General features: G+C 45.0%; 11 protein-coding genes and 4 long non-coding RNA genes across 31 annotated transcripts; 8 read left to right on the plus strand and 7 right to left on the minus strand.

The window, feature by feature from the left end:
- The first annotated feature begins 797 nt into the window (after nt 1-797).
- Nucleotides 798-2,910, plus strand: BRK1 (BRICK1 subunit of SCAR/WAVE actin nucleating complex). Its single transcript, XM_081185931.1, has 3 exons — nt 798-1,016; nt 1,147-1,229; nt 2,271-2,910. The coding sequence occupies exons 1-3, from the start codon at nt 899-901 to the stop codon at nt 2,295-2,297; spliced, it is 228 nt and encodes a 75-aa protein (XP_081042057.1). The 5' UTR covers nt 798-898; the 3' UTR covers nt 2,298-2,910.
- A 4,402-nt stretch (nt 2,911-7,312) lies between these two features.
- Nucleotides 7,313-21,725, plus strand: LOC308582581 (NACHT, LRR and PYD domains-containing protein 3-like). 6 transcript variants are annotated; one of them, XR_014005741.1, is made up of 8 exons: nt 8,258-8,585; nt 10,588-10,876; nt 12,583-12,603; nt 13,821-15,537; nt 16,764-16,850; nt 17,497-17,664; nt 18,136-18,344; nt 18,868-19,211. XR_014005741.1 is itself a non-coding variant. In XM_081185836.1 (7 exons), the coding sequence occupies exons 2-7, from the start codon at nt 10,606-10,608 to the stop codon at nt 18,965-18,967; spliced, it is 2,364 nt and encodes a 787-aa protein (XP_081041962.1). In that variant the 5' UTR covers nt 7,313-8,163; nt 10,588-10,605; the 3' UTR covers nt 18,968-19,211. The 6 variants fall into 6 exon arrangements, 4 of the variants coding, with proteins under 4 accessions (XP_081041962.1, XP_081041964.1, XP_081041961.1 ...); XR_014005742.1 differs by lacking the exon at nt 18,136-18,344 and adding an exon at nt 19,317-21,725 and having other exon boundaries at nt 8,259-8,585; nt 18,868-19,198; XM_081185836.1 differs by lacking the exons at nt 8,258-8,585; nt 18,136-18,344 and adding an exon at nt 7,313-8,163.
- Nucleotides 21,726-23,269: 1,544 nt separating this feature from the next.
- On the plus strand, nt 23,270-29,701 carry LOC308582597 (epidermal differentiation-specific protein-like). The gene is made up of 3 exons (XM_081185901.1): nt 23,270-23,390; nt 25,594-25,746; nt 28,136-29,701. The coding sequence occupies exon 3, from the start codon at nt 28,226-28,228 to the stop codon at nt 29,216-29,218; it is 993 nt and encodes a 330-aa protein (XP_081042027.1). The 5' UTR covers nt 23,270-23,390; nt 25,594-25,746; nt 28,136-28,225; the 3' UTR covers nt 29,219-29,701.
- Nucleotides 29,702-29,803: 102 nt separating this feature from the next.
- On the minus strand, nt 29,804-35,422 carry LOC308582621. The gene is made up of 2 exons (XR_014005773.1): nt 35,320-35,422; nt 29,804-31,865 (listed from the first exon to the last, which is right to left on the minus strand). It is a non-coding gene; the product is annotated as an uncharacterized lncRNA (long non-coding RNA).
- A 188-nt stretch (nt 35,423-35,610) lies between these two features.
- On the plus strand, nt 35,611-133,003 carry RNF123 (ring finger protein 123). Of its 3 annotated transcripts, none has more exons than XM_081185821.1 (39): nt 35,611-35,749; nt 40,250-40,367; nt 42,518-42,602; nt 44,318-44,397; nt 46,462-46,559; nt 49,083-49,137; nt 49,512-49,597; nt 50,878-50,964; nt 52,288-52,355; nt 53,072-53,197; nt 54,208-54,322; nt 54,857-54,961; nt 56,708-56,833; nt 56,949-57,041; nt 57,237-57,310; nt 58,652-58,769; nt 59,014-59,113; nt 59,639-59,700; nt 61,848-61,919; nt 63,259-63,379; nt 63,842-63,943; nt 66,225-66,331; nt 68,696-68,888; nt 69,980-70,125; nt 70,856-70,939; nt 71,694-71,801; nt 72,261-72,438; nt 74,764-74,838; nt 75,464-75,551; nt 75,823-75,910; nt 76,124-76,208; nt 79,830-79,969; nt 80,222-80,410; nt 82,504-82,579; nt 85,003-85,087; nt 123,236-123,378; nt 127,970-128,064; nt 130,865-130,950; nt 131,602-133,003. In XM_081185821.1, the coding sequence occupies exons 2-39, from the start codon at nt 40,286-40,288 to the stop codon at nt 131,699-131,701; spliced, it is 3,921 nt and encodes a 1,306-aa protein (XP_081041947.1). In that variant the 5' UTR covers nt 35,611-35,749; nt 40,250-40,285; the 3' UTR covers nt 131,702-133,003. The 3 variants fall into 3 exon arrangements, with proteins under 3 accessions (XP_081041947.1, XP_081041948.1, XP_081041949.1); XM_081185822.1 differs by lacking the exon at nt 35,611-35,749 and adding an exon at nt 36,008-36,155; XM_081185823.1 differs by lacking the exon at nt 35,611-35,749 and adding an exon at nt 36,268-36,425.
- Nucleotides 40,304-43,134, minus strand: LOC308582622. Its single transcript, XR_014005774.1, has 3 exons — nt 42,964-43,134; nt 42,475-42,621; nt 40,304-40,389 (listed from the first exon to the last, which is right to left on the minus strand). It is a non-coding gene; the product is annotated as an uncharacterized lncRNA (long non-coding RNA).
- On the minus strand, nt 106,360-110,949 carry AMIGO3 (adhesion molecule with Ig like domain 3). The gene has a single exon (XM_081181174.1). The coding sequence runs from the start codon at nt 109,740-109,742 to the stop codon at nt 108,159-108,161; it is 1,584 nt and encodes a 527-aa protein (XP_081037300.1). The 5' UTR covers nt 109,743-110,949; the 3' UTR covers nt 106,360-108,158.
- LOC308582618 lies at nt 119,751-123,228 on the plus strand. The gene is made up of 3 exons (XR_014005767.1): nt 119,751-120,102; nt 120,466-121,339; nt 121,750-123,228. It is a non-coding gene; the product is annotated as an uncharacterized lncRNA (long non-coding RNA).
- Nucleotides 133,004-133,183: 180 nt separating the features above from the next.
- GMPPB (GDP-mannose pyrophosphorylase B) lies at nt 133,184-141,428 on the minus strand. Its single transcript, XM_081185892.1, has 10 exons — nt 141,291-141,428; nt 140,922-141,056; nt 140,148-140,228; nt 137,996-138,044; nt 137,604-137,746; nt 136,051-136,209; nt 135,779-135,857; nt 135,327-135,454; nt 134,884-135,066; nt 133,184-133,930 (listed from the first exon to the last, which is right to left on the minus strand). The coding sequence occupies exons 2-10, from the start codon at nt 141,048-141,050 to the stop codon at nt 133,799-133,801; spliced, it is 1,083 nt and encodes a 360-aa protein (XP_081042018.1). The 5' UTR covers nt 141,051-141,056; nt 141,291-141,428; the 3' UTR covers nt 133,184-133,798.
- A 236-nt stretch (nt 141,429-141,664) lies between these two features.
- Nucleotides 141,665-148,414, plus strand: NICN1 (nicolin 1, tubulin polyglutamylase complex subunit). 2 transcript variants are annotated; one of them, XM_081185308.1, is made up of 7 exons: nt 141,665-141,885; nt 142,644-142,785; nt 143,075-143,263; nt 144,687-144,800; nt 145,667-145,738; nt 145,882-145,986; nt 146,514-148,414. In XM_081185308.1, the coding sequence occupies exons 2-7, from the start codon at nt 142,645-142,647 to the stop codon at nt 146,553-146,555; spliced, it is 663 nt and encodes a 220-aa protein (XP_081041434.1). In that variant the 5' UTR covers nt 141,665-141,885; nt 142,644; the 3' UTR covers nt 146,556-148,414. The 2 variants fall into 2 exon arrangements, with proteins under 2 accessions (XP_081041434.1, XP_081041435.1); XM_081185309.1 differs by lacking the exon at nt 141,665-141,885 and adding an exon at nt 141,915-141,968.
- Nucleotides 148,415-149,531: 1,117 nt separating this feature from the next.
- AMT (aminomethyltransferase) lies at nt 149,532-158,332 on the plus strand. Its single transcript, XM_081184804.1, has 9 exons — nt 149,532-149,687; nt 151,188-151,355; nt 152,283-152,363; nt 153,877-154,008; nt 154,241-154,319; nt 155,662-155,807; nt 156,492-156,672; nt 156,949-157,104; nt 157,837-158,332. The coding sequence occupies exons 1-9, from the start codon at nt 149,586-149,588 to the stop codon at nt 158,013-158,015; spliced, it is 1,224 nt and encodes a 407-aa protein (XP_081040930.1). The 5' UTR covers nt 149,532-149,585; the 3' UTR covers nt 158,016-158,332.
- Nucleotides 158,333-159,125: 793 nt separating this feature from the next.
- Nucleotides 159,126-162,404, minus strand: TCTA (T cell leukemia translocation altered). Its single transcript, XM_081184805.1, has 3 exons — nt 162,071-162,404; nt 160,151-160,205; nt 159,126-160,008 (listed from the first exon to the last, which is right to left on the minus strand). The coding sequence occupies exons 1-3, from the start codon at nt 162,333-162,335 to the stop codon at nt 159,966-159,968; spliced, it is 363 nt and encodes a 120-aa protein (XP_081040931.1). The 5' UTR covers nt 162,336-162,404; the 3' UTR covers nt 159,126-159,965.
- An 82-nt stretch (nt 162,405-162,486) lies between these two features.
- On the plus strand, nt 162,487-211,095 carry UBA7 (ubiquitin like modifier activating enzyme 7). 6 transcript variants are annotated; one of them, XM_081184799.1, is made up of 26 exons: nt 162,487-162,563; nt 163,574-163,787; nt 165,007-165,069; nt 166,690-166,858; nt 171,254-171,388; nt 172,252-172,358; nt 173,591-173,681; nt 174,259-174,403; nt 174,763-174,860; nt 175,680-175,830; nt 176,014-176,171; nt 181,403-181,513; nt 182,521-182,601; nt 185,911-186,066; nt 186,307-186,472; nt 188,842-189,038; nt 190,242-190,306; nt 191,320-191,500; nt 192,968-193,042; nt 193,896-194,085; nt 194,474-194,583; nt 197,636-197,722; nt 197,909-198,103; nt 207,214-207,315; nt 207,914-208,014; nt 209,843-211,095. In XM_081184799.1, the coding sequence occupies exons 3-26, from the start codon at nt 165,014-165,016 to the stop codon at nt 209,997-209,999; spliced, it is 3,084 nt and encodes a 1,027-aa protein (XP_081040925.1). In that variant the 5' UTR covers nt 162,487-162,563; nt 163,574-163,787; nt 165,007-165,013; the 3' UTR covers nt 210,000-211,095. The 6 variants fall into 6 exon arrangements, with proteins under 6 accessions (XP_081040925.1, XP_081040924.1, XP_081040927.1 ...); XM_081184798.1 differs by lacking the exon at nt 162,487-162,563 and having other exon boundaries at nt 163,022-163,787; XM_081184801.1 differs by lacking the exon at nt 162,487-162,563 and having other exon boundaries at nt 163,022-163,787; nt 207,223-207,315.
- Nucleotides 172,299-179,227, minus strand: LOC308582005. The gene is made up of 3 exons (XR_014005445.1): nt 179,161-179,227; nt 176,584-176,725; nt 172,299-172,419 (listed from the first exon to the last, which is right to left on the minus strand). It is a non-coding gene; the product is annotated as an uncharacterized lncRNA (long non-coding RNA).
- A 7,973-nt stretch (nt 211,096-219,068) lies between the features above and the next one.
- On the minus strand, nt 219,069-227,657 carry INKA1 (inka box actin regulator 1). 4 transcript variants are annotated; one of them, XM_081185904.1, is made up of 2 exons: nt 227,426-227,657; nt 219,069-220,033 (listed from the first exon to the last, which is right to left on the minus strand). In XM_081185904.1, exons 1-2 carry the CDS (start codon nt 227,474-227,476, stop codon nt 219,164-219,166), a joined length of 921 nt encoding a protein of 306 aa, XP_081042030.1. In that variant the 5' UTR covers nt 227,477-227,657; the 3' UTR covers nt 219,069-219,163. The 4 variants fall into 4 exon arrangements, with proteins under 4 accessions (XP_081042030.1, XP_081042031.1, XP_081042033.1 ...); XM_081185905.1 differs by lacking the exon at nt 227,426-227,657 and adding an exon at nt 226,922-227,128; XM_081185907.1 differs by lacking the exon at nt 227,426-227,657 and adding an exon at nt 220,629-221,505.
- Nucleotides 227,658-238,129: the final 10,472 nt, after the last annotated feature.

Raw genomic sequence — 238,129 nt, forward strand, 5'->3', positions numbered from 1 at the left:
CTTTCCAGAGCGTAAGAAAATGTTAAGTAAGCAGAGAATCAATCATGCCCCAAATTTCATGAATTAGTTGGGAAGGAAAGCAAATATATGTCTCTTGTTTGTGTAACTTTTTATCTTACAGGGGTGTTAACTGGGGTTTGAATATGTCCTTAAGGTGTGGGATTTGCATTTTAAATTTGGGCAGTCCTGCTTTTTAAAGTCCCTTAGGCCTTTAACTATAATGCTTGATTTTAAATGCTTTATCATAGGGGCACAGCAGTTTCTTCCCTCATAATGGCTATGAAGGAAGGAGTTTTTGCGTCATAAGCTTTCAAGTCCAGAGAAGCATTAATTCCAGAGTGTAAAAGTAATACGCAATGCTGCCATATTGGCTTCTGCAGCTACACATCAAAGCTATGAAAAAGAAGAAAATCTGGTAAACCACAACATCAGGAAAGATAAGTATTGTAGCCAAAAGAGTGTGTTCTTAGCCCTTTTCTTAAAAGCATAAGAAGCACAAATATGTTTAAATTTGACTTCGCATGATTTATAAGCGTAAGATTCTCTTGCTATCTCCCTCTTGCAGGCTTTAGGTATGGTAGACCTGACTTTCCTTAATCTAAAAAAGCCCCTCACTACTGGGCCTCAGAAGAGAAATACAAGCAAGAGATTGAACCCACAACAAACCCAAATGCCAACTCTGTCTCTGTATCTGCTCAGCAAGCCTAGACTTGCCGCAGTGCGCAGACTCGCCGGTTTGGGGAGGGCGGGGCCCAGGGAAGGACGGCGCACGCGCACTGCAACCTTGGGCCTGCTCCTGCGAGACAGGAAAAAGCAAGCCTGGGGAGACGGGGCTGCGTCTTGTGCGCAAGCGCAGCAGCGTCCGGGGAGGGGGGTGGTCTGCTCCCAGCTGTCGGTCATGTCGGTGCAGGAGGACCCGGTTCAGCGCGAGATCCACCAGGACTGGGCCAACCGCGAGTACATCGAGGTGATCACCAGCTCCATCAAGAAGATCGCGGACTTCCTCAATTCCTTCGGTACAGAAGCCGCCGCCCTGGCCTCCTTCCTTCCCTGTGGGGGTCGCGATCCCTGCCAAGCGGGGCGGGGGGGGTGTCTGGCTGGGGGCGCTGCTTGCCCACCTTTACTTTCCCTTTTCTCCTCCTGCAGACATGTCCTGCCGCTCGCGCCTGGCCACGCTCAACGAGAAGCTGACGGCGCTGGAGAGGCGGATCGAATACATCGAGGCCCGGGTAAGGCGGCGGCGGCGGCTCCTTAGGATGGGGGACCCCGGAAGGCGATGACCCCCATTGCCTGGCTGGCTGCACCCGCGGCCGACTTGGCTTCGGGGATTCTGCTGCCACGACCCCCTGCTCCCTTTTGCAGGCTTCCTCCAGGCACGGAAGCCAGGCTTGCTTTTGCCCTCCCTGGAGGTTGAGAGGAACCAAAGTGGTCAGGCAGCAGGTTGGGCGCAGGGATGTAAGAAGCCGCCAAATGCTGAGTCAGATCTGGACCATCCAGCTTCGTATGACCTGTGCTGATGGGCAAGTGGCTCTGCAGGGTTTCAGTCAAGGAATCTTGGCAGCGCTAACTGGATATGCCTGCAATGGAACCGCTGCAACTTAGCTATGGCCCTTGTGTGCTTGAATGATTCATAAATAAGGCACCTCATGGGTCATCTAGTTCAACCCCCTTCACTGCAAAAGCCCTCCAGTCAGCTTCTGCCTTTCCTCCCAAACCTTCCTGTACATAGAAAACTAGCATATAAGGGAGAAGGCAGACACATTGTGATACAAGCCTTTTTTGTTGTTACCTGGAGCCCTCTTCATCACACACATTTGGCCCACACATTCCACCCAGAAAAATCTACTACACTTAAAGCTGTATTTGATTTTAAGTTATCATATTAGGGGAAAGTACATGTATTATTTATATATTTCATAACATGTATACATTGCTTGATTATTTTTTTAAGCAGTTTACAAAAGTGCTACCAGAGTGGCATGAAGTAGGTTATTGATGCTCTTTTCTGAAATTTTGGTTGCATAGTGAAGGTATTGACTTAACATGGATTTGGGATTGTTTCATATGGGTCAGCCCAGCTACTTTTGCTTTATTTTTAGATTTTAAGGCGTTATGTGATCAAGTGTGCACACAAAAAATAATAATATCTATACTCCTGCACCAATACTACATATAAGTTTCCTAAAGAAACTTAGGAATATCCTCTTCCCCCTTCCCCTCCCAGGAAACCACATTGCAAGGCAAGCAAGCTCTCTTCTTTCTTTTGACAGGTAACAAAAGGTGAAACGCTGACATAGGGTGGCGGAGGCTGGCAGGGAGCCAACCTGGAAAAAAATGTGCAGCTGTTTACGAAGCTGATGATCAGACATCAAGTTTCTTCATTTCTTAATATGGATGGGAGTTACGCTCGTCTCTGCCCCTTGGGAAGCTGCATCCCCCGTTTGGAGCCTGTGACTTTGTGCGGGTGATTTCCACCTGAAATGGCTAAATTGTACAAGAGCATGTTTAATTATGTGGTTTTTATACAAGCCGATTTATGTGCTTGCAAAGCTCTCTTTAACAGAATCTTTATGAAACCAAATCTTCATTTCTGGGAACACAATGATGGTGGTGATGTTGCTTTTTAACAGTTGAAACAGACCAGGATGTTGGGACTGTGCATAGTGGGCAGTTTCAATATACACAGTCAGAGCATCCTGTGGCTGACTTTTGCTGCTGGAAGGTATCTGTTCATTTCGCTGCGGTTGTCCAACAGAATAAATGTGCAGTGTGTTTTGGGGGCAGGGGGAGACTTATCATGTGCCAAGGGAGGGGGGCTTAGTTTTCTAAGTATTTTGTATTCTCTGATGTAACTTGGGGTATCTTTTTTTCCATTTGTGTTTCAACAATAAAACCTCCTATGCTTAACAAGTCTGGTCAGTCTGCAGCTAGAGTTTGGGATGGGTGTGCATAAGGGATATTGCCGCTGTGTATTTAGCCCATCCAATGCCAGAATAGTGTGAGTGTCCAAGAAAATATTGGTGGACACTTGCAGCTCCCCAGTGTATCCATAGATAAACATTTTAAATGTTTGTGTAAATTTATTTTTATTTTAATATTGTGGAATTCAGTGTTGTGCTAGGAGATTGACCTGTCACTGCAAGCACTTCTGCTCGCCCAGTGGAACAATATCCCCCATGTGCTGTTCTGGGGGTTCTTCCGACCAGAGTGCATGTGGGGGAGGTGTTGCGGGGATGCAGAGAGAGAAGAGGGTAGCCCCACTGTGCTAGTGGGAGAATCTGCCCTGGCTACTACCAGTAGGACCAGGTAGTTCGATTCGGCTCAGTTGCTGTGAACTTGATGGTGAGCACTGGGTAATAAATCAAATGAACAACTAATAATAAAAAATAGATATAAATAGTATCCTGCTTAGATGCCTATTTTGGCCTAAGTTATATATTAGTTAATTTTAAAATAACAATAGGCACTGAAAGCTGGGGCAAACCACCATTTATTCACCATGCCACAAACTCTGAGCCATGTCAGAGCTATCCATGCCTCCAGAGCAGGGATGAGGAACTGGTGGCCCTCCAGATATTCTTGGGCTCCCAATTCCCGTCAGCCCCAGTCAGCATGGCCAGTGGGCAAGGAGGAAGGGAGTTTTAAGTACAACATGAGGCAGCTCTTGGGTGTAACTAGGGAAAAGGCCCTGCTCCAGGTCTCCTGAGTTGAGGCTGAGTAAAGGTTTCAGCTTATCCTAGCTAGACATGTTAAAAAAAAATTAAAAAATTGTCCAGTAGCACCCTAGAGACCAACTAAGTTTGTTCTCTCTGAGGTGCTACTGGACAATTTTTTAATTTTTTATTTATTTTGATTGTGTCAGACCAACACGGCCACCTACCTGCACCTAGACATGTTGTTGGCCATGGTGCAGCCACTGTTTCTCCTCTGGCAGCCTGAATGGAAACAGGAAGAGGAGCTTCCAGTCAGCCTTTCAGCTGCCCCTCATACAACCAGCTACATTTTATTTCAAATTGGTGTTGATTCTAATTTCTACAAATGTGCATCACATAACACCCCACCTTGGCCACCCAGTTTCCCAAAAAGAAAGTGGGAAACACATAAAGAGATAAAATAAAATAAAGGGGGAAAGTCTGCATGGAAGGAAAAGGCACTGGTCAATCCTGGATGAATGAAGATTACGAAAACTGCATTTTATTTCAGAATAGGAATCAGAACAATAGTTCTCAGAAACAAAGACACTGATTCAGTGATACTAAATTCCTCATGATGACAAGAAGTCATAGAATGTTTTCTGAAATGCAAGCAATTCATTGATAATGACACAACCCATCATTAGAAATTTTTTATTGGTTTTACAACATTTTTTTAAACAATACAAACACATAAAAAGACATACAAACGTATAATTTCATAACCTTTTTTTCATGATCCTCATTTCTCGGACTCCCCCATACCTCCCCTTTCTGCATCCCAATTTCCAAGGTTGTTTCAGCAGCTTCTAAGTGGTTTTGTCAAATGTATGTCCTCTTAACCTTTCCTTCAACTTAATCTTATGTCACTGTGATTCCCTTTTCTTTCTCAACACCTCGACATTTTAGCATTCCTCAATTTTATAATAGTTTTTAAGATAGATTTTAAACTTCTTCCAATCCTCTTCCGCCGTCTCTTTCCCCTGGTCACGGATTCTGCCGGTCATCTCAGCCAGTGTCATATAGTCCATCACCTTCATCTGCCATTCTTCCAAGGTGGGTAGGTCTTGTGTCTTCCAATACTTTGCGATGAGAATTCTTGCTGCTGTCGTAGCATACAGGGAAAAAGTTCTATCTTTCTTTAACACCAATTGGCCGACTATGCATGGAAAGAAAAGGCACTGGTCAATCCTGGATGAATGAAGATTACGAAAACTGCATTTTATTTCAGAATAGGAATCAGAACAATAGTTCTCAGAAACAAAGACACTGATCCAGTGATACTAAATTCCTCATGATGACAAGAAGTCATAGAATGTTTTCTGAAATGCAAGCAATTCATTGATAATGACACAACCCATCATTAGAGTACAGTATTCTGTGCAAGTTGTGCCTTTCCCTTAGTGAAAGTACCGTATTTTTCGCCCCATAAGACGCACCGGCCCATAAGACGCACCTAGATTTTAGGGGGGGAAATGAAGGAAAAAATTTTTATTTCCCCCCCAGGTGCGCTGCGCTACACCAGGAGCTTGGGGCGTGCGGAGCTCAGCGCGCCCCAAGCTTCTGCGTGCCGGCAAGGTCTCCGCTAGCGTGGGAGAGCCGGCGCCTCTCCCAGGGCTAGCGGACCCCTGCGCTAATCCAGAAGCTTGGGGCGTGCTGAGGTCAGCGCGCCCCAAGCTTCTGCATGCCGGCAAGCAGTCCGCTGCCGCCCCAAGCCTTGCGCACCCGGCGGGACCTCCTGCCGGGTGCGGGAGGCTTGGGGCGGCAGCGGACTGCTTGCCGGCATGCAGAAGCTTGGGGCGCGCTGACCTCAGCACACCCCAAGCTTCTAGGTGCGCGCAAGCAGTCCGCTGCCGCCCCAAGCCTTGCGCACCCGGCGGGACCTCCTGCCGGGTGCGGGAGGCTTGGGGCGGCAGCGGACTGCTTGCCGGCATGCAGAAGCTTGGGGCGCGCTGACCTCAGCACGCCCCAAGCTTCTAGGTGCGCGCAAGCAGTCCGCTGCCGCCCCAAGCCTTGCGCACCCGGCGGGACCTCCTGCCGGGTGCGGGAGGCTTGGGGCGGCAGCGGACTGCTTGCCGGCATGCAGAAGCTTGGGGCGCGCTGACCTCAGCACGCCCCAAGCTTCTAGGTGCGCGCAAGCAGTCCGCTGCCGCCCCAAGCCTTGCGCACCCTGTCTTCAGGGCGCCCGACGCTCCGAGAAGCAGGCTGCTATCCGCAGCCTAGACATCCCTGCGGGTCCTCCCACAGGGCTGCCTGGGCGGCGGAATTGTTCCCGAAGCGTCGGGCACTCTGCCTTCAGGGCGCCCGACGCTCCGAGAAGCAGGCTGCTATCCGCAGCCTAGGCAACCCTGCGGGACCTCCCACAGGGCTGCCTGGGCTGCGGAATGGTTCCCGAAGCGTCGGGCGCTCTGCCTTCAGGGCGCTCGACGCTGCGAGAAGCAGGCTGCTATCCGCAGCCTAGGCAGCCCTGCGGGACCTCCCACAGGGCTGCCTGGGCTGCGGAATGGTTCCCGAAGCGTCGGGCGCTCTGCCTTCAGGGCGCTCGACGCTGCGAGAAGCAGGCTGCTATCCGCAGCCTAGGCAGCCCTGTGGGACCTCCCACAGGGCTGCCTGGGCTGCGGAATGGTTCCCGAAGCGTCGGGCGCTCTGCCTTCAGGGCGCTCGACGCTGCGAGAAGCAGGCTGCTATCCGCAGCCTAGGCAGCCCTGTGGGACCTCCCACAGGGCTGCCTGGGCTGCGGAATGGTTCCCGAAGCGTCGGGCGCTCTGCCTTCAGGGCGCTCGACGCTGCGAGAAGCAGGCTGCTATCCGCAGCCTAGGCAGCCCTGTGGGACCTCCCACAGGGCTGCCTGGGCTGCGGAATGGTTCCCGAAGCGTCGGGCGCTCTGCCTTCAGGGCGCTCGACGCTGCGAGAAGCAGGCTGCTATCCGCAGCCTAGGCAGCCCTGTGGGACCTCCCACAGGGCTGCCTGGGCGGCGGAATGGTTCCCGAAGCGTCGGGCGCTCTGCCTTCAGGGCGCCCGACGCTGCGAGAAGCAGGCTGCTATCCGCAGCCTAGGCAGCCCTGTGGGACCTCCCACAGGGCTGCCTGGGCTGCGGAATGGTTCCCGAAGCGTCGGGCGCTCTGCCTTCAGGGCGCTCGACGCTGCGAGAAGCAGGCTGCTATCCGCAGCCTAGGCAGCCCTGTGGGACCTCCCACAGGGCTGCCTGGGCGGCGGAATGGTTCCCGAAGCGTCGGGCGCTCTGCCTTCAGGGCGCTCGACGCTGCGAGAAGCAGGCTGCTATCCGCAGCCTAGGCAACCCTGCGGGACCTCCCACAGGGCTGCCTGGGCGGCGGAATTGTTCCCGAAGCGTCGGGCGCTCTGCCTTCAGGGCGCCCGACGCTCCGAGAAGCAGGCTGCTATCCGCAGCCTAGGCAACCCTGTGGGACCTCCCACAGGGCTGCCTGGGCGGCGGATATCTTCCTGAAGCCTGGAGAGCGAGAGGGGTCGGTGCGCACCGACCCCTCTCGCTCTTCAAGCTTCAGCGAAAGCCTGCATTCGCCCCATAAGACGCACCCAGATTTTCCCTTCATTTTTGGAGGGGAAAAAGTGCGTCTTATGGGGCGAAAAATACGGTACAAGGCCGGGGTAGCCAACACTGTCCTCTGGCTGTTGGACTACAATTCCAATCAGCCCCAGCCAGCAAGGTCAGGGGCAATGGGAGTTGTAGTCGAACAATATCTGGCAGAGGGGTACCCTAGGTTAAGCAGAAGTAAAGTCCAAGGTGAATATGTTATTTATAGACAAATAGGTGAGTGGTTGTTTTAAATATTGCCTTTAATGCTGTAACCTTCCTGGGACTTTAGGGCAGAGGGTGGTATATAACTAATTAAATAATTATTAAGTTGCATTTATTTTTTACCAGTTTTATTGTTTTATTAAGTTGCCTTTTCAACAATAGACGTCCCCCTGAAAGAGTGCAGTTTCTATTTACGCTGAGCCCCAAATGGTCTGTGCCACCAACCGAAAACGCTCGCTGGCCTGGAAGAGAAATGGGAGGGGGGGCGTGCAACAACATACACACCACCCTTTGCCAACCTGTTGCCCTCCAGAAGTTTGGGTCTACAACTCCCATTACCCCAAACCAGCACACCAATGATAGCTGGGGGTTGATGGGAGTCGCAATGCATGCCATCTGGAGGGCACCAGGTTGGCGAAGGCTTCTATCTGCACTGCATATCCAGGCATGGCCAAATTTGGCCCTCCAGATGTTTTTTGGGACTACAATTCCCATCATCCCCGACCACTGGTCCTGTTAGCTAGGGGTGATGGGAGTTGTAGTCCCAAAATATCTGGAGGGCCAAGTTTGGCCATGCCTGATATGCAATCGAAAGCCTGACTTAGGGCACCTCTCTCCCCCTCCCCCGCCGCCTGAGCCACGTCACTTTCACTTTCTCGCTCGGCTTCTTTATCCTGGACTGACTCCGGAGAGGTGAGTCTGCTGCCCAGCGTCCTGTCCCCCCCGCCCCAAATGCCTCTGCAACGCCAGCCAGCCTTGCCTAGAGACGGCAACGAGTAGGTCGTGGGCGGCCAAAGGAGGCGCCATTAGGAGCTGGGAAGAAAGTTCCCCCTGGGTGGTGGCGGGAATGTGCTCGCCTTCCAGTCCGCCGGAATGTTTCCGCCGGTGGGGCCAAGCCTGGCCGCACTGTGGGCGGGGGAAATGGGGCAACAGGGGCCACTTGAAACTGAATAAACGACGAGGCAGCTGTTTAATGCGACCCCCGCCCCGCTCGTGTCGCAATGGACGGGGTGGCGGGAGGGTTGCGCCTGACAAGGCCGCCTGGCGGCTGGGCGGAATGGGAGGTGTTTTCCTGTAGGGGCGGAGAAGGGGAAGCTGAGAGGGACGGGCATTTGGTGAGAAAGACTTATTAGAAACCTTTTTAGAAACCTTATTAGAAACCTTTTGTGAAGGAACAGTTCAGGCAGGACCTGGCGGATGATAATGGCCGAGCTGTAGAGCGCGTCTGAAAAGCTGGGGGTGTTTTGCTCAGAAGGGCGAGCGGGGGAGAAAGGGTTGTGGGAAGAAACCAAACTTGTTTTTGAGTAGTAGGTGATTTCTTTCTAGTTCATTATGATCCCATCAATAATAATAATTATTATTATTATTATTATTATTATTATTATTATTATTATTTTATTTTATTTTATTTTATTTTATTTTATTTTATTTTATTTTATTATTTATACTCTGCCCATCCCGCTGGGTTTCCCCAGCCACTCTAGGCGGCTCCCAACAGAATATTAAAAACATGAGAAAATATCAAACATTAAAAGCTTCCCTTAACAGGGCTGCCTTCAGATGTCTTCTAAAAGTCAGATACTGTAGTTGTTTATTTCTTTGACATTCTTTAAGGATTTAAAGCAGTACCACGTCACTAAACCAGGGGTCAGCAAACTTTTTCAGCAGGGGGCCAGTCCACTGTCCCTCAGACCTTGTGGGGGTCCAGACTATATTTTGAAAATAAAAATAAAGATGAACGAATTCCTATGCCCCACAAATAACCCAGAGATGCGTTTTAAATAAAAGCACACATTCTACTCATGTAAAAACACCAGGCAGGCCCCACAAATAACCCAGTGATGCATTTTAAATAAAAGGATACATTCTACTTATGTAAAAACACGCTGATTCCTGGATCATTTGCGGGCCAGATTCAGAAGGCGATTGGGCCAGATTCGGTTTGCTCACCCATGCTTTAAACCAGGCATGTCCAACAAGGTCGATTTAATGTGGCCCCCATGACAGTATATGTCCTGGGGTAAAATCCTAAAAAAAGCTCAACAGCTCTGGTCAGCCCTCATGCATGCTCACTTCATCAAATCTGGCCCTCTTTGAAAAAGGTTTGGGCACCCCTGATTTAAACAGTTGTGGCTTCCCCTAAAGAAGCCTGGGAACTGTAGTTTGTTATGGGTGCTTTTAGGAGATGCCTGTTCCCCAAACAGAACTACAATTCCCAGGGTTTGTTGGGAAAAGGAAGTAATTGTTAGAACTGCTTTGTGAACTGTAGCTCCATGAGGGGAACAGGCGTCTCCTAACAATTCTCATCGCCCTTAACAGGCTATGCTTCCTTCCCAGGTTGCTTTGAGGGAAGTAAGGACTGACTTAAGTGGGATAATGCTTATTTAAAGGTGTGGTGCTGATGAGACCTCACTAGTGCTTGTTCCTAGAGGGCTGGGTCAAAAGCAAAAGCTTCCCAGCCTGCCACACATCTTGTGGACCCTTTAAACCCAATTTCGGGCAAAAACATCCTTGCTGCACGCTTCCACAGAACATGATTAATACAGTGGTATCTCGGGTTAAGTACTTAATTCGTTCTGGAGGTCCGTTCTTAACCTGAAACTGTTCTTAACCTGAAGCACCACTTTAGCTAATGGCGCCTCCTGCTGCCGCCGCGCGATTTCTGTTCTCATCCTGAAGCAAAGTTCTTAACCCAAGGTATTATTTCTCGGTTAGCGGAGTCTGTAACCTGAAGCATATGTAACCCGAGGTACCACTGTAGTACAATCCTAACCACATCTTTCAGAAGTAAGTCCTACTTAATTAACTGAGACTTTGTCCCACATAAATGGGTTTGGATTGCAGATTTACATCCCTTGTTCAGGCAGTACAGTTCCAAAGTGGTTCTTGTTTTGGAAATATGTAGTGACAGATGTAAATACGGAGTGGACGGCTTCTGTGTAATATGGGTACAGTAAAGACCCACACATGGATCCTAAAGTCGGTATGCGATGTCAGTATTATTCCCTTCCCTTCTGTCCACCCGGAAACCTACAAAATGTATTCCAGAGGCCTTTCTCGTGTGAGTTACTGCATGATGGGCAGGCGACATCTTTTCTTCTGGTTCTTTGCTTGCAGCCTGGCTGTGAGCTGGCGATGGAGTCAGGAGGAGGAGCCACAATGCAGGACTTCCTACTAGACGCCTTAGAGGATCTTGGCCAAGAAGATTTTGAGAAGTTTAAGTTTAAGTTGCGTACTGCAGCAGCTCCCGGGGGTAAGAATATTCCACTTGGACGGATGGAGAAGGCAACTCGGGAGAAGATGGTGGAGCTTCTGGTTGAGTTTTATGAGGAAGAGGCTGCTGCCCTGATGATAACTATTTTTGAAGACATTGGTCTCAAGTACAATGCTTCTAAACTCAGCAAGGGTATGGATTTGTACTCACCTAGATATAATGTGCTATATAATTGACTGCAGTTCAGTATAGCTAATAATTGCTTAGAGCAGGGCTCAGCAAACTTTTTCAGCAGGGGGCCAGTCCACTGTCCCTCAGACCTTGTGGAGGGCCGGAATATATTTTGATTTTTTTTATACGTGAACAAATTCCTATGCCCCACAAATAACCCAAAGATGCATTTTAAATAAAAGCACAAATTCTACTCATATAAAAACACCAGGCAGGCCCCACAAATAACCCAGAGATGCATTTTAAATAAAAGGACACATTCTACTCATGTAAAAACACGCTGATTCCAGGACCGTCCGCAGGCTGGATTTAGAAGCTGATTGGGCCGGATCCAGCCTCCGGGCCTTAGTTTGCCTACCCATGGCTTAGAGGCTGTTCACCCACCCCTAGCTCTGCTCACCTCACAATTTTACAAGTTCATTGTATTTTTATTTTTATTTTTCAAAAGTGACTCCTTTCTGTGGAAGTTCTCTGGCACAAAACAAAAATTGCCATTGCAGGTAACAAGAGGCTGGAAGGGAAAAGGGGAGGAAAGGAAACAGCAGCCCTTCACACAAATCCTTTCCAGACTTGGGGTGACACATTTTTTCTTTTTTTTTACTGCTCTTCTGTGAAAATCTGGTATATATGAAAACTTGTTATTTCTAAAATAAAATAATTTGGAACGTGTGCACAGAGGTGAACACATATCTCTGAGCAAGCCTACAGGTGGCCTAGATTTCCTGGCTTGGAGCCACACACACATATTTTAAAAATTATTTCTGACTGTTCTTCTGTGTAAATCTGGTATATTTTAAAAGTTGTATTTCAGTTTTTATTTTTTTACAAAAAATTAAAAGGTGCATGTAGGGGTAAACAAATACCTGCTTGCATTCCCACAAGGGACCTCAGGTATCCAGAACTTACCATGGGCAGGAACGTACTAACTGAGGGGACAGGGACAGCAACATACAGTGCAGTACATCCCATCAAGCCCCACTGCTATTGAGGACTGGAAACATTGAGATAGATTTTAGAGGCATAAAATTGAAATTGCTCCTCTGTGGATGAAGGCATACATATACACACAGAGAAGATAATTACTCGTGTTCACATTAGTGCCCTGGTGTAGACACAGCCCAAGTGAAAATAATTTCTTTCTGACAGAAACCTTCCAAAATGTTCTCAGATAGCTTGGGGGGGGGGGGCTTACTTTCCTCAAGCCATTCAACCAAGCAAAATGTTTTTAAACACCGTCAGTTTACTTTCATTTGCTAAAATACAGTTCCTTCCATTTGTTCTGAAACTACATAGTAAAGGGAGGGAGAGACTTTTAAGCGCCAATAAGAAGGAGGAAATAAAAAGGAAGGAAAGAACTCTTATCAGATGGAGGGATGAGGCATGGTGGGCGCTGCATAAAATAGGGTTGGGATGGGCACATGGGGCTGCCATGCTGCAGGTTGCCCACCTGTGATGCAGATGATATAGAACTGAATTTGATTCCAAATGCTAGTTGACCTAAAACCCCAAAGCCTGTCTCAAAACTGGCCTGAACTCAGATTTTCAGGAAGGGGCTTGGTATGTACAGTGATCCTTTCAACTTTCCTATACATTATGAGCACCAGAGTTTAAAAACCTACTGATCGCAATACAAAAATGTCTGACCAGTTATTTTATTTCTTTTTCAGAGGTTGGGAAGCAATTTCAAGGTATGTAAGCACCTCATCATAAGCCATTGTAAGTTTTAGTCTAGAACTCAAGATAAGTGGCTCCCTTGTCATAACTTTTCGAAAGCAGCCTAGAGAGCCAAGAAGACTCTTGAGGCTCAGTAATTTGTAGAATATGTTTGAAGGAGAAAAGCAAACAAAATTGGATAACCACAGGATTGTGAGGCATAACTGCAGATATCAGGTAAGCATGGCCTCTGGAAGATGTAAGTATTTGCATCGCTCTCTAGTTTGGGAATATTGCACTGTACCAGTATTAAGAGGGGAGGGAGTGGTAATAGAGAGCTGGTGCTAGACAGAACAGGACTAGTGTTATTCTTCTAGCATTGCCAATGAGCTCTAAAATGGTCAGTGGTGATCAGCGTCTGGCCTCCCAAGAGATTGTTTGTGGCTCCCAAAGATTCCACCACATTTGAATTTTTTATTTTAAGTAAGCTTTCTTTAATTGCTCGCTCCTATGCCCCTCCTTTTCTTTTTTAATCTGTTTAGTTTCTGCTCCCACAGATATACCTGTGATGCCAAAAGGTTTTCTGTGTCCCCAAGCCCCTCCCTTCAAAGTTGACTTTTTATTTATTTTTTAAAATACTGATCACTCCCAGACATCCCCTGCTGTAACCTTTTGATTCCAAAAGGTTTTTCCGAAAACTTGTTCTTTCCAGTGCTAATAAACAAAGACACAAATTGATTACACCCACTTTCCCCTCTGTGACTACAGACACTTTTTTACCAGCCGTGTGCACTTTGACATGCCCATGAGTCAGTAAATTTTCATATATATCTTGTTTATGATGGGGGGGAAATACAGATCCCATAAAGTAGAGCCAAAGTGAAAGAGATGTATGCTAGTTTAGGTTTTCCCCAACGATAGGAACAATTCAGAAACAGTTCAGGCAAACGGTATGCCTGATTCAGGGTATTTGAATGTTTTAATGTATTTTTAATAGTTTGTTGGAAGCCGCCCAGAGTGGCTGAGGAAACCCAGCCAGATGGGTGGGGTATAAATTATTATTATTATTATTATTATTAACTCTGCAAACTTGCAAACACAGACCTTGGTAGTCTTGAGCAAAAGAAAAGTTATTTAACTCAGAGGGTCTGCATAGACAAGGGACCACTGGGAAATCAAGGGGGGCCTGGCATCAGGCAAGCATGTTGCAATGCCATGGCAGGTGGTTAATCCTTCTCTCTGTCTATACTAGATTACAAAAAAAAGTATGCTGAGAACGTGAAGGAAGAATACTTGCTAACAGAGGACAGAAACAGTCTCTTTGGTGAGAGCACCCCATTAAATGCCCGCTATATAGAGTTACTTATCATCAAAAAACACCGGCCTCAGAAGCAGAGGGAACATGAATTGGTTGCTACTGGCAGGCTGCACATGGACATCTTGGAAACCAACAGTTCAAATTATTCATCAACTGATATACAAAGCCTTTTTGAACCTGATGAATCGGGAATAGCCCCAAGAACTGTGGTGTTGCAAGGACCTGCTGGTATTGGTAAAACGATGACCGTGCAGAAGATTATGCTGGGCTGGGCTGCTGGGGAGCTGTACCAGGACGTCTTTGACTACGTGTTCTGTATTCGCTGCAGAGAACTAAGCCTTGCTGAAGATGCCAGCAGCCTGGCTGACCTTATTGTAGATCAGTGTCAAGACATGTATGCCCCAGTGAAAGGGATTTTAGCCCACCCTGAAAAGCTGCTATTCATCATTGATGGCTTTGATGAGCTTTGTTGCTCCTTAGAGCTCATAGGAGACAGTTTCTGTGATGATCCTTATTCAAAGATGTCCATACAGGATGTTCTGAGCAGCTTGTTGAGAAAGAAGCTTTTGCCCAAATCCTACCTGTTAATCACCACAAGACCTGGTGCTGCAGAGAGGCTGCATGGGTGCTTGAAGTTTCCGAGATTTGCTGAGATCCTTGGATTCACTGAGAAAGGTCGCCGTGAGTATTTTTTCAAGTTCTTTAAAGATGACCAGAAAGCCAACCTAGCACTGAGATTCATTGAAAATACCAGTGCAGTCTCTACCATCTGCTTTATCCCCATGGTGTGCTGGATCATCTGCTCTGTCATCAGAGTTGAACTGGAAACTGAAGACGAGATTGCAGACACCTTGGACACCACAACAAAAGTCTTTGTACAGTTTTCTCACAATCTTCTTAAGCATGATTCTGCGAAATGGAAGAACTCCTCTCTGAATGAGCTCGGAAGACTCTGTTCCTTGGCACGGGCTGGCATCCTGGGACAGAAAATCCTCTTTGAGGAGCAGGATCTCAAGGAGCATCATTTGGAGGTTTCTGCTCTTAAAGACCTCTTTCTAGACAGAAGAACATTCCAGAGGGGGGTTGGCCGGCACAACCTGTACAGTTTTCTCCATCTTTGCTTCCAGGAGTTTTTTGCTGCCATGTGGTATATTCTGCAGAAGGACTCAATGGAAGTTTCAGATAACAGTATGGGGGACTTGAAGACACTTTTAGCTGAGTGTGAGAAGCCAGGCAATGAGCATTTAACATTAACAGTATGCTTCGTATTTGGCCTGAGCAGTGAAAAGGTGCGCATCTTTCTTGAGCAGACTCTGCAGTGCAAGACATCTGACTTTGTGAAGCCTTTCTTGCTTCAGAGAGCAGAAGAAGTGGCGACTGAGGAGCCTCCTCGAAAAGGTCATTGCCTGCTGAAGTTTTTCCACTGCCTGTTTGAGACCCAGGAAGCAGAATTTGCAAACCGTGTGATGCATCATTTCCAGAATATTGACCTTTCTTACCAGATACTCTCGGTGCTGGACTGCAGGGTTTTGGCGTTCTGCTTACAGCACAGTAAAATCGAGGATCACTCCATTGATCTAACGTTTTGCAGGCTGAAGTCTTACCACATGAGAGCTTTGGCTCCAGGAATAAAAAACTGTACAACTTTAAAGTAAGTGATGCCATCATATTGTTTTTTAGGAGCAGCAAATGCCAGGCATTTCAGGATTTGAGTGGAAAGCCTTTGGGTTGGGCACTGATTTGTTTTTCCCTTTGTTACCAGGATTACTTGTCAAAGGAGGATAGACACTCCCAGACTCAAGCACACTGTGTTGTAGTGGTGGAATAGCCATGTATTCACTTCTTCACCATTTCTGAAACCATATGAAATAAATGTGGCAATATATGCTTTGTATAAATGCCTTGCTGTCAGTAACCATGGCTCAAAATCCCATCCAGTCTCCATCTTTGGCTCAAAAGCTCGTGCAGTCTTCTTGTCCCCCTGCCTAGAATAGTATGCACAGGAAGGCAAAAAGCCCCTGGTTTCCCTGGCTTGAAAATCCTAAGTCATGCACGAAGTTGTGAGATGCATACTGGGCTTGGAAAAATAAACGTTGATGGTGGTGTAACTAATGTGTTCTTGGTCACCATTCTATTTCTCAATAGAAAGTTTGAAATAAGGAAATGAAAGCTATATTCCCATACACACCTACCTGGGTGTAAATCTCCTTGAACTCAATAGGACCCTTCAGTAGCTATGCATAGGAGTGCATGGAAGGTGTGTTATTTTTCCGCTAAGTACACAGGTGCCAGCCTTCCCCATAAAAGCTTTGTTCTGTTCTCTAACACCTAGAATTGGTTGGCACTGTGGTAAGAGTGCCCATCTGTTTGGCCGATCTAGATTTTCACAGAACTCAAAAACCTGCAATTAGAAATCTCTGTGTGTTCAGTCAAAACAAATTTCTCCATAGATTCCAATGTGTATTACAGCTACATTTTAGTTATGATAGAATTCTGGCTTGTGGTTGTTTTTGGACCAGAACCAGTACTATGGTTGGAGAACAGAAGGAACGCATTGGGGAGCAATAAGTGTGTAGGGGCAAGGAAGGGAATAGAGCGTGGGATCCTTCTTGCCCATAGCACCCTCAAAAAACCACTTCCTCATACACAAACTTTTTGTAATCCCTAATTTTCAAGTATTTCTCTGTACATGGCTAGAAGCCTGCTCTTTTCATAAGGAAGTGGAGATTTCACACTTCTGTGTGAGCTATTAAGTTTCTACATTGGATGGTCCAATTCCAACTATGCAGACCCAACTTCTTATATTCCTCCTAGATTTTGAAGAATCAGTCCTGAATCTTTTTTCATCTTTCTCATTCTCTCTCTTTCTCATTGTAGCTTTGGAAGTAACAAACTTGGAAACTCAGGAGTGCATGTTCTCTGTGCCACTCTGAAGGAACTAGACTGTAATGTGACTACTCTAAAGTAAGTAACAAGGGAGCAGAGACACATACAAAATGTTGGGTGTATGTATGACGTCTTTGTGGGCTTGGAGTTCAGATTATTTGCTATCTGCGCACGATTCCAATGGGGTGCAGGGTCTGTGGGAGTCTGGGTGCAACTATCTGGCAGTGAGAGAGAAATTCCACAGTGGGAAGGGTTTTTAGGCACAAGTAGCCAGACACTGGTGCTGAGAGCAGGATGCAAAGACAGAGTAAGGTCCTGGAACAAGACCAACAGGACCAGGGACAGCTCCACATCAGCAGACAAGTTGTCTCCAGAAGATACAGAGCTCAACTCCTTATAATTTCCTCTTAATGACTCCTCTAGTCCCACTTCCAAGTAAAGTGGGGGGAGGAAAGCACTCTGGCTCAGTAGCTTCCTAGTATGCCTTCTGGCACATAAGGCAATGAGGAAAGAGGAATGTTAGGTATTCCACATACTGACTATTCAACCTGGCAACTTGGCTTTGAGTTGCATGTTAAATTCTGGAAGTAGACTGAATAATAGTTTGCTTGTAACTATATATTCCTTTGAGACTGTTCTCACCAAAGCTTTGAGGAAAGGGTAATAGTGCTTAGATGTAGTGTGTGATCTGCCTATGACCTTGCGTCCATTTTGTCCCTGCCAGTCTTGATGAGAATTACCTCACAGATGCTTGCGCCCAAGAACTTTGCACTATTCTGAGCACCAGCCACACGCTCCGCACCCTAAACCTTCAAGACAACTCCTTCTCAGAGGTTTCTGTGCCTTTCATCCGCCACCTCATGGAGACCTGTCCCAGCCTGACTGTTCTGGCGTAAGTGCTGATAAAGGGTGGGAGAGAGAACTAACCTTGCCTTTCAGGAAACTGATAGGATTGCTTTGCTGTTGTCGCTCCTGAGGCCAAAGAAGTGAAGTGGCAGGATGGGAGGAGTATTTTGACTGAATGGCAAAGGGTTAAGGGCAGGTTTCTCAGAGCATATCTGACCTTACAACTTGTCACCAGAAGAGTTTGCTCTTTATAAGCAGATTCCAACATAACAAATACACACATTTATGCTGACATCACACACACTTCCATCCAGAAACAGAGAGGGTGGTTAAAAGACAAGGGAAATTGCTGTTTCCAGTTCCTTTACATGGGAATAAAATGGTTTGAGCACATGATGTAAGGCCAAAAGCTGAAGCCAGTAAAACTTTCCATTCTGCTAGCACGCTCTCCTCCTGCTCTCATTTAGGTCCAACATAGAGATTGATAGTTGTGTAACCACCCAGTTCATTCCACCAGATTTGTTCCTGGCGAACTGAAGACATGCTACAGACTTGCCAGATTCAATTAAAGCTATGGTGTCTTGGACATAGGAAGAGAAGGAAAGAAAGAAAAAAGTTGTGATGATGCTTCTTGCTTGCCTCAAGGATACATTGCAGCCAAGCAAACACACTTGAGGGTGTGGAACAGTGTCAGTGAGGAAGCGGGAGAGAGGAAATACAACCTAAGTAAGGAGAGTCTTGAGGGTTGGAGGGCTGCATTCGGCTTTTGGGCCTGAGATTCCCTTCCCCTCCCTCAGTCACATATGTCCAGCTCCTGCATACCCTTAAAAAATATCACTCAGTTCATTACCTTAAGTTAAATCACTGGATCCTTCCTCTCTCTGCTGCTCACTTCATATCATAGGATATGAAGACAGAAGGTAGCATTGCAGCCCACTCATAAAAACTGCAGCTTCAGATCCTGGTAAAGTGGTACCTCAGGTTAAGTACTTAATTCGTTCCAGAGGTCCGTTCTTAACCTGAAACTGTTCTTAACCTGAAGCACCACTTTAGCTAATGGGGCCTCCTGCTGCTGCCGCACCGCTGCTGCACGATTTCTGCTTTCATCCTGAAGCAAAGTTCTTAACCTGAGGTACTATTTCTGGGTTAGCGGAGTCTGTAACCTGAAGCGTATGTAACCTGAAGTGTAACCCGAGGTACCACTGTATTCATTTGTACTCATTTCTGGTTATCTTTCCTTTTCTTCCAGGTTGGGTAGTAATGGATTTGGTGAAAAAGGAAGGAAACGCTTGAAACAGCAAGAGAAGAAGTTAACTAAGTCAGGACGTCCTTTTTTGTTGTGGCTGTGACACATTCTAATTTGTATGCTCTGGATCAACAGCAGTCATGTTACCAAAGGGCAGCATTGTACTGAATCAGGTAAACGTGCTTGTAGCTGCAGGATGGGAGTTCTAGAGCTGAACATTTTTTGAAAAGAAAGAAAGGCAGCTTTAAGGCTCAGATGCAGAGCTGCCAACTTTAGTTGTTGAAAATGCTTCCCAAACAGGAAGGATGAAATGAGCAGTCATTGGATTAAAAAAGTAAGCACTTTGATCAGCTATCTGATTATTATTTTTTTTAGTATTTTCTTACATAAACTAGCAGCCTTGTTTTAATTTCACTTTAATTTGTATACTACCTTTCTATATTGCTCTACAGAAGGCAGTTTACAAGCTGAAGAAACAACAAAATTAAACAACACAGATCACACATCTTATTAACGATCCAATCCAACACAAATAAGGCAAATAAAAAAATATGGCTTAAAATCAGTAACTTATATCCAATAAATTCAACAGTCCCATTAGAATATAATAGTACCCTATAAAATTAAATTTCAAAATACCAACAAATAACAATTAAATAGAAATCCACTATCAACAATTACAATAAATCATTACTTAAATTATAAAGATAACAGCAAAATTACAATACATAAGATACCGCAATACATAAAAATTCTTGTAAAAAGATCAAATTGAGCAGCAGGGGCACATAGTTTATGAAATTATTAAAAGATCCCCCCCCCCTCCCCAGGTCACACAAAGCTCCTCTCTTCCAGCTGCTTTTGCTGTTCTTAAAGCAAAGGCTGTTGAGAAAGGCTGTTGCTCAGCTGGACGTGATTAAGGGCAGGCAAAATGAGGCTCTTTTGCTGTTCTTCACACTTCCCAGCCAAGGGAGCTGACAAGACGCTGAGGCAGTTGTAGTTGTTAAAATGAGATGAAGAAGCAAGGTGTTATGGCTACTCACATCTCCATGAGTGGATAGAAACTAAATATGCTCATAGCTTTATTACAAGTCCTGAAATTTTTGTCCACTAATGTGAAAGCTGGCAACCATGTTATGGTATCTTCTAGGGTTGCCATATTTTGAAGATCAAAAAAGAGGACACATTTGCCAACTTCTACTTTTTAACTTTGGATCGCTATGACGACACTTATTTTACATACCCACAACAAAGAGGACGTATCCTGGAAAAAGAGGACACATGGCAACCCTACAACAAATCCAGGTCCTGTTCAGACCATAGTCAAAATAATTTGCAGAGCTGTATATTGATATATAATAACAGTGAGTGTATTATATAGAGGGGGTGAATCAGGAAGGGGTTTGCATAGAATCCTCCTGCACTGTGTGGCCACTGTGAGAATAGGATTCAGGACTAGGTGGGCTATTGGCTTTATCCAGGAGGACTTTTCTATGCTCCTCCAAGAACATGGTCTGCAAATCCATCACCATCTTTGTTTACATCCCCTAGACACATACCAGTTTTTCAGTTATCCTAAAACTGCAGAACCCAGAAACGGACACTATCTTCCAGGTGAAGTCTGACCAAACCAGGTTAGAGTTGTACTATTACTCTTGTGCTCTGGACACTATATGTTCATTGTTGCAGCCTAAAATTTAATTAGCCTTTTTAGTTGCTGCCTACTCCTGTTAACTTGTGGCCTGCTAGAAACCATAGGTCAGGCATCCCCAAACTCGGCCCTCCAGCTGTTTTGGGACTACAATCCCCATCATCCCTGACCACTGGTCCTGTTAGCTAGGGATGATGGAGTTGTAGTCCCAAAACAGCTGGAGGGCCGTGTTTGGGGATGCCTGCCATAGATCATTTTCACATGTACCATTATCAACTCAGGTATCACACATCCTCATTCCTTAATATAAATAAATAACATATTTGTGCAAATACAGAACCTTACATTTATCTCTCCTGAAATTCATTGTTGGTTTTTTAGTAGTTCTCCGCCCTGTCATGAAAATCTCAGTTCCTTTTTCAGTCTTCTAAGGTATTAGCTACCCTTTACAGCTTGGCATTATCTGCTAATTTTTATGAACATCCCTTCTTTCATGCATGTCATTTGCCTCCTTCATAATTTTTTTCTGTGTATTTTATTTAATGCTTATTTGTGGATTTTAATAGTACTAATATAATGACTCTAAATATAAAATAAGTAGAGCATATCCATGAAAATAAATGGCAAAATGTCACATTAAAACTAAGAAAAAGTGCACTGTTATTTATTTATTTCATTTATGAGTTGCTTCCCATGAAACATCCTGAAGTGATTAACAATAAAAGCATCCGACAATAAAACCATATTTCAACATTTTAAAATCCCAGCTCAGGTACAGATTGGGATAAGAATTAACCTTCCCCCGCCTGTAAGTGACACATTTCAGTCAAAGCAAAGCATTTTTAGTGGGAGAGTTAAGAAAATGTTTAAATCGCTTTTACTGAAATCAGTGGGATGTGTGTTGTTGTGTGCCTAGTCTTCTTTCCCCTTATTACTAACTCATAAAGAGAAGCATGGGAAGTGAGGTGGAAGGCGGGGCGGGAAGTGTTTTGCATTGTCATCAGAACATAGGACGATTTCAGCCTAAAGTGGCTTCAAGGAGATGACGGTCCATAGCCTGGGTGCTACCCCTGATAATGCCTAGTCATCTGTACTTGCCATTCTTCCACTCAGATGGTGCCTTTAGAAAAGCATCCCCAGCAAACGTTTGCATTTCTTCTGAACGTGGCAGCAACAGTGTGGCTTTTAATTAAAAGCAGATGTAACATTTTATTGTGCTTCCCTGGGGATTTTTGTTCTCAGAAACTGTTGGGTCATGATTGTTGAGTCGTATTAAACATCCATCATAAAAGAGACAGCCCCAGCGTGCTTATGGAATGTTGCAATTGTGCTCAGCGGACGGCAGCAAGACACTAAAACAGCTTTCAATTAGAATTACACAACTGAAACACAGGTGCCTTCATTTCCCCTTAGTTATGGCCTTAGGAAGTGATTCATGGCGTCCAGCTGAAGAGATAGCAGGAGTACCTGCTTGCAGGAGCGTAGGAAGGGGGGTACGGGGTGTGTGGCTCACCCCGGGTGTCATCCTTGAGGGGGGTGACAAAATGGCACACCACGGGGCCTGGCCTGCGAATGTGACTTAACAGGCATTATTGAAACCTGGTGGGATAAGACTCATGACTAGAATGTAGAAATTGAGAGGACAACCTGTTCAAAAGGAAAAGATCAAACAGGAAGGGGGGAGGAGTAGCATTATAAGTAAAGGATGTGTACACTTGTGAAGAGGTCCATGACTTGGAGCATGGCAGATTGAGAGCATCTGGGTAAATATTGTAGGAGAGGGAAACAACAGTGACCTTACTGAGGACTTGCATAATGTCTTCCTAGATCATATTGCCAGACATTCAAAAAGATGGGATACAGTTGTCATGGGAAACTTCAACTACCCCAATATCTGCTGGAACTCAAACTCTGCCAATGATGTAAGGTCAAACAAGTTCCTCCATTGCCTCAATTTCATTTCCCAGAAGGTAGAAGAAGCAACAAGGGGGGGGGGTCATCTCTCTTGGACCTGGTCCTCACCAAAAGGGAGGAACTGATCAATAAAGTGAAAGTACAGGGAAACCTGGGAGGAAGTGATCATGTCCTCCTCTGTTTCATGATACAGAGGCAAAGGAAAGCTGAGTGTAGTCGGACACGCACTCTGGACTTTAGGAAGACTGATTTCAAAAACCTGAAGGGACTACTGTGTGACATCCAATGGTAAAATATACTCAAAGAGAAGGAAGTTCAAGATGGATAGGAGTTTCTTAAAGGTAAAATATTGAAGGCACCATTCCAAAAAAACTGGTGTGACTGCATAAGGAGCTTTCAGATGAGCTTCAGGTATAAGAAATGGAAGAAAGGAGAAATTACGAAGGATACATGAGTAGTCAACAGTTGCAACAGTGGGAAAAGTCAGGTGGGCCAAAGCTCAGAATTAACTCAGGCTTGCAAGAGAAGTTAAAAAGGATTTTTAGAATGTTTCTTCGGCTGGATGGCCCTCAGAGTCCCTTTCAAGTCTACAATTCTATGACTCTTATGTTTTTACCAGTGTATCGGTTTGGTATAAGTTAAAGAATAAATTTACCTTGCTTTTGTCTCCTCATACTTCCTTATTTTACAATGAAATCATCTCACATGCAGGCGACATGCTCAGTGATCTTACATCTTTGTATAAAGCAGAACTAGACTGAATAAAAAACAACAACAACTAGGCAGCGGGTTTAAATACTATGTAAAAATTATTAATACCTTGACTGATTTTCTCTGCAGTTGTATCAGTACTTTCAAATAAGAGAAGCACCATATTGTTTATTAAGGAAATGTGGACCTTTGAGAGCGGAAACAGAATTTGAAATATTATTAGCATCAGAACAAGATAAGGGTTTAATTGGTAAGGCCTATATTATAATTATTAAATTGGATAACAAGACTGGAACATTTATAAAAAAGGGCTAAAATATTTGACAAGAATTGACAGAGAAGGAATGGAAATGGGTGTTGGTTAGAATACTCAGACAGATTATAACTACAGATTTCAAGGAAAATGCCCATGAAGTCCAATATCAGTGCAGGTATATTCTCAAATAAATGCTGGAGCTGTGATGTGAACTAATCAGAGAGCTTGCATGTTTTTTTGGAGTTGCTCAGTAATTCAAATTTATTGGCATACTATTAGAAATATTAGAAATGACTGGTTATTTATTGTTAAGTTACTCTAAAATATTATTATTTGAAAGGTACAGTGCATGACATTGATTTGCAAAATGTTTCAAAATGTTGAAACTTTCTGGAATATAGTAAAAATTGTTTTCTTATGTGAACAGCCTTTCGAAGTCCAATAAAAAAAGCTGCAAATCTGCAACCCCACTGGGTGGCACTCGTGATGTTTCTCCAAAATGGGTTTGATGCTGTGGGAAATTTCAGGTGACCCAATGTCTAGACCCTGAATGAATTCCACAAACAGAATTTCAGGAATGGGAGTAACCAGAGGTTTAGCTCAGTGAAACCCCTCCCCCCTCTGAATATTGTGGCCTTCTCTTCAAGTAAGAAAGCAGAAAGTTTGTGGGGAGGGGAGCCAGTGGTGTGTTTAGAGCAGGGGTAGGCGGCCCGGGGGCCGGATGTGGCTCAATCACCTTCTCAATCCAGCCTGCGGACGGTCTGGGAATCCGTGTGTTTTTACATGAGTAGAATGTGTGCTTTTATTTAAAATGCATCTCTGGGTTATTTGTGGGGCATAGGAATTCGTTCACCCCCCCCCAAAAAAATAGAGTCCAGCCAACCACATGGTCTGAGGGACAGTGGACCAGCCTACAGCTGAAAAAGGTTGCTGGCCCCTGGTTTAGAGTGCTGGACTAGAGCTGGGAAGAACCAGAATCAAATCCCCTCTCAGTCATGAACTAGACTAGGTGCCCTTAAGGTAGTCACTATCTCTCAGCCTAATCTATCTCGCACAGTTGGTGTGAGGATAAAATGGGGATGGTCAAGAACCATACATGTTCATTGGAAGAATAATGGGACATGAGTGCAGAAAAATAAACAAATAAATAAACAGCCTGTAGCTATGTGTGTGAGAGAAATGCCCACAATTTATAGAATCCACATGGGTTGGAAGTAGAAGCACAATCGGTCCAGGAAAGGATTGTCCTCACGTGTTGACAAAACGTTTTTGGCTGGCAGAATTGTGCAGCTAGCTTCATTGCTTCTGGCACGTATACCAAGTATGTAACCAGCTACTGTCATTTTCCTCATTTTCTTTTATTGTGGGCGGCAAATTGTTGCCCTCCAGATGTTTTTCGACTCCAGCAAGTCCATGCTTGCTGGGGCTGCGGGGACTTGCAGTCAAAAACATCTAGTGGACATGTGTGTACCTAGAAATTCCCACTGTTCATCAGAGGGCAGTGGGAAGGAAGCAGCAGCAGAGTGATGATTTAACCCAGGGATCAGCAACCTTTTTCAGCCGTGGGCCAGTCCACCATCCCTCAGACCATGTGGTGGGCTGGACTATATGGGGGGGGAATGAATGAATTCCTATGCCCCACAAATAACCCAGAGATGCATGTTAAATAAAACCACACATTCTACTCATGTAAAAACACGCTGATTCCCGGACCTTCCACGGGCTGGATTGAGAAGGCAATTGGGCCACCTCCGGCCCCCGGGCCTTAGGTTGCCTACCCCTGAGTTAACTCTCAGCTGAACTCTGTCCATCAAAATAGCAGAGTATGGTAAGCTCAGTACTGTTCTTTTTCTTCCCCAATTATCCTCAACTGTAAGCGAAATTAGAAGGATGGAATTTCTTTCTTTCTTTTTCTTTCTTTCTTTCTTTCTTTCTTTCTTTCTTTCTTTCTTTCTTTCTTTCTTTCTTTCTTTCTTTCACTGATGAGGAACAGAGCAAAAAATCTGCCTGTGCGCAGCACTTAAAAACGTATCGGCCTCTGTCTGAAAGCAAACGGAGCTGCACACATGTTGGTTTCCATACAGATTGGCAAGAAAACTGAATTCATAAATCGGTCAAATTCTGGCTCCAGGATTTGTCTCTTGACAGCTTGTGGGTTGGGCTGTGCTGAAATTCTTCCTTTACTTGCATTCTTCAGACTGGCTGCAATGTTTATAGGCAGAGGCAATCCTTACAACATCCTAATTGGTTCCATGTTTATTACATGCCCGCCTTATATAAACCTAGCAGGACTCCTGAGAGCTCCAGGCTGCTAAGAAAGGCTGGCTGCTTGTGCAGATCGCCCAACAAGGTGGGTACAAGTATCTCTCGCATAGGCTTGTAGCTCGCCGCCAAAAAAGTGTGGGATGGGGAGTTTATCTCTATGTGCACATAAATGTTTTACTTTTATTAATTAAGGCTATACCAGTGATGTTAATGATGATGATGATAATTTTAGTGTTACCTGCACAAGTCCTGGGGTAGCTGTAGGCCAAGTTGCAGTTGGAGCTGCCAGAGCACAGCATCCTCCTGCTGCCTTTCCCTCTATGTTTCACCTATTTGTTTTCATCTTTCTGTCTACCTATCCTCTGGTTACGTTCTCTGTCCGCTTCCTTTTCTCTTCCTCAGCTTCCCTCAGCTCCATTCTCTTGTTCCCTTCATTTCCCTTCATTTCATCTTTTCAATACTCTTTCCCTCTTCCCACCCTTCTTCACATCTCTCACTTTCCCCACTTCTTCCCAGGATATATGCTCTTACATGAATGTATGTCAAGTTCTATGTTGTTTGAAATGCAGAAACATGAGACTCGACTCATGTGTTTCTCTTGGTTTGCAGAAATGCCAGAAGGTTCGGCTGTCTATAGCACAGAACAGAGCAGAGACAGATTGTAAAGGGCAAAAACATGACCCAGTGGCTAAAAACTGAGGTAGAGAGATGTAATGTTGCAATTTCCCACCCATTGGGATAAATAGCTTTCCTATTTCGTAAACCACTTTGAGGGTTTTTTGTTTTTTTACAACCAAGCTGTTTTCATAAATTTTATGAAACGAATTATGAAATAAATGCATCTGTCTCAGCAACTCTTTAGGAAACCCCTTCATATAGCTAGGAGCATAACAGGCTGATCATAAATGAGGACCTTCAAAAGAATATTTGAACTAAGTGTTTGTTGATTCCTATGGGAAAGAGAACTGGGCCCCACTGCAGCATACGCAGAAGCTGGTTTTCTACACTGATTCTTTAAGCAGTCTTTTAACCTGGCAACAGGACATCTTTGTGGGGTGGGACGCTGTCTCTTTCCCTTCTGAGAATGCAGAAGAAAGATTTTTCTTCTCTCTTCCCCATAATGGGGCAGAAGAGCAGGAAATTGTGTACGAGAGAGAATATGCGGTGTTCCTGCATGTGTGTATGAGTGCATGTTTTTGACTGCCTGTGTGTGTGTTTAAGAATGTCTGCATGCTCTGTGCCTGCATACATAAAGTTTGTTTTGTTTCCCACTTTTTATTATAAACTAATCCCAAAGCTGGGTACAATACTAATAAAACATGATTCAATTGTAATTTAAAAAGCTATAAAGCAGGCATGAGCAAATGCACAGGCCAAATAATACCTATTAGTGGCTAAAATGTCATTCTCCCCACCCCAGCGTTTCATGACATATTTTTATGGTGGTGTACACACCAGAGGGGGGGGGCAGCGATTTTGTCATCCAGTGCATATTATCTGATTTGTCCCCATGTCTGCAAAACCCCTCCAAAGTATTCAGTTAAGCTGTCATCTGCGCATGTGCTGTCATCTGCGCTTGTGTATCAGATGTCTCCATTGTGTACCTCAGATTAACTGCAGTTTACATTTTAAAACCAAATAGGAGCTACTCTGAGGGAAAACACACCAAACAGCAGTATTCCTCAAGTAGTTACAGGATGTATATGGATTGTGGCTAATGTCATGCATACTCTGCTTCAAATGCCAATGGTGGCTGCGCAGTAGAGCTGGAGTAAATGGTAATGCATCCACAGCCACAGATTCAATCTGTTGGCACCGAAAGCTTATAAGAGCATAGTAACCACAGGAACATAGGAAGTTGCTTTACATTGAGTCAAGGCTCATTGGTCAATCTAGTTCAGTATTGTCTGCAGCAGGGGAGGAGAACCTTTTCTGGCCAGAGCAGGTTGGATCTTAATCTCCCCACACCTGGCAGGTCCAATTTGACAAGTAGTTGATGCTTGAAGTCTTGTACTTTGAAAGCCCTTTGCAAGCAGCCCCATGTTGTTCCTTAAACTTCTGAACATTGGAGGTTTAAAAAGCAGTAGTTGTTTACAAAGGGCTTTCAAACAGCCCCCTGCTCTTTGAACATCTGGTTTTTGGAAACCTTTGCAAGCAGCCCCATGTTCCTGCATCTCTCTGTACTTACCTGTCCATCTGAATGTCTGTGAGGGAGGTGTGTGCAGGTGAGCCACACTCATTTTGAGCACACCTACCAGTGGCATGGATAGCTGACAATGTGTGACTCAGGTTAGAAAAGGTTAGCCGCCCCTTTTTTAGAGCCTTGTAGGCCATGTTGTGAGGGTGCCCTGAAAAGTGTGTAAAAAATATTGTCAATAAATAAATAATAACATCCCCCTATTCAGCTGTCAAATGTGTACATGCTGCTACATGTGCTTCTAAGGGTGTGTTTCTCTGTTTTTCCTCTCATGCAGACTGAATTCCTGTTGAGGAAAACTTCTCCATCTTCGACCTGCTAAAGATCCAGAAAAGTTGCCCATTTCCCCCTCTCCAAACAGCTAAAGATGAATAAAATTATTGTTTATGAAGAGGAAAACTTTGAGGGGTTCAGGAAAGAATTCACTTGCAATGTTCCTGACCTACGTTCTGTAGACTTTGGGGATTGCATTTCCTCCCTTAAGGTGATTGGACAACCTTGGCTGGTCTTCCGGGATCCCAACTATAAAGGTGTGGGTTTTGCATATGAAGAAGGAGAACATAAGCACATCCAGTTAAGTAATAACATTTCTTCTATCCAACTAGTCACTGAGGACTTGGAAGATCCTCAGATCACACTTTATGAGCACCCTAACTATGAAGGGATAAGCAAAGTGATAAAAGAGGAAACCAACCTAAGTTATGGGTATTTCAATGACAAGGCGTCTTCCCATATTGTCCAGAAAGGTGCCTGGCTCCTCTATGAACATCCAAGGAGAGGTGGTTGGTACTATATAGCTCGAGAAGGAACGAAGCTTGATAACTATGGCCCTTTGTATCATTTCCATGATAAGTGTTCCCACGTGTATCCCCTTAAAAGTGGCCGGCCTGTTATCACTAGCAGGATCTTATGGGACCGCATGAACTTGGAGAGTGAGAGGGATGTGATGATTGATGAGATAAATTGTATCAACACCACGGAAACAGAGCAGACATTCACCACCACCAGCAGTCGAACCTATGAAATGTTCACAAGCCACAGCTTCAAATTAGCAGTCCCTACCCTTCAAATAAATGAGAGTTTCAATTTAAGCATAGATCCGAGCACCAACCTGACAGTAGAAAAAGGAAAAATTGACTCTTTTACTACTGTAAACAAAATCGAGGTGACCATGCCAGCCAAGGTCCCCAAAAAATCAGAATTGAACATCCAGGTGATCATGAAGGTAGCCACGGCCTCTGTTCCTGTGGAGCTGATCATCACCAATAATGGTAAATCAAGGACGGAAAATGGGCAGTATCGTAGTGTGTCAGGACGCAACATCACCACCAAATACAGCATGAAATCAGTGAAAAATTAAGCAGAGGACCAGTAATCACCAAAAGCAAAATGACCATGCCAGCCAACAACCCACTTTCATTTTGAAATGAACAGCTGTAGATTCAAGAAGAGCATTTCTCCCTTCCTGTGAGGAAGACCATTACCTAGAAATGGGGAGATGGGGCTGGACAATGGGGAGTATTGCAATGTGTCGAGACTTTAACAGCAGCACTGAATATATCGGAATATATGGGAACATTATTCTCACTGTCTCATTTCTCTGTTCATTCCCTCTACCCTGCCCCACCTGCCTTACCCACTTGCATGTAGAGAAAATAATTAGGATTTTATTGTCTACAGTATGCTTCCCACCTTCCCAGCACTTTTATGGAAGTTTAAACTTCCAACCCACTCTTCTAATTTTGCAGATATTTGTATCTGAGTGGGGAAATTGTGTGTGTGTGTGTTAGTTCATTGTGATTGGTTGAACGTAACCTGTCCTAGGAAAGAAAACATTACCTTTTTTTAAAAAAATAGAGAACTGCATTTCTTCTTCCATGGAAAGATAAGTACTTGGCATCTGGAACAAGGAAAAATTCTTAAATAAAATTTTTTTGCATGTTCCTTGATCTGCTATTACTGCAGACATTAAAGACACTATACCAGATGAAATTCCTGAAAGTGGCAAGACAATGCTGGTTTTGAGGGACTGATGAAGAGGAACTGAAGGGCAAACTGATAACAGGAGGACTGTGTAATTCATATAAAAATATATAGCAAAGAAATCTGGAATCCACAGTTAGTACAACGAACTAGAAAATAGTCTCACTTCACTGACAAAAGACATCCGACAGAGAGAATCCAACAGAAAGTAGCTGTTAGGACACAGGTTGGTAATAAATACATTGTATGCTCAATTAAGCCTCCACAGCAACTCTGTATGGTCTGCAGTTCTATTTATGCTTCTTAAATCCTATCTGATTTTTAAAATGATTTCTAGGGTGAATGGTTGCAGATACGCACCTCCTTAACTGCTATGTTTAAGCACTCTGGAGAACATGCTTCTGCCAATTTTGTTTCATTGTATTTTTGCATCATGTATTAGACTCCAGCTACTGTTTGGATGCTTTTCTGCTTATTAAACCAGACTGGTGAATATCTCAATACAACTATGCGCGTGTGATTATACTCTTCGGAAATGGCTCACAGAATGCCAGCAAGAAGGGGGTGACAGGGCTGCATGATGAAGAACGGGGGGGGGGGGTGTTGACATGTGGTCCTCCAGGTGTTACTGAATACCAAAACCCATCAGCCCCAGCCAGGTTTGGCAGTGATCAGGAATGGTGAGAGTTGTGGTCCAGCAATGTTTAGATGGCTACATATTTCACATCTCTCATCAAGAGGTTATGACATAATTAGATGACTCACAGTGCAGTCTATACTCAGAAGTAACTCTCACTGAGTTTAATGAGGCTTCCTGCCATTTAATTATGTATAGCATTATAGCCTCACACTTTTACATCTAATTCAAACTAGTCCACTTTGCTCATTCCAGTATTCAGACAGACAATAACTTTTATATTCTACCCAAGTTTCTTAAAGCTAGATTCTGCCTGCCAATATATACCATGTATTATAATGATCTTTTAGAACCTTCCTTCAAAATACAATTTGTTTCTGTAACATCATTTAAATCAAATGAATCTTATTAGTAAATGAGATAGTATGCCTGATATTTGCATGAATGCCATGTTAGATGCAAGAGCAGAGTATAGTATCTAAAATATTACAGCTTTGTTTTTTATGTAGTACAGAGCATAATAGAAAAATGAGAAAGCAGAGTTCAATTCATTTCACCCTGTCCTAGACTGAGATAAATTTAATTGCAATCTTCTTACTGTATAACAGTGTATTATTTCAGCAAAATAAGGATTGGTGATGGATCTCCTGTGGCCCCTGAGGTTGTAAATTAGACATGGACAATTTTTAGGGTGTTTTTAAATATGTAGTTACTGGTAGGTAGCCGTGTTGGTCTGCTGTAGTCAAAACAAAATAAAAAAAATCCTTCCAGTAGCACCTTAGACACCAACTAAGTTTGTTATTGGTATGAGCTTTCATGTGCATGCACGGTATCTGAAGAAGTGTGCATGCACACGAAAGCTCATACCGATAACAAACTTAGTTGGTCTCTAATGTGCTACTGGAAGGAATTTCTTTATTTAAATATGTAGGTTAGTCTATACAAACATCACATTCTCTAATAATTGTACTATAAGATTAGGACCTCATATGTCATTATTACACACACACACACACACACACACACAGAGAGAGAGAGAGAGAGAGAGAGATTACTTGTCAAAACATTCAGTTTACATAGAGCATAAAATATACATAGTTTTAATGTATCAATAAAAGTTGCCCTAAAAAAACACCCATGTAGCAAACAATGTATGATGTTCTACACAAACATAATCCACTCATACACATTTGTATAGGCCAGGGGCCATCAAAAATTGAGTGAGTGAGTAAGGGTGGTTGTAACAACAAATATAGAAAGCCAAAGCGTTGCTAAGAGAGTGCTGCAGGCTTTATAAGGGCTCAAAATGGTGGAGAAAGACCAAGATGGAGATAACACACTCCTCAGTGGCAGAGAGCTCTGGACAGGATTGCAGGACAGGTGGCACCTGCAAGCAAGAAACTTTAAGTGAATTGCAGCTGAGAAATAAAGTCCTTTATTTACTACCGTATTTTTCGCTCTATTGGACGCACCGGACCACAGGACGCACCTAGTTTTTAGAGGGGGAAATCAAGGAAAAAAATATTATCCCTCCCCCCAGCCACAAAGAGCAACGGACAGGCTGTGCGCAGCCTGTCTGCTTCTCCCAGAGCTTCTTGGGGCTGCGGGGGAAGCCCGGGTTCCCCCACCAGCCCCAAAGAGCAAAGAAGCCAAGACAGCGCACGGGATCCATAGCCGCGCAACCTCTCCAGCCAGGAGCTAAACCTCTCCAGCGCGGCTAAAGAAGAAGACAAGGCAGTCCAGGGCAGGCACCCACTGCCCTGGCTTCCTCTTTAGCCTTGCACAGCATCTTTAGTCTTGTGCAACGGGATGGATTGCGCCCGCTGTCCACCGGGGCTGGACTAGATGACTCCTGGGGTTCCCTTCCAACCTTGCAATTCTATGACCTCGGAAGGTGTTTGGGGTCTCCACCACTGGAGGCTTTTAAGCAGCGGTTGGGGGACCATCTGCCTGGCGTTCTTTAGCTGTGATTCCTACATTGTGAGGGGGCTGGGCTAGATGACCCTCAGGTGGCCCTCCCAACTCTATACAGTCCTACAGTTCTGCAGCAGGAGATCCACAGCCACTTAGAATCATAGAATCATAGAATTGGAATAGACCACAAGGGCCATCGAGTCCAACCCCCTGCCAAGCAGGAAACACCATCAGAGCACTTCACACAATGCCCACTCCCAATTTTCATCTGAGAGACATGTGGCTTCAGTGTCTAGGTAGGTACCCCCCTACTTGCCACACTTCCCCCACCTCACTTAAGCTGAGGGAATTCCTGCCCAGAGAAGCTCCCAGGTGAGGCAAGGGTTAAGATCTACCTCTGGTAGATCTCTTGCGGCTGGAGAGGCACGCAAGGCTAAAGAGGAAGCCAGGGCAGTGAACGGGATGGATCGCGCTCGCTGCCCTGGCTCCTCTTTAGCCTTGCGAAGCCTCCCACCCCCACCACCCCCGCTGGAGAGGCGCGCAAGTCTAAAGAGGAAGCCAGGGCAGCGAACGGGATGCATCGCGCTCGCTGCCCTGGCTTCCTCTTTAGCCTTGCGAAGCCTCCCCCCGGCTGGAGAGGTTGTGCAAGGCTTTTCTAGAGGAGGGAGAAGGGACTGACTGGCGGCGTCAGTCCCTTCTCCCTCTTGGGGAAAAGCCCGCAAGAGCCGCGCGAAGCTTGTGTGGGGCTCTTGAGGGCTTTTCCTGCCTGCCTCCTCCCTGCATTCGCTCTATAGGACGCACAGACTTTTCCCCTTAGTTTTTAAGACGGGAAAAGTGCGTCCTATGGTGCGAAAAATACGGTAATTATATATGTATGTGGCCAGTGAAATATAACAACTTGGTGTGGGTGTGTGGGTGTTTCTACACACAAATCAACTTCCAACTTCTCAGGAAAAATTAGACAAACTAATAGGGAGAGATTTGGAAAGGTGCCAAAAGACAGCTCACAGGCCATGATCCTTTTTTATATTATTCCTGTTGAGATTATATCTCATTCTGCAATTAGATGTTTCCATACAGTACAGTACAGAGTACAACAGCAACCTGGTGGGGAGTCTAATAAAATCAGAAGGAAAGCCAAAGGGGCATACATTTTTAAAGCTCCAGAGCCAAAAGCTGGAGTCACTCTGTTAAGAACTCGGAAGGCATCTTCTGCTGAAGCCCATTAGTCTATTTGATACCATTCTGCACAGTAATGCATGGATTTATCCATCTGCAATTCCCTCCAGACATTGCTGGACAGCTCCCATCCTCCTTGATCATTGCTAACACAAGCTGAGACAAGGCTGTAGTCCAACAACATCTGGAGGGCATTGGGTATCGTAGAACTTAGGTGACTATCCTCTAAATTGAATGAGCCATTATTGGCTTTGCAGATGTATTTCTCAAGCAGCTGAATTCTAACCACATTTAACCAGAACTAATGCCACAGGTTTCAAGACTTCCTTTACATACATGGTAGCTAGCTGGTGGCATCCTCAAGTGGTAATTCTGCCCGGGGGGTGGGGGTGGGGCTGTGGGAATGTCACTAGAGCTCTGGACCCTCCCTAAAGGGATCACCAATACCAGGGACTGACAGGCAACTGAACATAGGAAGCTGCCTTATACAGAGTCAGACCACTGATCTATCTAATTTGGTATATAAATAAACAGAAATCCATTACCAGCTGAAATTAGACAGTTGCCTAGCATCTTGATATTTAGATGGCTACTGATGTCTTTTCCTGAAGCGTAACACAATCATTTTATGGGATATTAAATGTACAATTGTAGAAATTGTTTATTTTTGTTAGAGTCTTATTTTATCTTATTGTATGCTGCTTTGATAGCTTCTGTGATAAGGTTAATAAAGCTGTAAAAAAAATTAATTTTAAAAAATCCACAGTGATGGACAGCATCTCTCCAGGATTTGGTCTCTTCTAGTTTATATAGAGATCCTGGGGACTGAATTTCAGACTTTCTGTATGCAAAACATATGCTATACCACTGAGTTGAGGTCCTCCTCCTAACAAATTACAGTGGTACTTCGGGTTAAGTACTTAATTCGTTCCGGAGGTCCATTCTTAACCTGAAACTGTTCTTAACCTGAAGCACCACTTTAGCTAATGGGGCCTCCTGCTGCTGCTGCACCGCCGGAGCATGATTTCTGTTCTCATCCTGAAGCAAAGTTCTTAACCTGAAGCATTATTTCTGGGTTAGCGGAGTCTGTAACCTGAAGTGTATGTAACCTGCAGTGTATGTAACCTGAGGTACCACTGTAATTGAAAACTGCCTTTTTAGTGAAGCAGATTTGAGGACACATGATGCAACCATCAACAAGTTTGGGTCTGACTAATGCCTGGATGCTGGGAATCCATAGTACTTTCTTCCACAATGACTGAAGAAAGCTGGGATATAAAATGTACTTAAGGGTGCTTCCAGATGATGTTTATTGTAGGATTGGTGCTTGCCTATCCCCATGCCCCATCATTTCATCTGATTTCTGGAGGGAAATTGGTAAAAATTAATCTCAGGGTCGTGGGTCCGAGCCCCACGTCCGGTAAATTATTCCCGCATTGCAGGGGGTTGGACTAGATCAGGCATAGGCAAACTCAGCCCTCCAGAAGTTTTCGGACTACAACTCCCACCATCCCTGACCACTGGTCCTCTTAGCTAGGAATGATGGGAGTTGTAGTCCCAAAGCATCTGGAGGGCCAAGTTTGCCTATGCTTGGACTAGAAGATCCTTGTGCCTCCCCACTCCAACTCTACAATTCTAAGCGAGAACTGTCGTCCACATCTTGTTTACGATTTGTGAACCAGCTGTTTACATTATGGTGACCCTATGTGGAAGCACCCTACGGAAGAAAGGCGGAATATAAAACGTACTTGTCATGTAAAACCCAAGGGCGGGAGGGGACCGGTCATTAACAGGAAACCCCAGTTGGAGTCTGGTGGAGCTGAAGCGGCGGGTATGTGCTCGGAATATAAGAAACTCTGCGAGGCTCTGGGCAGTGGGGCAGCGAGGGAGAATGCGGGAGGCAGAGACGAGCAGGGGGAAACGAGGAGAGGATGCATGTCTGAATTTGAACAAGAGTCAGTCCCACAGTCCCAGGGAGCGGGGAGAGCAGCCTGCCGCCGCCGCCTGTGCCGCCGGCTCTCGGGGGCGGCGCCGGCACAGGCGGCGCGAGATCCGCCCCAATTCTCCTGCTGCGGTTGAACCCTCCGCTTTGTGTGTCCCTGCCGACGCTCCGTAGCAGGGCGGATGTTGTGAGGAGCCGCTGCCGGGGCTGGGCGAGCCAGGCGTGGGGTGGCGGCGGCGGTGAGTCAAAGCGGCGGAAAGAGAGGCAGGCAGGAGCGGAGGGGTCTCGCCGGGGCTCCGGGGGTCGGGGAGCCCCTGGCCGGGGTGGGCGCGAGGGCCCAAGGGGGGCGCCTGCGAGAGGCCTGGCTCGGCGGCCGCGACTAGGCCCGGGTCAGCCGCTTGGGCAGAGTGCCGCGGCGCCGAACTCTCCGACCCGAGAAGAGCTCCAGGCTGCCCCGTCGGCTCAGGGAAGGCAACTCAGGGAAGGCGCTCCTCGCAGCCTCCAGCCACGCGGGGAAGCTCTCGGCGGTCAGCCCCGCAGAGTGGCCGTGGCCGCCGCCGCGCCGGTCCTTGGCCGGGTATCGCTGCCCTTGGCGTGGGTTCGTCGGGAGGCCTTTTCCAGGCAGGGAGCGGCTGCCGCCAGGTGCCTCGAGCCGCCGCGCGCGCGCATCTTCCGTGCCCCTTTTCTCCCGCCTTTGCGTGCCTCCCTGCCGTCCCCGGCACCGTCCCTCTGCGCAGCGCTGACACCACCTCGGAGGAGCCCTGGTGGCTGTGGGGAAGCAGTTTGATTTCAAGTTTCCGCCAAAGGAATGCGGAGGGAGGGAGGGAGCCAATCTCCCCTCGGATGTGTCGTGGGGAACCTCAGTTACGCGGAGGAGGTTGTCAGTGGGAGCTTAAGCGTACCGCCTCAAACGTAAACCCCACTGAGTTCTAGCCTTTAATCCTATGCACACATTGCTTAACCTGGGAGTCCTTCTGAGCAGACAGCGCAGTCTGTGGTCACCATAGCGCCAGCCTATATACACTTACACAGAAATCACATTGATTTAAATGAGGTATACTCACCGGTGAGTGTTATGGGACTGCAGCCTGATTGTACTAGGCTCAGGGTTTGCATCTTTGCTGCCTTATCTTATGCTAGGTTTACTCTGAAGTAAGCACTCTTTAGTTCACTGGACTTTCCTCACAAGTAAGTGTGCATGGGATCAGATCATTAAATACTTTTCTTAATAAACCTTTGAATATGCAACAGTAGAAGCTGCTGCAGCGGTGTCAGACAGTGATCCAGATGTTGCAGTGCATGGTGGTTTAAAAATTACCTCCACCAGTGGAAAACTAGGAGTAATAATTACCATGCAGTGTAGAAATAGCTCCAAGGCTTTCACAACTCTTGAAGACCAGAGTTATTGCAGCATTGTGTTCTGCAGAGAAACTAGCACTGTTTCAGATCCTTGTGCTAAACTCTAAATGTAATATGGAGTGGATTGGCATATGGATTTTCAGCTACATTTGTTGCTTAGAAGCAAAGCTGACATCTGCATAGTTTCCTTTGCCCCATTTACGGTGTAGTCCTTTTGCAAATAAATGGTTGTCATATTGTCACATGGTTAATCTGATAGTCAAAATATTCCAGCAATCAAGATAATTGTAGGATTAAAATTAATATAAAGCAATAACTTCTGTTTATTCAGATTGTACCCTTCAAATGACAGTTTTATATAACTCATGAAGGGCTCAAGCTGCAGTCCTATGCATGCTTCTTTGGGAGTAAGACCACCTGAACTTAGTGAACATAAGAAAAGGTGTGCTTGATTAGACTAAAGGCCTATCCGGCCCTGCATCTTGTTTTCCACAGCAGCCAACCAGATGCTCAGAAAAGTCCACAAACAGAACATGAGAGTAGCAGCCCCTTTTTGCTGTTGTTCTCCAAACAACTGGTATTCAGAAGCATGCAGCTTCTTGATCTTGGAGGTAACATGGCCACTGATGGCCTTATCCTCCATGGATCTGTGTGCTTCCCTTTCAAAGCCATTTAAATTGGTGATAGTCACCACATCTTGTGGCAGTAAATTCCATGTGCTGAGTGAATAAGTGCTTCCTTTTGTCTGTCCTAAATCACCCACTATTCACTTTCATTATTAGATGACCCCATGTTATGGTGTTGTGAAAGATGGGGGAAACTTAACTCTACTTCCTTTCTCTACAGCTTGCATAATTTTATATACCTCTGTCATGCTTCATCTTGATTGCAGTATTTCCTTGTAGGGGAGTTGCCCCAACTCACTGATTTCTTTGGTTGCCTTTTTCTGTACCTTTCCAGCTCCTCCATATGCTTTTAAAGATATGGTGATCATAACTGAGATTTGCTTCTGAATAAGCCTGGGTAGGATTGTGCTGGGAAGGTCCTTGGCAACTAGGACCATCTCTGCTTTCAAAGATGTATTCTTCATAAAGAGGTCTACCATTTTCTGTTATTTCTAGTGGAAGAAATATCTGTGTATACTTTCAGTGCTGGGTCTCTAAGATCAAAGATTATTGCAAAACCCTGTAATGTAGCCTTGAAAATAACCACTTATTTGGTTGCCTAAGGTTATCTTCAGGTGACCAGGCAAATGAGATACACGGAAGTTGGTTTGTTTTGACTTTGAGGCAACAAACAAAAACAGATGCATGGGAAGGTCGCCTAGTATTGTTTGCCATTTTATCTGTGACGTTCTTGTATTGTTTAAAAAACTCATTCATAATGCAGGTACACTTACCGCTTTTGGATTTTTAGAGATAATTCCTCACTAGATTAAACAAATTCTAATAAAATTGGTCCACTGTAAAACTAAACTGCTTCATAGTGTAAATGAAAACAATTCTGCTAGTCTTACTATACTCTCCTTGCTTGCCATCTAGCCTGTCAGCTGTATTTGCTGCTGTTGCCAAGGTTACTTTTTGTGTTGAAGTGTGAAAGGTAATCCTGAATTGTAAGTTGATGTTTTCATATTATTCGGAAGGAAGAACATGTTCCTGCTAACGTGGATGTAGAACAGATAGACATGATGACCCAGTGTTTGGGTATTCTGGATATAGACTTGCTGCATATTATGGGACTGACAGTGACCGGATGTTGTATATAGTCTTTGTTTATGGATAAAACAGTGTCTAGTGATATATAAAATAAGTGAAGTTCCTTAATATTTGCTTCAGTTTGTAGTAGATGAAATGAACCTGAAAAAAAGATTGAAAATTGCAGGCTGAAAAAAAGCTGACCACATATTATATACTAAGGAAGTTCTTCTTGGGAATAGAAAATATACATGGAAAAGGATAGGTTATAAGCCACTTAGAAGGCATTTTGGCATATAAGCAACATATCAATTAATACAGTAGCAACATGGATGGAGGGCCTGTGGCCTTCCAGATGTTGTTAAGTGCCAACTCCTGGTCAGGGATAATGAGAATTGTAATTTAAAGCATCTGGAGGGCAACAGGTTATCTTTTGGATGCATGTTTGATTAACAGAAAACCTGTAGGAATTCTACTGTACTGCATGTTCTTACATAGTCTTTGTATAACATCTTTATACATTGTGTTTTTGTTTTAAGGCAAACAGATATGAGTCTTGTTCTGACTATCATGCTCTGTTTATATAGATAGAAAGCTTACAGCTGCTGTTGCAACCATTACTTTGAACTCTAGAGAGTAATGAAACAATTATTGACAAGCACAAGTCTCCCGTAAAACAGAACACTAGTCATATAACTCTCCTGAGAGTTGTTTGGATATATAGGCAGTAACTTTTTTTGTAGTGCTATACATGTGGATTGTTACATAAAAAACGGGGATGTGTTTGCCAATAGATATTTATTGCTGTTCAGATGGCTTTCCCCCCTCCCTCCCTTTCTTTGTTTTTTAACTATATCAGGGGTGGGGAAACTTTTCTGTCCAGTAGACCAAGAACCACCAGCAGACAGACATCCATGCAAAGACTTCAACTTTGGGGACAACAGTTAACATCCTTGAAGTGTGCTTCAAAACGCTTTCCGTAGAAACCCGCATGGATACGCACTTCAAAGTACTGATGAGTGCTAAGAGACATTGTTTTTGAAGTGCATTTCCAGGTGGTTTATGTTGAAACCTCTTTGAAACCTGCTTCAGTGTAAAAGCCACATCTTTACCTGCCTCCCAACTTATGTGTGGTATGGGGAAAATGGTCCAGGAGGCTGTATTAGGACCCCTGCTAGGCCTAATTAGACCCACCCGGAGGGTCCCTATCCCGGGATTGTGCTTTGTGCATTCCCTCATTTTAAAACCATAACTTTAGATACATTAAACTATTCATTCTCTTTATGTATGTCAGTCTTCAGTGAACATTTTTGGCTCTTATTTTGCTAGTTTTCTGTTACGACTAGGAAAAATGCAGATCTTCTTTTCTAGCTTTTCTTAAATGAAATCATTTTAAGTTTATGAGGCAAAATTTTCTACATATTAACCTAGATGCGCTCCAGTATTCATGCTGCAGACAGTGAAATGCCTTGGAGTTTTTGTACTTGTTTTCTTAACAAATTTATACTATATTATTAGAGGCAGTGAGTTTTGTGCCAGAGTATGTACACATTTAGAAGCAGGGCAAATACAAAAAAATGTGTATAGTTACCTTGCTACTTTCTTCCAGTTTTGTGAATAGTTGCATCCTTCTTTGTTGCAAGTGTTTTCATTTCTAATTGGTCAATTTCCCCCCTATTTCAGCTTTGAGATTAGTGGCCATTCAAGTTGACCTGAATTATGACATCAAGAGCTTCTGGAACAACATTTTCTCGGAAGAACTATAGATTAAGCACAGAGCCTGAGAAGTCCAAGGTTGCAGGTAGGAATACTGTTGTGGATGACTGGGGGAAGAGGAGGCTGTTTTTACAAATCTTGTCAGCAAGTAATTAGGAGAGATTCACTGTTTTCAGCACCTTAGCTGTGCAAACAAAGTTGCCACCTATTCAAGTTTGCCACTTCATTGGCAGATAATTTTTTGGGGGTCTTAGCTCAGTTGTGCAAGCTAATGGCAAAGCTAAATCTGCTTAAAGGAATTAGCATGTATTTGGTGTTTCACCTTTCATAGCACTCCAGACCTGTCCCTGGCACAATGCTATTAAATATCTGATGCATTGTTTAAGGCCAAGTGTTGGCCTAGTTGAAATGGGTTTGCTTGTCATCTGATGTAAAACAGTGTTGCCCTATGAGAGGCAGGGGAAAGCATGGATGGAATTTCAAATTGGGATAAAGGGTGTTTTATCTGTCTTATTTTATCTGTTAGTTTTTAATTCACACAGATGGAGAAGATGGTTTTGGTTAAGTCAGGAATGGGGGACCTGAAACCATGCTCTCCTACCCCCCAACTGTCATCATATGCAATGTCAGGTTTGGAATAGGTAATGATGCGGCTGCAAAGGAACCATCCGGAGCCTGTCAGTTGGCAAATGGGGGTTGCTGATTGATGCTGACAGCCTGTTGCCCATTTGCAGGCGCAATTTGGATACAAAGCTCACCTGTAAATGGACATTTCCTTTGCAGACTGAAATTAGGTCTGAAGTGCTGGGATGCAATAAATAAATCACAACACTTGGATGAATGTGGCTGTCAGACCCAAAGTAATTGCAGAATTCACCTGGTGGGAAAAGGTTTAACTTAATGCAAATCAACCCTCACTTGCAGTTAACAGGTGTTCCGGTTTGAAAAGATTGTTATCATAGAGAAATGATCAGCATAATCATTTGTGAGTGCATTTTACCATAGACCAAGGTTCCTACTGATATAGGCTCTTGAATAGAACAGCTACTTGGTACTGGTAATTTTTAAAGGGACTGTTAAGAATCCCATACTCACATGTGTAATGCTAAGTTGTAGCTGTTAAAGAAAGTGCTAAGGAAACTTAGGGAATAACAAAATCCTTCTGTGCAGCTCTTTTGGTTTATTGTTTATTTGGCTTGTCCTTCATTGTCTGTAGGCTGGTCTCTGCACATTTGCATTATGACTGTGCAAAGAGAAGCAGAGGGACAAGGAGAGATAACAAGGACAGGCCAAATTGATCTGTCATTTCAAGCAACATGCTGTAGCTCCTCCTGCCAAGTAACTCAAGAGAATGTGCAAACATTCAGATAGCAGCATGGCAACAATGAGGGGCAAGAGACACATTAACACACTATTTGAATCCTTCAGGAATAAATTTAGTAACTTTGCTATGAAAAACCTGGAAGTAGAGTCTCAGCTAGAAGCAACACTCTTTATGAGAGGCATGCTGTATCCTCTGTTTGCTGTATATACTAAGACATATGGAAAAACATTTAGGTAGGTAGCCGTGTTGGTCTGACACAGTCAGAATATATATATATATATATATATATATATATATATATATATATACACACACACATATATATATATATATATAATGTCCAGTAGCATCTTAGAGACCAACTAAGTTTGTTCTTGGTATAAGCTTTTGTGTGCAAAAAGTGTACATGCACACGAAAGCTTATACCAAGAACAAACTTAGCTGGTCTCTAAGGAAAAACATTTGATAGAGATATAGCCTTAGAGGCATTGGCTGAAATTCTGTGTACACTTGGGAGTAAGTCCCATTGAATTCACTGGGGTCATCTTTCAAGTAAACATATCAAGTGATTTATGAGATGAGCTTATCAAAACTGATTTATTAATCTCCATATTTCTGCTGTTTAAGTCTATGATATAGTATTAGCTATCTAGACAACAGCATGGGCTGAAGTCATATGATTTAGCCGCCTTACGGAAGCTAGCTCTGAGTGTGTCTGGATGGGCGGCCTCCTGGGAACCTCTTGCAACCTGCTTTGAGTTCTATGGAAGAAAGACAGGCTGTAAATGAAATAAATAAATGAAACAGGGCTGCCTAATTTCATCTTGCCTCACTTGTAGAAGTAAAATTGGTATATTGGAGGTAATACCTGGTTGTTCCTTGCTGACTTGGCTTTTTACTCATTCTCATAGGGATAGTGAACAGCAAACTCCTGAATGATTATCTGCATCGCATCTTTCCCATTGCTGATGGAACTCAGCCTACTGCTGCATATAGGTACTGGACTTCTGATTCACTGAAGAGCAAGCAAACTTGTATTGTGGTGTTACTTTAATGGTACTGCTTAGGATCACAGCTGAATGCTGACCCTAGATGAGACAAAAGTTTCATTTTACTGCTGAAGTGTTTATGTGGTATAATGCTGATGGGACTTTTCAGACAGTAGAACTTGCATGCCTTAGTTTTGAAGGTGTGTATGAGAGGCCAAGGGTGTGGCAATTACTGATCTAAATTATAATTTCTGTAAATCTGGCTAAATGACACTTACAAATGGCAAATAATGATGAAAGCTGAATGCCTTTAAACATCTGTATACTATTTAAGAAATATTTAAGGCTGTAGTTGTAACTTCACTTACCTGGGAGTAAGTCTTATTGAATTCAATTTGACTTGCTTCTGAGTAGGCATGGTTAGGATTACACTGTTAGATTATTAAACACTTAAAAATGATTGATACATGTCCACTGTTAATTTAAATGAATGTGTCTCAATATGTTATGTTTATATTATCAAAGCTAGTTTCAAGTACTTCTCATGTGAAATGACGATGTTAGCTTTCTTTGATTATTTTTTCATTTCTTTTGTGTGATTGTGATTTTTAAAATTGCTTTACACTCGTTCCTTGCCAGTTATGTATAATCCTTCTGAGTCGACTAGGAAATCACAAAACAAGGCCTTTAGCAAAGTCCTCTAATTGCATTTTCTTGTACACATTGGAATCCTCGTATTGAGACCTCTCATGTGAATGTTGCTCTGGAAGAACGTCTGTTGTATGTTTGTATTTAAAGATCTGCTGGGGTCAAATTCCGCCCACTATATACTTAGCTTCTGAACTCACAACTGAGTTGCCAGTGCTACTAAAAATAACCTTCATCCCTTTTTCCTTCTGGTGAGTAGCAGTTACCAGGAGGAGGAGGAGGAATAGAGTTGTTTCTTGTTGTTTGCCACAGCTTTCCCAGTGTACTGTTGGAATGCTCCAATTCATCATTCTACCATGGTTTTTTTTTTGGGGGGGGGGTTGGTGTCAAAACTTTCAGCATTAAGTTCCTTTGGTCTATTCTTTAAAAGCTGAAAAAGGAGCTTAGATTAATTCATAGCTCCTGTTGGATTTAGGGGTTCTGCTGCATAGGCCTCAACGCATTGTGATCCACCAACCTAATACAGCCCACCAGCCACGTGTGGCAGCCAACAGCAGCTCTCTTTTTTCTGTCTGCCTGGAACTGTAAAAACATAGCAGTGTTATGAAGCTGAAAGGACACAGGACCTGGGTGGTGGGTTTTATTCATCTTAGTCACAAATTGTGCATGTCTGCTTCACTACAGCAGTCCAATAGGAAGCCATAAAGAATCTTGGCAGTTGGGATTTGAATACTCTATAGCGTTGTGTTCAAAATTCACACTAGAAGGAAAGAGTTGCAAAATAATTAATTTGTTCATGTTGGTGAGCGCCAGAGTGTGTCTCTTAGAATCCATGACGTCATTTTCTCTATAGAAGCTATTTTTATTTGTCTTAAGATTTTAGTTTCTGGTCCTTTCAAGTAGTTGTGTCCCTGGGCTATTTAATCTATTAAACATACCATGTAGCTTTATTAAATCAATAGTTTATGGAGGATCGTGCTGAAGTAGTGAAGAAACTCTGGTTAACAATTCATGTGAGTCTCTCCATGGGGAATTATATAAAAACTGTTGAAGGATACTTCACTTTATTCCTAGAAAGCACCTCTCCTTTCAAAACCTACAAGAACACGTAGAACGATTGCTGGCAGAAGATGCTGTCTCAGAAGATGGTCAAGGTAAATATATACAACGTCTGCCATAAGTGCCAGCTCCAAGGGGCCGAGGGACTTTGTGCCCCCATTGTTTGTTTGTTTTTTGAGGGGGCCGGGCCCCCAATGTTCAGCAGGAGGAGGAGGGCGAATACAGAGCCAGGCGCAGTGCAGCTTCAGTGGCCTGTGGCTCCTCCTCCTCCTCCTGCCGTATGGGGAAGGGACGGGGGAAGCAGCCTATACTGGAGCCAAGCGTGGCATAGCTCAGTGGTCATTGGTTGCTGCTGCTGCTACCGCCACTAGCTGGGAGCGGCTTCCCCCATCTTTACCTTGCATGGCAGAGGGAAGGGGAGGACAGAGGCTGTGCTGCCACCATGTTTGGCTCCATTCCCTGGCTCCTTGTGACCTTGCATGTGTGATGTCATGACATTGCACCGGGGCCCCTCAGTCTTTTTCAGAAGCTGGTGCCTCTGGTGTCTGCTCATTTTGCAATTGCCTTAAGAGAAAGCAGAATAGCATATTATGGGGACTTTCCACCTAAACCTAGTTCCCTTCCTGGTGGTCTTTCTTTCTTTAAAAATGTATTTTTATTAAGTTTTATCAGATAAACATAATATCTATTTTGGGAAAAGAAATGGCCAACTACACAGAAGGTTTGCAGTATATCAGCCTGTTTGATGTTCAGAGCAGTATTCATTGAAACAGTTTGATTCATCCAAGCACAGTTCTCCATAGAGTCCCATGTGTGGAGGGTAGGTGACATGGGTCTTACAACGATAACACATACCGTATTTTTCGCCCCATAGGACGCTCCGTCCCATAGGACGCACCTAGTTTTTTTGGGGGGAAATAAAGGGAAAAAAATTTCCCTTTATTTCCCCCCCAAAAGCAGGTCGGGGAAACAGAACCAGGTCGAGGAACAGCGGGATGGCTGCTGTCCCCCGAGCTTGTGGGGCTGGCCGATGTCTGCCCCAGCGAGGGGCGCTCTGCATCAGGGCGCCCCCCCTCGGGGCCGGCAGGCTGCTATCTGCAGCGTGGGGAGCCTTGCTGGGAACTCCGGCAAGGCTCCCCACGCTGCGGATGTCTGCCTGGTGAGGGGGGCGCTCTGCTTCAGGCCGCCCCTCGCGCCGGGCAACAGACTGCTATCTGCAGCGTGGGGAGCCTTGCCGGGAACTCCGGCAAGGCTCCCCACGCTGCGGATGTCTGCCTGGCGAGGGGGGCGCTCTGCTTCAGGGCGCCCCGCCCGCCAGGCGGCAGGCTGCTATCCGCAGCGTGGGGAGCCTTGCCGGGAACTCCAGCAAGGTTCCCCACTCTGCGGATGTCTGCCTGGCGAGGGGGGCGCTCTGCTTCAGGCCGCCCCACCCGCCGGGCAGCAGGCTGCTATCCCCACGCTGCAGATGTCTGCCTGGCGAGGGGGGCGCTCTGCTTCAGGGTGCCCTGCCCGCCGGGCGGCAGGCTGCTATCCGCAGCGTGGGGAGCCTTGCCGGGAACTCAGGCAAGGCTCCCCACTCTACGGATGTCTGCCTGGTGAGGGGGGCGCTCTGCTTCAGGGCGCCCTGCCCGGCCTGCAGCAGGCTGCTATCCGCAGCGTGGGGAGCCTTGCCGGAGTTCCCGTAGGGCTGCCTAGGCTGCGGATGTGTTCCTGAAGCCTGGAGAGCGAGAGGGGTCGGTGCACACCGACCCCTCTCGCTCTCCAAGCTTCAGCAAAAGCCTGCATTCGCCCCATAGGACGCACCCAGATTTCCCCTTCATTTTTGGAGGGGAAAAAGTGCGTCCTATAGGGCGAAAAATACTGTATTCAGTATTTTTTCTATTTAATGTGTGTCATTGTCGAAAGACACATGTCACCTACCCTCCACACATGGGATTCTATGGAGAACTGTGCTTGGATGTATGAAATGTCTCTATCTTTGAGGAACGTCCTCTGTGTTCAGGAGAAGAAAAATAACCATATAATATCCTAACTGATGCTTGTGCCTCTTTCTTTTGCCATAAAACTGAACATAGAGTTGCCTTGTCTCAATTACTGTATCTCTTATGTTGTTGCTTCGCAAACATTTCTCACTGTCATTCCTTCAACTTTCATTTCAGATCAGGGGGTAGAGGGCAGGCTTGGCCCTTCTACTGTGGTGTTGGATCATACCAGTGGTTTTGAAGGGCTCCTGCTGGTGGATGATGACCTACTTGGGGTGAGTGTGAGGTAAACGCTGTGAATGGGCTGACTTGTCACTGGGGACTCTCGGTCGCTCTTTAAAGTCTGTGCTGGTGTTTTCTCACTTCATTTTTTGGTCTCTGTATGTCCTCACTCTCCTTTTGCTTTTGGGCTTAGGTAACACTGGTTCCCTGCTAATATTGGCTAATAAGCTGAGTGCGCATTTCCTATCTCCTGCCACTCCTCTTTCTGGAGCGAATCCCCTTCCTCACCATTAAGCAGCTTGTCAGCAGTTATCTCAACTGTGATGAAGGTTAACTAAGGCTACCATTTAACTATAATCTGAGACTGCAGTTTGAGATTCTAATTTAAGGCAAACATTAATTGCTAATGTTGCTGACAAACTATTTAACTGAGGTTAATGGGAAAATTTTGTCTAGGGAGTGAAGGTGATATGTGGAGAGACTGCATGTTTAAGAAAATATTTCCTATTTATTAACTGTGGTCAACATAGAGCCACTATCATGCCGCCATTGGTTTGATGTTAATAGAAAATGTGTTTTATGCTAGAGTTGCTGATAGGGTCTCTCCCTTTTGATAACACTTGTCAGGTCTTCATTATAACCTTTCCCTTTGGTTGCTGTTATAGCATGGTTCTTCTTAAGTTTTGAGTTCAGATGGTTCCTTGGTTCTTGGGAGAGCTGCTGGTGGTTCCCAGATTCAGGAATTAGGTACACAACTTTTTTGGATGGAGTTGCATTCTCCTTTAAGGATCAAATATGTAGTCTAGGGGTACTTCTTGATACCCAGGTGGCCACAGTGGTGCGGAGTGCCTTATTTCTGCTCCATCTGGTTCTCTAGCTGCTCTGTGTAGGACACAGTTCTATGAGCACAGTTGTAATGCAGAATGAGGCTGTGGACATTTTGAAGAGCTATACTGCCTGTGATCATATAGCACCAAATTTGAAGCGTTTGCACTGGCTATCTATGTGTCACTGAGCCCAATTCTAGATGTTGACTGATATATAAAGCCCTGAACAGCTAGGAACTCAGCTATCTGAAACAGCACCTGTCCATGTACTGTTCTGCCTGTGAGTTGAGATGTGCTGGAGACACATTGTTAGTTGTGTGCTATCACCAACTGAACTCTAGTTGCCCAGGACTCAGAATAGGACCTTCTCCCTGGTGGCATCCTGGTGGAGGAACTTTCTCCCCTCTGGAATCAGGTAGGCATCAAATCAGGTTTTTGATGTTGGGTAAATATGTTTCTCTTTTGTCAATCCTATAAGGCACAGCACAAATCTGTATGTTTTACACTGCTGTCAGATAAAGTGACTTGTATACTGAATTTTAAATGAGGCATGATACAGCAATGTACGTGTTTTGGGATAGTTTTATATAACTTGATCTGTTATAAGCAGCCCTTATAGCATGCAGTGAAGGTTGGGATGTACATGTTATAAACAAATAAATAAAATGTTCTGATAAGCCCACCTATGCTTTTAAGTCTGAAATTTCTTACTTCTCTGTAGTTTGCATTGCACAACTCACTCTTTTATTATGCCTCTATGTATCTTGCTGCCCACCTGTTAACACTCAGCTTAAGTGTTCTGTTTTAAACACTGCCTACATATTCTTTGTTGTCCTCTATTGGTCTTTAAAGGTTTGTTTCTGATAATTGCTGTCTTCCTTCTCCCCCTCTGCCTCAACCCCCACTAGAGAATTACTTTCTACTTGTCTATGTTCTACTGTTGATATGTTTGTGTACTGGGTTAGTGGAGGTTTGCTTTGAATGTTTTTCTTGTCAACATGTCTCACTGGGTTCCAGTTCTCAGCTGAGACAGGAAGGACAGAACCAGCTTTGCCCTGAACTTACCAGTGGCTGTTGTTATGCACTACCTAGCTACCAATCCTATGGCTGAGTGCCTATGGCTGCCTAACAATAGAGGAAGTGCCTTTAGTGCTGTTGGCACTGCTGTCAGTTTTTATAGTCATTATGTACTGAAACAGTGTGTTGTCCCATCTGTGATCACTCCTTGATCATTCCTTTTGGCACTCTCTTTCTTGGTCTTGCTGCTTCTGACAAATCTTTGGACACACTCTCCTGCAGCCCATCTGGTTCCTGCAGTTGGCCTGCTCCAGGCTTTTATTCCATGCTGATCCCCTCCACAACTTGACCAAGCAGCTCATTGGGCCAGTAATGGGGTCAGCACAGGTTGTGACTTCTCCAAAGCCAGTTTTCTGTTTTTGGCACTGGGTGTTTTGTCTAGGAGAAATGGAATCAGGAAGCAATTATGTGGGCATGCTTGTTGTTACATCTGTGTTTGGTGTAACGGCAGACCTGATTTTTGAGTGCGCCCAATCCTGGTGTAAAATGAGAGCAACCTATTGTGGAAGTTCTATGATTTGATTAATTGAAAGTGACCTAATACTTTCTTTAACTGATTTACTTACCCCGCCGCCAACACACACACATTTGCAAGATGTAATGAAACCCTTGATAATGGAAAACACACAATCATGGTGTGTGACTGTCTTCCTCCTTTGTTTCCCAATTCAGGTAATTGGACATAGTAACTTTGGCTCTATCAGGGCTACTACCTGTGTGTATAAAGGTAAGGACTAGAAAAAAATATGCACTAACCCATGGTACTGGTCCAAGTGGCATAATGTGTGCTGCTAGTGAACAGCAACTTGAGATGAGAATTTATTAACAATGAGGTTTAAACAAATTCCTGACTTTAATTTTGGGGCTGCATTCATTTCAGGTTTTTGCAGAAAATGTCAGACACTGGACATGCCACCCAGACAGCTTTTTGTTGTAGGGTAGTGTGATACTAAACAAATCAATCAGGGGTTTTGGAAAAATGAATTCATCCTTTTGAACTCTTCTGGCTGCCAAACCTTCAGACTATTCTAGTTTTATATGTTAATAGCATTATACAGAGAATTTTTCATTTGACACATTTGCTGCTATATTTTCTTTTAGGAAAATGGATCTATGAGGTGCTGATTTCATCCCAAGGCCTTATGCAAATTGGTTGGTGCACTCTCAATTGCCGATTCAATCAAGAGGTAATGCAAGAGCATATTTATTTATTTATTTTCTTACTTATTGTATTTACATTTAGACATCACTCTTTACCTGAAGTTCCAAGGCTGGAAATCCCAGAAATTACCTGTGGCCCCTTGTTAGACTACTATTCCCATCATCCCATGTTAGCTAGGTCTGATGGGAACTGAAATCTTGACAATATCTATATAATCTGGTTCTTTGGAATAGGGAACCTGTAATTCCTTTTCATAACTCGTGTTCTACTTAAGTTGGATATAGTAGTGGACCCAATTACTAGTGTATATACTTACCAGAAATGGGCATGGATGCTTGGTATATTACAAGGTGTGACTGGAAAGTAGGGTGAATCACTCCTGTATACGATAATAGGAACTGCCGGATTCACAGAGCCACGTGGGAGACGTTGGTCCGTATCTCAGCTAACATATGCGCACATGTCTCGGCATTTGTTGACAGGCCTACGTTGATGCGGTAGCGTTTAGTAGCAGTGCAATGTGATTGAAAATGGAGCAGAGAGTCAATATGAAATTCTGTTTCAAATTGAGTAAATTGGCATCAGAAACCCACAAAATGCCCACAATTGTGTACAGAGATGAAGCTGTAACTCGAAAGACAGTGTATGAGTGGTTTAAGCATTTCCATGAAGGGCGGCAAACTATCGAAGAAGACCCGCAATCTGGCAGACCATCGGCGAGCAAAGCGGCGGCAAATGTTGACAGTTCATGAGTTATTGATGTGGGATCGGCGTTTCTCCATCCGAATGATGGCGGAAGAATTGCATATTCCACATGGAATCATTGCTGAGGTTACTGAGCTGCCTTACCTTCTATATTCTCCTAATCTGGCCCCACCGGATTTCTTTCTTTTTCCAAAACTGAAATCTGCACTGAAAGGGCACAGATTTTCCAACATTTCACACATCCAAGCTGCTGTGACGAGGGAACTGAAAGCAGTATGAAAAGAGGACTTCCCCAGAAGTTTCCAACAGTTCTATGAACGTTGTCAATGGTGCATTGTATCAGAGGGGGCCTACTTTGAAGGCCTGTATGTTCGAATATTCTCGCCGTCTAGTTTCTGTGACCATTCACCGAACTGTCAGCTCACACCTTGTATGTTACCCATATGACTATTTCTCTCAAGTCTGTTTCTCCCAGCCTACAAGTTTCTCAGTCCTTTTTGGTATGTCAGTGACAGTGGTTGAAGAAGGCATATTATTGGAATGCAAAATCTTAATTGTGATCTTTGGTAAAGGTTTGCTTTTGGTTTTCATGTTGCATAGGAAGGAGTTGGAGACACTCCGGATTCATATGCTTACGATGGGAATCGAGTGCGCAAATGGAATGTAACCACAACCAACTATGGTAAAGTGAGTGTCTGCCCCTAATTGTTTTCTTGCTGCACTAAGCATGTAGTCTGTGTATCTCTGTGAACCACTTCACTTGTTTCAAGAACTAGGAACACAGAAATCTGTTTTACACTGAATCAGATTATTAGTTTATCTGTTTTGGTAATGTCAACACTGACTGCCAATAGCTCTCCAGGTTTTCATAGTCTCCAGTAGAACTGGAGACTCTTATTGGGTGGTGTAGTCAGAATTTATTTGTTATTAAGCTTCATGTTTTGTATTTAATTTTATTGTGAAAAACCAATTTCTCTTCCATTGTGCATATTGGCCCACCAGCAGATCGAGTTTGGCCTGTCCAATCATGTCCACCTGTCAATCAGTGACATCAGTGCAGGTTACTGCATTGTTGTGGGTGCCTGTTCCTAGCAGGGTTAAACCCCTCACGCATCAGCTGATGAGCAATGGTTAAACCCTGCTCAGTTTGGCTGCGTGCATCTGTCCCTCCTAGGAACAGGTCACACAGCCAAAGGAAGCATCGGGAAAATTGGGTTTGCTTGTCTTTGAGGTGGTATTCAATGTTTAGTTCTGTTATGCCCTTTAATGTCAATGGTTCTGCTCTAACTTAGGTTCATGTATTTTAGTGAAAGTACTTTGAGTAAGACTTAGTTGAATAGCACCCCCATTTTTTTATCCATAACTGGGAAGAAGACTGCTTTATGCAGACATTGGCTCTGATAGAGATTTCTCTCTTGTGCTGTGATGCCTGTATGATACAGGGTTCTTTCTTCCCTGCCTCCAATGAGGAGGAGAGAGGAGAAAGCAGCACTTTGCTAGCCGTGTGCTTGGAGCTTTCCAAAGTGCCAAGCACAGTGCTGGCACCATGTCTTGTGCTGTGAATCCCCAAGCCTGCAGACTTTTTGAGATGTAGGTTGGAGAACCCTCCTGTCAATCATGTGATGTCACATGATGCCATATGATTTGGGAGGTGGTTTGTCCCACTCACCTACCTGTCAGAGTTGGCTCATGGGTATCTGGCCTGCGGTACCAAAAAGATCCCATCCGTGATATAGAAAGTGGTCATCCTACTGAGTGGGTGCTTGCAAACACATGGCACATCTCATATCCCTTGCCTGCTGTAATATAGAACTAGAATTCTGCATGCTGCAATATGCAACAGAAGGGGGTAGAAAGTAAAAACAATGAATCAGTATGGCAGCAGAACTCTTGACCTGTACAGCTTTTCTTGACTGAATTGGAAGCAATCTCTATATGTTTTTACAGTATCCTAGCAACATTGGTTACATACCCCAAGTCCCATCTAATTACCTTTTCTTTTTTCTGCAGTCTTGGGCAGCAGGAGATATTGTCAGCTGCTTGATAGACCTGGATGAGGGAAGCATTTCTTTCTGCCTGTAAGCACCCTTATAGAACTATCCTAGATGTTGCTAGTCTGCTAAATTCTGTCCTCTCACCTTCTAAGTATATTCATTGAGAGCTTAAACCAAGCTCCACTAAAGGGTAAATAGTTACTTCATTCTCAATAATCCTCTACTAAAATTGCATTCAACAAGGAAGGTCCTTTGCCTTACAGCATCTAAATTGTTTCATAAAGTTGGAGTGCATCACTTCTGAACAGGAGTTTAGATGCTGATAGGGAATGATTCTTGGTACAATGTTATTATGGGTGCAAGAAAGATGAATAGAGAAATAAAACTAGATCTACACAAGCTGTAATCAACATGAGTGGTTGTTTTTAACATGACTGTGTGGAGCTGTACAACACAGAAAGCTCTGTAGAGCACTTTGAGTCACTGCATGGAATTCTTAAGCTGAACAGGACCTTGAACAGGGCTCCAGCAACAACAATTCATATTTTTCTAAGTGTCTCTGCAAGAAGTTATTTCCTAAGATCCTCAGGCAAAGCAATGGGAGAATTTTGCACTTGGGATTCAGAATCTGCTTTTATTTATATTGACTTGTCATAATACAGAAGACAAGCCGCTAAGCTGTGACTGTTTCTCCCTTTATGTAATGTCAGATAAATAAGTCTTTTGTGTATAGAATTCTTGGCAAGGTGTGTCAAAACTTTAGGGATTTGTCTCCTTCCCCTCTTTCTTTTCTTTTTCAGGAATGGCGTGTCTCTGGGGACTGCTTTTGATAACATCTCACGAGGCTCTGGCATGGCCTATTTCCCTGCTATCAGCCTATCATTCAAGGAATCCGTTGCTTTTAACTTTGGTAGCCGGCCTCTCCGATATCCTTTGACAATAGTTTTAGCCAAACCGTAGAAATATTTTCCCCGAGCAATGTTGGCATCTAAAAAGTATCATTCTCTTCTCAGGCCACAACTATGCTAAACCTTGCCAGCCATCCACTGGTTCTCAGTAACATAATAATAGTTAGGAGAAGTGCTATATAAATACTACATGCTTGACATACTTTATCTCAGTAAGCCTAACAATGCCTCCATAAGGCAGATTCCTACTATTCTACTATTTTTTTTTATCCTTATTACAGTCTGAGAGTGGCTTTGTCTGAGGCCAGTTTGTAGTTATTCTAAGATTTGGACAGGGGGCCTCTAGCTCTGTAGCTGAAGCTCTTCTTGCCATCCTGAATAAAAGTTTGAATCTCATTCTTGTCAATATGTCAGAAATGTTATACAGTGGTACCTCGCAAGACGAAAAACGCGCAAGACGAAAAACGCGCAAGACGAAAGAGTTTTCCGTTTTTTGAGTCGTTCCGCAAGATGAATTTCCCTATGGGCGAGTTCTTGTGAGTTTGTTTCCTTTTTCTTAAAGCTGCTAAGCCGTTAATAGCCGCTAAGCCGCTAATAGCCGTGCTTCGCAAGACGAAAAAACCGCACGACGAAGAGACTCGCGGAACGGATTAGTTTCGTCTTGCGAGGCACCACTGTACTCTCAGGAGGCAGTTTGGATCTCCAGCAGCAGATACTACCTTCTTGAATGATCATTAAGGTGATTATTGGTCAGTGTGAATAAGAAAGACATCCTGAATGAGAAAGCAGCAATCACCCTTGAATTCCTTTACAATACATGCTGTGCTTGGTACAGATTGTTTTGCAAGGGTGGGACAAGACCTGGAGGCATATGAAATACCAATAAATGTGGCAATCATTCTAGAAGCTTGGTGTGGTGGATGAAAGCAAGGATTGGCAGCAGAGGAAAGCCTAGGGACTTAGGATCATTCCTTGAAGGAGGGGTAGATTGCCTTCTGTGGGGGGTTTTATCCTTAATAATTTCATACATATCCAGTGGAGGGATATCGGCCCTTACAGGACAAACCAGCTGCAGATCTTGCGAAAGCACAGAAACTGTTGGGGTACCTGAAAAATGTTATTCATACTGGAATAGATGTTACGGTGAGATAATCTTTTCAATGTTATGTTTACTCAGACTTGCCTTGCCAAAAACTGTTTGCACATTGGATTGATTAGGTTAGGGGCATTTCATTTCATTTTTCAAATTTTGTTGAGGGCTTTTATTACCTGCTGTTTAGCCAAAGCTCTTCAACTGACTTACAAAGAAGAAGAAAATAAAAATACACCAAAACCAAAGCAGTGATAAAATTTGAGCACAATGTAAATCTAATTAGTCTGTGCTGGGCAGATAATAAGGTTTCCCTGGTACTAAAAGAAAAAGGAAGAAGATGGTGCCAGGTAAAACCCCCACAGGGGTGCCACAGGAAGAATGTAGTTGGTCAAGGTAGCCATGGACTCAAAAAGGTTGAAAACCTCTGGCCTAACTGATGCCAAATGTGGCTTAGGATGGTGTTAGTGCAATCTCTGCAAATCCAAGGTGTATCTCAGAATCCTAGGGGCTTCCTCAAGCTTAAGAAACACTCTTGTAGAATTAGGATCTGTTAAAAATGTGTAACCCTGAGTTATGTATTTCAGGAAGGGAAGCTGGTGGAAAGAGAGGCTTCCACGTGGCAACTCCAGGGGGAACCGACTGTTTTAATCACCCTTGCACACATTTTTAACAGTTTTGCTCCCCTTATGGTGAGTTTCCTCCAATGTTACTTCATGTATTTCAGGATCCTCCACCACTGTTTACAAAGTTACGGATGAGAGTGAACTTCTCCTCCTCATCGGTGAATTCAGTTTTTAACAACAAATTCTCGGACTTAATAGAGGGTCACACCATTGGAATGTTTAGATCAGTTATTTACATCAGGAATGGACAACCAGTGGTCCATGATGCCATCCCATTCCCTGAACCCCATCCTTCTGCAAGTTTTAGGCTTGAAAAAAGTCTCCTGTTGATGGCAATAGGAGACAAAAGTCTAATTGTGATGTTGGGGGGCATTTTCAGAAGAATCCCCATGCATTGCTATCCCCTCCCCACCAAAAATACACACCCCATCCTGAAATTAAGTTTGAAAGCAGTCTTCCATTGGCACAAATAGGCTCTTTTGAAGCCTGATTGCTGTGGGGGAGAGTGCAGCCAGGGAAGGAGGAGTTAACCATCCTCTCTCAAGCGGCCATCTCTACAAAGATCACTAGCATCCCTATCTAGCAATTAGGTTTCAAAAAAGCTTTGGTCAGGCCTAATTGCTGGGGGAGAAATAGTTTTCTGTTGAGAAGGTATAGACACATATGTAGGGGAGCATATAATAGATTTGAGTAGCTGCATCCTCTTGGACCACACCCATTCTTGCTTTGGCTGTGCTCACTGCTGGTATGTAGCCCACAAAGCATTGGCCAAGGTGGAATGTGACCCTCGGGATGAAAAAGGCTCCCCACTGACGGGCAGCATTGCTCAGCCGTTAAAGACAGAAATCTGTGCCATCTCTGCCTAGAGACACCAGGGATTGAATGTGGCATCTTTTGCATGCAAAGCATGTGCACTGCCACCGAGCACCAGCATTTCCAACTCCAGTGCTCACATACAGCGAGTGACGCAGTCTGTCCTGTGCATCTGTGCACTTCACTCCTTTTGACTAGATTAACCAGCAAGCAAAGGATCCCAGCCAGATGGGTGCGGTATAAATAATAAACAACTACTACTACTACTTCATTTATTATTTATTATTATATTATCATTATCATTAACATCTTTTGCCAGTTTGCTGCTGGGCAGAGTTCAAGGTTCTTCTGTCAATTCACAAAACACTAAATAATTTGGGCCCAAAATACCTTAAGGACTATCTGATCCCTTACGCTCCACCTTGGCCACTGAGATCCTCTGATGGGGCACTTATTGTGGTTCCCCACAACCACGAGGTTCAGCCAGCCTTTACTATGAACTGAGCCTCTAGTGTGGAAGGCTGTGCCCTGTGGAACTCCCTGCCATTTGAGCTTTGGCAGGCATCATTCCTACCTTCTTTTAGAAGTCTAAAAATGGTGTCATTCAGAGAGAGCTTTGCACTGTGAATTTCTTTTTACCAACCATTATTTATTGATGTTTTTATTGCTGTTACTGTAATTTTGTATGCTGTGAACTACTTTACTGTATTTTTTTAAAAAATGGAAACATAGTTTATAAATAATAAAGAAATAGCAACATTATGAGGGGGGGGGAGTGGCTCTTGGAAACCAATGAGAAGGTGGATCCTGAGTAAAGGGACATTGTTGGGATGTGGGACAACCTGTCCTTGGAGTTCTCAATGTAGTCTAGGGAAACGGCTGCTGTGAGCCCCCTCAGAGCTGCAGCAGCACAGAGTATTCACTGTTCTTGACTCTGCTGCAGCATCATGATAAAGCTAGTCTGTTAAGTCTTCTGCTTTAATGAATTCTTTTCTGCAGTGCAAAGTGTACTTGGTGGAAGATGTGCTTATGAACTTCCTACTCAGCATCCTGGAAGGAGGAGGGTCTGTGGAAGCGCACCCTCTTATACAGCAGTTGTTGGATCTCATGTGGCTTCTCATGGAGGTGAGCTGCTGGAGTGCTTTTACTCTCAAGGAAAGAGCTTCCTTTCTCCAGAGGAACTCCCTGACCCAGTATCTTCTTTCCTATTGAGTAAGAAAGTGTTTCTTTCCTCCCTCAGGATTACGAAGTGCATGAATGCCTCAAGCAGCTGCTGATGTCCCTGCTCAGGGCATACCGCTTCTCTCCCATTGTTCCTGATCTAGGCTTACAGGTGAGTATTATTCTGTTAAACACCGGTAGAAACCCTTAAGAACAAAGTTCATGCAGTGAGAGGGGAGCTGCTTTGGCTGACTGCTTACAGCTTTGCAAATGTTGTAAGACATTTTAAATATGCTGTTTTAAGAGCTCTTCCTCACATATCACTGCATCTTATCTTGATTTCCCTTTTTTCTTCTTCTCTATCCAGATTCACTACCTCCGTCTCACTATTGCTATCCTGAAGCATGAGAAATCCAGGAAGTACCTGCTTCACAATGTCCTGTATCCTTTTTTATTTTTTTAAAAGACGCAATATTTTTCACATACATCCAAATCCCCTGATGGTACAAACTTGCTCAGACAGACAAAAAGATTCATGTGTAGGCCCTAGAGAAGCACCACCCGGTAACAGGAGGTGGTTTCTTTTTTTCCTGTGACTGCACACACCTGCAGCTAAATTTAAGAGGCCCTAGTCGCTTCTATATCTTAGTGTTGCTATTTCCTTACTACCAGGTGCAGCTCAGGAGTGCCTCTGCACAAATTGGAGAGGAAGGGTTTGACCAAGGCAAAATGGCTGCATCTTCACTCTGAGGTCCTTGAGATCACACTTTACTGTATCAACCATTCTTTGCATACATTCAGATTCAGTTTCTTTCACTTTCAGGGAAACATATAACCGTGATAACTTGGGCTATATTCTGTGCCATGGGACCAGAGAGAGGCAGCCAGACTAGCCAAAATAACCCCTGCTTCTTGTTAACTTCACCACTGCCACCATCTTTTTTTGCCTACTCTGTATTGCCTGCTCTGACTAGCAGTGGCTGTCAGGCAGAGAGGGTCTTTTCCATCACCTGCTGCCTGATATTTTAACTGGCAATGCCAGGGATTGAACCTGGATTCTTCTGCAGGCAAGTGTTTGTTGTGCCACGGAGCTGGGGTCTCTCCCCTTAATATTCAAATCTGATCCCAGTGTTCTCCAAAAGTAGACTGGCTGCATTCATGGAACAGCCAGCATGCCCAGAGGATTATTTTTCACTTATTCTCTCTTCCAACACTATACACCTACCTGGCCTACCCTGCTAGATAAATGCTCTGTTCATTGACAGTAGTTAAATAACATCTATGTATGAGCTGATCATTATTCCTTTGCTTCCCTTCCCCATGTGCCTTTTGTAATTATCCCAATTATTTGGAAGGGTGTGGCTTCTGTCTCAGTAGCATCACTCGAGACCGACCATAAAAGCACAAATTCTGTAACAGCTTTGAGAACATACACAAGGTGGTCTCAGCAGCAGATTGCTAACATGGGGGAAGTGGGGTGGATAGCTGCTTCAATGTCCCCATGCATTGGAAGCTGATGAAAATAAGCAAAAAGTTGCAGACGTTCCTTTCACAGTTTTTCACCTCTTCTTTCATTCCCCCCAAATACCCTTCTTGCTGCACGATACAGTCATTATAGTTTCCAAGTACCCTATGGAGTTGACTTGTTTTCAGGAAATCTAATTTTTTTCACGTGGTCCTGTGTGGAGTTATTCTTAACTTATTGCAGGGATGCTGCTTGTGACATAGATCCCACAGGTGCATCTATATGAACTACCACACAACTCCCTTAACTCTCTGCAGATTTGATGTGCTCCGCTCAGTTGTGTTTTTTTACATCAAGAGTCCTTTGCGTGTGGAGGAGGCTGGTTTACAGGAGCTCATTCCCACCACTTGGTGGCCAAACCGCTTCAACAAAGAGGTGAGGAATATGGCGCCCACTGCTGGTCGATTTAAGGGCCTTCAGCTTAACTGCAGAGATGTTGGCTTTATCTAGGTGTTTTCTGCACATAATAGCTTATGCAAATGACCATTTGTTTAGCACCTTTATACAGCTGCATTCTCTTATTAGCTGTGTTTGCGTTCATGAGCATTTGCAGCCCTTCCTGTCCATCCTTTTTGGCTTCTGCTAACAACTCTGTTAACCTCGTCTCTTTTAAACACAGGGCAAAGAAAGTAAAGAGATAAAAGATGAGACTGCTGAGGAGAGACTGAGGAGGCGAGCGTATGAAAGAGGATGCCAGCGGCTCAAGAAGCGCATTGAAGGTCTGAGGATGGGATAGTGGCGTTCAAAATCTCATGGGCAATTTAGAATATGGCATGAAGCCATATCGATCAGTCCTAGAGCACAGCTTTCACAGAGAATGGAGAAATAATTGCATGCCACGATTAATTAATTTATCGCATTTGTATACTGCCTTTTGTGCCAGGACACCCACATTTGAAATATTTGAATAAACAAATGCTATAAAATATTAGCTGGGCAGTGCTGTGTTACAGGTGCCATTGGCACCCCTGCTTGCAAATGCAATACTAGTAACTTCGTTTAGAAACAGCACTAAGTTTTCCGCTGATAATGTTTTTACCTCCTGTCATTCCAAAGACTGTCCAGAGCCACTTGGGGAGTGTAGCTCAACAAACTGATGTGTATAATAATTTGGGAAAGTCAGTTTCTTCTTGGGAGTTTCTATGCAGGGCTTGAATATGGCCACTGTCAGTTTCTCTGTAGCAATGTGGTGATGGCTGCTACCTGACGCAGTGTTTATTATTTCCGGTCCTTTTTATTCTTAGTGGTGGAGGAACTCCAAGTGCAGATACTGAAGTTGCTGTTGAACAATAAAGACCATGGTGGGGTAAGGATGATTGCATATATTATCTGCAGAGTATTTCAGTCACACTGGAGAGCAGCTTGCTTTTTGAGGTTGTCATGTATCCTCAAAGGGACTTGCCTGCATCTCACCATAAAACAAGATTTAGTCACCTGAAAGCTGAGGCCCCATATATCTGGAAGACTGTCTCCTTCCGTACAAACCTCTTTTGTTTGTTAAGATTGGCACTTGGAAGTTCAGGAGGTGGAAACCCGGGAGAGGGCATTCTCCGTGGCAGCCCCTGAGCCGTGGAATTTCTTCCCTGCAGAGATGTGTCTGATACTCTTTATTATATAGCTTTCGTCATATGTTGAAGACTCAACACTTTACCCTGGCATCTAACACCTAAATTATATATTCTGTTGCACCCACTGTCTTCCTCTGATTGTAAATTGTCTTGCCTTTTACATTGTTATAATGCACTATAAATCAGTTCTGGTACCTTCTGGTGATGGCTGGGAAAGAAGTATAATAAGTAATCATTGTAATAGTAACAAATGAATACCACATTCATTTCTGATAGCCTGATATTAAATGTAGTGAGGAGGCTCAAACTATTGTACACTAGAAGCTGTTTGCTCAGATTAGGCTATTAGCAGCTGATCTTCTCTACTGGGTACAATTCTAAACCTGACAACATTGTTTATTGGATACAGGGCACACAGGCTAATGACTCCTGCCCAGTACCCTGGCATCTCATGAGTCTGTGTGAAATGATAATGCTGAGAATATGAGTGGAATTTCTAAGAGCTAATGCGGTTAGGTGGGACTCCTAATAAAGGCCTAGATAAATGATTTATGAACATCTCCTTTGCACTGGCGACCAAATGATGGCAGTGTGGAACTGTACATATCCTGAATGGACTTCTTGATTAGGGAACTGGATTTCTGTACAGCAGCCAAAAAAGCTAGTAATGGAGGCGAGCAGGGCATTCATACAAGGTGACTTCTCTGAGGATAGGCAGCCAAAGAACACTACTATGTAACTGGACTTTAGGATAGGTTTCATGCATGCATGTGCAGTATATCACACTCTCCTCATCACTAAATGACTCACAACTGATCATGTGAGCTGCCTCCATTGAAGAGGAATTTTCTTTGAAGTAATGACTGGTGACTTATTTATTTAGGATGTTTGTAAATCACCAAACTTCCAGAGGAGCTGGAAACAACACACATCAACCATCCAAAACCCCCCACAAAGCATCTAGAATATAAAGAATTTAATAAAAAAATCAGTTTGAAACTCATACTGTTACTGCTTAAGTATTCAGCCTCTCAGTTTTAAACAGTAAATTCTTGGGTAAATAAAAATGTCTTCCGTTGATGTTTCAAAACCAATCATGTGAGGTGGATCTCTTTAACTCAAAAACACAAGTGCAACAGTGCTCCAGTTGATGTCACCCCAAAGCAGGCTGCATTATGAAGTGTGTATCCTAATGAAAAGGTTTGTGTGTGGTTCTTGGTCTGTGATGGCCATCACTTGATGTTGCAGCTCTTGAGAATTCTTTTTAAAAAATCGATTTATATAATGCCTATGTGGCCCAGTAGAACCCACAGGGCAGCTCATAAAACAAGCAGTAATAAGTAATAACAAAACCAGATATACAATTCAAACTGAACTCCAATTTATTTTAAAACAGCCGTTTGAAACAAGACAGCAGCAGACAGCAATTCCCTCAGCTTAGTGCAAGTCTAGCAAGTTATGAGAATACATGTATACACTTGTCTTTAAGGACTTAGCCTGGAGAAGAGGAGGTTAAGGGGTGATATGATAGCCATGTTCAAATATATAAAAGGATGTCATATAGAGGAGGGAGAAAGGTTGTTTTCTGCTGCTCCAGAGAAGCGGACGCGGAGCAATGGATCCAAACTACAAGAAAGAAGATTCCACCTAAACATTAGGAAGAACTTCCTGACAGTAAGAACTGTTCAACAGTGGAATTTGCTGCCAAGGAGTGTGGTGGAGTCTCCTTCTTTGGAGGTCTTTAAGCAGAGGCTTGACAACCATATGTCAGGAGTGCTCTGATGGTGTTTCCTGCTTGGCAGGGGGTTGGACTCAATGGCCCTTGTGGTCTCTTCCAACTCTATGATTCTATGATTCAACTGACTTTAAACACTGGTTGTTTCAGGGAGGAGCTTCCAGATACATCTTTCTAAATAAGTTCCGCAAGTTTCTGCAGGAAAATGCCAGCAACCGAGGGGTAAGTTGAGAACAGTATCTTCATTCCACTTTGACTTCTGTCACACTTTCTGTTGGAGAGTCTGAAGAAGGACACAATCTTATATCTGTCAGAAGCCGTAGCTGCAGACATGTTTGCAGCTTGGACAGTATAGGTGCCTTGTTGAGTGTGTAATGACTTCTTAAATTTTGGGCTGATGGACTCCATGCTACTGGTTTTCCGGGGCAGAAATTAGGAAATTTCCACACATCAATGGTTTACCAAGGTGTCGAGTTCAAAGTGAATGATTTCTTTATCAAGGCCCCTCAACTCATGCAATACGAACACATGGTCACTCCTTACATTCTATTCAGTTTGGTTTTGTTATCTGACAATGTCAGTTCTCTTCACTCTGACAGACAATGCTCTTCAGATCTGCAAAGCTAGGCTTCAGTTCTGACACTCCACCCCCCCTTTATATCCCTATACCTCTGTTCCCCATTGACTGCCTTCCTAGGATATTGGTGGCAGAACAATTATGCTAGGAATCTCATCTTTTTTAACAGAATGTAAAGAAATAGCTTAAGATACCTGGAAGGGAAGAGCAGTCAAGTTATAACTTCATAAAAGAAATGGTATCTGTGGGGAATTAGCACACACTTTGTATTGATTGCACATTCTTGAACAGAAGTCTTGGTTTTAAAAGTGGGTCTTGAAGCCTAAATGCAAATCATGGTGAAATCACAGAAGCTAAAGGAAAGTGGGATAATGCAGCTGTCAGAGTTTTCAGGGTTTTGTCACCCTATAAAACTTGATGCCCCTGTCCATTACTACAATGAATTATTATTTCTATGCAATTAATTAAAACTTTGCATAACTTACTGAAGGTTCCTGAATTCAATTTTTCTTAGTATGTCATTTTGAGTCTTGCTTAGCAGAGCACACTCAGCCATGCCTTAAAAGTCTCTCAGTAAATCTAAGTGAAGGTGTCACCTCTTTGACATGGACTTTTAGTTCTTTCCTGACTGGGAGTGTTCTGTTGTTTCAGTGCCAGTCTTTTCTGGCAGTGAGGGAAATGTGCTTACTGGCGCTTGCTAACATGCCTTGGGGCCACCAGGTTGCCTCAGCATCTCTTTTCTTGATGTACTGTGCTACTATGCTTTGAAGGGAAGATACGTGCTTGCTCTTTCTTGTTGGGAAACAGGTGAGAATCAGTGATGGATATTGACTCTGTCAGTTACTGGAAATGTTCTGTGTTGCCTGGGGAATGCTATAGGCAAGGGTGTGCATCACACACATCTGAGGGGATGGAGAAGCTCAGTTCAGCATGGCTCCTCTACTGTTCTGTTAACAGTAGAGCCTTGTCGTTTTTTGTCCTTAGAATCTGACTGTGCTGTGTCCTCCAGAGTATATGGTGTGCTTCTTGCATCGACTCATCTCGGCCTTGAAACATTACTGGGATGAGTACAACATGAAGAACTCTTTAGCAATGAGCAGTGAAGGTAATTTCCAAAGATGCACAAATGGGAATATTGGTTTTGGTATCCAGGAATTTCTGGAGTTGTGTGTAACCAAATTCTATCTCTTCACCCAAAAATGCAAAATTAGAGACATTCAAGACAACGTTTCTTACATTTTGCATCCCACAGTGAAACAATGCCCATCCAAAAGTGGACCTAGTCCTCACTGTTGTGCAGACATGTAGCAGAGAAGAAAGTCATCTTCATCAGAATGCTTGCCTTGCCATAGCTCCTCAAAGGGGCTATGTGTGAATGCATTTTAGCTTTCTTTGTTTAGTACCAATTTTCCGTGCTCTGTTTACTTCTCTTCCCCCTTATAGCAGAGGGAGAGTTGGCTAGGGCAGGTGGATGTCTTGTAACTGTGGCCCTGATTATTTGCACTCATTGAAGATTAGCTTCCTTTGGCCTTCTCCGTAAATGCATATAAAACATCTTTCCCCACAGATGCATATGTCCCCCCTCAGCTCTTCTATAATGGGAAGGTGGATTACTTTGACCTCCAGCGACTTGGGGGACTCTTGTCTCATCTCAAGAAGACCCTCAAAGGCAAGTGCTTGTTTTGTTGTGTTCCATTAATTCATGTGGAAGCATATGATGTGGAAAATCTGTTGCAGGAGCAAATTATTGAGGGAAGTAAAAGATGGGGCAGGAGTGTCACAGAATTAGCTTCATTTCTTTGTGGAGCTACGTATCTGTGTGTGAAAGCTTTGGTTCTGCCTGGTACTTGGACTCAGAAGCCTGCTGGTTTCTAGGTCCCCTAAGTGATCCCGGCAAGGTGAGAAAGGTCCTTTTCTATTTTCACTTTGTTAAATACTGTACCAGGGATACTGGAAACTCAGAATGTCATTTATTTGCTCAAACAGGCAGATGCTAACTTGGCATCTTCTTCAAAGGCTTAGTTGTCTTCACTTGTGACCTTCCTTTAAAACTATGTATTTTAACTTGATTATCAAATAGCAGCCATGACATAAGTGTGGTAATTTTTTTGACTTGTTAATTTACATGCAAATCTATTCTAGCTAATTTAAATAGCTCAGTCCTCTTCAAGGATATGTGTACGGCCTCTGAAGCTAAAAACAAGAACTGCTCTCCTGGGACTTGAAGATAAAGTGGCAGCTGATGCCTCTTGGCCTGTGAGATTCCAATTAGGACTTGCTTCTTCCTCTTTCAGGTGCTCTTCAGATCAGCAGAGCCAGGCTTTAGGGCACTGGGGCTGCTTGGCCATCTGCTTGGTAGAGATAAGAGAATATGAAATACAAGCTCCAAATTACATTTTGAAGATTGTGTGTGACCCTTTTATGAATCTTGTTTTTGTTCACCCTGGGGGAGACCCAAGATTTCCCTACCCAATTTTTTGGCTCTTATTGGACTGACTTGTCCATTCCACCTAGGGTCTGGATGCTCCTTTCTCTGCCTTGGGAGCAGCCTCCAAGGCAAAACGTACACAAAAGGAAATAGCTATTAGAATCAGTAACACGATCTGGAAAAAGTACAGTTTGCATTTGGGAGCATTTTATTTTAGTCATTAAAAAAAATACTACCCTTCAGTTGTCTGTTTATAGGTAAAACAATAAAGCATAACAATATGGTGTGTGTGTGTGTGTGTGTGTGTGTGTGTGTGTGTGTGTGTGTGTGTATGTGTATGTATAGGTGTCAGAAAGCATATTTGTTATTTAGTACTGCTCATATTGATCTAGAGCAGACTTCATCATAAAGTTAGCAGAGTAAAAACTTGAAACACATTGCAGGATTCCCAAAGGCAATTAATTCTTCATCCAGCAGAGCTTTACTACTGAAGGTAAATGAGCATAATAGTCACAAATCCATATGTCTTCAAGGTTGGCACAATCCATAAGAAATCCAGTTGCAGCAGACTAAACTTAAACTTACAATAACTTACAATAAGACTGAAACCTTAGCACTAAGCATGTTATATACAAAGCACCACACCAGAAGAAAAGAGAAACTCAGGCTCCTTCTGGCCTGTTCTTCTAGTCAACATGACAGAAAAAGATAACAGAACCAGTTTGAAACGGCTGCTCATCTTCTCTGAAGGAATAACCAAAACATCAGGAATCTTCTGCTTGTTTCTAGACAGAATAGTATCTTGCTTGTCAGCTACAAACTTCCAGCTTGTATCACACAGAGAAGCTTCCAGAAGCTTCTTGAATTAATTAGAATAGAAAAGGTCTCTACACATTAGATCAATACTTTCTGTACCCAAAAATGCATACCTAACCATATTTGATTTTTCACAGCATGTTCTAAGTCTATATAGAATGACTACTGGCAATGGGCCGTCCCACGCCACTTAATACCTTTTTTAAAAAAGTGCATAACAGATGCTTTAGCGTTTTCTTTCCCAGCTATTTCTCCACTCAAATTTGGCCTCTCCAGGTGCTTTTCTTCCTGAGAAATAAAAAAAAATACAGGTTCTAGTATATTTTATCTTTGGGGGAGTTTTTGAGTGGACAAATGGCTGGGAAGAGCGTTGATCCTCTTCTATGCCTTTGCCACCAGATCTGATCATTTACAGTGCAGTCCTATGGGTGTATACTCAGAGGTACATCCCACTGAATTCAGCAAGTCCCACTGTGCATAGGATTGCAGCCTTAGTGAAGACACAGTAGCAGTATTGACACTTCTGATGTGTTGCACTTTGAGCTTCTGGTAGCTGTACTGCTGCTTTGAGTCCCACCAGGAAAATGGTGGGGGTATACAGTAATAATAATAAGAATAAGAATATGCAAATAAGGCATGTGGTAAATTGAATGTGCATAGGTAATTATACCTAGCAGTGAATGTATTTGATATTTTATTCATACAGATGAGCTTGCTTCAAAGGCAAATATTCTGATTGACCCTGCAGAACTTCAGGCGGTGACAATGGATGATCTCGATGAAGATGAAGAGTCAGCAGTGTCAACAGCACAAGTGAGCCTAACAATGCCATGTGCAATGAGTTTTAACTTAGGCAGCTGTCAATGGAGTCTATAAGGAAGGATGGAGGAGCACTGAACCTCCTGGAAGCAGAAATTTGTTTTGAATGGATGGGAGAAGTAAAGAGAGACTTTTATGCATTGTACCTAAGAAATTCGCCTTTCTAAGATTTGTGTTGAATGTATTGGTTGTACAGCAGTCTAATGGTGCCATAGCAAAGTGTACATCGGAATCCAGCCCAAAATCCTGACTCTAAGGGGCTATAATCAGACATATTTAGGCCAGGGGACAGTTCTGAAAACAAAGTTACCTGAGGTGGGAGGCTAGCAGGGAGAGGGACTTCTCAGTGTTTGGACCCCAGTGATGGGATGCTCTTTCCAAAGCAGTTGGCCAGGCACCTGCTTCGTTCTCCTTCAGTGCCAAGCAAAGACCTTTTTATTTTCTCAGGTCTTTTATATTAATTTTAAACCTGTTGGCTCTACTGCAGGCCCAGAATTTTACAGGCTAATGGAGAGTTCTCTGTTTAGCAAGATCTGATGGTCACTTAAAGCTGCAACAGCTCTGCATTTCTCATTAGTCAGCAGCGTTACACTCTTAACCTGAGAATGCCAAGAATGCTGATTGAACGCTAGTTGCTGTTGGTCCTAACACAGACATCTGAGTCAGGATTTGGGCTTGCCAAAGATTGTAGTGATGACTCTGCAGTTTGAGTCGGGAAGTTCTAATATCAGAAACAAATATAAGGGAAACTGCAACATGATTTTATATAGAAGGCCCCATGTGTTGATTTGACACAGTTGTCACCTGTTGTTTATGGTTTCCACCAGTCTCCTCTTTCCTGCCCCCTGTCCTGAATCTCCTGGCAAACACAGAGAACTTGGGGAAATGGCAGGATTTGCAGAAGTAGTGAGTGCCTTCTACAAAAATCCTGCATGAAGCCTGTAAGACTTTGGAAATGAAAGAAGCAGGGTGGAGGCCCCCTTGTTGCTTTCTCCTTCCCCAATGGCTGGTGTGGAACAAGAGGGGATCACTTGACAACAAACTCATATAGAAGGGGAAAGCAATGAAGGGGGATCCCGTCACTTCTTGCCTTTTCTAAAGCATAATGTAAAATGACAGAAAAGTCCTGCCCCAAGACTTCACTTGCCCTTGCTAGCAGAGGGTGGGTTTTATCTCACTTCACATGAGAAGCAGTGTCAGCCTCTACTTCCATTTTCTGCTTAATGAAAAAGCCTGCTACGAAGCGAAAGATTCCCATTTCCAAATTATCTATAATTTGCAGAAAACTCAGGAAAACAGATATTTATGTTAGGGAGAAGGATGGTTCCCAAAGGTTGGCAGGGGCAGCCACCATAGTGACTTGGTGACTAAATCTGTAGAGCACAGTAAAGTGTGGGAAAAGCTTGGGCAGGGGGTGCTTTTAAAGGCTTCAGGCCTCTTCTATATATACCCCAGGAAAAGTTCAGTGGAAACTCAAGACCAGCTACTACTCTGAGAACTTTGAGAACTGTTGACACAATGTGATGCAAGGCCTGATAAGATGAGGAATTCAAGGATTCAGTTTGTTAAAGAAAGTACTCTGTGCAAAGAAAGAAAAGTTCTTTTGTTTTGCTTGGCTTCAATTGCATTTTTGTCTTCATGTTGCCTTGCAGCTTGTCTTGTGTTCCTCTTTAGAAACTGCAGGCTAAAGTTCTATCTCCTTGGGATTCTCAAGGGCAAGGTTATAGGTGGTCAGGATTTCCCACTCCTAAAAATACGGAAGGATACCCCATGCTGGGCCCAGGAAATTTGAATGGTTGATACTTGTCTGCTAGTTCACAGGGATGTCAATGTGAGCACAATTTCACCATCTGTGACTGCACCCTCTGATAAGACCATGTTGTAAAGAATATTGTGTCCCTTGAATTTGGAAGCATACAGCACATGATAGCTCAGTATTTCCATTACGTCTGGCCCAGTGCTGATTCTTTCACTCCAGTTGCTGTTTGGACCCGTAAAAGATTGATTCCAGTCATCAGCTGATACATAATCAAGCTGATGCATTTTGCAGTGTGGATTGTGTAAACTGGGTTGTGTGTCAGTTCAAAACCACCCTATTGAAATAACTGATGAGGATACAAATTGTGCTCTCTAGTAAAAGTTTTCCTGTCCTGAATATCTGCCTGTGCTATGCTTGCCTGTATGAGACCCTGGTTCTTCTTCTAGGTTACCATGAGTGAGAAGGAAATATTTCAGCTACTTGTCCTACAAATGAGCCTAAAGGAGATTTGTGCATGATTCAAACCAGCTTGATTCTTCCCGTTAGAGAAAGAGCTGAACAAATATTACTTCATATCTCTCAATTTCTCTTTTTCTCAGCGTCCAGCTGCGGCACTGGCAATTGGAGGTGCCTTGGCCAGACCAAGTTGGCTTAGTTCACCCACCCTGGGGCGGGCTAACCGTTTTCTCAGCACTGCAGCTGTTAGCCTTATGACTCCAAGGCGGTCACCAGGTGCCTTGGAGAAAGTTAAAGTTCGTACGTTGAACATGGAACAACGGACAGAGGAGGACAGTGAGTAGTGTGCATATATATATATATAATCCTTTCTAATACACAAAAAGCAATAATAATAACAACAAAAGAGAGAAGAGATCAAAGCAAGAAAGGGAAGGGGGGGAGAAGGATACAAGGTGAGAGGAGGGAGGAGGGAGTGGTAGTATTCCAGAAATAACATTATAATTCCAGACAGTTGCTCTTCATAAACATATTATGCAATAATGTTTTTCCAAAGAAATCCATGAGAAGAGAGTGGCTGCCAATCATGTTCCTTAATTTTAATGTATTCAGTAATTTCCAGGTTGTGTAGGGTTTGGGTAAATTTTGTTAACATTTTCTTTTTAAAACAATGGTCCAGATCTGAAGGTAGCAATAGTCTTGCAAGTATCTTGTAGCTGATCTTCATTGTTCTCAGCCATCCTAAATTCATAATTGGTACCGTAGATAAGAGCTCTCTTGAATCATTTACAGTGCTTAGATCATTACAGCAACTGGACTTCTCAACATGATCAGGTGTTTACAAAATGAGAACAAATGTAGAGTCATAGTGGTTATTGTTTTCTTTGTTATTAGGCATTTTTTGTGTTTTTATGCTGCAAATCGCTCTGCGATCCTCTAATAATTATTTATTGGTAGGTAGGTAGGTAGGTAGGTAGGTAGGTAGGTAGATAATTTCAGCCCGAAGTTCTGCCTTCTAACTGAGGGAAAGGATTTCTACCTGCATGCTAGCCCATGCCTGGATTTGTTGTAAAGGACTACGATTGTAATTCAAGCTATGTGCTTTCTAAGCAACAGAACTGTGTAGCCAGTGCAAATGATCTGGGAGTAAACAGTGTTAAATAGGTTATATTTAATTATTTTAGTAAACCAAACTGCAGGATGATGAGGCTCAGAAGGATAAATGTAGGTTCAAAGGCATAGTCCATATGCCTCAAAACAGAACCAGCTGAACTAAGATGTCTGGTGACTTGAGGTAGCTGTTTGTTCAAGTTTTCCTTCAGAACAGAAAGGCTAACAAAACTTTATGGTTAAAAAAGAGAGAATACCAGACCAGCCTTAGTTCCATTTTCTTCACAGTGATGGATGTTTCATTGTTTTTATGACAGTTGAAGGCAGCCATGGAAATGAGGGCCTTTTACTGGGGAGACCTGCCGAAGAGCCAGAGCAACCAATCACTGAGAATTCTCTTTTGGAAATCTTGGATGGAATAGTCATGATGTACAACCTCAGCGTGCACCAGCAGCTTGGTAAGGTGAGCAGGATTCATTTCAGGGGAGTTTTCAGTCCTGTCCCATTCTCACAACTGGGATTGGAACTCACACTAACAAAGACACCATGGCCCACTGGGAGAGGGTGGGGCGCTTTTGATTGCAGCCACCATACCAGCTCACGATGCTTGCTTGCATTCTGCTTTTGGGTGGAACTACACCCTTTGGTGGCAGACCTGCACTTTCTGAACATGGTTGGCCACCACTCAGCAGTAACACAATAGATGTGCATGTATTTCCTTCTGAGGAGTAGCAGGTGTGAGAAGGGATGCTGATCCCCATTCCCTTCACTGGTATCCCACTTGCAGCTGCTTCTTTCCCCCTTCCCAAAGCAGAGATCTGTGATTGGCAGTGAGTCTAGCTGCAAGGGAATAGCCTTGAGGGAGAAGAGCTTTAGCAGGGATAGCGGCTGACAGAACAAGAGTTGCCAATTTTCTGTGGGAAATTGCCCTGCCTCCTGCTGCTTTACTGCCTTTTGGCAGTCTCCCACCTTCAGAGGTGTGGGTCTGTCTGCTGCCATCTTACGTAGTTCTGCTATAGGCTGTCGGCTGAAAATCTGTCTCCAGGAAAGCGACTGGTGGGAGGGGCTCATTGTGGAGTTGGGCCCTGCAATGTATTGATGCTGCCACAAGTGTTTGGAAAATAATCCAGTATGTGCTATAACCTGTACAGAAAAGCTCTAGCTGGTACTACTGACCCTTATTTGTGTTTTAGATGGTAGGTGTTTCCGATGATGTGAATGAGTATGCTATGGCACTGAAAGACACTGAAGAAAAGATTAGCCGATGCCCAAAGAGGGTAAGAATAACACGGGGATAGTTATATTCACTCTCCCTTAAAATAGGCCTATATTGCCTGCAAGCTGTTCTCTTTCTTGAGAATCATTCAGGTGCTGAGCAGCACTCTATTGCTCTCACTGATTTTCTGAAGGCAGGCTGAGAAGCAATGGTGGCTAATTCTCCATTTAGCTAAAATAGGATGGTTGTTTTGTGTAGTTAATGATTAATGATTAAAACAACAACAACACCTTGAGTGTTAAAGTAAACTTCAGAGCCACACACTCCTGCAAGATTTTGACTCCCTTTCCATCAAAACATGGTTTTTATCTTTGTGGGAGGGGAGTCATGAATTTGCATCAGTTCTTGTCTCCTGTGTTACACTGTTCATGTGTGAGCAGTTGTTAAATGAAGTTGCTTTCCAAAGTATCACTGGAATAGATTCTCAACTTCTGTGGTGGTGTGTCTAATGTGGAACTGGTGTCAAGACTGCCTCCTGTTAAGATTCCTTGGATGTTGTTAGGTGTAAAAAGTTGTGTGCACTGTAGCTAGCCAAAGTGTGCCTGGGACTCCATGGTATACCCGATCTCTGTGTAAGGATGACCCCCTTGTGAAGCAGACCATGGCAGCTCATGCTTTTCCTCAACATTAAAAGAACATCCTGTGATTGTGATAAGGCTTTTGTGAAGTACTGGACTTGCTGTGTACATGCTTCTGAAAGCAGGAAAACATATGCACCATTGCTCTTCATCCCCCACCCTCTGTGTCCAATTCAGAGAAGAGACATCCATGATGAACTGGAGAAAAGTCAGAAGGTTTTCTCAGAGAAACTTAATCACCTGAGTCGCCGACTTGCTTGGATCAACGTTACCATTTATTCAAAGGTGAGAAGGAAAGTAGTACATATAATATCAGTGAGGTGCCTCACCTAAGCTTGGGCCATAAATTCCAGTTCTGGCCTGGCCAATGCTGAATAGAGCTGTACCATTTCATTCCAAGTCTTGTATGTTGTACTTCTGTTAATAAATCCTGGTAAAGTTCATTTTTATTAAAGAAAAATCTTGCGTTTTAGCAGTGAATTCACCTGCATTTTTCCTGCTTTTGCACAAAATTGTTGACCTCCTTTTCTTTTATTTCCTCAGTAGTATTTACTCTGATCTGGGCCCCCCAATGTTGCTGAACTACAACTTGCCTCATCCCAGATGGTTAGCCATGCTGTCTGAGACTGATGGGCATTGGAGTCCAACAACATCTGCTGGACCACAGGTTCCCTGCCCCTGCACTTAGGTATATTATTTCATGCCAATTGAGATACAAACTGACTAGGAATTGCTTCTTTTCAGGAGAAGATGCAAGATATATACTGGCTGCTACGGGTATGCATCCGCACTATTGAGCATGGAGACAGGATTGGTTCGCTCTTTGCTTTTATGCCAGAATTTTATCTGAGTGTGGCTATGAATAGCTACAGTGCTCTCAAGAACTACTTCAGTCCTGTCAACAGCATGGAAGAGCTTCCAGGTGAGGAGGAGAAGGAGGGAACCGGAGAGGGCCTCTGAGCAGGACCATCTGTAATTTTGCGTATAGAATTCAATGCGCAAGAGAAAAGGGATAAGAACTCCACACAGAATATTGCACGCTGCACAGAATTTGGGTTGCAGAGAACCTTAGCTTAACGTGCTCTAGTGGTTGTAAATGTGTGTTTTGAAAATGTGCTGGCCGTGTTGTGGGGTAGTATTCAACCAAGCTTTACTCAGAGTAAACTTATTGAAATTATAGACCTAACTTAGTCAAGTTCATTAATTCAGTAGGTCTACTGTTGAGTAAAAGTTGGGGATACTCTTGAGTGGTACTCAACTTTCTAATCACATTAGGTGCTGTTTAACTTGCTCACACAATTGTCCTGCCCTCCACACACACAAAACTACAGTCTGGGTCACTGGGTTTCTCATCTTGATAATGCCTAGTGCAAGCTATAACAAGCATTGTTTGCCGCTGCATCCTGAAGTTGATTAAATGCTATTAAGCCTGACTGCCTAACCTTAAACCTAATAACTTTTTAGTATTTATACATTATCTGAGTGGTGTTACCCTGAAACACTGCAGCTCCTGGTAATTTTAGTGATCCCCTTTTTGAAGGGTTGCGGTCATAAAGGACCTTTGTGTACAGTTTTTAGAATTTCATTAGAAGTCATTTAGCAATTTTGCAGGGCAAGAGTAGCAAAATAGCCATTCTCCCAGGAAGAAGAGTCGGTGGAAGAAGATTGGAAGAAATTTCAAGATTACTTACAGAAATATTGTAAAATTAATGAATGTTAGAATGATGTTGGATAGAAATTAAGTGGTTTCTAGCTGTAATGCTTTAAGAGAATATGAAACAAAGGTCTATAAATGGGTAAAAGCTTAATGGTAAGGATTTGCTGAACTAATAAATTTAAGTGGAATACAAAAAAGGGAGGTAAGAGGAGGTCCGGGGAAATAAGCTTAAGGAAAATAAGAAGCGGAAAATTAATGTGTTTTTAACTGTTTTTATTTTGCATTTTTCTTTTTCCATTTTTATTGTAATGTGTGAAAAAATCTTAATAAATATCTTATAAAAAAGAAAAGAAAATAGCCATTCTCACTATGCAACTTCATGGCGTAATTATGTTAAACAACTGCATCATATTGACTATCAAGAACTGCTCAAGCAAAGCATACAAATCAAGCCTTCCTGCTTACATCGTTTTTTTTGCCTCCTCAAATTCCAGTGATTATGCTTGCTTGTTCTTTCTGATTTTGGATTGGGTTGTGTTTTCTGCCCTCAGCCTGCAGTTACGTTGTTTTGGAAATATATGCAAAATACATTTCCTCCTTTTTGAAGTACTGTGAAGGGTGAGAAAATACTGTCATTGTGTCAGAGCAGGTGTTGTGCAGTCTGGCCCTGGAGATGTAATTATGAAAACTGGTTTGGAAGATCTATTTTGTTATTTCATAGTTATTCCAAACTCCTCCATCTGAAATTCCTCTGCCAAGAGCCCTTTTTGGCTGCAAGTTTTTTTGGAAGTGAGGCAGTGTATTTCAGCATACTGCATTTCTCTGTAGATGGTACTCTATGAGAGCCACAATCTCTTTCGTTTTGGGGATGAAACCAGATATGACACCAGGAGATCTGTGATTGGATTGTCCCCTCCCCCCCCCACCTCAAATGTCGAAAGCTTGTGGTGGAGCTACAGCACTGGGGAATAGGTTTTTAACCCCCATCCCATCTACAATTTCCCCAATCTTTATTCTTCTGTCTACCCCAAAGCTGCTCCATAACACTGTTCAGTATTCCTATTTTAGCTGCGTTATGAGGGTATTAGTCCTAATACAAAGGGACTACTGTATATTATTGCTAAGAATTTGCTCAACTGTAGGGAAGTGTCCAGGCTAATTTTATCAGATTCAACAACTGCTACTCCTGTATTGATTATCTGCATGTCTCAGAAAGCCTATACTAGTTAAAGGGATGAACCCAGCCCACAGCCTGCATGGCTGCTTTCTGACAAGGTGTGTAAAAGAACTTCTAAGGACATTCCCACTTACTTCTGATGCTTCTGGTTAAGTGGTAAGGTAAAGTTGGCAACACCAAATGCTGCTGTGCAGACTTCCTGTCATCATTCTCTTAAACTTTAAGCTGGATTCCTGACTTGCCTGCTAGAGACTCAGACAAGTGGTAGCTCATCCTCCATACTTGGACCGTGTTTTCTCTCTGTAAATCTGAAAGCTCATTCTAGAAATTCATTCTGCTGCAGCTGCTATATCCTATAGCTGTGGGGTTTTTTCCCCCCCTGCATCCTGATATTCTGAACTTTTTCTTTTCAGGCTACGAAGAGACTTTGACTCACCTCGCTGCCATTTTAGCCAAGCACTTTGCTGATTCAAGGATTGTGGGAACTGGTAAGGCAGCTCCTGTTTTCCAGAGGTCATGCTGGGCTGTAGGTGTTATGTGTGTACATGCGTGCGCACATGCATATGTGATTGGGGGAAAGAAAATTAAGCTCATGCTTGCTGATTTTTTATTTTCTTTCTACTTGATACTTCTTGAATAGTAAGGGTCTCTGTTTCTAATGTTTTTAACACCTCAGATCATTGCAGAACTCAATTATTATTTTTGGGTTTGACATTTGTCTTTATATCCTGTCCTGCTTACTAGTCCTGTAACTGTAGTAAGCTAGGCTTGCCATATTTCACACTGTGAAAATCCAGACAGGAAAGTTGTTGAGCTTTTCTTTTTCTTTTGCAAAATCACAAAAAAATGCTGTATTTGAGCTATATTTATGGAAAATCAGCAACAATGGCACTACTGACATGGGTTGCCATACGTCTGAATTTTACTGCACATTTTTCCGATTTCCGCCCAGACACTACTGCCCACTGCAGTGTTCTGAATATGTCCAGGAAATCCCAGACGTATGGCAACCCTAAGTATGCAATTGCACCACAATATCTGAAGTATTTTTCTGGCAATCTGTGTCCCTATTATCCCTACTCCACTTACATTCTGTCTTGTTTCCATATTCAGACATCAGAGACTCCCTAATGCAGGCATTGGCCAGCTATGTTTGCTACCCACACTCACTCCGTGCTGTAGAGAGGATTCCAGAACTGCAGTAAGTTCTTGGTTTCACCATTCCTGAAAAATATTATATGTCCTGGAAGAGGATTATTTCTCTCTTCTTCTCTGAACCAGGCATGACTCCTATACTTACAATCCCTTTTGTGTGGAAGCTGCTGCTCCCCGTGTTTCCTCACATTGCACTTCTGATTCTTCCCTCTCAAGTAAATTAAACATCTTGCCTTGAATCCTTCCCGAACCCCCACTTTTTAACCTTGGTGCTGTTTTCATGGTGGTTGGCTGACTTGTTTGTTTTACTCTGGCAGGCGAATATCTATGATGAAGAACCTGCTGGCCCCCTACGAGCAAAGACCCTGGGCCCAGACCAACTGGATCCTTGTACGACTGTGGCGAGTAAGAACAGATAACCCTCTGCCTTCACATTTTGTTCAGAATTTCCAGCTTGTAGTTTTAAAACCAGTGGTTTCCCCTGTGTTTGAACTTTCCCTTAACTTCTTGTTTGAACTTTGTTACCTGCTTCTGGCAAGAGGGTCTCCATGTTCCTTGTTGGGAGATAATGCGAGGTCTTCTAAGCAGACATTTCTCCCTTCCCCCCCTCTCCTGTAGGGCTGTGGATTTGGATACAGGTACACACGGCTTCCTCACCTCCTGAAAACCAAGCCAGAAGATGCCAATCTCCCCAGCTTGCAGAGTGAGTGGGGGATAGGGAGTGGAGATGTGTTGCTTTGCCAATACAGCTTGTGGGTAAATGCAGTCCTGTAACTGAGCTTATCCTAATCTGGTTAGCTGTTGACTCTGGTACCAGAAGGGCAGGATCCTGTTGTGTGGTGCCCCCACACTGCTGCTGTCTGTTGGCACAATAATCGGCACCAGTGGATCCTGTCTGTGTAACTGCTGGGACCCAGCATGTCTGGGAGCTAGAGGGCTCCTGATGCCATGTAATATAAATAAGTTGTCTCTGTCCCTAACTTAAATGTGTGTGGCAAACTCAGGGTGAAAAGTTTCTTATTAACTTCCTGACCCAGCTCTCTTCTATTTTTGAGTGCAAAACCTTAAAAAAAAACCCACCTCCATATAATTGTGATCACCCTGGTTGTTTTCACTGGTTCACTAGGTGATGACCAAGAAAGCTCTGGTGTATATTTATAGGAAACAAAACATTTTAGCAGCATATGGCCAGATCAGGCATCAATTGACAAAGTGTTAAAGCATCCCCAAAGGCACACCAGGTTATAGCTTTAAGGAGTAAAATTGATTTTTCTAAGGAAATCAAGTTTATCGGCATTGGTGGTACATTGGATCCAGCAGGCACTGCTTCTCTTGCAGCTCTGGGCTGGTCCTCTTCTGTGAATGTTAGTCCTACTTTGTTCTGAGGCATTTGCCACTCACTTATGGCAGCCATGGTTTAGTAATCAGGCTGGTCTCCCAGTGTTACCACAGTACTCAGAATGGCTTTATATCCAGCATGGCAAGGATCTCTGAGAGACTCCAGTTACAAGCTGTAGGGGGAGCTTTGGCTTCTCCTCTGTAGTTACTGATCTAGTGAAGAGAATGATGGCATCTGTGTTGTTGAGTAGATGGCAAGTTATGAGTTGGTCCTGCACTCTTTCTCTGAGGGAGCATATAATGCTGGGACAGAATGACTAACCTCACAGCCCAGCAGAAGGTGGCAATAGTAACACCTGCTTGACCCTTCTAAGAAAATTTGCATCTATAATGTTTCTCTCTTTGTTTTGTTTTGCTTTTTTCTTTTCTGCTTTTTTGGGGGCCCAGGAGATCTCTCTGTTGCTAGTTTCCAGAGTAAGTTTCCTGTTGTCTTCCCTTTGTATGGTGGTGACATAGTTTTATAGCCCTCTAGTAGAGCCTTTTCCCCTCCCACCCTTGGTGCACAAGCCAGTCCTTTGGAAATGATGGGGTAGAAAGATAAAGCGGGATGAGTCTGGCTGGAACAAGTGATGGTCCTAAGAGCCATCCAAATGTTTGTCATGGCGACCTGTCAAATGTGCCTCAGGGTGGGTGGTTAAGTATGCATCTCCCTTTAGTTTGGAGGGAATATTACGAGTGCACAGCAAATATGTGTAGGTGCTGTTAATGTGCTCTCCATAGCAGTTTCCCCTTGTGGCTGTGGTGTCAACTGTCCTTTTCCTCTTTATTCTTCTCCATTCCACTTTTTTTTTTTTACACACTTCTCCTTCTGAAAAGATGGACACAACAGGGAACAGAAAGGTGGAGCAGATACAGCTTCCCTGAAACTGCTAGCTCCAGTTCTGGCCCAGTTCTGCAGGCTAATAAGCTGGCTGTTTTTGCTGAGGCTGTCATGAAACTCCATCCCTGGGGGTGCGGTCATTGAATGACCTTGGGACACCTATGCAATTGGGTCCACTTTTCTAGGTGTCGGCAAGGTCATCGCTGTCTGCCAGTGATTTCCTCCATGTGGCTCCGAAAGGTCTAAGACAGGGCACAGGATCCTTTGGCTAGTGATCCTGCTTTCTGCTATTTTGAGGTGTACTTGAATGAATAATTAATACCAAGTTAATTGAAAGGAGCCTATTTACCAGCTGTCCTTGGGACACTGCCCTAGAGGGGCCGAGTCCACCCCCCTCTCTCAGGTCTTTGTGATGCTGCAGGGAGAGATTGGAGCACAGACAATGGAAGACATATCAGGTGTGCTCTGGCCATTACCTGGGGTGGAATATCTGAATGTGAAAGTCAGCTCACCTCTCTGCCTGTCCTGTTACAATCCCTCGCCTTTTGTGCCTGAGTTACTGCTATGCTTGCCTAATGTTGATGGGCAATTTAGGGGCACACCAGTGATTAGTCGTCATCTGCTCTCCAGCCTCAGTTTATTAAGGGACAACTCATGCTCATTTCCTGTCTAGGGCCCCCTTTAGTAACTTTTGTTACTAAAGCAATGATGGGACTGGCTGGCTCCTAAGAGAGGAGAACATGCACGTACATCCTTCTAGCTTAGTCCTCTACTGGCTAGTTTTGCGAGCCTTGAGTTATACGTCCTGCTGTTAAGAGGTTGGCTAGAAGAGCTCTTAAATCTTATTCTCACAGTTGTGAGCCTTTCAGCTGCATTCTCTTGAAAGCAAGCAGTTTTTAATATGTAACGCTGTACTGTTTTTAACACTGATTGGGAGCCGCCCAGAGTGGCTGGGGAAACTCAGCCAGATGGGCGGGGTATAAATAATAATAATAATAATAATAATAATAATTATTATTATTATTATTATTATTATTATTATTATTATTATTATCTCACATGTGTGTCACTTTGGGACTCTCATTTGGCAGGGATTTCATTTCAGTGCCAAACTGAAGCTTAGATAATCCGACTCTGCCTGACAGCTTCCTCCTGGTTTACATCTGATCTCTAGCATGTTCCAAAGGAGGGGAAAGTGATGTAAGGTGTGCTCCTGGGGTGGGGTGCCATCAGTGTATCTCAGATTTCTTTTTTCACTGCTGCAGTCCTAGTGATGTTCCATTGTGAAAAGTTTTACCTTAGCCCCTGTGTCTAAGGGAAGTGAGGAAACAAATGGCCCTCCTTTTAGACTCTGATGAGGAGGACTTATTAATGAGAGCTAGCAAAGTTCCTGTAGCTAACACACACACACACACACACACACACACACACAATTTAAAATGCACCTCTGTTTCGGGCTTGCTTTTGGGTTCCATTGGCAGGCTGGAAAAGAGTTGGGTTTAATTCCTCCTCCCCTTTAGATTTCTCGCCCTGATCGGAAATGGACAAACAAGTGTGAACATGTGCCATGCTGGCAGAGAGGAGTGGGACTGTCTGTCTTGGGTGCTGATTCCCTGCTAGGGAGCTACTGTGATGCTGCTTTCAGGAGAGATTAGTGCTGAGCTGACCTAGGGCATTGTGGGGATGAGCAGGAGGGATGCTTGGCTTGAGCTCAGCTGCAGGGCACAGCTTCTTACTTGCAGAGAGACAGCAAATGTGCATGACCACATCCCAGCTAATTCAGACCGGCATTATGGCAAAGAGCTCCGGGCCTTGGAGACGGGACAGGCTCAGAATAGTCCATGTGTGAGAGCTGGCCTTGGAGGGCAGCTGCCGCCTCTACTTATTGTAAAGAGGGCCTCTGCTGGGAGGAGGCTCCAAGAATTCCTTGTGATTTTTGAGAGACAAAACCACGCTGAATGCAGTGAAAGGGGCACATACTTAAAAACTTCTAAACTGTTCCCCATTTCCACACGATGGCAGTGAAACAGGCTGGGCTTGGGCAGCAGCTGCCCAGCACCTTCCAGTAGTGTGGCCTCTTAAGAAGCCGCTATTGTTTCATTCCAGAGCCTTGTCCCTCCACCCTGCTGCAGCGACACATGGCGGACCTGCTGCGGAGTGACCGTGAAATGGCACCCAGTTTCCTCAACAGTGTGCTTAACCAGCTGAACTGGGCCTTCTCAGAGTTCATTGGCATGATTCAGGAGGTGAGAGTTTTGGATCCGGAATAAATCTGATTGAAGGAGTAAGCCTCTGCCTGTCATCCTGGAGGATAAAAACAAAAGTCCTTTCCTTACTAGGTGTCAGTAGCAGTTTGCAGCACAGTTCTTGTGGGATGCTGGGATTGAGCTGACTTGTGCATGAACTGGAAAAGGGGGAGAGTTAGGGGCAGGTGTGAAGAGAACAGCTGCTCCCCCTTCCAGTTCTTACATTAAGCTGCATCTGTTTTGCTTGGGCAGATCCAGCAAGCTGCAGAGCGCCTGGAAAGAAACTTTGTAGACAGTCGCCAGTTGAAGGTGTGTGCAACGTGCTTTGACCTGTCAGTGAGCCTGCTCAGGGTCTTGGAAATGACAGTCACACTGGCTCCTGAGATCTTCCTGGACTGGAGTCGCCCCTCATCAGAGCTATTACTCAGGAGACTTGCACAGGTACTCACTTTTCCTCAGGAAAACATTAGGTTGGGTACATGGCAAGGGGCAAAGGCTTTTAGCTGAGGATGTGGGTGCTGTCATTTGGCATAGTCACAGTTTCCGGTGTGAACTATATTATTCTAAAAGAATGTGTCACCAAGTTTAGGAGCTAACTTATACAAACTGCAGGCTGGCTCTCCCCTCCCCTCCCACACTACTGTCTTACTCCGTTAGTGATTATTGAGAGATTGTGTGTATGCATGTCTGCAGCAAGATAAAGGTCTCCAGTTCACTGCCCTTTTTCTTCTTTGGTAATTTCTTCCTGGAAAAGAACTCCAGAGTAAAGACGGCCATACATTTCAAGAAGTGGAAGGATAAGCCAATCTGTACCCCTTCCCGATGATATTCCTAAGAATCTCTTTCTCTGGGCTTCAGCCCTTGCTTCCTTTTTCAAATGCCTTAATGCCCCCTACGGTTTACTTAAAGCTTTTAAAGCATGATGTATCAGTAAATCGTATTTTCTGTCAAGCATCAATTCATACTCGCATGTTTTCATTATCCATGCATCAGACCCATCCAGTACAGACAGAATAATTCATTCATTCATTTATTTCAATGTTTTCATATCCCTCCACCTGTTTGCTCCAGATTGGAGCACAAGGTGGCTGTCAGCACAGCTTACAATGTAATATAATATAAAACAGAACAAAATTGTAAGTTCATTAAGGAAAAATAGCAACACAAAGCTGAAACACCAACCATCATCAACAATATCAGATTCCAAAGGCCCAGACAGGTAGCCTTGCATGTTCCATTTCCATTGTCCATGGTCAACCTGGCCACCAAATGACCAGACAGTTGATCAGCAGATGTCCTGGCAAGATTACATGGCCACTTGAGTGAAGATGCTAAATCTTACAGCCATTAGCCATTAGGTAACAATGGAGAACATGAAACTTACAGATGTAGACACTGATGCTTAAAGATGGGGAGGGCAAGGTGTGCGTGTCACTTGGGACTTTCTTGCATGGGTCACTGTAGCAGATCCATCCGGAAACTAGTTTGAGTTGTCATGTGATGACTGGCCATGTAAAGAGGCTTGCGATACACCAGAACCACCTATAAGCAGTTACATGCAGATGAAGTGACCAAACCACTCATATTTGTTCTGAGCACATCTGTTCGCACAACCTACTACAGTGCAGTGTTTGAAAATAGGTTGACCAAAAATGTCAGGTTTTAATTTTGAAACTACCTCTTTGAAAGGCTTTTATGAATTGTTTCTTCAGTGCAGTTTTCCCTGGAGGGGAAAACAATGTGCTAAATGTTCTTTGGGTGCCACTTTCAGAATTCTGTCACATTCTAGTTGAAGCATCAGCTTGCTCTCTGGAATGATGACTCACTTCTGGCTATTTCCTCATTTTGCTCAACTTCTTTAAATCAAATATCACTGCACAACCTTGCATGTACCTTTGTGCTAAGGTTCCACTGTATGCATGTGGAAATTTGCCTTATTAGAAAGAGACCCCATCCATCCATGGAATTAAGAGCTGTTTTGCCTTCTAAGAGTTTTTTCATTGAAAGTGTCCACAGCCTGAGATGTGAGCTGATGCAACCCGAGCCACATTTTCAGTCTGTTATTGCTGAAGGCTCAGGTCTGTTGTCATTCTCATGGTTCACAGAGAGGCCTGTCATATTTCTTTTCTGAGCAGCCCTGCTGATGGGTATCCTCCACACCATGAAATCTAGGGCCACATAGAGCATTATCATTCATCCATCTAGTATCTCATCATCTGCTGTAAAATATATGTTCTTGGAAGACCATCCTCTGCTATTGTGGGTCTGAAAGGCAGACAGTTCCAGGGCATAAAGGAAGGAACAACCCTCAAGGCCCTTTCTGTATCCCAGCACACCTTATTACAATGCAGTGCCCAATATTGTGCCTGCAGTTGTAGAGAGATTTCTGAATCCGAGGGAATTGAGTTGTCTAAACCCTGATGATCAGACTGGAAGGTATCAGGAGTAACATATGAGCATCTCTGCAAGTGTGCAGAGAGAGAATTCCATCTTCTGCTTTAATCATCCTGCCATCTCTTCTTACTTCCCCACAGCTGCTAAATCAGGTGCTGAATCGTGTGACAGCTGAGCGGAACTTGTTTGACAGAGTGGTCAATCTTTGTCTGCCAGGTAAGCTTCCTTGCCAGCCACCTTGCAGTCAGTCCTGCTTTGGGAGAGGGACCATAGCTCAGTGGTAGAGGATGTGCTTTGCATGCAGAAGGTTCCAGGTTCAGTCCCTGGCAGCTCTAATTCAAAGGAGCTCAAAGGTGATGGCAAAGCTGTCTGAGACCTTTCAGAGCCACTACCACTAAAGAGTAGGCAAAGCTAGGTAAGAAAGACAAGACCTCTGACCTGGTGTGAGGCAGCTTCCTTCATTCTTATGTGATCTAAATTCTCCCGTCATTCCTGGGAAATATTCCTCTCTCCTTCTACAAACTCAAATGAATGTTTCCAGTGGTTGTGGGCATTCATTGTTTCTGCACAGGGACTTCACCCACTCCCAGTGTGGGTGAGCCAGTGTGGTGTAGTGGTTAAGAGCAGTAGATTTGTAATCTGGTGAACTGGGTTCACTTCCCCGCTCCTCCACATGCAGCTGCTGGGTGACCTTGGGCTAGTCACACTTCTCTGAAGTCTCTCAGCCCCACTCACCTCACAGAGTATTTGTTGTGGTGGAGGAGGAACGGAAAGGAGAATGTTAGCCACTTTGAGACTCCTTTGGGTAGTGATAAAGCGGGATATCAAATCTAAACTCCTCCATCTAAACTCCTCCTCCCAGTCCTTTGAACAAGATAGGAAATATCTGTGGGGAGAATTCTGTGCTGACCTTTTATCTCTGATTATGGTGTTAGTGCAACTTCCATTGATGCCACAGCTCCCTCCCATCCGCTCTTCAGATAGGCAGGAGCCCAACAGAGCACATGTGAGAATGAAAGATGGCATCCAATCCCAAAAGGAAGCCCCATGTGGTCTTGGCCTTCGTTGCTTACAGAAATGCATAAAACCTGCAATGATGGGAAATGGGATCTTTTGGCTCTAAACAGTAAGCAGTCATTAAGTGATGGCTGTGTGCCCACCTACTCAGGGTGAAGGAATCCATTCTTGTACAGAGCTTGTTAAATTGCAAAGTAATCTTTAGGGAGGCAAGATGTCCTGCTTCCGCACTAAAAGCTGTCAGAGAGTGATACCGGTGAATGAGCAGGAGCTGCATTTAACTGCAAAATTGCTGACTAGATTCCACTTACGCTATAGCTCCATTATCTTTAGCCCTTCATTTTGGCTGGTTATTCTGGTGTCTTATGATGAGAAAAGGACAGCATGTGTTAGCAGTGTGTGCACTCTCTGCCTGTCCCCTCACCCTCCCGCAGAGCATGGACCCTTTTCCTTCACACAACATTATTAAATAACTGCTGTGGCACACTCTGCTGCAGATCTATGTCATACTGATCAGTATTAGGAAGTAAACAATATTGCTGAGTCAATGTGCCCTTGTGTTCCTTCTTGGGGAACAAGGGCTCAACCCTCATTGAAAATTGAGATTGTGAATGGAGAGAGCTTAAAAAGATCCACACACTTCCACACATTTTACACTTTTCTATTCTTTGATGGGTTTATTTATTTGGCATCTGTGTGACGTAAGTAGTGTGATAGAAAGAACATTCTGGAATAGGTATGGTCGTAAGCATGTGGAGTAAAGGACCATATGAATAGCTGTCATCCTGAAGAAAGTTGTCTCTGAAGCGTGCCTAATTTTAAATTTGGACAAGCTTGTTTTACCCCCCTCCGCTTCCCTTAAAATTTTGAGCATTGCTTTAGTCATACCCCCATTATCCCAGCTCAAGCACCTCTGCCCTGTTGGAAACATGGGGCATATTGGCATGTGTGACCACCATCAAGTCTTCCACATTTCAAAGCATTGGCTACTTTCATGCTCACCTAGAAGCAGGAGAAAATTGGAATAATCACTCAGCACTTCTTCAGACCTGTCTTCAAGTGCCGTCTTCAAGGTTATGTGCATGAGAAACACTCTGTGTTTGGGTGACTCGGGGGATTGTATGCTGACTGGAAGGTGGAGGAATGCTGGACCACTACTGAAGGGCTTAGCAGCATTCCATTTTTTTTGCACAATCCTTTTAAGTGCCCTTCTAATAGAAAACCAGACAGTGGCATTAGCAGAGATGAGCAAGTGCTTTCTCTAGTGTTTGTCACTTACCTCTAAGATTTCCTGTTTGCCAAGGAGGTTCATTCTGTTTTGTCCAGGGTTGTCCATACTGGGAGTGGTGGTGGAGGAGGACTCATTTGATCTTATGGTGTTCTAGCAAAGACCTGATGAAGCTGATGGATGTAGTAATACAAATCTTTAAGTGAATTAATGCAAACATTTATCTCCTCCTGGTCTCCTGAAAACTTAGGCTGGTGGTGTTCCTCAGTGCAGTCCTATGCTAGATTTGTCCTCTGCTATAGTTAAGAAGATAAAAAGGGGTGCTCAAGGGAAGTCAACAAACTAACTTTTCATAGAACTGATTGTAATTTGAAATACCTGCTTTCTTCCCTAGGACTGGAGAGCGTAGATCACTATCCAATCCTTGTGGCTGTGACAGGAATTCTGGTCCGGCTGCTTGTTGATACTGACTTCCAAGGGTAAGTGCTGCTTAATTCCGCTCCATGGGGATGAAGATTTCATTGCTTGTGTTCTAGTTTACTATTCTGAAATGAGCAGCCTGGCAGCATTGTGTATTAGGGTAATGATGCAGTCTTTGTCTTTGCCCCCTGTTTTCATATGCTCAGTCTAGTTCCAGGATAGTAAATTCCCAAATAATTTCTGTCCTGTACTTTGGTCTCTGGGTGTTTTTGTGCTGCGATTATAGTGTACTGGAGAGCTATTTAAAAGAAAAAAGGAGGAGACATCCTGTCAATTTAAACCTTCCATTGAATTATTTAAAGAGGTAAAAAAAAATAATGAATTATTTAAAGAGGTAGCCAACGCGGTGCCCTCCAGATGTTGTTGGACTACAACTTGCATCATCCCTGGCCCTTGCTGGCTGAGGATGATGGGAGTTGGAGTCCAACAACATCTAGAGTATTAGCCATTCTCTGGTGTAACTTTGTTTGCTTTTGTTCTCTGCTTGCTTCTGTTCTCTGCTTACATGGCTGTGTAGCTCATGCAAGCTATACTATATTATGTTCCTTGGTTGTTGCGTGGTGTGGGTTCGTGGCAGATTCTGCTTAGGGGATGGACAGTTGGACAAGATGGAAAAAAAGTATGGAGTTTACCCAGGATTTGATTTTTAGTTCTACTCTATTCTTACAATAACTTTAAAGGGAGATCTGTCCTATCTCTGTATGTTTCTCTTCATCTTCTTGTTCTTCTGTTTCTAGAAAGAACAAGCTTTGGGATTTAGATCTGGGAATGGTCCTGCCCAAAGGAAAGCAGGCCATTTCTTTTTACCTTTATGCATAGGCACCACTCACATCATGCTGTAGCAAAAGAATACTCTTTCTACATATGCGGTTACCTTCCCAAACTGAGCAATGCTGGCGTCAGATCGTTTAGACAGATAAAACTGTAAAGACATGCTGTGTTTGGTTGTGTTAAACAGTGAATATGTCTAGCTGCAGTAGCGTATGACAGTGGAAAATATTTTTTTTTTTTATAAAATTTTTATTGGTTTTACAACATTTTTAAGAAAAACAAACAAACACAAAAAGTAACAGACATACATGAATAGTTTCAAACATATTTTCATAAACCTCTTTTCTTGGACTTCCCCATACCCCCCCTCTCTGCATCCCAATGTCCATAATTCAACTAGCAACTCCCAGTTGTTACTTTCTAATCTCTGTCATCTTAGTCCTCTTTTATAGTCTAGCCTTGTATCCCTGTACCCTTTTACTTCTGGAAACCAGAACATTTTAGCATTCATTAAGTTTATAGTAGTCCTTAAGATAACTTTTAAATTTTCTCCATTCTTCTTCCACCGTCTCTTTTCGTTGATCACGGATTCTGCCTGTCATCTCGGCCAGTGTCATATAGTCCATCACTTTCATCTGCCATTCTTCCAAAGTGGGTAAATCTTGTGTCTTCCAATACTTTGCGATAAGTATTCTTGCTGCTGTTGTGGCATACATGAAGAAAGTTCTATCTTTCTTTGTCCCCAATTGGCCGACAATGCCCAAGAGGAAGGCCTCTGGTTTTTTAGAAAAGGTACATTTAAGTACCTTTTTCATTTCATTATAGATCATTTCCCAGAAGGCCTTTATCTTCGGGCATGTCCACCAAAGGTGATAGAAGGTACCTTCAGTCTCTTTACACTTCCAACATTTATTGTCGGGCAAATGATAGATTTTTGCCAGTTTGACTGGGGTCATGTACCACCTGTAAACCATTTTCATAATGTTTTCCTTTAAGGCATTACATGCCGTAAATTTAATACCGGTGTTCCATAACCATTCCCAGTCAACTGACATAATGTTATGTCCAACATCCTGAGCCCACTTAATCATAGCCGATTTAACTGTTTCATCCTGTGTGTTCCATTTCAACAACAAGTTGTACATTCTAGATAAATTCTTAGTATTGGATTCTAACAATTCGGTCTCTAATTTTGATTTTTCCACCTGGAAACCGATTTTCCTATCCTGTTTTAAAAATTCCATTATTTGGCGATATTGGAACCAATTTTCTACTTTATGCTTCAATTTCTCCTGACTTTGTAGTTTGAATTTATCTCCATCCTGTTCTAAGATTTCCCAATACTTCGGCCATCCGACCTCCATATTGAGTTTCTTCACTGCTTTAGCCTCCACTGGTGACACCCATCTAGGGGTTTTATTTTCCAATAGATCTTTATATCTTATCCAAACATTAAATAATGCTTTTCTAACAATGTGATTTTTAAAGGCACTGTTAACTTTATCATACCAAAGATATGCATGCCAACCGAAAGCATTATTGAAACCTTCCAGATCCAAGATGTCCGTGTTCTCGAGGAGCATCCATTCTTTCAGCCAGCAAAAAGCTGCTGCCTCATAATACAATTTTAGGTCCGGCAGGGCAAAACCCCCTCTTTCTTTAGCGTCAGTCAATATTTTAAATTTAATTCGGGGCTTTTTGCCCTGCCAGACAAATTTCGAGATGTCTTTGTGCCACCTCTTAAAACATTCCATCTTGTCAAGAATCTGCAAGGTCTGAAACAAAAACAACATTCTAGGCAATACATTCATTTTAATTACTGCAATTCGGCCTAACATTGACAGTTTCAAATTTGACCATATTTCTAGATCTTTTTTAATTTCTGACCAACATTTTTCATAGTTGTCCTTATACAAATTCACATTCTTAGATGTTAAATAAACCCCTAGGTATTTCACCTTCTTGACCACAGTCAAACCTGTTTCCTCTTGAAATTTCTCCTTTTCCATATCTGTTAGATTTTTCCCTAAAACTTTAGTTTTTTGCTTATTCAACTTAAATCCAGCTACCTGGCCAAATTGTTGTATTATTTCTAGGACCTTTTTCATACTAGTGTTTGGCTCTTGCAAAGTCAATACTAGGTCATCTGCATACGCTCTTAACTTATACTGTTTAGCTCCGACCTGCACACCTTTGACCTGCTGGTCATTTCTTATCATGTTCAGCAACACCTCCAGAACTGAAATAAAAAGTAATGGGGAAATTGGGCACCCCTGTCGTGTTCCTTTTTCTATCTTAAGTTCCTCAGTCACGACATTATTTACAATCAGTTTAGCTTTTTGTTCAGAATATATTGCAGCCATACCATTCTCAAAACCCTGGCCTACCCCCATCCCATGGAGATTCTTCCTCATAAAACTCCAAGAAACATTATCGAAGGCTTTCTCCGCATCCACAAAGATCAATACTGCTTTAGTGTTTATATTCACCTCTAGCTTTTCCAAAATGTCTATTACATTCCTTACATTATCTGCTAGGTGTCTCTTAGGGAGAAAGCCTGCTTGGTCTCTATGAATCTTCTCCATCAAAACTCTTTTAAATCTTTTTGCCAAAATGTCTGCAAAAATTTTGTAATCCACATTAAGCAGTGATATTGGGCGGTAGTTCTTAAGTTGGGTCTTTTCAGTCTCTGACTTTGGTATGAGTGAAATATATGCCTCTTTCCACGATTCAGGTGCCCTTTTTCCCTCAAGGATCTCATTACAAACTTCTCTTAGTGGTTGAGTCAGCCATTCCTTCAGCGATTTGTAGTATCTGGAAGTCAGTCCATCTGGTCCCGGAGATTTGCCCAATTGCATATTCTGAATGGCAGCCTCTATCTCTTGTTCTGAGATTCTCTGGTTCAAATCCATCTTATTTTGATGAGAGATGTTTTGTAGTCCATATCTTCCAAGGAATTTATCTATATCTTCTTCATTTTGCGGGCCTTGAGTGTAAAGTTTTTTAAAATAACTTAAAAAGCAATTTCTAATTTCATTGGGTTTAGATATGTTCTTTCCATCCACCTCTAGGCTTGTAACTGTATTTAGTTTCTGCCTTTTCTTCAGTTGCCATGCCAAAAGTTTACCACATTTATTTGCTGATTCAAAAGTCTTTTGCTTCATTTGCTTTATCTTCCATTCAATCTCTTGGTTCATCAGTTCCATATATTGTGTTTGATATAACTTGATCTCTCTTAAAATATCCTGAGACTTTGGTTTTGTTCTTAATTTCCTCTCTCCTTCCTTTATCATTTCCAAAATCTTCTCTTTTTTCTCATTTTGTTTTTTCCTCTTTATTGAATTTTGTTGAATCAAAAATCCTCTCATAACCGCTTTACTTGCGTCCCAGATCACTCTTTTCTCCACGTCGGTCCTCAAATTTATTTCAAAATAGTCTTTTAGGGTCTTTTGGGCCTTCGTGAGAATCTCCTTATCTCGAAAGAGGGTGTCATTCATTCTCCATCTAAATTGACCAGTTATTGTGGGTTTCATCTCCATCTTCACGGCGTTATGGTCGGAGCAAGTTTTTGGGCAGATTTCCACTTTCTTAATCTTTGGAGCCAGTCCACTAGTAACCCAAATTTGGTCAATTCTGGTCCAGGTCATCATTGCTTGGGAGAAAAAGGTTCCCTCTCTCTCCAGAGGGTTCCTTGTTCTCCAAATGTCTATCAAGTCCATGTTTTCTGTCATTTCGAAAAAAGTCTTAGGGAGTCTCCCTTCTTTAGTGACTGTTAGTCTTTGTGCCTTGTCCATATTAGTGGAGACCACGCCATTCATGTCTCCCATGATTATCATATTGTAATCCAGATAGTCCGTCAAAGTTTCATGAAGTCTCTTAAAGAAGTCAGATTTGCCTTCATTTGGTGCATAAATTCCAACAACTAGAAATTTTTCTCCTTGTACTTGTATCTCCACAGCCAGATATCTCCCTTGTTCATCTTTGAATATCATTTTTGGAGCCCATTTCTCCTTCACATATATTACCACTCCTCTCTTCTTAACTTTGTCTGATGAAATAAATTCTTGTCCTAGCCTTTTATTTGTGAGTAATCTCCTGTGGGCTCTGGTTATATGAGTTTCTTGTAAACATATCAAGTCCAGTTGTTCTCTGTTCAAAATATGAAATACTTGTCTTCTCTTCAAAGGCCCATTCAGTCCATTACAATTCCAACTAAGGAATTGCAAAGCCATCTTGTTATTTTCTTAAGGCTCCTCCAACAGCTCCAAGTTGTTGCTCTTCTTCTGATGGTGGTGGTTTTTGTCCAAACGAGAGATTCAGGATATCCAGTGCTCTCCTCTGTTCTGCAAGTACGTCCACAGTCCCCTTCTGTAGGTCCTCCTGGTATCTTGCCAAAAATTTGTCTTTATCTTGAATTGTCTTTATTTTCACTTTCTTTGCCTTGTAGTCAAATGACAGTCCTTGTGGGAACTCCCACCTGAAACGGATAGAGTTTTTCTTTAGCAAAAGAACCAAGTCCTTGTAGAAGTTTCTTAAATCCAAAATATATTTTGGGATGTCTTTAAAGATCTGTACAGCTGAATTTCCAATTTGCAAGGCCTTTTCAAAGTGTAGTCCTAATATTTTATCTCTTTCCTCCTTGGATCTGAGTGTAATCAAGCAGTCTCTCGGTGTCTTTCTATCTTGCTTTTTACCCAGTCTAAAGGCAGTCGTAATTTTAAATTCGTCTTCCTCAAGGTCCCAGCAATCCGCAAACTCCCGTGTCAAATATTCCACAAGGTTGTCTCTTTCATTCTCCGGAATCAGTCTTAATTTTAAATTTCTCTCTTTCCTCTGTAACTCCCACAAGGCCAAAGTTGCATCATGCTCATAGACCTTCTTGGCAAGTGGCTCTAATTTCTCCTGTGTCTCTCCGGCAGTGGCTTTTGCCTCTTCGGCAATTTGGCGCGTGGTGGCGTTTTCCTCCACCAATTTGTTTATAGATTCCGTATTCTGGTTTAATCTTGCTGATATTTCTGTTAATTTTTGTGTGTTCTCTGAAGTCTGTTTTGTCAAAGACTCCAGAGTTTGGTTTATCTTGAGCAAGGCCTCTGTCACAGCTTCCATAGAGACGGCTGCTCCTTTGTCTTGTCCTGTTGTTCCTGTTGATCCGGCTGTTGCGCCTGAAATTGAGCCTCTTTTCTTTGCCTGTTGCAGCTGCAGCTGTTGTTGTTGTTGTTGTTGCTTGATCTTGGCTCTTGTAACTATCTCTTCTTGTGGGCCACTCATGTCAAGGTCAATTCCCACGGGATAATTCTCCCTTGGAAAATTCCACTGTCTTAGGCCGTGCCAAGTTTTACTTTATCCTCTAGAGGGAGCAAATCAAAATGGCCATAGAACAGGATTTCCAAATACAAAAACAAAGGAGACAGTCCAAGATGTAAAAAAGAAGGAGATTAACACAGTCAAAGTCAATGTTGCTAAAGACTTATAACTTCAAATTGCCACAGTTGCCCAGTTTATACTGTTTCTTCTAATGATATACAGTGATCAGGCACTGTGGAAACTTTGTATCAAAGTATCACTTCACAGGAAAAAGTCAGTTCAGTGTACTAAAAAGGCAGACCGTTTCATGCTTTCAGATAGGTGAGATAGCAGAGTTTTTTTTTTCCTCCAAATAGATCATGCAGTTGTTGGTCAGATTCACCTCCCCTCTGCCCTGCTTGCTGGAGGGGAGATCAAAGGTCTAAATGTCCGGTTTATATGATCAAAGAGCAGGTTTAAACGGATGCAAGTTTAGAGTTCCGTTGCTTTCACTTTCATGCAGTCGGGGGGAGGCAGACTTCCTTTGCTTAAATCTCCCCGTTTTTAGCCCAATTTCTAAAATTTTAAAGGGTCCCGATTATTTTCCAGCTCTTACACACGGGAATTCAGTCCAAATTTTCTTTTCAGGAAGGAATCGGCGCTCTCCGCTTATGGCGACGCGGCTTCACTTCGCAGGCTGGGTAGCGACTCTCAGCACCGCGCTCTCTCCCGATGTCGATCCGTAGCCTTTAAAAAGGCTCTTTCACGGTACCGGGGGGGCGCGAAGGTGCCCACCGAGTCTCCTTGTTCTCAGGCTTCAGCGCCTGGGATTTTAGGGGTCCCCCGCTCGCCGTAGCGGGTAAGACCCGAACTTGCGAAGCAGTCCTTCTCCGGAGCTCGGAGGTAGGACCGCCATTAAGCGCTGGCACCGACCGGAAGTCCCGTATGACAGTGGAAAATAAGCCAAGTCCCAAGGGAAAGTGGCTGCTGACATGCCCCTCCAGATCTACTGCAGTGTGGCTGATGGCATTCTTGCTTTGCCGTCATTGCCCTTGTTATGGTACTCAGACAGACGTGATGGACAAGTCCCTTCCACAGCTCTCAGGACTTTTAGAGACAGTGGGTTGACACTCGCTTGTCATCTGATAATCTCTTCTCCCATCCTGTTGTGTTTTTTGAAAAAACAAAACTAGCCTTTCCTTTATAAATTAAGTACCGGTAGTAGCTTTGCTTCTGATTTCCAACCTAGAAAAAATCATGTCTCCTAACAGGCAGGGTACGTTAGTTGAATCCTGCCCTGTGGTTACCAGGACGGGGGGAAACCAGGCCAGGATATTAAACCATAGTTGGAAGGTGGTTTAAGAACCTGGTTGTTCTGATCCTGATTGTCATAGTTTCATGGTTCAGACATAGCAAGAAATTATGTGAAATTGAAGACCTCTGGGGTTAATTGCAACATGCTAAGACAGGAAGAAGTGGTTTGGCTGGCATAAGGTTTGTTCATATCTCGGCTGATTAAGTTTTGATACAATCAGCTGCATTTAATTCCACTCTTTTTGATGTCTACTGTGGATCTTAAAGTAGCATTAAAAACAGCTTTCAGCACTTCCTCTCACCCCTCTGCCTCACTTGGGGAAGGACATCTTTTACTTCCTGACCTTTCCAACTTGAGGAGGAAAATGGGAACATCAAGCTCCTGAAAAAGGTCCAGAGGGGTGTTTTAAAAAGAAGGGTGCATTCACTCCCCTGTGAAACACATGCAAATACCCATGATGATCATGGAGAAATACGTGCATAGCCTCCTTCTAAAATGAGCCTTAATTGCATTCAGGTCTAGGGATAGGCATTTGACAGGTCAAAAAGATTTGGCCCATTTGATCAGCCAGACTGTATAAGGAAAAAAGATATTCTCAAGTGGGTTGATACTTACGTTAACTGCAAAAACAAGTTAGATAACTGTTAACTGTGAAAGAATGAAATTACCTTTTTAAAAGCATTGCTTTGAATTACAGCTTTTAACATTGTTACATAAGGTTTCTATAAAAGTGAATGATTTACTGAGCAGTTCTCCTCATTGGCTTTTATCCTGGAACAGCAGGGCCAGCCTGCAGTTGGATTTTTTTGTTATAAAGGAAATTAAAGCAAAAATAAAGCAAAGTAACAACTATTTAATAACAAATGGCAGTTTTAAAGGCACATGCTGGATTAGCAGGTTAGTTCTTCAAGCAGCACCAGTATCACGGCTACTTGGAATATTTGACAATCTTTTAGATTCAAAAAATTAAATAGGTAACCAGCCATCCAGTGTGGCAACTCTATTCAGATTGCTTTTATCTTGCCTGATGTTCTAGTTTAATCCGTCTCACTGAAATGCAGTCCATATGAAACTGTTGTGTCACGTTTCAATTTCTCATTTGGCATGTCTTATTTTTTCAAAATGTTGTCCTTGTTTTGCAGACAGCTGAGCTCCATGTGGCTAGGCATTTTAGTTCTATAAACAGGCTATTTCTGATCCTCTCCACCCCCCACCAAGGCCTTCCAGATAGACACAAATCAACCTAATTATATCCTCCCTCCTGTGGTCAAAGCCACATAGCCCTAAATATAAATGTGCCAAGCACACCATATTAAAGTGAATTTTTATTTTTTTGAATCTGGTTGTGGGAAACCCTATGGAGGCCAATCCTATCCCACCCAAATTGGGGTAACAAGCTCCCTCCACCCCTTACCTTTATATCAGCCACAGCGGCCTCAGCAGGGATTCTGGATCTACCACAGCATCTAGTTTGCCTTCTTGCCAGACTGAACTCCTTTCATCATTGATCTTGTACATTATCTAGCTTCTACACTAGTTCCTTTACAGCCCAGCTGATATGCTGACAGCCAGATGCAATCATAACCCTCCCTGTCCCTGTTTCCACAGCCCATTTGCTTCCTGTTCTGTGGGGCAGACTAGCTGTTTCTTTTCTTTTGCCCATGTTGTCCTCATCTATAGTGCCCTCAATAACCCATTGCTTTTTGAGGAAAGGTCGTATTGCACTTTCATTGATAGGAACAGACTAATGATGATATATTACTATTAAGCATTTTTAACATGGCATATGGGATCTACAGCAAATTCCTGGACAAGTTTCATGTTAACAGGAGTAAATCAACAGCCTGAGGACAGAGTAGGCTGCATTTTCCAAGTGAAAACAGCACATTGCTTAATAACCTCCAACAGATATTTGTTCGTTAATTGTAGTGAAATACGGTCCTTTTCTCAGCAGTGATTGCAGCTCATTAAAGAGGCCTCCCTTGGACTATTGTTGTATCATATAACTTCTAAATTGTTTCTGAGGCATGAACAGTGGATGGGAATGGGCTAATTACCGTCTCTGTGATCTAGCTTCTTGATGCTGCTGGCTTTCATTGAAGAGGGATCGGGTTTTGTTCTGTTGGAAGACTATGGAGGGAGCGTGAATCTAGGGTCTTTATCTCTTAACTCTGCGACTTCAGCAATAGTATTTTCATAGCTGTAATTGCTGTGAAATCATAATGGAGATGCTTTTGCAGAAATGCATGGGTGAAACAAGAGTTTTTGAGGGCCTAGGGCAATTAACAGAGTCTATAACAGAGATGGCTGACCTCCAGCTGCAAATTTTTCTGACCCCCCCCCCCAAGCCCCCAGCAATTTTAGCAGTGACAGGAAAAAGAAAGAAAGAAACATGATGCTGGGCTTTAAACCTCTTCTTCCAGTTTAGCAGTCTCCTGTTGATGCAAATTATCCCTTCCTCAGCTGATTTGCAAAGATCATCTGAAGAGGGGAGACTGTGTGTCCTGTGCATGTGCACATGGCCAAGGGTGAATGTGGCTCTAGGGCCAAAAACGGGTTCTCTGTTCCTGGCCTAGGGGGATATATATAAATAAGATGGTAACAGTGGGGGAAGGACAGGATTTGGAATCCTTGGCAGACCTATGGAACAGCTTGTCAGGTATCTCCTGATCAAGAACTTCCATCACACCAATTGATTACTTACATTACTTTCTCTTCAGTTTACTTGCTGTAAATACCCCAGGTAGAAATCCTCATAGCAGACCTGTACCTGCCATGCACTAATGGTACATTTGGTTAGAAGTCCCATTGATGCTTACGTATAAAATGGCAGCCATTCTTCTGCAATGCCAGGCATAGTGCCAACTAGTTACTTTCCTGTGGAAGGCTGAGCGGCTTTGGTTTTGATGGAAAAGGTCTGGGTGCCTTTAAGAACTCCAGTTGCTGACTTGCTGTCAGACCAGAAGGGGGCATTGTGAACATTTAGTTGCTAAATGGATATCATTTAAGCAGCCCCAGAGTATTAGGCTGAACTGCAGCATACATTGTGCTCTTTAACAAACTTACACTAAAGATTTTTAAAGGTTCTTCTACACCAGGGTTTACCAAACTTTGGTCTCCAACTGTTTTTGGACTACAACTCACATCATCCCTAGCTAGCAGAACCAGTGGTCGGGGATGATAGGAATTGTAGTCCAAAAACAGCTGGAGACCCAAGTTTGGGAAACCTTGATCTACACTACAAAGTGAAACTGCTTTAAGCCAGTTTAACTATCATGGTACTGATTTCCTTCTAGTGAAGTCTGATAATTGCCATTTATTTGATAATTATTTTGGAATCTATTCTGGAGGTATGTGTGCCAGACTGAGATGTGGTATTCTGGTAAGGATGCTCTTGTTTCTATACAAATGTGTTAACCACTTCTAGACATCACTTTTTCAAGACTGTTAGATGGAGAACAAGAAGGCACGCTGGGAGAGACCTTAGGCCAGGGGTGTGAGCAATCAGTGGCTCACCAAACTCTTCAGGTGCTTGGGAGGCATTTAAACTTATCAGAATGCTTGTTTAACTGGGGCAGGCTGGAAAACTGGGCTGGTGACAATTACATGCCATCCTTTTCAATGAGCTCAGTTATATTACTATAAATTCCTATGATTTCCAGACCATGACAACTATACTGAAAGGCCTTAATAACATCTAAAGCAGGCATACAGAATTGAGAAGTGGGGATCTCCCATGTAGGGGCTTGCAAAGGGGATCACCGAGTCTTGGTGTGGCTAATTACACAACCATAACTTGTAGTTGCCACTGATCATTCCCTTCAGGGTGGTTCTCCTCACTTGCCACCCTCCTTCAGAAGCCTAGCAAGAAGGGAGAGAAGCTGCTCCAACTTTCCTCCCTTGAGTTGTCCTTGGAAGAAGGAAGGGTGCTTCTTCTTTCATTCTGGGCTTTTGAAGGAAGCACCAGTAGCACCTCACTACTGCTACCTCCTGCAAAAACCCAGCAGGAATAGGATCTTTGCTCTGGGCATGTAGTATAGGGTGAGGGGGGGGGTGTTCTCTCATGGGTGGACTTCTAGAACCCTGGTTAGAATTACATAATGACCTAGGATTCAAAGAGCTGCTTTAGGCATGCCCCAAGGCCTGAGCCATGTATGCCTAATAGGAGTTTTCATTCCACCTCTACCCCCATTGGGCAATAGACCACAATACAAAGCATAGCCTTTGCTTGGAGAATCAGTTTCTTTTGATCTGCTTGTGCTAACATTGAAGAGAGTCCCATGGGTCCTCAGTTGAGCCTTGGATAAGGGCTATGGAAAACTGGCACCCTCCACATGCCTCATTCTCTGCATCTTGAGTTGCACTTGACAGATGTTCTGTCCCACTGGCAGATTGTCCTCTTGGAAAAAACACACACAGCTAATATGTCAGCATGATAGTCTCAGGCAGGGATGTGAGTGTGCATCCTAGCGATTTGCTGGTTGCCATGGCTGTGATCAGTCACCAGCTATTGAGTTCTTGTCTTAACTGGCCCGTGCTGTTGTCAGCACATACCCCAGTGTGATTACAAAGCTGCAGGAGCAATGTAATGCATCTTGAGATGGGCATCACATGGCTCCCATTTCAGTTCATATATCTAAAGTTGGGGGAAAGTGTTGCTGTTGAACAGATGGCAATAATCATTAGGCTTTCCCAATTTAATTAGGAATGTTCAGCAGTGGGTGGGAATTGTAAATTATATGAGGAGAAGAGCTTCGTTATGGAAAGGAGGTAGGGTGTGAGCTGCCTTCTGCAGTTAGAAGGGCAAGGAATCATAGAATTGTAGAGTTGGAAGGGACCTGAAGGGTCATCTAGTCCAACCCCCTGCAATGCAGGAATCTCAGCTAAAGCATCCACGGCAGATGGCCATCCAGCCTCTGCTTAAAAGCCTCCAATGAAGGAGAGTCCACAACCTTCCGAGGGAGACCGTTCCAATGTTGAACATCTATTACTGTCAGAAAGTTCTTCCTGGTGTTTAGTTGGAATCGCCTTTCATGTAACTTGAAGCCATTGGTTTGAGTCCTACCTTTCAGAGCAGGAGAAAATAAGCTTGCTCCATCTTCCCTGTGACAGCCCCTCAGATATTTGAAGATGGTTATCATATCTCCTCTCCGTGCCCTTTTTCCCCAGACTAAACATTCCCAGCTAAACATAATCCTCCCAAATGAAGCACCTATGATGAGCTCTCATATTTTGAAGAACAGAGGAAAGTAATCTTCATGTTTTGACTTTGTGTGCCATTCATAGTTATTACTCTGAAAACATCTGAAATTTTCTCTGAATAAATATGTATTCATAAGCTGTACCTTTCGGAGAACATCAGACACTTTAGCCTATGGCTAAAAATATGGAGGAAAATGGCAAAGCTCACATTTGTGCACAGTGTGATTAGTTCTAAACTGGTAATCTGTTAGGTTTGTGCATAGGAGACCATTTAGCCCTTATAATATCTGACTATATTATTTATAAAAATATTTGCTTTCTGCTATTCATAAAGAATATCAATGTGGTGTTCTGAATCAATGCTTAGACGTTCTCTGCTCTGTCACTGGCTTGAGAAGAGGAGTCCAGAAATTCCATCCACTGCATATCTTCAGTGTATATTAACATTTATTGACAAAGAATACGTTTTCCTGGGCCTTTGGCTAATTAAGCAATTTATGGCCTTTTAAACTGTGTGGGTTATTGTTTTTGTTTGTTGTTATGGTTTTGTGGTATGTATGTTTGTGTTTTTATATTGTAAACCTCCCTGTGATATTCAGATGAAGGCGTAGAAATAATAATAATAATAATAATATGGTGTTATGATTATTGTGTGGTAATAGATACATACAAGGATTACAGTTTGTGAGAAGCATTGACTACTTAGTACCAAAGGCAGACTCACATATCACAATGACATTAATCCAGTTTGGAGGTGACCAGCACATGTATCAATGTGGCCTGACTATCCGTAACCTGGGAAATGCCACAACTGATGAACCAAATTAAACTGCTAAAAGGTGTTCTGGGCCACATTTGCCCTTATTGGCAATGTTGGATCAAGGAAAACCCCTAAGCTATATACTTGCTCCTTTAGAGGGAGTGTAACCTCACCTGGAACAGGTAATACACCACATTTCCTGGACCCAGGGACTGTCAATCCATAGTTCTGTCATCTGGTCAAGATTCGGCTTCAGTTTATTGGCCCCCATCCAAGCCATTACTAGGTGCAGACACCAGTTCTGCATCTCTACAGCCTTGAGAGTAGATCTTTAACTGAGTGCTCAGGGTTAATTGGTTCTAAAAGGGACTGAGGTGCTCTAGAGTTACTGGATAGCGAGGTCTACTCAGGGAGCAGGATGGGGCAGGGTTTCATTTAGTACATAAATGTCAAATGAAGAGCTTGTTTTAACTTGCTCAACATGCTAGGTTGGGGGGGGTGAAGCTTATAGAACTTTCAGAAATGGGAAATTCCAGTTTCAGGGGAAATCAGGAAAAGCAGAATACATCAATGTAAAGGTTGGTAGTTGGGGACCTTCAGCCTCTTTCTACTCTTATAATTAGGCCTTTAAAGCTAGTCTGCTTCCAGCATTGTAGCATATATTCTCTGTGCATGGGCTGTTCCTCCTGATAAGGATGAGGCTGCCCTTTTTGTCCTGGGGTGATCCTGTGATCACAGAAGCTTTGTTTCTCTCCTGGTACTGGGGATTAACAAATGTTTGCAAAAACCTTTGAAGATTCAAAGTGTTCAGAACACTAATTAATTACAACCTCATTGCATTAATCTGGCATTTGTTAGTTCTCCTTTGCGTCACACCTGGTGAAATTAATAACTCCCTTTGTAGACATGTCAGATGCACAATTCAGTCAAGGAGCAACTTGGTAGAGCAGGACTGATCCGTTATATGGATTTGTCTGTCTTGGCGACTAAGTGCTGTTAATGTGGGTCAGCCATCACTTAACTCTGGTGCCGCATGTGATGGCTAATCAATAGAGTATCACTGACGGGGTCTATACAGTAGCGGACGACATGGTGGTGCTCACCTAACCTTGTTTGTGTCACTGTTCCTTACTAAGAGGTAGAGGGAAAGGAGAAGGCAGTGGCAAGGTTGGCACGGTTCAAACTCAGAGTTATCTGGTCTCCTGCCTGGTGCATTTGCACCACACCTACCTCACTGTCACCTCATCCCTCCATCTCCCAGTAAGCAGCCGTGACACAGCCAAATGGAGGTCAGGTAAGTGCTGCTATCCCACTGTCCTCTACTGGGTCTGTATGAGGAGCCGCAGTGTAAATTGCCCTGTACTGCTAAATTAACATACCAGCCACTGATTATAAATGGGGTTTGGTGCAGCCAGACGCCTTTTGCTTATAAGGTATTAACAGAAGAGCTGGTTCAGAACCTGCCTTTTCTAACTGTACATCCTGGGCATGAGAGAGACTGGCTCTCTGACTGGAGTGCAGATTGTGCTGCCCTGCTGCCATTCAGCTGGCAGGTTTTGTCTTTCCCCCATAAGTTTGACAGAAATGCAGGAATTGCAAGAGTGGCTCTTGGCCAAAGGCATAGGGTGGTATTCAAAGTAGTGCTGAAGCGATTGCTCCATTAGTGCAAGCATTTCAGCTTTCCTGGTGTAACAGATCTCCCCCTCTTCTCCTTCTGTGCCCTGTTCTGGGGGTCTCCCAACTGCCCCACCAAGCCAATTTATGGGGGGCGTGGGTGGAGGAGAGTGGGGGCAGTCCCCATTGCTCTAGTGGGACTCGTTGTGCTAGTACCTGCTAGAGCAACTAGTTGTTTAATATTGTGTTTTAATTGTTGTAACATTTATTATTATTATTATTACTACTACTATTATTTGGTTGTTTCTGGTCCATGATGTCACTGTCCAATTTCCATAGTCTGATTCATGTCCTTGGCTGAAGTAGAGTTATTTCCTCTTCTGTTGTGGCTTACTAAATATGGAGCATTAGTAGAAAATGGAACCATCAGCTCTCATTCTTTAGGAATAATCTCTCTACAAAACAACCACTTTTGTGCTGAGTAGAGGTGGGGGCCGGGGCAGAATGACTCAACAACTTCTTGCTTTCTCTTGGTAAAACGTAAGTGTTTTATGCTGACCCATTAGCTTGATGTATAGGCAGTTTAGAAACACCAAACTTGGCAGCAGTGTGAGTTCTCGATTGCTGTTGTGTTTGCTAAGAGACGGCGTAGTCCATTCCCAAGGGACATTCATTAAGCTTTCAAAGTCCTGTGTGTCAGAGAAGCTGGATTTTTACTAAGGCAACCCCAATTTTTAATGATGGATTTCTGTGTTTTAAAGCCTCTTGAACTCTGAAAAATTGTCTCTTAAGGGCAGCTGCTGTTAAGGAGGCTACCTAGGTGGTTGTAGCAAAACAGCTGATTTTATTGATGCAAAAGGTTTCTTTCAATCTGCCAAGCTTGGCTATTTCACTCCATGTTATGTGGTTTTCTTTGGATTCCCTTATATTGCTTTCTTCTGCTCCTTGCTGGCTTCCCCCTGGCTTGATTTTGGCCACTGTAAGAACAGCAGCCTAAAGGGAAAATTTAAACTAAACTGTGGAGAGCTTGGTGGCAGACATTTGTGTACTGTGCTATTTTATCCAAAGGGCTCAGAGCAGGTGATGGTATATGCTTAATTTTGTATTGTCACAGGGTGAGTTCACACATTCAGCACTGTGGTTAATGATAAGACAAAGGTGCCCTCTTGTGGTGAAAGAAGGGTATAAACCAGGGGTTTCAGGGACTAAAAAAATGTGATTTTACCACATGGGGGCGCTTTTATACACACCTTAAGAAGAATGGTGCGTAATGAATATGTAAGTTAATTTTGGACTATTAGGGATGGTGAAAGGTAAAGGTAAAGGACCCCTGAACGGTTAAGTCCAGTCAAAGGCAACTATGGGGTGTGACACTCATCTCGCTTCAGGTTGAGGGAGCTGATGTTTGTCCACAGACAGCTTTCTGGGTCATGTGGCCAACATGACTAAACTGCTTCTGGCACAACGGGACATCATGACGAGTGCCACCTAGGTACTCATTGTTGTAAATGTCCGCTACTGCTCTCCATGGAGCAAATGAGGCAGCATTGGGGCTCTCCTCTTAAAATGTGAGGTTAGCTTAACATCTGTTCCAGAAAAAAAGGAAAGCATTGTTAAAGACAGAGTAATCAAGCATATACCAGAAGTAAGTCATGCTGAAGCAGAACCGGTGTGGTTTCTGCAAGTGTAAGTTTTCTCTCATTTGCCTATTAGAGTTTTTTTGAGAGTATCAACAAGCACTTAGATAGAAGTGATCCATTTGACATTATGTATTTGGGCTTTCAAAAAGCTTTTGACAAAGACTTCTGAGTAAGCTTAGAAGTCATGGAATAAGAGGAGAGGTTCTTTTGTGGATGAGGTTAAGAAAAAGGAAGCAGAGAGTAAGAATAAGTGTAAAGTTCTACCAATGGAAGGTAGTAGAAAGTAGAGTCCCCCAAGAAATGGTTTTGGGATGTGCTAGTTTAACTTGTTCATGGATGATCTAGAGCAGGGTTTCCCAAACTTGGGTCTCCAGCTGTTTTGGGACTACATTTTCCATCATCCCTGACCACTGGTCCTGCTAGCTAGGGATGATGGGAGTTGTAGTCCAGCAACAGCTGGAGACACAAGTTTGGGAAACCATGATCTAGAGTTGGGGTTGAATAGTGACGTAGTCAAGTTTGCTGATACCACATTTTTCAGGGTGGTTAAAACCAAATGGGATTGTGAGAAGCTCCAGAAAGATCCATCTAAACTGGGTAGTAAAATGGCAGTGAAGTGAATGGGCAGTAAAATGGCAGCGGAAGTGGGAGTCACTAGTGGACTGACCAGGAGTAAGACCTGGGCTCATAGCGGTTAACTCTGATGAAGACAGCATGGTAGCAGTCATTAGCAAAGGGATTGGAAATAAAACTGCCAATATCATAATACCATTATCCAGATCTGCGACACGATTACACTTAAAATACTGTGTATAGTTCTGGTTGCCTCACCTCAAAAGGATACTGTAGAGCTGGAAAAGGTTCAGAAAAGGGCAAGCAAAATCACCAGGAGTATGTTGGACTAGATAGGCCTAGCCTGATCCAGCAGGGATGTCCTTATGTTTATGTTCTTAGCAGGTCAAAGCTGGGAAGGTTTAGCAACACCCTTTTCTGATCAGGAGGCATCAAAGGCATTGAGACTGGGTGTCTTTAGGCAATGCACAGATGGTGGAATGCACTCATAGATGCACTTATGCTTTCATTTGCCTTTTTAAATTGAAAACAAACCTCATTGCTGGGTGTCTTAAATTGAAGATTAATTCAGATGGGAATGAAGCATATGCTTTCAGAAACTTTGGGTTGCTTTTAATGATGAGGGAAACTGCTCTGGAAAGCAATAAATAGCCAGTCATTAACAAAAACAGAAGCTTTTGCCTCCAAACCACTCTTTGCTGGGGCAGGAGGTTACATGCCCTTACTAAGGCTCATTCACATGGTGCCAAACTGGGTTCTAGCATGATCTCTGAACTTTGCCTCTGAGTAATTGGCCATCTTCTTAGCTATGAGATCATTTTCCCATTGAATAAATGTGTAGAAGTGAGCATGTGGATAGTATTTCATGCTTTCTCATGCTTTTTTAATGGGTGTAGAGTGGGCACAGTCACTTAGAATGGAACTGCTCTTCTACTTCCCAGTAGGTATGTGGCTCGAAGGCCACTTTGTGGAGAAACAGGGGTTTTGACTTCTTTGCAGATGTCCGGTTCTTCCTAGTGGACATAAGATAGTCTGTCCTACCTTCTTCATTCTGTAGGAATGCAAGAAGCTGCCTTATGCCGCTTCAGAATATTCCATGTAGCTCAGTATTGTGTGCACCAGGGCTATGGAACTTCCAATTCAGAGGCCAAATAATGACCCTCCAGACCTCTCTAATGAGGCTTTGAGACTCTACCCAGCACATACCCCTTCCACAGGTCACACATCACATCAGCCTTGCTCCACACCCTCCTCACATGCTTTTGCATGTTCCTGAACTGCCGTAGTGCCTTTTGCATGTCTGGATGGAGAGATGTGTTCATGGGAGTGTGTAAAGAAACTTCTAACCGTCTGTAGCCTACTATACAAAGGTAGGGCTCACGCCTGTTGCTCACCCCACTTTTGCCTTTGGCACACCCACCAATGGCATTAGGCACCCATAAGGTTGTCCATGACGGAATGTGGTCCTTGGGCTCAGAAAAGGTCATGACCCCTGGTCTACACAGACTGACATGCATCTCTCCATCAAGGCATGCAGGAGTCTTTCCCAGCCCTCACTGGAAATGCCAGGGGTTGAACTTGAGCCCTTTGGCATGCACAACGTGTGTTCCACCTCTGAGCTGAGTGAGGCCCTTCACTTGTTGCTCTCTGTCTAAATTAGGGGGTTGGATAATACAGGAACACCATGGGATGTCTATATCTCTACCATGTCCTTTTACTCATCTTCTCTGTGCTTAGTTGTGTGTTCAGTTATTATATTGCATTGTGGCGAAGGTCTTTGGGGTCAGGCACAATCTGGGCTTGGGAGAAAGGTGTACTTATACTGTATATTATATGGTGCCTTCCAATCCAATCCAAGGCAGCTTTAAACCATTCAGATCTCATCACAACCAGTGGACGTTCAAAAACTAGAAGCTGGATCTACAGCTGCTATGAATTAAAACGCACTATAAGTCTGACAGAATAGAATCTTAACTGTTCATGCAAAAGACATCAAAGAAGGAGCCAGTCTAACTTCCTTAGGAATGAGTTCAACAATGGGGGTTCCATTACTGAAAAGACACAGTCATGGGCCTCTACCAATCATCTCTCTTGCTGACGGAATGTGAGCAGGGCCTGAGAACATTGGCCATAATTCACAGGCAGATTTTAATGCAGGATGATGTTGTGATTGAAGGAGAATTCTGTCCATAGTTAGGAGAAGGGGCAGTCCCAGAGAGCAGACTGATTTTTTTGTAAAGTGCTGGTAATTGGAAATTCATGACTATACAGTGGTGCCTCGCAAGACGAAATTAATCCGTTCCGCAAGTCTCTTCGTCTAGCGGTTTTTTCGTCTTGCGAAGCAACCCTATTAGCGGCTTAGCGGATTAGCGCTATTAGCGGTTTAGCGGCTATTAAAGGCTTAGCGGCTATTAAAGTCTTAGCGGATTAGCGGCTAAAAGGCTATTAGCGGCTTAGCGGCTTAGAAAAAGGGGGGGGGAGCAAGACGTTTTCGTCTTGCAAAGCAAGCCCATAGGGAAAATTGTCTTGCGAAGCAGCTCAAAAACGGAAAACCCTTTCGTCTAGCGGGTTTTCCGTCTTGTGAGGCATTCGTCTTGCGGGGCACCACTGTACTCTTTAAGAGATTCTGAAATGTAACTGATCCCCTGGTCTACTTTAGAGCAGTGAGGAATACTGTATAATAACATGAAAATTGTTGAAGAATTTTATGCACTTTATTGTAGTATCTGCACAGTTTATTTCCTTTAACTAGAAGTAATGATAGCTAACTAGCTAGATATAGACAGACAGACAGACAGAATAACTAATTTCCATTTTATTGCATGTATCACGATGATTTCCCCCCTCTTTCTTTCTTTGCTAAGGAGCACTTCAGTGGACAAAAACTGTAGCCTTTTTTATTCTCAATTTGAGAATATCTCTGAGAGCAGCCATGGGAGTAAGTAATATGAGCACCACTCCTCCTCTGCCTTTTTTTCTTGTGGGATTAGCTTCTCAGTAGCTAAGGCTGCAATCCTATGTAGACTTACCTGGGAGTGAGTAGTACTGAACTCAAGGGGGCTTACTTGAATAGACACATACTAGGTTGCACCTTAAGATTTCTGCCCTGAAGCTCAGTATGTCTGTTGTGATTTGTTAGTCAGAAGCAGCAAATGCATTCCTACATCCTTTCCTGCTGGATAAAAGCTAAATTGTAAAAATTGTTGTTGTTTTTTTCGTAGTCTATCCCATTTCATCCCAAGGTTTGGATTATGTAGCAGTAATTATATGAACAGATTAGAACAAATAAAAACTCTCAACCACACATTTCTTAGCCTCCAAAATTGGATAAATAGGATTTTAAAAAATGCTGCTGCTTTGATCTCTTGTTACTTATTTTTTGTATCTTAACTACTTCAATGCCTATCCATTTACAAATTGATTTTTAAATATGGATTTTTTTAAGGAGTTAAATGGTGTTTGACATGTGCACATATGAAAAGAAGCAAATGTTGCTTAATTCAGCTTTGATTTGTGTCAAGTGACTTACTAGCTTTTTCTTGGCAAAGAACTGGGGGGAGTAGGGCTGTGATACAGAACGCTGCTGTCTCTGACAGTTGCTTGGTGTGCTACTCTTCCCAGGCTCAGGTTGACTCTGTCCACAGACAGCATAGTAGGAGCATCTCAACAGCATAGAACATCTCAAGTTCTGGAAATCATGGCTTGACATCTCCTGCTGCTTTCCCCATATTCTGCTTTGACCCTGGTGTGCAGAACCACAGCATAAAAATATGGCCAAACTAAAGATCCACATCTCTCTATGTTTTGAATATCAGGAATCCTGATTCAGGATTGTCAGTGGCTATATATGCTTCGCAAGATGCAAGCAAGAAATGTTAATAGAATAAACAATCTTGGTTATTTTTCTTAGCTTCTGGTTTAGAAATACCCCGACCCAGATGATCTTGGAAGATATTAATATCTTCCCTGGATTTTTCTAGCCTCACGTCAACAACATTTGTGGCTGTCTAGAATACAAGTTTGTGAGAACCTCTGGCAGTGCATAGTTTGCTCTGTAATGTTCATGGAATTTCATATGTTTTCTTCCTTCCTCAGTCTTGGACCCCCCCCCCCCCACATACACATACATGTAAATATTTGTTTGTGTATAATGTGTCAAGTTCTTGCCCACAGACTTAGAATTTTGTGTTGCATTTCTTTCTTTGCACCTTCCAGCCTCACTTACTGGGCCAAAATTAAATTGTGTTGTAATTTGGTTTTAATATCAGAGACATCTGTAATATTTAGAGTGCCTGGGTTTAGACTGGTATTTGAGCTCCTTTTGTGTTAAAAGAACTAGAACTTTGTATATGGAGCTTTACCTGGCCACAGACAAGGGAGACGAAGCCTGCACCGTCTCACACCATTGCAGGGCAAAGACAATTTCAGATGCAGACAACAACATTTTATAATAAAAGGGCATTTTTATTTAAATGTAACCCGAGAGGAAATCTACCCCCAGGTTACAATTATTATCATTACATGGATTAAAGTACTACCAAAATAGCTAGATGCTTCATTCTCCCAAGCACACCTGCCCTTCTCAAGGAGAAAAAAGGCAGGGAGATGGTTCATTTAAGCGCAGAGCGGAGCGGAGCGGAGCTGGCTTGTTGTAATTACACTAGGTGCATGAATAATCTAATGCATTCCTGAATTTGATTATTTACAACAGCTTTTGGGGCAGGGGTGGGTGGGGAGAAACAAAGTTAACTTTTAATGGCTATATTAAGTTATATAAAAAGGTACACTAACCAAAGCAGTGTTCTTCTCTATCTAATCCAGTTATCTGAATAGGCCAGCCATAGGTTAATTGTACATTTAAAAAACATAACACAACATCAGCACTGTGTCTAGAATAGCATCCTTTTTAACCCTGTCTGGGATCAAACTCCTCTTTGCTGTGATGACAGCAAAATAAATAATTTGCCCTTCTCAAGTCTAACCCAAGGATAATTTTCTGGCACCGATTTTTGCTTTCTGTCACAGTGATCCAAAAGCACAGGATGCCCAAGCTATTAGAATTTTATTGTAGATACGAAGAATTCAATCTAGGGAAAAGGTTCCTCATTAAAAGCAAACCCAGAACAAGGTGCTTTTAAGGGGCAGGCAGTAATACCAAGCAGTTTTGTTAAGCTGATTCAAGCAGAAGACTGACTCTTACAGTTTCTGACACTTACGTGGCTGACTGCACATATCCAAAAGGGCGAGGTGGTCATCTGGAGCAGGGCTTGTGACCTCTGTAAAGGGAGCAATTGCTTCAGTTTTTAGCCATGCTATGACTTGTTCCAAGAAGCCTAGAAGTAAGTTGAAAAGTATGGGCTCGGGAACCTACTTTCCAAATTAATATTAGAAGCAGTAGCTGACAAAAGTAGTTAAAAAGTAAGAAATGGCCCCCTCTTTGGTCCAGCAAGGGCACTCTTTCTTCTCCAGAAATAAAAACAGGCTTGCTTATATAGCAAATGTTTATTCTCTGAAAGTCAAAGCCATTACACAATCTTGTGTTCCACAGCAGTTTTCTAAAGGGGCATGGTACTCTCTGCTACAAGTTACTGTCTCTACTACTGAGCAGGCTGTAGTCATCTGGGATGTGTAAAGAGCATTCAATTCTTTTTTGTCAAATGGATTCTGGGACGGTCAGACTAGAATTGTTAGAAGAAAAGGCCTCCACCATTTCTAGGGGAGATGAAGGAAATTAAGAATAAACCACAGTAGTTCATCCAAGGGAGATGAAGAGAATCCCTCTGTGCTTTTCAGTGAGGAGATGCTTTGTAAATATATATTGTCTTTTCTCTCCCTCCCACAATGGATATGGGATTTGACCCCACTCCTTCCCCACTCTCCACCTTGGCTGCATCCTTCCTGTGCATTGCTTCCTATCCATCTGCCGGTGTCTGTTCTCGTTCCTCATAGGACATGATGAGAGGATCTGAAAAGACTGAGCTGATTGATTCACTGTCCAGCTTAAGCTGTAAGAGTCTGGGGCTTTTAGCTTCTGGAAAGTCCTCGCTGACGGCCAACCTGACCTTGCCATTCTGGGCTTCCTTGATGGGCTCTAGGAAAACAACGTGCTTGTTTGCGCTGATCTTGCGATTTGGCCCATCTGTGGCTGGCGGGGTGGTACTAAGGATGGATGATTGGGCGCTGCAGTCTGGAGGGGGGCTTGCGGGCTTCTTGAAGCACTTGGAGCAGCGACATGGTGTGAGGTACAAGTACATGAGGACAAGTACCAGAGTTACAACACACCCTAAGAGGGTTGTGAGGCCAGTATTGAAAGACTCGGGTGGTTTGGGGTATTGAAATGTGATGTTGACTTCAAACGTCTGGTTGATCTGTTGGAGCTCGTTGATGGCTATGCACACATAAACACCGGAATGGGAACGGTTACCCTTTCTGATCAATAGGCTTCCATTTCTGAAAGGTTGATGCTCCTGATTACTGTGCTCAGGGTACATGAATAATTCATGTCTAGGAGAGATCCATCTGTAGTTTGTGGCATTGTCATTATGGAGGCTCGTGTTGCAGTCTATTACCAAGGATTCTCCCACTTGGCAGAGGATTTGGGGAATGTCAAATTGGTTCCAGGAGCAATCTCCAATATACTTGTTGTAATTGAAGGTGTTGACTAAGGAACGTGGCACATTGGGGAAAGCTTTGCAGGTGTGCTCCTCTACAAAATCCTCCGCAGAACTGAAACCGCGGTGCTTCCATTCCTGGAGCATCAGATGAAGAGAGCAGTCACATATCACAGGGTTGTTGTGAAGGTACAAGCCATTTTTTATGTACCCAGGCAAAGTTGCTATTACTTGAACAGGAATGCTGCTTAGGTTGTTAGCAGACAGATCCAGGGTTCTCAGGTATGGGTGTTCAAGTCTTTGAATGGACTCAAATGGAAATTTTGTTAGCCTGTTCCAACTCAGGTAGACTTTTTGCAATCTGATTAACTTGACAAAAGCATTTTGATCGACTTGTACAATCTTGTTGTTGTATAGCAAGAGCTCCTCCAACTTCACAAGGCCATCAAAGTAGTACTTCTCCACAGTGCTCAGGTAGTTGGAAGACATGTCCAGGTGTAAAATGTAAGTGGCATTGTGGAACACTTGCCGGGTGATATTGTGGATCTTGTTGTGGCTGATCCTGAGAGTCTGGAGACGTGGTAAGGCAGCCAGCCAGTAGTCATTAAGCTGAGTAATGTTATTGTAGCTGAGGTCCAAGGTAGTGGCTGTGGGAAGCAGGGTGCTGGGGACCTGTTCAAGATCCTTCTTGGCACAACTCATGAGATCAGCAGTACAAATGCAAACTTCAGGACATCTTCTGAGAGTGCAGTTGTTTAAGGTGCTGACTTGAATGCACAGGACAAAGAAAACTAACAGCTTTCCAAGCAGTTTCCAAATAAATAAAGCCAAGGTCAGTACATTCATCATGTAACAGTGGAGCTCACCCTGGTTTGTCGCTAGCATGGAAATAAGTTCTCAAAGTCAAATTCACACTGAATATAATCCTCTTGCAAGACACTGATGTGTGAAAGGGCAACAGTAGAATGAATCGGTAAAATCAGATGGTGCCTAAAGACTCTGAATTATGCTCCTTAAAATATTGGGTTGTCTCACTCAGAATAAACAGGCATTTAAGAAATATGCTGTAATCAAAGGCCAGCATGTAACTGCTGTTCTGCATGCCTCTCTTGGTAGTTGTAGAAACTGGCAGGAGTCTGTCTGCATGTATTGCCTCAAATAATTTCAAAAACAAGGTATGTCTATATAGATCATCTTGAGCTCTGATTCAAAAGCCTTGAGCATGTTTACAGGATTTGTCTCTAAAGTGTCTCTCTCCAAATAACCCAACCTTGCATCTATTTGAGGCTGCTCCTTCAGTAACATTGGTCCAGGGAGAAGCTGGATCCATTTTTTTTGCTTTGCCAAGTCAAGTGTCCTTAGATCCCAAAGTTTCCATTAGTGGATCCTTATCTTGAGGCTAAGCAACTCCAGTACAGATTCATCATAAAAGGGCCAATGCGAGCCCATTTCTTCACCTTTATAATCTCATATAGAAACGCCAAAGAAAGCAGCTCTTACCCGGATATCTTCCTTTCTGGGTTATATTGAGCAGCATCACTCTTTCCTGCCGGTTGTTTCATCTCATCTTTCAGCCGACAGCACTGTATGCAAACACTTTCGCCCTCTTCTGTTCCTATTTACAAGCTGCCTGTGAACACTGAAGGGTAAGCTTTGTGGACCAAGAAGAAATCCTATTGGCTTGTGTAAGAGGGAGTGGTGATAAGAAGAGAGGGGAAGGGGAGGACAGTAGTGAAGGGTTTTTTTTTCTGAATGGCATGTAGTTTCTTTGTTGTGCCATGTGGGGGCAGAGAAATCCTGCACAGCTATCCTTGGACTGGGTATCAGAGTGGCACATGAGAGCTGCAGCAATTTGCGCCAGCAGCACTATTACAAGGGGAGATAAAGAAGCAGGCTTAGTAAAAAAAGGAGGGGGTGGGTCTTGCGAAGCAGCCCAAGCTCCTCCGCTGTTCACAGTTTCTCAGTGCATCTATGTAAGTCTTTGCAATTTTGTAATCTTTGGATCTTGCTTGAATTATTATTTTTTTTTAGGGGTAGGCATGGAAGAATAGATCACACCGTAGCACCAAAGGACCACAACCAAGATTGTGACCCTATTGTTCTGGATAGTATACATGTGATCGTAGTTTCTTTGTGACCTTCATGACAGCTTCTGTGATTAGGCCTCTTAACTAAAAATATAGTTTAAAAAAAACACCTTATGTCAGCATCACAGACTTTCAGTGTATGCACACCTGAAAGCTTGTTTTTTAATACCCAAAGCACAGCATAATGTATAAATACACATTCATACTAGAATGTAGATTTTGGCTGAAACTTAGGAGAACCTTCTGAATGGTAATAGCCATTCAGCAATGGAACAGACTAACAAAGGTGAAGGTAACTAAGCAGAGACTGGATAGTTATCTGCCAGAGATGCAGATATTGTATTGACCAGTGGGGTGCCCTTCCAACCAGCAACAGCTGCTGGGGCTGTGAAAGCAGCTTCCTAGCAGCAGCATTGCTGCTGCTTCTCAGAACAGGGCAGGGCAGTGGCAAGCTTGGGACTCTCTGTCCCAGTCAGCAGCAGTGCTGCCTCCGTTAGGAGGTTGTGTCCACCCTGCCAGCCACTTCTGCTTCCAACTCCTTGATTCTGTGAAAGCAAATTGAGCTTGAGGCTTCTGTTTTCATTGTGACTGGTGTGTTTGAGTCTTTCAGCCTTTTGAAGTTAACAAGTGACTCCCCTGGCACAATTCTGAAATTTTCCTCACTGTGGTCCTCCCCAGGATATGGTGTCCTCAGGGAAGGCTTATGGCTGGAGGCAGTGACATCCTTTCTGTTGCTATGCCAGATTATCACCTCGCTCTGTTTCTCCAGCCTTCATCCTTTGTTGTTACCTTGGCTTTAGTGAATTCGTACAAGCAGTGTACAACCTCATTATCCTTGCAGTATGCTTCTGTAGTGGTATACAACCACACTTTCTGTCACTGCCAAATCCCTGATAGCAGTAGAGTGTTCGGCTTTGAATTCGATCAGTGCTATCTTTACACTTTGGGGTGAAGTCATGCATTATAATTTGCTTGGCTGTACTAGATCAAACAGACCTGTTCCATGCCATCACAGGTCCTTTTGGTTATCCAGCTTTTCAGTTTATCTCATTTTTCAGTTTTTCCGCATAAGGAAACTGATCATAGAATCAGTTGGAAGGGACCCCTGAGGAAGGATGATCTAGTCCACCCCCCTGCAGTGCAGGACTATGCAACTGTACTGTAGGGGAATCAAACCTACAACCCTGGTGTTATCAACACTATGCTCTAACCAACTTAGCTATACAGCAAATCATTGTCCTTGAGCAGATGTGCAGAACCTTAGACCCTCCAGATGTTGCTGAACTACAACTCGCACCATCCCTGGCCATGCTTGCTGAGGATGTTGGGAATTGTAGTTCAGCAACATCTGGAGGGCCAAAGATTCCTCACACCTAGGGTTACCATATTTCAAAAAGCGAAAATCCGGTCACAAATGTTGAGCAACATTCAAAATGCCAGCATTAAAAAAAAGTTGACTCTCCATTCAGATTTTGCCCCTTCTCTTCATTTTCATTTTCTGTATGTGCTGATGCAATTATTATTGGCTGTTTATTGTGTGGATGATCTTGCTAAGGTGTTAGCAAGTGTTGTTCCTGTGGAGGAAGCAAATGTGTGTGAGAGAGAGAGAGAGAGAGGGAGGGAAGAAGAGGGAAAATGAGAGAATTCTCAAGGGCAGATGCATAGATTTCAGAAGCCAGATCAAACTCCTTACTTTTTTTTTGAAAATAATATTTATTACTTTTCCAACAATTTAAACACTACAAAAAATGAACAATACAATACAAAAACACTACATAACACTAACACATTAAACTAACAAAACAAAACAAAAACAGTTTAAAACACATCAAACAATTTCAATATCTTATCTTTCATTCACTTATTTCAACGACCTCCTCACACCTCCCTTTTTGTATTCCACTTCTGTTAATTGTTTCAGCAATTCCTTTCCATCTTCCTCTGTTTTCTATCCTATAATCATCTTAACACATTCTAACCTTATTTTTCCTTTAATACTCTATTAATCTATTTATACTTAATTCCTTATAACATTTCTACTAAAGCCATATAACTTCATTCCAACATTTTTCTAACATTCATTAATTTTACAGTATTTCTATAGATAGTCTTTAAACTTTTTCCAATCTTCTTCCACCGACTCTTCTCCCTGGTCTCGGATTCTGCCATCAACCTTCTTCGTATTTATACAGAAACTTTACTTTATCTTCTACTGATCTTATTTTTATTTTCCTTCCTTTGAAACTGAAAGACAGACCTTGGGGAAACTCCCACCCAAAGATGACCTTATTCCCTCTCAGCAGGGCAACAACATCTCCACAGTTTGGCCCAAGATCCAAAAGATATTTCGGGACGTCTTTAAAAATTTCCACTCTTGACTGTTGTACTTCTAGGTTCTTCTGGTAGTGCCAACCCAAAATTCTATCTCTCTCTTCTTTAGTTCGAAGGGTGATCAAGCAGTCTCTTATTCTATTCTTCTCTTCTTTCCCTCCTCTTCCAAGTCTGAAGGCCCTCACAATTCTAAACTCTTCTTGACCCAAGTCCAAGTCCCAAAAGTCAGCAAATCAGATCAAACTCCTTACAACCATTGTCTGTTTTTGGTCTGTGCTGTATGTCAGTATCTACATAATTGGTGAGGCGCAGGTTATTGATTTTCCTCCCTTCATCGCTATTTACATATTTGACATTTGTTGAGGCTTTTATACTTTTGGTATTGATTTACTTGACTATCTTGGATTTTCATCACTTCATGGTTACCTGTGGCTGAACCAATAGTGTGACCTCAACTTGCATCCTTTGAACTGGAGGCTGCATTGGTGCCATCAGTCATCAGGTGAGACTGTTGGAGAGAGGTCCAACTGCAATAAGTGATCTCTGATCAAAGCAGAGGCAGAGGTGACTGAGATTTGTCCAGTAATTCCAACTCTGTAGAAACACAGTTTGCTCTCCTCAGTGGACAGAGGGCAAGAGAGAGACTGCATGCCATTGACTTACCCTTTGCCCCTGAACAGATGCTCAAAGTTGACCAGGCATGTCTGTAGAGTAATTGCTGGGGCAGAGAGAGCAGCAGCTGGAGGGCAATTTCCTGGGAGATCCAGGCTGCTTTATTTGAGGAAAGTGAAAATCAAAGCAGAATAATTGGTTTCCATTAGTACAGCAAATGACTAATTTGGCTGCAGCAGCTGCAGGACGTAGTGGGTGCTTAACCCTCTATTTTACAAGTTGCAAGGGAGATGTTTTGGGGAAAATATTTGCCAGATGCTTCCCTATGTAAAGCTGCTTGCATGTTTTTGTGCAGCTGCTTTTATATGTGCAACCAGAGTGACCCCTTATTGCTGAGTGGCTCTGTCTCCCCTCCTCCTAGCTTATTCCTCTGTCTCTTCCAGAGGTGAAATACTCCTGAATCAGAGTGGCCATGTGTTCTGTTTACAGAGGGCAGCCTCTATTTGAAGTCATCCTCCATTTAAAGGGCTCTCAATTCAAAGTCCAATTTAAAGATAAAGAACCATGAAAGAGGAGAGCAGGAGAGGCCTTGATGTTGCCCACCAGCAGTTAGCGCCTGGACAGCAGACTGAGCAGGCACACAAGTCACCTTCTCCTCTCCATTATGATGAGATTAGGTGTATTATACTGGCATCCCCTAACTTACGGGTGTTCTACTTGTGTGTGACTGTGTATATGTATATGTGCAGCACAAGAAAGTAATTAAGTCATTCAATTCATACCCAGAAGTGGCAGGAGAGAGCTGGAGAGTCCTCTCGGCTCGTGAGGAAGCCCCAAAGAGACCAGAGGCACAGCAGGGCTCAGCTTCCCCACTTAACAGCTGGTGTGTGGGGTAGTGCAGCAGCAGCTTTCCCATGCATCCTCTAGCCTCCTGCCAGCCCCAGAGCTTCAATTCTTTGGAATACGCGCAGTATTTTTGATATGAATTAAAGAGAAAGCATTTAAAGGGTGTTTAGAAGGTGCTTCCCTCTTTACACAATTTCACTTACGGGTGCAGGGGCCTGGGATATAACCCCTGCAAAAGTAGGAAGTTCTGTATGTCTGTTTAAATTTTAGTAACTATTTCTGATGTTGCAGCTATACATATAAATTAGTATATGTGATTTTTATGCAAGTCTTTTTCTTTGAAACATTAATCTTTTGAAACCTGCCTCTTACTTGTAATGCAAGATTGGCTTTCTTTTGGTGAAGCTGGGACCATGTTTTTTTTAAAAAAATACTTTAAATTCATTTTCAAATATAGGGATGCTTTTATACGTATTCATTTTCTCTGTAACAATAGTACAATTAAGATGTATCCTACATTTAAACTGATGGAAAAGTAACATACCTTCCTCCCCCCAACAGAAAACTAACAAAAAATTATGTGTGTGAGCCAAAAAATGAAAGATGTAGCATCTAATTCATGTGAAGTAAGAACCCTGAGGAAACAGTGCATTCATTAACAGCCACTACATATGCTAAAGGGATCATGATTTAAACATCTAAATAGTTCTAAATGCATGTGGTTGGGAACCAACACACTCTGCTTTTAAGTGATATGCATCAATTTTAAGTGATCTGCATAAAGCTGGTGTGGCAAGTGCATGGTAAATTGACTGCATCCAAGCAAGTGCCCTAAACTTATTCCGAATTGCCAAATGAGTTGAATGCTTCTAATGCAAAGATTTTGGGTTAATCAAAGACCTTTGAGTGCACTACTCTAGCTTGTATATGGGGTTGCCATTTAATGGCCAGTGTTTTTCCACTCTCAGCAAGAATCAGTAGTGACTGCTGCATTTTTATAAGATAAATTCAGAGTGTGTGAGATAATTGCCTTTTCATTGTTAAAAAAGGAGATATTTTCTTGGTAACTTTCCATGGTGACATTACTATAGGCTGTTAGACATTCCTTGAGCTGTGCTCCTGACAAATTACTGAACGACAGTGTTTCTCAGGGCTCCGATTTAGACCTGATGTTGTCTACATTTGAAATCTGTAAGAACTATGTTACTTTTGTTTTGCAACCCAAAATGTAATGACCTTGAGCTGTCTTGCTCATCTTTGCCGTTGGAACAATAGGACTGTACTGACACATCTCTTAAAGGTGACACGTTTTCTTGAAGGTCTGAAAAGGGAAGGGAAGTGAACTTTGCAGCGAAGAGAGTTGGTGTCTTAGGAGTTAATGGTGCAGGCTTCTTAGTCATTTCTGCAATCCCATCCAATAGAAATTAGGCTGGCACTCTGTCACTTCTACAAGACTCCCTTTTCCCTCTTAACTTCAGAGTTGTGCCTAATCCCACTGATCATATGACTCAAGCAGTATATTAAGGCAGTGTACTCTTATTCCAGAAGTGAGGAATCTTTTTCAGCCTGAGGGCCACATTCCTTTCTGGAAAACCTTCTGAATGCCACATGCCAGTGATGGGTAGGGACGGGGCAAAAATGGACAGAGCAATGAATGCATTTGTGCCCTTTTTACAGTAGGCTACTTTCTACAGACACATACAACCCTCTCTGTCCTCCATCCAGACAAGTTAAGAGGCATTATCAGAGTACAAGGACACATTCCAGCCAGGCAAAAACACTCTGAGTGAGGGGTAGCCTGGGGAGAATTATTGGGGACAGAGAGAGCAGCCTAGACTAGGGCTGTGCTTGACCCTTAGACCTGAGATTCCCTGCCTCTGTGCTGTGCCACTGGTCTTCAACTCATGAGCCACAACTGGGTCTGATAGAAGGTGGATCACGCCAATGGTAACTAAGAGACAGGCTGCAAATGGATTTTAAAAGGGGGTTCCCCATTCTTCAGGTTGAAATGAAAGGCCTCTCCTGGATCTGAAAAAGGAAAGGCTACTCTGGACAGACAGCACTTTTCATGAAAATGTTGAATGGAAGAGAGTGATAAGGTAATTTAGGGCTGCCATACATCTGGATTTTCCCAGACATTACTGGGATTTCAAAGGTGGAATTGATGTCTGAAAGGAGGCGCTTTGTCCTGGATCTCAGGCAAGTCAATCGAAACAAAAAACTACTCATCAACTTTCGGGGTGTCCTGGTTTTTACTTTTTGAAATATGGCAATCCTAACGCAATTTCCATAGACAGGGTTAGCTCAAATTACCTAATGTTTAATTTAAAAACAACAACAACACAGCCTTTCTGTAATTTTAATAGTCTTCTGGTGATATAGTGTTTTTCTTCCTGAAAACCTTGTAAATATATGTAAAATTAATCTCTGCCCCCACTTGGAATCTTTTTACTCTAAGCAAATATTAAGTGTTCTGTTTTTCCTTTGTCCATGTCTTTCTTGAATTGTGATTCCAGAGTGTGTGCATATGCCCTGAAGTGAGCTGTAAATGAATTGATTTCTCCTCTCTGATCTTGAAGTGGTGTATTTTCCAGGGAAGGGAAGTGAAAGTGTTGTTGAGACCCAGTGTCAAACATACTTCTCCACAAAATGGATGATGCAAAGCAGCAAAACTTTTACAAGAACTGAGCTGTTCGTAATCCTTTATCTATATATCCAACAGTATGTGAAGTCAGACCTGGTTAGGCCCATGAACTTTACATTCTTCATATAGTTGATGAAGTAGGCTTGAATGTTGAGGTCATTGAGCTAAAATCGTCATCTGAGATGATGCAGATTTAAGCATTTAATTTATTAAAGAAATTGAACAAAAATATCCAGTTCTCTCAGAGAGCAAGTGGGGATTCACGTGATTGAATTTTCCTTTGTTCATGGAAAAAAAATCCCTTCACCTAGAAAACTAGCATGTCAGGAAGAAGGCCTCTGGTCTGGTTTTCTCTCTGGCATGCTCATTTTCTATGTGTAGGGGAGCATCCCAGCATGTGAGCCTCCAAATGCACTGTGAACTGGTACAAGTGAGACACATGTTTACCACTTCAGTGAGAGCTAGGTCACTGCTATGTGGCAGGCTGAGCAGGAAGAGTAATTCAATTAATATCAAATTAGTTTTAGCCATCAGGAAGTGATCTGTGGGTTGTAATTCCATTAGGCCTAACATGCTTAAATTGGACTTTCCTCTCACAATTTTTTTCAAGCTATGCAAAGCTTTTCAGTCTCAGCAGCTGGAGAAGACAACACAAAACCCATTAGCAAAATACAACATGACCATTAAAGCATCAGACATTTTCTGGAACGATATAAGATTCCTCAGTAGAAATAGTCAAAATTCAACACAAAACTTTGGGTTAGCTCAACCATCCATTTCTTTGAGGTCTTTGGAATTGCCTGTGTCTGGATTTGCACTTTGGTATTGTATCATACATGTATGTGGCGGTAGACATGCCACATACAGTCTTTTACAGGGCCACTTTGTTTTTGCTGATTTCCCTATAACAAACACAAGTCCTGAACACTCTCCTAGAGAAGGTCACCTGAAGCCCCTTTCTCCACGGCATGTGCAGCCTCCTTTCCAGGTGAGCAGTCTCCCCATCTCACTGCAGAGTCCTCAGTTATGGCACCATTGTGTGCCCCACAGGTTGAATGAAGCAGGAGGCCTCTCTCTTGAAACAGTTCAGTTCAAAGTGCTCTGGCTGCTCTCCCTGGTATTGGTAAGAGACTTAAGCAGGTCTTCAAATGAGTGGTGTTTTGGCAGCATCCTGACTGTGTGTTAATTCCTTTCTCGGCAAGGGAACGGCCTTCCTCACTTTATGAGTAGGAAAGCTAATAGTGCTCTAAAGCAATTCGGTCCCCTGCTTCTCTACACCCAAGTGCTGCATTGCTGAGCAGTCTGGATCATTCTGCCCTTGACAAACCACTCACAAAGGCCCTTTCTGAATGTTGACTTAGTCTTCCTTGGAGGAAAGGGGTGCCAGACAGCAGTAGTCCCCACTGGCAGCTTTGCGCAGCCATAAAGTTAAGTGTACAGTAGAAACAAATGCATGTTCCTTGGAAATGCACTGGCTGCATCCGAGGAAGCAGGCTCACTGCTTCTCTCAAGGACGGAAAGTGCTTCTTTGTATCTGTAACCAATCCCTGTATTCTGATGTGGTCCAACAGTGACCCACAGAGCAGGCTGGGCAACCAGCAGCCCCAGGTCCGCATAGGACAAGGGGGGAGGAAAATGGGGGAAGAGGAAGTTGTGGATAAAGAGAAAGCGAGGCAAGGGAGTAGCAGTGAGAGAGACAAGAGTGTCAACATCGCCCTTGAGCCAGTGCCACCAACTGGACTCATACACTTCAGCCCCGACTGGGCCAGGCGAGCTGGGTAGCACTTCCAGAGACCACCTTCTGCACAGGAACTGGTCAAAGTGCCATGAACTCACAGCTTAGAGTTGTGAGCACCGGATTCACTCCAACAAGAAGACAGTCGCACAGCAGAGTACATTAGAGTATAGCAGAGCATAAACAACTCGGAGAGCAGCTCTGTAGAATATCTTCTTTATTCTATCTACAACTATAATACACAACTATATACAGAGCTAAATGAGGTCTAAGCATAAATGAATGCTAAACTGCACTGAGTGTCTGCAGCTGCTCTTAGCAGCAACCTTATCTATACACACGATCTCTAACACTCAGTCTCTCTCTCTCCGACACACTGACTGACTGACTCTTTGATGTGGTGCTGGAGCAGAATAAGTAGAGAGCAGAACACTGCCCCTCCTCTCTGGAAAATCACCAGACTCATCAGGAGATTATTGGATATGGGAGGGGTGAAATCTCCTCAAAGAGTGTGAACCACTCCAAAAGTGCATCAGCACAGTGTCCCGTAAACCCCAGTTTCAAATCAGTGGACTTCAGGAAATGATGTGACTTTAATTCTGCTATTTGGTATGTTGAGGGTAGGAAAGGCCCAGTGCTAGCGCAGTTCATGCTTTCAAATTATCACAATAGCTCCAAGAGTTTATACTGGATTACCAGGAAACGCTGCCCATTCTGCTTCTGGCTGCCATGTGCTTAGCACTGAACCGTACACATTCACTAAAAATGGAGGGCAGGAGAAAGGCAGGGCTAGGATGTTGCTGCATATCTGAAATCTGGGCATTGAGTGGGACACCAGAAAAGGGTATTGTACAATTGTATGCAAATAGACAATTGAGATGACAAGGATCCCTGCATGGTCGAGATGTCCTCACATAAAATGCCTTTCCATGTACATGCATAGGTGTGCCTTTGCAGAATCCCACTCAATGTGCAAGTGTCAGAGGTACAGTGGTGCCCCGCAAGAGGAATGCCTCGCAAGACGGAAAACCCGCTAGACGAAAGGGTTTTCCATTTTTGAGCTGCTTCGCAAGACGATTTTGCCTATGGGCTTGCTTTGCAAGACGAAAACGTCTTGCGAGTGTTCCGATTTTTTTCCGCCCCCCCTTTTTCTAAGCCGCTAAGCCGCTAATAGCCTTTTAGCCGCTAAGCCGCTAAGCCTTTAATAGCCGCTAAGCCTTTAATAGCCGCTAAACCGCTAATAGCGCTAATCCGCTAAGCCGCTAATAGGGTTGCTTCGCAAGACGAAGAAACTGCTAGACGAAGAGACTCGCGGAACGGATTAATTTCGTCTTGCGAGGCACCACTGTAGAGCAACATCAGGGGCAGGGATAGGAGAACACAGCACCATCTCCCTTTATGTGTATACATGGAGGCACACGTGAGGAGGGCAATTGTGCCTTCTGATTTTAATCTTTTGAGATTCCACTTTAAGTTCTCACATTTCTCTCTTATGAGGTTGGTAGCTGTTGTAATAGTTCTGTGCAGGGCTGCATAATACTTCCCATAAATTTCATCTCTTCAGTTCTTTGTACTATTGGCCTGCTTATCTTGTTGTGACTGCTTCATTTGCTGATTGTGGGAGCTGCAAGTAATGAGACATATCTTCTAATGCTTTGTGATGAACAAAGGTTTGCTTTCAGTTAGGGAACATGAAAAATCGAGCTTTTTAACAAGTAATTTTTATTAAATTCTTATTGTAATAATACAAATCTATAATAAGAAGAAGACCAACAAAGAACAAAAAAAGCTAATCACAAGAAATTAATCTTTGTGAGTATGTGTGTGTTTATGTAAAAAACTGGCAGAAACATAACTCCTGTTGCAAATGATATGTTCCATCATGAACATATCATTTCGTGTACCATCATGAAATTTGAGGGTTTAAGTATTCTGTAAGACTTCTTAATCCAGCTGTTGTGTTCACCTGTTAAGACAGTTCTTACCATATTTAATCTTCTTTGAATGGAAAGAGTAGGAGGAAGTAATTAAAAGTCTGAATGGTCATTTTGATAAAAGATTATATTATTAAGCTGCAATTCTACATGTATTTGGTGAGTGGTAAGTCAAAATGGCTGCAAGAATGTAGCAGAAACCCCAACTAATTAGTGAGAAATAATACATCACAGCTGATCCAGTGTAAATAAGGTGTCATAGTCATTACTTTAAATTCATAATTAGTGTAGTGGTTGGGAGTTACTCGTGCGTAATCCTGCCCCGTTTGAGCATTGGATTGCCTGGTTAAACCCTCCGGACTGCACAGCCCATCTCAGCGTGGCTGCCCTTAGTCACTCATAGAATCTGTCTGTGGGCGTTTCTTAAAGCGTTGCCAACATAAGAATTGTTTGACGCCCAATCGTCTCCGCCTCTCACTGCGCGGGAGTCTCCTGCGCAGGGTGGGCGTGGGCATCGGGGTGCTTGGGCTCTCCTCACTAACTTCTGTCCCGTTGCTCTCCTGGATCCCTGGTGTTACACTCATTCTCTTCCCCTTCTTCCCAGCTGAGTCTCCCCCTAGCGCTGGGACCTTCTCCTGCAGAATCAGAGACCCTCTCCTTCTCCCGTGCCTCTGATGTCAGTTTCCTGACAATTAGTAGTCAGTGTAGATAAGAGGTTTCTTGAATCATTACAGCAACTGGACTCTCAACATGATCAAGTGTTTATGGCAACAAGATAACAAATGTGGTGAGGGAAGTTATTCTTTCGTTTGTTTGTTTTTAAATTGTGTGTTTTTATGCTGTAAAGCATCCTGTGATCCTGTGATGAAGGGCAGTGTATGAATTAAATAAATAAATAAAAATCCTTTTTCAGACTGAGGGTTGGTTTTTTTAATGGTGGAATTCATAAAGTATAACTTTAAATGCCTGAGAATTTGTTTTTAATTATTTTGCTCCTTCAGGACAGCCGCTTTCTCTCCTCTCAAATGTGCTTGTTTATAAACAGACAACCTGGCGTCAGCATGAAAATAAATATACATAATTTGGTATTTACTGGTTGTCCTAATCATATCCTTCATAACAGAGATAGTAGGAGGAATTCAACATGGTGATAAGGAGATCATTCCATCAGTGCAAGCATTTCTGCTTTTCTGGTAGAACAATCTCCCCTCCACCCCCTGTTATGGGGGTTCTTCTGATCCCCCCAAGCCAATTTGGGGGTGCATGCTGGGAAGAGAACCAGCCTTTGCTCAGGCTTCCACTAGTTGGACGTGTTTGTTGAACCTGACCCAACAAATGGCTGAAAGAGGTGCTTAAAATGTATGGAGGTTCTGCTTCCTAGTCAAGACAATTCATTGTGACATTTCCTCCCCCTGCCTGCACCCATTCTTGTTCTTCCAGGCTGCAGCATATAGCAAATGCAGTATGTCAGTCAATCTAGTTGCTAAACAGCTGCCTCTTGCTCTTGAGTTGAATATCAATCAAATGAAGAATGCAATTTCTGCTGTTCAAGACCTATTTAATTTGCCAGGATGCTGTTGCTTTTTGGAGACATTTGCCCTCTGATTGTGTGCAACTTGTACACCAAGGTGGCTGGAAAATTTGGTGCTCGTTAAGCTGTGCTGCGTGTCTATACAAAAGGCATTGGCTTCTGAGGGACCAGCCTCTGGAATTAAGCAGTCCCCATTTTATGAAGCCTCATCAACCTAGAAAATAACGCATACGATGTTAAGTCAGGTGGACCTGTCAAGATGTCCTACACTTTGAGACCACCAACTCTGGCCAAGAGGGAGTTCCAGATGTCTTTATAAAGCAGCCTGACCCTTAGGAGGCACCATATGGGCCCATTCTCTGACTTCCTGCCTTTTCCTCTCCCATTGCCATTGGGTCTGCACCATCCATTGCTGTGCTAGGCCACCAGTGAGCAATGGGAGCAGCTTGTGATGGCCTCAGGGCAGGAGGTCTGACAACAATATTAATGAAGCAATATTGCTCTAAAGACCAGAGAGTGTGTCCTTTACTCCTAGATGTGCCAGTTCTCATTAACACAAACATTGCCATGTCACACAGGGATTGCTGAGAGCAGCGAGGTGTGCTGCCACTCCAAGACAAGGCCTTCATAAAACATGTCTGTCTGTCTGTCTTTCCAGGGCTGAGCGGGCAACAGCTGTGCTGCTGGCAGATCCCTGTTTCCAGCTCCGTTCTATTCAGTACTTGTTGGGGAACACGGAGCCTCTAGTCCTGGGGATGGCATCAGCTTCTGCTGACAAGAAACATTTCTCCCTGCAGAGCTGTAAGTATCTCCCCTGAATTTCTGTGCTTAACATATGCCATGAGTTGCTTGTTCCTGCATGGCTCCTTGTTGCCTGCCACTTTGCCATTTGGGTAACTCCTAGGTGCCTTTTGTAGAAAGGGTGATCACTGAGATCTCCGCTACAGAGCCTGTAAACAGCTGTCTTGTCCTTGCTACCTTGCTGTGTGTCTCCTCCCTCCTTGCCTGTCCCTGCTCTTCACAGATGCTTTGTGTATTTGAGGCCACCAAATATATTTGCCCTGTGGCAACAACATGGGAATAACTCCGTTTTCCTCTTGCTGTGCCTCTGCTCTCCAACAGCAACAGCAACAACTGTTCCATCCTGTTTCCACAGGCATATGGTTTCCTACTCTGAGAATAGGATGCTGAACTAGATTAGCCCACTGGCCTGATCCATCAGGGCCCTTCTTACGTTTCCTAAGAAGGATCAGCTAAGAATTCAGGCAAAAGAATAGGTTTTAAAAGGGAAAAAAGTGTATATACATATATGTAAGCTCATTAGCCTCTCTTCTAAGAAATATTCAAGGCTGCTTTTCCATAAAGCCACATGGAAAAATAAAGCCACACTTTAAAATGCATCTGCTGTAAAATAACAACACAATAAAACAAGACACAACACAACACAATAAAACAAGATAAGTCACAAATTGGGTGGTGAGCTGACTGTAGCTCCGTGCATAGAGCAGGTGCAGGGGGGTTTAGCAGAGCAATGTGGACTTGTGGGATGCCCAGTGGAAGGGCACAGGATTTGCATGCAGGGAGGTCCCAGGTTCAGCCTTCTTACATTTCCAGGTAAAAGGATCAGGTAAAAAGGGATGTGAAATAGTTTTGCCCAAGACCCCCTAGAGCTGCTGCCAGTTACAATAGTAAACTATACGAGGCTGGATTGACTCAAGGGCCTGCCTCAATAGAAGGCAGATTCCTGCATCAGCAATGCCAGCAACAGAGGCAGCTTATTCTTCAGCTGCTCAGGCCTACTGTCCTGTGGCACAGCAGAGCAGCACATGGCACTGCTTACGGTTCCCCGGAGGGACCAGTCGTGGCTGTGTAGAGTACCCACACTGTGCATCCGCCCCACTGTGTGTGTGTGTTTTCAGAGAAGAAGTAGTTTGCATCTTTTCTTATTTTATTTTCACTTAACATTGCCCCACAGCCCATTTTAAGGATCCAATCCTATTCGCTGAGTAGGATAGCAGCAAAAAAAATTTCTATAGCGAAAAAATACGTACTGTTGTGTATGCATTTGCATACCAAACTGCCACATGCCATCTCTTAAAAGAAATGTGTGTCCAGCTGGAGAGAGAGAGAGAGAACCAAGCTCCTGTCCTTGGCTCTGCCCATGCCCTTGAAGTTTGCTGAGATAGAGGAAAGCAATTGGAGCGCTGAGATGGAGGAAACCGTGATCCCTAAGGAATAGTGCAGTCTTTATTTACACAACCTCTAGAAACTGTTAGTTCCATGGAGATCTTGAGCTGATGACGAAATAAGGCATTATGTGATTGGGGTAGTGGTGCAGAGCTGCTGAAGTGATTGAGAACTGTGGAAGATTACTGCAGCAGGCAGCAAAGCTTTCTCTTTCTTTTAACCTCCGCTGAATTGTGGCCATTATGATTTATCTCACTCTCTCTATGAAAGGCTGGCTGAAGGCCTCCTTGCTCAGGCTTGCGCGCGGGGGGGGGGGGGGATTTCCAGTTTCTGTTCTCCAGCTGCGAATGCATGCAAACCAGGGCCAGCCCTACCATTAGGCAGAGTGAGACAGATACTGTGGGATAGGAAACAACAGCAAAGTGCTAAAGGGCAGAGCCGTTGTGTACAGGGCCTGCTCAAGATAATTTGCTGCCTGAGGCAAATGACTAGATGATGGCCTCTCCCCTCCCTCACCATTCCATGCACAGAAGTTGACTGGACTGCAAGCTGCATCAGCACTTGTGATGGGATAGCATATTTCAGCACCTGAAGGCAGCAAGCTAACTTAGGAAGGTGCAAGACAGGCCACATGGCACACACAGCTCTGTCCTCCCAAGGTGGGGAGCTGCCAAAAGGACACTGGAGGACTGGCCAGGGGATGTTGCTTATCCAGCATCTGCTGCCTAAGGCGGGTGTTGCGCTCTGCCTAATAATAGGACTGGCCCTGTGTGATTGCCGTGCAATCTGCCCTACGCCCACTGTGCTAGGCTGCTGTCCTTGGGTGCAGTGGAGGACCCCATGGTTACTGTTGAACTAAGATTCCGTTGCCAGTCTGGTTGGATTTTATACATGGCATGGGAAGGAGGGTGCCATCTTGTCCTTCAGACCTCAGGCAACAAAACGTCTTGGTCCAGCCTTGATAAAAAGCAATACACTTCCAGGTTTTTACAGAACTAAGGCATCTTAGAGAGGCCATTTAGCCAATATGATAAACCGCATCTTTGCTCAAGTATGGTCTCTGGTTTCTTCCCTTGTGAATCTCTGCTGAGCCCAGGAAAGCTAAATCCAAGAGAAATGGAAGGGGGTAATGACAATTACTCTACCATGTCCAAATATGCTCACTGCTGAGTGCTTGGGAAAAATTTGAAGCAGTACTATGGAAGGTTGATGATGATCCTCTGCTGTAAAAAAAAAAGGAAAGTAATATTAGAAAGTGCTCTGGGTTTACTGTTAACTGGGAATCCTAAAGCTAAGGGGATGCCTCACATGGAACAAGGCTGTGCCTTGGGGTGGTTGCTGCTGTATTCAAGTCTACAGGGAATATAACCACTGTCCTTTCCTTCCCGCTAATGTCATTATTAAGTGGGACTTCCCTGCCTGCCAACTGCAGGTTCCCTTTTCCTGCTGATAGTGTGAAAACGTGTGCTAGAGGGAAGGCAGTAGCCTGCAGAGGACACCACAGGCAGATTCTCTTTTGTTTTCCGCAATGCACAGTGCATTATATCTTAAAGAGGCACTGTTAATTATTTCCCAGAATGGAGCATGCTGAGTCCCCTGCCCCTCCCCCATCAGTCTAGCATTACCTACTGTTGCACCCTCTTGCCTCGCTCTGAATTCCCTTACCCTACAGCAAAGTGCTTGTGTTCCCATCCTATTTCTGGGCTGTGGAGGGACTGTTCCCGCCCCACCCATCAGAGAGTGTCTGTCTAAAAGCCTGATTCCAAAAATGCATGTACTTGTGTATCTGCCAGCAGCACCACCTATGCTGATACTGAGCTGGCCCAGCGGCTGATATTCTCTGCCATAGGCAGTCTTTGCAAATATTAGATCCGCTTTTGAAGGTTGCTTCATAGACTCGGGTGTATGGGCATGGCCACAGTTGCCCTGTGCCTTCTCTGCCAACCATTTTTTCCTGCTCGGCCCAGTAAGGAAAACTATGCTAGTTCTCGCAGGCGCTTTGCTGTGTCAAATCCCAGAGGCCTAAGGAAACCAAAGAGGCAGAGGCAGAGGTCAGAGGCAGTAATACTTCTGAATACCAGTTGCTGGAAACTGCAGGAGGGGGAGGTGCTCTTGTGTTCAGATCCTGTTTGTGGGTTTCTCACATCTGGTAGTTCACCGTGGGTGGACTCCATGGGCCATCGGCCTGATCCGGCAGAGCTCTTCTTATGAAGGCTCCCCCAGAACAAACACGTGCTTATCAGAAATGTGAGGCGTGGAGAGAGAGGCGGAGGGGGGGTGTATGCAGGGGCACGCATGCTTCAGAAGATCTTTCTCACATATTATAGCCAGAGCCCTTAATGGCATTGACCTTAATGGCATTGCTTAACCTTTGTAGGATCACTCCTGTGTTCCCCCTCATGAGTTGCTCAGATAAGAAGCTTTGATTGCCCTGTGACAACTGAAGAGTTTTCACCCCTTTCATGGATGCCTTGCCACTCTGGATGCAATATTTAACATCCATTTCCTTGTCATTGTCTGGAGGACTTGGTCATCTTTGATCGCATCGTCTATAGCAGTGTTCCCCAACCTTGGGCCTCCAGCTGTTTTTGGACTACAATTCCCATCATTCTTGACCACTGGTCTTGCTAGCGAGGGATGATGGGAGCTGTAGTCCAAAAACAGCTAGAGGCCCAAGGTTGGGGAACACTGGTCTATAGGGTTCTAAAAGCGTGCATATTTTAAAACATAGACTAGTCTTTCTCTTCAGCACTCTAAATCTCTGGGTTGTCTAATTGTAGCAAGAGTTGTGGCCACAATATGCCCAGGGAAGCTATACCTGCATGCTGCTTTCCATGCATACTGTCAAGTGGTGGCTTTTGAGAACTCTGCCCTTGTCCCTGTCCCATAGATCACTACTGCGCAAAGCCATTTCCTCTGTCCTGTGATAACACTGAGAACAAGGTGCCTCACCTCTTTGCGCCTCACTTGGTTAACAGATCAGCTCATGCTGGGCTCTGCCACCATGTGGCCAAACACCTCCACCGCAGCTTCATTTTAATCCCTCCCAACCAGTCATTGGTGGGATGGGGCTGAAAAAAGAAATCCGGAGCAAGGCCCCCCCCCCCCCCGCTCTGCATAGTAATAGTAGAACCTGTGCCGCCCCCCCCCCCACTCTGCTGCCACTTGTCCTTCCTTTATCATTAATCTGTCTTTTTCTCTGCAGACACTGATTACATCAGCCAGGAAGAGCTGGCCAAGGTGGAGCAAATGCTGGGCCACCTCAGCGAAGAGTCCAAGCAGGCTGCAGCCTCCACCTTGGTAAGCTTCCACCTAATGAACTGAATGTGTGTGGCCACTTGCCCAAGGCACCCTCCATAGCACCACCCCTCGCAGGACCTCAACCGAGGCAAAATATCAAGCACCGGCCCTTGCTGCATTGCCCGAGGGAAGTGAAGGCGCAGCATTCACAGGGTCCTGCAGATACAAGGGCCGTTACTGACCTTGCTTGGCAACACTGGGTACCTGGTTTGGCTTGGACATGTTAAAACCATATGGGGTAAGTGTTCACGTTCCATGGCAAAGGTTGATGCTGACCTCTAACGCTGTAGGGCAGCAATAGCCAATGTGGTGCCCTCCAGCTGCTGCTGGACTCCAGCTCCCATCACTGCTGACCATTGGGAGTCCAACAGTATATTGGCACCACCTTCATAACCACCCCTGCTTTAGGGCTAGTTCTGAGCCATCTGTAAGGAAAGTGTGTTTTCCTATGGAAGCAGGATCTGAGAATGGGCACAGGTAGATGCGTAGCATACATATGCACAGGTGCTAATGCACTCTTACTAAGCTAATAATATCCTCAACTTCATTAAGCAGGGGTGGCTATTCTTTTTTTGGGGGCTGAGAGTCACATTCATCCTTGGCCCATGCTCTGAGTTTACATGCCAGTTGTGGGGGTGCCCACCCTAACTGCTTTCATGCACACATACATGACACACTCAAGAGCCACACAGCCCCCCCTTCTCAGCTGATCCATGCTGATCAACCGAGGAATTGGGTTATTATCCCCTTTCTGCTCATCAAATGATCTGCCTGATGACTAGGAAGGGGGAACATCGAAGGCTCTGAAGCCCACCTACCTCCTACCAAGTGTACTTCACTGTTTTTCCCCTTTTTCTGGCACTGCCAAAATTGGTGGTGGGGAGTCAGACAAAAACTGACTGAGGGGTCAGATCAGGCCCCTAAACCAGGGTTTAGCCAGCCCAGCAGTAGTACAACATAGAATGAATATGAGAGTCAAAATTCCTGTGCTATGTGCTCACTTAACAAGGTCGCTGAGTACAGCACTTACTTATGACCACTGAAATATGCTTGTTATGTGTGTTCTTCACCATCTGTAATCTGCAAACACCCAGCGGCCAAGCAGATATCCCAGTGGGAAGAAGTTCCACTGTCTTCAGGGAAGTGAGGCCTGAGAGCTCCATTCTCCCTCCCCTACCACCCACCCAACCCAAATCTTTGCCCAAACAATTCCAATTTCTTTTGAAATTCTGAACCTTGGAAGCAGAATAAGCTGTTCAAGATGAATTTGCAAAATTGAAGACACAGAACTGGGTTTCTTTGTTGGAAAAAAATTGGACTGGATGGGCACGGAGGGAGGAGGAGCTTAAGCAGCACAGAAGCTACCCAGATGGACTCCGGCTGCTGAAGCAGCCCCCGCGTGTGTTGCTGTCTGGGTGACCTCCAGAGAGAAGCTGTGATCCAGGAAGCAACCTGATCTCTGCCAGGGGTAGGATCTGAATTATTAATGTGGCTGCTCATCTTCCAGCTGCAGTTTGGAGCTGCATAAAGGCTGCTGCAGGAGGACAGGGTGGGGATGGGGTGGGGTGGGAGAGACAGCTGATGGGATGGGAACACACTGTCCCTGGGTTCAGTAGGAACTCATGCTCTTAGCCTAGGCCAACCCCGGGGCAGGAAGCAAACCTTCATTAAGAACCTCAAGCTAAGCTGAACTCTGTGCATTCTTTGCACAGGGAGACGAGTGCAGAGAAGTTGACTAGCCCCATATATTCTTTACTACTGCTTCCGCTGCTGAGATTATTAGCTCTCCCAAAATTATATTGAAAGATAGCAGCATATGTATAGGTGCACTTAACGGTGGTCTTTACAGGCAGCGCTCATGGTCCGTGCTCCAAGGGGGAGATTCATAAGAGATACATTTATATTGTTATCTTTTCAAAACTTTTTAAAAATCTCACTTTCTCCCCCTAGTGGCAGCAGTCTGCTCACTGGGATTCCCTCACCTCTTGGACAGACAAGGCCCTCCCTTCCATTATGACATCAACCAGGAGAAGGAGTCCCCATAATACCCTAAGGAGTGCAGTCCCTACGGTCATCAGCATTTTTATAGAACTCCTCAGTGAAAGACATTACATTTAAAAGAAGAGGAAATAAAATTAATAGCTTACTTTTTAAAAACACCCTTCCCCTGATTACAGAGCATAGTTAGCAAGGAAACGTGGGCTTCACTCCACAGGCCAGGGCTTCACATCCCAGTGGCAGTGGGAGAGAGGTTCATCCGCTCATGTTCCTATAACATTTTGCACCAAGAGCGAGACAGACCTATCACACTCCCCCTCTAGACATCCAGGGCCTAATCGGACCATGAGGAGGAGCAATCAAAGGTGGACACTGCCCTGTGAAGAACAGGACACAGGAGGCTAGAATTCCCGTTTTCTCCTCTTTCCTTGGTAGAGTTAGCCCTCCATTTCATGTAGCCCTCCTGAGAGAGAAGAGCCCTCATAGCTGATAGTGGAATCTTCCTGGAACCATTTCCCCTCCTACCTCACTGGCAACACTCTTAGAGAGTTGCTGCATGGAGCAAAGCAACACAAGTGGTTCTGATCTAAAATTTGGAGCATGTGTCTTAAGTAAGCCCTGGCATGAAATGTACGAAGCCAACCAGCCATTTCAGTTTCAGCGTCTAGTGCAGAACCTTCATGTTATTAACTGTTAATGAGCTGCTGTTCTTCTGCCATGTGACGCCTTGCATTGCACCATGATGTGGGCTGGGTGTTGGCAACTGCCAATAAACTGAGTGGATGTGTTGCTTCTTTTGCAGCCCACCAGTGAGGAGGACCTGTGCCCCATCTGCTACGCGCATCCCATATCTGCCGTATTCAAGCCATGCTCCCACAAGTCCTGCAAGTGAGTAATCCCTTGGGGGATGTGGGCTTTTCTCTACTTTTGCTTCCTGGTTGGATGGAAGGGATCCTAGAAGGTGCCCCCGACCATAGCTTGAGATTTAATTAACGGGTTTTGCCATTTGAATTCTCTGAAGCTTCCTAGCTGAAATCTCCTTTTCACTTGTTGCCCTAATGGAAAGACAGCAGCATGATGCTTCTGAATAGCTACTTAGGCCAGCTCTCCCATATGCAAGGCTGTGATTGCAAAGCGCATGCAGATTCAACTGATTTGTGTGTTTTTTAAGCTAGCATTTTAACCTTTTGGGCTGCAAAGTTTGGTTGATAAAGTGTGCCATTTGTAAATAAATCTTAGAAGCCATGGGGAAGGCTGATCAGGATTCAAAGTGGCTGGGGGCAGGGGAAGACTTAGTGTCTCCCATTCCTCTAAGTCATTACCATGACTTAGCACATGCCCCCAAAACAAATTTGTGTAATTTGTTTTATAGAGAAGCTGTAGAATTTGATTTTAAGAGGAAAGTGGGCATTATCTTGCATGCACAGGACACTTGCACTCATTTATGCCTAGCAAGGGACTTTTAGGTACTTTGTTGGGCCAAAGCTCGGCCTCTAGCTGTGAACAAATGTCCAAGGCCTCCTGCTCTTGTCCTTCTAGAGCCTGCATCAACCAGCACCTGATGAACAACAAGGACTGCTTCTTCTGCAAAGCCACCATCACGGGTGTGGATGATTACATGAAGCCAGCCACCTCCTAGTGCCTGGACCCTGCAGGGCAGGGCCGCATGCCCAGGCAGCTTCTCCACAAGATGGACTCTCCTTGCTTCGAGAGCACCTCTGTCAAAGGCGGCTGCTGTTCAGCACAGCTGAGCTCAGTTGTGTGTTTTTTTAATTTATAACACTTCTTGCAGGCCAGGCACTGCCATATGCATCCCCTCGGCCACATCATATCCTTCAACCCCCCTGAATTTAGGTACACCTCCTGTTGCTGTCATTGACTCCAAGCCAGCAGGCACTGGGCTTTTCCCATGGGGCATGTACAAGGGGGCTGAACATGCTCAGGTTTTCTACCTCAGCCTGAATCTGTAGCTCCTTTTCTGCATTTGCCCCAGGAAGCCTGTCTCGTACTGTAGCTGGGACACATCCCCTTTGGTGTGGTGCTTTTCTCGATGGGGTAAAAGCTGATCTCACAGGCAACATCGCTCCTGTGAGCCCAGCTGGCCACTAGCCAAGTGTGTTTTTTGCTGCAGCGCTTAGCAGCTGTTTTGACAAGTGTGTGTGTTGCTCAGAGCTGGTTGAGATATTTACGTGGGCATATCGTGCAGCAACCTGCCCAGCTGTACCACCTGATATGCTTTGGTGACGGAGGGAGATATTGACAAGCCATTCTCCCACCTGCAATCAGATGCGCTGGTAAGTGAAAGATTGTGCCATCTGTCCACTTAAACATTAGACTCTGCTCTTTGTGCATATAGCTCCTTTCCTTTGCAGGTAGGGACTGCTAGATACGCATAGCAAAGACACAAGGCCCAGTTTTTGGTCTGGGGAGCTTAGTGAATGCAACAGCAGGCACACTATGCCATGACTAACAGAAGTGCAGAGATGAAGCCCACAACAACCAGAGGAATGAGTCTGAATAGACTCCCAAGCTTCTCCAAGAAAAGAAAAACAGATATAGCGGGGGCCAGAGTTTGTCCCATGCATTGTATTCCGGTTGGGAGAAGTACGAGCTAGGTTGATCTTTATGGGCTACTGCAGGGGTGAACCTGATTGCACTGCTCTCTTCCACCAGCAGAAGGTGCCCATGGCACCAGCCCTTCACTGTGTGACCAGGCTGCCTGTACTATCCAGGAGCAGACAAGGATGGTTGCTGTTTTTTAATTTACTAACTGTGTGTGACTTGTAACCAGAAGTGTCGGGGAGGGCAGCAAGCATTGTGCTTGAAGCAAGGAATTTTAACTTATGTGCATCTATGATTGTCTCTCTCCCCCACCACCCTCCAAAGTGGAAGGGGTGTTAACTTCCATACAATGGAATATTATTAAATTATTATTCCTTAAGGCGGTGAGCTATGTGTATTCTTCTCTCCATTTTATGGAGCACTGTCCTAAAGGCTGGCACAGCAGCAGTACAAGATGGGATTGGCTGCAAGGAAGGCAGCGGTAAAAGTGAGCTGCCATACAAAACTGCCATTGTTGTTCCCCAAGCGGAGTTAAAGAAAACATATGACACACCACAGCTCCCATTCTTCATGACAATATAATTTCATTCCCCGTCCCCATTAATTGACAGAGCCCTGTCCAGAGTTCTTGAATAGTAATAGTTAGTGATTATTGGCCATATGGAGGGAAGAGAGAGGAATCAGTCTCTGTAAGGCAGTAGAGTTCCAAAGAAGAGGATTGTATTCTGTCTTCCCTTTGTGCAACATGAGCAGCACATGTTATCCTGAAATAAAAGCACAGCATGCTGTTCTTTCTCCTCACCGGGCCTGCCTGGGACTGTTCTCTTGCAGCAGCTGAACTCCTACTGCAGAACCACACAAGCAAGCATTTTCCTCTTTGCACATTAGGGTTACTTTCCAGTAGTAGCTCAACAGCCTGTGGCACTAGACAACCCCTGGAGCTGGCCCATGTCATCGTGCCTTATGCTAAGCAGTGATTCTGAGGAGCACTCCAGCCAGCTTACAAACCTCCTTATCCTACTACACTCCTAGGATTCCAGCAGGTTAGTATTTTCTCAGCATAAAAGTCAACAAGGAGCCCCCGCTCCCAAGGCACAGGGTGGGGATTCCCCTTGTAAGAGGGTAAGACAGGGAGGGCCCTCTCAGCAGGTCCAATACTCAAGGCCCAGGACTGCTACATGATGATGCGTGGCTCCGGTACAGACTCCGCAATGGATTTGTGAGGCAGCACATTGGCACCATTGAGGTAGAGTTCATCGTTTACAATGACATCCTCTCCCAGCACTGACACATTCTCCATCCGTACCTGAGGAAGGGCGTGACATACAGTTAGACAACTCTATGCTGAGCTGGGGGGAAGTAGTATGTTACAAGATAGACTTAGGCTAAGGCAGTTATTTGCTTCCATGGTACAGTCCTATGGCTACTCAGGAGTCTGTTTCTAACAAGTTCTGCCCTTGCTTTTCTGGCTCTGGGCTGCTAATTAAAAGCAGGAGCAGCCAGAATGAGATGCCATGAGAATTATACCTGTAGAGTTTCCCTAAATCTTACTCAAATTGCCACTAAATCTGGTACCAATTCAACTCATAGGGAAAGGACAGCTTGATACCTAGCACAAAGCAGCACTGAAAGATATTAAATTGGGACTTTATAGGGCATGTTTCCCTGTTATAAATGCAGCTCTCATAATAATAAGGGTAGTGAGTATGAACACACAACCACTGCAAAGCTACAAGTCCATCATGAGTGAGAAAACAAACATGCAGGCATGTGAAGAAACTACATCACAGTAGCATTTGTGTGGACTGTGCACTCCAGCTCACTCATCAGTAAAATAACTAGTTAGTCTTGCTAAGATGCAGCTCTGACCAACAGTGCAATTCTTAAGTCCCAGACACACTGGCTGGGAGAGGTTATGGTATGACCTGATCTCCCCACCCCTGTGTCTCAGGTGGCCTTAAGCTGGCGACTTCACCTGGCTGAAGTAAAGCTCTCCTGGCACAAGCTATCCCAGTGTGCAGGGCAAAAAGGGGGTATGTTAAGGCCAGCAAATAGGCACATTGGGGCCACCGAGAGGAATAAACAAAATTATCCTGCATTCCAGCTCTCTCCATTTACTGGTCCTGCCCAGAGAGGTAACATTTCCCCATAGAAGAGCAGAAAATGTTTACATTCCCTCAGCCTACAGCAGTTGGGCTGCAGCTTCACTTTCCCCAGTGTGTATCTGCCTGATGAGGATTACTCTGTCACATAACTCACCCACTGGCCTACAGAGGAGCTCCAGCCAACGATGCAGGACTCCAGCCACGAATGAGACCGGATCCGCGACCCCTTCAGCACAGTGCAACGTTTGATCCGAACCCCGTCCTCTATCACCACGCCTGCCCCAATGGTGACATTGGGACCAATACTGCAGTTCGATCCAATCTTGGCAGTTGGGTCCTGGAGGGGGGAAATTGTGCATGAAAGTAAATTGGTGTTTCTTGAGCAGCTTCCACAGCTCTGGTCTGGGAAGTAGCTTCCTCCTCCTCAGAGGAAACTAGATGGGAGAGAACAACATTCCTTCACAGCTCTAGTCCACAAGATGGTAGATGTAATATCAAGAGCTGCTGTTGCCTTGCTCAATATACTACCAGTTTTAGATCAGCCTTTAATGAAGTGCTACCCACCCTCGCTCCAAAGAAATACAAGAATAGAATTACCACTAATACATTCCCCATGAAACCCGTTCCTGAGTGCAGCCTCTCGGGATGTTTCAGCCGTAGATATTGCAGGTACATGCACATGCCGGTTAGAAAGTCTTTGGGCTGCCCAATGTCCATCCAGAACCCTGTGATGACAAAGCTGCATTAATAAGACACCTGTCTCCATTGATGGACCTTATACCAGCCTTCCTCCCCAAAGGCAGCATATACCGAGATGTACAGTGAAACCGCATTACGTTGTTTCATTCAAACATTGCCCTACGGGGCCCTTGCATGTTATGTGGCATCTTCCACATCTTGATCTTATTTTTACTTCTCAACTCCAGTTCCAGGTCATCACTGACTTAACATCTAATTGTCTAATATGCCCTCTCCTCAAATCACTGCCTACAGCTGTGAGAGCCCCTTAGGATCAAAGTACCATTCCAAATCCTTCCATGTGCCCTTACCCTGCAGTTCCATGGCATAGAGTTGTCCTTGTTCTGCCATCACTGGGAATATCTCCTTCTCAATTGAGGTAGGCCGCAGCTAAGGGAAGGCAAGAATACTACCAGTTGTCCATTTATGTTGTAAAGACTAGAGATGTACTGTTCCTACGGACATCATCATCCTTGATCTCACTGGAATGAAAGGATGAGATGCCCAACTAAAACCACAACCCCAAACACCCCAGCCAGTCTGCCCTGTGCAAGATCCCTGTTCCAGCCTTCCGGCCTCATACCTCGATCCGCTGTAGCACGCTTGGGTTTAAGATGTACATGCCAGCGTTGATCTTGTTGGAAACAAAAACTTGCGGTTTCTCCACAAAGCGGTGTATGCGCCCTGTATCTGACTCACACACCACGACGCCGTATTTGGAGGGCTCCTCCACTTTGGTCACCTGCAAGGCAAAACTGGCATCACACCCAGCCATGGTACTCAGAGGGCACAGAAAGAGCTCGCTTGAACTGCCATGCCTAGTTTACTATCCTGATCTCTTATTTTAAAAAGAACCCCATGAGCAAAATAAAGAGTAGGACAGGGCCGCATTCACACAGAAGACCTTTACTCCAACCACTTCTGTTTTGCATTAGAGAAAGATGTGGGTGTGCAGTTCATCCCTAAAATAAGAACACACACCCTAATTCGTCTTTGTTTATGAACTAATAAGCGTGCTCCTGTGCATGTAAACAAGGGGAGGCATTTATAACACCCACAGGAGGGGCTTGATTTTTTTTTTAAGTGGGTTGCAGAGGGTTGGACTAGATGTCCCTTGGGATCCTTTCCAACTCTACAATCCTATGATTCTTTGTTCCTGCAACTACGGTTTTTGCCAAGTATTAAGGGTTTGTGGAAGTGATGGAGCTCTTTCCGCCTATGTCTCCAGCTGGCCTGCTAAACTTAGCTTTCTGGCAGCTCTGCAACCAACAGAAACTAGGTGGTCCAAGGATCCACGGGCAATTCCAAGCAAAAGAGCAAGGGATCTACCCTTTGGCTTTCCAAAGATGTTGGCAGACTACAGTTATCATCCCTGACTATTGGCTCATGCTGATGGGACCTGGAATCCAGCAACCTCTGGAGGGCCACTCCAGCAATGGAGCATTGCAAGCATGGAGTGGGTGCCCCACAGGTACCGTATTTTTCGCCCTATAGGACGCACTTTTCCCCCTCCAAAAATGAAGGGGAAATCTGGGTGCATCCTATGGGGCGAATGCAGGCTTTCGCTGAAGCTTGGAGAGTGAGAGGGGTCGGTGCGTACCGACCCCTCTCGCTCTCCAGGCTTCAGGAAGACATCCGCAGCCTAGGCAGCCCTGCGGGAGTTCCCGCAGGGCTGTCTAGGCTGCAGATAGCAGCCTGCTTCCCAAAGCGCCGGGCGCACTGAAAGCAGAGCGCCCGGTGCTTCGGGAACACATCCGCAGCCTAGGCAGCCCTGCGGGAATTCCCGCAGGGCAGTCTAGGCTGCGGATAGCAGCCTGCTTCCCGGAGCGCTGGGCGCCCTGAAGCAGAGTTCCCCTCGTGCTGGGCAGACATCCGCAGCATGTTGGAGCCCTGCGGGAGCAGCCTGCCGCCCGGCGCAAGGGGCACCCTGAAGCAGAGCGCCCCGTGCGCCGGACAGACATCGGCCAGCCCCACAAGCTCGGGGGACAGCAAGGAGGCCATCCCTCTGTTCCTCGACCTGGTTCGGTTTCCCCGACCTGGTTTTTTGGGGGAAATAAAGGGGATTTTTTTCCCCTTTATTCCCCCCCCCAAAAAAAAACTAGGTGCGTCCTATGGGACGAAAAATATGGTACTTACCACAATGGTGCCCTCTTTTCCATGATGCCTGTGGAAGTGCACCATGTCTTTGAAGGGGAAATCACAGATCACATCACTGTTGAGCACAAAAAAAGGCTCTGCATTCTCGGTCAACAGCTCCCGCGCTAGTGCCAGGGGTCCAGCTGTGGAGGAAACCAAAGCCCTCAATATTCACCTATTCATGTGCCCTTCAGCAACCACAGCCAGCAGGCATTGCTCAACCCACTTTAGAAAGTTCCATCCTATATAGCTCCTGATCAGAATTAGTAGTACCCAATCCTCCACCTGCATATAGCCAGGACACTCCAGGTTGCCACAAGTTTTGATTCTGATCCCACATTTACTCCCCCTATAACCTCACTTCTCCACAAGAAAGTGGCTGCTTCAGTTACCTGTGCCCAGTGGTTCCTTCTCATGCGACAGGGAAATGTGAATGCCCAGCTAGGAAACAAAGTAGAATTTGGAAAACAGAATTAGAAGATGCGCACCACCAACAGAATATGTGTGCCAGTGACCTGGTTATATACCCTTCCTTTAGTCATCAGATTTTCATAAATCCTCTCTAATAGAACTAGACAACCATATCAATATTATTCAATGATGAATTTATGGAGACCTACAGATTGCAGGCTCCCTGGCTTTGTGGGGGTCCTTGTTCTAATGAAGCAACAGATGAACAGCATAAATTAAGATGAAATAACTAAACCTTACTTTCCCTCTTAGAAAGTCATGTAACACACCATCCACATTTGAAAGCAAGTCCATTAAGTCCAACGGAATTTCAGCTAAGTTAGGTACACTAAGGGTCAGAGGGGTTGCTGCATTCACAATTACAAAGAGGAGGTTAGAATCAGTGGCTTGGATCCTCAGATAAGTTAACCAGAGGAAGTTCACAGAATGAAAGTTTCCTGTTCCCTCCTCCCCCTGAAAACCTCCCTAGAGCAATGGGGGGGGATGGGGACGTGCTTGTAAAATGTGGGATGGGGCATGGAGGATGGCTGATAACTGCCCTAAATTTGGCTTGAATCCTAAGGTAACTTCAAAAAGTTCATAGAAGGAAGGTTTCCTAACTACTACTCCTCCCAAAGTCGCCTGCACTTTGTCCCACAAATGGGGACCCCATTCCTTCAGAGAAGCTATTGGAGAAGCACAGGTGGCTGTGGGTGTAGATAGGAAATGGGAAATCTTCCTTCCATGAACTTTCTAAAGCTGTCTTGTCTTAGGATTCAAGCCAATAGGCACATGGCACCCTTGAAGCCCCAAAATAAAAAGAATGCAGTCAGTGGGTAGAATTCAGTGTTACACTAATTTGATCATTTTGTCAGCACAAGCATATACGCTTTGCAAACAGCATGATCTCCCATCTCCTCCTCCCCCCGTGCTCTTCAGTGGGTTCTCCCAACCTGCGAGAGCGTATTTGGGGAAGGCATGGGGGCACACAGGGCAAAGGGGGGAAGCCCCGTTGTACTTCCACTAGCAAATCAGTTGAATCTGGTCCCAGTGTAACAATGGAGAGGGTGCTAAGCCTTTTATGCTGAAATGTCTGAAATAAGATGTGCATTAAAAGTATAGGTTGTATTTGGTGCAGCACAAAGAATACATTCCGTCAGCAGGAAAAAATCTGTACTATCTGCCCCAACAGACACTCTCTAAATATGTTCTGAAACCCTCTGGAACAGATTTGAGGACAGCACAGTGCATGGTGGGCGGGGGGGATCCAATGCATTAGTACTAATCCTTGAGCTAGTGCATCTATTTTGAATACCACCCTGCCTTCAAATAGTTATAGACAATAGGTTCCATCTATTTGAAAATAATAGGTTTCTGGCCAAAGTAATCTGCCAGTGAATCATATCAAATCATAAAAAGAGAGTGCTGTTGTTAAGAGTGTACCACTAGCTAGATCTTTACTGAAGGAAAGTTTTCTTGCTTCTAACCAACACTTGTGTAGCTGGTATTGCCAATGAAACTGAATCCATAAACCTTCAGTTACAGGAAGTTACAAAAAGTGGTATGGCACGGTGCCAAGAAAAAGTCACACCCTGCTTTTTACAGTGTAGGAAGTGAGCAACATTTATGGATATACTTGCACAACATGCGCTTATTTTGGCTTAGTTGGCTTCAGTTACAATTATAATATATTGTATAGTTGTACTCTAATTAAAGCTCATGCACTGCACTATAATTAATTTGAGTTTCACATAGAGGCCCTAGCACATACAGGGTATCTAACTCAGCAAAGTCCAAAGCGAACCCCTTTCCTTGCAGTTGCAAAACTCCCCAAGAATAAAGTGAACTATCAAATGCCCACCTCATGAACACTGAAAGATAATCACTAGAGTTAGTGATTCACAAGGCTATGCTCTGTGAAAGCAGCATGAGCTTAGGTAATGCTATTGAGCCACTAGCTTTCATAGAACCTCAGCCACATTAAGACAAAATGCTATAGCAAATGAAGAGTTCCAATCAACTCCTGCACATCTACAGGACCCCCAACCATCAGGTTCAGGAAAGCAGCCTAAGAACTATCAACTCAAAACTTACCCTTTGCTCTTGTTCTTTCATCTCCTTTTCCAGCAGTTCTGACATATAACTGACAGCAAGGATCACATGGTTCACACCTGCCTGTCAGAGAAGAGGAACAGTAACTCCAAGACACTCAAACTACGCATGCAACTGAGGTGATCAGGTGTCCAGACCCAGGGAGGCAATATCCATCCAACCGGACCAGAGATCATAATTATTTAGAAGATGTAAGGGATGGTTATGCAAGATTGGAACAGAGAGAAACATTTCTAATCCTTTCCCCATCAACTCACTGAGCAAAAGGAAGCTAAATCAGCAAAAGGGCAGCAGTTAGAATTCACACATTCCACTCCTAAATCTGGAAGAAGACCACCTATCACTTAGGTATTAGTCTGTGATCCATTTGTATGAGCCACTTTCCCTGGCTATAGCACAAGTTATCCAAAATGTACATCCATCCCTATTTATCTGTATGGTAAAGCAAAGTAATTTATCTTCAGCTAGCACAGAGATGGAGAGATGCCTAGAAATGCACAGGAAACGTGGCAGAGGGCACAGCACAAGAAGCTATCCCAGATATGTGCAGGAAACTTTCCCATGGAATAACTCAACAGCAAAAGCTTCACCTATTGAATTCCAGTCTGCCACGCAGCTCTTAAAAGGCACAGCGCCCTTTTCAGGAAAAAGAGGCCCCTGAATCTCTCTTCTCCCCCGCCCCCCGCCCCTCTAAGCGGACGGCAGCCTCACCTTCACCCACCCACCCAAACACAGAAGGTTGGTGCTCAATCCTACCTTCACCAGAGCCTCCACCTGGTGCAGCAGGATAGGCTTGTTGCAAAATTCCACTAGGGGCTTCGGGATGCTGAGGGTCAGGGGCCGCAGCCGCGTGCCATAGCCCCCCACCAAGATCAGCGCCTTCATCCTTGCCTGAAAGAGGTCGGAGGAAAGGGCGAAGCGTCAGACCCCACGCCGCCCCCAAGGCCTCCACCGGCCCCGCTGTCTGCCAGGTCCCCCTCGGTGGTCCCCCAACCTCCCCGCGTCGATCCCCCGCCAAGAAGAACTTGCCGCCCCTGGAGCCCTCGGTGCTCTTCAGGACCGGACCCAGAGGCCCGTAGTCGTAGCCAACGTCACCCCCTCCGCCCTCGGCTCCGCGTAACTCACCTGACCCGGCCCGGAGGTGCCACTCCGCCTACAGCCGACAGAACCAGCCACCACGACATCGCCGTCAAACTCCCTTCCGAATCGGTCAACCAATCAGTGCGCCGGACGTGTCCAAGCATCCTAACCATCCAATGGCGGCCGAGAGCTGCGATGCTTGTCGGCCAATCAGAACGCTAGCTACCGCGTTGCCGCAGCAACGCGGACAGGTTAGAAATGCGACCGCCTTGCGTCATTGCCAAGGCGCCGCAGCAGACACGTCTCTAGGAAGGCGGCTTCAAGTTAAAGCCCCGCCCCTCTTTCCCGTTAGCCACCGCCTTTAAGCGGGCGGGGCGCGGTGTCGTCACGCGCGCGCGACGCCAAGCGAGCCCTAGCAACAAAGGCTTCAGCCTCCTCGTTCTCCGTAGTAGTGGCAACGTTCGTGACGTGCGGCGCTGCCATGTTTGTAGTGGCTTTGCGCTTGCTAAGCGGGTGAGGGGAAGCCGTAGCGGGGGGAACTGCTTCGATCTTCTCTGTCGGCTCCTCTACCCGCTTTAAAGCAGGAGGTTGACAGGAGGAAGAAGGAGGAGGCGCGAGAGCGAGCAGGGAGCGGCTGCAGGCGAGTCCCAAGGATGCGCTGGGTGGGCAAAGGAAGGGTCTGGACCTGGGCGCGTCCCCGCCGCCCTCCGCGGGTGACGACGGGTCCGTTACTCTCGGGGAGGGGGCTTAGCGTTGCTTGTCTTGGGCTTAACCGGGAGTGGGGCGAGTGCGTCCGTGTTTTTCTTCTTAGGGAACGCTCCGGCTTTGCTAAGTAAAAAACCGAGCTGCATCGTTGACAGTAAGGAAGCCTGTGTGGAGGGGGCCATCATTATATTATTGCTACGTTTTTATTGCTAAAATGTTTGGTTTACTAAAAAATAATAATAGTATGCAAAACCTTGAAGGAGCTTGATCCCATATGTCTTTAATCAGAAGTGTGCCCCTCACCCCCGAATGTGATGTGGCTTACTTCCAAGTAAGCATACATAGGATTGTACCTTCTTGGTTATATTGGACCATGGCCTTTCACAGCAGGCAGTATCAGATACGTGAAACAAAGCTATCATGCTACAGGGTGATCTGCAGAACTTGCTTTGTTGGTGGAATATGATCCCCCAAATATACATGTTATAGTCATTAGTAGTCTGCATTTGTACTGGAATTCTGAATGGATGTTTTGTTGCTGGTGTGTGTGCTGCCCTGTGCTTTACTATTCAATATATTTACTACTACTAATAAAAATAATAATAAACGGGTCAGGTTCCTGAGTTTCAGTGTAGGGAGGTGGAGGTTGTAATATTTATGTGCTGCTTAATGGAGTCCACTGCTCTCTTCCAGCATGGGGACCATGGCTCATGAGCCTGTTCCCTGCATTTTAAAGAGTCCAGTCTCACTGCAAGTGGGAGACATGAGGACTGAGCAAGGCCGTCCTGGTGTTCTGGTGATTGATGTTGTGCTTCCACACTCACAGACCATTGATGTAAGTATGGGAGGAAACCAAGTGTGTGGGGCTTGGAATTGTCAGATCTTATGTTTGAAATCTCTCATTTTAGCTGTAAAGCTGATAAAGAAACTATGATGGTGAACCAGGAAGTACCTGCTTCAAAACTCACCTTTGTTAACTCACTTGGTTACCCTAGGCAAGTGTCTCTACTTTGCTCCAAGCTGTAATTTAGATATTCCAGCGATGACCTGCTCCAAGGGTTCCAGTAATGTTTCTGAGCAAGAAAAGGAGGAATCCAGTTCTCCCCTCATATTGCTATCCTCAGTTGCAGGAAATAGTATTCAAGAACTATTACACAGCTTTTCTGACTCTACGGGTGCAGCGCCGAAACCCTGCAGATGGTGGGAACGAAAGTCCTCCCAAGTGGGTTACTTGTCTGCAGAATTACTGCTTGATGCCCAACCCTCACACAGAAGAAGGCTCTCAGGATTACTTCTCTCTCTCCAGACATCAGGTAAGTACAGTCATACCTCGAGTTACAGATGCTTCCGGTTGTGTGTTTTCGGGTTGCGCACCGCGCCAAACCCGGAAGTACCAGAACAGGTGACTTCCGGGGTTTGGCGCATGCGCAGAAGTGCCAAATTGCAACCTGTGCATGCGCGGACATAGCGCTGCAGGTTGAAAACGTGCCTCCTGCATGGATCACGTTCGCAACCCGAGTATCCACTGTATTTCTGTTGGTATTGCACATAAATCATAGAATTGGAAGGGATGCAAGGGTCATCTAGTCCAACCCCCTGCAATGCAGGAATCTCAGTTATGAGATGATTCAATTATTCTTCTAATTCATATTGTTTCCTGTCTGAAATGGCAACCTGTGCTCCACACAACATTCCTGGTTTATTTTGTTGCGCCATCACACTTTAGCCACCACTGAGTAAATCGTGAATAGAGCTGGGATAGGGAACTTGTGGCTTCCATATGTTCCAACTCCCATCATCGCCAGCCAGCATGACCAATGGTCAGAGATTGTGGGAGCTGTAGTCTTGCAATGTCTGGTGGACAACAAGTTCCCCATCCCTTCTTTAGTGTGCCAGATGATAATTGGGGGAACGGTATGGAATGTGTGTTTTTTGTAATAGAATTTCTAAAAAAATAATAAAAGTCTGCATGCTCTTACTGCCCATAGGGTACCTTTCAGCTCTGCCTATTACAGGCACCATTTTGGCTAGTCTTATTAAAATGCTTCAGCTGCATTGAGTGTTTTGTATTGGAGAAATGCAGAACCAAGGTAATGCATGGTAACTTTCAGGAAAACAAATTATTAATGATAGGGATCCCAGCCAAACTTCATTTTTAATAGTGCGAGTTACAACCTAGCCCACCAAAACTTCAAGAGTACTTAGTGAAGGTTTAGGTACATTGAGGGGAAAGGATTGACAGTTGTAATGGTTTTGCAGTCCCAAAGTAATAGGCAAAATGAATGTCTGTTTTTATTATTTTTCTATAGATTTTTTTTAGTATGCAAAGGACATTACAGGTCTAACTTTTTCCATACTTGCAACAAGGTAGATCCTTACAGTTTTGATTTTAACTAAGATTTTAACAATCTGAGACACAGAAATGCTGGTATGCCTGAATCCACCCAGGAAAACTATAGCTGAGCCGAGATTTAACTAGATCTACAAGGTCCAATGCTCAGAACTGAACTACTACTCTATGTACCAGACCATGATAATACCCCAACTTGGCCTTAATTCCTGGCCCTACTGATACTGTATTCTAGCTAGTTTGGAATGATTCCCTGTTGTTTGTATCAAGGGATAAGTTATTAGAAGCTCTTACAGTGTTACAGCAAATCATTGTTTACTTTGTTCTGAAGGGATATTGGGCCTTGGCACAGTTTTAGTGATGCCTTGTCTCCCTTACTTTGCCAGATGCTCTGTGATGTGGACCGAGTGGCTGCCATGCGTCTCATCCTGCGTCAACCATCTCCAGTATGGCTGCATTTTACCATTGAGGAGCTGCAGCTTTTCCCTGGGGGTCAGAAGGTACATACTCAACTCATCCCCAAAGCACCTGTTCTTTCTATAACCATTGTTCTATGGTTGTAATGGCTTGCTCACCACTGAATGAAGCCTTCTTCAGAACACAGTCTAGGCTCTGATAACTGGCTGAACTCAGGCTCTCTGTGCTTTATTCCCCCCCCCCCAAATGCTAGGTCACACATCTGAACTGGAGAAGATGCTGCACCTAGATCTCTTTGATTCTGAGCTACCAGCTTCTGTCCTCCTTTTCTAGCCTTCAGCTTCTGTGGAGCCAAGTCTCCTGTTCTCTTCTGCTGCTTGGCTTGAGTTTTATCAGAGTTTCCTGTGTAATTCAACTACTGTTCACTGAGCTTGATCTTCTTCACTCTCTTAGTTTAAGATCTCTGCTACCCATGGAGCAAGTTTATTAATGGCTCCCCCTGCCAATTCATTCTAATTTCCATGCTATGAATTTCACATCCTCACCAATGAAACTACCAGAGCCCCTCATGTACACAATCCATGTTATTAACTCTGCAGTTGCCAGGTTCAATTCTAAAGCTGATTTTAGAGTAAGCTTTCACCTGTGAAATCCAGATGGGGGAAAACATTATCCTGGACACTGTACCTCTACAGTGAGAATTCCCCCCCCCCCTTGTCCCCTGGTAAATAATGCTCCTATGAGAGCTTAAGGTAAATAGATTGTAATAGTTCATAAGAGTGAATTCTGCACTTTCCTGTGGGCAGTAGAGACAAGTATTTATGTCTTTAGGCAGCCTGCTCTGAGAGAGTAAATTGGTGAAGGTAAAAAGGATAATGTGTGTAAGTGCAACATTCCAGTTGGTAGAGAATCAGCAGTGTTTTGCTCTGGGGCTGTTTTTATCTTCCAGAGTCCACAAAAAGGCTTCCCAGCTTGGCTTTCTCACCCATCTCCTCAGGAGCGGCCAACAAATCTGCGTGATGTAAGTATTGTTGGTGACACTGGGGGTTTCTGATTTGCTGACAGCCTCCTGGCAGGGAATGGCTCTGGGGAGATGTGATGTTTTATCAACAAAAGCAGTGGAGAAACTGCTTATATGAATATATAACTTTCCTTCACTTTCAGGGACTCCCTGATGCTGACAAAGTGTCTTCTGAACTGCAGCAAATGTGGGTTTTGACTGAGATGCTCCAAGCCAACCAACCAGCAGCACGAATTGGCCGTTTTGATGTTAGTTTCATATTACTTTTGCTTCTTGTTTGGAGAGTGTGTCCTTCACTGCAGTCCAGTTAGAACTCACACCCCTATCTTGAAGACTTACTTCAAGTTTACGCTCAGCCTTTGCAGCCCACAGAGCATACACATTAACCTTAGAAGAGCCCTGCAGGATCAGGCCAGAGGCCCACTTTGCTTTCCCTGTTTCCAGCAGCGAATCAGGAAAGTTGCAATGAAAGAATTTGGCAGTCAGTATGAAATTTCTGTTTATCGTGTATCCTTCTTCCTCTAAGGAACTTAAGAATGGCTTGCATGAAGTGTTTGTATTTTAACCTGGGGCAATTTGGGCTACAGCATAGTGACTCCCCCAAGGTTACCCTGTTGGATGAGTAGAAATTTGAATTCAGCTCCCTCTAAGCTCAACTCCAGCATTCTGTCCACTGGAGGGAATAGAGGCTGTGTGGGAGAAACATACATCCCGTAACATTCCCAATGTGTTGACTCTTTGCTAAAAACAATTCCCTGTACCTTTCTTGTTTCAGGTGAATGGCTCCTATGACCTTAACCTCCTTTCCTACACTTGAGTTTTCCCAGGACTCAAAGCTGACTAAGTTCCTAAGAGCTGGACTCACTGAGCTGCACCCCCACAGTGTTGGATTGGCTTGAGGCAGGAAGAAATGATGGACAAAGTGTGTTGCCTTCATGTTCCAGTCCTTCCCTTTTCTGCTTCATGGAGGTGGCCTTTATGGGAACTCTCCAGCTCTACTCTGTTCTTCCTGCCAGGTCTTATGTGGAGATTGTTCTCCATTTTGCACTGGACCTGAAGGCTGTGTTCCCTTGAACTTGAAGGTGCCTTATTTGGGCTCTTCATCTCCTGGTCTGTTTCTTGGAAGCCCTGCTGTGCATGTTGGTGCATGTTTCTTTTGGGGGCAAAATCAAGCAATCTTTCAAGAATCTGGTACTATGATGGGGGCGGGGCAGGGTGGAGAGAAGAATCCTTCATTTTGGCAAGAGAAATGACTTGAAATGTCTTGAAGCTGACAAGACTGAAGGTTTTACATTCTCAAATTCATGTGTTGGCGTTCCAGAGAGAATGAGAACTCCCTTGTTGCTTCCTCTGCTATGGCTACCTCATTTGCAACCTACACTATGTAATTGTGTAGGGTTTTTAATAAGTGGGTGGCAATAAGAAATGCTTCCTGAAAAGTTAACCCCCACCTCTTTTTTCCTGGAGGGATGCAAGTAGTTTAGTTGTGAATTGTACAGAGCTAGCCCTCAACAACCTGTCACTAGCCTTGGCTACAATATTGTAAGGGCCACATTAGAGAAATAGTTTACCCTAGTGAAATGGCAGTGCCATACTGTGCTGTGTTGGTTTTTAGCTGAGTCCTGGAGCACCTTGTCATTTTTTACAGCCACAGCTATAGATATTTCAAGTAGCGAAAATAGCATCCTGGTGGAAAGCCTGAAAAGCCATGTCCTTGAGAGCTCCCTTATTTAAGCTGAGTTGCAACCTGAATTACCAGCTGTCACCTTTGTATTCTTAAATATTACCATATTAATCTTTCCAACTCATTAGATAACTCTTGCATGGTTGTAGATGCTCATTTCCAGTCCATGAATTACTATGCTCAAGAATGAGTGTTGAAAGCTGAGGTGAAAAAATGATTATGGTAAAAGTCTGGATTCAGATCCCTGCTCTGTCAAGGAGCTATTAGACTGCCTTTGAACGATCACTTTCTCTCAACAGTACATCTTAAACTGCCTTTCAAAGGGCTGCTATGATGGTTACAATGAGAATATTCAAACACGTCCCCATACTGACAGGCAGAGATATTTTTTGAACAGAACAGCACTACGTTGCTTCTTAGCAAGGGTATCTTCTTGTGGTATGGGGCACTTCTTGCAGTAATGTCCACGATATGTAATAGTCTGGTGGACCAAGCTGCAGAACAAAATGAATTAGTACAGTGGGATGTGTAGCTGATTTTTTTTTTTTTTAATGCTGGACTTTAGATCTCGGGAACAACCTCTTTTCCATAGGTGTGTAACTTCCTTTCTGTTATTTATTATAAATTATGTATGCTACTTTATTTATAGTTGGAAAGAGCCACAGTGATCTTCTAACCCATTGCAAGTATAATAAACTTTTGCTGAATACAGTGAAAGACCTTTGCAAATGATGTCAGGAAGCTGCCTTATTGGTACCTCTAGCTCAGTATTGTCTGAGCACCAATGTCTCTTCAGGGTTTCAGACAAGGATCTTTCTTATCCTAACTTGGAGATGCCCAACTTGGGAGCTTCTGCTTGTAAATAATGTCCTTTGCTACTGAGCTGCAACCCTTACCCATTGCATTAAATCAGGGTTAATGTATTTGAAGTATTTTTCAATGGATGATTATCCAGGCCAGATGCATCACAAATAAAAGATTGTTGTGTTGTATTGATTGTATGTGCTTGGTGCATTGTACTTGTCAAACCTCTGTTAAGTTTATTTATGAACTTGTAATAGCATCTAAAATTAGGAGTACATGGGCCAATGCCCCTTTTCCCATGCTAGATGCCGAGCAACCAAAAGGGGGAGTGGCAAGTGGAAAGGAGAATAGAAGCAAAGGCCACTGTCTAATTCTGAATTGAATATGACAGCTGGATATTGATAATTTTTTTTAAAAAAGAAAAGCCAATTGCTTCCAAAACCTTCCCTGTTTTAGCAAACATCCCAGATAACCTGCAAAATAAGGGAGGGAAATACCAACACACCTTCTGGTGTTCCAGGCTACTTTGATCCTATGTAGTCTGTTTTTTATTCAATCCAACTGATTCATGCATGCTTGCTTAATTGGAAAGAAAAAATGCCCTTCCTGATTTAGTAACCATTTTCAGTGCTATCTTTGCTTTCTATATTCCCTTGTCTTTAAAGTAAAAGTACGGTAAGTATTCTGAAAGACCTGTAATTTGGATTTTTAAGCAGCTAATTACAGTACATCTCATGCACTCATGTTTGTTAATACCACTGTTGCCTAAGCTAATACTGCTATCCTTTCTGTATTGTAGTCTGCTATTGATTCACTTGTAGTAGATAGGTAGCCGTGTTGGTCTGCCATAGTCAAAATAAAAAAATTCCTTCCAGTAGCACCTTAAAGACCAACTAAGTTAGTTCTTGGTATGAGCTTTCGTGTGCATGCACACTTCTTCAGATACACTTCTTCACTTGGTTAGAGTTACTATCTAGAATGAACCTTACTATGCAGCACTAAAGGCTAATTCCCTGCTCCAGTTGTGTGATCTGGGCATCTTCTGTGCGTGTAAAGAATTAAGGGAGAGAGCGCGAGAGCGCTATCCCTACGTTTTCTGCTGAGAAGCCCTTACCTTGCACCCTTTCAAGACCCTTGCCCCTTTTGCATACTCCTCAATCTTCCAACTGAAAAGAATGGCTTCAGAAAGGGAGCGGCGTGCGCGTCTCTCCTTTTCATCTTCGGCTGGGGAGGGCGAGTCCTCTGGTCACTTGCCGCTGGAACGGGACTACATTTCCCAGGCTCCTCCCCGGGACTTGAGCCCAGGGGAGGGAAGGAGGGGCTGTCCTTTCCAGCCATGTCGTAGGGGCGCCCGGGAAAATGCTTCGGGCCGGCGTCGGAGCTGCTGTTCGGCTCGCGGCTCCGGGCTGGGGGTCCCCCGGAGCTGCCGCGCGCGGGAAGCGGGGCTACGCCTCCGGGCAGGTGAGCTGGGGACACCCGCCTCTCCTCCCACTCGGCTGCAGGTGTGCGCTCCGAAGCCCGGCAACAGGCGAGCCTTGCGCGGAGTTGGAAGTGGCGGAGCGCGGCTGGCTCGCTGCGGGCATCCAGGGAAGCAGCCGTGCCCTGGTGCCGGAGGGAAGGGGGCCAGGCGGGGGACTTTGGGTTGGAAGAGTTGCGCTCTGTTTTTCAAACGCTCATGACTGAAACGGGTCAACCGCACAACCTGCTTATTGTCACTGTTTTAAAGTTCGGGGGATATCTGAATTGGGTAGTCCCAGAGCATGTGCAGAGTGCATTGCTTTCGCATTAGCTCTCGCGCATCGGAGATGCCAGGACTAGTGAGGGGTCCGAGGAGGCTGCCTTCCCCAGGCAGGCTTCATTTCCAGCATCTTCCCGTTTTAGAAAGGGAGCGCTGATCTTGGCCTGGTTTTTGTGGGGAGACCGGGTGAAATCAAGGGATCTCCTTGGGGGCGGAAAAGGCTAAGGAGTCTCGACAGAGCGCTCGCCCGCCCGCGCGCCCCTCGCGTCCTTTTGGTTGAGTCGGAGGCAGGCGCAGTTCCCTGGGCATTCTAATGGCGAGGGGGCAATTTCACAGCGGATGCTTCTAAAGAAAGAGTTTATACAGTAAGATGCTATTCTCAGCATTAAGCACTTGGGCTGTAGTGGTAGTGGCTTCTCCAACAAAGTTCTTCCCTGGTGGTGACCCAAGAATTTCCTGTTATGAAGTGGGTGGATGCGGGGGGGGGGGTGAATGGAGGAAGAAACCTTCCATATGTGGGGGTTGGAGTGGAAGTTGGTAGAGTCTCCCCTACTGAACCCCTTGACCAATACCGGTGGTGAGCGAGAAACAGCAACTTTTTGCCCCATGATAGGTGCTCACCACAGCCATGGTCGAAAAACAGCAGAAGGTAAGGGGGAGGGTGTTAAATAGCAAATGTGATTCCTTTGGAGAGCATGGTGACTGTCTCCCAACTGTGCAGGCCAGAGCTTAGGCAGGTGGGAAAGTGAGACAGGAAAGGCTTTGCAGACCTGCAAGAGGGGGTTGGGTACAAAGGGCAAGCAGCTTTATTTTCCTCTTGACATTGGACTTCTGATAAGGCACTAAGCAAACAAGCACTAATCACAAAGGTCAAAGGGAGCTTAGAGACCAGAGCTACCCCTTGTTCCAACAGGAAAAGTTTGGTCCCTGGGGCTGGCTCTCAGCTAGGAGGTGATGGGTCCACTCTCCAAGACAGCTGGAGGTCAGTGTCTAGCCTCTGAGGCCACCCAGGGCTGCACACATCAGTGCTTAATTTAAGCAGAACAGGTATGAGTTGGAGAAGGTCAGGATATTCTTCCTTCTGATGTGGCCAGGGTTGGGAATGACAGCGGTGCGAGTGATAATGAGTCCTGGTTGCCCATCTCAAGACTGCTGACCTTTCGATGCTCTCAGATGGGTTGCTGGCACCTGCCAGTCAGAACATGCCTTGCCTTCCTCTGCAGGAGAGCCTAAAGCAGACGCCCCTCTATGACTTTCACCGGCACCATGGCGGGAAGATGGTGGCCTTTGCCGGCTGGAGCCTCCCAGTGCAGTATACACACAGCCACCTGGAGTCCCACCTGCACACCCGCCAGCACTGTTCTCTCTTCGATGTGTCTCATATGCTGCAGGTAATGCTGGAGGAAGCCAAAGGTCATTGAAGTTTCAGCCTTTCCGCTGTGGGGTCATCTTCAGCAGTGGGGCAGTGCTCAGTTTTGAAGTGCAGGAGCTCACCATGACAGCCCTCCTAGCCCCCCCCCATACACACCAAGAGAGTATGCAGCTAGATCCCCAATGATAGTCCACAAACGTGGGCAGCTGTGTTTGTCCCAAAGAGCATCACTACGTAGCATAAAACTCAGTTTTATAAGTATCAGCTGACAATCTGAGATTTGTGAACTGCCAAAGGGTGGTGTGGTAAGAAACATGCTGAACTTTGGCTGGGAAGACCTAGGTTCACACCTCTGATCAGCCATCAGGTTCAATGGGTGGCCTTGGACCAATCAGTGAGTTAAGCCTACTTACCAAAGGAATTATGCCCCATGCTCGATCTGTCCTTTCATAAGGCAACTCCCGTTTTAGCCATGACCAATATGTGTGGGATCACACACATGCACACAGCGCCAAACCCAGAAGTGCCCCAGAAGTGTCATAAAGATGTCACTGAAACGCCACTAAAAGGGCAGAATGGGGTGTTTGCAGGCTTTTTCAATGGGTTTCTGATTTCACACAATTTCACGGAAGCATGCAATGGCCTGGAATGCAATGCCCTGCATAAATAGGGGGTGGCCTGTAGTATGTTGGTTAGGATTATGTTTTATTTACGATACATATTTTGTGTGTTTATATCCTACTATACGTCACCTTAGGTCCCCTGGGGAGGAAGGGCAATCTAGAAATGTGTCTAATAAATGGAAAAATAATAAAGCCCAACTGTGCCGCACCAAAGCAGCAGTTCAGCTGCCTGGGAGTACCAGGCTCAGGTGTTTTGTTCAAGTGTGCTGTCCTTGGTCCTGCATAGCCCCCTGGTGATGTGAGGTTGACTCTCTCTTTTACAGACTAAAGTGTTTGGCAGAGATCGGATTAAATTCATAGAGAGCCTAGTAGTTGGGGACATAGCAGAGCTGAAGCCTAATCAGGTATGTTGGAGCCCAATGGGTTACACCCTCGGTGGGAAACCTTCGGCCCTCTGGATCTTGTTGAACTCTCATCAGCCCCAGTCAGCATAGCTGAGTCAGGGATGTGGGAGTTGTGGTCCAGTCCAGCACCACAGGATTCCCATTCATTAGGTTGCACACAAGTGTAACATAAAGGATGGCATGCTGAATTTGGATGTGGAACATCCCACTTCAAATCCATCAACTGTGTGATCTTGGACAAATCACTGTTGCTCAGTGGGCCACCTTATAGAATGGATGGGAGGGGGAAATGATGTAAAGAAGGATTGGCACTTTTCAAGCACCATTGAGCAATGACAGGACACAGATCTAAGTAAAAGTAATACTTTTACAGGACTTTTCTATAAGATCGAAGTGTTTCTTAAATGCATGTAATTCATTGAAGGCTACCCCTGCAAACTGCAATCTAGCACCAGTAAAACACTATTTCCATTTAATGGATGAGGGGGTGAAATGGAGAGAACCTTGCTTCCTGGCGATAGCTATATAACCATTAGGTCCAGTCGCGGACGATTCTGGGGTTGCAGTGCTCATCTCACTTTATTGGCCAAGGGAGCTGGCATTTGCCTGCAGACAGCTTCCGGGTCATGTGGCCAGCATGACTAAGCTGCTTCTGGCGAACCAGAGCAGCGCATGGAAATGCAGTTAGCTTCCCACTGGAGCGGTACCTATTTATCTACTTGCACTTCGTGCTTTCAAACTGCTAGGTTGGCAGGAGCAGGGACCGAGCAACGGGAGCTCACCCTGTTGTGGGGATTTGAACCACCGATCTTCTGATCGGCAAGCCCTAGGCTCTGTGGTTTAATCCACAGCGCCACCCGCGTCCCATATAACCATTGTACTTCCCTTTAAAATAGAAAAGGGAAAAAAAGAGGATGAATAGCAGGAGTCAAACACTCAGCATTCAAAACTAAATTATTAAAGGTTCACAAAATGGCAAGACATTTAAATTGTCTAGCTGCTCTTGTTTGAAAATAATAGAGGTGGTGGCTTTGTGAAAGAGAAGAGTGAAGGGATCACTGCAGAAATCACATTTTGTAGTGACGCACAATTACGTAGGCATGAGGGAGAGGATCATATAATCATTGAGTTGGAAGGGACCCCAAGAGTTATCTCATCCAACCCTCTGCAATGCAGGAATCTCAGCTAAATCATCCATGACAGGTAGCCATCCAGCCTCTGCTTAAAAACCTCCAGGGAGTCTGTTCCACTGTCTAACAGCTCTTACTGGCAGAAAGTTCTTCTTGATGTTTAGTTGCTTGTTCCTCACGAGGTCACAGACACTGGCCAATATAGGTTTGCATGTCTTAATACAACTGTATTCCACATTGCCGTCACAAAACAAGGGATGTAACATGCAGAGGGAAATCATTATTACTATTTATTATTATTACTGCATGTCTGCCAAAGCCTGGCTTCTGTTACACGGTAGCCACTCTTGGCAACCAATAACTGAACTGCGCTTTACTTTCAGGGCACTCTGTCTCTGTTCACAAATGAAAGAGGAGGCATCATGGACGACTTGATTGTGACCAGCACCTCAGATCAGCACCTCTACGTGGTCTCCAATGCAGGTTGCAGGGACAAGGATTTTGCCCTCATGAAGGTATGTGTTTCTCACCATCCAATCCTACAGGGAATTGTTCCTAGATGGGAGGCGGCAGCAGAAACACAGACGATAGTTAGGTAGTTCCAATCCTTTGGGAAACTTGATCTTTGTCCCTTGCTGCAGCTGATGCTGGACTCAGTGAGAGAGAGAATGGGATGGAAGAGAGGAAGATGCCTTCCCCCACCCCCAAGTGGGTCATGACCTTGCTGCTCTCTGTTTCTGCTTGCAGAACAAGGTGAAGGAAATGAAAGCAGCTGGCTGCGATGTGGACTTGGAAGTGTCAGACAACGCTTTGCTTGCTCTGCAAGGTAAATATTATGTACCTGTGATAACTGCCCCTACTATGGGAAGCAGCAGACAAAATATCCAGGCATTTGCCTTAAGGGAATGCACAGAACTGCTGCTTAATTGCTTGGATACAGTAGCATCTCTCAGACCAATCAATAGCCTTACTGTTGATCTTCCTGGGACAGCTAATCCCATTGTCCAAAGCAGGGGTCAGCAACCTTTTTCAGTGTGGGCCGGTCCACCGTCCCTCAGACCATGTGGTGGGCCGGAATATATTTTGAAAAAATAAAATAAAATGAACGAATTCCTGTGCCCCACAAACAACCCCAGAGATGCATTTTAAATAAAAGGACACATTCTACTCATGTAAAAACATGCTGATTTCTGGACCGTCTGCGGGCCGGATTGAGAAGGCGATTTGGCCGCATCTGGCCCCTGGGCCTTAGGTTGCCTACCCCTCATCCAAAGCCTTCCCCACTTCTACCCCACTTTTATTTTAATTTTTTGCATCTTTAGGCTCATTGGGGCATTGCAAGGCCAGCTTGTTGCTAGCTGGTGTGGTACTGACTTGCCTAAGGCCTTCGAATATGACAAACCCACTTTCCCCTGTGCTGCTCTGCACCCATAAGAGCCCAAGGGCCCTGCTACATCTGATAGTCCATCTCATCCAACACCCTGTTCTTACCAGTGGCCCAGCCCAACAGGTTAGGATGGCAATAGCCCTTTTCTTTGTCCCCAGCATCTGATACTCAGAGGGGAGAGGACTGGCCCTATCATTAGGCAGAGTGAGGCAGCTTTCCCAGCAAGCAGATCCTGTGAGGGCAAGGAGCAACAGCAAGGGGTTAAATGGCAGAGTTGTATAGGTACGCCAGGACAAGATAGAGCCCTTCTGCCATTCCATGTGGGGATGGACTCAGGGACCACCTGATTCCTTGTATCTCTGTCCAGTCCCTAAGGTCTTTAGGGAGTGGGGTGTTACCTTGTCCTTCACCTCAGGCAGCAAGATGTCTTGGGCTGGTCCTGGAAGGAGTGTGGACTGTTACATTTACCTGTTGTGGCTGTTAATGGTAGATCACTCGTCCATGAGTTTGCCCTAGCCTTTTTAGAGGCTAAGCTTGTGCCACATCATGTGGCAGTAAATTCTATCCTACTGCCGCAGTGGCAATGATGTGCCTTGACTGAGATCAGCAAGGGCAACACCCTTTATGTGTCTGAACCCACTTCATTCAGCTTGAAATGCCCAATTCCTTCCTCCATCATTTAACTGGGACTTATTGAACCTCCTGGGGGGGGGGGAGGGCAGAGCCTGGTGAACTAACACCTCTTCAAGCTCCTAGCCATTTCCCTTCTTCTTTCTACCAGGTCCTGCCATGGCCCGAGTGCTACAGGCTGGGGTGTCAGATAACCTGGCTAAGCTGCCCTTCATGACCAGTGCAGTGATGAGTGTCTTCGGAGTGCCAGGCTGCAGGGTCACCCGCTGTGGCTACACAGGCGAGGATGGCGTAGAGGTACACGGTCAGGGAATGGGACGTGGGTGGTGCTGTGGACTAAACCACTGAACCTATTGGGCTTGCCGATCAGAAGGTCAGCAGTTTGAATCCTCACGACGGGGTGAGCTCCCGTTGCTCGGTCCCAGTTCCTGCCAACCTAGCAGTTCAAAAGCACACCAGTGCAAGTAGATAAATAGGTACCGCTGCAGCAGGAAGGTAAACAGCGTTTCCGTGCGCTCTGGTTTCCGTCAGTGTCCCGTTGTGCCAGAAGCGGTTTAGTCATGCTGGCCACATGATCCAGAAAGCTGTCTGTGGACCAACACTGGCTCCCTCAGCCTGAAAGCGAGATGTATGCCACAACCCCATAGTCACCTTTGACTGGACTTAACTGTCAGGGGTCCTTTACCTTTACACGGTCAGGGCTTGGCTCAGCTAAGCAAAAAGAGGTGGGAGGAGCAGGAGCACTGATGTTGTGCACTGAGAAGCAAAAAAGCTATTTCAGGCTGGGAGGACAGCGTATTGATGAAGAAGGGGATTATTGAATCAGGTTGGCTTGGGCGAGAAGGGTGTCAGGCAAGCCTGGACATAGCCTCAGATTGAGCTAGCGTGCAGGATTGGGCCAGGTGACTTGAAGTTGGGAGTGGGGGGGGGAAGGGTGGCAAAAATCACACGGACCAAATCACTGTGCTCCTCTGTGCCCAGATCTCTGTGCCTGCAAGCCGAGCTGTGGAGCTGGCTGAGCTGCTGCTTAAGGACTCCACTGTGTGGCTGGCAGGACTCGCAGCCCGGGACAGTTTGCGCTTGGAGGCAGGTCTGTGTCTGTATGGGAACGACATTGATGAGAGCACAACCCCTGTGGAAGCCAGTCTGATATGGACCCTTGGTAGGTGCTAGCTGAAATTCTGGATTTCTCTCCCTGCCCTGCTTGCCTTCCCATTGACATTCCTGGCCAATATCAAATAGGCAAAAAGTTACCCATTCCTGCACCCCAGAGTAGACTGGGCATGGAACAAGGGTGTTTTTTTGGAATGGGAGAGAAGCTGCACTAGGCCTTCCATGGTGATGGGACACTATGTGGTGAGGGTAATTTGGACCACAGGCGGGGGAATTCTTGTTCTGTTGGCCTTAACAGGACACCTTATTTCCAATTGCTTCTCAGGGAAACGCCGCCGTGCTGCCATGGATTTCCCCGGTGCATCAATCATACTGGCCCAAATCAAAGAGAAGCCCAAAAGGAAACGTGTGGGGCTGACTTCTTCAGGGCCTCCCATCCGGCAGCACATGCCCATTCTCAGCCCAGAGGGCAAGGCCATTGGTAGGTTCTCCAAGCTTCTGAGTACTGTTTAGGAAGATGACACATCAGCCCTCTGCTACAACATGCACCCCAATAAGCATGTAATACTTGCTGTGCTTGGTCATACTGCAGGCAATGATGTTCAGTGCACAGCTTTGTTTAGAACTAGCAGCCTTGTACTCATGAATTCTTGGAAACAAAACCAGTGCAAGTTTTTAAAGGCTGCCCACCATTTCCCTTCAAAATTGTGTCCATTTATATATGAACATGGATGAAAACCTGCTCCTTGATCTCTCAAACCACCATGCCAAATTTGGGTAAGGTGTATTGAGAAGTGTCCAAAGGCGTAGGGGACAAAGCTTTCAAAATATATAGTGGATTTGCTTCTATTAACTCCCTGCAGGCTGCAGAGTAGTACATTCTAGTAAGTGAACCTCATTGAAGATTATTGCAGAATGCAGCCTTTTAGAGGTGTTCTATTGGAACTGCATACAGAAAGCAGCAACAAACCTTATGGCAGTATATGCTCTTCATAGCTTGTTTGCATTCTTCTTGTCTTTAGTGGATCATTAAAGGGCCATGCGTGTTAATTGCTCTTAGGGCCATTGGTGTGTGTAGAAAACTAGGCTCTCCACCCTACTTATAGAAATTGGGAAGAAGTTGCATTTTTGGCAGCAATTTTTATTGATCATTTAATGCAGAAATTGTATGTTTGCTTTTGATAAGTGCCCTGTCCGTTCCTTCATGCGCTAGGTGAGGTCACCAGTGGCTGCCCTTCCCCCTGCCTGCAGAAGAACATCGCCATGGGATACGTGGAGAGTGACTACAGCAAACTGAGCACAGCCCTCACTGTAGAAGTGAGGAAGAAGAGCTGCCCTTCTCTAGTGACCAAGATACCCTTTGTAGCCACCAATTACTACACAGTGAAATAGGCTGCTGCTGGCACTGGCTTTCAGTTTTGTATTCTGGCCTGCCTATAAAGGGTCCCTCAGTTCCATTAGGGCTCTGCCACAAAGGTGGTTACTGAAAGGAAAACAACCCTAAAAAGAGAGAAACTATTTCAGGGGATGTTGGGGACGTTAACAACTGAAGAGGCAGGCAACTGAGAAAGACTTGACAACATGTTCCAGTCTCATCTGCCTCTTGGCCTATTGCTGAAAGCAGAAAGATCCCAATGACTTGATCTCCAGAACTCCACCCACCCCCCTTTTGCATTTATCCCCAAATATTAAAAAGTCCTTGAATTTTCTTCTGCCCTTTTCAATCTGCTCCTTTTCTTGAAATGGTCTGATGCATGCTCAGCTAGCAGGAAGAAGACCCTTACATTGCAACAAAAGTAAAGAACAAGCTTCTTGGTTTATTCCTTCTATTTCCCATACGTAGGCTCAGCGCATTCATTTTACCAGTTTGGTAAATATTCTCCCTGTAGCGTAGGGGAAGAAAGATGTACTTGCTACTTCTCAAAAAAGAGAAATCATGCCCTGATGTGGGCTTCTTCTTCCAAATAATGTTTATACCAATTAATATGTAGCCAAAGGCCTGCTCTTCTTACTATTTTTCTGGAGGGGGCATATTTAAATAGTGTTTCAACTTGAGCAAACCCCTTTGTTTTCTTACTGCCATCTAGCCTAGAAGATTCAGAACTACATTTGAAGGAACCATTTTTTACTTTGGATGCTGAAGACACTAATATTGAGAGCTGCTATGAACTGCTCCGCATAAATAGAGATAAAATACTTTTTGTGCAGCAGCTATCTTGGGGAATTAGTATGTATTTATATGCATCTCAAGGAAATTTTCAAACAGTACAAAAAAGCCAAAAAGATCTTCAGTTGTTTATGGAAAGTACAGATAGCAGGCACCTATCATATTTGAGCAGGAATGCTGTTCAACAGAGGCAGTCACTGACAGCTTTGCTCTGAGTTACTTCAGAGCAAACTCTGATATTTTGGAACTTTAAGTAAATACAAAAAAACCCTAATCTATGTTCTGCATATGTACACAAGTACTCAACAGCTATTGCAATAAGAGTCAAGACTATATTCAATTTTTCCATCACTCTTTTATAACCCATACATTAAACCCATACATTACACACAACCGGGGAATAAGAGGGCAGTGGATGGTAAAATAGAGGGATGCTCAATATCACATCAGCAGCTCCAGCATTACATAGCTACAGAACACACACAATCACCTGACTCTTCCAGGGATTGAACACCAAGTAGTATGATTTTGGAGCAGAACTATTTTAGAACTAGTGAGCTCTAAGATAGTCATTGGCACAGACTGCAAAATCTGACCAGGGGCAAGGAACCAGCAAGGGTTTGAATCGGTCAGACTAAGCAAGTCTCTGTAGCTTTCCAACACAAGATTGGGGATACTTAGCAAAGAGCAATTTAAGCTCAGCTGGAGAAATAATTTCTTCATCAGCCCTGGCGTCTGCCTCTCTTACAAGTTGAGGCCAGTTCAAGGCAAGGGAAATCCAAGCACCACTGCAGAAAGAAACAAGTTCCAGGCCAGCAATGGGTTTGATATTTACATTGAAGAGAGGCAGGCTCAAGGTCAGTCTGCAAAATAACTTGTGGCAGAAGAAGAAGAAGAAATGCAGACAGCTTAATGAAGGGGGGAAACTGCAGCTTCCCAACCTGAGTAGAGCAATCCTGAGACTCAGTGCTTGGTTAAATGGATGGACAGTAACAGTTTTCACAGCACCAGCGTTGACCAGCAGCTCAGGCCACAGGATGAGAGAAAGGGCGACTATAGCTGCTGTCTCCTCAGCACTGAAAGAGCGAGGCCTCTGGGCGGGCAGGCAGGCAGGCGGGCGTCAGCGTCCTCTATGCTCCTAGAGCAGCAGGAGCTTGGCTTAGTAACCTCTGCCATCACTCCCGATGCGTTTTCATACTCTCATTACTTGAACTCTCCCTAAATGAAAACAAAACAGACCGAAACTTTAAATCACGAGTTAACAGGGATTACACATCCTGTATTCCTCCAGCATCAGATCCCCATGAGCACCGATTCCATCATCTGGAGGGGCTGGAAGGCAATGGATAAATCAACTCACCACATTGAGAAGTGTGAGGATCCATCTGGTGTCCCTCCATTCTGCCCTCCCGGACCTGGGAAGGAGAAGAGAATATTGTTAGTCAGGAAGACTTCTCAACTGGCAGTCCTTTGACTCCAAATAGATCAGCTGGTAATCAGTGGTGGCTGCAAATCCAGCTTCCTTTGCGAACACAATTCAAAATCAAAGGAAATGCTGCTGATGTAAACAATACTGAGTCAGGTGAAGCAATGGGGTGGCCTGCTATAAGACCCCTTCCTATATTCCTAGACACATGAGAGGATATATAGTTTAATCCTGACAATTAACTGATCGTTAGTTTGAAAAGGTTTGACCAAAAAGATTACCAAGAAAAGTATGTAACGGATGAAAATAAAAATTAATGCCAGTCAGTTATTCCAAAACTCTCCCCAAATTAACATGATCTCAGTTTTTGATAAGAGAAAGGTTGGATAGTAAAGGTCATTTTTAATATGATTTTTTTTTAGTTCAGTTCACACAAACCCTATTAAATTAAAGCAAATAGATTTAAGGTGAATGTCCCATTGAAGGCAGTAGAACTAAATTGGCTTAAATCCAGGCACTGGTTAAACCAGTTAGTGGATTGCAGTCATAAGCTTCTGTGACATTTGTCTTCGACACATGACTCTTAACTTGGGTGCGAGGAGCAAAACAGATGTTGAAAGAGGTGGAAAACATACTACACAATATTTGCAACATATTGCAAATATTGCAAACATATGTTGCAAATACGGTGCAGTAAGTTTTCTACCTCTTGCTCAAGACATATGCCTAAAAATTAGGGTGCAATATAGCTACTGTTACTTGTTTGGGAGCCATTTTATACTGCAGGTTCCAAAGACAAATCACAGAATACAAATCACACACCATTATTTCACGCAAGAAAAATTGTTAAACAGCTCTTTGTGTCATGATTATGCATCCCACAGCAGTTGAGGAGAAGGACAGAAGAAATACTCTTATTCAAGCACCCAGCAGTCTCAGTCATGTATTACAAAAGGAAGGAGAATCTTTCTGGAGGGGTATTTAGGGGATCTGCTTGTTGGGCTTTTTATGGGGCAGGCTCCTTCTTTTGTGCATGGAGGGGGGAGCTCCCCCCCGGCTATGCCCATGGGGTCCCTGATGTCAGCAGAGAGAAACCCAGGTAAACAATTGCATCTGGGTGCCAGGCACATAGCAAAGTACCTTTCAAAACTTGCCCCCTATCTACTATCTCACCAGGGTCAGTTTAGGACCTGGATGGTATCCAATTACTGTACAATTCTGGAGTCAGTCAGCAGCAGGATATGTAGAATTGGTATTCAATGTGGAACTAGGAACAGTGCCCAGCTGCTGTTGTGGCCCAACATGACAGGACAAAAAGGGCCATCTAACAGACTTGGACGGTAACAGAATTGGCCAGCAACTTGTTTTAGAAAGGACCACTTCGAAGAGAGGATGGGCCCTTAAACCAGATGGGGCCTCCACTGTGTAGAATAGTTGGCTGTTGCAACAGAGCTTGGCAGCCATCTCCAAAGCCCATCCTTTCTTTCTTTTCCTTTTTTTAGTCTTAAAAGTGGTCTGCCTCCAAGTCCAGTTGCCACGGCTCAGCAAATATGCGCCTGCATCACAACCGGGGCAGCCACTGTTCATCCATAAGGGTTGCATTTGGTTTGGGGACTCGGGCACTGACCCTTAGCAACCTGCAAGGTCGAGGCTTCGAGGGACCCAAGAGAGCCAGGAGAAGAAGCGCGAGGCGTAGCCACGGGGTAGGAAGCGAAAGCGGAGCAGCAAAACAGAGGCAGCTACCCCGGGGCGGGGATTACGCCGAAGCGAGAGGAAGCGCTGGGTGGGTCACGCGAGGTAAACAAAGAAGGCGGCGGCGGCTGCTGCAGCGCCCGCCTCGGAAGGGAGCCCTACCTTGCCGGTAGTAGAGGCCCGTGACGGTGTTGCCGTAGACCCGCCAGGCCACCTGGATGCCGAGCAAGCTCACCAGCAGCCAGAGCAGGAGCAGCTGGAAGAGGGCGGCGCGCAAGTCCTGGGCCTCCCAGTCCGACATGAACTCCTGCCAGAGCCAAGTGAAAGCCCGCAGCGCCTTCGTCGGCACCTCCCACTCCGCCGGCCCAGAAGCAGCAGCAGCCGCCGCCGCAGCAGCCACCGCCTCCTCCGCCGTGGCCGCCGCCATCCCACTCGCAAAGGCGGCGGGAGAGGGAGAAGCGCTGCGCCACAAGCCCCGGGGAAACTGTCAGCGGCGCCGCGCGTGCGCCCCAGGGAAAGATCCAGGCCCCGCCCCGCGCGGCTCTCTTCCCGCCTCCAGTTCTCTCCCCCTCCCACCTCGAGTGTACCGCTTTTTTCACTGGGCGCGTTTACTCGGGTGCAAGCCCCCGTTATGCTCAATGGGACTTTCTTCCTGGTGCGGATCTGGTTAGGATCTCACCCTTATAACCCGATCCTGTCCTATTTTGCCCGCGAGTAGTTCCACCCCCCCCCCCACTTTCAAAGAGGTTCAGGTGAAACGGGCGCAGGGCTGAGTTGCACAACTTTCCCGATATATTGTTATTGACTTTTGCTTGCTTGCTTGCGGCATTTGCAAGGCATCACCTTCCAGGCCCGGCGTGAGCTAGCTAGCTGGCGCGACGAGGGAAGGCAGGTGCTGTATAATCTTAGGAAACACTGCTCGAAAGAAAGCACCACACTACCGTGAAGCAACGCCCCCGCCCTTCTGTGAGAACCTTTTGAAACTTTCCCTGAAATGGCTTCGCTGTTTTTCGTAGCCAGGGGTGACAACTTGAACAAAATATTGTGGGGGCCCAAGATAAACCCCACCCCGCCCCTCATAATGGATCACATGACGCAGCACGCACACATCAATTTTGGTGGGGCGCGGCCCCCTCAAATATTTTATTGTAGGGGCCGAAGCCCCCGCGGCCCCCAGAAGTTGGCTCCTATGTTCGTCGCTGTTTTTGGAGGTCTGCTGCCAGTTAGTGTAGAGAGCAGCACTGAACTATGTCGACCTACATATGGTGGGAGCGCGCCCGGTTCATGAACCAGGAGGTCAGCCTCCCGTTGCCCCAATGACTGGAAATCAAGCAGATCGGGACAACCAGTTTCATAAAACTTTACAAAGTACGTACAAAGCCGCTACCGGGAGACCCTCCCACAGCCAGACTTCGGCTGCGTCTAGTTTTGACTCTCTCTTCTCCTCGCCCGCCCCTTGATTCAAGGGCTACTCATACTGCTTTGGTTTCAGAGTAGGACTAGGAAGGAAATAAAACAATAATGAACGTGGGCTAATGACCATTCTAAATACAGTACTGCCTTCAATTCCTGCTCAAAGTCGCTGCAAAGAAACTGAGCCACCGCTGCGCCATCCCCTGGCTGCCGGGAAAAGACCTCACTTTCACTTTCGTTTGTCTCCGTTAGGGAGGGAGAAGCCAGACTTTGATGGGTTGGAGAGGATCCTCAGTAGCGTTGCCGTCACCCTTGAGGCGCTTGTGTCTTTGCGTTAGAGCCCCAAGTTCAGGTGAGGCTTTAATTTCCCCTTGGAAACGAACATTAATTTTCTTTCGGGGTGGTGCTGCAAATGAACAATATCGCATTTTATCCTTACAAGCAAGAACACAACGTGGAATAAAAGGTAAGCTGTTGAATTTCCTGCATCGCAGGGGGTTGGACTAGATGACCCTTGGGACCCCTTCCAACTCTACAGTTCTGTGATTCAATGAAAAGAAAACAATGACACATGTCAATGTGGAAAGCCAGTACTGAGATGTCTATGTTATGCAGGTAAGTATAATTGCATTTCTGTATTTAACCAGGAAGACCATATTTCTCTCCATGGTATGGGAAAGGAGTAGGTTGTTATCTGAAACACAAGAAATGATGATCCACCAGGTAGCATAGAAATGTTCCACAGGTTCTTCATCTTTCATAAGGCAAAGTTTATGAGTTATCTTCTTGGTGATTACAGTATTCCATATGTTTTCATACCATGGTTGAAGGGATAAGCCATGAATATTCTCCCACTTTTGAGCTATAGACAATCTAGTGGCTACCATGGGCGTAGCCAGGATTTTGGCTATGCCCACGGCTGCTGCTAAGAATCAAGTTAATGAGCATTTATTTTAAGGTGAAAAAGAAATATGAATTCTGTGGTGTTCTGCTGCAGTGCCTCTTGTGGACACTGGGGGATTGCAGATCTGGAAGAACCCAGAAAAAGCATCTTTTCTCATGCTTTGCATTGCTTGGTGCTGCACTTACACACTAGGATGCCTCCCTTCTCTGTTTGGTTTCTTGGGGCCAACTTTGTGTTACCTGGTCAGGTTTGGGCTAAGCTAAGATGTGGCAGCGGCAGACAGAAAGGTGGATTTCACACATCAATTTTACGGCTATGTTCAGGCTGCTGTGGTTATTTATTTATTTATTTATTTATTTTATTTATTTATTAAATTTGTATACCTCCCTTCATCCGAAGATGTCAAGGCAGTTCACAGCATAAAAGATCAGTCCCATTTACCTTGATATTATTCCTTTTGAGTAGACATGCATAACATTGCACTGTCCATTGCACACACATACTGTACACCCACTCACACACATGAGGGCAACGTTTTAGTTCCACTGTATGCCTCTGAGTGCCATTGGTTGGGAATTGCAGGTGGGAGAGTATTGTTGTGTTTGGGTCCTGCTTGCAGGCTACCCACGAAAATCTGTTTGGCTAGTTTGAGAACAGGATGCTGGAATAGATGGGCCAATGGCTTGTCTTGCAATTCCCAACAACTGGTATTCAGAGGCACGATGCTTCTGGCTGTGGAAGCAGAAAGGAATTTACTCATCTTTTTCTTTCTGATGGGCAGAAGCAGAATGAGTGCCTCAAAGAGCCTTCCTGAGATCGACGAGGACCTGTACTCTCGCCAATTGTAAGTCTTGCGACACATTACATAAAAGCATTCTAGCAGAGCTGAAAAGGGATATCGACCAGGATCACCTCCACACCTCTACTGGTTTTTTGAGAAGGGATTCCACAGCATACTGGGAACTTAGGTTTGTCCAATTAAAGTGGATTAAAACACCCAGGCCCAAGAAATCCACTGTAACAACAATCAGACTTTTTGCAGTTAGGAACGTGATGGGGAAATACACTAAAAAGTGTGGAATAATGATTGACTGATGGGAGGGAGCAAAATACACCACAGTCACTACCACAACCAAATCAAGATGAATGCTCATTCACATATAACGTCCCCAGAAAAAATCAGAACTAATTATAAGCAAAGAGCAGACATTGTATAACCTGCAGGCCATCCTTGTGCATGGAGATTGGGATGCATGCTCAATAAACAGATTGTCGGGAGGAGGCCTGGGTGGCTGAAAATGATCACAGTGCTATGACTGGGGCAAGATGTTACAGAGTGAGCAGTGATATGAATGTATTTTGTTGGGGAAATATGGCAGACTAAGCTGAACTAAGGTATGTGTGATGGGGGCCACATATCCTACTTGGCAGAGAACAGTCCTCTAGTTGATTGTGTTGCTGTTTGAAGAGCCGTCCAGGCTAATAGTAAAGACCTGAAGTTGCCTATCTTCAGTTAGTACCTGGCTAGCAGACCAAGCAAGCACGCAAGTCACCTTGGTCTAGTTAAATTCTGAGGGAGGATAGCTTTGTTTCAAACTGTGAAAGGATTCAATCAAGCAGTGTCAAATGAAAAAATAATAATAAAAAATGTATGCTTCCTTACTTCTTAATACCCACTGGTGGTGATATGTTAGTCATTCAGCCACTGCTGTATTCCATACATTCCAATACCATAAGTCCAGGTCCAAACCCTCCACTGTCTTCCAGCTTTGTACAATGGCTAACTGCACTGCAATACCCGGGAACGGTAACAAATCTTTGGATGCATGTGTAAATTGTAATTTTCAAACATGTTCAAAAGGAACAATGAGAAATCCACCAGCTCATTCAAAATGATTGACATTTCTTGCATTGCTGCAGACCAAAAATGTACCACTGTTGGACATTGCCACCACATATGCATGTATGTGCCCTTACTCCTGTAATGCCTCCAGCAGTTCTTGGATGTTCCCACAATCATATGGGAAGGCTGTACTGGGGCTCTGAACCATAGGTGTGTTTATGGTTTTAAGAGTGTTTTCCAGAACATGCCCCCTTCTAGTATTCCACTGTTTATTGGTGATCAGGGCAGCTGGAAGATGCCTTTTAAAGACTCTGGGGCTGGAGCAGCAAGATTCTGCTTCTACTCCCATCGTACACCCCCCCAATTATTTCTAAAATTGAATCTGCACATATAAATCAGCATGTGTACATTTCATGCAAATCTGTGTCCTCTTGTTTGTGACCCATTTCCTCTTTGGGGGTAATATGTTAGTGACTACCATAGCTGAGGTGGGGGCAGGTACAAGTGGCTGGCAAGGGGAAAGTAGAGGTGGAGTTTAAGGGAAGCTGGTGAGGGAATTCTACTGTCCAGGACTTCATAACTCACCATATTTCAAACACAGAGCTGTGCTTTCCCTCCTAGCTATGTTCTGGGCTATGAGGCCATGCAGAAGATAGTGGGAGCAGCTGTGCTGGTCTCTGGAATGAAGGGCCTGGGGGTGGAGATTGCCAAGAACGTCATCCTTGCAGGAGTGAAATCTGTCACTGTCCATGACCAGAGTGAGACTCAGTGGAGTGACCTTTCTTCACAGGTATGCAGCCCAGGGTGAAATCCTATATCTGCTCAATGGTGTTCTGAGTTTACATGTGTAGGATTGAACATGTGAGAGGCTTTGCCTAGCAAACAAGGAAATGTGGCACAAAGTCCTCTTCCCTTGCTGGCACTGTTAACATACCCTATGGCTTTTTTTCTATCATTTTTTCTATCATTGTTGCATTCCTCTGGGCCATCCCCCCCACTTCCTTAATATATATTTGCAGCAGTGCCTCTCTGAGGCAACATCCTATACATGCCAAGTCAGAAGCAAGCTCCCCATCTTCCTACGTAAGTGTATAGGATTGCAACCGTAATTTCCAAATTAGGACCTAGTAAAAGGAGCCCAGGATTCTATACCAAGGTTATATCTATCTATCTATCTATCTATCTATCTATCTATCTATCTATCTATCTATCTATGTAGAGAGAGAGTGTGTGTAATAGTCAAGGTATGAAAATATAGACTGCATACATTTTCCATTATTTGATAAGTTCTTGTGTATGACATGTTTGCTAACAAGTCCTTCCAGAGCTCACACTGGGTATCTGTGGTGACCTTGTTGTTGACTCTAGTGATTTTGTGCCAAGCTATTCACATGTATTCTTCAATCCTATATTGTTTTCATATAATTTTATTCTGAAACCCAGAACTCTGTGAGAACTCTAGGCAGAGCATACTATTAGTCCAAATAAATTAATCAATATGCTGTCATGACAAAGGCTAGAATCTGTCACTTATACAGCAAATTTTGCTTCATTTGCCCTTTATGTCCCAACATTCTATATTAAATCATAAGTCACCTGAACTCTTGACTGATCCCAGTCTATAGCCCACTGTAATAATAACTACAATTAGATGCCCCCCACAAAAAACCAATTATTGGTAGTTTCATGGCTTCCAGCATAATCTAGTCATGAGATTCAAACAAGGTTGCATAATTTGGGAAGTCTGGTGAGTCAGTTGCTGCTATTATTAAAAGTAGTCAGAACTGGAAATGCTGCTACATTAGGCTATGAATTTCACAACAGCTTGTTTTGAAATTAATTTTAAAACTCCACCTTCTGGTACCCTGGTTCTCACAAGAAACACAGCAAGCTGCCTTATACTGACTCAGACCATTGGCCCATCTAGTTTATTATTGGCCGCACTGACTGGCAGCTGCTCTTCAGGGTTTCTGTACTGAAGTCTTTCCCAGTACTACCTGGAGACTCCGGGGTTTGAACCTGGGACCTTCTGCATGCAAGGCAGATGCCCTACCAATGAGCTACAGCCCTTCCCCAATGTTCTCAACGTCTCCTTCAGTATATTTGGTTTCAAAGACTGGAGTAGTATGTTTGCAATGTTGGTTTAACAACATACCTATCCTAACCTAGAAGTATTGAAATATTGAGCCCGGACATACTGGAATTAATAATCTGAATAAATAGGCACATTTTTGCATAATTTATTGAAGATATGGGGAAAGCTAGCGGCAATTCAAGGTGCTGAAGTCCTGCCCCTTGGCCACTGGAATCCCTGACAAGTTTCTTTTTTTTTTTTTTATAAGATTTTTATTGGGTTTTCCGCTTTTATAACGACAATACAGACACAAAAATAACACAAGACACAAACATGTATAAATTCAGCAGATCCTCTTCTCATAACCTTGTTCCCTGACTTCCCCCCACCCACCCCTCGTGCATCCCAATTCCCAGGATTATATCAGCAAGTTGGTATTTCTCCTCTTAACCATCTTATTCATTTTGTTACCTCTTTTCTAATAAAAAAATTGATTTTCCTAAGTTGGACTTAAGTTCTCTTCCATCGATTTTTCATTTTGTCTTGATTAAAAGTCATATTAACCAAACCTGAAAGTCTTAAGAGTTTTTAAGAATCTCCTCTTCCCTCCCTCCCATCCCCGGTTTTTGTCCCTTCCCAATAAAAATCCAAAGTCAAGATTCTCAGCCTGGGTTCCTCACGTCCAAGGCTTTCAAGTCCCTTTCAGTCCCTCTCCGCCGGTCTTGTTGGTAGTCCTTTATGTCAGTCGTCGAGTCTGGAAAAAGATCTTTCACCATCAAAACATATTCTCTTTCCACAAGGAGATTTGAAAGCAACTGCTGGAGTATTTCCACAAAGCCTGTATCCTCAAAGTCATAGTCCAAACGGAGGCCCCAATCATACTTCTTTATTTTAAGTTCCTGTATTCCATATTGTCCCAGAACCTCCTCCTTCTTCTTCTGCATCTTTCGCAGACTTGTGGTAGATGTGTTCCCAGAGTCTCCTTGCTTGTGTTCCACAGATGTCAGTTTTTGGTTGTTGTTTCCCAAGGTTACTTTCTCTTTTTCTTGTTTAGTCTCTTCCACCTCTGTAGACATTGTTTCCCATTCAGCTGTGGATTCTTTCTCATTCAGGTCCTCAATACAAACAGCAGAGTTGCCTGTTCCCAAGGTCATAATGTTAAGTTGTTTATTCATGGCTAAGCTCTGCTCTTGTAAGATTCCCACCAATTGAAACATCCTTTCGATTTCCACTAGTAACTTTCCATCCACAGCCATTGTATCCATTGTAGTTTCACAGAATTCCCCCTAGGGGGAATCTGGTTACTTATTAGTCTTTTCTCCAACAGTCCTTTAGCTTGTTATTGTTACTTTGTTTCCAACAATTTTAGCTCAATTATAACTCGTCTTAATCCAGGGGGATCTTAAATAGTGATTTTTCCGCTTTAAACTGCCCGTTTGACAGCTTTGACAGCTGTCAAAACTCCGCAGCTCTTACACAGGCACAAAGGCAGGACGTTCCCGAGCCCGGGAGGGGGGGTTGTTCAAAACATAAAAAGGGTCTCCAAAACTCCACTCTCCAGCACAAAATTTCCTTTAACTAAATCTTGAAAGTTAGTGTCCTTTTTAACTCACCCCACCAAGGGTAGGCTCTCCAGCTTAGCTCTTATGTCGTTGCTTAGATCGTCTGCAGGGGGGGGTGCGGACTTCCTTTTAGCACACCCCCCGGTCGTCTCCAATTCAGGGTAAAATTTTTTAAGTCCCAATCTGTCTTACTCACGGGTAATTCTTTCAGTCCAAATTTTCAAGGAAGAAAGTCAGCGCTCTCTGGTCATGGCTCGCGGCTTCGCTCCACCGAGGTAGCGGTCGACTCTCAGTGCCACGCCACCCCCGTATCCTCTCCGCAGCCTTTAAAAAGGCTCTTCGTGGATCAGGGGGGGCGCTTAAGGCACCCGCCGAGTCTTCAGTCCGCAGGCTTCCGCGCCTGCGGTTTTTAAGGGTCCCCGCGTCGCCGGCGCGGCAAAGACCCGTCCTCAGTAGAGCCGATTCCCTCCGCAGCTCGGAGGGAATCCGCCATTTCCAGATCGCGTCAACCCGGAAGTTCCTGAATCCCTGACAAGTTTCTCTCGGGACTCCTGAGATTTCACTAAGCATTGCTCTCACAGTTTTAAGCCTATGCTTGCAACAATTAGGACAAGAAGCTTGGTTTTTTTAAATAACAAAATCGTCGATAAAAGCTGATATTCTCACAATGCTCTTTTCTGCACCCTGTTTTCTGGTGCAATCACATAATGAATTGCAACCCGCCCTATGCTGATGAAGAAATAGGCACACTCCCTTTTTAAAGCATATATCTGATGATGGATGGAGTCTGTGAATGGAGCTGGAAGCCAAATTCTGAGTCTGCTCTAAGCCAGCGTAGTACTGAGGGCCTAACTGCGTGTGACATTGATAATGCGATTTGTGGTGGCGTTTTTTTAAAACAACAACAACACACAATGTGTGGGGAGGGGCATTTTTTTTTCATAGATCACAGAATATGGAGATGGGAGGTTTAAGCCTTCTCTCCAGCCATAATCTCTCTGAAACCCCCCTCCCTGCTTGTGTTAATTACCATTAGGGGGGAAAGCTCCCATTGATACTAAAGAGTGACTCCCCCCCCCCCAAGTGTGCTTAAACCTGCCTTCCTTGCATGCTGCCATTTTTGAAACAATCTCCCACCTGTGCTCAGGATTGAATATTTTTAAAATATTTTTTAAAAAAATTTAAATAACATGAATAAATATTCATGTTAAATAAACATGATTGTTAATGGCATTGCTAATATCCTATGTAGCTGGGTCCTGAATTTGGTGGTAGAGCAGTGGGTAAAAGAGTAAAATCCAGTGCTTTTTTTCCTTAAAAAATATATTTAGGGGTACTCTCATTTTGACTCAAGAAAATAACCGTTTTATTGTTCAAATCGGGGAAAATAAATACAGTAAGTGGACAAAAGTCCAAAGATTCACAAAATGTTTAGGGGTATGCGTACCCCTGCGTCCCTCCAGAAAAAAAGCACTGGTGAAATCCACTCAGCTCCACAATGCGATCCTCCCCCACCATCCTCACTCTTAGCATTGCTGTTTCTCTGCAGTTCTATCTGTCGGAGAATGATGTGGGGCAAAACCGAGCTCTGGTCTCCCAGTGCCGCCTTGCAGAATTGAACGCATATGTCCCTGTGCATGCCTATACCAATGAGCTGTCTGAGAGCTTCTTGTCTACTTTCCAGGTAAGGACAGAGCTGTGTGTCTCATGTCATGGGAGTGACTCTAGCGATGATAAAAAAATCAAACTCACATCCACACTATCCATTTCAAGTGCATTTTCCCCACCTCTAAAGCACATGACTTCCCCCAAAGACTCCTGGGAACTGTAGTTGGTGAAGGGTGCCTGAGGGGAAGCCACAGTTCCCAGGATTCTTTGGGGGGGGAGCCATGGGGTGCTGTGAATGTGACCACTGTTTCCAGTGCTTCAGCAGGCTCTGACCTACATCAGCGGGAGAGCTTTTGCTCTTTACCCAATGAAAGCAACAGGCCTGTTGCCCATGCCCAGCTGTTTCTCATAGTGATGATTTATGGCCTAGTGATCTTCAAGTGCCACTGTTTTGTTCTGAGGCTGCACCTGAAGCTCAAACTGGGGATCAGCTCTCATGTCTGTGGTTGGTTGGGATAGCTGCAGTGTGTTGGGTGGTGTACCACAAGCAGGGACAGAAGCACCACTGCTTGTTTCACAGCAGGGTTATCTCATGGGGCCAATTATCTACATAAGCTGTGCTCAGAAATAACCAACCAAAATGTCATAAACTGAGCAAGCTTTCGAGACCACCAGAGATCTTCATCAGATTGGTTGTTGAAGCAAAACAGATGGGGTGAGGGGGAAACTGGCTCAGTATTGATGTTGAGAAATTCTGCCTGGAGACAGGGAAGCCTAGCAACAGGTGGTGATTGGCTCCAGGATTTACCACTACATGACCCGTAGTCATTGATGGGGAACAGAGAATCTGTTTGGAAAGTGCTCTCTGTCGTGCTGTTTCTTAGCCCCTTACGTTATGCAGATCACTATTCTGATACCATTCTGCACCAAACTTTACAGGTTGTGGTCCTGAGTAACTCACCCTTGGAGGAGCAGCTGCGAATCAGTGATTTCTGCCACTCCAAGAATATTTGCTTTGTCCTAGTTGACACCAAGGGCCTGGCTGGGTAGGTGTTGGGGGCTTCTGTCCTTGTCCTGAGGCTGGGATGTTGGAGTGGTGCAGTGATTCTCGGTGGAATAAGAGGTGAACTAAGAATTCGTAAAAGCTGCCAGCATTCTGGCTGGGCACCTCAGGGTAAGGATGGGGGAGAGATTTGATTCAATTTGCATTTAAGGGTGAACTCATTTGAGTTCATTTTTTTCTGAAACAAGATATAAACCCAAGAACACCTGTCCTTCAAAATTTGCACGTCTTTGAATTTGCCATTCAGTTTTCCAGCCAAGCACTGAGTACAAAAATGCATATACCGGTGGTGACCATTTTAGGCATGTCCAATTAACATGTGATCACCCACACGTGGGTCCTTTTGGACCCAGAAGAGGAAGGGGGCGCTTATACGTACTCCCCCCCCCACGGGCAAAGGGGCCTGGAATGGAACCTGCGCAAGAAATGATAATCACCTGTAAATTGGTAAAGTGTGCATATGTTAGTTGAAATATCAAAAATGACACTATAGTATAATAAATTGTTTTGTTTTAAAATGTGCATTGTTGCACACTGCCCCAATCCCCAAGCACTGTGTGATTCCAGGGGTTCCCGTGCTTACCCAGGGTTCAGTTTTCTTTGAATGAGGGACAACAGAGACAGTGGTGTCTTTATGAGATATGGTTTGTTTACACATATATACATCCTGAGCCTATGATGGAGGGACTCACAGCATTAGCACCCCAATATGGTCTTGCTTCTCCCATAACTATAGCCTTGCATTCCAAAAGAAATCAAGCCTGGCTCTCACTCCGTTTCTGGTCCAGCTCATTCTCCCCTGGCTTTTGCCTGGCTAGTTCAACAATGGAATCCTCCACTAGATTTTAACCTTTTGCTGGATATAGGACCCCAGGCATTAGAAGGGACTCAGGTACCATGCAGACTAACCCCCTTCCAAATTCTCAACTGTATATTAGAATTTGCACTAATATTCCAATTAATTTTCGTGTGGGCTTTCAAAAAAATACTTGCAAACGGAGGTGGAAATTTGGAGAACTGAACTTAAAACTGGAAAATGGATAGAAAGTGAAATTGACACCTTCACCCTTCCGTAATGGAGGATGAAGGTTCTCTGAGCAGGTAGACCCCATGGGTGGAAGTGAAGGGGCTTTCTCAGGGTGGAGCAGTGACTGAGTGTAGGGAGGAAAACGAAGTAGAAGTCTGACTACTTGAGCTTTGGTCTTTTGGCTCCAGGCAACTTTTCTGTGATTTTGGAGAACACTTCATTGTGCGCAATCCTTCAGAGGATGAACCTGCCTCTGCTGCCATTCACCACATCACCCAGGTAATGTCTCTTCACCCAGATAACATCTGTCTCCTGCACTTTATTGCCCTGCTTGTGTCACCCTTTCTGAGCTCATGTCCTTCACACCCTGGATTGAACATGCCTCCTTCCAAAGAAGTCCCCAAGATGTCTTTCCAAGCTTGGATAATAATAATAACAATTATTATTTATTATTTATACCCCACCCATCTGGCTGGGCTTCCCCAGCCACTCTGGGCAGCTCCCAACAGAATATTAAAAACACTATAAAACATCAAACATTAAATACTTCCCTAAACAGATGGAGTAACCATCTAATCAGATGCAGGCAATCCTTTGATCTCTCAACCAGAGTCTCCTGTTTTCATTGCTGTGTTGTTTTATTGTGATTGTTTTATTTCATATTTTAATTATGGACAATTATATTTTAATGTGTTAATGCAATTGATTTATTGCATATTTTAATTATGAGTATTTATATTTTAATGTAACTTTTTTTTCTACTTTGTAAACTGCCTAGCAGCTTGCTTTGGTATTAAGTGATGTATTTAACCGTAGTAGTAGCAATAATAATAATAATAATATACTCTTCCTCCAGAGTAACCCTGGCATAGTGACTGTGGCGTGTGACAATGAGGAGAGACAAGGCCACCGCTTTGAGGATGGTGACTGGGTGAAATTCTCCGGGGTTGAGGGGATGACAGAACTCAACACCTCCGAGCCCTGCATCATCCGTCTGAAAGGTAACGGGCCCTCTGTTTCCTCCTTCTCCTCATGTCTCTGGGTACAGTGCCTGCCTGCACACAGAAAGTGTCCAGAGGAGAATAGGAGGACAGATGTGGATCAGGAAGATGGACAGGCAAAGATTATGAGAGTGGAGTTTGACAGAAGGATGGGGTGGCACTGCGTTGTGGGGAAAGAAGCATTATGTCACTCCTATTAGGAACCTTGTGGGACTTCGCTAGTGAGTATGAAAGCACCTGATAGGACAAGAGACCTCCAGAAGAAATGCAGAGAATGGGTTTATATCATTTTATTTGACTTCAGTCCTATTGAACAACTAAGAGAACAGACCTAATGTTTGTGATCTGTGTCTGTTTAGGAACCTGCAGCTTGGAAGTTGGAGATACGTCTTCTTTTTCTCCATACAAATGCGGTGGGATCATCACCCAAGTCAAGATACCTCAGAAACACTCCTATGTATGTTCTCTTCTCTGGTGGTGGTGAAAAAAAGTAGTTATTCTTTTCTAGCTACTTCATAGGGGACCAAGATGGGCAGAGCTTATTGCCAGGGCTGAGCATTTTAGTTGGAGGACTCACACAGGACTACTTTGCCAGGGAAGAGACCTCAAAACTGCTGTTCTAGAGCCTGGGTGCAGAACGCCAGCCCAAGCAGCCAGGGAGAGGATCGAGCTCTGTGCTCTGCATGTGGAAGATCCCAGGTCCAGTCCACAACATCTGCAGAAACAGCTGGGAAAAACTCCTGTTTGAAACCCTGGAGAGCCACTGCCAGTCAGTACGGACAGTATTGAGCCAGATGGGCAAGTGGTCTGACATGGTTGGTAAAGCTCCTATGTTCAGCTATGGTGAGGAGAGGCATTTCTTGAAGTGTGTTGCCTTAAGGCAGGAATGGGAAAATGCAACCCAAGGGTCACATTACCTCCTGGACAACTTTCTGAGGCCCCCATGTCAGGGGTGGGTGGGTTGAGACTCAAAAGGTGGGTAGGGAAATGGATTCTGTGGCTTTTTCTTTGTACAGTAGGGTACACCCAGGCCACGCAAAGGTCTCCACACTCAAGGAGGATGCAGAGCAGGGCACATGAAGAGCATAGCCTGAGGAGAGGATGGGGAGGTGACTTGGAGAGGAGGCCTAGCCTGAGAGAGTCCTGAGGGAAGGACAGTGATGTCTAAGGAGCTATATTCAGCTCCTGGACCTGAGTTTCTCCGCCTCCTACCTTAAAGAGAAGGATGTGCATTAGGTAGTTCTAATACTGTCCACTAATCTTTCTGTATTCCCAGGAATCCCTGCGTATCTCCAGGGCTAATCCTAAAATCAGGATCCCGGATAAGGAGAAACTACCTCGCTGTCGCTCCCTCCATGCGGCCTTCTGGGCACTGCATGTCTTCCAGAGGGAGATGAAGCGGCTGCCTAGGCCCAGGAATCAGGCAAGTCTCCCCAGTTGCCTTCGTTCTTCTTAGCAATCCCAACCGGCCTCCCAGGCTTCCTCATGTTTCCAACCCTGAGCAGGATATTGTCTCCTTCTGCAGAGAATGTCGTTACTTTTCCTGCAAGTAGCTCATTGTAAGCCTCCTCAGATAGACTCTTTTCTCATCTTTACTCCTCAACAGGCAGATGCAGACAAGATGGTGGAACTGGCACAGACCGTCTCTGTGAGCAAGGAGGAGGAACTGCAAGAAGACCTGGTGCGGACATTTTCCTACGGATGTTCTGGTGACCTGAGCCCTATCAATGCCTTCATCGGAGGCCTGGCTGCCCAAGAGGTGCTGAAGGTGAGTGGCAGACTCCTGTGAAGAAGGAAGGCAGCTTTTTGAGCTGCTTGGAGGTCACTTTCCATGAGGCATCTGCGTTTCAAGAAGCTGCTGCCAGCATGTGGAATGTGTGAAATACTAAAGTGGTTCGAGTGTGGAACAAGGGTTCGAATCCCTACTCAGCCATGAAGCTCACTGAGTGACCTTTGGACAGCCACTGCCTCTCAGCATAATCTACCTCACGGGGTTGTTGTGGGGATAAAATGGGGGAAAGTGTGTATGCCACCTTGAGCTCCTTGGAGGAAAGGCAGGATATAAATGTTAATAATGATGATGATGATGATGATGATGATGATGATGATGTGGTAGCTAAGAGAATGAGGGAGGCCCCAGTCTGAGGCTGTGTTCGCACTTCCATATAGTATACACTCACTGTGTTTCCGGTGCCTGGTTTTTAATCTTCTTCAACACCAACTTCACACTTGCTGGTGCACTTTAGTCATTCCTAATCCATCTCTAGCCAGGGTGTGAACACCTTTGCATAGGGTAAAGACATCCCTGCCCGTCCACGCCCCCTGGTGTGTACAAACAGAAATGAATTTTCACACAATGAAGCTGTGGTGGCATGAGCAGCTGTGGGGGGCAGGGGGAGGTATGAAATGCTCCTGAGGGGAAAAACCAAGAACTTCATTGCAGTCTAAGGCGTTTTTGTAAACACACTTTTGAGTCTCACCTGTGCCATGAACTCATTTGGTGGCCTTAAGCAAATCACTACCACCCAGCCTGTTTTCCAATATGTGCAAACTTCTGCAGTAATAATACTGATTTACCTCACAGGGTTGTTGTAAGAATTTCCATTAGATAACACATGTGAAATTCTTTGAATGCATCACAGCACAAATGTTAATGATTGTTATTCTTCTGTTATTTATTTAATACATGCACGCACGCGCGCACACACACACATGCACCACTTCATAAAAGAATCCTTTTAAGAAGTTTACATAAAGTGTTCATAAGGAAATACAATAAAACTACCAATAAAAGCAACAGATTTTTAAAAATAGATATTATAAAATTATATATATATATAGAGAGAGAGAGAGGTGAGAGGTATTACGTTTAAGTAAGAAGCAAGGAGCATCCTGAAGCTACCCAAAGGACAGGCTTCCTATCAGGTACGAGTGAATCACCTGAACATTTCCTGATGGAGCCCAGAAGTGGCAGGTGCTTGAGTTTCATGCTCAGAAAGGCACTTGCCCTGTCCTCTGTGACCCATTTGCTTCTGTGTCACTTCTGAGTTCAGGTTGCTGCCTGTCCTCTTTTGTAAACCAATCTAGCTGGTTTTCTTCTGGATTTGCCAGTTTAGGATCATCAGCTCACAGACTCAGCTAGGCAGTTTTAAATGAGTGCAGGTATGAGGCGGCTGACATGCAGTTTTGCAACAGCTACTACTTTGGATCATCTTATACAAAGGAAAGAAAACTGTTTCGTTTCAGTGTTAACTTGGGAATCGTCAGACGGGGCACACCTGTCCCTTTATAGGTTATTAGAAGTGCCAGGTGGTGACTGTCCAAATGCCTTATGCTCAGGGCTGATTCCATGTTTCAGGGGATTCTCTGCAAAGTGTCTCCTGGTGGGCCCACTCCTCTCTCAGAGGGCCCTGGGGGGCTCATCGGACGGCAGTGGCAGTGCTCTAAGCCAGCAATGGGCACCTGTGCCTGGCCTACTTTTTGCTTCCCCACAATGCTCCAGAGCAAGGCCAGGTCAGAGGAAATTATGGGGAATTAGGGGAAACGGAAAGGTTGGCTAGATCCAATCTGCATGGGGTACAAAGTCAGGGGGAAAAGATTTTAGGGGGGCATCAGTAGTGGGGTCCTGACAGTTGTCCAAGGATACCACATAGTGATGCCACTCCCGTTTGGGCTTCTGTTATTTAAACCTATAGTATAATGCCTGAAGAGCTACACAGAGCTTCTGAATCATGCAAGTTCCTCTTTGTGTATTATACTGGAAGTGTGCAAAGTGCAAGGATTGAGTGCTTATGCATCAGGAAATAGCTGCTTGCACAAGTTATTGCTAACTGCTTCCCAGCATTTTCAACGATGGGTGGGGGATGTCATTTCAATAGTATCCTTCATTTGCTTTAAACCTTTTCTTACAAGCATTTATTGTTTAATAATTTAAACAAAAGCATACTGATATCAGGCTGCAGTCCAGATCCCTTGCTGGCAGCTGTAGGGCTTGACAGAGATGCATAACCATCGCTGCATCTTCAACTCTGCTGCTTGCACTTGCCGGGGCAGACTGAAGTGGGAGGGAAAACATGGTCCTTCCAGACACTGGCTCCCAGACTGGGATAGCAAAGAGGCCTGAATTGGACCTGTTGCCATCATGTGATGACAGCAAGGCTGACTAGATCCAGCAGACAGATCCGGTGCCTGCCCAGCCACCCCTGAAACCCCCTGTTTCATGGGTGTTTGTTGGCTCTTGCCAGTTAGAATACTACTGGTTGTAGCTTCTGCCCACCATTTGGGCAGGCACTGTGAAGCTTCACTTGTTGGTGGGGCTCCTCCACCAACTGTGGAGATAGCTCAGTTGGTAGGGCATGAGACTGTTCATCTCAGGGTTGTGGGTTCGAGCCCCATGTTGGCCAAAAAGATCCCTGCATTGGAGAGGGTTAGACTAGAGGACCCTCGGGGTCCCTTCCAACTCTTTGATTCCCCCTGAGCCAAGCAGGGCTGGGTTAAGGAGGGACAGCTTGGAAGTTTGGACAGCCAATCATGTTGGGAGTGGGGGGTAAATTAGAGAAGGGATATGCAGTGGATTATTCTTCATAAACCTTATTTTTGTTCACTTACGAATGTAGTGTTTTGCTGCTGCTGCTGCTGCTGCTGCTTTTTTTTTACAGTGTCCACCAAATGGCATCATAAGCTTTGAGGATTTTTGAAGGTTAGGTTTCTATCAGCTAGTTCCCTTATCTCTGTTCAGTCAGCTGTCGTTGACTGACCGAGAAAGAGATCTTGGGGTCTTGGTGAAATTGATGAAGATCTCTACCTAGTGAGTGGCAGCTGCTGTGAAGAAAGCGAATTCCATCTTGGGAACAGTTAGGAAAGAGAATGTGAAAATAAAACTGCCCATATCCTGATGTCATCACTTGGAATGCCATGTATAGTTTCTGGCCACCTCATCTCGAAAATTATATTGGAGAGCTGGCAGAGGTGTAGCAAAAGAGGCAGTCAAAATGTTCATTGGGCAATGAAGAATGGCTATGATGCTTGGGGCTTTTTAGTTTAGGAATAAGTAGGGGCATGATAGAAGTATATAAGATTATGTTTGGTGTGAGGAAAGCAGATAGAAACCTCGAGATTTAGGCTGCAATCCTTACACAGTCACCAGGGAGTCAGGCCCATTGACCGTGGTGGGGCTTACTCCTGAGTAGATGTGCGCAGGGTTTGGGTTGTACGGTGAGTGGTTTTTGGCAGCCACAACTTCAATAACTACTTCAGTACTGGCTCATTTCCATATCTGTGGCACCGAGCTTTCTCATCTTGGCACCTTCTCCCCTTCCCTTCTGCTTTCTCAGGAGCAGATCCAATTAAATGTGATTAAAGGGCACGCTGACAGCTGGGAAATCTCTGGCTCGAATATTACACCTGCTTTCTCAGCTCATTGGTGGCTTTAGGCAAACCACGAGATTGCAGGCTCCATCTGCAGCTGTGAGGAGATGGTAGTACTTTGGAGCAGGGATTTGGGACCTGTAAAAGTCCAGATGTTGCTAAACCCCAGCTCCCATCATTCCTGACCATTGACCATGCTGGCTGGGGACTGGAGCCCAACATCTGGAAGGCCACACAGGCCTTCCATGTGTGCCTTGCATGGTTTTTGTAGACATTAGCGAGCGAGGCCAAACTCAGTGTGATGTTTATCACATAGGTTTCCCTTGAGTTTGCCTTTTCTTTCACAAATTACCAGTGCAGAGCACCTGATCAGGATCGGGACACTGGCATGCGGTGGGAGTGGGTGGGAGGGAGTGGGTTTTAATAATTTCCCACTCCTCACACTGTGGTCCCATTCTGGATTGTGCGCCTGCAACTTGCATTGGGAGAGAAATGTTTTCATTTGAGTGCTTTGAACGTTCTTACCACACTTATAGAAAAGCATAGTTTATTGGTTGCCAAATATCTTGGGGTCTGGGCCAAATCTGGGACTGACTGCTGAAGATCTTGAAGCACGGGTTGGGCAAGATATTAACATGCTGTTTTCCAGAGTGGAACATCTGATCTCTTGAGGTGTTAAATGACAAGACAAGCTGAAGGGTATCTGGGTTGCCAGGAAGGGTGGCCATGTGACCTACTTTGCAGGGAACAGGCCTCTGTCTGAAGGTGTCCTCTGTTTGAAAAACTGTCCAGCCCATGTCTGGTTTCAAGATACAGAGAACTGTAAGAAGGGAGAGCTGGAGAGGCCTTGGAGTTGGCCATCAGCAGTGAGCAGCAGGCTGAGCGGGCACAAAGGGTCACCTGGTCACATTCTTCCCTACCATGGTGAGATGTAATGCTTGCTGTTCACAGCAACATACTGCCCCTGACACATAGCAGTTGTGGCTAGTAGCCACTGATAGCCTTTCCCTCCATGAATTTATCTAATCCTCCTTTAAAGTCAAAGTGGCCACAACTGCTTCTTGTGGGAGCGAGTTCTAGGCTTTCAGCTATGTGCTGCACATGTGTGTTTTGTACTGAATGGATCCAAAATATAATGGGGGTAGGGAGAAGAAACGCCTCGGATATAAATTGGAGCAATACCTGTTGTTAGAATTTCCGTTGTAATTTTCATACATGCTTTTCGGCTGCAGGCGAATTTGTTGTCTTTGCTGCAGAGATAGGTCATTCAGCTCCCAGCATGACTGGGTGCCCAACAGGGCTGCTGCCAACATGACTAGAGTGGTGTGGAATGACGAGAGTTACCATCCCAGCAGTGCTCTTGTGCCTTAAACAGTGGTGTAATACATAGAAAACTGAAACGTGCAGCTTTTCCTGACACGTAGATGAGAAGCATTACCTGTTGAATTTTGGCCTGACGTGCAGCTGTTAAAGCACAGGAGCCCCCTCCAGAGCAGGAAAGCAGGAAAATTTGAACAGTATGTTCCATGAGTTTCCTGTGTTCATTAAGAGTGGCTGCTCCCTCTTCTCAAACCCAAACGTGCAGTTATAGGAAGGGCTGAGCAGTTTCCTCCTTTTTTTCTCTGTCTGCAGGCTGCCTCAGGGAAGTTCACTCCTTTGGACCAGTGGCTGTACTTCGATGCTTATGAATGTCTGCCTGAAGAGGAAAATAGCGTGCAGCTGACTGAGGAAGACTGTGCTCCAGTATGTGACAAATTCTGCAGTTTGTACTTTTCCGTTAGAGATAGGATGGGATCACAGTTCTTTTTCTGCCTCTTCCAAGGCATTCCAGACTTTTCCACAAAGGACTTTACTGTGTGTTTAGAGCTGTTTTTGTTCCCATTTAATTTGTGTAGTCCACATGATGTTACCCTCAAACAGCACCAGTCTCAATGCTTTCCCCTACACATTCAAGTTTTTTTGATTTGGAGATAATCTGATTAAACTGAGGAAAATTGTGCTCCAGACCTCTCCAATCAGGGTTGCAGATTGTTCGCTTTGGTGTTTGTGGATGAATGGATCAGTTCTCTTTGCTTCTCTTCTTTCAAAACCCACTAACTCCTCCATGCTTTCATTTCTTTTCTGGCCATGCTATTTCCAGGGTGCTTCTGAACAGTGGTATCTCCCGCCCTTTTGAGCCCTCAGATTTACACAAAAGCAGAAAACGGCAGAAGTGTGTACTGAGAATTTACGTTTGCCTGACAGGGTGCTTTTGCACATTTCTTGGGTGGGGAAGGGATGTGTGCAGCTACCTGTGTGTATGCCTTGTTGTTGCTTGATTGGCATAATTGAACCAACAAATTAGAAGGCAGCAATAAATAGAAAAGGGAATGACTGGAAAAGGCAGACGTTTCTCCTCATATCCAAATTCAAATAAATATGTGGGGGTGTGGGGGTACTCTGATCCAATTCAAGTGTGGAAAAAGTAGATTAATAGCTCAGTAATGCTCAAACGTGGACAAGCCTTCTGACAGTGCATCTACACGCCCTTTCTCATGCTGATCTCTCTTTACTGGAGCTGGCTAGGGCTGATGGGAAGCTGCAGGCTCTACATTCCTGACATATAGGCCGCCCTCTCTCCTACTTGATTCAACACCCACGCAGTGCCCAAATTCTAAATCTGTTAGAATGGGTATAGGGCCAGGGATTGTGTTGCTCTCCATCTGTCACCTGCTGGGTCTCTAATGTCTGTCATCTCTCCCTTTTGACAGCGTGGCAGCCGCTATGATGGGCAGATTGCTGTCTTTGGGAATACCTTCCAGGAATGGCTTGGGAAGCAGAAATACTTTGTGGTGAGTTGGGGCAGGCTGGGTGAAGCCAGGTTCTTCCCACACAAAGCATCATGAATGTATGTAACTCTCTGCCACAAGGTCTCTCAGCCTAACCTACATCCCAGGGATGTTGCAAGGGTTAAATTGGTGAGGAAAGACATGTGCTGCCTTGATAAAATTGGAGGAATAGTGAGGTGTAAACATAATAAAGTTTTGACATCTGTAGTTCTTCCTAATGACCCTGACATTTAAGATTGCATTTGGATTACCTATTTTGGACTAGGGTTTAATATTGAAAACGCGTTGTTGAATATTGCAAATGGGTTGTTGGCAACAGAGGTTTTTTTAGTGTATCAGATAGAAAGGGTAAATCTGAATTAAATGGAGGAGGAGGTGGTAGGGAAATATAGGCTGGTCCTTTGATGTCAACAACATTGTGCGGATACTGCCAAATACTTGCCCACATGAGGGGCACTGGTCTCACCTGAAAGCCACCCACCTTAATCTAGCCACTGATGAGAGTTGGTTGACTTTTTCACTTAACTGTAGTGCTTATTTTTCCAGTGTTTTCCAGTAGAGGGAGTGTTGACTCCTTTAGTTTGAGCGATGACACTAGCTAGAAGAACGATTTTTGTATGATGAGTAGCTGACCTAGATCTGTTCTGCAGCTGTTACTGAAGTTTCTTTGTAAACATAACATTTGCTAGCATAACAACCAATGCAGGGATTTTGTCCCAGTTAACAGAGTCAATTGTTAAAGGCAGACTCCCAGTTGTTGGTTGTTGTTTATTATACCATTGGATTATAGTGCGAACAACTACAGTATAGCAACAGTCACTAAGAGCTGTATTCCGAGGGGTCACTTTCTGTAGACCTGAATGCCTAGAAAAAGTGGGCAACTCTGCCATGTATCCCTGAGAATGTTGACCCAGGAAGGGAAAGAAAGATGGTAGACGTGGGTTCAAGCTTCTGTCGCTTGAAGGGAATACAGTCATACTTCGGGTTGAATGCACTTTGGGTTGAGTGCGTTCGAGTTGTGCTCCGCGGCAACTTGGAAGTAATGGAGTGCGTTACTTCCAGGTTTCGCTGCATGCGCAGACGCGGTGAAAAGTGATGCGCCATTGCTAGTTACGTTTGCTTCTGGATGCGAATGGGACTCCGGAACGGATCCCGTTCGTATCCAGAGGTACCACTGTATTTGAAGAGGCAAGCAGGATCTGAAGAAGGCTCCTGTGTTTTTAGGAGGTGGAACTTCTCCAGCCCACGTCTCTTTCTAGCTTAACTCAAACATCAGAATAAGAATAAAGAATGCACATTCTCTCTGTATATATAAAATACTCCACTTTGCATAACCATTCTTGATTTGCTTATTACACTTTCACCATAGAATTGGAGTCTTCTGGGTGCAGAATCCAGAAATTATGATACAGATAAAAACACCCTTCATTACAGTGGTACCTCGGGTTAAGTACTTAATTCGTTCCGGAGGTCCATTCTTAACCTGAAACTGTTCTTAACCTGAAGCACCACTTTAGCTAATGGGGCCTCCTGCTGCTGCTGCGCTGCCGGAGCATGATTTCTGTTCTCATCCTGAAGCAAAGTTCTTAACCCGAGGTACTATTTCTGGGTTAGCGGAGTCTGTAACCTGAAGCGTATGTAACCTGAAGCGTATGTAACCCGAGGTACCACTGTATATGTAATTAGTGCATAAACTGACTAGATAAAAATTCTCAGTATTCTTTCTTACCCAAAATTCTTGGAAAACCATCCCTAAAGTTTCATAACGTGTCTGCTGTTAGGCCATGTATGATTTACACTTGTAAAATGCATTTCTGTATTCTGATTGATTTATTGCTACCTCTGGTGAAAGGTGGAATTTGGTCCTCCTGCCCTGCCAAACTCATCTGTGCATCCCATGTATATCTTTTTGTAAACTGCTTTGAGGTTTTTTACAATCAAGTGGGGTATAAATTTTGTGAGATAGATAGATAGAGATAGATAAATAAATAGAACCATTGTAGCATGCAGTTAACTTTTATAAAGGTAAGAGCATGGTGAGGTCACCAGTAAATATCAGGCAGTGTGCCGCTGAGTCATGTTCTGGTAATCCTGCACTTCACAACAGTTTCAAAAAGAGCTGGTAGATAGTTGATTTATAAGATAAAAGAGGGTTGGGTTGATGTTACATCCTTGTTTTACTCCTTTTTCTTGTTTGAAGGCCTTGTATTGTTCTCTCTGTGTTACAAACATTGGAAGAATTGGCACATGGATCTAATGAGATTGTGGGTTTTCTTTCTAGTTCTTGTTTTGTAGCAAAATTAGGACTTGGTACAGAATGCCAGATGGAGTCAAAATGTATTTCAAAGTCAAATATTTTCCCTTGCCTTGACATGTTTTGGCTAACGAACATCTGTTGTAGAAATTGTGGCCAGAGGTTCACTTGGAATCATAGACCTGTAGAGTTGAAAAGGACCCTGAGGGAGATTGTTCAGTTTGTCATTTCTTATAAAGTGAGCATCCATGCTTTGGAACTGCATTAGTAAACTGTTTCAGATTCTACAACAGTTCTCTGGTGCTGTTGCAAATGCCTATTCCAGCCTCTGTAATTATAATGCATTCTCTGTGAGAAGTGCAAATGTTCCATCTGTCTTCAGGCCTCGTTGAACATAAGGTTTACTTTGATGTGACGAATACACAGTCATATAGAAAACTTTTTGTCAGAACTGAAAACCAACAAGGAATTCCTTGGGGGAAAGGCTATTGGAATTTCATGTCTAGCCTTTCAATAATAATAATAATGATGATGATGATGGTGGTGGTGGTGTGTGTATTTTGAAGTTGTGCATAACTTAGGGGGCTTCCAGACTAATTTGGGGTGGGATTGAATCACATACCAGCAAATTCAAGTTGATGCAATGAGAGTTGATTGGGAGGGCTTGCATAACAAACCCACTCCACCAAAAGATCTGCATTTGGAAACCAATGGGGGAATGCCCTGGGAATAAGGCTTGACACATAACCTCCCTATAAACAAATCAGAGTGAATGTTTTTTAAATTGCCAATGTCAACCAATCCCCTGGCCAACAAACCAAGATGAATGCTCAATAAACAGGTAAATAAATGGGTCACCAGGGAGTGCCCTGATTCCTATGTGTTCTTCCTGCATGGCAACAGCACCCATGTGGAGCAAAACGTTATATCTGAACCAGCCACATGTAACTTGGAGAGGTATCTCCTTGTGTCCCCTTGCCCCAGTCACTTGAGTCACTGAGATCATCCTGGCTCAGAATGCCATGGTCCTTCAACCCATCTTATTAAAATTTCCGCAGGTGGGAGCTGGTGCCATTGGCTGTGAGCTCCTGAAGAATTTTGCCATGATTGGCTTGGCTGCTAGCGAGGGTGGGAGCATCACTGTGACGGACATGGATACCATTGAATATTCCAACCTCAACAGGCAGTTCCTCTTTCGACCAGGGGATGTGTCAGTAAGTCTTGCAGTGAATATGGTGGAAAAGAGGTTTGGGTGAGGTGGTGCTGGGGACAGTTTGCCCAAGGAATAAATCTCAACAGACACGAGAATATTCACAAACCTATTTGTAATGTTACAGGGGAGAGGGTGGGTTCTGGCTTGACTCTCGTTAGAGTGCCCTGGCCAGTGAACCCAGGCAATAATCAACTTCTTTCTACCCTGGATCTCCCTAGTAATATTTCCTTTGTTCCTGTAGAAGCAGAAGTCAGAAGTGGCAGCAGCTGCCATAAAACTCATGAACCGCCACATCAATGTATCAGCACAGCAGAACCAGGTTGGACCAGACACAGAGCACTTCTATGGGGATGACTTCTTCCTTGGCTTGGATGGCGTTGCCAGTGCCCTGGACAGTCTGCAAGCCAGTGAGTGTTTCATACAGAATGCCTGTGTTGTAGCCACCAGCTCCCTGTAATAAGCATTCCATGCTCAGAATGAATTACGTTACGCAGGCTTCTTTGAAAGTGCTTATTTTATATGATTAATCACCTACTTAGCATTTCCCTAACCACTTGCAAGTATTGAAAGCACCACACAGACATTATGTTTGCTTACAACAGCCCTGCAAAGTAGGCCAGTTTTTGTAAATAATAATAATAATAATAATAATAATAATAATAATAATAATAATAATGTGTTAGTAATTTTTTATTATCCCCATATTGGAAATGGAAGGCTGAGGCAGACTAGCTTAAGGTCATGCAGTGAGCTCAGATGACATTTAAATCAGAAACCTTGATTCACAGTGCAATCATTTGTGCATTTACTCGGATATAAGCCCCTTGAATTGCCTAGTAAGTGGGTATAGGGTTGTAGCCATAGCCTCTGTTCCACACTGTGATTTCCTTGTGGGTGGGGGAATGGGGAAATAATGTATACAAATTCTATTACTGTTGTTTCTCACAGGATGTTGACAGTTTTGCAGGCTGGCCTAGAGTGTAGCGCAGAAGGGATGGTGGGAAGCTGCAGGCAAAGGCAGTATGTGTGCAGGGCAGGCATACATAAGCTGGAGGTCATCATGATAAAGGCAAGGACAGGGAGTTGTATAGGTGGACACAGAAGACTCTCAACTTTTTGTCTCCTGGTCACTTTGCTCATGGACACGTCAGCTAATGAATCATTAACATAACCTGCTGCACACATTTTTCAAGCTTTATCCTATGAACTGGCAGACAGAAAACAAGCATTTTTTTTTATAAAAAGGAACAGATGTTGAGAGATTGACACCCGTGAGCGTTGGGGGCTGCCCTCTAACCGGATCCAGACTAGATGGACCTGCTGCTGCTGTGGGCCAGCCACCTGGTGCTTCTTACACAGAAAGTTGATCCATTGCTGGGGGAAGAGATCCCATGTTCCTTTGTGGTTGACTGCATTGTGTATCCTGCTGATAGATATTAAAGGGGAGGTGAACCTAGGGAGCTAGAGTCAGGTTGTTGGCCCACCCAGATCAGCATTGTCTCTCTACTGACTACGTAGCAGCAACTCTCCATGGTTTCAGGAAGAAGCTCTTGTCCAGCAAGACTTGGGAGAGTCCAGGGATTGAACCTGGGTCCTGCATGCGAAGTAGCTATGGCCGTTCCCCTATGGGTATGTGAGGCAGGGCTGGCTAAGTCAAGGAGCTAGAAGGCCTGCATAATAAACAGGGCTGCTCTCACTTCTTGCCGAAACTGCCAGAGGCATCCCAGACCAAATCCAAAGTCCAGAGTCTTTGAAGTGTCTTGCAAATGCAGGCCCACAAAATACACACAGTGCTGATAAAGAGGAAAGCTCTCTTGGTGTGTAGAGCAGGGAAGTCCCCAAGTCAGATCTCGAATCAGCTGTGAACATCCCTGGCTGGCCTTAGGCAAACCACAGTCTCTCTGCTTCAGCACCTTCCTCTGTGCTGTGATAATCCTGGCCTACCACACAGGATCGTTGTAAGGATGATTGAAATAGCTGTGTGTGCTTTTAATAGCATGCAAACACTGATAACAGACTGTCCAAGTGTCCCTATTTTCAAAGGACAGTGCTGGGTTAACAGACGCCATCCTGTTTTCTGATTTGATCCTGGAATGTCCCGCTTTTCCTTAGGATGTGTCCCGATTTTCATAGGAGAAATGTTGGAGGTTATGTGCTAAAGAACTTGCAAGTGTCACTGTCATTAATTAACGGTCATAATACCCTGTTGGGGTTCAAGCCACAGACCACCAAACACACACTGAGCCATTATCTCCTGCTTTGCACATCTATAAAAAATGGAGGCTTTGTATGTGCTGAGGAGACTGGAATGGCTTGGCATCTACAAAAAAGGAGCCAGCAGACCATACAGACAGAAGAGTGTATTTGAGTGACAGAGGCTCTTTGTAGAGCTGGACCAAAATGTCTTGGGATACATTTTTTGAAGAAAATAATATATTGAGATTTCTCTTTTATTTTCCCTCCCTCCCTCTCTCCACCCAATCAGAAAAAGAAGTCCACTCTGCAGAAATTTGTCCAGCTCTTTTCCACCATTTGTGTGTGTGTGTGTCAGCTGCCATTTCTCCCTGAGTAGGGATGTCAGGGAATTCTGACAGGAAATTGCTGGTGTTTGCTTATGTGTGTGTGTGTGTGTGTGTGTGTGTGTGTGTGTGTGTGAGAGAGAGAGAGAGAGAGAGAGAGAGAGAGAGAGAGAGAGAGAGAGATGAAGAAGGTGGGGCACTGCAACGGATCTCGTGTCCTGTCTACCTCCTCTCTTTCTTCCCCTTTCCTCCTGCAGGAAAATACTTGTGCCAAAGGTGTGTGCAGTACCGCAAGCCTCTGCTTGATTCCGGAACAGAAGGCACCCGGGGGCACGTCCAGGTCTTTGTGCCCTTTCTGACAGAGTCCTTTGGCCAAGCTCAGGAGGAGGAAGAGACGCAGTACCCTCTCTGCACCCTGCGCCACTTCCCCAGCACCATCCAGCACACACTACAGGTGGGGGGGGGGCGGGAGGCTGGTTTTTTCCTGGCCTCCTCAAATACTGTTACTTATTCTTTCAGCCGCAGATCCACTCTGCAGTGCCTGCTGCTGCCAAAGAGACCCCTCTCCTGCCTTTCTCTCCAGTTGGTCCATGCCTAAAGAGGGAAAACTCTCAGCTGCCAAGCTCCTCTTCACTCCTTGCCTGGCCCCTTGGCTTCATTTACTCTTTCCAGGCAGCTGCATGAGGGCCAGGGCTGTCAACAGCATTGACGGCAGGATACGGGGTCCAGCTGTTTCGCCCAGAAGCCAGGCCAAAATCCTTCGCCCTTTGCAGAGCTTCAGCTGCTTCTCCTTTTTCTGTGGCAGGGCCAGACAGACCTCTCTCTCTTTTTATCTCACACTGCCCTGGTGCCTTTGCATGCCCCTGCTTCCTTCACTCTGTGGAGCAGGAGATCCTGATGGGGAGGCTGTCTGGCTGGGCCTGTTATGTAGCATCAGGACCCTCAGGAGCAACAGGGGCAGGAGTTCAGTTTTAGGGAATGGCACCAGAGTTCCCAGACTGCACTGCAGCTCTCAAGCACAAGTCCTGCTCAAGGGCTTCCACTTGCACCACAGGGCCTTCCTTTCCTCTTGGTGCCCACAATGATTGGCTCTGGGGTGGGGGGGGGTCAGGAGAACCTCCAGAACTTCGCATAATGGGAAGAGAACAGCAGTACCTGCACTGACAGGACGTTCACCACAGTGTAGTATTGAATTCCAACCTATATCTTTAAAGCACATTTGAAGCATATTTCCGCCCCTCAGAGAATTATGGGCACTGTGTTTTTTTAAGGATTGCTGAGAATTGTAAACTCTGTGAGGGGTAAACTACAGGGCCCAGAATTCTCTGAGGGAAAGAATGCGCTTTCAATGTGCTTTAATGTTAAGTGTGTAAGGTGAAAAAGGTAAAAGGGAAAGGACTCCTGGACAGTTAAGTCCAGTCAAAGGTGACTATGGGGTTGTGGCACTCATCTCGCTTTCAGGCCAAAGCAGTGTGTGCATACTGCCTTAGAACCAAGGAACAACTGGAAGAGGTGGTCTGAGGCTGCAGTCCAGTGCCCATTTGCCTGAGAGTAAGCCCTGCCTTTTGCCTGAAAATAATGTCCCTAACCCCTGTTCTAAGGGACACCAAGTAACTGCTGACAAAAACTCCCCTGCCCCCATCTTTTTCTCTTGCAGTGGGCCCGAGATCAGTTTGAGGGTCTTTTCAAGACAAAAGCAGAAAACGTCAACACATTCCTGAAGTGAGTATGGGGAGCGATCTTGACTGAGGTGATGTGGTAGATAAATGGCAGGAGGGAAAGCTTAGATTGGGCTGTGTAGGGAATAGAATGGATTTTGTTAAGGAGTCTTCTGGGTGAGGTAGAGGGAAGTTTACCACACATTCATATCCCACCTCTGAGCTGTAGTAGGAGCTGCTGCCTCTGGAGTGGAAGGTGGAACTGCCTAGTGGCAGGACCCACTCAGAGCTCCACGTGCATAAAATTACTAGTTATACATTCAGTGCAAAAAAGGGGGCTCTGCAGACGCCTAGAAGACATATTGATCATTATCCGAGTCCCATGATGACCACAGGTGGAATTTGCCTTGTTCCTAGTGGTGCCATTTTGGTGTGCTATACCAGTATGGTGTAATGGTTAAAGTATCAGATTTGAATGGGGGGGGGGGGAATCCTAGCTGCCCTATGAAATTCACTGGGTGACCATAGTGGGTCAGTCCCTGCCTCTCAGCCTAATCTGTTGGTGTTAATGGAATAACCCCCATTCACGCTGCTCCTTGGGGGATGGTTGGGATAATACATGAGACAAACATGCTCAGAAAAGTTTCCCTCCCTCTGCCCCCTGCTCTTGCCTTTTAACTTACTTGATGTCAAAAGGCACTTGGCCACTTCATTCCCATCCTGCTTGCTTCTGTTGGGAATCCACAAGGGTGAGGTTCCTGGGCTGGAATTCTGATACCTCTCAAAGAAGGACCTTCATTGCCCTAAGACTCTAGAGCCAACCTTTAGTTGGCAAGCATGAGAAGAAGATGCTAGACTAGATGGGGCTTTGGTCTGATCCAGCAGGGCCCTTCTTATGTCTTAAACTATTCTAGACATAAGACAGACAGATTGGTGTCTGTTAGCTGCCCTGGGCATTTGGAGAGGCATCATAGATATTTCTAAGCATGGAATTGATAACAAACTACCTACTAGGAAGAATTAAGAGCAATGTTATCTCCAAATTCTGCCACAAATGAGGTCTGTTGTTGTCCACAGGGACCCCAGCTTCCTAGAGTCCCAAGAAATGGAGGCTGTCAAGATGCTGGAGTCAGTGCGCATCAGCTTTCAGGAGAAGCCGTGCAACTGGAGAGACTGCGTGGTCTGGGCTCGGAGACTTTGGGAGCGTCTTTTCTCCCATGACATCCAGCAGCTGCTGCATAACTTCCCACCTGAGCATGTAAGGGCCCTGCCTCTTTCCCCAGCCATTTCCTGGCTCCTAGTGTGGTGCTTTGCTAAGCACTCCTTTGCCTTTCTCTGTTACAATCACTCAGCACTGGCTCTGAGCGTTGGAATCCAGGTGTCTGGAACCAAATGCAGCAGACTTCTGTTGGCAGCTGCTTAATGTGAGATATATTAAGACCAAGTGGTAGTCTTTGCAAAGCCCATCTTTCAGTGAAGCAGACACTTGGTTGGTGTTGCCTTCCAGCCACCTGTAACATTAAGCCTCTGGTGGGAGATTCCTACTCACCCTTAGCCTTAACACCAGTAGTTCTCACTCTGGGCTCTTTCCAGGTGGACCCACATCACCATTTATACGACCTGGTTCACATACAGCATCTCCAGTGGCTTTAATTGCACAAAGAACCAGCTGCTTATAGCTTTTGGCTCCACAGCAAGGCACAGGATGGTCACAGCAGGGCTGGCCCAAGACGTTTTGCTGCTTGAGGATCACATAAACACTCCATGACCGGAAGATGACTAGACTGCACTTGAATCTTAGTTCAACACAGCCAATGGGGTGGTGTCGTCCACTGCACCTGAGGAGAGCAGGATTGTTTCCTGGGTATGTGACAGGCCTGTGGTACTCATAGCTTTGATCTACAATCACGGCTCAGGAGGAACGTCTGTGGCCCAAATACAGTTACTCACTCTGCCTAATGGTAGGGCTGGCTGTGGGTCGGAAGCAAACTGCACGGACAGTTCCTGAAACAGCAACTGAGAGGCCAAAGGCAGGCAATCTGGTCCAGGAAAGCCTGACGGTCAGGCTGGACAAAGCAGTCTGTGTAACACCTCAAGCAACAAGTTGTTAAACCTAGGACAGTTCTTACATAAGGTCAGCAAGGCCCTTCTTAATGATGGTGCCATGGGTTCTAGAGTACATTCTCTGGGCACTGAGTCAGTTGCTCCCCTCCCTCCATTATGAATCAGGCTGCTTCCTTTGGACCTGGCGCACAACACAGGCTGGTATTTGACCTCCTTGCAGTCCCAGTGACTGGACAGCACTAGTCACCAATGATTGGCTGAAATAATTTTGTGGCTGGTGGTTATGTTTTGTCCCAGGTGTCTTGGTGGAGCGAAATTATATGGTTTTGGCATATGAGTGAGCCAATGTTCGCTTTCACAAGGAACCTAGTACTGCTGTCTGAACTCTGGAAAATCAACAACATGCACGTTTACATATTTTTTCCTTGGCCCTTGACTTGTTCTCTCTTCCTTGGCTGTGCACAGTCTCTCTCTCTCCCTCCCCCTCCCTCTCTCTCTCTCTCTCTCTCTCTCTCTCCAGTTCCCATCATTTTAGGCTGCAGAAACCTTTGGCCCTCTTCCAGCCCTTGCTTGGCCTGTAGATTTTCCTTCCTTGAACTTCTCCTCCTCCCGCCCCCTCTGATGCTGCTTCCTGACTGATCCCATCTGTCTTTGTCCCCAGGAGACAAGCTCTGGACTTCCTTTCTGGTCAGGGTCCAAGCGATGCCCACAACCGCTGAAATTTGACAGCAGTCATGTGAGTGGGGAGCTCAGCTTGAGAAGTGGGGGGAACTTGGGATGCAATTGAGGTTGCACCCTCAGTGAGGAACATCTAGGAGAGATCAGGACATTTACACAGCTAGGTTCACCACTTCCTAGTCTCATGGTCAAAGAAAGGGACGAATGTAACTTTTCAGGAAAAAAAAGCAATAAATGGAAATTAGTGCCTTTTTTATTCTTGCTGTCTAGAGCAGGTGGAAACCCCTTATCTTTTTTTTCATCTTATTTATTGTGTAAAATAGCACCAACATGTTCCATGACACCCTAATTGATGAGCAGGAGGTTGGCTCTTTTTTTCTCATTTGATTGATCTGCCTAGTTTAAAACAGTGAACTGACCATGAACCAAGCCCATCTTATACCTCTGTAGAGGTGTGGGTTGCAAATGACCCAGGATCCAGCACATTTGGCATGTAAGATTCCCAAAATCATTGTTCCCACCAATTTGGGCTTGTATCCAATGTTGCATGGATACACTTCTTCTGTGAGATTTCTGCTTCCTTTCTTCTGCCTGCACGCTCCCAAAAACTGCTCTGGAGGCTCCCTCAACCCTTTGGACCAGATTCTGTTGTGCAAGCGGAAGTCTGTTTGAGTAGAGTGGAAGAGCAGGGTTGGATATAGCCCCTGGGTCTGAATCTGGCAGCAGGCTTCCATGAGTTGGGATGCTGTTTTGACTGTGTAGGAGGGAAGAGGATGCTTAGCTGAGTTGGAAGGAGTCTACATTTCTGGAAGAGCAGCCAGTAGAGCCAGTTACTGGTTGTCAGGAGAAGGAAACAGTCCATAGTGGGGAAGGGTGCTGCTGTCTCTGATGCACCTTCTGTGTTTTTCTAGACCACCCACAAGACCTTCATTTTGGCTGCCAGTCACCTCTTTGCCAATACCCACAAGCTGTGTGTGAGTGAGGATGATTCTGTCACTTCCCAAGTCCTCTTTGGCTCGCATCTGCCACCTTTCCAGCCACTTCAGGGAGTGCATATCCCCCTCACTGACCAAGAGGTGCAGAATCCACAAGACTCTGTTGGTAAGAAGTTTGCTGAAGGGCAGGTATCTCAACCGTTCCAACCAGACCCTAGCAGGGAACCTGTGTTGTTGGACTCCAACTCCCATCCCATCAGCACCAACCAGCCAGCCTGGCCAGTGTGGTCAAGGATGATGGGAACTGTAGTACAGCAACATCTGGAGGGCTGCAGGTTTCCCATCCTTCCTTAGAGCAGTCTGCCAACCATGTCACATATGTGAATGGAGTGCCAGGAAATGCAATGGGAATCTCTAAGGGTGAGATGAGACTTGGGCTTCCCACACAGTAGACCCAAGCCAGAAGTGGATAACACGCTTCTCCCTGCATTGCTCACATCTCAGGCCACTGCTGGGCTGTGTCCCCGCCTACTACCCCTAACTGTGTCTTTCAGATGAGATGGAGGTGGGAGAGCTGAGGCAGGAACTGGCAGCACTGAGGCAAGAGCTGGAAGAGCAAAATTCCCTCATGTCTAATGCTATGGAGCCCATTCACTTTGAGAAGGTAAAAAACGTTCCTGCGTGTTTCCATCTCTCTTTGCATTTCCCTCTGAGCTCCGGGTTTCCAAAGGCGGAAGAGCATGACCCTTCTTGGAGGAGAGAGGGTGTGGTGTGTGACTCTGCTGTTCCAGCCATGACTTCCCCTCCTGCAGCTCTGCTTATGCCTCTTAATCCTCAACAGGTTAATTTCGGTTAAGATCAACAGTGCTTTCTTGAGATGACTCACAGACAAATTTTCCCAGTGCCCCAGTATCTGTAAAGGGCAGGCACAGGCAAGATATTTTACGTTCAGGGTTCAGATGCCCAAATAAAAAATTACTATCTGATTTCATCATGTGCTAAAAGTTTGAGTATAGAGGCTTAGAGGCTGAGCTACAAATCAGGATGCCTCGTTCTGAATCTCATCTCTGGCATGAACTCGCTGATACTCAACAAGCCACGGTCTCTGGGTCAGCCTTCAAACTTTAAAATAAGAGTCAGAATACTGGCCTACCTTGCAGGATACGTATATGGATTACTACAAGAAGCAATGATGAATAGACCGTAGGGTTGCCATAAATCTGGAATTTCCATGACACAGCCAGAATACCACAGTGGGGAGCAGTGTCTGGGCGGAAATTGCTGAAAAGTCTGGGGAAAACCAGACGAATGGAAACCGTTGTTGGAAGTTCAGATTTTGTTTAATTAATTTTTTTTAAAAAAAATAATTTTTGAAATACAACAACCCTGATAGACAGATACGTTTAAGAAGTATTCCGAAGGAATAAACTACTGTATGTTTAAAATGTGAATGCCCTATATAACCAATGTTATTGCAATTTTGCCAAAAAGAGCTCAACAGCCTTTGTGTGCGGATTTCCACTTTTTGAAATATGGCAACCCTAAGTAATAATGACACAGGAAATCATGGTTTGTCATTACGTCTGAACCAGGCTAATTTGTTACAATCCAGACCACTTGTTCTGTAGCCCCTATTGGACACTGAATGAGGAGCTGCTTTCTGTAGGCAAAGCATGTTTTTCTGCCATCCCCTATCTTTTAGTTCTGTATTGTAGCTGAGAGACTGTTTTATTCAGCTAAAATGACACTAGTAGCTGAATTGGGGGGGGGGTGTTAATGTGTTCGGTAGAGTTGGGAGAGGGCCCACTTCTACTCCACAGCTGCTGTTACAGAAGTTTCTTCATACAGTGAGCATTTGTCTGCACAACTGCAGATGTAATGTGGGGAGTTTGTGGGGATTATATCCCAATATATCATCAGCTGCCAGGATTGGGGCCCAGATTTCAGTTAAGGTAGAATATTTTCCATATATTGGAGGTTAAGTTGAAAGCTGCTGTCAAACAGCCCTAATAAAAAAAATCTGGTTTGTATGGAATGTTTTGTTGCTTTGACCTTTTAAGGGTTTTTGAGGGGTGGGGGAGGTTTGTGCCTGAAGTTTAAAGTTGTATTTTGTGTAGATTGAGATTCAGGATTTACATATGCACTGCCTGCCACAGGTTTCTTGAATGTATGAATTTCATTTCTGCCTTTACTGGTCCAGTAGAACTAAGTACCCAAGTCCCACTGATTCCACTGGGAAGGGTTTGAGTGGATATTTAAAACTCCCAAGGTTGTGTACACTTTACCAGTTTAAAAAGCAGCTAGGTTGTACTTTTTTCTCTGGATAGAAACTGGTCTGGACAAAAATGCATCAAAATGCTGTATTTCATAAGAAACAACAGGATAGATACAGATTGTGGCTAATGTTGTATGTACAGCACTTCCCAAACCAGTGGTGAGAGCACACTGGTTGTAAACAGAGGTGAAAGGTGGGTGTTGGCACAGCCAAAGATGTCCCTGAATTTGACAGTTGCTGTAAGCTGCAGTTCTTGTGTCCAGCTTTTGGAGGTGCCAGAGTGCCAGGAATGGGTTGGGATGAGCCTAGGGTCAGTATCCCTCCCGCAATCTGCGTAGTACCTAGCCTACTACTCTCTTAGGCTGTGTATGCACTTCTGTTCACATCCAGCACCATCCCACCACTCTTTTGGGAAGCGGTGTACACACAACATAAGCATCTATCCTGCATCTATCTTGTAATTTCTTATGAAATGCTGTTTTGATGTGTTTCCTCCACAACCAGCTTCAATCCAAAGTGAGAAAAAGGACAACCTAGACATGTTTTAAAATGCTAATGCGTACACAGCCTTATACCCAGCCCTGTTTGTGGTTTGCAGCGCATGACCCACCCTCCTACAGGCTGTGTTCTTTTCTGAGTGCAGAACAAACGAGCCAAGAAGGATCAGAAGAGTCTGTTCCTTGAGTAGAAAATGGCAGTTGGTTATCAAGCCAGGCAGTGGAGTCCTTCAGCCAGGAACTGTGTGTTTTTGTCACTTTCATATTATTTCTATAAACAAGGCTTTCTCCAATCATAGTACGTAAGGACTAGGAAGCTGCCTCATCAGATTATTTGTTTTGCTGACCCAGTGCTGCTTGCCAAAACTGGTAGAAGCTCTCTATCATCTCCCCTGCAATCTGATTTTGGCAGCAGATGCCAAGGGCCTTCTGTCTGCTAAGGATGGCCTCTGCCCTGTAGTGTGGTCTGCCTCATACACTGGGGGAAGCTTATGTTGTACCATGGCTACTCAGATGGTTACTTAGTCAGATTCTGTGCCTGTGCAGCAAATTTGTGTATAGTTGCTTGTGATTAGCACATTTTATTCTGCTCCTGCTATTCATGGGAAAATGCAAAGAGTTTTGCAGGGAACTGAAGCTCTGCCTCCTAGACTCTAGGCCTTTGGCTCTTCAGACATTGTTGGACTCCAATTCCAGGTCATAGTGAGAGCTGTGGTCTAGCAACATCAGAGAACCAGATTCCCCACCCCTTCTATGGTTAAAAAAAATCACACCATGCACACAAACCCTGGCTGTAACCTCTGTTAAGTTTCCTTGCCACCCTTTGTAGACCTTGCACACCCTTTGTTCTCATCCTCATCCCACTAAGATCCCTTCTCTTTTTCCCTCTTTCCTTGCCACCCTTCTCTGGCCTCGATTGATTCTGCAATTTGTTGGGCCCTCAGGGGAACGACATTCACTTGAACTTCGTTGTGACAGCAGCCAATCTGCGAGCTGAGAACTATGGCATCCCTCCGGCTGATAAGCTCCAGGTGAGGAAAGGAGGCGGGGCTTTGGGAGTCATTTTCCCCAGTCGCCTGCCAGCTTCAGGAAATAAAGTGGGGCAGGACGCATTCATGTGTCTGTCTCTGGCCTAGCAGCATCCCTCCCTCCAGTAACCTCTGGTACGTTTTCCCATTCACTGTCTTCATGCTGAAGGCCCAGTTTGATTTCCACAGGCGATGAAGATCGTGCGGAGGATCGTGCCTGCCATTGCCACAACCACAACAGCTGTAGCTGGTCTAGTGTGCTTGGAGCTTTACAAGCTGGTGTGGCGACACAGGCGACTGAGCTCCTATCGCAACAGCTTCCTGCAGCTCTCGGAGCCCCTGCTCAATCGCTTCCAGCCTCTCTCGTCTCAACCAATATACAAGGTGAGGCCTGGGCTCTGGGCTCATCATGCTTTGAAGGTAGAAAGAAGCTCAGTAGGGCCTGCTTTTCCTAGCAGACTGGCAGGGAGAGCGGGAAGGAGAGAAACACTATGCGCATTTAGATGGGCTGCTGTTCTTTACACTTAGAGCTAACTCTGCTGAGGTTGTAGATCAGAGGCAGAAGACCTTTTTCAACTCAAGGGCCATGTTCTCTTCTGGACTGTCACCTGGGGGCCACATGCCAGAGGTGGGTGGAACCAGAGGCAAAAAGAGGACGACCAACAGATGTACATTTTCACTTTGTACAATATACACACACCTCCCTGTCCTCCATCCAGGCAAGTAAAAAGCATTATTGGAGTTCAAGGACACATCCTAGCTAAGCAAGATTGCTTGAGGAGAGTGTGAGGTAGGGTTGGTGAAGGACGTGCGGTGGGAAGAGGGCCGTGGCTGGCAAGGGACAGACTTGGAGGTTCCCAAGTCTCTAGAAGTGAGAACATGGAGTGCTGCAGTGTGGAGAGTAAGTCATTCAGGAACAAGAATCTGCCTTCCCCAAGGCTAGTGCAGTATCCCATATAGCTGGATTAGAGGCTCTGTACCTAGGAGCACTTCTGTGTGGGCACAGGCATTGATCCAGACAGGTATCTCCTTAATTCCCTCCCCCCTCCAGCTCTTAAAAATCTAAATGAAACAGCAATGGCTTGCTCTTGTCCTGTGCTGCAGAGTGCACTTAAGAGCAGCTTTGGACGTTTCAAGACAGATGTACAGCACCTCATGCCTTTAGTTCTTACGCTGCTGCCGTGATGACCAAAGCCAAACAGGTATGGAAAGATTTGCACGTCCAGCCTGCAAACCTCTCCTGACCAAGTTCCCCTTAAGACATTACAGCAGCAGTGAGACAACCACTGTAGCCCTTGAGCACCACAGTGATGGTGGTGCTGTGATGCTTTCAGGCCTGACTGCCGTCCGTTCCCAGAGTGCCCAGCTATACCTTATCCCTGGAAGTGGACCACGCAGTCAGAACTTGTGCAAGCCTCGTCAGCTGGAGGTGGTGCTAGAGTGGCTGCCCCGTAGGGATGTCAGCAACTCCCAGACTGTGTTGAGGGGGAGACTTCCTACTCCATCTCTCCTGTCTGGGTGCTGGGTACTGAGCAGCTTGCCAGGAGCCGATGTGTGGGGGAGGACGGCTGTTCCCACTCAGCTGCTGACCCTGCCTTTCCTGAGCCCCTTCTGGCAGGCAGAAGGCAAAGGAGATCTAGTTTCAGAAGCCGGTGCCTGGCGTGTGTATCAGGCTAGCAGCAGTGTGGAAGGAGAGGCACAGACGGGGCTGCCTGTGAGCTGTCAGACACAGGAAATGGTCTTTAACCTGCATCTGACACACACAGCTGGTGCCAAGCTAGATCTCTGGCTCTTCTTGCCCTGGCCTAACTCAACACCCCTTTCCTTTAGCCTCAGCCCCAGATGCTGGTTCTTGACCTTTCCGCACAGGCATCTGTGCATCCACTGGGTGTTCTGAACCGCTTTGACTGAGAGGTGTTTCTTGGAGGTATAGCCAGCAGGCCCAGTGAATCCAGAATGGGCCCTCATGCAAGGCAGTGAACATTTGTTCCCCTTGTGCCTTGCAGGCATGCAGTAGATACTTGGTGGACATCTTGAGAGCAGCATAAGGCGATAGAATTTCCCCAGCCGTATTGCCTTCAGTCGATAGACAAGTTGTTGTGTGCGAATAATTATGGTAGGTTTGGCATTACTGTCAAAGATGTAGTGGTGAGCTGGACAAGGGAAAACAAACAGATCTTGAATCCTGGCAAGACCCTGGTTCACGTGTCCAAGAAATTGGTGAGTTTCCCAGGATGAGAAAGGAGTAAGCATGCAGTCTGGAGTGGCAGCTGCAAATGCTCCTAGACCTGGGTAACGTGGCCACAGTAGTCTAGGCACTGGTAACTTCAAGACTGGCTTGCTTCACTGCACTCTTTGTGGGGCTTCCCCTGTATTTGGCCCATAAAGTGCAATTGTCAGTGCTGCAACACAATTGCTGACAGGAGTGCCAATGTATTATACTTCTTCCTAAAGATCTTCACTTGCCGCCAATTTGCTACTGAGCCAAGGTCATGGTTTTACTAGTAGTATATAAAGCTCTTAACAGCTTCGGACCAATTTAATTGAGACATCCTTGCCCCATATGTACCTACTTGGCAGCTTCTATCAACGGAACACACACTTTTACAAGTGCCATTTAATACGTGTTCGGCTTCTGTGAAGTTTTGGAACTCCTTAGCATTTAACTTCAGTCAGGCGCCTTCATTGTACTTTTAGACTCTTGCTTTAAAAAATTATTTCAGCGAGCCTATTTTGACATATAATTAAGTTATGCCTAATCTTTTTTAAAATTCTGATCTTAACTCCATATTATTGATAATTATTTTACTGTTTAAATATGCATCACTAAGATTTTTTTATTAAGTGGTTTATAAAATTTCATACACACACACACACACACACACACATATATATGGGGTGGGGTGGGGGGGTGCATCTTCTGACAACAGGGTGACTAGCCAAGGAAACAGAGAGCAGACATACATGCTGACAATTAGGAAGTGCAATTCATGTTCATCTGTTCACGTTTGTAACATCTTACATATCTTTGGATGCAATTCACTGGCTTCAGTTTCCATGTAATGTTAAGCCAAACCATGGCTTAGCGTAAATGGGGTAGGCTCCTAGATATTGCAGCTGCTTTGTTACACTTCTGCTCCTGCTGCTGCTATGCTGATGTGAGCAGCTTAGGGTTTAATCAAAACCTGGATTCATGGTTTATTTCCTCCAGACAAACCATGGCGTGTTAAGCCAAGGACAAAACTTGGTTACAGGTCGTGCTTTATCTGGAGCTCGACGAAACATGGGCTTGGGTTTGGACAGTACGCTAAGTCGTGGTTTAGCAGTAGCAGGATCAGATTAGAAGCAGAGGTCACAATCTCATCTATAGACCATACATTTGTGCTGAGCTATTTTGTGCTGACTGGATCACTGTATCTTGCTTTACTACTGTCAGTGTTGAGCCTTTTCCAGGAAAGGACATAGCAAGACATAAGCGGATGTTTGTTTATTACTTGTGTATCCTGCCCTTCCTCCAATGAGCTCAGGGTTGCATTTGTAAGATTCCTGGGCAGCCTCCCATCCACTCCCCAGACCTGCTTAGCTCAGAGTTGGAATTACGGCACATTGGGCAATGCCCTAAGCCGGCCCTCGCTTATTCTATAGGGTTGCCTTACCAGCAGTGCCATTAACAGTCCAATACGATGGCTTCTAGCTAGCTGCCTCTTCGTAAGGCATTCTGCCATTCATTGTATAGATGTGGATGCATATGTGTGTACATGTGCATGCATGAGCCTGCACACATGTATGCAAACACACACGCGTACACAGACGTAGACTTTGGGGGTGCTTTCCCCCCTTTTTGTGGCAGCCCCAAGACTTCACATTCCTCCAAATTTGTTGGTGCTTGGGCCAGCCTTGGCTTCCTTGCAAAAAACCCCCCCAAACCCTCCCTTTTCTGGAGAGAGAAACCAGAGCTTGGATGCTTGGATGGGGGGGGGGGAGTTGTGGACTCGGTGAGGAGGGCGGGAGAGCAAGAAGCTAAATTAAGAGCGTCTGTTTGAATAGAAGCCTTTTTGTCTTGAGTTTATGGAGTGCGAGGCTGGGGCTTCCTGCTACACAGGAAGCGCAGATTGGAACCAGATTGGTGGGACCGGAGCGGGGTGGAGGGGCGGGCAGGAAAGACGGGATGGGGGGGGGAGGCCGGCTCTTCTATCGCCACTGATTTCCACGGCTTCGGCTCTCGGCGCCTCTGTTCCTCCCCCCCCCTCCATCGCTCCCAGTTCAGATCACGCTGCACGGCCCGAGGGCTTGCTGAGCGCGCACGCAGGCCCCAAACGTCCTGTGATTATTTTTTTTTAAAGGACATCTCAAATTTCTTAACAGCCCAGCTCCGCAGAAGGGTCCCTATATAAGCAGGAACTTCAAAGCTTCCCTTGTGACGCGGGGGTGGGAAATGATTTTTTGTGTGTGAGAGAGAGTTTTTGAATCTTGGAGCAGCTGTGCAGTGTGTGAGCTCTCTCTCCCTCTCCCCTAAAGTCTTTAAGAGGAAAAGGCTTGGCTGCAGCGAAGTGGCACCGTGCCCAGTTTGCCCATGTCAGCCCTCTGGGAATGGAGGGCATTCTGGTGGTGCTATAGATAGAACCGCCTTCGGAAAAAGGGGGAAGGAAAAAGAAACCAGAGCAGCAGTGGTTGGGTTTGCAGTCGTAGGACCACTTGGGGCAAAGGACAGTTTGCTTCCACTTTCAGGAGTGAGTTTGCCCCCCCCCCCCGAAGTGAAATCATGAATCCATTCCTGAAAGCAGCGAATCTGAAATTGCTTCCCCTCGGAGCTGGGTGGGTGGGGAACCAGGAGAGGAGGGGAGCCGATGGAGTGAATAGAGCGCAGCATCAGGAGGAAGGGAGCAGCTCCAGATGAGGAACGGGGCTGATTTGCAAAAGGGAATCGAGAGCGGTGCCGGGTCCAGGAACGTGTGGAACTGATTAAGCAGCATATGGGAGTCATTACTTAGCAAGGGCTGGCGACTGGGGGAAGGGAACTCTTACCCTGGCGCCAAAGGATTCACGCCTAACCCCCCCCCCCAATAAGATTCATTGGACCTTCGCTCCTTAGTGCCTGAGCCGATTTTTTAAAGTATTTTTTTGGCGGGTGGGTGTGGGAATAATAAGTTTGCAGGGCACTGTAAGGCAGGCATGAGCAAAGGAAAAAAAATCAGGCAAAGGGAGGTTTTCTTTGCATCGGGACATCCAGCCAGCTGGGGGACGCATTGCTTAGAACAGAACCCGACTCCTGTTGCCCCGGTCTCTGCAGGCTGGTGCTTTCTGGCATGAAGCTGGCTGGTTTGGGGGGGGGGGACACACCCAGAATATCTTAGGTTCTGCGTTGCTGTGGAAGCAGCATTAAGGTGCTGGAAGGTGAAGAGCTGAGCAAGAGGTGCTAATGAGTCCCCTGTCAGTGTGAAAGGCCAAGCCCAAACATATGGTTCTTTTGGAAGGATGGGAATCTGCCCTCTGGGTTGGCAACAACATAGAAGAGCAAATGGGATGGACCATATGGTCCCAAATGGCCATGATTTTTTTTGCGGGGAGGCAACTTTCATTTCCAACTCTAGCCTTCCTCCTCCCATTCATATTCTTAAAAAAAAAGAAGAAGGTATGGTCAGGAGCGAGACTTTGCATGTTTCAAACCAAAGCATATCCTCTCTCGTTTACAGGGATTTGGCTTTTTCATACACACTCTTATTAATGCTTTTAGAAAAAATGGCCACTCATTTGGAATAATATCTCCAGGCAGGTGTACATAATAAGATAATTATCAATAAAACACAGATTGCAACCAGCAAAACATTTTTAAAAGAACATAACTGAATGATGTGTTTGGATAGTCTTGCTGAAATAAAGTTTTCAGCCGGTGTCTAAAACAATAGGAAGGGCAACTTGCAGGGCACCAATGCATAGCTGCTACCACACTACAGCTGAGCTTCTGTCCATCTTGCTGCACCAGCCAGCTGAAAACATGAGTTCCTCCTTCCTGCTTCTGTTCTGTTCCTTTTTGTAATTTGCTTTCCGTTCTTCAGAATACCAGCAGCACTTCCCAGGGCTTGCAGGAAGCATGAGAGAGTACTGTATGGTGCTTCTGTTTTCCATTGTTCTGCATCCACCCCTCCTTTCCATGAAATCTACAAAACCTCAGTGTAAATTTGAAATAAGCTGGGAGAGAATGTTTGGCCCTCCAGCTGAGTTGGTTAGAAACAGCATCTCAACAGAGCAAAGGACAAGACCCCAGATCCCAAGCAAAGGGTGACTGTGATCAGACCTTCCCTCTGAAAGCATGGGCTGGGTGTGGGATCAACCATGCTGGCCTTGCTAGCCCGCCCAGACCTATCGATCTGCTTGTATTCATCAGAAGAACTGAAAGGGCTTCTTGCAAACAGCTGTTTGGCTCCTCTATCTGATCAGGGTTCTTGCTCCCATGCAAGAACATGTGTACATGCAGCTGTACACATACAGAAACCCCCTTCAGATATGAAATCATAGAATTGTAGAGTTGGAAGGGACACCAAGGGTCTTCTAGTCCAACCCCTTGCAATGCTGGAATCTCAGCCTGCTGGGCCTGTGGAGGAGGAAGGGCAGAAAGTGCAATCCCTTCCCCCATTCATTCCACAGTCTACATGTGGACAGAACATCTGAAAAGGGATTCCTTCCAGTATCACCTTAGAGACCAACCAATAACAAACTTAGTTGGTCTCCAAGTTGCTACTGGAAGGAATATACCAATAACAAACTTATTTGGTCTCTAAGGTGCTAGTGGAAGGATTTTTTTATTTTGTTTTGACTACGGCAGACCAACACGGCTGCCTACCTGTAATCTGAAAAGGGGTTAGTAGTATACTTTGGGGTGGAGACTAGCGCAAGAGGACATGGCTGTACAGCCTACTCAAGTACAGAGTCCCTGGTGAGTATCTCTGTGAGAAAAAAAAGTTCCCTCCTACAATCCATGGCTTTGATGAGACCTAGTGGTGTGGAGGCCTGTGCCCTGAAGCTTAGCATGAAAGAACAGTAGCCCTGTACTTCTCTGGCTGGCAGAGGAGCTCTGTCTCCATCCTGTTGAGAAGCAGGCGGAACAGAAGGCAGTGCTCTGGGGCCACGGGCCCCATTTGCACTATTCATTTAAAGCAGTATAATACCACTTTTAACCGTCATGCCCCTCCCTGAAGAATCCTGGGAGCTGAACTTTGTTAAGTGTTCTGAGAGTTGTTAAGAGAGCCCTGTCCCCCTCATACAGCTACCATTCCCAGAGCGGATTAACAAACAATCCCTCTTTCTGGGGAACTTGGGGAAATGTAGCTCTGCGAGGAAGAACATGGGTCTCCTAACGACTCTCAGCACCAGTAACAAAACACAGTTCCCAGGATTCCTTAGGGGAAGCCATGGCTATTTAAAGTGGTATGACACTGCTTTAAATGTATAGGGCAATTGGGGGCACAGTGTCGTGTGCAGGAACAGAGGGAAGTGTTGTTTCACTTTTATAGGCTTGTGAGAGTGTTGGGCAGGGGTCTGGTGGTACCTCTGGCAGCTGCTTCTGTCCCCAGATTTAGGGTGGTATACATGTCCATGTGTCTCTATATATATTTCTGTCGTTTTTGACAAAAAAACAGATTTGCTTTGGAGACTGAGGTGAATGCTACAGTCCAGGCCAGCCTTTCTCCTCCCCTGATGGCCAGTGAGTTAGTCCAGGACAGTATCCCTTTGTGCGACAGTCTGACCCCACTAAGTTCTCTCTGGTCAGGGCACTTCCTGCTATGAACCGCTAACTAGCCCCAAAGGGCTCCTTGTGAAGAGGACTGGCTGCTTCTTGTCCTCCTCCTCCTCTCTCTCTCCTTCTCCTTGCCCAGGGCCAAAACAGGCAGGCAGGGTCAACAGTGCAGGGGGCTAAGAGGTTCCACAACATCCTGGGCCTTGTTCTGAAGAAAAGGACAATTGTGCATAGGCAAGGCGCCATCTCAATGTGTCTTTGTGCAACAGAGAGCCACAGATCATGAATGGACAGAAGGCAGCCTTAAAGAGTCCCCTCCGTTCGGCCTGTTGACAGTTAGCGCATTCAGAGCCGTCACGACAGGAAAGAACCATTTCATCCAGATCTGACTTCCTATACATAGTGCAGGAGGGTTGACTTCCTTTGGTTCATAGGGAAGATGCCTCATGCTGGCCGCTGGCAGCCTACACTGACAGGCAGCAGCTCTCTGAGATCTTGAACATGGGAACTTCTGTGCGGAAAACAGATGTTGTGCTACTGAACCACATCCCTTCCCTTTCATATTATATGCCACATCTGTTGCAGTGGACTCCACTTAAAACATATTTTGAGGAGAGGGCTGGTCTTTGTTTGGAGCCTGTGAGGGTTCTGCTGCTTTGCTTCTTAGAATTCTACTCTGTCCTTCCTCCAGATGTTTAAGCCTCACAACAGCCATATGAGGTGGGTTAAGTTGAAAGAAGAGTGAGCTCTATGGCTGATTTGAATCTGGGTTTCCCGTATCCAAATCCAGTGCTCTCCATGCTTTGGAGAACCCACCGACCCACCCACTTCCTGGGCATTGGGTGTTGCAATTGTTAGTTGCCTTTGCTGTTTGAAATGCCGCGTCAGATCAGAATTTGTCTGGTTTTATCTTTTATTTTTATTGGAGGTTCTTATGTTCCTCTTGGCTAGATTAAAGCACCGCCCTTTTGGCACTTAAAACTTCTCCTCTGTGAAGGTGCGCTACAATCAGTTCACCTCTTAACCTTCTTCCTGATAAGATGAACAGAATGAGCTGCTACAATCCTTTGCTGCAAAGGTTTCCTTTGCTACAAACAGCTCTGTTTTTTTTTAATATTTGAATCGTAAATGAACTGTGGAGCCTGAATTAGACATGGTGCTTGTGATCTAGCAGTTGTGTCTTCGACGTTAAGGGTATTAAGGCTTTCGTTTAATAAAAAGATCCTAGCAAGTCTAGTCATTCAAATCACTTTGTACTAACAGTCTGTGGCCATTGGTAGTTACCAATATGGGCCTTTAGGCTATAATCCTATGCAAACCTGCTTGGATGTAAGCCCAGCACACAAAGGTTTTAGCTGCATGACATTTTAAAATATGTGATCTGAAAGGGTTGCCATATGTCCAGAATTTTCTGGACATACCCAGAATGCTGCAGTTGGAAGCTCAACAACTTTTGTGGCCAGATTTTTACTTGTTGAAATATGGCAACCCTAGATCTAAGGCCTTGACCCACTTGGCTCTACAGGAAATGGCTCCTTCATAGGTTACCTGGTTCATGCTGCAAGCGTGTTGGGACATGGTACCTGCTGGGTTGGGTGATCCATTTAATTTTAGAACTGACCTTCTTTGGGTATCTGCTCTATTCTCACGCACCTGGTGAAGTGGACTGCAGTCCACCAAAGTTTATGCATTACTAAGCATGTTCATCTTATTATTAGTCTTGCCACAACACTCTTCACTGATTTTGCTTTAATCTCAGTATCACCAGAAAGAATGGAGCTGCTGGGACAGAATTGAGGTGCCAGGTGTCGATGCCGAGGGAAAGGAGATCACCTTGAGAGACCTCTGCAAACACCTCCAGGTGAAGAGGATGACTAAGTAAAACGTTTCATAGGCAGGTTCCATCAGGAGCCCAGGCAGCATATGCTGGGATGGCCCATGCCACTGCTACCATCATGACCATCCTCATTACCATGCATGCTGGGGTTGCAGCAGTGGGTCTTCTCCTCTGTGGCATCCTGAGGTCCATGAGAGGCCAGTGGGCACAGCACTTCAAATGGGCACGTTGCACCTTCCGGCATTAACAGACACAAAGGTATCCCTTACCAGGTACCCTCATTCACTCCAATATCAGTGAGATGCCCCTGTTCTGTCCCAAAGACCCCATTGCCATAATCCAATCCAGTTTGCTCCCTGCTCCTACTTTGCTCTTTTTTCTGGTTGCCCTGATTGTCCCACCCCATCCTCTGCTGGTTCCCAAGACTGCGCTCCCATGTCATCCTTTTGAAATTAATGGACCTAACTTACCCATGTTCGTTAATTTCAGTGGATCTATTTTGAGAATAACTAGTTGAACGCCACCCTCTCACAACTTGTACTTAACCTGGTGCTCCTGGAGCTCTTTCAGTTGAGAGTTCTGGTTGTCTCTGTGTGGTGCTGACTCCTGCTCACTTTCACAGATGGAGCATTCCTTGGTGCTGGAGATGCTACTATATGGGAAAGCTCTTCTGTACGCTGGCTTCAGGGAAGAAAAGGCAAAAGAACAGCAGCTATCCAGCAGGTAGGAGAATCCAAAGAAACAGAGTTTGGGGGTCACAACGGAACATAAGAAGAGCTTGACTGCTGGATTAAGCCCATGACCCACCTCATCCAACATCCTGTTTTCACAGTGGCCAACTGCATGCCTGGGGGAAACCTCCCGTTTCCACCTTCTGCTCCTGATTCTCATGAAGCCTGAGGGGGGCCAGTGCCCCGGGTATTCTCAAGGCATGGCTTAGGCAGAGAGAACCTTCCAGTAGCTGTTTCTGATGCATGCAGGGTTTGTTTTTTACAGAGTCCACACAACACCTTCAACATCAAAATGCCAGCCTGTATTCATCCCCTCTGCCCCTAAATCCAGGTGTACCCCTTTCTCAGGAAAATCCAGTACATGGGTTTATTAAAAAACAAAACACAACTCTTATCAGTGACCCATTTGCAATACCTGAATATCATTTTTGCAACATTAACACCACCCCAGAAGCAGTCAGACACTCAGTGAGCCCTTCCACATTTCCTCCTGCCTGCAGTGGGGCTGGAAGTGGCATTTGGCCTGTTTTCCTCCCTGCTTGCCCGTTTTCTAGGGGCTGGGAAGCCACTGACCTGGAAGAGGGCAGAGGGACCCTCAGGAGTGTGGGATAGCTAGGCCATAGCTGCCCCCACTACAGGCCCCCTGCCAGAACAGCCTAGGTTACTGTATCTGCAGCAGCTGCAACGCCTCTGCGTCCTGTCCCTTCCACGCTGGGTAAACATCCTGCTGTCAGTGCCTCCTCCGCTGCTTCCTGGGGCAGACCAAGCTCTTCCCACCCCCCAAACGCAAGCTCTCCTGGGCCTCTGCCGTCCACATACATCCAGAGGCAACATGAGTCCCTTACTCTATGATCTTTCTAGACTCCTTGGCAGGCTATCCTTCTCTCTGCCCACTCACTCTCCCGCCTTCTCCAACTCCCCATTCCCACCCCAAAACAAACTGGGCTGCAGACTCGCTCAGGACGGATAGTTTCACTTTGGCTGCCTCTGCCATTTCTTAAGCAGGGAGGAAAAGTATGCTTGGTTTTCTGGTACGGGTGGGTGCAGTGCAGGAGGAGGCTGGGGAGATGGCAAAGAAGTGCTAGCATCCCTCCTTCGAGAAGCTGCGTTGATTTTAGCTCCCGCTTCTGAACCACTATTCCAGCTGTATTCAGAGAGGAGAAAAGAACAAGGCCAGTGTGGCAGGGAGGCAGCACTGAGCACTGGCAAGCTGGGTGTGCCAGTTTCTGGGTGCTACACAGCAGGCTCTTGCCTTCATGTCCTGCTTATTATGGGGTCCCCAGAGGTCTCAGCTCAACTACTGAGCGAAACAGGATGCTGGAACAGATCAGGCTTCAGTCTGATCTGGTAGGGATCTCTTCTTACATCCTTAAGGCATTTTCTTCTTTGGTACATATATATATAAGGGACGCGGGTGGCGCTGTGGGTTAAACCACAGAGCCTAGGACTTGCTGATCAGAAGGTCGGCGGTTTGAATGCCCGCAATGGGGTGAGCTCCCGTTGCTCGGTCCCTGCTCCTGCCAACCTAGCAGTTCAAAAGCATGCTAGTGCAAGTAGATAAATAGGTACCGCTCCAGTGGGAAGGTAAACGGCGTTTCCATGCGCTGCTCTGGTTCGCCAGAAGAGGCCGTTCCTGCTTATGGTTGCAGCTGCTGGATTTGAGACGGTAGTTTGGGTGTGGCTCTGCAGTTGTTTCAGGACCTGAGCACACCTGGTGAAGGATGTGTGGCAAACATCAGTACTGTAAGTGACAGGAGATTGCCTGTTACCTGCCCTCTTGCATCTGCCCTCCTATTCACCCTTCGCTTTCACTTTCTCAGACTGACAGAACTGGTTCGCTGTGCCACCAAAGAGGCTCTATCCAAGGAGTGCCGGCTCTTGGTATTGGAAATAGTCTGTGAAGGTGAAGAGGACGATAGCGTCTTACCGCCTGTTCATGTCTGGCTCCGACCGAGGGATCCAACCAATGTGGAGTAAAGGGAACTGTGTATATGTGTAATACAATGGAAAACTTTGGACTGGATAACTGCAATCTGCTGGATGTGGGGCTGCCCTTGAGGATGGTCTGGAAGCTGCCGCTGATACAAAATGCAGCTGCTTGGCTGCTCACTGGGGCAGGATACCACCAACACATTACCCTGCTGTTCAGAGAATTCCTCTGCCTCCCAGCTAGTTTCCAGACTAAGTTCAAGGTGCTGGCCTTGGCGTGTATAGCCCTATTCAACTTGGGACCAGGATATCTGCAAGATCGCCTAGTCCATGGGTAGGCAAACTAAGGCCTGGGGGCCGGATCCAGCCCAATCGCCTTCTAAATCTGGCCCATGGACAGTCTGGAAATCAGCATGTTTCTACATGAGTAGAATGTGTCCTTTTATTTATAAAATGCATCACTAGGTTATTTGTGGGGCATAGGAATTGGTTCTTTTTTCCCCTTCAAAATATAGGCCAGCCCCACACCAGGTCTGAGGAACAGTGGACGGCCCCCTGCTGAAAAAGTTTGCTGACCCCTGGCTAGTCTCATCCCTTATATACTCAGCTGATCACTGCGCTGTGCAGGTGAAGACTTCCTGTGACTGCCTTCTTATCTGGAGGTTCACAATGTATGAATTGGGCATAGGAGCCAACTCCTAGCGGCCAAGGTCCCTCTGCCCTCCCCCCAATAAAATATTCGAGGGAGCCGAGCCCCTCCCCAAAGTTAATGGGCTTTGCCATTCAAATGATGTGCATGTACCACATCATTTAATTGATTATGCAGGATGGGGCCTACCTGCCCCCCCAATATTTTATTCAAGTTGGCACCCCTGGAATTGGGTCTTTAGAGTGGTGGCACCTGCTCTTTGGAATTTGCTCCCCTTGGATGTTAGGCAGAGGCAGCCTCTGTTGTTGTTTTGCTGCCTGCTGAAGACCTTCCAGCAAGGGTTTTAAGCTGGAAGCTTTCCCAGTCTGTTTCTATGTTGGAATTGTTTTTTCAAATGTTCTTGTTGTCTTGCCATTTGTTGTCTGGCACCCTGGGCTCCTTTGCAAGGAAGGGCAGGTTGCAGATTAATTTAATAAACGTGGGTAATATATGGAATGAGTAATGTATATACACTGACTGTGATTAACCCAAATTCTGTTTAAAGCAGAGACACACTCCTTGCCTGACGAAGAAGGTGAAGAAGCATCTTCCCCAGGGACTAACCTGTGTCTGCCTGCAGGCCTTTTCTTGCTCTTGGGGTCTGAGCATAGCAGAGGACTAAATAGGAATGAGCTCACTGTGCAACCCAGAGGCTTCTCCTTTTGAAATTAAGCATTTTCTTCCCAGTACAACTATTAAAGGCGTAGCAGCAATGAAGTTGTAACACAGGATGGGGAACCTCAGGCCCAGGGAGTGGGGGTGAGCCAAATGTGGTTCCTTGTATAGCCATCAAATGACTCTGTAGACCTGGGATACACCTCTCATCATCTCTGCTCTGCACCCTCCTTCAGTGCCTTCTGGCTTGAAAGACAGGGAGTAGTATGTTTGCGTGTTGGTAGAAAAAACCCTCTGGTTTTTGTGTGGGTGGAATATAGCCACAAAAGTATGAGTCACATCTGTTGCTCCGCCCACTTTTTCATCTGGCCCCACCCATTACTGGCATGTGGCCCTTGGAACGTTGCCTGTGATGGAAGATGGCCCCCAGGCTGAAAAAGTTCCCCACCCCTGTTATGGGCATTAGCCTATAAACGATAATTTCGTTTTCTCTGCATGGAGCTAGGAACCATGTAGGGAAAGGGGCACATCTCAGCAACAGAGCCTATGCTGCTTCCTAGAGTTCCCTGGAAAGAGAGTCAACTATTAAACCGCTCCACAAGTCTTAGTTCTGTAAGGGAAAGAAGGGTTTCCTACTGATTCTCGGGATCTTTAACAAACTGCATTCCCCAGAACTCTTTTTGGGGGCAACCACATCTGTTTAAAGTGGTAGGATTCTGCTTTAAACCTATAACACAGATGGGAGTCTAAGTGCTACACAGAATTTGCATTTAGGTTTGCCACTGCTAGTGCTGAGAATCACTCTTTATAAATTCTTATAAGACTGTGCAGCTGTTCTTAACATGTTTGACTATTCCACGCTTTTGGTTTGATTTTCAGGAGCAGAAGGGGGAGGGTCTCACACATATATTTCCTCCAGCGGCACTACTGATACCATCAGATAAGGGTAGCTGAGCAACTGGTGGCAGCCTTGTTCTGTTCACATCAAATTTCGGTGAAATAGCTCCCTGGTGTTTATGTTAAGTTGGGATCATTATGGCAGTGTGCCCTCAGATGGATTGCATCTCCTGTTTACAGTAAACCTTGAGCAACACATTAGTGTAATGAGTCAGGCTTGCTGGGGAAATGAAGCTCCTTTGATTTTAACAGTGACCCTACACCTACAGAAGCTGTTTTTGCAGCGGAGACAGGACAGTGTATCCTCCTGTTCTTCCATCTTCTTTTCCGAGCTCTCCTGCAGATTGGACATTTCAAGAAGACACATTACAAAACGCTCTTCAGGAACTTCCCTTGAAAATCAGGATCTGCTCCCTTGCCCACTCCCTCTACAAAATTTCCCTGTTCTCTTGATCACAGTGAATGACTCAGATCCAAAAGGTGTCTACAGCTACCATGAGGCATAGGAAGCTGCCTTATCCTGAGTCAGTCCATTGATTTCTATGTAGCTAAGCACTGCCTATGCTGAACGGAAGTGGTTCTCCAGGATTTCAGACATGGAATGAGTTTGGAGATGATGGGGATTAAAGCTGAGACCTTCTGATGCAAAGGAGACACTGCCACTGAGTGACAACATTTCTGGGGGAGGAAGCAACCCAGATTTGAACTAGGGACACCTTGATTTGAATCCAGGCCTATCAGTACCATTGTGTTGCTACAGTTCTCAGGCATGTACATCAGTGGTTCACAGTGCCCAAATTGGCATTTTGAATGATGCAGAAGTAAGTGACCCCCTGTTCTGCCACTGATAAGTCACTGTTACCAATACTGGATGTAGTATAACATAACTGTTATGACTAGTAGCCAATGATAATAGTCTTGGCTTCCATTAATTTTTAAAAATATATATTTATGAATTTATAAGAGTACAAAATACAGAACTGAAGAAGAAAAAAGTGAAAGGCGGAAGAAGAGAAATAGATGCATTACATCATTCTGTTCCATCGACTTCTCATCCATCCTTCCATGACTCCCTAAATTTTCCCATTCCTGCTGCATAATCTATTTTTTCTAACTATTTAAACATTCAAATTCTTCTCATTATAAACTATAACTCCTGAGCTTACTCCAAACTGACTCAAGTTCTAACATTTTTACAATTTTTTTAGGTAGTCTACAAATGCCTTCCATTCCTCTTTAAAACTTTTCTCTTTGTGCCCTCTAATTTTGCTGGTTAAGCTTGCTAATTCTGCATATTCCATTAATTTCATCTGCCACTCCTCCTTTGTAAGGACTATCTCCTCTCTCCATCTTTGTGCATATAGGATTCTTGCTGCTGTAGTGGCATACATAAACAAATTTATTTGTTTACTTGGTACCTCAGACTTTATTATTCCACCAGGAAGGCCTCTGGCCTCTTTGGGAAGGGCTTCCGAAATATTTTTTTCAATTCATTATACCGTATTTACTCGAGTTTGATGTGTCATCAAATCTAATGTGCACCTCACTTTTCAGAACCTTGAAACGAAAAAAGTATAATTTTCCTTAAGAGCATAGCAGGCTGTGAATTTTAATCCTGTTTTCCACAGCTTTTCTCACAAATCTAAATCTATAGTGTGGCCCACATCTCTAGCCCAATTGATCATTGCAGTTTTCACCATTTCATGCTTTCTTTCCCATTCTAATAGTAACTTATACATTTTAGAAATTTACTTCTCATTATTATCTAGCAGCTCTTTCTCAAATTCTGAAGTCTCTTCTATAAAAACCACATTGTTTATCAACTTTAAATATTTCATTCAATTGACAGTATTGCAACTAGTCTGCCACCCAGTTACCAACTTCTTCCATCTTCTTCAGGCTTGCACTTGTGTCTGTAAAGTCCACTAGTTCTCTATATGTTGCCCATCCTTTTTCCGTATTCAATTTTTCAGTGCAATTGCTTCAATGGGTGAAAGCCATAAAAGTGTTTTCATTTCTAGCAGATTCTTATTTCCCCCCCAGACTTGATAAATATTTTTCCTAGTTACATGATTCATAAAATTCTTATGTATTCTAGCTTTACCCTACCAAAGACATGCATGCCAACCAAATTTAACACCGTACCCCTCGAAGTCTAGCAGTTTTCTCCAACTTTCTCCAATCTTTTAACCAGCATAAACAAGCCGCCTCATAATATAAACGCAAATCTGGCAGTGAGAAGCTTCCTCTTTCTCTAGTGTCAATCAATATCTTATATTTAATTCTTGTTTTCTTCCCCTGCCATAAAAATCTAGAAATATCCTTCTGCCATTCTTTAAAGCAGCTTAAATTATTTATTAATGGGAAAGTTTGAAATAAAAATCACATATTTGGCAACAGGCTTCCATAAATTTTGGGGCATCACTGCATCTCACAGTAATGAATTCCCTAGTTTAACTACATGCCCTGATATCTACAGAAGAAGCGAGGTATACAAATTTAAAAATAAAAATAAAATGTGCTGCTGTGTGAATAAGTGTTCGCCGCTGAGTAGCTCTTGCAATCTAAGCTTCGCACACTGGGAAAGATTCCCCTCTGAGAAAGTCACTGCTGACCAGCATGAGAAACATCAGGTCAGATGAAACAACATCCTGACCCAGCATAATGTATACATACTGTATGTATAAACATGGTTGAAGATCACATTTCCCTTTTACTTTCCATTATGAGCTCAGACCTCAGAAACCACTCTTCAGTAACATTGTCTGCTCTCTCTCTCTCTCTCTCTCTCTCTCTCTCTCTCTCTCTCTCTCTCTCTGTGTGTGTGTGTGTGTGTGTAAGCATGCAGAAGTACAAAAATATGCCACAGTAAATAGCTTTTGAATGCTAAGCTCATATTCACATGAAAAGGGAAAATGCAGTTGTCAGTAGTATTAACTGGACACCACACTGGAGAAACACACTGTATTTTCTCACCCTTGGGTATTGTTCAGCTGGCTGTATGATTCCACTGTTCACAATGTAAGGAAGACATTTGAGGAACTGCAGTAAGGCAGATTTCCCTAGGCTGGTACCCTTCAGATGTTCTGGAATGTAGTTCCCCTCCACCCTAGCCAGCACTATCATAGTCCCATCATAGTGGGCACCAGGTTGGGGAAGGCGGTAGTAAGGGATGGCTCCTGGAAGCCCCCCTAAAAGTGAGAGACGTGAAGCATCTGCAATCTGTGCAAATATGCAAAAGATAAAGGCAGAAGAGAAGACCTGGGAAATAAATCTGATCAAGTATGCTATTTTGAAAAGGTGCTATTTTTAACACTGTAGGTGATTAACAATTGAGGGAAAAGCCTAACAAAGGTGTGAGGTTGGTTTTTCCATGGGTGCAGGGGTCAGATCCTGGCTATAAAGCCCAATAGCTTCGATGAAGGGGGAGGAAATAGTGATATATTACACCCAATAGCCTGCATTTGCCTGTTGTAAATAACAGAAGAAAAATCCCCTTGGCTTGTGTTGCACTGAAGGTCAGACTAGACGGTGTTTTCTTGTAATCCTTTAGATCTACTGATTCAAGGGAGAGGCGTGTAATGACTAGAAAAAGGTTTGTTTTTGGAGCGCTCTCGCTGGCTTGTGATGCAACTTCCCGGGCAAAATGAGCAGGGTGACGGCTCATAAACGGGTTGTTTTAGGGCTCATTCACATAAGTGTGCTAAGAGGGACAATGCTACTGACAAAGAAGGGGGTTTACCGCTTATCCCTCAGTCGCATGTGGGTGAAAATGAGGTTCTGTTCAAAGAGAAGAGGCTGCATTCAGCAACCAGATACTGGGGGTCTACAGACAAGTGGAGTCTCAAAAGCATGAGCTTTTCTTATCACCAGGGATGTATCATACTAGGAGAACAATGCAGTGCTATTTCTGTACCCTGAGCGTACATGCTAAGGCTTGTTGGGTTTCTTTTATGATGTGTCCTCCCACAGTTTCCGGCCCTGTTGCTGTGGCCTACGCGTTCACATTCGTTCTTATTTCACGACGCCCATCCGAATGGCCAAAGAGAGCAAAGAAACAATTTTAAAAAGAACACCTCTCTGGATAGGTAGTGTTGTTGTTTAGTCATTTAGTTGTGTCCGACTCTTCGTGACCCCTTGGACCAGAGCACGCCAGGCACTCCTGTCTTCCACTGCCTCCCGCAGTTTAGTCAACCTCATGTTTGTAGCTTCGAAAACACTGCCCAACCATCTCGTCCTCTGTCGTCCCCTTCTCCTTGTACCCTCCATCTTTCCCAACATCAGGGTCTTTTCCAGGGAGTCTTCTCTTCTCATGACGTGGCCAAAGTATTGGCACCTCAGCTTCAGGATCTGTCCTTCCAGTGAGCACTCAGGGCTGATTTCCTTAAGAGTGGATAGGTTTGATCTTCTTGCAGTCCATGGATAGGTACATGTGCACAAATATATTTGGATTTAGTCAATTAAGAGTCTGAAACACAAAATTGCTACCATCATAAGGCTCTGTGGGGCAACCACACTTGGAACGCTGGGTTCCGGCTGCCTCAACTCAAAAAGGATATTGTGAAGATAGAAGGTTCAGGAAGAGGCAACCCAAATGATCGAGGCGGTGGAGAAACTCCCCTGCAAGGAAAAGTTGCCCACAACATTTAGGTGGTGTTTTTTTATGTGAGCAAGGGAGGGATGTGAAAGAGATGATGCATGGTGTGGAGAAAGGGGATAGACTAGAAATCAGGGCCAACCAATGAAGGTGAACTTCAGAAAACGCAAAAGAAAGTGTTTCTTCGCCCAATGCCCAGATGACATTTGCTCCCAACCAGCATGGCCAGTGATGATGGGAGCTGGCAGTCTGGCAGCATCCTGGAGCACGCCACGTTGGCTACCCTCGCTAAATACACTTACTTCTGAGTAGGCATGCATGGGCTTGCATTCTTAATCTGTTTTAAATGTTATCTTTCTAGTCCTCATGATTGCAGAGATGAGACTGAAAAGCCTGTGGGCAGCTATCAGCAATATTTAATCGCTGGGCATTCCTTTGTCAGGGGACAGGACCACTTAACTTCAGTAGCTTTAGTTTGACTACTCAAATCTCTGTTAAACAATTCGTAACTTCATCAAACCAATTGCATGCAGAGTCATGCAAATTAAGGACACTGATGAAATATGCATAACATCCAAATTCCCTTGATATATTTGCATAATTAAGCAATGAAAATCACTCTGGCTATATCCTGTGGCTTACAGTGTGGTGTGTTTTTTTTTCATTTAGTTTTTAGGGATTGAGTGGATGGGGAAGCTGATACCCTCCATATGTTGCTGGTATCAGATCGGGGAAAGCTGTTGAAATGGACCCACAGCATCACAGCCAGTCTCCAAGGACCAGGCAGTGAAGCTAATGGGCAGAATAACTATCATAGCCATACTTGTTTGTAGGTTTCACGGGGCATCTGGTAATTTTCTGTCGGTAACAAAATGCTTGATGAAGGAAACATCTTGTCTGATCCAGCAAAGCAATTCTTATATGCAGGGTTTTGTTTTGTTTTGAAGGCAGATTCTCCTGTATGTTTATGCTATCACAACTTCTCTATGCTTCTTAATTTTGACATATTTCATCCTTGTCCTTGATATTTTGTGCCAGGAATATACACACTTTCCCCAGATAGATATCCTGTAATTTGTGTTATCGTGTGCTTTCTGACTCATTCTCACTATTATTTTAAGGGATGGGTAGGAACAACTGGATCTTGCAGCTTTCATGTAACCTGGAAACATAAGAAAGGCTCTGACATGCAATTAGTCTTCAGTAGTCCTTGTTATCCATTCTTCACAGGTATTTGATGTTGCTGATGGGATTAATCAACACTGTTAGGTGTTACTGTGGTTAGACAGTATTTTTGCATACTGTTATCTGTTCCTAGCTTCATCAATTATGTTTAATGATAAAGCAAACACATTTGTCCATCAGTTCTAGGTATTTTGAATATCATTTGAGTATGGACACATGGTAAATTTGAAAGCTTCAGCAAATATTGGTTTGGAATAACTGGTTGGATTTGTTGTAGTTTGTTATTCTGCTCTTTCATAACTGCAACTAATGAACATCCCTTACAGATGAAGTCCCTATTTTTATGTGAGCACTAATTGCCATGCTATGATTATTCCTTTCACCATTTTTATTTGGGCACCAGAACTAGCTAGCGGCCTGCTCTACAAGTGGTACCCACTATAACTGCAGGTGTATGCCGGAAAGCAAGTGATTCTTGACATCATGTACAGCTCCTGTCTTGGCCCTTTTGAAATCGCCCTTGATGGAAGCATAGACTGGTTCTCCTCCTGGCTGCTTTTCAACAATTGTACTGAAATCTAGCACAAAATGTTCTGCACCATTTTATCAACCTGAATTAACTATCTTAGGAGTTTAGCTTCTACTCCTTCCAGTTTCCAGTTGGCACAATGAGAAACTAAAAGAAGAAGAAACTCTGTTTTAGCTGAGCCTGCAAAGGAAATAATCTTTACATTTGAGGACCGCACACAGCAATAATTCTCTACATCAAATCCCTCAAGAGTTGCAATTGCATTGACAGACTATCCTGTATTTCAAACTTCATGTTCTCCAACAATCGAAAGGTAATATACTGATATTTGTCAGACTGATTTGAAGTCTGTAGTTTAAGATAGGCCAACCCATGTCAAGGAATCAAAACATGACATATTATCAACTTCTAGGGAAATACTTTGGGCTTTAAGTTCATTGTTCCTTGCCTTCTTATATTTACTCATGTTATTACATTGGCATTTTAAATGATGCTTCCGCTACAGACAAGACTGGATGTGTTGACTTACTTGGGGCTGACTCCGAGAACAGCTAAAATGTAGTTTGGATCAAGCAATGCCATTTACATGCACACACACCAGACAGATTTAATGTAGAAAAAAGACATTTATTTACAGAGAACTGTAAAAAATATAAATCTGTTCCATTAAGAAAACGAGCATTAAAAAAAGAGAGGCAAGGCTAGATGTAGCCAATCACATCATTGCAAATGATTGGCTGCCGGCTCCGGCAGTTCATGAGGGCAGCAAAGCTGCTACAGTCTGTGGAAAGCTCACTGATGTTGGCGTAGGACTGGTGGAAGTAGGGTACTGGAGGTCGCCCTCCCAGACCTGCAGGGCAAGAGAAACGCTTGGTGCCGTCAGGGTCCTGTTTGGCCCGCTCCGTGCGCGAGATGCCAGCCAGCCTGCGGCGTACATTGCCAGAGAGGTTGAGCAGGAAGCCATGGGGCTTAGCCAGCCAGCGCTGCAGCCGCCCCCGTTCCCCACTCTCCTCAGGCAAGTCCATCCAGTTCTCAACCAGGTCAGCAAAGCAATTGTCCCCCAGCACTAAGGGCTGCCGGTTGCGGCTCTGTGACAAAAGGGAGACGGTCCAGTCCCCGGCATCTGTGGGCTCGACATCCCGCCACCGCTCCAAGCAGGCATCTGAAGCAGATTTGGGCCTAGGCCTCCTGGCGGGTGCCCGGCGGCGCAGAAAGCCCCCCGAGGAAAGCTTGCTGGCTCGCAGGGGTGGGGGCCCTTCCTCATCCCGCCAGCTGCTTCCAGACACTTCAGAATAGCCCGAGTCAAACTCCAAGCTCCGCTCGCTGCTCGGAGGAGAGAAGGCAACCTCTTCCTCTACGGCCGTCTCCAGGCAGCAGGCAGAGTCTGCTTCCGAAATGGCGGATACCCGTGGGCTGGTACACTGCTTTGGGGAAGGCATGGCGGAGAGCGGCCTCATCTCCTGGGGGTCCAGTCGGATGTCTCGGTCGTGCACCCTCTTCAGGTCGTGGAGGGTCCGCATCATGCACTGCATCTGGCCCCGCAGCACCTCGCTCGACTCCTTCATGCACAGCTGTGAGGGGAGAAGACAGACACATGGTCATCTTCCTACCACTGCCACCAGCACAACATAATAGACGATCTACTGCCCATAACATTGTGGGGAAATGGCACAACACAAAATTGTATTCAGATTGGAGCCTTCAAACATACTTCAAGCGGACTGCTACTTGCCCACTGCGGCCTACTTCAGAGTATACTTGTATAGGTTGTACTATTAGCCCAAGTACGGTAGATTTAATCCTACAGGCTACATTCCCAGAGAGAAAGCCCTGGGTGAGTCCAAATAATGCAAAAGGCAGAAAACTGGAGGATCACCGACTGCCGAGAAATGAGCTCCTGACCCCGCATGACCCAGGCCTCCTCAGGCAAAAATCAGATCATTTGCTTGAATTAATGCCAATGACTGTCCTCTGCCTCCACACATCTATTCTCTGGCTCCCCGGTAACATTATTAGCACTGCGCACTTGTGTCCCACAAGCAGCCCTCTGTTGCACTCGGCTTACCCAGCCCAGGAGCCCAAGCCTCTCTCTCTCTCTCTCTCGCCCAGCATGTGCCAGTGTTTCCAAGGCCTGCCGAATGCCACGAGCCTCCTTGCAGTTTTTACCTTGATGTGTGAGGGGCACAGATCTGACTTAGCCTAGGTGTGGAATTGGGAGCTGGAGCCGCACGCGCAAGCCCTTGCCCCGTCTCGTCTCGGCAGGCCCCCAGCCCCGAGGCAGAGCTTTTCGGCAGCTCCTGCACGTTCCAAGCCCATCCCCAGCTGTGCAAGCAGCAGCTTGTTGCAGCGAGTGAGCCGCCCTACCCGGCAGAAGATGACACACAGAGGGTGTGTTGAAGTCTCCAGGTATTGCACAAGCAGTCCCCGTCCCCCCAGCCAGGCAAGAGGAGGGAAAAGCCGGGAGAGGAGGCCACAGAAATGTGAGGAGTAATCAGCTGGGCCTGGAATGGGGGCAGGTATTAATTTGCAGCAGTTTAAACAAGGGTGTAAAGTTCAGTTGGGAGCTATAACAAGCGTTACAATCCTGCACCCCTTTCACCCAGAACCACCTGGGGGTCTCTCATTTTTTTCCCTGTTGCGCAGGAGAAGGGCAGGACATCCAAGCAAGCCAGAATGATGCAAACCATCTTTTCAGGAAGGACCAGAGCATCTACTTTGCTAGCAGAAGATCCCAGGTTCAGTCCCTGGCATCTCCAGATAGGACTGGGGGAGATCTCTGGAGAGTCACTGCCAGTTAGTGTAGACAATACTGAGCTAGATGGACCAGTGATCTCATTCAGTATAAGGCAGTTTCCTGTGTTCTCTTGTAAAAAAAAAAAAATCCATAGGAAAGCAAGGGGTGCATATGCTCAGTCTCCAACAGGCAAGCATATTGAATAGTGACAGACCTCTCCCAGGGGCTAAGGAAAATGTGGGTCAGCATGAAAGAGATGGTCAGAAGTTACTACAGTGGTACCTCGGGTCACATACGCTTCAGGTTACATACACTTCAGGTTACAGACTCCGCTAACCCAGAAATAGTACCTCGGGTTAAGAACTTTGCTTCAGGATGAGAATAGAAATTGGGCTCCGGTGGCGCTGCAGCAGCAGGAGGCCCTATTAGCTAAAATGGTGCTTCAGGTTAAGAACAGTTTCAGGTTAAGAACAGACCTCCGGAACGAATTAAGTACTTAACCCGAGGTACCACTGTACAGGGTTCCTGTGTGTGCTGGAGAGAAAGCACTGCAGAAAGATATGCGTATAAAGGCAGATTTCTCACAAGTCCACAAATGAACCCTGGTTATCCCTAACAGCTGAAATGTGCAGAGGTAAATGTTCAAATGCTAAGGCCACCAGAGTCCTGGTATCTTATTTCTTCTGCTCTGTTCCTCCAGGCCCACTTCCTGTCGTTTTCTAAAGTCTCCACAGTTCAGCAAACAGCAGTGCCGTAAGGAGTCCCCATGGCCCCTCCAGGCAAAGTAGTGGACAACTGATTTAGTCGGTCCGATGGTGACACAGCTTGCAATAGTCCCCCAGCGGCTGGGCTGAAAACCTGGAACCCATCAAGACGTCTGTTTTGGGTTAGGCTCCAGTCGCAATTGCAAGGCTAACCATGTGAGCCATAAAAAAAGAGGGAGGGGGGAAATGCCCATAGATCATCTCTTTCCTCCCCCAACTCCTATGCATAACACTTCCTGTCAAGGAAAAACACAAACTCCTTTCTTAGGCACCGCATCAGATAAACTCTATTTACACAGCGACGGTTAGTCAGCCGTTGATGGGATTTTATGAGAGGACAACCCCCTATCTGAACACCACACAGGTTAGGAAACAACGGTTGTTTCAGTGCTCGGGAGCAGCTGCAAAGAGATGGAATTCTTCTGAGTCAGTATCACACATGCGCATAGGCTATGACTCAGTATGCTCCCCCAAGATTTGAAACCCTGTCTTGGGATCTGGCTAAAAGATCACACTGCCAACAAGCCAGATACTCCCAAGTCATTTATACCAAATCAGGTCACTGGTCTACATAGCTCAGTATTGTCTACACTGATTGGTAACATCAAGGTTTCGGATAAGAGACATTTCCAGACCTACCTTCCGCATGCAAAGCGGATGCTCTACCAACAAGCTATGTCCCTTCCCAAGCAGTACGTTTTCCTTCTGACCTGTGGATCAGGCCCATAAGTTGCAATTCTTGAGAGGACCAACTCTGGACATTTGACCCACCCTGTGCTTGGTGTCTCCTCTCTCTTCTTGCCATGCCTCCTCCTTTTACCTGAGCCACCGCCATTGCATCTCTGGCCAGGAAGCGATTGTGGAAGCATGCATTCCAGTTGCCTAGCAACCACTTAACTTCTACCTCTTCTGGACCAGTCAGGATGATTAATTGGGGGGGGGGGACAGGACAGCACATGGGTGCTTGATGCCTTCCCAAGACCAACATCCATGGCCAGCTATGAGGAAGGGCCATAATTCAGTGGCAGAACATCTGCTTTTTTCAGTTTCAATCCCCGGCATTTCTTGGTAGGGCTGGGAAATATACTGCTGAAGCTGCTGGATGGACCAGTTACGTAATTTGGTATAAGGCAGCTTCCTATGTTAATGTCACATCGCCTGGCTGGACAAGTTTGGGAAGGAGTAAGGGGAAGAAAGAGCCAGGTGGCCTCTTGAGCATTCATGACTGTGAAGCCCTGGAGCCTCTTATGTACTGCCAGTCAGCACAGACAATTTCCCAGGCAAGGCCTCCAGATGCCAGAGGAGAACTCAAGAAATTGATCCACAAGCTTAGCACATCCAAATGGGAGACTAATGGCTCCATACAGGTCGGCTCCACTAGGTCTGTTGCCGCTAGACCATCTCTGAGCAATCAGCTGTTTGCAAATGCCTTGAAGTCAAGTTTAAAAAACAAGATTCCTGCAAAATGTTGCTTCCCTCTGGCAGCCGAAAGGTGTCGGATTTCCAAGTTCAGCATTAGCCATTTCAGTCCTCACATTTATTTATCTATTTTCAATATGTTTAAGGCACTCTTGTTCTGTTTTTCAGCAGAAACTTGAATGATTTAAGGCTTGATGCTTGGTTTTTGTTGATGTGATTTTATTATTATACAGTGGTACCGTGGTTCTCGAATGGCTTAGCTGCCGAACAAATCGTTCAGTTTTCGAACCGTTTCAGGAGTCAAATGGACTCCCGGAATGGATTAAGTTTGAGAACCAAGGTACCACTGTAGTTCTGTCAGTTTGCTATCAGCTGCATTCATCTTAAAAGGCAGGCTTGCCACCTTCCCCTGAATTTCCACAAAATACATAGGCTACTTAACATCCTTTGGCAGTGGGTTCCAATGAGCAATCATCATGAAGGTCCTGCTCTTAGCTGTTGCAGTTATTAGCTACAAGCCCAGAGCTTGTAGTCCCACTCTTAAATGGCATACAGCAGTCCTGAAGGAAAGGGGTACAGTATAGGGAATCTGTGGCATTCCAGATGTTGTTAAGACTGCAACCTCCATCAGCCCCAGCCAGCATGGCCAATTGTCAGGGGTGATGGGAGTTGTAGTCCAGCAACATCAACCCTATGGGTCTCTGGATGTGTACATCTCGAAAGGTTAAACTTTAACCATAAAACTTCAAACCGTTATAGGCAGCGCCTTTAACCGTCAAAACCAGGGTTGGGCCCAGAAGCAAAACAGCCAATGCTACACTACAGGGAAATAAGCTTTTATTTATTTAGGAAATTCCTAAACCATAGCTTCATCCAAACATGGATTCCAGGGCAGTGCAAATAAGAATTCCAACTGCCAATACAATACAGCAAAACAAATTTCCATTACACATACAACCTTCCTTCATCACAAAATACAGAGAATGCCTTTCAGTGATGCATGTTGGGATAATGTCCATGGCCTACAAGCTTCAACCAAAAAGAAACATGGGGGGGGGGGCACTGCAGCAGCTATCACACATATCTATAGTGGCCTGATTTTCGAAACAAAATAATGCTGCTGCAAGCCTCACAGTATGGCTTTTGCAAGGGAGCTGCCATGCCCCTTATAAGGACGGCATTCATAATGTCTGTCAAAGTGCCCCTCCCTGATATAAATATGAAACAGAGACTGCATTAAGCTTTCTAGAGACTTTCATCTTTCACAACAGCCTCATTCAGAGTTCAGTAAATACACTGGGGAGGGGACACACACCAGCTTCACCCTCGCACATACTATGGGTTCCCAACCCTGATCTTCCAGGGTTCTAAAATATATGGGGATGGTGACAGGAAGTTCCCCTTGTCAGATGATCACCCTCCAACTTGTGGAGAGCAATCGATTGACAGGACAATGGGGAGGGGGAAAGCCTGCCATGTCCCCCCCTCATGTGCATAGGCGCCGACTCCATGGGGCTTGAGGGGGCTCGAGCCCCCTCAAAAAATTTTTTGGGGGGGCTCAGCCCCCCCAATAATCTCGGGTGGGCGCCCTTCCAGCAGAGCGCCGCCGCCGTCCCCCGCCTCCTCCCCACCTGCTCCTTCGCCAGCCAGCCAGCCGCGCGCCCTAATCGGAGAGCCCCGGCCGTCCCCCGCGAGATTAGGGAATCCCCGGGGGCGGGGGCTCCTGCCTCGCTGCTTCGCAGCACCACCGCCACTGCCAAGGCACTGCCGGAAATCCCGCGAGAACAGGGGAATCCCGACAGGCCACACCTCCCAGCCAGCCAATCGGCTGGCTGGGGGGCGTGGCTTGCCCTATTTAGGGCCGGAGCCACTTTATTTGCATATTCATGAGCTTATTTATTATTCATGAGCTTTCCCGGGCCCCCCCAATATTTTTTCTAAGTCCGCGTCCCTGCTCATGTGTTTACTGAACTCTATCAGAGAAAGTCTGAAGAGAGCTGACATCTGCTGGCCTTCTGGTTCTGACTCAGAGGAGAATTCAATAGCTGAGCAGCTCAAAACTCCTTCCATCATTACATCACTTCCTGTATGAGAACTTCCCCTCTCTCATACACAGAACAATTTGGATGGTCCACATGGATCCTCTGTGTTTTGGCATACTCAGGTGTGTGTCACCTTGGAAAACCGTGATTCCTATTCAGATATGATACAGAACTCTATCTGTCTTGGCTGTGTTTCTTTCAGGAATGTGAAGGAGATGCCACAGTCTAGGAACACCCTGATTTTGGGGAAGAAAACCCACCTAACATTGCCCTTCAATGGTCAAGCTCAGCATTTCCTACTAGGTGAGAACAAAGAGGGTGTGGAACAATAGAGGTAGCCAGGGCAGAATACTGACCCAGTTGGGACATGGTACCATTAGCCAGCTGCCAGGACTCCAGCAAGGCCCACCAGTGCTGATTCCTGAGCTAGGCCACCTGAGGGTCTTAGGCCACCATTTTAACTTCCCACAATGCCCTGAAACTTCTGCATTGGGACCATTGCGAGCAATTTAAAATGGCAGCCTGCAGATGCTCACTGCTTCCAGGATAAACTCACCAATGCATGAAGAGATCCATCAGAGGAGATTTACTCAAAGGCCCCTTCGGTTCTGGAGCTGACTCTAGTAGACTCGCATCATCAGAATATCAGGGAAATCTCAGAAACTATTCTAATCTGGCATAAGCACAAGATTTCACATGTAGACTACATGCAGCCATTTCTTACACAGAAATAAGGGTGCATATAGAAAGCCTAAGCCCTCTCCTTCCAGACACACAAGACACATCCATAAACCATCCAAGTTCTCTAGAGTGGCAGAATCTTCTCTAGGGACTGTTTACAATCTGCAGTACCCAGACCGAACACTAGAGGGTAAGCCCCATGGATGGGCTTGTTTCTAGAAGACCTCAGGATACCCAACAGGGAGAGTCCTATTCCCTCTGTCCGCCACAAGTAACAGTGTGAAAGTGAGCTGGGCTGTTCAAATGAGAAACTTCGAAAGCAAGCCTTTCCTTTGTCCACAAGCAGGCATCTCCGTACATGGGGGATTTGCAAAACTCTATTTTACGAGCTGATTGCGTACCTTCCTCCTGTTTCATGTTTCCCCCCATAAAGAAAGGCCAGGGCAGGGATCCTCCTTGTCTCCCGCCTCCCTCTTCAGCACGCAAGGCTCATCTTCACCCTGCGAGATCTCTTGCAAGCTGAACCAGGGATCACCCGGGTTCCTCAACCCCAGAATCTATTCTGATTGGCAGGAACGTAAGAAGCACCGCACAAACGCGCGCAGAACCCATTTCATTCACTATTAAAATTACCAGACCCTCCCCTTCTGGGATTAGCGGGCACGGATTTCTAGGCGTCCGTTGTGCAGTGTGATCGTCACTCTGAAACATACCCCACCGATTTCACCGGGGTTGGCACCCAAGTTAGCCTACATGGGATGGACTTCCAACATGCCGCGTCCCTTAGTAAGAGCGCACGACGAGTTCCACGGGACTTACTCCCATGTAGACGCGCCCGGGATGGTAGTCTTAGCGGCAGCGCTGCCGGGATGCCGACTCCTCCGCAGCTAGATCAGGTCTCTGAGGCCAAGGAGGTCACCTCCAGGGACAGCCTTGCAGTGGCATCGGCGCCAGGATAGGGTGACCCGCCACCTCATTAGCCAGAGCGGAGGACGAAACAGCAACGTCTGGCCGAAGAAAGAGGCAACGCGGCCGGCGCTGACAGCTCCCTCAGTCAGCCAGGGCGGGACGCAACCCGCACCCTGCACACAGGCGCCGAAGCCGCAAGCCCCGTCTTGCTGCGCCGGCGCTTTTCGTGCAGAAGGCTTTCTCCCCGGGGGAACGGCCGTCGCAAGGTAGGCGCGATCAAAGGCACCGCTCCTCGTCCAGGCTGCTTTCTCTCGGCACCCGGAGCCCCCCGACGGCGCGTCCCCTGGCTTCTCTCTCTCCCCCCCCCCAACCCACCGCGATCTCCCCCTGCTACGGGCACCTCCCTGCACTTACCACTTCTGCGCGGAGGTGGCTCACGAAGGCGTCGAGGCGGGCGCTGTGCATGCCAGAGCCGGGGCGCTCAGATGCCTGCCAGCGGAAGGGGGCTGCTGCTGTCCGAGGGACTCCAGCGAGAGACCCGCGCGCCAGCGAGGAAAGTTTCTCGCTGTCTGGGCGAGACTCCGACTTTCTCCCCAGCTCAGTCCTGAGCGGGCAGAGCGGCCCGTTTGGTTCGGGCCGAGCCCCGCCCCTGTCTCGCGAGCGGACCAATGAGCGCCCGAGGCACCGTCTCTGCTCCGCCGACAGCCAATGAGCGGGCGAGGTGGGTGCCTGTAACCTGAACTTCCCCGGGTCTTCTGTAATTTAATTAGAGCCCCATATTAGGAGCCAAAAGGTGCTGCGGGTGGAGAGACGGGGGGCCGGCGCAGCAAACGGGCCGTTCGGGGGTCGGGACCCTTTTGGGCACGGAGCAACTGCCGCTGTTATTTTGCTTGCTGCGCTGCTGCAGCCCACCTCCGGCAGGGAGGTTGCATGCAGCTTCCGTAGCGCTATGATGGCCAAGCCAAGACACAAAAGAAACGATTCCACTTCTGCACAGCCCTAAGTTATTTATTGTCATCGAGCGCGAACTCTGCATATAGGGTTTTCGTCTTTTCTTTCGTGGGCAGGGTCCCTGTGCTATTTAACAGTGGAGCAGCAGGCAGAGATCCAACAGGTGATGCTTTCCCACACATTGCATGGCCCTACTGCCAACAGATTTTTCCCATAGGCGTCTGGTTGGCACTAGGAAAAGAGAATGCTAGATTGGATAGATATTTGGGCTGATCCAGCAGACCTCTTACGGTCTTAACTTCTGCCTTCCTGCTTTTAAAGGCGTAGGAGCCTGCCAGAAAAAGAGATGCCCACCTTCACCATCTATTGGAAATTACTCATAATATGTACTACTTGCTCTTAGATATTTAACAGTGGAGCATCTTAAGGTCTCAAATTTCAGCGGTGCCCTGTGCAACACCCACATTTGGTGCCTCCCCCCACCTCTCACCTTCCAGTCTCCATCAGAGTTACAGCGCCCCCTGTAGACCCCCTAAGCTCAGTGCTTAGTGTGACTGAACCACTCGCGCATCCCTAAACCAGCCTCTGTATTTAGTGTGCCTAATTCTGGGGCATGCTTTTGTAACTATCTGGCAGAGAATATCAGTTTTCTTCCTGTTGTACCACCCATAACAGTCTAGTTTGGCTGTTAATTTCTAAGGGGGGTGGGAATGCTTTAATTGCTCAAGAAAACAACAAGATAAGGGGAAGGTCTGGATGCAGTTATGTGACGGAATTGCATTCTGTACATGCTTGCAACACTAAAATTCCACTATGCCTCCACCTATTCCAAAGCTAAACTGGCATGGAACTCTAGACTAATGTTTTGAAATCCTCATCTTAGAAGTTTGGCAAGCCAGATTTATATGAAATGCGAAATAAGGGAGACAGGTCTAAATAATCATTTTCACAGTGACAAAATTTGCAGATTTTGGGGTTCTAAATGCTTTTAGTTAAGCATTCCTATCCCAAATAGATATGCACACACTGTGCCTTGCTGTCGGTAGCTCCTTCTCTGTCTTCACTGTGAAAGATGCATGGAAGGAATCTATGCCTGAACTGGAGGAAAGGAGTCTTTGGGTACTTCCGGCCTGTTGCTATTCTTGAGTGAGATTCAATCACATGCTGAAAACTCAGGTTGCACAATTAAGACTGAGCTGAGGCTCTTGCTCAACAAACCAATTCTTCAAAAGATCAGACTTTTTTGTGATAAGTGATGGGAAAATGCCCTGGAAAGTATGAGATAATGCTTGCATTGACTCAAGGTTGTCGACTTTCTTTGCAAGCAAATAACTGCGGAATACTGTGAGCGGTTCCGGTTGCCACATCTCAGAAAGAATACTTTGGTGCTGGGAAGCAGGCAGAAGACAAACAGAATGATTTTGAGGCTGGGATTATTCCACTGTGAGGAAAGGTTACAAAATTTGGGGCTATTTAGGGGGGAAGTGAGTAAGAGCGGATATGATAGAGGTATGTAATGATGCATGGTCTGGAGAAAGCAGATAGATAAAAGTTTTTCTCCTCCCCTCAAAAGACTTACCGGTAATTCATTCAAAGAGACTGAATGCTAGGGTATTCAGGACAGACACAAGAAAATACAGGGGTACCTCAGGTTAAGTACTTAATTCATTCTGGAGGTCCGTTCTTAACCTGAAACTGTTCTTAACCTGAAGCACCACTTTAGCTAATGGGGCCTCCTGCTCCCGCTACGCCACCAGAGCATGATTTCTGTTCTCATCCTGAAGCAAAGTTCTTAACCTGAGGTAATATTTCTAGGTTAGCAGAGTCTGTAACCTGAAGCGTATGTAACCTGAAGCGTATGTAACCTGAGGTACCACTGTATTTATTCATCCAGCATATAGTTAAACAGTGGGATTTGCTACCACAAGAGGTATGGTAACTCCCAACTTAGGAGTATAGACAAGTTCATGGAGGAATAAGGCTAACAGGCACTACAGGCTGTGATGGTTATATATTACCTCTAGTATCAGAGACAGAAAGTTGCTGAATACCAGTTGCTGGGGATCACAAGCTGAAAGGGCAAATGCACTCACGTCCTGCTTGTGAGCTTCTCAAAGGCACCTGGATGGCGACTGTGGGTAAGAGGATGTTGGGTTAGGTGGGCTTTTGGTCAGATCCAGCGGGACTCTTCTTGCCTTCTTGTTGTCTTCTTCAACAACATAAAACTATATGTATTTTTAATGGATGGATTATGGGTGAAATATGGCCCTTAGTGCTGGGAGCTGGAGCAAATTGCTGGTCCAAAGCAGGGAAAGTGATAGGAATGTGTTGGCAGCAGAGGTACAGATGCCATTGCTCAGCTCTCTTTGCATGGTACCCACAAGGGTGATAGGATAGAGAACATATACACAGCTCCTTTGCCAAGATAAGCTGAGGCCAGGCTAACTTGACCATGCCAAGCAAAGCATATTCAAATCCCACTGAAAAAGGAGCTCACGTCTCCTGTCATTCAGTTTGTGCAATGCTCCTAAAATCCTTCCACTTGGCTTTCTGTCCCCTTCTGTTTCCAGAACAAAAGCCCTCCTTGCCTCCTTGGTTTTGTCCCACACTTGATATTAGTCTTGTTTTCTATCGACTCCTGACCTTTGCTTTTCCAACTCCACCATCTTCATCTGCCCAAATATCTCGTGCTCTTTAACATGACGCCACCCATTTCCCCCTATGCATGATGGAACAATAATGACCTGTATGTACATAGAACTGCCTTTGCTCACATTCACCTTTTGTGACTCTTGTCTCCTTCTGCCATCCTCTTATCTTCCCCTTTGTCTGTTTCTGATTGTAAACTCCTTGGAGCAGAGAGCTATGTTATTTATCAACTCTGTAAAGCATCATGAATACTGAGGGTACTCTATGTTTGCATGTATTAAATAACTAACCAGACTCCAAGAGCTGCTGTAGCCAGCTGCTGTATTGTTATCATCATATGCCAGAGTCATTAGACAAGCTCAGTAGATGCCTCTAGTTTTGATTTGGAGCTGAGCTCACTGGGAAAATCATTTCCTTCTTCTGCATCAGAATTCCTGTGATTAATACCCTTGGATTCCAGTGTCTTCCCTTCCTCTGCACCTAGATTATCCTACCTATCCAGTTGGAGCCATCTATGATGCATACAAACTATACCATTAAAACACATTTTCTACTTCAAACAAGTCCAGGCACTGTAGTTTGTTAAGGGTGCTGGGGAAAACTACATTTCCTCGAATCGTTTTTTTTTTGGGGGTGCGCTTTGAATGTGCATTAAAGGGATAATGTGTGCCATCTTACTCATTCATCCGCATGTCATTTCCTCTATCTTGACCATTCAGGCTAGGAACTTCCCAGACCCTACCTGCCCAAGTAGCTATTTGAGCAGTGTTAAAGCTTGACCTCCATTCAATTATCAGATGCTACCTCAAACAATGGATAAAGCACCAGAGTTTTGCATTGCCGGTATTATGCAAATATTTATAACAGCATTAAAACTATCTTTATGTACACATCATAAGCTAGCTTTAAAATAATTAGGTAATCCTCATAACAGAAGAAGGCATTCACCTGAGAATTCTGGAAAACTATGTATTTGTTATCTGCAAATGTACGTACTTTTTCTCACACCCTGCCTTTGGGGAAGAGGGGATTATTTCTAATGGAAATCATACTAATTTGCTCAGTTACTGAGAAATCTCGAACATATGCTCTTCCACCAACAGAAGCTGGTCCAACAGAAGGCATTTCACTGTCATGAAAAAGTTAATTATTATACTAATAATTTGCCACAGTGTAGGACCCCAGTCAAAAATGGAGCCCTATTTTCTAGGGGCAGTCCTGGATTTACAGAAGCTGTTCTGGTTTCTGATTTGATCCTGGAATGTCCTGCTTTTCCTTAGGATGTCCCTATTTTCATCAGGAAAATGTTGGAGGGTGTGATAGGCCACCTCTATTTTCATTGGAGGGTATGGAGCTATGCGACCCCCCTGAGCCAAGGAGATAAGTAACTATACAACTGTTAGAAGACATCTTAAGGCAGCTCTGTATGAGGGAGTTTTTACATGTTTAATATTTTATTATGTTTTTATATATGTTGGAAGCTGCCTAGAGTGGCTGGGGAAACCCAGTCAGATGGGTGGGGTATAAATAATAAAATTGTTGTTGTTGAATAGGGTGTCCCTGTTTTCATTGGATAAATATTGGAGGGTATGTGAGCCTTGAGTAACATTTACTGGAGAGGTGAGATACAAATTCAGCAAACAAATTTTTGTGTGCTTAGTGTTTTGCTAAATTGGAGACACATTGGCCACTGGCTCTGTGAAGCAAATCCTGAGGATTAAGACAGAGGCCATGAGTGAGGGCTGTTCACATGCAGTCCCTCTCTTGACTGACCTCATCTTCAGCAGTTTAACCAAGAGAATTTTCACCACACGTGTTTCTACTTAAAGACTATCTGATGCCAGTGAGCTTCATCATACCTGAGGTCCCAGAGGTACTTGTCTGCTGGGGATGTAGCAACAGCAGCATCTGATCTGAGCAAAGAAGATGACATAGGTACTTCTTCTTCTTCTTCTTTTTTAATTTTATTTCCTTTATTTTATAACAACAGCTTAAAAACACATATACATCATTCAATAAAACGGAATCAACAAATAAAGAAAAAAGAAAAATTACAAATAACCAAAATCCAATTTCAATATATAAATCTGTTACATTGTTCGACTTCCCAACACCTCAACGTGAGCTGTAGTTCAATGATATATAATCAGCAGTGTTTTTTGTTGACCATTGTTTCTACCTCACGGTTTTTATATTATACCTACTGTAATTTTAATATTACCTAAGATCGTCTCCATGTATGAGAGGAATTTATTCCAGTCGTTAATAAATTTGGTGTTTTTCTGTTGCCTGATCTTCTGTGTCATTATTGCTAAGTCGATATACTCAATTAGCTTGGTTTGCCAATCTCTGATTGTTGGGACAATGGGTGTTTTCCAACTCTGTGCCAACAGTATCCTAGCGGATACTGTAGCATACTGGAATAGGGTTTGGTCCTCTTTCTTGATTTCATCCCCCACCATTCCTAAAAGGAATGCCTCAGGTTTTTTAGGAAAGGTGTACTTTTCTTTTTTAATTCCTCATAAATTGAGCTCCAGAACCTCTTTACCTCCTCGCAGGTCCACCACATATGGTGGAAGTCTCCCTCTTTTTTCTTGCATTTCCAACAGGTCTTGTCTCCGGTTTTATACATTTTGGCTAATTTTGTTGGTGTGATGTACCAACGGTACATCATCTTTTCCATATTTTCTCGGAGTCCAACACAAGCTGAAAATTTCATATCTTTGTTCCAAAGTTTTGTCCATCTTTCGTATTCTAGGGGGTGTCCTACATCTATAGCCCATTTGATCATAACCTCTTTAACCTCCTCGTCCATAGTATCCCAGTTTAATAGTTGGTTGTACATTTTGGATAAGAGTTTAGATTTCCCCTCTATTATTTCTAACTGGAACTTGGATTTGTTCTTACTCATTCCAACTTTTTTATGCTCGTTCCAGAGGGCATTGATTTGATGGAATTGAAACCATCCATTTAATTTATCTTTTAACTCCTCATAGGGCCTAATTTCCCATCCTTTATCAGACCTTCTCAGAAGATCAGCATATGTCCACCTTTTACCTTCCATGTTTAGTCTCTTAATTGCTAGGATATCAATGGGTGACAGCCACCATGGGGTGTCTTTCTCTATCAAGTTCTTACATCTATTCCATACTTCCAATAACGCCCCTCTTATAATATGATTGGAGAATCCTTTGTGTACTCTCCCCTTATCCTGCCATAAATATGCATGCCACCCAAACCTAGCATCGAAACCCTCCAAGTCCAGTAGGTCCGTGTTATCTAAAGTTATCCATTCTTTAGTCCAGCAGAGACAGGAGGCCTCATAGTACAGTTGCATGTTCGGGACCGCGAACCCTCCTCTGTCTCTTCTGTCGGTGAGCAACTTATATTTAATCCTAGCCCTTTTACCCTGCCAGATGAATCTAGACAGGGTTCTCTGCCAGTCTTTAAACATTGTTGTGCCCCTGATTACTGGGATATTCTGGAATAGGAATGTCATTTTTGGGAGGATATTCATTTTGATGACAGCCATTCTCCCCTCCCAGGAAAGTTGTAATCTACTCCAGCTATCTAGGTCCTTTTTACACTCTCTCCAAGTTCTGTTATAGTTGTCTTCCACCAGGTTTATATTTTTTGGGGAGACCCAAATACCCAGATATTTAACCTTATTCGATGTCTTTATCCCGGATTCGAGCTCGATTTTGTTTTTAGATTGTTCATCTATATTTTTTATCAACATTTTTGTTTTAATTTTATTTAGTCTGAACTCAGATGACCTTCCAAATTCCTCCAATAATTCGATAACTTTATTTATCCCATTTATGGGGTCTTCAATTGTAATTACTAGGTCGTCGGCATAAGCCTTTACTTTATATTCCTTTATACCGATTTTAATCCCTCTTATTTCCTGTGTTTCTCTTATTTTATTCAATATAACTTCCAGAGCCATAACAAATAGTAGGGGTGATAAAGGGCACCCTTGCCTAGTGCCTTTTGTAATCGTAAATGAGTTCGTCAGGTTACTGTTAATAATTAGTCTTGCTCTTTGGGCTGAGTAAATTGCCCTTATACCTTCTAGGAATGGTCCTCTTATTCCTACCTTCTCCATACTACTTCAACCCCCTGCTCATGGGTGTAGCCAGGATTTTTGTGGGGGAGGGCAGGCCTTTTGTTGGGGTGTGTGAAGAACTTCAGTTACAAAGAGACCCCTGACCATTAGGTCCAGTCGCAAACGACTCTGGAGTTGCGGCGCTCATCTCGCTTTATTGGCCGAGGGAGCCGCCATACAGCTTCCGGGTCATGTGGCCAGCATGACTAAGCCGCTTCTGGTGAACCAGAGCAGTGCACGGAAACACCGTTTACCTTCCCACTGGAGCGGTACCTATTTATCTACTTGCACTTTGATGTGCTTTCGAACTGCTAGGTTGGCAGGAGCAGGGACCGAGCAACCGGAGCTCACCCCATCGCGGGGATTCGAACCACCGACCTTCTGATCGGCAAGCCCTATGCTCTGTGGTTTAACCCACAGCTGCACCTCCCTGCCCCCATTTGGTTATGCCCATGCCCCTGCTGGTGATAGTAATATAATCAGCTCCCACCTCCAATGACAATCCCTGTTCCTGGCTTAAATTCAGATCCTCTGCCTGTGCCATTCAAGATGGGTGGTGGCTAAATGTTGGGTCGCCCTATCACAGGGAAAGGGCACTTTTCCAAATCCAGCTGGCAGGCTGCTTGAAGCACTGTGGGTACCCCACCCAGACTGGAGGCTCTTCTTCCTCCTCTCCTCCTACTCGTTCCTCAGGGCTCAGGCTGTCAGGTGCAAGCCGCAGCAGCTCCCTGGTACACACCCACTGAGAAACTGAGGGCAGCTGGGCTCAGGCCATTTCTATAGCAGGAAGTTGGGCCTTTTCCTCACAAGATTGTGAGCGGGGCGGAGTGCGTGGGAGAGAAGGGCATGAGCTGCATTGTGGGTAGGTCTTGCTGGCATTTGAAAGAAGCACGGGTTGTTTTGCTTTCCCTTATGGGACTATTTTGGGACAGGCTTGCCCTTACGTTCGCCACTGTGACAAGTTGACAAGATGCTTCCAGCCCTTGAATTCCTTCTCTCAGATCCTGACTCCACTGGTGCCTGCATTGCCATTGAAAACTCAACGTGTTTCACATAAACCTTTCATGGATATTATTGCATCTGGGAACTTTATGACAGAATGGGAATCTTTTGACAAAGAGCTACCTTGGCCAGCATCTTCAGACCAGAATCCTTTGGTCAGATAGTTTCCAAGCAGAGACTTGGATTCTGTTATCACCAAGCTGGGTACTGCTTTCCTTTTGGGTGAAGACAGAGGCAAAGTAGATGTTGAGCAGCTCCTCCTTCTCTCTGTCTCCCAATAACAATTATCCGTCTTCTTCTCTCTTTTTTACAATAATTTTTATTAAGTTTTTGATTTTACAGTAAACTTTTTTTTTTACAAACTTTAAAATATCCAGTAACTTCCTTTCTTCTCCTTCCATGGTTCATTTTACATATCATACATTCCTGCATATCTTACCGTAACCATTCAGATCAGTTTTCCACTTTTACATCAATCAAATATTATTTACATGGATGAATTTATCTTAATGCTGCCAATGTTTTCAGCTGTCTGCAGTTATTTTCCATATATTCAATAAATGTTTTCCACTCTTCTTTAAATATATGTTCTTCTTGCTCTCTTATTCTATGTGCTAAATCTGCAAGTTCTGCAGATTCTTGCATAAGTTGCCAATCCTCTTTAGTTGGGACCTCACTCACTTTCCATTTTGGGGCTAACAAAACACAGGCCACAGTTGTTGCATACATGTATAACCTTTTCTGACACCTAGGAATTTCTGTCTGGGTTATTACCAATAAAAAGGACTCTGTTTTATTTGAGAAAGTAATTTTAAACATTTCCCCCCCAACTCATTATAAATCATTTTCCAATATACTTTTACCTTTTTACATGTCCACCACATGTGCAAAAAGGTTCCCGCCCTTCTTTACACTTCCAACCTGTACTGTAAATTGATTATCCATCTTCTTCATACAAAGGATGTACTACTTGCTGTTCTTCTTCTAGCTTCAAACATAGCCAAAGAAACCTTTATTATTATTAACCTCTCTTGCTAGCCTGAGTTCATTCTGAGCTTTGGCCCACTTGACCTTCTCCCTGCAACAGTTGGCTGCTCCTTTATACTCTTCCTTCATGGTTTCCCATTTCTTCCATTTCTTACACATGCCCCTCTTACATCTGCGCTCATCTGTAAGCTCCATATGTAACCACACCAGTTTCTTTAGATGCCTCCCACTTTTATTTCTCATTGGAATTATCTGCCTTTGTGCTGTCAGTATTTCACCTTTAAGACACTCCCATCCATCTTGGACTCCTTTCTCTTTGAGTATTTATGACCATGGCATCACACCCTATAGTTCCTTAAGCTTTTTGAAATCAGTCTTCTTAAAGTCCAGAGTGTGTGCCCAACTACACTCAGCTTTCCCTTGCTTTTGTATCATGAAACCCAGGACATGATCACTTCCTCCCAAGGTTCCCAGTACTTCCATTTCATTTATCAGTTCCTCCCTGTTGGTGAGGACCAGGTCCAAGAGAGATGACCCCCTTGCTGCTGCTTCTACCTTCTGGGAAATTGTTAATGTGGCAATTGCGAAATATGTTGGATCTTACATTGTCCATGGAGTTTGAGTTCCAACAGATATCAGGATAGCTGAAGTCTTCCATGACTACCAAACCTCTCCTTGCTGTTAAAAACGTTTAAAACAAATGTTTGCTAATGTACTTTGCAGCAAAGCTTGTCTGTGTTTATGGGTCTTCCTCTGGCTCTGCCACAGCTGTTTGTAACACATTCAGGCAGAATAAATGCAGGGTCAGCAACTTTTCAACTGGCCTTTAACAGCAGTGTGGTGTGTGTGCAGACATTAGTAAGTGATAGTAGTTATCTGCATGGTGTGAATCTGCTGTTTTCTGTGCATCCAGATGATGTTAAAAGGCATAACAGCACGACTGGCCAGTCCTCCTCCACCACCACCCCGCCTGGTTAAATGGCAATTCTAAAAATAACATGCAGGTAATGTAGGAGTAGGTTCTAGATATACACAGATTCTCTTAACAGAGGCAACATACACATGAGATTTTATTCTGGAATCAATGGAGATTGAGTACTTGTTTTTCCTATGTTGTCTACACACAATGTAGAAATATTGCAATTTTTTGCCCCTGAAAAACACTCCTTGAAAAACTGGTTTCATTCTGAAAATGAAAGCTCATTACAGATTGATTCTTCATTACCCTGCAGTGTGTCCGTCTGAAAACAGGTGTAGGCAGTCCTGGCAATGGGAGGGAGATATCCACACCTGCCCAATGACATTATGGGTAGGTGCATGCCAGGATCACAATCACCATTTCCTTCTTCATTCAGCTAGGGCATGTTAAGGAAGGAAATAACCTAATAACCTAGAGAACCTAATCAAGGCAAAGGTTTTCA

The sequence above is a fragment of the Podarcis bocagei genome (genome assembly GCF_964188305.1).
Source record: "Podarcis bocagei genome assembly, chromosome: 2".
In the NCBI taxonomy this organism is placed as follows: domain Eukaryota; kingdom Metazoa; phylum Chordata; class Lepidosauria; order Squamata; family Lacertidae; genus Podarcis; species Podarcis bocagei.

Bases quoted from the DNA above. Each gene is read 5' to 3' on its own strand.
- BRK1 (XM_081185931.1), top strand. From the start codon at position 899: ATGTCGGTGCAGGAGGACCCGGTTCAGCGCGAGATCCACCAGGACTGG. The intron at 1,017-1,146 runs GTACAGAAGCCG...CTCCTCCTGCAG, and splicing joins GGACTTCCTCAATTCCTTCG to ACATGTCCTGCCGCTCGCGC. The intron at 1,230-2,270 runs GTAAGGCGGCGG...TTCTTTTGACAG, and splicing joins TCGAATACATCGAGGCCCGG to GTAACAAAAGGTGAAACGCT.
- LOC308582581 (XM_081185835.1), top strand. From the start codon at position 8,472: ATGGACGGGGTGGCGGGAGGGTTGCGCCTGACAAGGCCGCCTGGCGGC. The intron at 10,877-12,582 runs GTATGGATTTGT...TTTCTTTTTCAG, and splicing joins TGCTTCTAAACTCAGCAAGG to AGGTTGGGAAGCAATTTCAA. The intron at 15,538-16,763 runs GTAAGTGATGCC...TTCTCATTGTAG, and splicing joins AAAAACTGTACAACTTTAAA to CTTTGGAAGTAACAAACTTG.
- LOC308582597 (XM_081185901.1), top strand. From the start codon at position 28,226: ATGAATAAAATTATTGTTTATGAAGAGGAAAACTTTGAGGGGTTCAGG.
- RNF123 (XM_081185821.1), top strand. From the start codon at position 40,286: ATGACATCAAGAGCTTCTGGAACAACATTTTCTCGGAAGAACTATAGA. The intron at 57,311-58,651 runs GTATCCTTTTTT...AACTCTCTGCAG, and splicing joins TACCTGCTTCACAATGTCCT to ATTTGATGTGCTCCGCTCAG. The intron at 59,701-61,847 runs GTAAGGATGATT...TGGTTGTTTCAG, and splicing joins ACAATAAAGACCATGGTGGG to GGAGGAGCTTCCAGATACAT.
- AMIGO3 (XM_081181174.1), bottom strand. From the start codon at position 109,742: ATGCTAGCGACAAACCAGGGTGAGCTCCACTGTTACATGATGAATGTA.
- GMPPB (XM_081185892.1), bottom strand. From the start codon at position 141,050: ATGAAGGCGCTGATCTTGGTGGGGGGCTATGGCACGCGGCTGCGGCCC. The intron at 140,229-140,921 runs GTAGGATTGAGC...CTTCTCTGACAG, and splicing joins AGGTGGAGGCTCTGGTGAAG to GCAGGTGTGAACCATGTGAT. The intron at 135,067-135,326 runs GTAATTCTATTC...TCCCCCCTCCAG, and splicing joins TCATGGGGAATGTATTAGTG to GACCCAACTGCCAAGATTGG.
- NICN1 (XM_081185308.1), top strand. From the start codon at position 142,645: ATGGGGACCATGGCTCATGAGCCTGTTCCCTGCATTTTAAAGAGTCCA. The intron at 145,739-145,881 runs GTAAGTATTGTT...CTTCACTTTCAG, and splicing joins GGCCAACAAATCTGCGTGAT to GGACTCCCTGATGCTGACAA. The intron at 145,987-146,513 runs GTTAGTTTCATA...TTCTTGTTTCAG, and splicing joins CACGAATTGGCCGTTTTGAT to GTGAATGGCTCCTATGACCT.
- AMT (XM_081184804.1), top strand. From the start codon at position 149,586: ATGCTTCGGGCCGGCGTCGGAGCTGCTGTTCGGCTCGCGGCTCCGGGC. The intron at 155,808-156,491 runs GTACACGGTCAG...CTCTGTGCCCAG, and splicing joins CAGGCGAGGATGGCGTAGAG to ATCTCTGTGCCTGCAAGCCG. The intron at 157,105-157,836 runs GTAGGTTCTCCA...TTCATGCGCTAG, and splicing joins CCCAGAGGGCAAGGCCATTG to GTGAGGTCACCAGTGGCTGC.
- TCTA (XM_081184805.1), bottom strand. From the start codon at position 162,335: ATGGCGGCGGCCACGGCGGAGGAGGCGGTGGCTGCTGCGGCGGCGGCT. The intron at 160,206-162,070 runs GTAGGGCTCCCT...TCTCCTTCCCAG, and splicing joins GGGCCTCTACTACCGGCAAG to GTCCGGGAGGGCAGAATGGA. The intron at 160,009-160,150 runs GTGAGTTGATTT...GTTTTCATTTAG, and splicing joins TCCTCACACTTCTCAATGTG to GGAGAGTTCAAGTAATGAGA.
- UBA7 (XM_081184799.1), top strand. From the start codon at position 165,014: ATGAGTGCCTCAAAGAGCCTTCCTGAGATCGACGAGGACCTGTACTCT. The intron at 172,359-173,590 runs GTAGGTGTTGGG...TTTTGGCTCCAG, and splicing joins GACACCAAGGGCCTGGCTGG to GCAACTTTTCTGTGATTTTG. The intron at 190,307-191,319 runs GTGAGTATGGGG...TGTTGTCCACAG, and splicing joins AACGTCAACACATTCCTGAA to GGACCCCAGCTTCCTAGAGT.
- INKA1 (XM_081185904.1), bottom strand. From the start codon at position 227,476: ATGCACAGCGCCCGCCTCGACGCCTTCGTGAGCCACCTCCGCGCAGAA. The intron at 220,034-227,425 runs GTAAGTGCAGGG...CTCCCCTCACAG, and splicing joins GCCACCTCCGCGCAGAAGTG to CTGTGCATGAAGGAGTCGAG.